The 288,358-nt window shown below is 42.7% G+C and overlaps 8 protein-coding genes and 1 long non-coding RNA gene across 17 annotated transcripts in view; 4 read left to right on the top strand and 5 right to left on the bottom strand.

The window, feature by feature from the left end:
* Nucleotides 1-40,083: 40,083 nt before the first annotated feature.
* Nucleotides 40,084-45,802, bottom strand: LOC129860479 (keratin, type II cytoskeletal 8-like). The gene is made up of 9 exons (XM_055930890.1): nt 45,274-45,802; nt 43,337-43,545; nt 42,559-42,619; nt 42,365-42,460; nt 41,896-42,060; nt 41,586-41,711; nt 41,218-41,438; nt 41,060-41,103; nt 40,084-40,928 (listed from the first exon to the last, which is right to left on the bottom strand). The coding sequence occupies exons 1-9, from the start codon at nt 45,691-45,693 to the stop codon at nt 40,636-40,638; spliced, it is 1,635 nt and encodes a 544-aa protein (XP_055786865.1). The 5' UTR covers nt 45,694-45,802; the 3' UTR covers nt 40,084-40,635.
* A 40,447-nt stretch (nt 45,803-86,249) lies between these two features.
* LOC129860478 (keratin, type I cytoskeletal 18-like) lies at nt 86,250-91,006 on the top strand. Its single transcript, XM_055930889.1, has 7 exons — nt 86,250-86,788; nt 88,715-88,797; nt 89,017-89,173; nt 89,507-89,671; nt 89,803-89,928; nt 90,072-90,292; nt 90,512-91,006. Exons 1-7 carry the CDS (start codon nt 86,351-86,353, stop codon nt 90,630-90,632), a joined length of 1,311 nt encoding a protein of 436 aa, XP_055786864.1. The 5' UTR covers nt 86,250-86,350; the 3' UTR covers nt 90,633-91,006.
* Nucleotides 91,007-109,285: 18,279 nt separating this feature from the next.
* Nucleotides 109,286-133,246, top strand: LOC129860477 (eukaryotic translation initiation factor 4B-like). Of its 3 annotated transcripts, none has more exons than XM_055930887.1 (13): nt 109,286-109,385; nt 111,640-111,789; nt 120,527-120,732; nt 121,116-121,232; nt 123,898-123,952; nt 124,100-124,252; nt 124,339-124,452; nt 124,551-124,736; nt 124,834-125,065; nt 125,165-125,253; nt 125,445-125,679; nt 132,202-132,239; nt 132,345-133,246. In XM_055930887.1, the coding sequence occupies exons 1-13, from the start codon at nt 109,373-109,375 to the stop codon at nt 132,362-132,364; spliced, it is 1,608 nt and encodes a 535-aa protein (XP_055786862.1). In that variant the 5' UTR covers nt 109,286-109,372; the 3' UTR covers nt 132,365-133,246. The 3 variants fall into 3 exon arrangements, with proteins under 3 accessions (XP_055786862.1, XP_055786863.1, XP_055786861.1); XM_055930888.1 differs by having other exon boundaries at nt 109,307-109,385; nt 111,643-111,789; XM_055930886.1 differs by lacking the exon at nt 109,286-109,385 and adding an exon at nt 109,575-109,716.
* A 2,876-nt stretch (nt 133,247-136,122) lies between these two features.
* Nucleotides 136,123-190,136, top strand: tns2a (tensin 2a). 4 transcript variants are annotated; one of them, XM_055930882.1, is made up of 28 exons: nt 136,123-137,133; nt 146,257-146,362; nt 146,641-146,678; nt 159,386-159,421; nt 159,697-159,735; nt 159,851-159,900; nt 160,352-160,535; nt 169,000-169,050; nt 169,156-169,278; nt 169,618-169,682; nt 169,917-170,000; nt 170,122-170,234; nt 170,563-170,623; nt 170,784-170,859; nt 171,019-171,148; nt 171,563-171,628; nt 171,772-171,888; nt 172,920-174,467; nt 174,604-174,766; nt 176,760-177,814; nt 177,916-178,047; nt 178,177-178,269; nt 178,611-178,688; nt 179,012-179,092; nt 186,209-186,377; nt 186,550-186,618; nt 187,036-187,065; nt 188,261-190,136. In XM_055930882.1, the coding sequence occupies exons 1-28, from the start codon at nt 137,008-137,010 to the stop codon at nt 188,400-188,402; spliced, it is 5,025 nt and encodes a 1,674-aa protein (XP_055786857.1). In that variant the 5' UTR covers nt 136,123-137,007; the 3' UTR covers nt 188,403-190,136. The 4 variants fall into 4 exon arrangements, with proteins under 4 accessions (XP_055786857.1, XP_055786856.1, XP_055786858.1 ...); XM_055930881.1 differs by having other exon boundaries at nt 159,694-159,735; XM_055930884.1 differs by lacking the exon at nt 136,123-137,133 and adding an exon at nt 137,785-141,224 and having other exon boundaries at nt 159,694-159,735.
* Nucleotides 182,470-185,406, bottom strand: LOC129860476 (dihydropteridine reductase-like). Its single transcript, XM_055930885.1, has 7 exons — nt 184,946-185,406; nt 184,266-184,358; nt 183,982-184,078; nt 183,732-183,872; nt 183,416-183,524; nt 183,252-183,335; nt 182,470-182,816 (listed from the first exon to the last, which is right to left on the bottom strand). Exons 1-7 carry the CDS (start codon nt 185,036-185,038, stop codon nt 182,717-182,719), a joined length of 717 nt encoding a protein of 238 aa, XP_055786860.1. The 5' UTR covers nt 185,039-185,406; the 3' UTR covers nt 182,470-182,716.
* A 4,852-nt stretch (nt 190,137-194,988) lies between the features above and the next one.
* LOC129860474 (putative Polycomb group protein ASXL3) lies at nt 194,989-208,406 on the bottom strand. Of its 3 annotated transcripts, none has more exons than XM_055930877.1 (4): nt 207,668-208,406; nt 200,413-202,210; nt 200,036-200,299; nt 194,989-198,365 (listed from the first exon to the last, which is right to left on the bottom strand). In XM_055930877.1, exons 1-4 carry the CDS (start codon nt 207,736-207,738, stop codon nt 197,067-197,069), a joined length of 3,432 nt encoding a protein of 1,143 aa, XP_055786852.1. In that variant the 5' UTR covers nt 207,739-208,406; the 3' UTR covers nt 194,989-197,066. The 3 variants fall into 3 exon arrangements, with proteins under 3 accessions (XP_055786852.1, XP_055786853.1, XP_055786854.1); XM_055930878.1 differs by having other exon boundaries at nt 208,008-208,406; XM_055930879.1 differs by lacking the exon at nt 207,668-208,406 and adding an exon at nt 205,037-207,653.
* A 4,394-nt stretch (nt 208,407-212,800) lies between these two features.
* Nucleotides 212,801-224,603, bottom strand: renbp (renin binding protein). Of its 2 annotated transcripts, XM_055930875.1 has the most exons (11): nt 224,441-224,603; nt 224,036-224,141; nt 223,776-223,851; nt 222,312-222,387; nt 218,141-218,319; nt 217,410-217,637; nt 217,160-217,241; nt 216,583-216,758; nt 215,284-215,415; nt 214,986-215,073; nt 212,801-214,555 (listed from the first exon to the last, which is right to left on the bottom strand). In XM_055930875.1, the coding sequence occupies exons 2-11, from the start codon at nt 224,134-224,136 to the stop codon at nt 214,479-214,481; spliced, it is 1,215 nt and encodes a 404-aa protein (XP_055786850.1). In that variant the 5' UTR covers nt 224,137-224,141; nt 224,441-224,603; the 3' UTR covers nt 212,801-214,478. The 2 variants fall into 2 exon arrangements, with proteins under 2 accessions (XP_055786850.1, XP_055786851.1); XM_055930876.1 differs by lacking the exons at nt 222,312-222,387; nt 223,776-223,851; nt 224,036-224,141; nt 224,441-224,603 and adding an exon at nt 221,029-222,007.
* An 11,210-nt stretch (nt 224,604-235,813) lies between these two features.
* LOC129860471 (kazrin-like) overlaps nt 235,814-288,358 on the bottom strand; it is a 167,288-nt gene continuing 114,743 nt past the window's right edge. Inside the window, exons 4-14 of the mRNA XM_055930874.1 lie at nt 287,551-287,687; nt 287,063-287,233; nt 277,206-277,398; nt 276,724-276,860; nt 276,003-276,126; nt 254,602-254,727; nt 254,482-254,561; nt 253,981-254,099; nt 252,680-252,911; nt 238,003-238,431; nt 235,814-236,026 (exon numbers count right to left, since the gene is read on the bottom strand). Coding sequence (XP_055786849.1) covers nt 235,904-236,026; nt 238,003-238,431; nt 252,680-252,911; nt 253,981-254,099; nt 254,482-254,561; nt 254,602-254,727; nt 276,003-276,126; nt 276,724-276,860; nt 277,206-277,398; nt 287,063-287,233; nt 287,551-287,687 — 1,871 coding nt within the window. The 3' untranslated portion in view covers nt 235,814-235,903. The remainder of the gene's footprint in view (nt 236,027-238,002; nt 238,432-252,679; nt 252,912-253,980; nt 254,100-254,481; nt 254,562-254,601; nt 254,728-276,002; nt 276,127-276,723; nt 276,861-277,205; nt 277,399-287,062; nt 287,234-287,550; nt 287,688-288,358) is intronic.
* On the top strand, nt 241,765-247,106 carry LOC129860472 (uncharacterized). Its single transcript, XR_008760383.1, has 2 exons — nt 241,765-243,984; nt 245,648-247,106. It is a non-coding gene; the product is annotated as an uncharacterized LOC129860472 (long non-coding RNA).

The following is a 288,358-nucleotide window of genomic DNA, read 5'->3' as shown; positions in this document are numbered from 1 at the left end:
GCCTTTTAAAATTATACACTTGGATTAGCTAACACAAGGTGCCATTGGAACACAGGAGTGATGGTTGCTGATAATGGGCCTCTGTACGCCTATGTAGATATTCCATAAAATATATTCTAGCTACAATAGTCATTTACAACATTAACAATGTCTACACTGTATTTCTGATCAATTTGATGTTATTTTAATGGACAAAAATGTGCTTTTGTTTCAAAAACAAAGACATTTCTAAGTGACCCCGAACTTTTGAATGGTAGTGACATTCAAACACATGGTTTCCACATGGCTCCTTTCCGAAATGCAGCCTCCACTGCTGCATGGACGGTACTGTATAGCATAGCATACTGGTTGCTGGAAATGTTGAGTGAGTAACATTTGCTGAAGACTGTACCACGCCTAATCTCTCACCAGAAGTTGCTATCATCTTTCTCATCTCAACAGAGACTAGGACTGTCTGGGAAAACAAACACATCTCTGTTCTCTACTCAATGTTTCACTCATGGACACACAGAGTGAACTGAGTTATCCTGGAGACTGGACTGGCCATCATTTTGCCTGAGAATAGTTAGATGTTTTGTTAACATTTATTGGTGTTGGTTAGGGTCTAAGACACTTTTATTACATATATACAGATTGATACATCCACAATTATCATGTGGGTTATATTTCTGCAGCACTATCCTTATGGTTCTTCCTACCTCATAGTGGCATGACATAGATACGTTGACACTAGATTCTGATCAACACGTTCTGTAGGTGGCGTTGCAGCACAGAGGGTAATGCTGCCTCTGTCTCACCTTCCCTCCTGTATGTTATCTGTCCTGTGGTTGCAGAGAGTTGATCTAGGGCTACTCTTGGTCTTGGTTGAGGGAATGCCGAAAGGTTGAAAAAGAGCTCAACTGTGGAATGGCAGTGGAGATAAGCAGGGGATGCAGAAAAGCCATAGAAGAAGGCTAACATTATTCTAGCCATAGACAATACACTAGTTATACTTCTATGATTGATTGTAGGCCTTGTGTTGCTATAGTTACCCTGTCAAGTCAAAACATGGTGAGCTCAGTGCTGTAGGTACACATACCGTAAGTGATCTCATCCACAGAGAGAACCAGCACAGGGAAATAAAGCACAGAGAAAGATATTTACTCTGGGTTGAGTTGTTGGTGCTTTGAAGGGATGCTGCTTTTGGCACAGTTTACTGCAAATTTGACAGTGTTATAGTAACAGAAGTATCAAGGCTATGATTCATTTTTGTCCCGACAAGTAGCATCATGTATGAGTCTGGTTTAATAATTGTCTCATCTTCTCCTGGTGAAAGGCATAGGAGAGAAGCTGAGGTGAGGAGAGGTGGTAGTAAGCCATAATCCAAGGCATTGGCTGTGTTATGTGTGTTGGCCTGTTACTGCATGGGCTGCCAGGGGGAAGCATACCACTTACTGCTTTGGTGCTAAAAGATGCCAACATCCTGAAAAGTTTTTTTGCAATCACACTGTATCCAACATTCAGGGGTTTATTATTTTGACTGTAAATGGTCCTATACCTTAAAGGCTATTTCAAGTTTATTATTCAAAAACAAAACTATTTCATTGACAGTTTAGAAGAAAAGACAGTGGTAGTAAAAATGAGAACAAAGTACATGTTCAGACTTATTCAAATAAGCACCAAATACTTGTTCAGACTTGGCACAGGAGGATACATCCCTCTCTCTGTAGTACACCTAAAATGCCTGCAGGGTGCAGGTGAATTTCACCCATATGGGAGGTACACACTCAACACGCCATCACACACACACACACACACACATAGGGCTTCTAAGAACATTTTATTCCCAAACATGGTAATGTCAGAAAAAGGAAATGTGATATCAGAGACATTGTCAATGCCATATCAATTTAAAGGTCTGCATGGTCTTTACAGTATGGTTGTAAGCAAATGTACCTTATGCAAATACAGTACTGTATATGAATGCTCATACACAAGAGCAAACATTCAATATGATCTGCTGGTTCAGTAATCTAAACCTTGAGAGCAAGAACAGGCTGGGTAATATTGTGAAACTAGGTAGCTGGATCATTGGTATGAATTTACTCACCTGTATTGGACACCAGTCTGTGCAATCCATTTTGAGGGACTCCTAGCATCCCCTGTTTGATGCATTTTCATTGGTTCCCTCAGAGTGCAGATAGGTCTAAACTCTAGTTCAGGGATCACCAATTAGATTCAGCCACGGGCCATTTTTTTCTTGAGCGGATGGTCAGGGGGGCAGGAACATAATTGCAAATAATTTGTGTTTCTGCAAATTGACTGCAAAAAGACCAAACAAATATAACATTTGACTAAAACATAATAATTTAAAAACCTTGCTTACATTTGTTGTGTATGATCACATGCACTGTGTGTACAAAACATTAGGACCACCTGCTCTTTCCATGACATTCTGTAGACTGACCAGGTAAATCCAGGTGAAAGCTATGATCCATTATTGATGTCAATGGTTAAATCCACTTCAGTCAGTGTAGATGAAGGGGAGGAGACAGGTTAAATGAGTTTTGAGCCTTGAGACAATTGAAACATTTATTGTGTATGTGCGCAATTCAGAGAATGAATGGGCAAGACCAAAGATTTAAGTGCCTTTGAACGGGGTATGGTAGTAGGTGCTAGGCGCACCGGTTTGAGTGCGTGTTAATAATGGTCCACCACCCAAAGGACATCCAGCCAACGTGACACAACTGTGCGAAGCATTGGAGTCAAAATGGGCCATTCCATAATGTGGAATGCTTTCGACACCTTGAAAGAGTCCATGCCCCGAAGAATTGAAGCTGTTCTGATGGCAAAAGGGGGTGCAACTGAATATTAGAAATTCCTCATCCCAATGTTTTGTACACTCAATGAATATCCCTCTATTTTGCGTGAGAATACCATGGAATAGATTTCCAAAACGTAAATCGCTTGGATTTGATTTGCTGGTGTTTTTACAATCTTTTATGTCCAACAATAAAACATTTATTCAATTTGAAGGCACAGTCATGCCAAAACGTTGGTGATTTACCCAATAAATTACTGGGAGTTTATATATAATGTGTGACTCAATTTTTTTTTTTAGAGCTTATAGTTTATTTGCCGTTAGTCAGCACCTCTATATAAAATAATTTTCTCTGGGTGTGTGCCAGAAAACTTGGGGGGGCCAGTTGGGGAATCGTGCTCTACTTCATCTCTGCTGCTATCAGCTTTCTCAATAAGCTGTAGTACTGTACTGTTAAGGTACAGACTCACTCTCTTTTCATGTCTAGTTTACATGTCTACTTTCTGTGTACGTCTCATTGTATATATTGTTTTGTTTTTGTGTCTATTGTTTTTACTATGTCCTGCAAAATGAATTACCCCGTTGTCACGGTTGATAGAATGGATGGACCAAGGAGCAGCGTGATTTGAGTTCCACATCTGTATTAAAAGTGAAACTTCTCAACAAGACCCAAAACGTGAAGTAACGTAGTGCCACAAGCACATACACAAACATTATCCCACAAAGCAGGTGGGAGAAAGGGCTTCCTAAATATGATCCCCAATTAGAGGCAACGATTACCAGCTGCCTCTAATTGGAAACCTTACAAATCACCAACATAGAAAATAAATGACTAGAACACCCCCCTAGTCACGCTCTGACCTAGAGGGCTCTCTATGGTCAGGGCGTGACACCCATGGGGATAATAAAGACACTACGACTCTTGTGTGACTATACTGTTGACTTGAGTTGCATTGCTGAGAAGATGCAATGTTGTACAGCTACTAGGTGATCTTATCTGATCTTCTCAGATATGACATGTGACATGTCAGCTTGCCTGTTGGTACAGGCTGCATGCGGTATGCTCCTGTGAGTGTTTTAGTGACAGCCCAGCTCAAATCCAGTTTATCTCCACTTGGCAGCAGATTTGATGAGAAAAGCTAGAGTGATTATGTGAGTAAAATGAGCCTCCGGCAGAAGCAGTACTATTGATGTTAAGGGACTGTTTTGTTATACTTTCAATGAATCATTGCATGTCACATCTCTGGCAGTGTTTGGGAGTTCAGATGACCATTCTAAAGTGTAGGCCTACTGTACATACATGGTGTGTTATACGTAACACTGCTGGTATAGCTTATAAAAACACTTCAATAAAATGATCCTCTGTAGCTGTTGTAAGAGCACGGAGGTTGTAACGCCAGGATAGTCGGTTCCATTCCTGGGACCTCCCATATGTAAAAAATGTATGCATGCACAACTAAGTCACTTTGGATTAAAGTGTCTGCTAAATGGCAGATATTATTCTACATTTTATATTCAAAATACTTCAAGGGTATACTTGAAATACCCTGCATTAGGTCTACCTATACCTGCACTTTCCTGAACAAGAGTAACCATGGATTAGCTCTACATTGTCTTCGGGTTCAGAACCACAATTACAACTTTAGCGTAGCATTCTGGTCAGATTGACTTCATTCCACTTGTAACTGTGAGTGGGCGTTGGGAACATTCTCTTTTCAGTCATTACAGTGACTTATTGCTGAGGTAAAAGTGGCTTTTCAATCTCACCACAGAGATGAAAAACAAGTATTATTTGTGTAGATAAATCATGCACGCCATCCAACAAATGTGAACCCGCTCCCCAAAGAAGTGATTAGAACACATTTTTAAAGGATGGTTTTAATGATCATACTATGGCATGTGCTTTCGCCCTGGGAGTTTAGTCCTTTTAAAGAACATTCTTCTCAGTTTAAACTTCAGGGGTGTGAGAATGACAATGACGCTGAGAATGCAAAGAGTTCGAAAAGTAATAGTAGTGAATGTAAGAATGGTGAAATTCCTGCTTTAGCTGAAGAATATTAAAGTAGGTGCAGCCCTTGTTAAATGTGATGAGTGAGACATAGAGTATGACAGAAAAGAGAGAAGTAGCGGAGCAGTACGGGAGAGAATACCTGATTCATGCAGCTAATGTCTCATTGATGACGCGGCATTGTTTCTAACTTTTTCCTTATTGCACCAACAGTTGACTTTTGGCTGCCGGTAATCATTTCTTTATGGTGTGTCCCTTTCGGGAAATTTGTCTTGCATCTCATCTCAAACTCATCACCACGTATAGTGCATAAATACATACATTTCCCTACATACAGCAATGTAAATCACAAGCAAAATTGTAACAACAAAAACAACACATTATATAGTTCATATGGTAAGGAACATTTCATACAGGTCAGATTCATGGCGGGGGGGGGGGGGGGGGGGGGGGGGGGGTATGATTTCAGCGTTTTGGCAGTTTCGTGTACACGGGATCTGTATTGACGACCTGATGGTGTAGGCAGTTGGTTTTTGTTTGAGATGAATAGTTGAGTGTACCAGGCTTGGAAACAGAACGTGAGAACACTGAACGAAGGACGTGCAGATGTTAAGACAGGCACTCCAGGTCCAATGTAACCGTTGAAGACCGCACCCTCCTGAGCAGTTACTTAACAACAAAAAAATATAATTCGGTATTCATAACGTAAAGTGTAAAGAGATGAATGGGGCAAGATTGACTCATTTGTCATAAAGAGAGAGGGTGACAGATCTCTTCATAAGGGAGTATGGTTAAACAACAGAGAATTCTCTTTGGCAATACAATACTATTTTTATAGGTAGAATGTCAGACTGTCAGCCTGAGGGTGGCCTTGCAGTTAAGGCCGCCGCCCATGGCACATATGTGTATCTCCTGCCTGCGTGTGTACAAATCCCGGCACCTACTGAACCTACTTTAAGGGGTGGAGGGTGTAGGAAAGAATGTAAGACTGTCACTGAGATTACTGCTGATAATTTATGTCCTCCCTGAGGTGGTTGAGTACATCATTGTCTTAATAAGAAGCTAAATCACAGAAACTCTGATGTTTCCAAGCCATTATTTAACTCGTACTAGGTCAGGGATATTCAAACCAGAGCCTCAAGGTCTGTAGTAGTGCTGGTTATCTTCTTCCTCCGGTAGTTCATTGATTTATTTATGTCTTTGATAGGCCAGAGAGTCCGCTGACCTGGGGGTATCTCAAGCTTTGTCTGTTGTTAGTTTACCACAACAAACTGCAGAAAGAAAGCAAATGCTGACAGACCACCTTCACTGTAAAATAAAAGTACATTTTAATATACAATTGTAAGGCAACCAGCTGAAATAGGATTGTGAATATGCTCAACAAAATAGCATTAGATTGAGTGAATTGATTGATCAATTCAACTTGAGAATGAATTCAACCTTGTTTGCATATTTCTCAGTGTAAAATTATATTTTTATGAAAATATATTACACATAGTAATATCATAGTAATATAGTATAGTAATAAACATGGACACACGCACACACACACACACATTTAAACCAAACAAATATTATACTTTTTTCATGATTACAGATCAATTAATTTATACATTTATAACTAGTAGGTTTTAACAAACCTTTTTTATTTTTGTACTTACAGTATGTATTGTATAGACATCTATATTTTTCTGTGGTGTAATTTCATATATGCCTTGTGCTTCCAACCACACCTGCAAACAGTTTTTTTCTTTTCTATATTGCTATCTAGCACTTGTTTTCTTTGGTGTAAATGGATAAATACATATATACAGTACCAGTCAAACGTTTGGACACACCCTACTCATTCAAGGGTTTTTCTTTATTTGTACTATTTTCTACATTGTAGAATAATAGTGAAGACATCAAAACTATAAAATAACACATATGGAATCATGTAGTAACCAAAAAAGTGTTAAAAAATCTAAATATATTTTAGATATTAGATGTTCTAAGTAGCCACCCTTTGCCTTGATGACAGCTTTGCACACTCTTGGCATTCTCTCATCCAGCTTCATGAGGAATGCTTTTCCAACAGTCTTGAAGGAGTTTCCCACATATGCTAAGCACTTGTTGGCTGCTTTTCCTTCACTCTGCAGTCCAACTCATCCCAAACCATCTCAATTGGGTTGAGGTCGGGTGATTGTGGAGGCCAGGTCATCTGATGCAGCATCATCTCATTATTGGTCAAATAGCCCTTACACAGCCTGGAGGTGTGTTGGATCATTGTCCTTTTGAAAAACAAATGATAGTCCCACTAAGCACAAACCAGATGGGATGGAGTATCACTGCAGAATGCTGTAGTAGTCATGATGGTTAAGTGTGCCTTGAATACTAAACAAATCACAGAGAGCATCACCAGCAAAAACAACAACACCATAACACCTCCTCCTCCATGCTTCACAGTGGGAACCACACATGCAGAGATCATCTGTGCACTTACTCTGCGTCTCACAAAGACGCGGTGGTTGGAACCCAACATTTCTAATTTGGACTCATCAGACCAAAGGACAGATTTCCACCGGTCTAATGTCCACTGCCTGTGTTTCTTGGCCCAAGCAAGTCTCTTGTTATTATTGGTGTCCTTTAGTAGTGGTTTCTTTGCAGCAATTTCACCATGAAGGCCTGATTCCCGCAGTCTCCTCTGAACAGTTGATGTTGATGTGTCTGTTACTTGAACTCTGGGAAGTGTTTATTTGGGCTGCAATTTCTGAGGCTGGTAACTCTAATGAACGTATCCTCTGCAGCAGAGGTAACTCTGGGACTTCCTTTCCTGTGGCGGTCCTCATAAGAGCCAGTTTCATCATAGCGCTTCATTGTTTTTGCGACTGCATTTGAAGAAACTTTCAAAGTTCTTGAAATGTTCCACATTGACTGACCTTCATGTCTTAAAGTAACGACGGACTGTCATTTCTCTTTGCTTATTTGAGCTGTTCTTGTCACAATATAGACTTGGTCTTTCCCAAATAGGGCTTTCTTCTGTATAGAAAAAAATAAGAAAATCCCTTGAATGAGTAGGTGTGTCCACATTTTTGACTGGTACTGTTGTGTAATTCCTATTGGAATCCAGCCAGAGTGAGGATATTCAACAATTGGAACTTTTAATCACCCACAACCTGCATTGAAAATGACTGCCAGGGTAGAGAATATTGATTCTTCTTCTATGGTATTATGGTGGTTCGCAAACATTCGTTAGAGGTGCATGCCACCACCTACTGTGAGGGCTGTATCCGCCTACTTTTTCTGAAGTGAGAATTCATTACACTGTGACACAAAAAGGGGAAGGAAAAGGGAAGATAAATTGTCCTACCAACTAACCCGTCACTGTAAATAAGAATTTGATCTTACCTGGCTTTCCTAATTAAATAAAGGTTAAAAATAATAAAATAAAATGTAATAAAACCTACATCCATTAAAACCTCACCACTATTCCACTACTTGGCCCTATCTGATCCTACACCCGGCCAGCAGCCTGAGAGGACGGGACACCCAGTATGTTTCTGCAGCTGCCACCACATCTTTCTTTCTGTGATTTACATTCTATTTCTGCAGTACAGTTTATAACCATGGCTATGAACGCTAAGAAGCCAACTTTACTGAAGCACATGTTATTTCTACATTTACATTTGAACATTTGAGTCATTTAGCAGACGCTCTTATCCAGAGCAACTTACAGTTAGTGCATTCATCTTAAGATAGCTAGGTGGGACAACCCCATTTCACAGTTATGGTAAGTACATTTTTCCTCAATAAAGCAGCTATCAACAAGGTCAGAGCTAGTAAGGGGGGAAAAAGGTCACGTGAGAGTGTTAGTTTGCACATTTTTCTTGTTAAATTATATAGTCTATTGGCCTCGGCCTACTTACAGAGAGCCTCTTAGTATCCCTCGCCCTGGTCCCATCTTCCTTTACTACTCTCTTCACTGCCTCAGCATTTGACACCTTCTGTACTTCTCTGACCCTGGCAACCTCAAACTGCTTTTCTCTCACAAGACACTTCTGATCTCCAGCAACATGGTTACTCCTACAGTTAACACACACAGCTTTTTCCCGTCGATACAACACATTCTATTTGTCTCATGCCCTACTGCACATTTCTCACATCTAGGAATCTCCCTCCTACACACTGCTGCAAGATGATCATAAGCTTGGCGCCTTGTCTGGCTGCATCACCACTTGGTATGGCAACTGTTTGGCATCCGACCACAAGGCGCTCCAGAGGTTAGTGGATACGTCACCTGGAATACATTTCATTTAGCAGGTGTGCCTTGTTAAATGTTCATTTGTGGAATTTCTTTCCTTCTTAAAACTTCTTCTGGCTGCAAGCCCGACGCCGGTACACTTATGACAACAGCCAGCTCAAGTGCAGGGCGCGAAATTCAAAATATATTTTTTTTAAATATTTAACTTTCACACATTAACAAGTCCAATACAGCAAATGAAAGGTTCACATCTTGTGAATCCAGCCAACAAACAACTTCATCAGATGACAGTCTTATAACATGTTATACAATAAATCTATGTTTTGTTCGAAAAATGTGCATATTTCAGGTATAAATCATAGTTTACATTGCAGCTACAATCAGAAAATGCACCGAAAACAGCCATAATAATTACAGACACCAACGTCAAATACCTAATTACTCATCATAAAACATTTCTGAAAAATACATAGTGTACAGCAAATGAAAGACAGGCATCTTGTGATTCCAGCCAATATTTCCGATTTATTAAGTGTTTTACAGCAAAAACACAATATAGCGTTATATTAGCTTACCACAATAGCCAGAAAGACAAGCCATTTCCCAGCAGTAAAAGTTAGCGATCGTAACAAACCAGATATATAGAATATAGAATTTTTGACTAACCTTGATATTCTTCATCAGATAACAGTCCTATAACATCAGGTTATACATACACTTATGTTTTGTTCGATAATGTGCATATTTAGAGCTGAAATCAGTGGTTATACATGTTGCTATCGTAGCTACTTATTCCACAACGTCTAAACAGCAACGATATTTTTCGGACACTTTTTCTGACACACATATTCTGACCACATAGCTATTCATAAACATAACTAAAAAATACATGTTGTATAGGAAATGATAGATCCATTAGTTCTTAATGAAATCGCAGTGTTAGAATTCTAAAAAATAACTTCATTACGACATCCAGCTTCGGTATAGCTGAGTACCCCAAAGTTGGGCGCCGACGACTAATTCACATGTACGACAGATATATGAAATAGCATCATAAAATGTTTCTTACTTTTGCTGATCTTCCATCAGAATGTTGGACAAGGGGTCCTTTGTCAAGAACAATCGTTGTTTGGATTTAGAACGTCCCTTTTCCCTCTTGAATTAGCAAGCACACTAGCCAAGCGGCGCAAATCTCTCCATGTCAACAAACGGAAGAGAACGGAACACGGCAAAACTCCCGAAAAAAAATTAATAATCTGATGAAACTATATTTTAAAAACATACTTTACGATGATATGGTCACATGTATCAAATAAAACCAAAGCCGGAGATATTAGTCGCCTATAACGGCAGCTAAACAGAAGGCAAATCCAAGTCCCTCTTCGCGCTCTCCAGAAAACAAGAAATGGGGGACACGTCATACAAAGAGCTTGTATTCCACTTCAGACCAAGATAAACACTAAAGTTCTTCTCTCACCGCCTCTTGACATCCAGGGAAGGTCTATGAAGTGCACGTATACTAATACGTATCATGCCCATTTATAGGCAGGAAGTAGAACAGAGCCTCGATTTCAGACTTTCCACTTCCTGGTCAGGAAGTTTGTGCCAAATGAGTTCTGTTTGACTCACAGATATAATTCAAACGGTTTTAGAAACTAGAGTGTTTTCTATCCAATAGTAATAATAATATGCATATTGTACGAGCAAGAATTGAGTACGAGGCCGTTTGAAATGGGCACCTTTTATCTGGCTACTCAATACTGCCCCTGCAGCCCAAACAGGTTAATGTGTTTGAGCCAATAAGTTGTGTTGTGACAAGGTAGGGGTGGTATACAGAAAAAGTAAGCGGATACAGCCCACACAGTAGGTGGTGGCATGCACCTCTAACGAATGTTTGCGGACCACCATAATACCATAGAAGATGAGTCAATTATTCCCTAGACTGGCGGTCATTTTCAATGCAGGTTGTGGGTGATTAAAAGTTCCAATTGTTGGATATCCTCACTCTGGCTGGATTCCAATAGGAATTACACAGCAGTACCAGTCAAACATTTGGAAACACCTACTCATTCAATGGTTAAAAAAAAAAAATCTATACAGCAGATAGCCCTATTTGGTAAAAGACCAAGTTCATATTATGACAAGAACAGCTCAAATAAGCAAAGAGAAAGGACAGTCCATCATTAGTTTTTATTGCCACGTGCACAAGTACAGTGAAATGCCTTTCTTGCAAGCTCATTACCAGAAATGGATGAATCAATGGCAGTAGTAATATAAAACATTAAAGAAGGTCAAAAACACACGAGAATATAGAAGTAAGAATAACATGAGAAAGTAAATAAGCTATATACAGGATCAGTTCCAGGGTCACGGCCAATTCTATATTTACAGTGTGCGGGGATACTGGAGTAATAGGGGTAGATATGTACAGGAGTATGGTGACTAGGCATCAGAATATATGATAAACAGAGCTGCAGCAATGAACAGTATATGATTATTGTATGTAAGTGCATGTGTGTGTGTAGAGTCAGTATGAATGTGTGTACATGTTATGTGTGTGTGAGCAAATGAAGTGTGTGTGTGAGCATGTGTGTGTGAGAGTGAGTGTGTAGAGTCCTGTGAGTGTACTTAGAGTCAGTGCAACAAAAAAAGTAGAGTTCAAGTTCCTTGGTGTCCACATCACCAACCAACTATCATGGTCCAAACACACCAAGACAGTCGTGAAGAGGGCACGACAACGCCTATTCCCCCTCAGGAGACTGAAAAGATTTGTCATTGGTCCTCAGATAATCAAAAAGTTCAACAGCTGCACCATAGAGAGCATGCTGACTGGTTGCATCACTGCCTGACCGCAAGGCACTACAGAGGGTAATGTGTACGGCCCAGTACATCACTGGGGCTAAACTGCCTGCCATCCAGGACCTCTACACCAGGCGGTTTCAGAGGAAGGCCCTAAAAATTGTCAAAGACCCCAGCCACCCCAGTCATGGACTGTTCTCTCTACTACCGCATGGCAAGTGGTATCGGAGTGCCAAGTCTAGAACAAAAAGGCTTCTCAACAGTTTTTACCCCCAAGCCGTAAGACTCCTGAACAGGTAATCAAATGGCTAACAGGACTATTTACATTGTGTACCCCCCCCCCCCCCCCCCCCCCCGAACCCCTCTTTTACACTGCTGCTATTCTCTTTTTATCATATATGCATAGTCACTTTAACTATACATTCATGTACATACTACCTCATTTGGCCCGACCAACCAGTGCCCCCGCACATTGGCTAACCGGGCTATCTGCATTGTGTCCCGCCACCCACCACCCGCCAACCCCTCCTTCTTGCTACTGCTACTCTCTGTTTATCATATATGCATAGTCACTTTAACCATATCTACATGTACGTACTACCTCAATCAGTCCGACTAACCGGAGCCCGTATATAGCCTCGCTACTGTTATAGCCTCGCTACTGTATATAGCCTCGCTACTGTTATAGCCTCGCTACTGTATATAGCCTCTCTACTGTATATAGCCTCTACTGTATATAGCCTCTCTACTGTATATAGCCTCGCTACTGTTATTTTTCACTGTCTTTATACTGTTGTTTTTATTTCTTTACTCACCTATTGTTCACTTAATAATTTTTTTGCGCTGTTGGTTAGAGCCTGTAAGTAAACATTTCACTGTAAGGTCTATACCTGTTGTATTCAGCGCACGTGACAAATAAACTTGGATTTGATTTGATATAGAGGTCCTGGATGGCAGGGAGCTCGGCCCCAGTGATGTTGGGGCAGTATACAAATTGGAGTGGGTCTGGGAGGATGGAGATGATGTGTGCCATAACCAGCTTTCGAAAGCACTTCATGATTACAGATGTTAGTCATTGTGGCATGAAGCCTTAGAGTTCTTGTCAACAGGAATTATGGTGTCAGCTTCATGTGGGGATTACACAAAGGAACAAGGAGAGGTTGAAAATTACATTGAATATGCCTGCCAGCTGATATGTGTATTCTCTGAGAACGCTTCCTGGAATACCGTCCAGCCCCACGGCTTTGCAAGTGTTGACCTGATTAAAGACTTTACTCATACCGGCCTCGGACAGCAAGATCACCCAGTCCTCTGGGTCAGCGGAAGCCCTCATGCGTGGCTCGGTGTTGTTGTTGTCGAAGCATTTAGTTCATCTGGTAGGGAGGCATCGTTGGGCAGATCACGGCTGGGTCTTCCTTTGAGATCCTTAACCTGTCTAGGATGAGGGTGCCGCTAGCGGCACTCCCCCCCCACCCCCACTGAAAAACCAGTGCCGCGAAATTCAAAAAAAATATTTTTTACAAATATTTAACTTTCACACATTAAAGTCCAATACAGCTAATGAAAGACACAGATCTTGTGAATCCAGCCAACATGTCCGATTTTTAAAATGTTTTACAGGGAAGACACAATATGTAAAGATGTAAATCTATTAGCTAAAAAAACATTAGCATAATCCACCATCTTTTATTTGTCCACCAACACCAGTAGCTATCACCAATTCGGCTAAACTAAGATATTTATAGCCCCTAACCAAGAAAAAAACTCATCAGATGACAGTCTGATAACATATTTATGGTATGGGATAGGTTTTGTTAGAAAAAAGTGCATATTTCAGGTAGATGGCATAGGTTACAATTGCACCCACCGTCACAAATGGACTAGAAAAACTACATAGAGCAACGTGTTTACCTACTTACTAATCATCAAACATTTCGTAAAAATACACAGCATACACTAATCGAAAGACACAGATCCTGTGAATACAGACAATATTTCAGATTTTCTAAGTGTCTTACAGCGAAAACACAATAAATCGTTATATTAGCATAGCACATAGCACATAGCAGCCCAGCATTGATTCTAGCCAAAGTGAGCGAAAACGTCAACATCGCCAAAAAATATTAATTTTTTCACTAACCTTCTCAGAATTCTTCAGATGACACTCCTGTAACATCATATTACACAATCCATATAGAGTTTGATCGAAAATGTTTATATTTAGCCACCAAAATCATGGTTAGACAATGTGAAATGTAGCCCAGCTGGTGAGAAAATGTCCGTGCGCCATATTAGACAGTGATCTACTCTTATACATAAATACTCATAAACGTGACTAAAAAATATAGGGTGGACAGGGATTGATAGACAATTTAATTCTTAATACAATCGCGGAATTACATTTTTTAAATTATCCTTACTTTTCAATACAGTTTGCGCCAAGCGAAGCTACGTCAAAAAACATGGCGTCCTAAGCCACTAACATTTTTCGACAGAAACACGATTTATCATAATAGAAATGTCCTACTTTGAGCTGTTCTTCCATCAGTATCTTGGGCAAAGGATCCTTTCTTGGGTCTAATCGTCTTTTGGTGGAAAGCTGTCCTCTTGCCATGTGGAAATGCCAACTGCGTTCGGGATGAACTGGAAGCGTGCCCAGCAATTCACAGCGTTTCAGAAATAAATGTCCCAAAATCGCACTAAACGGATATAAATTGCTATAAAACGCTTTAAATTAACTACCTTATGATGTTTTTAACTCCCATAACGAGTAGAAACATGACCAGAGTAATATTACTCCCTCCACTAATGCTTGGAACAAGTGCGGGTCGATGTCCTCCAGGCGCATTACGCAGCAAGAAAAGAGTTCCTAGCTACAGGGTTTTTTAATTTGTAGTGCCTGTGAACGCGCAATCGACCCCATTCAAATCGTCATCACGTAAAGGCATCCAGGGGAAGACGTAAGCAGTGTCCGTATACTCATAGCAATAACTGCGGCCTTTTAACTGACTCCAGATCAGGGGCCAAAATTTCTGAAATCTGTCAGGGAAATTGCTGTAGAATGACTTCTGTTCCACTTAGAGACAAAATTTCAACTCCTATAGAAACTATAGACTGTTTTCTATCCAATAATAATAATAATATGCATATTGTACGATCAAGAATTTTGTGGGAAGCCGTTTCAAAAATTACACGATTAGCATAAATAGTGACAACAGCGCCCCCATCCTCAACAGGTTAATGGACTGTAGCCACTGGCAGGAGGCAGAGCCTGTGCGATATGATTCCCCCTTATTCCTATATTTTCCTTTTGCTCATTTGATGATTCTGCAGAGGTCGTAGTGGAACTTCTGGTACTTGTTTTAATTCTGAGTTACTTTCATTGATTCAATAGTCCCCAACCTCATCTCCACCCAACCTGACACCACATATGGATCAGCCAGAAGGCAAGGATGCAGTTTCTCAAAAAATCTCACTCCCAGTTGGCCAGAATCATCTTTGTCATCATCGGGCGCCATTGTCCTCGCTAATGATGTGCAGTTCGCAAATGATACGTTCTTTTATAACAACTCTTTTAACTGACTCGAGAGTCATGATTCGTTTTTTCTGAGTGACTCGTTCATTTTAGTCACTCATTGACCTCATAATGCTGGTCACAATGAGTCCTACAGCAGAATTAATACACGCTCATCCTGCTCAGCAGCTCCAGAGACATGCTCCGATCACCAACTGTCTGTCATATGCGCACAGGGAAATACTGATGATTGTGAGCATCGAGAAGAAAAAGACATTTAGAACTGATATTTGATCGCATGGTGCGCAAATTACATTGTGCTTATCATCCTCATGAGAGTCAAGCAATGCATTCCGCCAAGAGTAATTCACAATTTATTCCGGTTGTGGCCACAACTAGGTCTCGTTTCAAATGTATCAAGAAATAATCGTGTCTGTATGCCTAGCAATCAACAATGGTACATTGTTTAAAGAACACTTTTACAAGTCTCACTCACAAATGACAGCTCCAATAAGTCTCCTTTGGTGAATGACATGTGAACAAAAGGCTTGTAGAGTCGTGACTCTTTCGAGTTTTCAGTTCATTGTTCGCCGATAGGGGATCCTGCCTGGCCCCTTTGGTGAACAAGAGGCTTGTAGAACCATGAGCCACACTGGCACACACAGGCCGAATCAACGTTGTTTCCAAGTCATTTCAAACCAACATGGAATAGACATCGAATTGACGTCTGTGCCAAACTTGGATGAATTTTCAGTTCATTGTTCACCGGTCCTGCGTGCTCTGGGCACTACTGACTCAAATGAACGAAATTAGCAGAAAGACTTGTTGTTTTGACTGAACGAGTCAAAAAGATCTGAATCAGTAAAAAAACGCTACCCTTTCCATCACTAGTCAGTCCGCCCATGAGGCCAAAGAAGACGCTTTTGATCATTGACAGCAGAAAAGGGATTACCTCAAAGACCTCAAGATGCAAACCAACTTCTGGTAAAACGACAATACTGTGTAGTTAACTGAACTAAAATGGTTATTTATATGTATCATTGCTACATTTCCACATGTTTTATTGGTTTCAAGGAGCTGGCATAGCATACCTAATGACCCGAAAAACAACGACCGTGTTTACACTTCGATTTCTTGAACTGATGAGTAACCCTTTGAACTTTCTGCAACGATCAGTAGTCTCCATATCTGATTATGGCAATGTCTGTGTATGTTGTATATTCCATAGTATACTTTCCAGTTTTCTATTTCTTGTTCCATCTTTTACTGCCTCTCCCTTATTTAAAAAAAAATACAGAACAATCCTCAGTCAGTCTCACTTTCTGCTCCACACCCCTTCGCTGACAGGCTCCCCTGGGGTCATACTCTGTGCTGCAAGTACCAGCAGAAGCCTGCACTTCTGTGCCAAAAACATTAACGCCTGTCGGCTATAGAGCCACACCTCAAGTCCTTACACATACTATTTGTGACAGGTATTCAGCTGGTCTTGGAGGCCAAATGTAAGTCATTTTTTGTATAAAAATCAATTGAATAGTAGAACTAATTTGGCTGACCTGTTGACTTACTGATTTTGTGCCTTCACACACAGAACAGATGTATGAAAATGGGTCAGTGAAGGGGGTCAGTCATGACACTGAATCATGAACCACGACAGTTCATTAGGTTTAAATGTATATGATGACGAATTCCCCAAATATTCTCAACCTGCTGCAGATCCTCTGCACAGTCCAGCATTGCCAGGCTCCTGGGAAAGTTGTTGGTACATGCCCAAGAGACAATGTCATACCGTTGGTTGGCTGTAGTATAGTAGAGATGCCGGCGCTTACATAAATAGGTGTGGACTAGATGAGTGCGCCCGATCGCACCACTGTCACATGACTGACAATTAAGCCATGAGCCAGATGATCTAGTTGGCTGCAGCTTGGTATCACTGTGTGGTCTGGATGGGAGACTGCTTGGCCAATGGTGCTGCTTTCCCAGGTCTCATTGGCTGGATGACAATGTGTGTTACTCCATCAATCTGTCTGTACTGGACCAATCATAACTAGTGCCATTGTTTTGACAGAGTTTATGTATATATATAAATATATATGCACTGAAGTCTCTTGAGAGGAAACAATCCCTAAACCTACTATGGGGAGTTTGTAGAGTCAATATTGGACAAAATCGATGAGGATAAATACCATGATTACTATAACACAAGATTAGGATGATATTTGGTATTTTACTAAGATCCCCATTAGCTGTGAACTGTGAAAAGATCCATGGTTGTATGTCTGGTGGGGTAAGTGTGTATCAGAGCTGTGTGTAAATTGACTATGCAAACAATTTGGAATTTCAACACATTCATGTTTCTTATAAAAAGAAGAAGTGATGCAGACAGTCTCTCCTCAACTCTTAGCCAAGAGAGACTGGCATGCAAAGTATTTATATCAGCCCTCTGATTACAATGAAGAGCACGATGTGCCACTGTTCTGGACCAGCTGCAGCTTAACTAGGTATTTACTTGCAGCACTGGACCACACGACTGGACAATAATCTAGATTAGACAAAACTAGTGCCTGCAGAACTTGCTTTTGGAGTGTAGGGTCAAAAAAGCAGAGCATCTCTTTATTATGGACAGATCTCTTCCCATCTTTACAACCATTGAATCTATATGTTTTGACAATGACAGTTTACAAGGTAACGCCAAGAAATGTAGTCTCCTCAACTTGTTCAACAGCCACACCATTCATTACCAGATTCAGCTGAGGTCTAGAACTTAGGTATTGATTGGTACCAAATACAATGCTCTTAGTTTTAGAGATGTTCAGGACCAGTTTATTACTGGCTACCCATTCCAAAACAGACTGCACCTCTTTGTTAAGGGTTTCAGTGACTTCATTAGCTGTGGTTGCTGATGTGTATATGATTGAATCATCAGCATACATGGACACACATGCTTTGTTTAATGCCAGTGGCAGGTCATTGGTATAAATAGAAATGAGTAGAGGGCCTAGAGAGCTGCCCTGCAGTACACCACACTTTACATGTTTCACATTAGAGAATCTTCCATTAAAGAAAAGCCTTTGAGTTCTATTACATAGATAGCTCTGAATCCACAATATGGCAAAGGTTGACAAGCCATAACACATATGATTTTTCAACAACAGGTTATGGTCAATAATATCAAAGGCTGCACTGAAATCTAACAGTACAGCTCCCAAAATCTTCCTATTATCACTTTCTTTCAACTAATCATCAGTCATTTGTGTCAGTGCAGTACATGTTGAGTGCCCTTCTCTATAAGCATGCTGAAAGTCTGTTGTTAGAAATAGCATTGTATTTGGTCGAACACAATTTTCCCCAACAGTTTGCTAAGAGCTGGCAGCAAGCTTATAGGTCTGCTGTTAAAACCAGTAAAAGCTGCTTTACCACTCTTGTGTAGGGGAATTACTTTGGCCTCCCTCCAGGCCTGAGGACAAAGACTTTCCTCTAGGCTAAGATTACATTTTATGACAGATAGGAGTGGCTATAGAGTCAGCTACCATCCTCAGTAGCTTTCCATCTAAGTTGTCAATGCCAGGAGGTTTGTCATTATTGATCAATAACAATCATTTCCCCACCTCTCCCACACTAACTTTGTAGAATTCAAACTTGCAATGCTTTTCTTTCATTATTAGTTTTTTTATGCATGAATACTTTGGCTCACTGTTCGTTGTTAGCATTTCCTGCCTAGGTTTGCCCACTTTGCCAATGAAGTAATCATTAAAATAATTGGCAACATTAAATGGTTTTGTGATGAATAAGCCATCTGATTTGATGAAAGATGGAGTTGAATTTGTGTTTCTGCCCATAATTTCATTTAAAGTACTCCAAAGTTTTTTTTATCGTTCTTTATATCATTGATTTTGGCTTCATAATACAGTTTCTTCTTCTTTTTGTTGAGTTTAGTCAAATAATTTCTCAATTTTCAGTAAGTCAGCCAGTCAGATGTGCAGCCAGACTTATAGGTCACTCCCTTTGCACTGTCTCTTTCAACCATACCGTTTTTCAATTCCTCATCAATCCATGGATCCTTAACAGTACTAACAGTCAGTTTCTGAACAAGTTCATGTTTATCATTAATTGGAAGAAGCAATTTCATAAATGCATCAAGTGCAGCATCTGGATGCTCCTCATTATTCACATCAGACCAACAAATATTTTTTACATCATCCACATGTATGATCTCTTATATATTATTTTAGGCCCAGCTGTTGGAACTTTGGCTTTCCTGGATATAGCCACAATATTGTGATCACTTCATCCAATGAGTACAGATAGAGTTTTAGAACATAGTTCTACAGTATTAGTAAAAATGTGATTGATACATGTGGATAATCTTTCTCATGTAGTGTTTGTAAACACCCTGGTAGATTAATAACCTGAACCAGATTACAGACACTGGTTACAGTAAGAAGCTTCCTCTTGAGGGGAAAGGAAGATTGAACATTTTACATGAAGCAGACTGACATTGTACCTGACCTTTTTCCATAACACAAGGTTGAGCTGTTATATATAAACTGTATATAACCTGTATACTGTACTGTATAGTAAAGTATTGTATATAACCTGTATACTGTACTGTATAGTAAAGTATTGTATATAACCTGTATACTGTACTGTATAGTAAAGTATTGTATATAACTTGTATACTGTACTGTATAGTAAAGTATTGTATATAACCTGTATACTGTACTGTATAGTAAAGTATTGTATATAACCTGTATACTGTACTGTATAGTAAAGTATTGTATATAACCTGTATACTGTACTGTATAGTAAAGTATTGTATATAACCTGTATACTGTACTGTATAATAAAGTATTGTATATAACTTGTATACTGTACTGTATAGTAAAGTATTGTATATAACCTGTATACTGTACTGTATAGTAAAGTATTGTATATAACCTGTATACTGTACTATATAGTAAAGTATTGTATATAACCTGTATACTGTACTGTATAGTAAAGTATTGTATATAACCTGTATACTGTACTGTATAGTAAAGTATTGTATATAAACTGTATACTGTACTGTATAGTAAAGTATTGTATATAACCTGTATACTGTACTGTATAGTAAAATATTGTATATAACCTGTATACTGTACTGTATAGTAAAGTATTGTATATAACCTGCATACTGTACTGTATAGTAAAGTATTGTATATAACCTGTATACTGTACTGTATAGTAAAGTATTGTATATAACCTGTATACTGTACTGTATAGTAAAGTATTGTATATAACCTGTATACTGTACTGTATAGTAAAGTATTGTATATAAACTGTATACTGTACTGTATAGTAAAGTATTGTATATTACCTGTATACTGTACTGTATAGTAAAGTATTGTATATAACCTGTATAATGTACTGTATAGTAAAGTATTGTATATAACCTGTATACTGTACTATATAGTAAAGTATTGTATATAAGCTGTATACTGTACTGTATAGTAAAGTATTGTATATAAACTGTATAGTAAAGTATTGTATATAACCTGTATACTGTACTGTATAGTAAAGTATTGTATATAACCTGTATACTGTACTGTATAGTAAAGTATTGTCAAATCAGAAGCAACAAGATGCTTTTGGCTTCTCCCACAACATACTGTACTGTATATCAACAAGATTGTGAAACCTGTATGAACAAATCAAATCAAATGTTATTGGTCACATACACATGTTTAGCAGATGTTATTGTGGGTGTAGCGAAATGCTTGTGTTTCTAGCTCAAACCTAAAAGTAAAAGAATGGAATTAGGGAATATAGAAATATTAGCAGATATATCTCTCTGGTCACCCCCAAAACCAATTCTTCCTTTGCCCACCTCTCCTTCCAGTTCTCTGCTGCCAATGACTGGAATGAACTACAAAAATCTCTGAAACTGGAAACACTTATCTCCCTCACTAGCTTTAAGCACCAGCTGTCAGAGCAGCTCACAGATTACTGCACCTGTACATAGCCCATCTAATTTAGCCCAAACAACTACCTCTTCTCCTACTGTATTTATTTATTTATTTTGTTCCTTTGCACCCCATTATTTCTATCTTTACTTTGCACATCCTTCCACTGCAAATCTACCATTCCAGTGTTTTACTTGCCATATTGTATTTACTTCGCCACCATGTCTGTAACGAATATCCTCCTCCCCTTCAACCGAAAAGGAGGAGTATTGAGGGAACCAAGGCGCAGCGGATTGTGAAGACATAATTTATTTAAGACACGACAAAATAACAAACACGACGTAGACAGAAAACGAACTATACTTGAATAAACTACAAAACAAATAAACGATGAAAACAGACCTAGACACGAACTTACATATAACTTGAAGAACGCACGAACAGGTACACGACTACAAACAAACGCTACAGTCCCATGTGGCGTAACATCACACAGACACAGGAGACAACCACCCACAAACAAACAGTGTAATTGCCCTACCTAAATATGACTCTTGATTAGAGGAAAATGCAAACCACCTGCCTCTAATCAAGAGCCATACCAGGCAAACCAAAACCAACATAGAAACGAATAACATAGACTGCCCACCCAAAACACATGCCCTGACCATAAACACATAAAAACAACATAAAACAGGTCAGGACTGTTACAGTACCCCCCCCTCAAGATGCGCACGCCGGGCGCACAAGCACAAAGTCCAGGGGAGGGTCCGGGTGGGCAGTTGACCACGGTGGTGGTTCCGGCTCAGGACGCTGTCCCCTTACCACCTTAGTCACTCCCCTCTTCTGTCTACCCCTTCTAATGACCACCCTAAAACCACTTTCCCCTAAATAAACGGCCAACACCGGAACAAGGGGCAGCACCGGGACAAGGGGCAGCACCGGGACAAGGGGCAGCACCGGAACAAGGGGCAGCACCGGGACAAGGGGCAGCACCGGGACAAGGGGCAGCACCGGGACAAGGGGCAGCACCGGGACAAGGGGCAGCACCGGGACAAGGGGCAGCACCGGGACAAGGGGCAGCACCGGGACAAGGGGCAGCACCGGGACAAGGGGCAGCACCGGGACAAGGGGCAGATCCCGGCTGAAGGACTCTGGCAGGTCCTGTTTGGACGGCTCTGGCAGGTCCATGCTGGCTGACGGCTCTCGACGCTCATGGCAGACTGACGGCTCTCTACGCTCATGGCAGGCTGACGGCTCTCGACGCTCATGGCAGGCTGACGGCTCTCGACGCTCATGGCAGGCTGACGGCTCTCGACGCTCATGGCAGGCTGACGGCTCACGACGCTCATGGCGCTCTGACGGCTCTGGCTGCTCATGGCTCTCTGACGGCTCTGGCTGCTCATGGCTCTCTGACGGCTCTGGCTGCTCATGGCTCTTTGACGGCTCTGGCTGCTCATGGCTCACTGACGGCTCTGGCTGCTCATGGCTCACTGACGGCTCTGGCTGCTCATGGCTCACTGACGGCTCTGGCAGATCCTGTCTGGTTAGCGGCTCTGGCAGATCCTGTCTGGTTGGCGGCTCTGGCAGATCCTGTCTGGTTGGCGGCTCTGGCAGATCCTGTCTGGTTGGCGGCTCTGGCAGATCCTGTCTGGTTGGCGGCTCTGGCAGATCCTGTCTGGCTGACGGCTCTAGCGGCTCCTGTCTGGCTGACGGCTCTGTAGGCTCATGGCAGACGGGCGGCTTTGCAGGCTCATGGCAGACGGGCGGCTTTGCAGGCTCCTGGCAGACGGATGGCTCAGATGGCGCTGGGAAGACGGATGGCTCAGATGGCGCTGGGAAGACAGATGGCTCAGATGGCGCTGGGGAGACGGATGGCTCAGATGGCGCTGGAGAGACGGATGGCTCAGATGGCGCTGGGGAGACGGATGGCTCTGGCCGGATATGGCGCACTGTAGACCTGGTGCGTGGTGCCGGAACTGGAGGCACCGTGCTAATGACAAGCACCTTCCTACTAGTGCGGGGAGCAGGAACATGGCACACTGTATTCTCAAAGCCTACTCTATCCCTGATGCGTGGTACCGGCACTGGTGACGCCGGGCTGAGGACAAGCACATCAGGATTAGTAGGGGGAGAATATACAGTGTGTACAGGGCTCTGGAGACGCACTGGTAGCTTAGTGCGTGGGCCCGGAACTGGAGGCACCGGGCTAAATACACGCACCACAGGGAGAGTGCGTGGAGGAGGAACAGGGCTCAGGATACGCACTGGTAGCCTAGTGCATAGTGTAGACACTGTAGGTACTAGGCTGGGGCGGGGAGGTAGTGCCGGAAATACCGGACCGTGGAGGCGTACTGGCACTCTTGAGCATTGAACCTGCCCAACCTTACCTGGTTGAATGCTCCCGGTTGCCCGACCAGTGCGGGGAGGTGGAATAACCCGCACCGGCCTATGTAGGCGAACCTGGGAAACCATGCGTAAGGCAGGTGCCATGTATGCCGGCCCGAGGAGACGCACTGGAGACCAGACGCGTTGAGCCGGCCTCATGACACCTGGCTCAATGCCCAATCTAGCCCTCCCAGTGCGGGGAGGTGGAATAACCCGCACTGGGCTATGCACTCGTACAGGAGACACCGTGCGCTCTACTGCGTAACACGGCGCCTGCCCGTACTCCCGCTCTCCACGGTAAGCCTGGGAAGTGGGCGCAGGTCTCCTACCTGCCCTTGGCCCACTACCCTTTAGCCCCCCCCCAAGAAATTTTTGGGAGTTACTCACGGGCTTTTTCGGCTTCCGTGCCAGACGCGTTCCCTCATAGCTCCGGTTCCTCTCTCCGGTAGCCTCCGCTCTCCTCAGTGCCTCCAGCTGTTCCCATGGGAGGCGATCTCTACCAGCTAGGATCTCCTCCCATGTGTAGACACCCTTTCCATCCAGAACATCGTCCCATGTCCATTGCTCCTTCTTTTCCTGTCCCTTTCTCCTTTGACTCCGCTGCTTGGCTCTGGAGAGGTGGGTGGTTCTGTAGCGAATATCCTCCTCCCCTTCAACCGAAAAGGAGGAGTATTGAGGGAACCAAGGCGCAGCGGATTGTGAAGACATAATTTATTTAAGACACGACAAAATAACAAACACGACGTAGACAGAAAACGAACTATACTTGAATAAACTACAAAACAAATAAACGATGAAAACAGACCTAGACACGAACTTACATATAACTTGAAGAACGCACGAACAGGTACACGACTACAAACAAACGCTACAGTCCCATGTGGCGTAACATCACACAGACACAGGAGACAACCACCCACAAACAAACAGTGTAATTGCCCTACCTAAATATGACTCTTGATTAGAGGAAAATGCAAACCACCTGCCTCTAATCAAGAGCCATACCAGGCAAACCAAAACCAACATAGAAACGAATAACATAGACTGCCCACCCAAAACACATGCCCTGACCATAAACACATAAAAACAACATAAAACAGGTCAGGACTGTTACAATGTCCTTTTTTTTGCCTTTACCTCCCTTATCTCACCTCATTTGCTCACATTGTATATACTTATTTTTTCTACTGTATTATTGACTGTATGTTTGTTTTTAATTCATGTGTAACTCTGTGTTGTTGTATGTGTCGAACTGCTTTGCTTTATCTTGGCCAGGTCGCAATTGTAAATGAGACCTTGTTCTCAACTTGCCTACCTGCTTAAATAAAGGTTAACTAAAAATAAAAATAAAAATTAGGATGAGTAATGTCGGAGTGGCATAGACTAAAACACAGTAGAATATAATACAGTATATACATATGAGATGAGTAAAGCAAAAATATGTAAACATTATTAAAGTGGCCAGTGATTTCAAGTCTATGTATATAGGGCAGCAGCCTCTAACGTGCAGGATTACGTAACCGGGTGAAATCCGCCTAGTGATGGCTATTTAACCGTCTGATGGCCTTGAGATAGAAGCTGTTTTTCAGTCTCTCGGTCCCAGCTTTGATGCACCTGTACTGTCCTCACCTCCTGGATGATAGTGGGGTGAACAGGCAGTGGCTCGGATGATTGTTGTCCTTGATGATATTTTTGACCTTCCTGTGACATTGGGTGCGGTAGGTGTCCTGGAGGGCAGGTAGTTTGCCCGCGGTGATGCGTTGGGCAGACCACATAACCCGCTGGAGAGCCCTGCGATTGCGGGTGGTGCAGTTTTTGTACCAGGCGATGATACAGCCCGACAGGATGCTCTCAATTCTGCATCTGTGAAAGTTTGTGAGGGTTTATTCAGCCTTCTGAGGTTGAAGAGGCCCTGTTGCACCTTCTTCACCACACTGTCTGTGTGGCTGGACTATTTCCGATTGTCAGTGATGTGTACGCAGAGGAAGTTGAAGCTTTCCACCTACTCCACTGCGGTCCCGTCGATGTAGATAGGGGGGTGCTCCCTCTGCTGTTTCCTGAAGTCCACAATCAGCTCCTTTGCTTTGTTGACATTGAGTGAGAGGTTATTTTCCTGGCACCACACTCCGAGTGCCCTCACCTCCTCCCTGTAGGCTGTCTCATCATTGTTGGTAATCAGGCCTTCTACTGTTGTGTCGTCTGCAAACTTGATGATTGAGTTGGAGGCGTGCGTGGCCATGCAGTCATGGGTGAACAGGGAGTACAGGAGGGGGCTGAGCACGCACCCTTGTGGGGCCCCTGTGTTGAGGATCAGCGAAGTGGAGGTGTTGTTTCGCACCTTCACCACCTGGGGGCTGCTTGTCAGGAAGTCCAGGACCCAGTTGCACAGGGCGGGGTTCAGACCCAGGGCCCTGAGCTTAATGATGAGCTTGGAGGGTTCTATGGTGTTGAATGCTGAGCTATAGTCAATGAACAGTATTCTTACATCGGTATTCCTCTTGTCCAGATGGGATAGGGCAGTGTGCAGTGCGATGGCGATTGCATCATCTGTGGATCTATTGGGGCGGTAAGCAAATTGAAGTGGGTCTAGGGTGTCAGATAAGGTAGAGGTGATATGATCCTTATTAACTAGCCTCTCAAAGCACTTCATGGTGATAGAAGATAGTGCTACAGGGCAATAGTCATTTAGTTCAGTTACCTTTGCTTTCTTGGGTACAGCAACAATGGCAGACATCTTGAAGCAAGCAGACTGGGATAGGGATAGATTGAATATGTCCGTAAACACCCCAGCCAGCTGATTAACGGCTTTCAAATACACCCCTCTGTCAAAGGGTAAACAATACTTTTTTTGCGGTGAATCTGTTGCCTTGTGATGTGGGGATGCTGAATTCCGCACACTCCCTGGTCGCAGATAGATTTAGGACTTAGTTTCAACTCTGTGTGTGAAATAAAGGGCCTCTCTCATTGATACGCCCCCTTCATTGATAGGCCTACACCTCCATCACATATTTTTCCAGGATGGCAAGCCCCGACAAGCGGCAAAGCCCATCCTAGAACCCTTTGAAGTGAAATGTGAGGTTTTTAAAGGTTGAAGGAGATTAGTTTGCCTTGTCCCAGCCTGCATTGTGCTAGGGGTATCAACTGTACATTATTTGTATGGAGCCCAGTCTATCTGCTCTTATATTTTAAGCTGACAACCAGAACAACCCACTGGGCACACACTGGTTGAATAAACTCCACATGATTCTCAATGAAATGACATTCAACCAATGTGGAATAGACATTGAATTGACCAGTTCTAACACACATTTCTTATGTAATTTACCTCAATGTGGACTTTAATATTCAACTTGTCTAACAATCTGCTGATGTCTGTACTAAATCAAATCAAATCAAATGTTTTTTTGTCACATGCGCCGAATACAACAGGTGTAGACTTAACAGTGAAATGCTTACTTACAAGTCCATAACCAACAATGCAGTTTTAAGAAAAATAAGAGTTAAGGGAAAAATTTAAATAAAAGTAACAAATAAATAAAGAGCAGCATTAAAATAACATTAGCAAGGCTATATATAGGGGGTATCGGTACAGAGTCAATGTGTGGGTGCACCGGTTAGTAGAGGAAATTGAGGTAATATTTACATGTAGGTAGAGTTAAAGTGACAACGCATAGATAATAAACAGAGAGTAGCAGCAGTGTAAAGGGGGGGGGGGGGGGGGGGTAGCCATTTGATTAGCTGTTCAGGAGTCTTATGGCTTGGGGTTAAAAGCTGTTAAGAAGCCTTTTGGACCTAGACTTGGCGCTCTGGTACCACTTGCCGTGCGGTAGCAGAGAGAACAGTCTATGAAGGGTGGCTGGAGTCTTTGACCATTTTTAGGGCCTTCCTCTGACACCGCCTGGTACATAGGTCCTGGATTATTGCATTTAACCTTTATTTAAACAGGGAGTCACATTGAGATAAAAAATATATATTTTACTAGAGAGCCCTGTACACGTTACAATAAAAACAGAATATTAAAACAACATACACATATACACTACCATTCAAAAGTTTGGGGTCACTTAGATATGTCCTTGTTTTCCATGAAGACATACATGAAATTAGTTACTAAATGAATAGTCAAGACGTCATAAATAATGATTTGTAATTGTGTCCTTCAAACTTCCGGTGACTGTGCTGGCCACTCCATCATAGACAGAATACCAACTGACTGCTTCTTCCCTCTTGCATAGTTTGGAGCTGTGCTTTGGGTCATTGTCCTGTTGTAGGAGGAAATTGGCTCCAATTATGCGCCGTCCACAGGGTATGGCATGGCTTTGCAAAATGGAGTGATAACTTTCCTTCTTCAAGATCCCTTTTACCCTGTACAAATATCCCACTTTACCACCACCAAAGCACCCCCTGACCATCACATTGCCTCCACCATGCTTGACAGATGGCGTCAAGCACTCCTCCAGCATCTTTTTATTTCTTCTGCGTCTCACGAATGTTCATCTTTTAAGGAAGCTGCCAGTTGAAGACTTGTGAGGCTTCCGTTTCTCAAACTAGACACTAATGTACAGTACTTGTCCTCTTGCTCAGGTGTGCACCGGGGCCTCCCACTCCTCCTTGTATTCAGGTTAGAGGCAGTTTGCGCTGTTCTGTGAAGGGAGTAGTACACAGCGTAGTACGAGATCTTCAGTTTCTTGGCAATTTCTCACATGGAATAGCCTTCATTTCTCAGAACAAGAATAGATTGACGAGTTTCAGAAGAAAGTACTTTGTTTCTGGTCATTTTGAGCCTGTAATCGAGCACACAAATGCTGATGCTCCAGATACTCAACTAGTCTGAAGAAGGCCAATTTGATGTTATTTTAATGGTGTCACGTGTGCTCCCTTTCCGGCTGCTTGTTAGGGCGCACACCTTTCACCAGCGTTACGCACATAATGACACTCACCTGGACTTCATCACCTCCTTAATTACCTGCCCTTTACAGTATATGTCACTCCCTTTGGTTTCTTCCCCAGTCGTCATTGTTGCTGTTTCATGTCAGTGCGCTGTTTGTGTTTCTTGTTTTGTTCATTTATTAATTAAATGTATTCACTCTGAACTGAACTCCCTGAACTTGCTTCCCGACTCTCAGCATACATCGTTATAAATGGACAATAATGGACAATGCTTTTCTTTCAAAAACAAGGACATTTCTAAGTGACCCCAAACTTTTGAATGGTAGTGTATGTGTATAAAACAATATAATTCAGCACAATAAACAAAAATAAACATATTTAATGAAAGCAATCACATTCAACTACATAGAGGTCCTCAATCAATGATTTAAACTGCCTGAGTGGCACCAGCACATCTTCCTGCTGTCACGCCCTGACCTTAGTTCCTTTTTATGTCTCTATTTTGGTTTGGTCAGGGCGTGAGTTGGGGTGGGCATTCTATGTTTTGTTCTATGTTTTGTATTTCTAGGTGTTTGGCCTGGTGTGGTTCTCAATCAGAGGCAGCTGTCTATCGTTGTCTCTGATTGAGAACCATACTTAGGTAGCCTCATTCCCACCTGTGCTTGGTGGGTAGTTGTTTTCTGTTTTGTGTATTGCACCTTGCAGAACTGTTCGTTTGTCACTTTGTTGTTTTTGTTCAAGTGTTCGTATTTATTAAAAGTATTATGAATACTTACCACGCTGCACCTTGGTCCTCTTCTCCTTCTCCCGGCGATGTTCGTTACACCTGCAGTGATCTCTGCATATTGTTCCACAAATTAAGGGCAAAACAACAAAATGCAGATTTTCCCAAATCTGTGGAGACTGAAGGGATCTCTAGTGTTATCCATTCCTGTGAACGGGTTTGGTAACTTATGATTCTTATCTTAATAATTAATGATGTTACATACAGAGGGAGTTTCTGTAAGATTTCTTTGTAAATAAATAAAAGAGAATGCAGCTCTCTTCTTAGAGACAGAGAGGTCCATCCCACATTTTTATAAAATAATGGACCCAAAATCGATCCCTGAGGAACACCTTTTTTAATTTCAAGAAATTCAGATTTAACCCCATCTATTTTAGATGGCCTGAGGTCTGTCGCTAAGATAATTCTGAATCCATAAACAGACTGTATATCCCAGGCCTACTCTTGATAATTTCTTCAGCAAAACAGAATAATCAACAGTGTCGAAAGCCTTTGACAGCTCATTAAACAAGGCAGTAGAGCTCTTTTTAGCATCCAAGACATTGACAAGATCAATAACAACTAGCGTGGTTGCTGTGGTAGTACTATGCCCAGGCCTAAACCCTGATTGGTTTATATTAAGAATACAATTATCAGATAAAAAGGAACAAAGTTGTACATTAATGTCACACCATGATCTGTTTCACCTGACTTTGTGATTGTCTTCAACCCCCTCCAGGTTTCGCCCATCTTCCCCATTATCCCCTGTATATTTATACCGGTGATCTCTGTTTGTCTGTTGCCAGTTCGTCTTGTTTGTCAAGTCAACCAGCGTTTTTGTATCAGCTCCTGCTTTTCCCCAGTCTCTCTTTTCTCGTCCTGGTTTTGACCCTCGGCTGTCCTGACTGTGAGCCCACCCGCTACCACTCTGCTTGAGACTGCCTGCCGTCCTGTATATATGCCCCGTCTCTGGATTACCGACCTCTGCCTGACCTGACCCTGAGCATGCCTGCCTTCCTGTACCTTTGCCTCTGTTGCTGTAATAAACATTGCTACTTCGACACGGTCTGCATCTGGATCATACCTTATCCTGATAGTAGGAATTGGCCATGACTGACCCAGCAGACCCGGGCCAGCTGCGCGACGCCATCTCCTCATGTGAAGCCACCATCGGGAGGCACGAGGAACTGCTTCGTAGCCTTATGGAGGGGATCCAAACGTTGGCTGAACGCCATGACCGGGCATTGAACAGTTTGCTGGAGAAATTCCATGGGTTGTCTGGGAGGCAGCCTACCACGGTGGTAATCCCACAGCCCGACAGTAACCCAGCTGCTAGCTGCGCCGTCTCATCGGCCACTCCATCTTCTAAAGAACCCCGCAGTTTACACCCCCCCCCCCCCCCCCCCCCCCCCACACACACACACACCTATGGTGTTTCTAGCTCAGAGTGCCCTCATTTTCGAGCTTCAGCCCTACTCCTTCCCCTCGGATCGCTCCAAGGTAGCCTATCTCATCACGCTGATGTCCGGGAGGGCTCTCACCTGGGCTAATGCTGTATGGGAACAGCAGCTGGCTATATGCATTAGTCTGGAGAGGATCGTGGGAGAGGTGAATCCCGGGAGAGAAGCTGCCCGGGAGCTAATCCAGCTTCGGCAGGACTACTGCAGTGTGGCACGTTGGCAGCGGAGAGTGCTTGGAACCAGGAAGTACTGTTCGATATGTTCCTGCACGGCATCTTGGAGGAGGTCAACAACGAGCTTGCTGCTCGGGAGTTACCTACGGATCTCAATTCCCTCATCGCTTTGACCATCCGCATCAATGGGCGACTACGGGAACAACGGAGGGAGAGGAAATTTGACTTTGCTCGCACGTCCAACGATTCCACCTTGCCTCCGAGTCATCCCGGAAGTCCCAGACGATCCCGTTGCCGAGAGAACCCGAGGCCTCCCGACCTTCCCCGAGAGTCGCCGGAGACGGCTGAGTCACTGCTTCCTGAGCCTATACAACTAGGTAGAGCTGGGCTGTCGCCAGCGGAACGGCAATTCAGGATCAACACGAAGAGTTGTCTGTATTGCGGGACTCTTTGTCATTTTGTGTCCTCTTGTCCTTTTTAAGAGATCAGGCTCACTGGTAGGAGCGAGTACTCTGGTGGGCCATAGGTAGAACTTTCCTGCTTCCCTTGCTCACAACCCTGTTCATGCCATTCTGCTGTGGGGTAGCCGGTCTAAATCTTTCCGGGTCCTCATTGACTCCGATGAGAGTTTTTTGGACGCTACCCTGGCTTCTGAGCTAAAATCACTGGCCATTAGGAGCGCCAACTCTGGGTGAGCATCTTCTTGTTTGCTTATGGCACCATACAGCTGTTTGAATGCGCTCTTAGTGCCAGCATCGACTTCTGGTGGTAAATAGACAGCTACAAAAAATATAGATGAAAACTATTTTGGTAAATAGTGTGGTCTACAACTTATCATGATGTATTCTAACTCAGGCAAGCAGAACCTCGAGAAACTTCCTTAATATTAGAGATCGCGCACCAGTTGTTTTTAAGAAAGAAATACACACCCCCTCTTCTAAGCTTTCCCAAAGCAGCCGTTCTGTCCTGCCGATGTATAGGAAACAGCTAGATTTATATTTACCATATTCAGCCACGACTCGTAGAAAAATAGGATATTTAAATTCTACAGATCACGTTGATAGGATAGTCTTGGACAGAGTTCATCCAGTTTTGGATGTGATAGCTGTTGTGATAGCTGTTCTGATGTCCAGAAGCTCTTTTCGGTCACAGGAAACGATGGCGGAAACATTATGTACAAACATAATTGAGGCTGTTCTGAGGGCAAAAGGGGGTGCAACTCAATATTAGGAAGATGTTCCTAATATTTTGTACACTTAGTGTAGAGGGAATGCTGCCACAGGGTATTCCTTATTTCCTGTCAGAATATTCCTTTACATACACTCAATAAGTATTTGGTAGCATTGCCTTTAAATTGCCTTCAAACGTTTTGGGTAGTCTTCCACAAGCTTCCCTCAAAAAGTTGGGTGAATTTTGGCCCATTCCTCCTGACAGAACTGGTGTAACTTAGTCAGGTTTGTAGGCCCCCTTGCTCACACACGCTTTTTCAGTTCTGCCCACAAATTTTCTATAGGATTGAGGTCAGGGCTTTGTGATGGCCACTCCAATACCTTGACTTTGTCGTCCTTAAGCCATTTTGCCACAACTTTGGAAGTATGCTTGGGGTCATTGTCCATTTGGAAGACCCATTTGCGACCAAGCTATAACTTCCTGACTGATGTCTTGAGAGGTTGCTTCAATATACCCACATAATTTTCCTGCCCCATGATGCCATCTATTTTGTGAAGTGCACCAGTCCCTCCTGCAGAAAAGCACCAGCACAACTTGATGCTGCCACGGTTGGGATGGTGTCCTTCAGCTTGCAAGCCTCCCCCTTTATCCTCCAAACATAACGATGGTCATTATGGCCAAACAGTTCTATTTGTGTTTCATCAGACCAGAGGACATTTCTCCAAAAAGTATGAACTTTGTCCTCGTGTGCAGTAGCAAACCGTAGTCTGGCTTTTTTATGGCGGTTTTGGAGCAGTGGCTTCTTCCTTGCTGAGCTGCCTTTCAGGTTATGTCGATATAGGACTCGTTTTACTGTGGATATAGATACCTTTGTACCTGTTTCCTCCAACATCTTCACAAGGTCCTTTGCTGTTGTTCTGGGATTGAATTGCACTTTTCATCTCTAGGAGACAGAACGCATCTCCTTCCTGAGCGGTATGACGGCTGCGTGATCCCATGGTGTTTATACTTGCGTACTATTGTTTGTACAGATGAATGTGGTACCTTCAGGCGTTTGTAAATTGCTACCAAGGATGAACCAATTTTTCTCTGAGGTCTTGGCTGATTTCTTTTGATTTTCCCATTATGTCAAGCAAAGAGGCACTGAGTTTGAAGGTAGGCCTTGAACTACATCCACAGGTACACAGGCCTATCAGAAGCATCTGAAGCTATGACATACTTTTCTGGAACTTTCCAAGCTGTTTAAAGGCACAGTCAACTTAGTGTATGTAAACTTCTGAAATTGTGGAATTGTGATACAGTGAATTATAAGTGAAATAATCTGTCTGTAAACAATTGTTGGAAAAATGACTTGTCATGCACAAAGTAGATGTCCTAACTGACTTACCAAATCTATAGTTTGTTAACAAGAAATTTGTGGAGTGGTTGAAAAACGAGTTTTAATGACTCCAACCTAAGTGTATGTAAACTTTTGACTTCAACTGTATATGCTGTATACCCATGTATTTTTCAGTGGGCATTGCATATACTCAGTTCTTCATCCCACGATGGATATCAAAGTAGTGTAGTGGAGGTATACACCATATCAATTAATAAGGTTTATGGAACAGATCAGAATGTTTAGCTTAAAATGTCGATAAACTCTTATTTCTTCACATTTTAGGCGCAGCAATGTGCACACGGGGGTTAGGCCTACGCATGAATGCTTCAAAATGCAATTTGCAGGAAAACACCATTCTAAAATGAGCACCGCACATGTGAACAGTTTCATGGACAGAGATGGAAATATCCGTTCGAAATTTAGAAAGAGGGGAGATCTCAAGATGCAACCCTATCATGGGTTGCTAATATGACTACGATAATGCCCTTGGCTCTTAGACAATGAAAGAACGTTGAACGAAAACCAATAGAACAGCAGAATGCATAGAAGGAAGTCTTTATAAAATAATTGCCTCCACGTTTCTATCGTGGGATTTTGGCTATAGGCTACTTTGAAGCAAGGTAAGACATGCCTCATAATATGAAGTAAAACGTCCAGGTTTCAAATAATTAAGGGACAGGAAAAATGTACAGATGCTAATGATAGGCTTAAATTCTAATGGTAGTTGGAAAGGCTTTCCTGAAAACCTTTCTCAGTTAAATGCTAACTAGCCTATGCTTACCTGGCAGAATGATATCATAATTATTTGCATTTATCCAGAGGCCGTTAGTTTAGCTAACTCCATCTCATGTGCTACAGAACCACCTAAACAAACAACAGTGCTAGGTGCCTGTGCACTTGACTTAAAGAGTCACCCCCCCCCCCCCCAAACCTCAAAAGAGGTCTATTGATGTGGTATAGCATTGTTATGCGCTTAGATCATCCAATTTTGTTTTTTCTTCTATTCAAAAAGTGGGACTGAAACCTGAACGAAAAAGGAAACTTGTGAATTTCTGACTCAGTTGACAGCCTCAGTTATCTGTTTCAATAGTAGGCCTACTATTAGCCTACGTGCACAGTACAGCTTGAGTTGGCCTGACTGTGAAAGACCAATATGGAAGTTATTATTTTAGGTCATTCAGAGTGTATGTCGCTGATTCTCATATAATTTGTCACACAGGGTGCCTTTCCTTAGTTTGGGATAAAAAATATATCATTTGGAGTATACCCACTTCTCCAGGGACCTGTACAACACTGGGTGACTGCTGTGTTATTGTTTGAACTGCAGGTGGCCAACTGCAGGGGAAAAGCACATCTCTTTACTCCTTCACTTACCAAAATGTACTGTAAGTACACTGACTGCAGCGGCACTCATACTCCCCTACTATAATGACAAATCTTAAAATCCATCGTAATGCCCTATTCTGTGTCGATTAGTGCACTTAGAAGGTGGCACCGTGGTAGTATCTTGGCTTGTTATCCGGTTTATCTCCTTGTATGCATATCTATCCTTGGCCGTAAAGAGCATGGAATCCACAGCTGTCTCAAGTGATGATGTCTCAAAGAGGCCCCAAAGGAGACAAGCAGGTTTTTGATTTTAGAGCTTTTTGAGTCGATGCGACATGGAGGCAAATTCAAGATACAACCCAGCTAGCACATAACATTCTGAGAACCATGTGTTTCTTAGAGCTTGGTGAGAGCGTGGTTGTCCTATGGTTATTTTGCACACAACCTTCCTACAACTTTCTGGGAATTGTTGCTTTACTTTGGAACATTCTCAGCACAATTAAGGAACTTCACAAAAGAAGACGTTATTTTCTTGGTATTTTATTACTTTAACAGAACTTTCCTAAATGTTCTAACATGGTTACATTTAATTTACATTTTGGTAATGTTTTAAGAACGTTCTCCAACTGGTTCGACATTGGAAGTGTTCCCAAATAGGTCAGTGAACGTTAAGAAACTACGTTCTTCTGTGGGAATTTCAATACTTCCGCATAACGTTTTCTGCAGTCATGTTCTCAGAACATTAAGAAACTTTCCATGAAAACCACAAGAAGACATTAGTAACATTCAAACAATGCTCTAAGAATTTTATTTAAAAACAATATACATTCAGTTCTTATCATCAACAAAATCAGCAAACTCTGTTGGCTGACACACTAATTGGCCACACCTTATCTTGTTTAGTTTGAAATGGAGTCTGTTTGAATAGACTAAAAGGAACAGCTTTAACGAGTCACGCTAGCTTCATCCTGGTGGCGCAGTGGACTAATTCCATGGACAGAGAAAAGAAGATCATAGGTTTGAAACTCACTGATGGCGTGCCACAATAAAATATAAATGTTTTTGCATGATTAATGCCGAAGCAAATTCATTTCCATTTGTCCTACAGTATCTGTGCTTGGAGATCAAAATAGTTAACCTAAGCTGGCAGTGTTATTAAAAGTCTTATTTAAACATTCAGTGAATGTTTTAAGGGAGATATTGAAAAACATTTTGTTCACAACATTTAGAGAATGTTCATTTCCGTTCTCAGAACGTTAATAAATCGTCCCAGGAAAACTTTCAGGGAAACATAGTAAAACTTTTTCAGAACCTCCCCGCCTCCTAACATTTTTCCCAGAACAGGCTAAATTTTCACTTCCGTTCTAAGAATGTTTAAAAAGTGTTCAGTTTTAATGTTCAAATTACGTATGGCTTTGTTCCCAGAACCAATGGTACACCAAAAACATACGTTCCCACAACTGGGAAGAACCATTTGAACAGTTTTCTACTATAACATGAATGTGGTGCTTTACATTGATCTAACAATTCATAAGAGATATAGGTTGGAGCACTGCATGCCAGAATGTATGTTTTATGCATAGTAAATACATGGTATGTGCACTCAGGCTGCATTAGCTGGCTATGTATCTCATTGGTATCAGGCCAGCCTACTTAAGGGAAAGCCCACCTAATTGATAATGTCATATTTTTGTACATGTTGATTCATTTGTATTTTACATGTAGTATCACACCACTTCAATTACAGCATTCTGAAAAAGGGAGTGGTCAACAGCCTATGAAGGAACACATCAAGGTGTTGGGTGATGAGGAGGAGTGAAGATATTGTTATACTATGCTGCCCCCTAGTGAGCAGTGCAAAATAACTCAATCTGACTTGTATCACAGAGTACACCACATTTTATACTGCTCCCTCTACTGGCTGAGAGGACGTATTGAGAGCGCTTTGTCTCTGGTAGGCCTTCAACTACAGGTAACTGCCAAAATAATGGAAACATTTGTGTAAATAAGGGATACAAAGTGAATTGAAAGCAGGTGCTTCCACACAGGTGTGGTTTCTGGGCAAATTAAGCAATTAACATCCCATCATGCTTAGGGTCATGTATAAAAATGCTGGGTAGGCCATCATTTTTTGCTTACCATGGCTATGCCCCCATAGGATAACAATGCCCCCATCCACAGAGCACAAGTGGTCACTGAATGGTTTGATGAACATGACAATTATGTAAACCATATGCCATGGCTGTCTCATGGTGTTCCATCCCTCCAATAGAGTTCCAGACACTTGTAGAATCTATGCCAAGGTTCATTGAAGCTGTCCTGGCTCACGGTGGCCCAGATACTTTATGTTGGTGTTTCCTTTATTTTGACAGTTACCTGTATGGTTTCTTTAAATTACATTTTTGACAGTCACTCAAAGTTTTTGTGTTCTGAGCGCAAATACAATTATTGCATATCTAGGCTGCTAGTGGTGAAATGAGAATATAAAAAATATATGTTTTTTTGGGACATGTTGTCTAAAGGCTTCTTAACTTATCTGGGATATGTGGGACGCTAACATCCTACTTGGCCAAAAGCCAGTAAAAATGCAGAGCGCCAAATTCAAATAAATTACTATAAAAATCACACATAAAAGACACCAAATTAAAGCTACACTTGTTGTGAATCCAGCCAACATGTCTGATTTCAAAAAGGTTTACGGCAAAAGCACACCAAACGATTATGTTAGGTCAGTACATAGCCACAGAAAAACACAGCCATTTTTCCAGCCAAAGAGAGGAGTAACAAAAAGCAGAAATAGAGATAAAATGAATCACTAACCTTTGATGATCTTCATCAGATGACACTCATAGGACTTCATGTTACACAATACATGTATGTTTTGTTCGGTAAAGTCCATATTTATATCCAAAAATCGGAGTTTAGGCGGGACGATACTGTCTCACTTGGCCAAAAGTCAGAGAAAATGAAGAGCGCCATATTCAAATAAATTACTATAAAAATCTAACTTTCATTAAATCACACATGAAGATACCAAATTAAAGCTACACTGGTTGTGAATCCAGCCAACATGTCAGAATTCAAATAGGCTTTTCGGCGAAAGCAAACAATACTATTATCTGAGGATAGCACCATAGTAAACAGAGAGAGAAGCATATTTCAACCCTGCAGGCGAGACACAAAATGCAGAAATAAAAATATAATTCATGCCTTGTTGGCACTCCAATATGTCCCATAAACATCACAAATTGTCCTTTTGTTCGATTAATTCCGTTGATATATATCCAAAATGTCCATTTATTTGGCGCGTTTGATCCAGAAAAACATCGGTTCCAACTTGTGAAACTTGACTACAAAATATCAAAATTTACCTGTAAACTTTGCCAAAACATTTCAATCTACTTTTGTAATACAACTTTAGGTATTTGTTTTACGTAAATAATCGATACAATTGAAGACGGGATGATCTGTGTTCAATACAGGATTAAAACAAACTGTAGCTAGCCTTCTGGTCACGCGCCTCTAACAAACAGGACACAACAAGTGACCCCGATTCAAAATGGCCATACTTCTTCATTACACAAAGGAAAAACCCTCAACCAATTTCTAAAGACTGTTGACATCCAGTGGAAGCGGTAGGAACTGCAAGAAGGTCAATTAGAAATCCGTATTCCCAATGAAAATCCATTGAAAGAGAGTGACCTCAAAAAAAAGAAAACTGAATGGTTTGTCCTCTGGGTTTCACCTGCTAAATAAGTTCTGTTATACTCACAGACATGATTCAAACAGTTTTAGAAACTTCAGCGTGTTTTCTATCCAAATCTACTAACCATATGCATAACTTATCTTCTGGGGATGAGTAGCTGGCAGTTGAATTTGGGTATGCTTTTCATCCAAACGTGAAAATGCTGCCCCCTATCCTAGAGAAGGTAATGCATACAGAAAGGAAATGGAAGCAACGTTGATTCAACCAGTGTGTGCCCAGTGGGTCATCACTGCATTCAGTCTAGGACATAGACATGTATGTCACTGTGTTACTCGTACTGCACGACACTGGTGATTATTTTGGTGTTATGCACAGTAGAAGCATGTGCAATATATTATCACAGCCCAAAAAAGGCTTGTGTAGAGGTGTGGAGTCATTTGTTGGGGTGCTGTGTATATCACCTTCAACTTGTGTCCCTTCTCCTTTACTACCACTGGATGCTTCAATGTCTCTTCCCCATTTTCACTTTTACTAACGTTGGGCTTGCTCGACATTGCAGCCGACAGCCGACTGACTGATCTATAAAGAACCTTGCATAATAAATAACTACTCTTTATTATATGTAGATCAGTCAGTCACAATTTACCCATGGTTTTGATTGTCTTGAACAAAGCCATTATCTCTGTTTTGTTTTTTTTTACACCTTTTTCCTCCCCAATTTCATGGTATCGGTATTGGTATTGGTAGTAGTTACAGTCTAGTCTCATCGCTGCAACTCCCGCACGGACTCAGGAGAGGTGAAGGTCGAGAGCCATGCGTCCTCTGAAACACAACCCAACCAAGCCGCACTACTTCTTGACATAATGCACATCCAACCCGGAAGCCAGCCGCACCAATGTGTCAGAGGAAACACCTTACACCTGGTGACCTGGTCAGCGTGCACTGCACCCGGCCCGCCACAAGAGTCGCTAGTGCGCGATGAGACAAGGATATCCCTGCCGGCCAAACCCTCCCTAACCTGGACGATCCTGGACCAATTGTGCGCCGCCCCATGGACCTCCCGGTCGCGGCCGGCTGCGACAGAGCCTGGGCTCAAACCCAGAATCTCTGTTGGCACAGAGTGCAGTGCAGTAACTTAGACCACTGCGCCACCCGGGAGGCCCCTATCTCAGGTTTTTACACTGACTTCATGACATCGGATGCTCATTTATGTGTGCAAGCCAAGTTGGGAAATTCTGAGTGACAGGGTTGAACACAGCTCATAATTCTAGATTACGCAATCATGGCTGCCATGTTGGAATTCACAATAAAAATGTTTTTTTATTTAGCTTGGATAGTCAGTTCAGAACAAATTCTTATTTTCAACGACAGCCTAGGAACTTGTTCAGGGGCAGAACGACAGATTTTTACCTTGTCAGCTCGGGGATTTGATCTTTCAACCTTTCCGTTACCAGTCCAACGCTCTAACCACTAGGCTGCCTATATGCATACAGAATCAAGATGAGAAACTCAGACAACCCAAGCAGTTTCCAGTAAACACATTTAATTGTTTGGTAGCAAAAACAGCACCTCAGGCAACAGTACACTGTGGGCAGCTTCCTTGGCGTCCAATAGAACACGACAGGGAAGTCATGCTACTTCTACTTAAGCCTAGCAGACATTTTAGACTAGTTGCTGCACTGTTACATTCACACTCACTCTGAGCAACACTACTCATGAACACAACGTTATCATCCGTTTCATGAAACTGAACTCAGAGAATGGCCCTCTATAAGTTAACAGGGTTGCATAGGTTTGGACAGAATGTACTACAAGTTGCAACTTATGGTTTTGCTTATTTACTTGTGGTGTAGCAAACTGCAGGCATTTTGTTTTAGTACAGAATTAGAAAAGGCAAAAGACATACAGTATGAACAAGAAAAATATTATTTGGTCCCTTTCAAATCTTTGGTTGGATTAAAAATGTTTATTGCTTAACAGCCACATTTATATTTCTTCTCATGTAGCATTGTTTGCCTTTCACTTGAATTGTTACAATGGTGAGCAAGAGAGTAGACAAGGGGGCATTATCCAGCCGCTCAATCATCCACCACTTCAGAGGACTCAGAAACAACTTTGCCATCCTTGGTCTCGATCATCTTGATGACAACACTCTTCTTGTTCTGGGTGGTGATGCTGGTGCCGCTGCCACCGCCGTAGCGGCTGCCGCCGCCGTAGCCGCTGCCGCCGCCGTAGCCGCTGCCAGAGCTGTAGCTGCTGCCGCCGCCGTATCCACTGCCGTGTCCACCACCGTATCCGCCGGAGAAGCCACTGGAGTAGCCGCTAGTGTAGCTGCTGTTAACACTCTCAGAGGGGAAGGAGTTGTAGCTAGCTGTAAGGTGACACAGAGAGAGACAACAGGTGAGTAGGGGCTGGCTAAATATGAATATCAAGATGTTATGAATGCACCACAACACATAAGTGGAAAACACAGGGTTTTATTTGAAGAAAGCAGGTACTTACAGCTCTGTTTGGTTATGTTGATGGACTGGATACCAGTTGCTAGCCTGGTGGTGAAAAGAAGACCCTTTTGAAAATGTATGTTTTTGGTAATAAATGTCCATTATCTTATATTAAGATTACACTGTACTTTCAAATTGATGTTTCCCATTTCCGCTCACCTGTCTTCCTCTCCTTCCAGCAGTTTCCTGTAGGTGGCAATCTCAATGTCCAGGGCCAGCTTGACGTTCATCAGGTCCTGGTATTCCCTGATCTGCCGGGCCATGTCCTGCTTGGCTCTCTGGAGGGCATCCTCCACGTCCCTGATGCGGAGCTTGGCGTCCTTCACTGCTATCTCACCGCGCTCCTCAGCTTCGGCTATCTGGTTCTCCAGGTTGGCACGCTACCAGAAGACAAAGACGCAGCCTGTCGCTACTTCTGCTCTTTATCAAATTGATAATGCCGTTGAAAAATACTCTATTCTGTCAACATCATGTGGGTCTACATGCCACCAATCTAATTCTTAGCACAGAGATTCTTTATTGTGTACCTGTCCCTTGACGGAGTCGATCTCAGACTGCAGCCTCTGGATCATACGGTTCAGGTCGGAGATCTCTGTCTTGGTGGATCTCAGGTCATCCCCATATCTGGTGGCAGATGTCTGCATCTCCTCATACTAAACATCCAACAGAGGAGAAAGTGGATGGTTTGTTGGTAATACATGGTTAGTGTGGAAGAACCATGTGACATCAACTTATGTTCATTTGAACCACATACATGGTACTGAAAGGCTATTAGCAGACCTGAACATAATTAAGTGGCCAAAGGGAGAAAAAATATATTTAAGCCCATTACTGTACCTTGCTCTTGTACCATGTCTCCGCCTCTGCCCGGCTCTTGTTGGCGACGTCCTCGTACTGGGCGCGCACTTCAGCCACGATGGCATCCATGTCCAGGTTACGGCTGTTGTCCATCTCCACCACCACTGAGGTGTCCTTAATCTGGCACTGAAGCTCACGCAGCTCCTGGAAAGAGCGAGAAGGAAAGAGAGAGAAGGTGAGAGAGACCATTAAACACTTGGCCTATTGCAGACAAGGCTTTCAGACGTCTGCCTTCCCCAGAGATAAAAACCCACCCAGATTGAGTCCATCAGTTTGACATCAAAGTCCAGATACCAAGCAGATCCGTATGCCATAACTTAGTGAATAAATAAACTATACGCAAATACATCAGAGCAGTTGTTGGAAGCCGCCAACAACACAACTGGTTGTAATGAATGAGTGTCTTATTAACAACTGAAGTAGCTAAGCGATGAGCTCAGTGCCGTACCTCCTCATAGATCTGCCTCAGGAAGTTTATTTCATCTGTCAGACTCTCCAGCTTAGCCTCCAGCTCAACTTTGTTCATGTAGGCCTCATCCACGTCCTGAGTGGAACATTCACAATCAATATGTTACTAAGATGGCAAGATGACAATAAGAGAATGACAGAAAAACGAATGGGATCCAAACTTAAGTTACTAACCTTCTTAATGAGCACAAAGTCATTTTCGCACTCTGTACGCTTGTTGATCTCGTCTTCATACCTGAGAAGAAGATACAGAGCAATTGTTAGCTTTTTTCTGATATTCATATATGCAAGATCACATTTTATATGTTTCTATGTCATAATTATATTGTAACTATTTATTATGTGTTATTATAGTTATATAGGTAATGTACAATTTTCACACTAGGGGGCATGAGTGCTACGTCCACAACAAATATGCGTCTGGGAATTGTTTTCTGCTGTGGTATCTTGACTCCATGCCAAACTTGTGTGGTGTTTCTTTACTTTGTACTTTTTCTCCTAAGGACATAGACTGCTTAAATGCTCATATAATTTGTCAGGACTGACACACTGATGTGTGCGCCATGATGCAGGTGTGTGACATGAAGCTGAAAGACATCCAGCTCTGTCATCTAAATGAGTTTCACCTCCAGACATATGAAATAGAATGGTCCCTCCAGGAAACGCTTATTCAATGGAGTAATCCCTATGATATGAAAACAATTGACTGCAGTTGGGTGTTGTCCATCCATAATACTGAAATGACCTATTACTGGTGTGTCCTGTATTACTGATTAAATCAAAAACTCCATGAAACTCCCTTTACTAACATGCATTCCATGACCTTATCTCTACAATGATGCTATGCACTGGGATAGAAGCCTAATCACAGCATTTGCTGAGAATGTGGCTGAGGGTCTTCTAGGTAAAAGGAGTAACATTTGTAGTCACTTCTTCTTGAAGTCTAACTCACTTGTTCTTGAAGTCCTCGACCAGACCCTGCATGTTGTGCAGGTCAGCCTCCAGCCTCATCTTGTCGTTACCCAGGCCGTCGAGCTGTCTGCGCAGGTTGGCGATGTAGGCCTCGAACATGGCGTCAATGTTGGAGCGGGTGGTGGTCTGTCCCTGGAGGAGACCCCACTTGGTCTCCAGCATTTTGTTCTGCTGTTCCAGGAAGCGTACCTATGTGTAGAGAGAGGGGGTAGATGTTTATTCATTTGAAAGGCACACTGAGTTTATCATATTATATTGTTGCCTTTGGGACTTTTTCTTTTTTTATATGAGAGAATAAAGAGAATAATATAATTTTTGAATAAAAGGACATTAGGAACTTTGATGGTGGGCTAACATGACTCATCCATGACAATCATGTCATCCTCATTAAATTAGGGTGTTTATTGCTTCAATTAGTGTTTGGAACTTGTACGGACAGCTGCCTCCGTTTTCAGGATAGACCTAGCAAGCTGTTTTTCCAAGGAAGCTATGACGTGCATCCTGACAGGAGGTAGAGGGGGCAGATGGAAAGAGCTGGTGATTTAGGCTTCCTTCCTATTTTAAAAGGGCAAGGTCAGGAAGTGGAGAAAAGAGAGGAACAGGACAAAGTTATAGGCGGGGCTTCATCCAAACGGCTAGAATGTAAATATTTGATTGCAGTATACAGGTAGGTGTAATGGGGGAGGGGGAGAGCACGCAGACTGACATGTTGGCTCACTAACAATAGGGTGAGAAAATAGATAGATGGCTGTCAGTGGACAATGCTCCTGGCTGAGCCTCAGGTGAGATCAGGAATTCTCCTAAAACGGCTGCGTCAACTGGTATTGGTTAAGAGTCAATACTTAGAAATAAGTATAAAAGGGAATTGTTATCACGATAAGAAAAGAGAGTCTGTTTGCACATTTTTATTTCGTTTCTTTGGAAACATGCAGAGGTGAAATCTCTTTCTGATTAGTGTTGCTCCTTTTTATGTAATCAATCCACTAGTGTTAGCTCGAACATGAAACCAGCTGCCCTTTTAAAATATTAACCCACTGGAGCAGCCTACGCATGTGGGACAGATAGGCCAATAGAAAACCCAGAAAGAAAACGCCCCCCAGGCATGAATGAAAGCAATATCAAACATTGTTATCACTTGTAAATGTTATCTATTGATGTTCGACCGTGTACAGATGTTGCCCTCCATCTATCAGTATAGGCTACCCTATCAATGAACTTCACTCCATTGTTCCAAGACTTGTTAGGATTGTGAAATGTTGACCAAATGCTCCTGCCTGTGTTTCAGGTGTATGACCTTTTTTGTCATGTCATCCAGGGTAGCGGCGGGTCACATACACCCCTCCGCAGGGTCAGGGTAGCCATTCCCAATGTAAACCAGATCACTAGCTATGAGCTCTACTCTAACCAGAGACAGACACACCCTTCTGTATAAACTCTCTCCCCCACCCCACCCTGCTACACATTTGTTATTCATCACTATAAAAGGACAATTTCTGCAAAACCATGAGATGTGAATTCTTGAGAACCCAGGGAAAAACGATCACAAGTAGTTTGTTTGACTGTATCTGTGCTTTGTTCAATAACAGACTTTTCTACATTTCCTTCCCTTTTCCAAACTCATGAGTTTGCTTGTGCTTGTAATCAACCTAACATACTGTAACAGAGCTCTAACGGCGTGTACCAGCATTACACAACGTGGGCTTTTCTATGGATCTTCTCTGTTGTTCCACATTCATTACACAACAGACACCTCAGCATTCTAATGGCTAATAGAGATAGATTCATAAAATCCCATAGTACATGACCGTCTCTACTTCCCTTTTACATTTTCTGGCCGTTTACAAGCTCCAGGCAAACTACATTGTCAGATATCTTCATAGGCACAGAAAGACAGACAGACAAGTTACCAGGACTGACCTTATCAATGAAGGAGGCAAAGCGGTTGTTGAGGCCCTTGATCTGTTCTTTCTCATGGGTGCGGACAATCTGGATGTTGGGGTCGATGTCCAAGTTAAGGGGGGCAAGCAGGCTCTTGTTCACTTGGACAGCAGTGATGGGGGCATGAGAGGCGCCACCCATCCCCATCCCCATCCCCATCCCCAGGCCCATGCCACCTCCATAGGCAGAGGAGCTGGAAATGTAGCTGCCGCCTCCACCACCGGCGCCAAACCCACCTCCCATGCCTCTGTTGGCCCCTCCATAGGAGCTGCGGGCGCTGTAGCTCTGGCGAGAGACCCCCTGGCTGGGTCCAGAGTAGGACATGCTGCTAAAGCTGCGAGGGGCTGCCCCGGAGGAAGAGGACTTGACTGTGTAGCTGGTGGTTTTCCTGACCGACATCCTGGCTGGTCTTGAGTGGTTGGTGAGTGCAGGAGAATAAGGGGGAGATAGAGTGGCAGGTGGCTTGTCTGGAGTACTGGGGAGACCTGAGTGGATAGACAGAGAATTAGCTACAACAGTGGTTTTAAGAGCCTCCCTGGTGGGAGGGGCCAATGGCTAACTCTCATTGGCCAGGCCTCTGGGTGAATGGTAGGAGAGAGGGGAGTTGTGCAGTGTAACAGAACACTTTTAGTTTCTAACACAAGCCCACGAAACCGTAACCTGGGTTTTGGAGCCTGTTAGGAAAAACACCATTTTGTTGGTATTTTGGGGTGTTTTTTCCCGTGATGGAGGCTGGGGCTTTAGAATAACTGTTAGAATGTGAAATCTGTGGTGAAATATGAGAGCAGTATGTCCTCAGCCGGCTATTGTGTAAACAGATCTGATGTCTTGTGTCAGCCCTTACCCTGCTCCTTGCTAAACTTTCTGATCTATTTGTGTTGTTGTATGCTCAGGTATTATTGTATTTGAGTAAGTTTGGATGGTAACACTTTATATTAATATAAGGCTTTCTAGGCTTTATAAGTAGATTGTTAATCATTAGTGTAGTTTAGGATTCAATAATAAACATAACACATAGCAAATTGGTTTAAATGGTGTGATTTTCTTACTAATCACACTATTTGCCAAGCATCAAAACATCAACCACACAATTTCAACCAATGTCTTACTAACCGTTTTCTACAGATTCATAATGATCTATAAGTAATAGTGTATCAACTGACTTATGCACCCTTTTTAATATATTCATCTGTTAGATATTTCTGAAATGAATGTTGAATGTCATGAGGTTAATCAGCCTCATATGAACTTTGTTTTACCTTTTCTTGAGCACTCCCTCAGCTTATTCAAATTGTCATGTAGTTGAACAGTGTCACCTCTTAGCATACAGTTGAAGTCGGAAGTTTACATACACTTAGGTTGGAGTCATTAAAACTCGTTTTTCAATCACTCCACACATTTCTTGTCAACAAGCTATAGTTTGGCAAGTCGGTTAGGACATCTACTTTGTGCATGACAAGTCATTTTTCCAACAATTGTTAACAGACAGATTATTTCACTTAAAATTCACTGTATCACAATTCCAGTGGGTCAGAAGTTTACATACACTAAGTTGACTGTGCTTTTAAACAGCTTGGAAAATTCCAGAAAATTATGTCATGGCTTTAGAAGCTTCTGATATGCTAATTGACATCATTTGAGTCAATTGGAGGTGTACCTGTGGATGTATTTCAAGTCCTACCTTCAAACTCAGTGCCTCTTTGCCTGACATCATGGGAAAATCAAAAGAAATCAGCCAAGATCTCAGAAAAATAATTGTAGACCTCCACAACTCTGGTTCATCCTTGGGAGCAATTTCCAAATGCCTGAAGGTACCACGTTCATATGTACAAACAATAGTACGCAAGTATAAACACCATGGGACCACACAGCTGTCATACCGCTCAGGAAGGAGATGCGTTCTGTCTCCTAGAGATTAATGTACTTTGGTGCAAAAAGTGCAAATCAATCCTAGAACAACAGCAAAGGACCTTGTGTAGATGTTGGGGGAAACAGGTACAAAAGTATCTATATCCACAGTAAAACGAGTCCTATATCGACATAACCTGAAAGGCAGCTCAGCAAGGAAGAAGCCACTGCTCCAAAACCGCCATAAAAAAGCAAGACTACGGTTTGCAACTGCACATAGGGACAAAGATCATACTTTTTGTAGAAATGTCATCTGGTCTGATGGAACAGAAATAGAACTGTTTGGCCATAATGACCATCGTTATGTTTGGAGGAAAAAGGGGACCCTTGCAAGCCGAAGAACACCATCCCAACCGTGAAGCACGAGGGTGGCAGCATCATGTCGTGGGGGTGCTTTGCTGCAGGAGGGACTTGTGCACTTTACAAAATAGATGGCATCATTGGGAAGGAAAATTACGTGGATATATGGAAGCAACATCTCAAGACATAAGTCAGGAAGTTAAACCTTGGTCGCAAATGGGTCTTCCAAATGGACAATGACCCCAAGCATACTTCCAAAGTTGTGGGAAAATGGCTTAAGGATGACAAAGTCAAGGCATTGGAGTGGCCATCACAAAGCCCTGACCTCAATCCCATAGAAAATGTGTGGGCAGAACTGAAAAAGCATGTGCGAGCAAGGAGGCCTACAAACCTGACTTAGTTACACCAGCTCTGTCAGGAGGAATGGGCCAAAATTCACCCAACTTATTGTGGGAAGCTTGTGGAAGACTACTCAAAACGTTTGACCCAAGTTAAACAATTTAAAGTCAATGCTACCAAATACTAATTGAGTGTATGTAAACTTCTGACCCACGGGGAATGTGATGAAATAAATGAAAGCTGAAATTAATAATTCTCTCTACTATTATTCTGATATTTCACATTCTAAAAATAAAGTGGTGATCCTAACTGACCTAAGACAGGTCATTTTTACTAGGATTAAATGTCAGAAATTGTGAAAAACTGATTTTAAATGTATTTAGCTATTGTGTATGTAAACTTCCCGACTTCAATTGTAGCTTAAAATAGTCAAATTTGACACATGACAAGGATTCAGAGGCTCGTCAGTAAATCTCATAGAATGAAATTGCCAAGCAGAACTATTGCTCATTGTTTCAATCCCTGGTTGCATACATGAATGAACTTGTATGAATTACTGCTGCCAATAGGCCATGTCCTGATATCATATCACAGACACCGTTTTTTGATTAATTGACCTCATAGGCGCTTTACTATTAGTTAAATAATACTTTTCTGAACCATCATGTTCTCAATCAGCCATAGTTGTCTCTCAGCACAAACAGTTATAAATGGAAACCGGGACAACCGCACCAACCGGCTAGGTTCTCATTCAAATTCCCCCAATGGGACTTGTATGGAGCAAGGCCTGAGGCTGCATGCATTATCTGTGTCTGGGGCAATATGTTACAGAAAACCATGTCAGAATATCATGGTGATGAGATGATGATGGTTAACTGTGTTGTGATTTACTGAAGACTGACAAAAGTTGCAGGCAAATAGACATGTGTCTAGGTATAGTGCTGTTGTGTTCGCAATCTTGATTCACTCAATACTACTTGTATAATGTAGGAATATGTGTGGCCTGCCATAACGAGTAGGGTAATCTTTTCAGGAACAGAATTCCAGTATTATTGAGCTGTACAACATCAATCAGCATATACATTGCCTTCGGAAAGTATTCAGACCCCTTGACATTTTCCACATTTTGTTACGTTACAGCCTTATTCTAAAATTGTTAAAATAGTTTTTTCCCCCTCATCAATCTACACACAATACCCCATAATGACAAAGCAAAAATAGTTTACATTTTGTAAATGTATTACAAATAAGAAACTGAAATATCACATTTGCATAAGTATTCAGACCCTTTACTCAGTTCTTTGTTGAAGCACCTTTGACAGCATCAAGTCTTCTTGGGTATGACGCTACAAGCTTGGCACACCTCTATTTTGGGAGTTTCTCCCATTCTTCTCTGTCGATCCTCTAAAGCTCTGTCAGATTGGATGGGGAGTGTTGCTGCACAGCTATTTTCAGGTCTTTCCAGAGATGTTAGATCAGGTTCAAGTCTGGGCTCTGGCTGGGCCACTCCAGGAAATTCTGAGACTTGCCCCAAAGCCACTCCTGCGTTGTCTTGGCTGTGTGCTTAGGGTCGTTGTCCTGTTGGAAAGTGAACCTTTGCCCCAGTCTGAGCACTCTGGAGCAGGTTTTCATCAAGGATCTCGCTGTACTTTGCTCCGTTCATGTTTGCCTCGATCCCGACTAGTCTTCCAGTTCCTGCCTCTGAAAAAACATCCCCACAGCATGATGCTACCACCACCGTGCTTCACCGTAAGGGTGGTGCCCAATTTCCTCCAGACGTGACACTTGTCATTCAGGCCAAATAGTTCAATCTTGGTTTCATCAGACCAGAGCATTTTGTTTCTCATGGTCTGAGAGTCTTTAGGTACCTTTTGGCAAACTCCAAGCCAGCTGTCATGTACCTTTTACTGAGGAGTGGCTTCCGTCTGGTCACTCTACCATAAAGGCCTAATTTGTGGAATGCTGCAGAGATGGTTGCCCTTCTAGAAGTTTCTGCTATCTCCACAGAGGAACTCTGGAATTCTGTCAGAGTGACCATCGGGTTCTTGGTCACCTCCCTGACCAAGGCCCTTCTCCCCCGATTGCTCAGTTAGGCCGGGCGGCCAACTCTAGGGAGATTCTTGGTTGTTCCAAACTTATTCCATTTAAGAATGTATATTTATTTATTTATTTAATCTTTATTTACCTAGGCAAGTCAGTTCAGAACAAATTCTTATTTACAATGACAGCCTTGGAACAGTGGGTTAACTGCCTTGTTCAGGGGCAGAACAACAGATTTTACCCAGTCAGCTCAGGGATTCAAACTAGCAACCTTTCGGTTACTGGCCCAACTCTCGAACCACTAGGCTACCTGCCGCCCCAGAATGATGGAAGTCACTGTGTTCTTGGGGACCTTCAATGCTGCAGAAATGTGTTGGTTCCCTTCCCCAGATCTGTGCATTGACACAATCCTGTCTCTGATCTCCACTGACAGTTCCTTCAACCTTATGGCTTGGTTTTTGCTCTGACATGCACTGTCAACTGTGGGACCTTATATAGACGGGTGTGTGCCTTTCCAAATCATATCCAATCAATTGAATTTACCACAAGTGGACTCCAATCAAGTTGTAGAAACAACTCAAGGATGATCAATGGAAATAATCAATGGAGTTAAATGTCGAGTCTCATAGCAAAGGGTCTGAATACTTATATAAATAAGTCAAATTTCTAAAATTTCTAAAAACTGTTTTTGCTTCGTCATTATGGGGTATTGTGTGTAGATTGCTTAGGATTTGTTTTTTATTTAATCAATTTTATAACAAGGCTGTAACGTAACAAAATGTGGAAAAAGTAAAGGGGTCTGAATACCTTCCGAAGGCACTGTACGTTATGTCAAGAGAGAGGCTAGCATTTGTCTCCTGTTTTTTTCTGTTGGGTGTGACCATTTGTGATAATAAATAAATAATTTGTGATCGTACACAATACATTGGCACTGTTTCCCCTCACCTCACCTTTCCTCTCCAGTCTCAGAGTGAGTCACGACTCCTTGAGCCAAACCCTCCATTCCCTCTCGTCCCGCCAACGAATCCCTTGCCCTTGTCATTGCCATGGAAACCTTGAGAAATACATTATGGACTCCCTCACTCTCTTGAAATAGATCCAAGTGTGTGAGCTGTGTGACTGGAATGTCCACAGACTGTTAAACCGTCTTACATACCATGACAAATATGTGCAGGTGAGTGACAATATCGACACAATATTGTCAATGCAAGAGCCATATACAAATCTTGAAATATATTCATTGAAGCACCTTACGATTTATTTTTGGGCACTTACTACCATTTCAGATTAGCATGGGATGTGGTTATCAGTTGACCCTATTGCTTTCAAAACAGTTGACCTATTCATTCCAAACTTGCATCAGAGCGTCCTCTACTTAAGCAATAAGGCACGAGGGGGTGTGGAATATGACCAATATACCATGGCTAAGGGCTGTTCTTAGCACAACAGATCGTGGAGTGCCTGGACACAGCCCTTAGCAGTGGTATATTGGCCATTCACCACAAACCCCTGAGGTGCCTTATTGCTATTATAAACTCGCTATCAACGTAATTAGAGCAGTAAAAATACATGTTTTGTCCTACCCATGGTATATGGTCTGATATACCATGGCAGTCAGCCAATCAGCATTCAGGGCTCTAACCACCCAATTTGTAATAATCAATTTATCACCTGATCTAATGACCTTTCGCCTTATTTGGCCTCAAAAGTGTCAGTGAAGTATTTATGACCACTCCTTTCTTAACTGTACATCAGGGAACAACATACAGGACCCCTTTTCTACTGTCTGAAGAGTCTCCATCCCTCCCCGTGCAGTACGCACATGATGATGATTACTTCATCGACTGTGTTTACCTCTTTTGTCTTAGGCTGGTATCTATTAGATAACCTCTTAGCTACAGGCTTACTGAAGAGTTCATCCCTCGTGGACTGATTCTCGTGGACAGATGACACGGCAAGAATCTGTCAAGGCCCATGTAGAACTATGTGATTACGAGCAGCTGTAGTTGCTAGTTTTTCGTTTTTGTCATTGATTATTTGGATGAATCGGGATTGGGTGAAGGCAGTGCTTAAACTGGTGTAGTTATTTTCAAGCCATTGTGCAGATGATAAACGGTTTGGGGTTTGTCCGAGAGTTTCCATTTGCGAGGAAGGAGACTTCGCTTCCTTCCTTTGCACAAAGGTAATCACAATTGTTAATGGCATTCCACCCAGAAGCTAAAGAGGAAAATGACAATCTTTCGCAAGCACATTTTCCTTCTGGCTAACCGAGATTACTGAAGAATCATCTCATTTTAAATCATGTAAAGTGGTCATTTTACATACAGACCACTTTACAGAGAGATAATTTTATTGATGGACGTTCAAGCTTTGTGTGCAGTCAGCTCTGGGTAAAAGGGCAGTAAGAAATATCTCTCTCAACCTTTGACCCCCACAGAGGACCCAGAAAGGGTGTGTCTAGGTCTGGGTGTGTATGTTGTGGAACTTGTGCAACTCCCTCATGTCATAAATGCTTTACTCCAATGAATTGTTCTAGAATAAAGGGGTGGAGATGGAATCTCATGACCATAAATATGCGCAAAATAGGTGTTGACAAATTTATAAGGATTTATTCAGTTGCGGTGCTTTCACAAACATTCTTCTTTATTGAGGACATCAGATGCGCTGTGGTGAAATATCAGTTCCAAGCAAAACCCAGACCACTTTCAATGTGTAAACACAATGATAATAGATTGATGTCAATATGGTGTTTATGTTTTGTTCGACTGTTGTTAAACTGTTGTTCAATTATTGTTGTGTTTATTGCTCAAATGTGGGTACTCAAGTAGCCATCGCTGACAATGCATGTGCATGACCTAAGAGTTGTAAGGCCATTGTAAAGCAATCGCTCTGCACCATACTTAAAACTGCTAAAATGCGACCCTGCCTCTAAAATTGCACATATCCTTTTCTTACTGTACTTTCACCCAATTGTCTGGTTCTTAGATCCTGTTTGGAGACATACGAAGGTTAACCACATCCCCAACCTCGAGTTAAGAAAACAAATAACATGTGTATCAACGGAAAAGCATGGTCCTACAGCGCTGAGCCCGATTGAACATTGCCTGCAAAGGGGGTTTTTGACTCTAGTTCTGCTAGAACATTCTCTTTCTCTCTCCCATTCCGGAGCATTTTCTGTTCAGTGAAAACAGGCTCTTTATGTGAAAGATGTGTGTGGGGCTTTTGTTTGCTGCAATTTCTGCTGTTCTTTGAGGATCTTTCTTTCACTTTCATGAAACTCTGTGCTGTCCTGCAGTGATCCTTTTCTAATGGCTTTTCCTCTCTCTGCCTTCGCTGCCACACCCACTGTCGTTATGGCAACAGTGTTACCACAGATCACTGATGACTTTGCCAGATATTCTTGCCATACTCTTGCCATGGAAAGTTGAGGGATGTTGCCATGGATACCGGGATAAGTATAGCCATACAATGTGTAATCACTTGTGAGGATATACCGCAAAACTGCATGCATAGTGGATCATTTGTGACTAAAGTGTGCTTGACGATTTGAACAGTGCAATCTCATTCAAAGACATACACATGCATGCAGCAAGAAAATACCTGCAAATTCAAAAATTGTGGTTCACCAACAAATGTAAATATTGACAGTCCATCCTCCTGGCACATTTTCTGTGCAGGAGCACCTCTCCGTCTCCACTAGACTAAACACACCTGTAGTAAAAATGCAAAGACAAATAAATTGACATTGTGACTTTGAATGGAGAGGAAGCATCTGACTTACGCTTGTTTATAAGTCAACGTGTACAGTTTGTGATTTTCTAGCCATCAGGTTTATGTCGTAAAATATTAAAGTATGAATTATAGTCCACTTCCTATTCCCTGTCCTTAATCAGACTCATTGATTCAGTTACGTGTCTGTTTTCTTTTTTTTCTTTTTTCTTTTTACATCTGGCAACAAAACATGGAGCTCTACGAAAGTAATCAACCAACTCTTCATTGTCATCAATCAATTTCATCACATAATAAAAACATTATCTAAGGAAAGAAATTATCAAAATTCACTTTTAACAAGGCACACCTGTTAATTGAAATGCATTCCAGGTGACTACCTTATGAAGCTGGTTGAGAGAATGCCAAGAGTGTGCAAAGCTGTCATCAAGGCAAAGGGTGGCTACTTTGAAGAATCTAAAATATAAAACACTTTTTTGGTTACTACATGATTCCATATGTGTTATTTCATAGTTTTAATGTATTCACTATTATTCTACAATGTAGAACATAAAAAATAAAATAAAAATCCTGGAATGAGTAGGTGTGTCCAAACTTTTGACTTTTACTGTATACATATATGATCTAATCAGATTACTTTTTATTTACAATAGGAAAAAAAGTAGTACAACAGAATTCCAATAGGATTCTGATTGAGGTGACATCAAATCCTATAGGATTGTGGTGGCAGTTAGTCTAGCTAAAAATCTAAATGTATTGGAAAAATCACTAATCTTATAGGACTTTTTGACTAGGGCAGAAAATGGGAAAATCTGTGTTTTATATATTTCCACACTATGAGGTGAGAATAGTACTGTGAAATTGTGAAAACTATAATAATTCCTTTTTAGTGTAAGAGCTGTTTGAAAAGACTGCCTGTTTTTGTGGGATGGAGTTTTTGTGACATCACCAGGTGGTAAATTAGTTAAATGACCAATAAGAAAGAGAGTTCCAAAACGTTCTGCTTTCCTAGCAAAATTATTGCTTGAGAAACTGCTCTTTGCCAAGAAACTATTTTTGCTTCTTTTTGACCATTGTTTTCTATTACAATCACAGTAAGCTACTTAATTGTAACCCAGGAATTATTTGATGTTGAGATAAAAACTGCTGCATTGGACCTTTAAGGAAGAGTGTTCAAGTAAAACCTACATCAAGGCCCTCAAGATGTGGAAAACGTTCAATGTTATACAATCACAAAGCTGACTCATATTGTCAATTTTGTAAACCACTTTTCCGCTGGTAGTGTATTTGCTGCCAGAATGTATACAATGATTCTCACAAAATTAGTCATAGTGAGAAGGGCTCTTCGAGAACATTGAGGTGAACAGATGTGGTTTATCCATAGACTGTAAGGGTTTATCACTGACTTTCAATACAGCTTATTACGTTACTGTGGTTAAAGTACCCTCATTTGAAGTTAGGAGGATAAGTTCTATGTTAAATAAATGGAAATGTAATTCTCCCCAGAGAGCATCAAATGTTGAAGTTTTACTTCCAGAAGCCTGTGGGACATTGGGAACTGCATGGAAAAGAAAAGCATCATGGAGGACTTTGTCTTCAGCCTTGGAACGCGTAAAGAGTATTTGACCGGTATCCCTCCAACTTTATTTCATAATAAATCACTATGCACTGACAAATCACTTTGGAAGTTGGGTGTGTATGTATCAACAACGTGGTCTTAGGGCAATTCATATTTTTCTGTATGTAAATCTGTGACACTCCAGTAATGTATGATATATTACTTTACGTTCGGTTACATTATGAATACAATAGCTATCGTACAATATCATATGAATTATAGGACATATAGTGTCATACGTCTTACCTGTTCGCACAATGGTATATGAATTGGCTAAAGTATGTAAATAATCTTGGAGGACGTATAGTATTATATGTCTTTCACTTAGACCAGGTTGCTTGTTGCGCTGTAACCACAAAGGAGAATTGTAGGGAGTATTTACGTTGGCGCTCAGGGGAACTAACGGCAAATGCTGGATAATATACGTCAAAGGTTAGGAGAACTAAAATGACAAAGATTAGGTAAATTTAGGTAGCAGGTTAGGTGAATGGTGTTCCATTTTAGAATTAGGGTTAGGGGGAAGGGTTAGCTAAAATGCTACATGATACGTAAAGTATGTTTCGTATGCCTCTGAGACCAGCCTGGTATCAAAGAGGTACAGTAATCTTTTCAACAGGACTCTAAAATGTCCTAACAGTCTTGACAGTTGCACCTTTTCTCATCGCTGAGCTGGTCCATTACTCATAGCGGTGATGTTCACAGACGTGTGAGAGATTCATTCATAAAAACAGCCGGTCTGTGAAGTAATCATAGGGTACAGTAGCTACCGTGAGATATCTTCTACAGACATGACTCACACGTTGCACCTATCATGATGAAGGATAGTTGCCAAATCCCTTGGCACCTTGATATATAGACATGGGAGGTGATATCTCTCTGTCCCTGGCTTCCCCACTACCTTCATTGCTTCCTACCCACCCACACACACACCTACTCACCTTAAGACCTTGACTATGAGACATACCCAACCATATAGTTGTTGTAAAATGTGCAGGTTCTAATTACAGGTTTCTGGAATGAGTGTTTCACAACACTGTGTGTGCATACACACATACAAACACATGCACTCTTGTCACCCATCGAGATTGTCTCATCATAATCCCATATGGAATCTGTGGGTGACAGTTGAGTGGCTGTGTCTTTAGCCTTTGGTCGTTACCAGTCACACTTTCTGTCTGTGAGGCACAGTCAACATGTGGTTGCCAACAGGTACATCTGGAAGACATGATTATAATCATGTAACATGCTCAGAGTCACATTCCAGAGAGATTAACAGCATGTATTTTACAGTTCAATGTAATAATTATAGACAACAGAAATTGATCAGAATACATTTTTTCTCAATGTTGCAATGAATGCCCTGCATATTTGTCCGTGTTTTACATTGTAGTTTGTGTAAATAAAGCAGGGAGGTGATGTTAGATGGGGCGTATGCATTCCAGCTAAATTATATTATAAGTATAATATGTGACCTCATGAGCTTGACATTTTTTTTTTTCACCTTTTATTTAACGAGGTAGGCTAGTTGAGAACAAGTTCTAATTTACAACTGCGACCTGGCCAAGATAAAGCAAAGCAGTGTGACACATACAACAACAGAGTTACACATGGAATAAACAAACGTACAGTCAATAATACAATAGAAAAATTCTACATACAGTGTGTGCAAATGAGGTAGTATAAGGGAGGTAAGGCAATAAATAGGCCATAGGGGCGAAATAATTACAATATAGCAATTAAACACTGGAGTGATAGATGTGCAGAAGATGAGTGTGCAAGTAGAGATACTGGGGTGCAGAGGAGCAAAATAAATCAAATAAATAACAGTATGGGGGATAAGGTAGTTGGATGGGCAATTTGCAGTTGGGCTATGTACAGGTGCAGTGATCTGTGAGCTGCTCTGACGGCTGGTGCTTAAAGTTAGTGAGGGAGTGATTTTTGCAGTTTGTTCCAGTCATTGGCAGCAGAGAACTGGAAGGAAAGGTGGCCAAAGGAGGAATTGGCTTTGGGGGTGACCAGTGAGAAATACCTGCTGGAGCGCGTGCTACGAGTGGGTGCTGCTATGGTGACCAGTAAGCTGAGATAAGGTGGGGATTTACCTAGCAAAGACTTATAGATGACCTGGAGCCAGTGGTTTTGGCGACAAATATGAAGCGAGGGCCAGCCAACGAGAGCATACAGGTCGCAGTGGTGGGTAGTATACGGGGCTTTGGTGACAAAACAGATGGCACTGTGATAGACTGGATCGGTAGGATAGTCAGTTTTATGAGGGTATGTTTGGCAGCATGAGTGAAGGATGCTTTGTTGCGAAATAGGAAGCCGATTCTAGATTTAATTTTGGATTGGAGATGCTTAATATGAGTCTGGAAGGAGAGTTTACAGTCTAACCAGACACCTAGGTATTTGTAGTTGTCCACATATTCTAAGTCAGAGCCGTCCAGAGTAGTGATGCAGGACGAGTGGGCAGGTGTGGGCAGCGATCGGTTGAAGAGCATGCATTTAGTTTTACTAGCATTTTAGAGCAGTTGGAGGCCACGGGAGGAGAGCTGTACGGCATTGAAGCTCGTCTGGAGGTTAGTTATCACAGTGTCCAAAGAAGGGTCAGAAGTATACAGAATGGTTTCGTCTGCGTAGAGGTGGATCAGAGAATCACCAGCAGCAAGAGCGACATCATTGATGTATACAGAGAAAAGAGTCGGCCTGAGAATTGAATCCTGTGGCACTACCATAGAAACTGCCAGAGGTCCGGACAACAGGCCCTCCGAAATGATGTAACTAACTCTAGTCTGAGTCAAACTGAGGAGAGAGAATGCCAAGAGTGTGCAAAGCTGTCATCAAGGCAAAGGGTGAGTACTTTGAAAATTCTCAAATGTCAAATATATTTGGATTTGTTTAACACTTTTTTGGTTACTACATGATTCCATATGTGTTATTACATCGTTTTGATGTTTTCACTATTATCCCACAATGTTGAAAATAGTAAAAATAAAGAAAAATAATTGAATGAGTAGTTGTGTCCAAACTTGAGTGGTACTGTATATATTTATATACAAAGGTAATGAATAGTTTACTTGCCAAACCTTAGTGGATAGTTTTACTCAAACAGGCATTTTCTAGCTTCCTGCAAGTTGGCCTAAATTATAGTGCCCAGGGGTCTGATCTAAGCTGACTGTTGAATTTAAAGAGATCCATTTAGATCTGATTCTCTGTCACATACAAAGCAGGGCTTGGGGTTAGCTCTCTAAACTAAAACATGTGTCATTGCTAGTACTGTAGCTAGACGTTTCCTGTTACCTTAGCTGCAGACAGCCTTCAGCCACAGACTGACAGTGGTATTCTGTAAAGCCTTGTCATGTCTTACCCCATAATGTGTTATCATAAGCCTCTTATCTTATGCACGATCACGTGTACAAGCGTGTAGGAGTGATGCTTATGCCTGCAGGAGAGTGTTTTTCTAGGTGTGTGTGCCTGTGTGCTGTGTGCATGCCTGTCTGTGTATACATGCACATGCTATGTGTGTCTGATCCTGTTGGTGTCTATGCATGTCTGTGTGATTGCATCTTGGTTTTTATGTCCATTGGCATCCGGTCTGTATGTTCTTCTCCTTGCATGTTTTGTATGAAGATAGTATGTGGCCCCTGTTTGAGCTTTGCTCTGGGTTCTTATCTGTGCTCGAGTGTGTCTGTGTTTGCACGAGTACAACAGCAGCTTGATTACAGTATTTACATTGTGCAGCTCTAATGTTTAGGTGTAGATTGAGGGTCTCAGAGCACACTCTTCTAATGAGGTTTGGTTAGTGATAGAGTGGGGTGTGCCTTGGCTGCTACTTACTACTCACATAATAGTCATGATTTGGGATGTATGGCTATTGGCTACTATTTAAATGACATGCACAGAATGGAATAGCTGTTTATCTAGACACTATAGAGGTGCAACGCATTAATCTGTTTGAAGATCTGTTTTTGAGAAAATAGAAATTCAGTTTTCTGTATTGCCTTGGTTGTGTTCCTCAGTAGAGTTTCTCTGATATGTGTGGGAGGGGCTCTTACATCCCCTATAGGCAGGCCAAAGCAGCAAACATGCATATAAATCATCAGGTCTGAAGTGTGAACCATGTTCCTTAAGAAGGTGAGAGAGTGGACAAAACTAGACGTTTCTGTTGAATGTCTACCAACTTGAGTAGTTCAAATGGTGACAAAGCTGTCTGTGTGTACATGCACATAGACTTTGTAGAGGATAGAGAAGCTATTTTTTAAGTGTGCAGTTTTCTTACTGGCAACTTCTTGGCATGGGATCACTCGAAAGCTGATATCTCTAATCTCACACTTAATTACAAAAAAAAAATAACAATACATAACAAAGTGTCTTATCTATGCAAACTAACAAAGACACTTTTCAACATTTGTCAGAACACCTTTAACGTGACATGAAGGCGTGTCAGAATGAGATCCACAATGTTGACAGAAACCTTTGGGTGGACTGTAGACTGTACCTCAATTTCATCCTCCTCACCCTGAGAAGTATCTACTCAGCAGGAATGCAGTTTTGGACATCGCCATGAGCCAAAGGTAATAAAGTCAAACACAATAGCGAAGCAAAACAGGAGGCACTGACAGAAGGGAAATTAAATGGTCTGACTCATTCCCCAAAGGCTGCTTCTGTTTAAGAAAGCAACGTTTGAAAATTGTAGTTCTAGCCCTCAATTTCTGGATCTGTAGTTCTCAGCTCACCACTCATGGAGGTTATTGTTACTACTCCTTTCCACAGAGGTGCACACTTATTATGTGCTGCCTGGCTGCTTAGAAACTTGCCAAAAAGAGCCCGTAACCAGAAACAAGGGGCTGTATAAAACAAAGAAACAGGAGAGGAAAGTCAGCACACGTGCAATGCACTTGGGCAAATATTTCCCCTGTGTTGCTCGCGTTGCCAACCAGATTTTTTCCCCCGTGGATCAAGCTAGCATGGGCCAGGAGTCCAGCAACACCAGAGCCCTTTGTCCAGGCCTGTTTTACAGCAGGGAGGACTGGGGAGCTTTAGGTCTGTGTGAAAAGCTTGCAGGGATGATGGCAGGGGATAGGAATGCACTGAAACGGGCAGACAGAGGAGGGGGTGAGGGGTTGGAGAGGTGGAGTTAGAGGGCAGTAGAGAGTGAGCAGTATTGCTGTGGAACAGATGCAGCAGGGATAAAGATTAATAGGCTTCAGGAAAAACATGTGAGGTGTTCAATTCCTCACTTCTTCTGTCCACAACCCATAATCCAGCTCTCGCCGACTCTGTAAAAAGAGACATTGTATCTGCTGCAGCCTAGCTCACCTGTGACCTTGTGTTAAATGTGCCTGAGAGAATGGGAATATTTATTCTTCAAACACACCATCTTGCTACACCCGGTTGAATGTTAAAGAATGCTGAACGGTGGCCATGTGCATTTCTTATCTCATTGTTCTTTCACTCAGCACTCCCACACTGTTCTGATAGGGAGCTGCTTTGGTTATTCTCAGAGAAGGAACACTCCCTGCACAATCATTTTGTCAGGCATTTGGGTTGAATTATGAAGAGACTTGGCCTGTGGTTAGCGTTGCTGGAGGGGTTAAGTGTGTTGGAGGGGCCTCAAGGGAGAGAGGAGAGCAAGTTTATTGTGTTACCCAGTCCACACTCTATCTGGGGACAAATGTGTGTCCCACATCGGCATCTGCTCTGATTGCGTAACACCCCCCAAAAAGGCCAAACCCAGATAAGAAATGTAATATGTTTTTTCCCAACTCAATATTCACACATACCCTGTCGTTCTGGTCAGTTAGATCTTGTTGTCTGTATTATCAGCTGATGGACAGCTCATCTGGAGTCCATGTTTACACACAGTGTTATCTTAAGAAGTGGTCACAAAGTAAATCCTCAGAACATGGGGCTGTTTTGGGTTGTTTCCCGGTTGATAGTCAGAGCATTTATTTGGGGTGACTTTGGGGTGACTTTTTTCTGTATCCCTGCATGGGGCTTGGAACTAACACTCTTTTGCCAGTTTGGGTTCAGATAAGTTGTTATTTGATTTGATTACATTGAGAACGTATGACAAGCATTGTGCAGCGGACTAGTACTCTAGGTCTTTGTATGGTGAAATTAGCATATTTGGATACGTTAACATCAGATTTAGGACATCTTGTTTTCCTGCCTAGCATGATTATGTCAATTGACCCAAGTGGGGAATTAGTATTGATAGTCATATACTATGTCATAAAATGGTACTTCAGTAAATGATGGGTCAACAGAAAATGCAACGACTCATAAGTAATCAAAATGAATATATATATTTTTTTGTCACATGCGCCGAATACTCCAGGTGTAGGCCTTACCGTGAAATACTTACTTACAAGCCCTTAACCAACAATGCAGTTTTAAGAAAAATAAGAGTTAAGAAAAGATTGACTAGATAAACTAAAGTAAAAAAATAAAAGATCAACATTAAAATAACAAAAGCGAGGCTATATACAGCGGGTACCGTGTCAATGTGCGGGGAACAGGTTAGTCGAGGTAATTGAGGTGATATGTACATGTAGGTAGGGGTAAAGTGACTATGCATACATAATAAACAGCGAGTAGCAGCAGCATCAAAAAAAGGGGGGACATAGACTTGGCGCTACGGTACCGCTTGCCGTACAGTAGCAGCGAGAACAGTCTATGACTAGAGTGGCTGGAGTCTTTGGCAATTTTTAGAGCCTTCCTCTGACACCACCTGGTATAGAGGTCCTGGGTGGCAGGAAGCTTGGCCCCAGTAATGTACTGGGCCGTACGCACTACCCTCTGTAGCTCCTTGCGGTCGGAGGCAAAACGGTTGGCATACCAGGCGGTGATGCAACCATTCAGGATGCTCTCAATGGTGAAGCTATAGAATGTTTTGAGGATCTGAGGACCCATGCCAAATCTTTTCAGTCTCCGGAGGGGGAATAGGCGTTGTTGTGCCCTTTTCATGACTGTCTTGGTGCGTTTGGACATGATAGTGTCGTGTCTTTACTATCATTAACTGAAGACTTCGTTTTTATCAAAGATTCTCTGTAATTATTATTACGCGATTAAACTGATTAATAATGTAACTGTAATTAACTAGGAAGTCGGGGCACCAAGGAAAATATTCACATTACAAAGTTATCATTTTCCTAATATAACTTTTCAGATATTTTCATATCTGATCAATAGTCTTCTGAATGAATGAATTATTTACTTTACCTCCCGTTAGTCTCATTCCAAACGTCGTAAATTGTTGGTTATCTGCACGAACCCAGTCTTCACTATGAGTCATCCATACATCAATTGTCTTAAATCATTTATTTACTAACTAAGTAATTCACAGAAATGCATAAACAAACAGTAGATAGTTAATATGAAATGATAACGGAGTTTCCCTAGTGGGATAAACCGGTATCCCGGCTTGGTGGACAAATAGGGAAGTGGGGGTCAACTGTGATGAGACACTACAAAGTTGATAATTATAACAATGGAAATGCTAATCCTTGGCACATGAACGCTCACTCATTCGGGAACAATTGCAATCAATATATATATATATATATTTACGCTCAGTGTGTCGTTGGGATCTCTGTTGAAAAGTTAGTTTCTGTTGGAGAGTTTTCGTCCTCTCTCTCTCTCAGTCGTGGTTAGAATGGATAGTTCAGAGTGACATTCATTTCGTTATAGATGTTTCGGTAGTTGTCGTTCGTTGCGTTCAATGATACCGAATTCCTAGCTGCAGACTAGTAATTAATATCAAAGACTTGTTCTTATTCTGTCGGTATCGATAGTCTAAGAGTTTAATCACGTGGGATGGTTAAACGATTCAGCAATCGTCTCAAACCTTGGCCCTCTTGTTATCGAGGTAAGCTGGTCTGCAACATTTGTCCTCTCGTAATTGAGAGAAACATGGTCTGTTGAGAAATTGTCAAAGTTGGGGTTTTATTCGGGAGTTGCAGAAAAGGGCCTGTCCCAGGATGCAGGACCCTAACTGGGCTCATGGGCGGTCCTCTGATTTAGTTAAACTCAAAAGGGAATTGGAGTTTCCTTCATTAAACAGTCCAAAATCACATTACATAGTTTTACAAACAGTATCATCCTCACTCATTCATCTTATACAACAATTAGATGTAAACCTCATATCTGAGGCTTTTATATAAACAGCGTTATGGTAATGTGGTCCTATTGTCTCCCATGAGTTTGTTGTAAGTTGTAACAAACGGACCAGTTCATAGCTGGAATCTTCACCGATCTTTTATACCTTCTCTGGAACATAAATGTTGTTCGGACCTCAAGTTCTGTGAGGTGGAAGAAATTCCTTTGTTCTCTATGAAAATTTACTCTGTCTCTATACTGTGGCCATGAGGAGATAATCTCCTCCAGGAATTTACGACCTCTCTGACCACAGCAGCCTAGTTGTAGGAGACAGAGAGAGGGGGATGGTACTCGCTGTACCCAAAGAGGGCAACGTCATGGCAATAGTTTGTTGGTGATGTGGATACCAAGGAACTTGAAGCTCTCAACCTGCTCCACTACAGCCCTGTCGATGAGAATGGGGGCGTGCTCGGCCCTCCTTTTCCTGTAGTCCACGATCATCTCCTTTGTCTTGATCACATTGAGGGAGAAGTTGTTGTCCTGGCACCACACTGTCAGGTCTTTGACCTCCTCCCTATAGGCTGTCTCATCATTGTCAGTGATCAGGCCTACCACTGTGGTGTCATCGCACTTGGGTTGGTGTGTTGATGCACCCTACCCTGCTCTGAGAACAATGAGCTGACTCTATCTTCAAAAACATATAAACTCAAGTACTTGTGGTTGTCAGAAAAATGATACACTCCTATAAAGATGTGACAACCTGATTTGTGTAACTTATTTTTTTTTTAAATTACCTTTATTTAACTAGGCAAGTCAGTTAAGAACAAATTATTTTTTACAATGACAGCCTACCAGGAAACAGTGGGTTAATTGCCTTGTTCAGAACAACAGATTTTTACCTTGTCAGCTCAGGGATTCAATCCAGCAACCTTTCAGTTACTGACCGAACGCTCTAACCACTAGGCTACCTGCTGCCCCAGATTGTTCTCATGGAGGCCTATTGTTCTGTTACATTCAAGTGTGTTTTAATTAGCATTAGTTTTGTATCCAGGAAAATATTTGGGATTCCAGATCCAGGAAAGGAGTGGTTAACTAGCAGGACCGACTGGTCTATCTGACAGCACAGGCCTCCTGGCTAACCTCAGGAGACTAATGGGGGAGAATCTGGGGTCACGGAGCAAGAGACAGGAGGCACTGAAAGAAGGATAGTGAGAGTGTAAAACAAGGCAAATGGTGCAGGTTAACTGAGAGATAGAGAGAGAGAGAGAGAGAGAGAGAGCTACAGGACATTTCTTTCCACAGGGCCGTGGGGTGAGACAGGAATGCAGCTTAAGCCCCAGCCTCTTTAACATATGTATCAACGAATTGGCGAAGGCACTAGAAAAGTCTGCAGCACCCGGCCTCACCCTACTAGAATCTGAAGTCAAATGTCTACTGATGATCTGGTGCTTCTGTCCCAAACAAAGGAGGGCCTACAGCAGCACCTAGATCTTCTGCACAGATTCTGTCAGACCTTGGCCCTGACAGTAAATCTCATTAAGGTAAAAATAATGGTGTTCCAAAAAAGGTCCAGTTGCCAGGACCACAAATACAAATTCCATCTAGACACCGTTGCCCTAGAGCTCACAAAAAACTATACATACCTCGGCCTAACATCAGTGCCACAGGTAACTTCCACAAAGCTGTGAACGAGCTGAGAGACCAGGTAAGAAGGGCCTTCTATGCCATCAAAAGGAACATAAAATTCGATATACCAATTAGGATCTGGCTAAAAAAAACTTCAATCAGTTATAGAACCCATTGCTCTTTATGGTTGTGAGGTCTGGGGTCTGCTCACCAACCAAGAATTCACAAAATGGGACAAACACCAAATTGAGACTGCATGCAGAATTCTGAAAAAATATCCTCCGTGTACAACGTAAAACACTAAATATTGCATGCAGAGCAGAATTAGGCCGATACACTCTAATGATCAAAATCCAGAAAAGAGGTGTTAAATTCTACAACGACCTAAAAGTAAGCGATTCCCAAACCTTCCATAATAAAGCCATCACCTACAGAATGAACCTGGAGAAGAGTCCCCTAAGCAAGCTGGTCCTGGGGCTCTGTTCACAAACACAAACATACTCCACAGAGCCCCAGGACAGCAACACAATTAGACCCAACCAAATCATGAGAAAACAAAAAGATAATTACTTGACACATTGGAAAGAATTAACAAAAAACTGAGCAAACTAGAATGCTATTTGGCCCTAAACAGAGAGCACACAGTGGTCCACTGTGACTGACCCAAACTTAAGGAAAACTGTGACTATGTACAGACTCAATGAGCATAGCCTTGCTATTGAGAAAGGCTGTCGTAGGCAGACCTGGCTCTCAAAAAAAGACAGGGTTTGTGCACACTGCCCACAAAATGAGGTGTAAACTGAGCCGCACTTCCTAACCTCCTGCCAAATGTATTACCATATTAGAGACACATATTTCCCTCAGATTACACAGATCCACAAAGAATTCGAAAACAAACCAAATTTTGATAAACTCCCATATCTGGGTGAAATACCACAATGTGCAATCACAGCAGCAATATTTGTGACCTGTTGCCACAAGAAAAGGGCAACCAGCGAAGAACAAACACCATTGTAAATACAACCTATATTTATGTTTATTTATTTTCCCTTTTGTACATCGTTACAACGCTGTATATAGACACAATATGACATTTGAAATGTTTTTATTCTTTTGTAAGTGTAATGTTTACTGTTCATTTTTATTGTTTATTTCACTTTTGTTTATTATTTACTTCACTTGCTTTGGCAATGTTAACAAATGTTTCCCATGCCAATAAAGCCCTTGAATTGAATTGAGAGAGAGAGAAGTTAAAGGGTACAGGAGGACAATTGTGGGGGGAGCTTACAGATCTGTAATTTCCTATTGAATTTTTTATTGAACCTTTATTTAACTAGGCAGTCAGCATGTATTGTTAAGATGCATTTCATACATACTTATTGTTGAGCTAAACACATTATAAAAGTGATGGTAATGTGCCTGTTATTTTCTTTCCACTGGTTGTAGTTGGAAACCAGTCACAACACCTTTTATTTGGTGGATTGATGGCAGCTGATAAGAACCTGCATTCCCAGAACACTGCCAGGACTGGCCAGATATGGTCATGAGGCGGACGTGATGAAATACATGTAATTTATTTATTTTAAATGTAACCTTTATTTAACTAGGCAAGTCAGTTAAAAACAAATTCTTATTTACAATGACGGCCTACCTCGGCCAAACCCAGACAACGCTGGGCCAATTGTGTGCCACCCTATGGGACTCCCAATCACAGCCAGATGTGATACAGCCTCTTGCGCTGAGATGCAGTGCCTGAGACCACTGCAACACTTGCATAATGTCAACAAGTCTGCATTGAAACAAGAAACCCATGTGAGGCGTCTACAAAGAAAACCATGTGGGGAAACGAGTGCAAAGATAAGAAAAGGGCGGAGACTAGAGAGACCCCGTCATTGTACCTACCTGTTCTTTACCTACTATACCTTGTAGCCTACCTGTGCACAGAACACCTACCCTCTTCTGCCCCCTACTGAAGTTTAAGAAAACAATGGTGCCCTGCACAGTGGCTGTTGAATGTGTAACTATCTATGACATGAAGTAAGATACAGCCTTAGACCCTTGGCACTTGTATTACTATTTAGCCGCGCAGTGCGTATCCACTTGGTTTTTCCTCCCTATTCGCCAGTGATTAGACAAGATAAAATGTCTCTTCTGCAAAGGGTTCAATACTGTATCTAATGTTGACCACCTAGTCAATCACAACTGACCCAGTGCCCTGGAAACCCATATATTTACACCTAACATTTCAAGGAAGTGCCATTGACTCAGGCATGTGTGACTAAGTAGATGTATTCCTTACCTAACAGCTGCACGTTCCATCTACACACGTCTGAAGTTTCCTGCTCTTCACTCAAAAGGTTTTAACCATATAAAGCAATGTGGGAAAAATAATCATATAAGGTTTTCATCTGGGTGTATTGACAAACCAAACAGAAACCTCCAGAAATCAAAATGACCTTGCATTCTCACATCTCTTGTGAAATACGCGAGTGGGATGTTGAATAGATAGATGTAGCAATAAATAGAGAGGAGAGAAGAGAAGAGTGTGAAATGGGCACCGAGAGAAGAAGTCAGTCGAGAAACAAAGTAATGGGACAGGTCAAGGCCTTCCTTCCAATGTCACTCTGATATCGTTCGTTAGAAAGCTGTGCTTCTTGCCGACGACTCTGCTCAGTTCTTATAATGTCTCGCCATGTTTCCACCTTGGGATATGAGGTCAGAAGGAACAAATTCCTACATTGCAGCTAAAGGGTCAGCTAGAAAGAGAGAGAGAGACAGACATATTAAAGAGAGAGAGGGGAGAATGAAATAAGAGAAGAGAGGCAGTGCCGGGCAAAAGAGAGGGAGATCTTTTTGGGTCACTGAACTGCAGCCGCTTCTGCTTTTTCCACAGGGTGTGTTCATTGGTCATATGATGCTGCCACTCCCATGTCAAAAGGCCAGATGTTAAGCAATTTATTTTTTGGTTGTTATTTTGATAGAGGCACCACATTTCACACATGGATAGGGAATGTCTAAAGAAGCATTTTTGGCTATAGTGCCATCGCAGATTTTGTGCATTACCACCCTGGCAGTCATTTCCAATATGGCTGCCAACCAGCTCATGTTGAACAGGAGTCACATGGCCATATCCCCATACATAATTGGTATATACAGCCCAATGACGGCTTAAAATGCTAGATGGGGTCTGGAGAACACAATAAAATGGTCTGGATATGCTACATACATTCCCCTACGTATTTATTTGGACAATGAAGATACAACTTTTAGTTCTATACCCTGGCATTTTGGATTTGAGATCAAATTCATATGAGGCGACAGTACAGAACGTCACCGTTTATTTTGAGGGTATTTTCATATATACTGTATTTGTTTTACCATTTCGTTTCTGAACACTTCTACGTGAATGTGGATGCTACTGTGATTATGGATATTCATGAATGAATCGTGAATAATGACGAGTGAGAAATTTACAGAGGCATACATATCATAACCCCCCCCCCAAACCTCCCCTGTTATTGGTAATGGTTAGAGGTTGGCATGTCTTGGGGGTATAATCATTGTGCCTCCATCTGCCTTTCTCACTAATCATTATCCGCAAAACATATTATTTTATTAATATTTACAATAAAAGTTACTCCAAAATGACACAATGACCTTCTTGGTCAAATAGCCCTTATACAGCCTGGCGGTGTGTTTTGGGTCATTGTCCTGTTGAAAAATAAATGATAGTCCCACTAAGCGCAAACCAGATGGGATGGTGTATCGCTGCAGAATGCTGTGGTAGCCATGCTGGTTAAATCACTGACAGTGTCACCAACAAAGCACCCCCACACCATCACACCTCCTCCTCCATGCTTCACGGTGGGAAAACCACATGCAGAGATCATCCGTTCACCTACTCTGCGTCTCACAAAGACAAGATGGAACCAAAAATCTCAAACTTGGACTCATCAGACCAAAGGAAAGATTTCCACCGGTCTAATGTCCATTGCCTGTGTTTCTTGGCCCAAGCACATCTCTTCTTATTATTGGTGTCCTTTAGTAGTGGTTTCTTTGCAGCAATTCGACCATGAAGATGAACATTCCCAAGCTGTCTTTCATACCATCATGGTCACCTAATCATCCCCAGCTTGGGGATTGGCTCATTCATCCCCCTCCTGTCCCCTGTAACTATTCCCCAGGTTGTTGCTGTAAATGAGAACGTGTTCTCAATCAACTTACCTGGTAAAATAATGGTAAAATAAAATGTTAAAAAATGAAGGCCTGATTCACTCACCTCTGAACAGTTGATGTTGAGATGTGTCTGTTACTTGAACTCTGAAGCATTTATTTGGGGCTGGTAACTCTAAAGAACTTATCCTATGCAGCAGAGGTAACTCTGGGTCTACCTTTCCTGTGGCAGTTCTCATGAGAGCCAGTTTCATCAAAGCGCTTGATGGTTTTTGCGACTGCACCAAATAGTATACCACCCCTACTTTGTCAAAACACAACTGATTGGCTCAAATGCATTAAGGAAAGAAATTCCACAAATTAACAAGGCACACCTTTTAATTTAAATGCATTCCAAGTGACTATCTCATGAAGCTGGTTGAGAGAATGCCCGAACGAGTGTGCAAAGCTGTCATCAAGAAAGACCTAGTTTTAAGCTGCAGCTGGCCCAGAACAGAGCCGCACATCTTGCTCTTCATTGTAGTCAGAGGGCTAATATTAATACTATGCATGCCAATTTCTTTTACCTGAGAGTTAAGGAAAGACTGACTGTGTCACTTCTTGTTTTATAAGAAACATTAATGTGTTTTAAATTCCAAATTGTTTGCATAGTCAACACACAGCACTGACACACATACTTACCCCACCAGACATGCCACCAGGGGTCTTTTCAGGTACAGAACAAATTTAAGGAAAGGTATAGTATTATACAGAGTCAGGAGTGTATGGAACTCCCTCCGTCTTATATAGCGCAAGTGAACAGCAAACCTGATTTAAAAAATAAAGCAACACCTCTCGGCACAACGCCTCTCCCCCATGTGACCTACTTGTTGTGTATATGTACTGAAAGGTACTGTATGTGTAACTGATCGATACAAAAACATGTAGTGTGTGTGTGTATGTAAATTGTGAAGTATTTTGTCTGTAACGTATTTTTCGTTGTGTGTCGGACCGCAGTAAGACTAGCTGTTGCCGTTGACGTCGGCTAATAGGGATCCTAATAAATACTCACATGCCAACAGCTGTGTCAACGCCACAGTCGAAAGATATTGCTGTTGAGAGTCAGGTTGTGATTATATTTGAGTTATTTAGCAGGCGCTCTTACAGTAGTGAGTGCATACAGTTTTATACTTTATTGTACTAATCTACGAGAGCTTGGCAGGCACCTAGATGCTTGGACTTGTAAAACAGACTCTCCTGACAGTTCATGTAAGAGGGGTGAAGTTTTTGTGTATTAGGGTTGTACCATTTGCACCTCCATACTTACCGTAGTTGTATACACAGAGCATCATAATGTGTGTTCAGATCACATTCCAGATAAGTGGTTGAACTAATTCCTGTCTCCCATCTCATCATTATTGTATTTTTATAAAGACATGGTTTTGGAACCCACAAGGCATAACAATAATTGTGTCAAATCACCACCATAATAGGAGTTCAAAATGTCCAGTATTTCTGTGTTCATATTTCAGAACAACATATGGATTCTTTATACATTCAGAATAGTTAAAAATGCATTCTGAGGGAAAATAGCCACTCTAGGAACCATCACTAATCCAAATGTGTCTCTAAATATATAAAAATATGTTACAACTTCCCCCGGTCTCCCCTTACTAGTGAGCGTGCAACTTTCAAACAACTTCCCCCGGTCTCCCCTACTACCGGAGCAAGGATATTCTGATGAGCGTGACTAGGGTTGAGGATATTTTTCAAAGTAAAGGACAGTAATGTTACGAGTAAAGTAGGAAGCCCAGGTTTCCATTGGTGATAATATCATGAAAGGAGTTTAGAAATTTGGTCTGGGGAAACAGTTTTATGCGCTGACTAAATGGGGGCTGATAAGAGTTTGAGTTTTTACTCCACTGGTCTCGGCTGGTCTCAGGAAATAATTACAAGTCCTCATTGTCCGAGGCCGAGTCAAGACGGGGTAAACAGTCAATATGGGGTTTGAGACTGGACTCAAGTACTACAACACTGCTCTCCAGACCCCCCCTCAAACAATTTTAGCCGTCATTGGGCTGTATGTACCTATTATTTATGCTGATACGGCCACGTATCATGCCCAATTTGGCCCCATGGAGATGGTTGGCAGCCATATTATAAATTGCCACAAAGGGGGTAATATAAAAATGTGCACTATAGCTAAAACACTTCTAAGGACTTGTCCTAGCTGTATGTGCAATTTTGTGCCTATATCACAAAAGTCACAACTCCCCTCAAATGTTACGATTAGCCGCTGAACTAAAAGGCTACTGGTGGAGACAGATTGAATCTTGATCCACACCCCTGTTAAAGGTTCCATTTCCTGGTTGCTAAAATTCTAATAGTTTGCCTAATTCCCGTTTATGTGACAAAACAAGCAATCATTTTATGACCTAAACCGCTGTGAAATATATTTTCAATAAGCAGAAATATTGTATTTTCAGCTTTTTGAAGCTGGTGTACAAACAATGCAAAAAACAAAACGTAAGAATGGAAGCATAGAAATAGTGCACAGAGAACCTATCTACTGCTTTTTAGACTTGCTTTCAATGAGAATGACAGATCCATAACTCATATTTCTATCTGAATTTGGTCAGGTCGCCCAAAAAGTTACATATTTCAGAATATGAATACTGTATACAGTCACAATAGAGACATAGCACAGTCAGAATGTCCAATATATATTATATTTGTCATGAAGAAATAAGAATGGTGCAATTTAATTGGTCATGCTTTATAGATTTGTACTAAAATGAGGAGACATGATTCAAAAGGTCAAGACTCTTATTGTCTATCCCAGACACCAAAATGCCAACAAGTCATTGCCAGACAGATAGATTAATCTTGAACTTAGACTAGAGATATACCCCTTGTGACTGACAGAGATCGCTCTACTGTTTGATTTCTTGATAGCAAACCATGAAGAGAAAAAGTAACTTTCCAGGTCGTTTTCATACTCATGTGGTGCTCTCAGCAAATACATGAGACATTTCTCTGTGTATGTGTGTGGCGGCCTGGCGTGGCGCAGCGGGGAAAGGGGCCAAGGAAGGAGTGACTGAGCAAGCCTTTCCCAATTCACGCCAGTATGAATAAAGTTGAGCAGTATGCTGCTGCCACTGTGGCGTGACATGGAAAAAAAGAAAAGCAGTGGAATATGTGATGGTTTCCATGGTTGTAAAGGAAGGGTTCTCTTGGGACTGGGGATACCCCATTTGGGGGGGGGGTTTCCAGACCAATCATCCCTATTGTAGGTTCAGTTAAGTGCACAGACTGTTGCTGGTAGCTAAGGTATAATTACAATTCTGTTAACAATTTGTGACTCAGATCCTGAAATAGACTCACTTCCCAAAAATGACTTGGTTACCCACGCGTCAACTGAAAGCTTTTACAAACTCCTTGATTCATTTATTGGACTAACATTAGGAGATTCTGTAGCTGCCGGTTCCTGATCCTTGGTGAAGAAGCTGAGTGGCATTTTTAAGGACCAAAAAAAATTGACAACTGTGCCATATAAATTGCAAAATAGTTGGGAAGAGATTTTCGATGTACCGATTCCATGGCACATGGTTTATGAATTGACACGCAAAACGACACCGGATTCAAAACTTTTTCATTTTTCAATTATTATACAAAATTCTTGCAACCAATATAATGTTATATACATGGGGGTTACAATCTTCCCAGCTCTGCAGATTTTGCTGCGAGGAGGCAGAATCATTAGATCACTTATTTTGGTACTGTCCATATCTAGCACGTTTTTGGTCACAGGTCCAGGAATGGCTGAAGAATTGCAACATTTACCTAGAAGTAACGCTGCAGATAGCAATACTGGGTGATTTGAAAAGTCATAGTCAATCGATCAATAATATAATAATTATTTTTGCAAACATTTTTATCTTTAATTTACAATCTGTAGAAACTATGAGAATAGAAAGGTTCAGTACTTTTGTGAAGCATCACAGCACAGTTGAAAAATGTATGGCAAATAGAAATCCAAAATGTATGGTGTCAAGAGATAGATGGGAGGGGTTGAATGGAGCTGAAGGGTGGGACTAATAAAACCAAGATAACAAATGTAAAACATACAGGGACTGTAAAATGTACATAGGTTCAGAACTTTTGTTAAATAGCACAGTTACAAATAGAAATCAAACTGGATGGACATCAGAAATAGAGGAAGGACTTAAAAACAAACCAAATGTAACTATTACTCCTATTGGGGCAGGGGTGGTAGGGTTTGCGGGGAATAATAAAGGTATATTATTAAAAAAAAAAGTGCATGTATGTATGTATGTATATGTATGCATGTTTATGTATGTATGTATGTATGTTTTTTTTAGTATGTATATAGAAAAACAATATATGGTGGATCAAAAAAATAGGTTCTATTTGCCTCAACGTTCCATGACACTAAGGCATTGTTAGCAGAATAGATGGATGCAGTTCAATGCATGATTCACCAACACATTTCTTGGTACTCCCAAACATTTTTGCTATTAGGTTGTAAATCACAGCTGACCTGGTACATTGTTTGCTGCCTCATTCGGGATGCACTGTTACAGTTTCAATGTTTTGGACAAAAACAGTAATGATCACAAGTCAGTCATAACGTGGGCTAATAAGCTAGTGTGTCTATTTGCGTAGATAAGGAGCATGATGTTAGCTAGCTAGGAGGATGTCATGTCATTGGAGGAGTTGGTGAGTGACTGACTTTTTCCCCTCATATTGTTTTTCGGTGGCTACACTGTACACAGCTAAGGATGCAGGTGTCATTTGGTTAGCTAGCAAGAACTTGAATGACCGTTATCCAGTTAGCATATCGCTTGCATTCGCAAATTCACTCTGGCTATCAACTCCGATTTCGGGGCACTCTCATCTAAGTGTGCCAGAGCGCAGGATGAGTGACGAATTCACAAACCCACAACACCCACTGACCGATCGATGTCTGTAAACATAGGCAAAGAAAGGAATAGTTAGTTACGAACACTCTTGATAAAATGTAAACAGCCTAGCCAGCTCTGCTAGGGTGAGTAAAATGGTAAGTAAGGTGTTTTTTCAATTGCGTTGGATGTAGCTAGCGAGCAAGCTAGACCACTTTAGCCAGTTAGCTTTGGGTGCATGGTTGGGTCAATCATGCATTGTTGGCAGGCAAGCTGCAGAAGGGTGAGTAGGCTACAATTCCCCATCGTTTATTAGTGCAATTTTGACGGCCAACTAACTGAAAAAGTTTGAGAGGGTTTATCTAATGTTCCTTTGTTAGATTTTATCTCATCTTTCTCTGGCTAGCATTAGTTGTTGATCTTTATGTTGTTGATGTACATAACCGAGGAAGAGAGAGCCTACCTTTTTCCATGGTTGTTTGATCAATAGGACTGTTAATGTAATGACACATTTGCAGAAATCCATTCAGATGTATTTTGTGGCTTTTGGCGAATGCGTTCTAATGATCTAAAGTCGCGCTGTTGCAACCGCTGCTTGTAAACACAGTCCAGTTCAAAGTGAATGATGGCAGGCCTGTGTGGCAAATAAAAGCCTACTGTAGCTCTGATTGGCTATGGTGCACCGGTCTGTGTAGACTCTGGTCCTGGACGAGACAGACGTTTTATTAGGTTTTATTTACTGTAGTTAATTGTCCAAATGCACGGCCGCTTTCCCACTCCATGGGTGCATTCATAAATTCACTTTGGCTATCTACTCCGATTTCAGAGCACTCTCCTCTGAGTGTGCCTGAGCGCAGAACTAATGATGAATTTACAAACGCTCAACACCTGTTGAATGTGGCCGGTGTCAGAAAACGTTGGCAAAAAAAACATAAGTTGTTGCCAGCAGCACAGCTACAGTCACCAAAGCTCTAGATAACATGAAAACAGCCTAACCACATCTGCTAGGGGGAGTAAAATGATCAGAGTGAGGTGTTCTCTCATACATGTCTGGAAGTAGCTAGCAAGCTGGTCAAAGTTTGCCAGTAGCTTGGGTACTTGACTGCCGTTGTGAGGTCAGAACGCTCGGACCAATCCTACTCCTACTCTGAGAACGAAAAGCTCTGAATTGATGAACAGACAATCTGACAATGCTCTGAATTTACTAAGTGCAGTCTGAGCGCACTCTGACACTCCAGAATTAATTTACGAACACACCCTACCTACGTTGCTATAAAATTTTCACAAATGCCTTAGTATATGTAATTCCCAAACATTCGAAGAATATATGAAAACGTAAAAATGACAGTATCTAAGTGCTCGCTTGTCAGAAAGTGTCATATTCATCCTGGTGGTGTACAGTATATGAACAGATTTGAATAAGATTTCATGTTGATAAAATGCTGTCAGTTCCTCTTTAAGATTTCATTGAGAGGCAAGGGGAAGGGAATGGATGAGACAAAGCAATTATTTGATCTTTCACACCACTGGCCTTCAGTGTTGTTGTTGGCGGTGAAGAATCTGCCTACTGAGTTCTAGGGATACATATAGGTCCCGAAATAATACAAAGAGGGTGACATCCCAGCCACATCTGCAGCTCTTTCCAACAGACATTAAAAATGGAACTGGAATATATTTTTATTTTTTTACAATTTTCTTTAACCATTTTTGGTCTTTAATTTTATATTTAATTCTTTCAATTTTATCAAAAAATATGTTTTTTTTAAATCAATTAGTATATTGGAGTTTAACCACAATATTTGTTCTGTCTTTTCAGGTGGATTAATCTGAAATTGCAACCAACTTTCTAAGGCTTGTTTAAAAAATGTGCGATATTTGGGAGATTATTTCATTTTCAGACAACTGAAAGTGAGCAGTTGTAATCTGAATAAAGGGGACAAGACCATCCTTGAACATGGGGTGAGACTCTCTTACTCATTTATTATAGAACCATTTCGGATTTAAGTATAACTTTTGTATGACTGCTGCCTTTAGTGAGAGGTCTAATACTTTAATATTGAATCATTCTGCCCTTCGAATTCATATTCACCCTTTTAATTTTGTCTGGCTTGCAATTCCAGACAAAATTGAATATTCTTTGTTCACATAATTTAAAAAGCAGGTCACTAGGTAGACCCTGGCAGCAAGATCTATTTTTGAGAACTTTTTATTAAAATGTATTGGAGTGAGATTTCTTTCTTTCGGGATATGTATACCGAGTATGTCCACAATCGTGTTGATCACGTGGACTGGAATATGTTGGAATATGCCTCAGAGAGCAACATCGACCACTCGGTCAGTGAGTTTACAAATTAGTGCAAGGGAGATGTTGTACCCACTGTGACTATTAAAACCTACCCTAACCAGAAACAGTGGATGGATGGTGGCTTTCGGGCAAAACTGAAAGCGCGCTCCGTCGCATTTAACCATGGAAAGAGTTCTGGAAGTATGGCTGAATATAAACAGTGTAGTTATTCCCTCCAAAAGGCAATCAAACAAGCGAAATGCCGGTACAGGGACAAGGAGGAGTAGCGATTCAACGGCTCAGGCGCGAGACGTATGTGGCAGGGTCAACAGGAAATCACTAACTACAAAAAGTTAAACGGCCACGTCACCAACGTCACGCTTCCAGACAAACTAAACACATTATTTGCCCACTTTGAGGATAATACAGAGCAACCGTCGCAGCTCGCTAACAAGGACTGTGGCACCCCTCCCCCTCCTTCTCCGTGGCCGACGTGAGTAAAACATTTAAACATGTTAACCCTCGCAGGCCTGCTGGCACAGACGGCATCCCTAGCCACGTCATCAGAGCATGCGTTTATGGACATATTAAATCGCTCCCTATCCCAGTCTGTTGTTCCCACATGGTTCAAGATGGCTGCCATTGTTCCTGTGCCCAAGAAGGCAAAGATAACTGAACTAAATGACTACCGCCCCGTAGCACTCACTTCTGTCATCATGAAGTGCTTTGAGAGGCTAGTCAAGGATCATGTCACCTCCACCTTACCGGCCAGCCTAGACCCACTTCAGTTTGCATACTGCCCCAACCGGTCCACAGATGACGCAATCGCCATCACACTGCACACTGCCCTATCCCATCTGGACAAAAGGAATACCTATGTAAGAATGCTGTTCACGGACTACAGCTCAGCATTCAACACCATAGTACCCTCCAAGCTCATCATCAAGCTGGAGGCCCTGGGCCTCAACCCCGCCCTGTGCAATTGGGTCCTGGACTTTCTGACGGGCCACCCCCAGGTGGTGAAGTTAGGAAACAACATCTCCACTTCGCTGACCCTCAACACTGGGGCCCCACAAGGGTGCATGCTCAGCCCTCTCCTGTACTCCCTGTTCACTCACGACTGCATGGCCATGCACGCCTCCAACTCAATCATCAAGTTTGTAGACGACACAACAGTAGTGGGCTTGATCACCAACAACGACGAGACAGCCTACAGGGAGGAAGTGAGGGCACTCGGCGTGTGGTGCCAGGAAAATAACCTCTCACTCAACATCAAAAAAACTAAGGAGATGATCGTGGACTTCAGGAAACAGCAAAGGGAGCACCCTCCTATCCACATCGAAGGGACAGCAGTGGAGAAGGTGGAACATTTTAAGTTCCTCGGCGTACACATCACTGAAATGGTCCACCCACACAGACAGTGTGGTGAAGAAGACACAACAATGGTACCATTTTTATTGCTATCTATCTGTACTGTTAGTCCTTTAATTTCCTTTGTTAATATGGACTCTTTTGACCTAAATTACTTTTGTTTTATAGATGAGTACTGAATTGCATGGCCTCTAAAGGCTCATTTAAAAGTGGCCCATACAATAAGGGGATCTGCTGTACCTATGTTATGTCAGAAAAAGTCAGTTACAAATTCTTCTGTCCTAGTTAACCATCCAGTAGGCTTTGATTAAATTTCCAATATCCTCGCCCACGTGGAAATTCTGTCAGAGTAATATATATGCCCATTATGTGATGGCCCGACTGCATTCTGTCCACTATCAACACTTTTTTAAACTTTTGGTGCCAGAGAGAATGACATAAGAAAGTAATCAAGACGACTAGCGTGATTGAGCCTCCGCCATGTATATCTCACTAGGTCAGGGTATTTAAGCCTTCATATATCCACAAATTCCAACATATCCATGACATTCATCATTACTGTTAATTAATATCATCACCCCTTTTGAATTTCTTTGCCCATGGGAGAAATATTTCACTTTTCCACAAAACTTAATCTAAAATTGTTGAACGAGTTTCCTGTAAACAATAGATATTATATTCCTTCTCTTCTAGCCAGTTAAATACTGATCGTCTTTTCTTATTATCTGCTAAGCCATTACAATTATAACTGGTTATACTTATTTAATCAATTACCATAATGAGACTCAAGTTTCAATTCTATTTATCATAATATATGTTTGTAAACGTACAATTAAAAAGTAATAATGATCAAGTGTCTATATAGCTGTACCATGATATTTGCATTGCTACTAAGTAAACCTCCAATTGGTCCCCACTATTCCACCTGCTAAAACCCCTCTTCATCCCGAGTTGGGTTGTCATCCCAATGCCCGGCAGATCACCCCGACCCACCGCATCCCATGGCCCCGGAGAGACCGGGACCCATCCTTCAAAAAGAGCACACAGTGCCACCCACAGAACAGAAGCAGATTAACCGCCAAATGCATTTCCATCGCTCTCACCTTGATTTGTATTATATACACTGCTCAAAAAAATAAAGGGAACACTTAAACAACACAATGTAACTCCAAGTCAATCACACTTCTGTGAAATCAAACTGTCCACTTAGGAAGCAACACTGATTGACAATAAATTTCACATGCTGTTGTGCAAATGGAATAGACAAAAGGTGGAAAATATAGGCAATTAGCAAGACACCCCCAATAAAGGAGTGGTTCTGCAGGTGGTGACCACAGACCACTTCTCAGTTCCTATGCTTCCTGGCTGATGTTTTGGTCACTTTTGAATGCTGGCGGTGCTTTCACTCTAGTGGTAGCATGAGACGGAGTCTACAACCCACACAAGTGGCTCAGGTAGTGCAGCTCATCCAGGATGGCACATCAATGCGAGCTGTGGCAAGAAGGTTTGCTGTATCTGTCAGCGTAGTGTCCAGAGCATGGAGGCGCTACCAGGAGACAGGCCAGTACATCAGGAGACGTGGAGGAGGCCGTAGGAGGGCAACAACCCAGCAGCAGGACCGCTACCTCCGCCTTTGTGCAAGGAGGAGCACTGCCAGAGCCCTGCAAAATGACCTCCAGCAGGCCACAAATGTGCATGTGTCAGCATATGGTCTCACAAGGGGTCTGAGGATCTCATCTCGGTACCTAATGCTGGGGAACGTAACAAGGAGCACTGCCAGAGCCCTGCAAAATGACCTCCAAAATGACCTCCAGCAGTACTACTCCCTTCACAGAACAGTGCAAACCAGCTCTAACCAGAATAGAAAGAGGAGTGGGAGGCCCCGGTGCACAACTGAGCAAGAGGACAAGTACATTAGAGTGTCTAGTTTGAGAAACGGATGCCTCGCAAGTCCTTAACTGGCAGCTTCATTAAATAGTACCCGCAAAATACCAGTCTCAATGTTAACAGCGAAGGTGCGACTCCGGGATGCTGGCCTTCTAGGCAGAATTTTAAAGAAAAAAGCCATATCTTACACGGAACTCAAACCGGCTGCGCTATCGTGCATAAATGTATTTTGCCCCCCCACACCAAACGCGATCATGACACGCAGGTTAAAATATCAAAACAGACTGAATAAATGACATTAATTTGGGGACAGGTCGAAAAGCATTAAACATGATTGGCAATTTAGCTAGTTAGCTTGCACTTGCTAGCTAATTTTTCATATTTAGCTAACATGCTGTTGCTAGCTAATTTGTTTTGGGATATAAACATTGAGTTGTTATTTTACCTGAACTGCACAAGGTCCTGTACTCTGACAAATTAATAGTTTTTGTCATCTCCTCCTTCCAGGCTATTTCATCGTTGAACTTATATGGTGATCGCATCTAAACGTTCGTAGTATTACCACGACTACCGGCAAAACAGTTCGTCTTTCAATCACCCACGTGTGTATAACCAATAAGGAGATGGGAGAGGCAGGACTTTCAGCGCGATCTGCGTCAGAAATAGGAATGACTTCTATTTTAGCCCTTGGTAACACAGACGCTCGTTGGCGCGCGCGAGCAGTGTGGGTGCAATAATTGAATAACATGGATTTCTAAATGTATTTTGCGACGCTCGCGCACGCAACGTGTCAGGTCTGGTCAGCATGTTAGACTGGCCAATAAAAAGAAAAGATTTAAGATGGGCAAAAGAACACAGACACTGGACAGAGGAACTCTCTCTAGAAGGCCAGCATGCCGGAGTCGCCCCTTCGCTGTTAACATTGAGACTGGTGTTTTGCGGGTACTATTTAATGACGACTCCATTCTCATAGAGGAGTAGTCTTTGTGTCTCTTTACAATTGGTTATCAATATGCAGTTTATCTACTATGAGAGCTACGCGTTTCCCTTTCAGTCTCTTTTCCTTGAAAATTGGATACAGAACTTTGCGCTGTTCTGCAATTTCCTTAGGGAACTGATCATTCATGCCAGCAAATTTTTTACCCAGGCTTTTAACCATTATGTTGTCTTTAAAGAAAGCACATTTGGCAACGATTGGGAGTTCATGAAGTAGTTTTTTTAGCATAAACTGGGAATATGATATTTTTGACTGATACCATGATTGTCTGTTTCATATCTGCAAAGTAGTTAAAACACTGTCAGTTCCAATTTAATGCGGCATTTTTAGAATTTAGCGCAATGAGCCTTGTGCATTCTTGTAGGCTCTTTATCATCTGGAGTAAAAACAGAGTGTTTTTTCACTGTGCACATCCACTCAAATGAACCCATTGTGTCTCTAAAATCCCAGCTTCTATGCAGGGAGTTACTAACAGAGAAGTGAAGCGAGCGACTCCAGCTGTGCCTAGCAAATGCTTGTGAAATATGGTGTGTCAACTCCACTGAGACCTGCCAAGAACTGTCTGGGATCGTTTTGTATGAAACCGGCTATGTGCTTCCAAATGAAACCAAATCTTTGTTTTCCGTTGCCATGGGCACCATGGGATCGTTTTGGAATTTTCCTGTGGTTTTGATGTCAGAGGGAGGATTCCTAATGGTAATTACTGAGAATGTGTGGTGTGGAATAGGGGGAGATAGATAGCCAGAGTGGGAATGAGCGTGCAAGAAGGAGAGAAAGCGAAAGAATGAGAAAGAAAGAATTTCTGAGCGAATAAAGAGTTTGTAGAAATAGAAGGAGAAAGACAGAGAGGGGATTGTAATGTATGTGTGTACGCGTGTGCGTGCTGTGCATACTGTATGTCCTTGTCCTTACAGCTTGTCCTCCAGGGCCGTGTCTCACTCTCCATCACCACCCTGTCATAGCTCCCACCCCAGTTATATGTCGTTCACGTTACCAACTCATTACGGCAGGACGAAATCGGATGTCCTTGTTTACAATTAGGACAGAACTGCAAATTCCACCAGGGCAGGCGGCAGACGGCATGGGCGCCAAAAGTAAAAATATCTCTACGTTGACTGTGGCGGCAAAGCCAAACCAGATGTTAGCCCTTGTGACCTTTCTTAACTAAAACAATACAACAGTGAGTCATTTATATTTAGCAATATCATCTAGCGTCTAGCTAGGAAATATTGTGGTTCAAAGTGCTGTATTTATTCTGTTTAGAATTTTTGACAAAACCCACTGTGCACATACATCCATCTAACATCTATTCCACGTTGATTCATGTAATTTCATACAAGCGGCTATATCGGTCCAGTAATGCAGGCCCAGTTATTCCCTTTGTGAAAAATTGTTATTTTATTATTAGGATTTTTCAGGGGGTGCTGCTACTTCCTGCTGCTATGATGCCGTCTGATCAGACTTTCTTTGAGTCTGTAATGTGAGCGCGGCATTAACACTCATTTACAGATTCGCTCCACCCGGTATAGCTCACCCCACCTTCTCACACTCATCCCAACCCAACCCAGAGACCCCCACCCTCCAGACCTGGACAATAGCTGCTGTAATTTGCTCAACAGGAATCCAGGAGTCATCTTTACGGTCAGCCTGCAAGCTGATGCATTGAGCCCACCACCAGGAAACCTGAAAAGAGAATAACACCCTTCACCCCCCCACACCCGCCCCCCCCCCCCCCCCCCTCACACACACAGACCTGTGATGTCAGGTGGGTTTACACTAGGTGAGTGATGTGATGTCTGTGGTGCACCATTCACCCTCAGGAATGTTGAGCACACCTGAATTGTTTGCAGCCATCTGCATCTGCACAGTCGTATGAATCAGATGAGCTTTTCGTATGCCATGCAACATTACTAAGTCCATCCATGTGACATGCACTTCTGTTTGTTGTTTATCAACTTGAGACAGCCTGTTGTAGCTAGTTGATCGAAGGGGCTTTGTGTGTTTAATGGGAGTTTCTGGGAAAGGTCTATTGTCAGTTGTAATTTTCAGGGGTGAGAGATGTCCTGCCAAGTCACATTGAGAGACTGACCCTGGGTCGGCTAGTCTCTCCAGTGGCTGGCTTTAGATATAAGGCCCTCTGTGGGTGTTCCTTGAACTTGAACAAGATGTGCATGGCTAGAACAGAGCCTTACAGACCGTCTAACAATCCTGCTCAGTCAGAGCCTAAGAGGAAACTCATTCTTACTCCAGTGAAAAGGGGCTCTCTGAAGATGGGCCAAAGCCAGAACTCAATGGGGCCAATCACGGTCAGATCACGAGGCTCATCTGAGGACAGTCCAAATAACTCTTCCCAGAATTTAAAAGTAAAAGTGCAACCCGGCAAACCCACTCCTCCCTTTAACAGAACTGGTATGACTCAACCACCGTAGCCTCGTCTACACCTTGCGCTAAGATTCGAGTTTCGTGATCTGATCAATAAATCCAATCACTATCTGATCAAGGTTTGTCACATCTACACATTGTATTAAAATGTGTATCTTATCCGTCCACTATGTCCTCATTGTAACCAGATTAGCTGGTGCCAACCTATATGCAAATGATTTTACAGTTATACTTATTTATTTTAAGACAATTACTGATGCCATAAATTAATGGTGCTACCCGTCAATATTTTAGAGGCCGGTATATGTCTCCAAATGTGTATTGATTGAAAGCATTTTAAAAATTGCACAATAAGAACTTGTTGTCTCTCAAATAGATCATTACAGTTGTTAGTTAGCTAGCTAGTGAATTTGATCCATATAAGTCCAAACACCTCAAAACACGAAATGGTATCAAGAACAAGATACCACCACAGTAGCTGAAACGAGCCATCTACGATTACCCACATGGCAGCTTCTTTTCATTGTTGCCAGCTATCTGACCGTTCACAAACACACTGCCTTTTACCCCTGCACGCACATCATTTTCGTGAATTTGTCAGGTAACCCTATCTATACACCTGCCACCTGCCTTCCTTTTTTCAAGGTATGATTAATTCATAATGTGAAACAATATGGTGCCATAGTAGCCTACAGTCAAGTTATCCTACATTTCCCTCACATTTTGGTCATTTAGCAAATGCTCTTATCCAGAGTCTTACAGTTCCAATTCCAGTCTTACAGTCACTAAAGTTGTCCTTTGGTTTCACAGGAACCATCAAGTAGCACTTTTTACAACCTGTTTATGAAGGACCATAAACTATTATGAGTTTACTGACATTATGTTGAGAATAGAGATACCGCTAGTCTTGCATCACCATATTCCCAAGTCTGCATCAACCGGGAAGCTTCGTACAGAGGCTAATGCCAGGATTAAGTCCGTCATGCGTTAGATCCTAGTTATAGTGTAACGGATGTGAAATGGCTAGCTAGTTAGTGGTGGTGCACGCTAATAGCCTTTCAATCGGTGACGTCACCCGCTCTGAGACCTTGAAGTCGTGGTTCCCCTTGCTCTGCAAGGGCCGCGGCTTTTGTGGAGCGATGGGTAACGACGCTTCGCGGGTGACTGTTGTTGATGTGTGCAGAGGGTCCCTGGTTCGCGCCCGGGTCGGGGCGAGGGGACGGACTAAAGTTAACTGTTACAATAGCATGCTTGACATTGAAAGTTAATTTCCAATTCAGCCGACATTTGCAGCGTTTAGCTTGAAAGCGATCGCGGTTATATTGCCTTTAAAAGTTGCACTGTCTACAAGGGCAATCGGATTGACTCCTGGCCTAAGATAACACTGTGTTATCCAAGATTGTGAAAAAGAGGACTAATTTTAAAAAGGTGGGTTAGCAGGGTGGTTTGCTTATGAGATGGAACACTGCAGATAAGACAGACAAGCTCCAACAGGATGGGCCACATGGAGACAGTTATCCCTATCTGCATTAGCCCCCATCAACATCTCTGTGTCCCAAGCCGGTGTGGCACCAGGGAGGACCAGGCAAGAATCTGCAAGCACGGCCTTACAACTGGATGAGCTTGGAACGCTAACATTAGCAAACCATAAAAAATACCATATGAGGTCTGAGTGGCTGTGCCTTTGGAAAATATAACTCACATTATGGCTCACTGCATTTGGATCAAACATTCCATTATTTTATAACCACCACACCAAAAGGGAATATCTACTGTACAGGGTACCTTCTCAAACTGTCTAAAACAGAGTTTCTCATGGTTCTAACCACGCATATGCCTCCAAGAGAGGCAAAGATAGTTGTTTTAAATTTGTCAGGAATTCTTTCTTGACTTAATTTCCTGCCTCATGCTCCTTCCTGATTCTCTGGGACAGAAATACCTTCTACTGGGATGAGAGTAGAGACAATAATACCACAGGCAGCATAAAGAAAGTGATCTTTGTTTTATCGGCTTTGTAGGACAGGCTTGTTAGTTCATGGCCTCGTATATTAGGTATATTCAAACACTGCTATACTATTGGTGGTACTATGTGTAAATACTGTAGGTGCCTGTGTGTACACTGCTAAGATATCCACAAGGAGAGAGTGTGCGAGAAAGAGAGAGGTAGATAAAGAGAGAGAGAGAGAGAGAGAGAGAGAGAGAGAGAGAGAGAGGCCACCCTTACCACCCTTATCATTGCATTGTTCTTATGCTCTTAGAATTAATGGGGCAGTATCAATTTACTACCAAGGGAACGACATCTGAGAAAAACCCCCGCCTTTAACACTTTTCTCTTGTTGGGAGCCAATTGCAGCTTTCCACATCTCAGTGGGGAATGTCCCGGGTAAAATTACAGGGGGTCTCTTCCGGATATGTTTACAAGATTAGAGTTGTCTTTGTTCCTGCATGTCTGCACAGGGCTAGGCTAATTGTTCTTTTCTTTAGCTTGTCTGGAACTCATATCCTCAGATAGGTGGAGGACAATTAGGTCCATGTCCGGTTCTTTACATAATCTCATGTGGTGTTCTAATAATGAGGGGTTTAACTGGTCTACTCGGTTTCACTTTTCATTATTTTTATATAATATGCTTATATTTTGGGTTCTGATGGGTTTAAGACAGTTGAACAAAGCTCATGCGAATAAGTTCTATTTTTCAAGAATCAATGGCTATATATAATTGATTTAAAAAGGTCCAAAAAATGGATGTATCAATCCTGAATTGCCCCTTTAACTTTCTGTGTGGTTTGTGATGCAAACTGGCAAGGACATGAGTTGCATGTGATTCCAGGTTTTCAAGGTATGCCAGTGAAGAAATTGAGAAACCCTGTATATGGAGTGGAACACAAATACATTAATAACACATGACAGTTCAAACACAAGCCGTTAATATAATATATAATCATATTTGGGCACATGATTAATCGCAAATATGTATAAACAGAAAATATTTCTGATCACCATCATTCAGTTTGACCCGTCCATACTTATTCTGTGACATTACAATTAAAGAGATGGCAATCTCAAATTACCAACGGATTTTGACAGGAAAAGCTACAAACTGAGGCAAACAGAAATAGTACCATCTCACTCACATTTGAAGAAGTCTACTTTAGAGTTTCACTTTTGAGAGAGCAAAGCCAGACATGAGGACAAAGGAGTATGAAAACTGCTTTTGGGGCATAGAGGAGAGAGGGAGGGAACTTGGGCAGAGGGGAGTGTCTAGTGGGAGGGACTGTGGGGGCCTGCAGGCTTATATAGTTAGAACGGCTTCCTCTCTGCCCCTGCTCTGTGTGTCTGTGTGCTCCGGTTTCTGCTGACCCACTCTTAACTCTCTGTGCCTCTCTCAGTCTCTCTCGTTCCAACGAAAATGAGTGTCAAACGAAGCAGCGTCAGGGGACCTGGTAGTGGGTACAGCCAATCCATCACTCGCAGCTCTGCTGCTCCCGCCTACCGGGCCGCCAGCACCTATGGTGGGGCTGGGGGTCAGGGAACCCGCATCTCTTCTGTGTCCTACTCAGGTGTGCGCAGCGGGATGGGAGGGATGGGGATGGGAGGCTCCGGGGGCTCCATGTCCAGCAGCATCCAGGTGAGCGCCAACGGGGACACCGCTCACATCATGGGCAATGAGAAGTTTGCCATGCAGAACCTCAACGACCGTCTGGCCTCCTACCTGGAGATGGTGAGGAACCTGGAGCAGGCCAATGGCAAACTGGAGCTGAAGATCAGGGAGGCCATGGAGAAGAGAGGCCCAGACGTCAACGACTACAGCCGCTACAATGCCATCTTGGATGACCTGAGGAAGAAGGTGAGAGGGCTGTGGGAGGAAGGAAGGTACTATTGGCTAATATTAGAGATGCTGGAGAATCTATACTATAGAGCTTTAGGGAAGTAATGTATCTTTCAAATGGAATTTCACTGTCCTAGAATAGCTGACCCAACGGATAAGACAGTAACAGAGTGTCAGAATGTAGTTTGGGAGTGAAAGAGGGAAGACAGTGGCCCTACTTAATTTCCTTGTCAGGTTATTCCCCTTGGTAGTAAAGACCCAGGTCAGCTGGTTTGTTCATTAGAGCCGTGCTGATCAGTGATGGCAGTGTGCCAGCATCTCCAGGCAGAAGGCCAAAGGCAGACATAAAGCAATAAGAAGGGGAATTCCAAGGGGCTCTGCTAGCTGACTTTCGACATGGCCAGAGTTCTGGGTCCAGCTAGCTTTTTTGGAACAGAGATGGTTAGCAATAAAAGGATTATCGATGATATACTGTAACCACTGACAAGTTTCCCCATGAAAGCAAGGATAGCTGTTACAGTTCAAGATAAAGTTCAAGAGGTTGTTTTTATATTGTCTCTCTGCTTTGGTGAGTGTATAAAAGTTAAATGGAAATCCAATTCACTAATATCGATGAGAAAGAAGGGAACTCACACCTTATAGTACTATTTGATGGTGTGGTCCTTACTTTTAGGGTGGAGCATGGTAATGAGTTTCGGAGTCAATGTGTGCTATATATATATATATATATATATATATATATATATATATATATATATATATATATATATATATATATACTGAAAAATTGACATGTGGGTTTGTAATGCCTTTATGTGTGTACACTGTGGGAAAATTCTGTGAGTCATCCAACTGTAAATGAGAGCTGATGATACTTCAAAATAGGCTAATTATCTGTGTGGAAAATACTGTTATAAATCAAATTATAGGCCTAATGCATTTGCAACAAGTTACTGTTGTACTTTAGAGTATACAGCAAATCCTTTATACTATATTTAATTTTTTATTAAAAAAAATACAGATCTGAACAACTCTTTCCATTGGATTCTGGAAGATTCTAGTCATCCTACTATGGTTTGGCCATTTGGACCTTGCTGAAGCAACATGCCAAAGTAACAACCCAAAGTGACAGAGTAACTATGCAAAATAGGGAGATTATATGGTAGATGTCAGATACCAATAGTGAAAGACAAAATGCAAATAGGACAGACTATCCCCACAGCATTCCTATTGCTTTGTCCTTTGAAAAGAAAATCTGAATAAGGACGTTGAACTCAGCCTTGAAAAAAAGAAATGGGAAAAGCAACATGAGTGGTTTAAATATTTGTTTAGTCTGCTGCTCTTGTTTTGGATCTCATTATGAAGCCTTGCATAAAGGGTTAGGGGAGGAAGGGAGTTAGGGCTGATGTTTGCCTTGCTATTAATGCTTGTCTTTGTTGGCTTTACCAACCGCCCATGGTCTCTAATCGACCCCCGACTCCATAGATTAGAGTCCCAACAGGTTTCTTTTTCTTTGTCATGATACAAGGATGTGGTTGTTAGTTCAAATGTTCATCCTTCAAAAAACAAGGCTCATCTTGCCAGGAACAACAGGATATCCAACCCCAGTAGCCATCCCACACACACACACCAACCTCCCACCTGATGCAAATCCGCTGCCTTCTTCCTGGCACGTCAACTAGCTCACCAGCAGCTTGGCTGTTTGTTAATGATTGCCCAGATTGTGTAACCTGCACACGCATCCATCCCCACCCTTATCTACTGTACCATGGAGAGCAAACACTGTGGCCGTGGGGTAGCTGGCCTTCACTGCTCCGGCTTCGAAATTCCCACACCTGCCTTTTCACTTCGATACTCATTACAGAAAAGGATTGAAACTGTTGTGAAAAAAAAATGACATTAAAAGCGTGTTGACTTTAACTCATTCCTCCTCGTCATTGGTAGGTGTTTGATGCCACAAAAGACAACGCCCGTCTGTGTCTTCAGATCGACAATTCACGCTTGGCTGCTGATGACTTCAGGGTGAAGTAAGTCATGCTTAGTAGAGCACAAAACCAACCATCAGTCAGTCGCTGACACACCTTAATTAACGGCAGCGCGATGCACATCCAATGAAAACAAAACAAAGACAGTTGATGTGCCAAATTATCTGCATACCCTCTATACTATTAGTGACACTTTAGAGAATATTCCACCGTAGCCCTCCAGGTCACTGTATCTGATGCCGTTTTCTGTGTGTCTTGCAGGTTCGAGTCCGAGCTGTCCATCCGGCAGTCTGTTGAAGCTGACATTGTTGGCCTGAGGAAGGTCATTGATGACACCAACATGGGCCGCATGAACCTGGAGAGCGAGATCGAGTCTCTAAAGGAGGAGCTCATCTTCCTGAAGAAGAACCACGACAATGTAAGCTCTTGACCCAACCCCACCCCTCAACCACCAAACCATATATATTACACATGACCCAACCTCACCGCTCTTGCACCCCCAAATGTATATTTACCATATTCCTTGTCATTACAATGGTTTAGCAAGAGTAAGACCTAGCATGCCTACATAGGAGACAAAGTCAACCTTACTGTATAAACAGGGGTGTTTTGTGTGAGAACTTTTGGATTTAGCGGTAGGTGCGGCGCAACCATAGGATTCCCCCAAACGGCCTAAACATGGACGCTGACTTCAGTCTTCAAAACATATTGCTTAATGAATGTTAACGTTGTTGTCCTTCTACCCCAACAGGAAGTGATGGAGATGCGTAACATGATCTCCCAGTCTGGAGTGCAGGTGGATGTGGATGCTCCTAAGGGACAGGACCTGGCCGCTATCATGGCTGAGGTCCGGGCCAAGTATGAGAAGGAGGCCCTGAAGAACCAGGAGGAGCTCAAAGCATGGCACGAAACACGGGTAACACCTAGCAGCATAATCATTTGAAAACAGTGCTGACTTTAAAGTGAAACCGTCACATGCACAGCCACAGAAACGTCCTCTTAACCAATGATTTTTAAACTGAAGTCTATATCCTCTCTCCCTTCCAGATCACAGAGGTGCAGTCTGTGGTGTCACAGAACACAGAGGCCCTGCAGGGCGCACACACGGAGATCAATGACCTCCGCAGACAGCTCCAGACATTGGAGATTGAGCTGGACTCACAGAAGAGCTTGGTAAGATCCCTCAATAACACTATACTCACCCAGCCAGTGTGTACAAAATACATCACGGCATCAATGCCATTGGTTAAGTTCATGTTAATTTACAAGTCCAACCACCTGTCCTGACGGTCTTCCTCTTTCTCTCTCTCTAACAGAAAGGTTCTCTGGAGGGAACCTTGCGCGACACAGAGATGCGCTGCAACATGGAGATGGAATCCTTGAACAACATCCTCATGGGTCTGGAGTCTGAGCTGACCAACCTCCGCTCCAACATCCAGCAGCAGACACAGGAGTACGAGCACCTGCTCAACATCAAGATGAAGCTGGAGGCGGAGATCGCCACATACAGAAGACTGCTGGACGGAGGAGACTTCAAGTAAGTAAGACAGAGGGTGAGATCGCCTTAATTGGTGTTGCATGTGTACTTCCAACCAATGAAGTAGACCTGAGAAAGATAACGAGGTTTGTTGTCGGCCAAGAGACTATTGGGGTAAATGGTGATCTAAAGAGCCATTTTCTATCTTGGAGGCACAAGTAGCCATATTGAAACCTGGTTTCTGTTGGCTGACAGTTGTGAAACTCTCTCCCTCTCAAGGCTCCAGGATGCTCTGGAGGACCAGCGGACAGTGAAGACCAAGGTGATGACCGTCACACAGACTCTGGTGGACGGGAAAATTGTCTCCTCCAGCACAGAGACCAAGGAGAGGAAACAGTGAGACCACACCCATCGTTCCCAGTCATCCTTAACGTACAACACCAATCGACACCTCATAGGCATACGATAGCTTTCTTCTTATCCAGCTAGATGTTATCTCATCACTTTATTTATTTCATCATTGTTTCTTTTGCTTTTGGGTCTTAAGTGTTTTGTATATTACGCATGTAGGCATACATACGTTTATAGTATACATTTGGGACGAAGTTGGTTTAACTAATGTTTTAGACCTTTAAACTAGCAATTGGATGAAGTAAAATATCTGTCTATCTATTAACGTTCTTTTTCTACCATTGTCATCTTAGTTTCCTTTCTGTCCAATTGAATTTGCCTGATGTGATGTACCTTCATTGTCCAATAAAATTTTTACCAGAATCTTGACTATTGTCTTTCAATGGCTGTGCACTTCTTTGAACATTTTACTCCCAACATGCACTATTGCTGCATAATAGAACAAACAGGTTTTCGCGGTTATCACTTTTCATAATGGATTGTGGTTAATGTCAAAATAGCAACTTTACTACAACAAATTGAAACTAATAACAAATGCACATTGAACAGAGAAGGACAATTATTTACACAGATGATGAAGGTGGAAGTTGTATTTGCTCAATCGTCTTCTATAGGTTAACTACTGATAGTGCTTTACAAAAGATCACATAGGTGAAAGTAATATTTGCTCTATGGGTTAGCTATGATAGTGCATTGCCGCGCCATCGTCCTCTACCCTGTTTCCAACCCAGGAGGTTTCTACCTCAGGTTCGAATCCTCCGAGCTCCCCCTTCATCAGACCGCGAGAGTCTGAGGCTCCGGCCCCTTCGTCAGCCATGGTGGATTCTACGGCTGGCTCGGGTCCACCATGCCCCAGCTTCCATCGATCCTCAAGGGGTCTCCTGAACCACTCATCAGCTGTTATCATCGGAAGCTCTATGGTGAGAAACATCTCGGTTCCTGGGGCAAAAACCATGTGTTATTCTGGGGCACGAGTACAGGACATTACTAGGCGGCTTCCTAAAATTCTACGACAACTGCCGTGGGCTGACACTGTCATAATCCATGCGGGCTGAAACAACATTAAGGAGGGCTAGCTTGGAACTGCTGAAACTGGATTTTAAAGAATTGATTCTAGCTCTGAAAAACACTAAAAAGCGGACGATTATTTCAGAACCTGTGCCATCACTGGGCCGCTGCAACGACAGATTCAGCAGGCTACTGGCATTACACATCTGGCTAAAAGACTGCTGTAGCTCTATAGGTATAACTTTCATAGAGAACTTTGACACCTTTTGGAAACAGAAAATTCTCTACAGGAATGATGGAGTCCATCTAAATGATCTTGGGTCCTGGACCATTTCAAGGCCGTGTTGAGACAATGATTTATCAGTGACCCAAACCCTCCTCAGATAATCCCTACCCTCGTGTTGCTGAGTTGTCGTAGCGCTGCTGCAAATGTACATTTTCCCAGAGGTGTTGTCAGTCATTATGTAAATAACCTAATTTATCTTTATATTTATTTACCCCATAATGACAAAGCGAAAACATGTTTTAGACATTTTTAACCATTTGCTACGAGACTCGAAATTGAGCTTCTGTGGAGATGGGAGAACCTTCCAGAAGGACACCATCTCTGCAGCACTCCACCAATCATTTGTGGTAGAGTGGCCAGACTCTTCAGTAAAAGGCACCTGACAGCCCGCTTGGAGTTTGCCAAAAGGCACCTAAAGGACTCTCAGATCATGAGAAACAATATGTTGCCAGAGAATTGAATGTTCATTTCTCTACCATAAGTCGCATCCAAAGTCATTTTCAAGAATTTGGCAGTAGGTCCAACCGGCCTCACAACCGCAGACCACGCGTAACCATGCCAGCCCAGGACATTCACATCCGGCCTCTTCACCTGTGTGATCGTCTGAGACCAGCCAACAGCTGATGAAACTGAGGAGTATTTCGGTCTGTAATAAAGCCCTTTTGTGGGGAAAAACTAGTTCTGATTGGCTGGGCCTGGCTCCACAGTGGGTGGGCCTAGCTCCCAAGTGGGTGGGCCTATTCCCTCCCCGGCCCACCCATAGCAACGCACCTGCCCAGTCATGTGAAATCCATAGATTAGGGCCTAATGTATTTATTTCAATTGACTGATTTCCTTATATGTGACCGACCACCTTGAATCGGTCTTATGTAGCAAAATTTGAAATTGTGTTTTTTACATTGGATAAAAGCAGAGACAGAGTTACAAACGGGTACAGTATATCATGCATTTGAGGAACAATGGGAAATTAATTCTGCTTTGAAAGTTGATAAACTTATAACCTCGCTTTTGAGAAAATTGCCTAGTTTCCTGAAAACCGATCACATATGAACTGTAACTCAGTAAAATTGTTAAAATTGTTGCATTTCTATTTTTGTTCAGTATATGTATGTACCTTTGCACCATTGCTTTCCCACCAAAGAAATGATGACACTTCCTGAATGTGGTGACATTTTTGAAAGAGGTTGTTTTCTTAAAATGGAGAATTACAACAAACTAACAGGGTGGAAAGAGATATCAGGGACACACAGAATCTTAAAAAAAAAGTATAAAATACAATAATCATGAAAAAAAACACTTAAAAATGTAATAATTTAACTATAAAATAATAAGAAATTTGAAATATTATTTCAAGGCTTATATTTTTCATGGAATAACACCCGGGGACATGGCAAAACTGCCTACATCCACTGAAAAAAAATGCATAAAATTCCCTTGCAATATCAGATTTTTGTATTTTTAAAGGACAGCCTTTTGGAATACACATTTTACACTAAATAAGAAGAGATGTTTCCTGGGGACAGAAAAGGCACCACATTGTAGGAAGGACCAAGCTGCCACCACTATTCCACCGCCATTTCAACTTCAACATTTTAAACATCATCAAATCACCTATGCTTAGTCTAATACAGTGACAACTAAAATATTCCAAAAAACAATTTAGTCCAATCAATGTGAGCTAAACATAATGTGTCTTTCCATTGTTCTGATTTCTGTGAGTGTGTGTAAGTAGAAAAAACAGAGACGCACCCTACTTGCAGAGCAACGCCAATGACATCCTCCTTTTATTCATGTTGCCAAAATGGTCTATGACTCTGTCATACAGTACACACTATTCGTTTTTGTTGTCCTGGACTACCTGGCTAAAATGCTTGCTCGCTAGCCTAACTTACATTCATGTGCAGCTACTTAACATTAGCCTATTGGCCCTTTCCTAAATTAGCCATGGACGGAGATAGGGATTTGGACTTGTGGTTTTACTTCAATTCTCCGTACTAGCTAATGATTATAACGGTAAATCTGATTCAACCATGAATTCATACATTGTGTGCCACTGGCCTGAGAGGATGGAAGTTCAATATGTAGCTAGATGCAGTATTTTTTTCTTGGTACATTTTTTGGGGAATCCTGGCTTCCCTTGGCATCCATCAGTGGCGGCCAGTGCCATTTTTAAGATGAGGGAGGACAATTCTTTTTTTAATGAGTATGGCCTTATTTCTATTACAGCATATTGGATGACTGTCATTCATATTCCATTCACCTAGTTCAATGTAACATAGATAGGTTCCGACTACCACAATATACTCAAATTTTCCCTATTCCCATTATGAGGTTGCTACGTACAAACTAGCCTATGAATGAAAGTTGACAACGTACAAGTCGAGAGATAGATTTGAAGTGATAGACAGTGACACATGGACAGACAGTGACATTCAATAATGCCTTGCACACACTTGCCTGAATCTAGCTGATGTAGGGTGTAATCATTAGTTGTAAACAAACGGTTTCTATTGGACAAATTCAGGTATGTTTATCCCAATTTTTGTTCCGGTTAAGAAACGTTTTTCAACAGAATCGATGGAATGAATACACCCCCTGATCACATGCAAACAGTTCACTTCCGTAGGTACATACAAACAGCTCATTATATTCCTTCTCGCATCTACACGCTCTCCTCCTCTCACCTTTTCCCTTTGCTTGTGGATTTCACTGCAGAACACATCAGCTGTCTGTGACCAGGCGAAAAAACCTTTCCAAGCCAAACCATCATATCATAACCTAACGCTACATCATTGTCGCCATATTAGCTAAAGTAATGTCATAGTAAACATAGCTAATAGAACTAACGTAGCTAATAGTACCGTGTGCAGTCAGAAAGCTGTTTGGCAGTTACTAACGACCCACTTAGCTGTTCAACGAGTGGTCTGAGGCAGGCATTGGATTCCAAACATTTTCAAGTGCAACGTTAATAACGATGGTCTTGGGAAACGGCTCTGAGATTTAAAGATGCTCCTACGAAGGTTATTTTGGAAAACCGAGCCCTGATATGGAAAGTGATGTGACTGTGTTTTAGTTACACTATCCAATGGATCTTTCATCTGTGCTTTTTTTTTTTACGTTGTTGTCGAAGAAAAAAAAAACTACAAAATATTTCCGAACAAAGACTCTGGTTGTCCCCCAGACACTGATGGATAGCAAAGATAACTGCCCAGTCAAGAAACATCTTCTCTCTCATCATTATCATCCTCATCATGACACACCACAACACTCGTAGAATAACAGTTCATTGTTCAAAAATGATAAGAGACAATAACAATAAACAATGCACTGGCTGTCTGTCTGTGTGTGTGTGTGTCTATTTTCATTTAGTGTGACATGTATAGTACATTATGAAAAGTCAGTTAGTTTCCTCTAAATGCATACAGAAGAACTGCAAAGTTGATGCGAGGTGAAAAGCAATACTACTCAAGCAACAAACTTAAAATCCCACACAATTTTATAGAGCTGCAAAAATAATTGTCCCTATGTCACTTAGCACACTTCATCCAGCTCTGTTCCCAGTCTAGACAGAATGTTTTTTCTCATGAAATCTCAGTTTATTCTTCATTTTGACCCAAAGTTCTCTATATACCCCCCTACTGCTGGACTGGGCCTCAATTCCCATGCTATTTCACATTATTACTCACAGTGCACTCTTGCTTTGGTTTATTTTCGTTCACATTAGCTAGTCGGCATTTTGTTTGTTTTAAGTACCATTGACCTCATTTGGTCTCTATGGTGATCCACTTGTATTGGTTAGTTAGAATATTTGTTCAATTAAGAAAGAAAAAACTAGACCAAAATATCAAGCAAAGGTTGAGAGAGGTTATGACACCTAAAATATTGTTGCCCAAATCATGATTATCTTATCTCTTCCTGCATTCCAGTTGTTATGTAAAACATGTGTAAAAGTTAGTCTGCTGATGGCGGTTCCTCCTCTCTACCTGACCATGCGACACACACACACACACACACACACACACACACACACACACACACACACACACACACACACACACATACATACATACATACATACATACATACATACATACATACATACATACATACACATATATATATATATATATATGTGATATATGTGATATATTAGATATATTTTGTTAGAGCCAGAGATCTTCAGCCGCCTTGCATTAGAGGGGTGAAAGTAAAGCAACTGGTGTATCAGGGAGACGGAGCATTCCAAGCTGATTCCAGATGGGGCGTGCAGAATATCTATACTGCATACCTGCCAATCCTCTGCATCGCTGGGCTCCACTGGACTCTCTGGCCAGGAGAATAGCCATGCAGCTTATCACAAGTGAGCCCTTTAGGTCCATATAGATCATCCACACTATTATTCTGTCTCTCATCCCATCCAATTCAAAGGAATACACAGGAATGTTCATGGAGTTTTTCCTTGGAGGAAGTAGGCCAATTATATTCATACATCAAATTGTGTTTTTTACAGAAATATATTATAGAGTAGGAGGGAGAACATCTTTGGCTTCGCTCTGGGTGGTTTGAGCCCAGTCATGGTCAGTGTTGTAACCTGACTTGAATAAGAATTAAAGCTTGTGCTCTAAAATGGGATCAAATTGGAATGAACAAACTGCAAACTTAGCGCAAGGGAGAGACAGGCAAAGACTAAACAGCGCAAAGTTATTGTCCAGTTATCTCAGCCTATTTTATAACTTCATTCAGAGTATATAAACAACCCTGCAGCATCAGATGATATACAGTCACTTCAGAATAACAGACTTCAAGCATGAGTCATATACATTTTTGGTCAAAGGTTGCTAATAACCACTCTCTTCTCTACCAGACACATCTGTAGGGTGTGGCCTTCTCTGCTCAGAGTCAGAATGGGCAGCGTTCCCTCCCAGACTGCTCAGAGAGAGGGGGAAGACAGGGGGAGGGAAACGGGTGGATTAAGTAAGAACAGAACTGGGAAAGAGGCCACTGCCCAGCTAGCTGCCGGTCTCTTCCTCCATTTCATTTTTCCATTTCTGATGCATGGGTGGAGAGCTGGAAATGTCAGACGAACCGCACAAAGACGTGTTTTGGCTGCTTTGGTAGTGCATGAGTCACTCAGTCTGGTCACAGTGGTCTGTCCCAGTGGAAAGTCCAACCAGGGAACTCAACGACCAGTCACAGAGAGCCACACAGTACAACTAACATGATTACCCCTTTCGGCTAAAAATACAAAGAAACCAAACTTCTACTTCTTGCTGTAAGATTTCACAGTGTGCATGAGCTCTTCCAGTAAATCTGTGAAGAGTTACCATGAAAACAGATCTGAGAGTAAAATACATTTTGAAATAAACTCAGAAATGATTCACAAACTATCACGAAATGAAACTAAACAAATGTGAACTTGTTATTCTATGCCAGGACCAATGCAAGCGCGGAATCTAAAACCTAACCTTGGCATTCGCTGAATGAGTAACTACCACAGATTCCAGAATTGAAAGTAAATGATTAAAACACGCGATAATGGTGTCTGGCTACAGTAGCTCAGGGTCCTTTCGTTCCTTGTGTGCAACGAACACTATACTTTGCCATGTGAATACCGTGTAGAGAAAGGAATTTTATAGCAGGAAGGGGAGAGTCGATATTTACAGTGAACAAAGGTTCACCCACCCACACCTTCACACCTGCTGAGTTCATCAACAGATCTTTCCGCCAACATGAAAGGCCCATGGACACAACAGGTTCACTGTGTTCTGGACAAGACATTGGAAAACAAAGTCCAGCTAGTTTCCGTTATGAGTGGAAAACGTTATGAGTGGAAAACATGGTCTTGGGTAGTCCTGTCCACCCCATTTACATTCCTTTGTATCTGGGCACTGAGACAGAGGTACAAGTCAGGCCAGAGGAATGTAGGGAGTGGAGACCAAGTCATGGGGTTAAATGTCAACAGTACTTTGATGATTAGGTCAGACATTCCCTCAGAGTCCTGTCCACAGCCCTGTCTGAGTGCTAATTGTCTAAGAATCCATCTTAGAGATAACTCTCCCCCCTATTTGTTATATGGGTATATCTGTTGTGAAGGTCCTTGGTCTTCAGGACATTGTGTCAATACTTTGTCTTGACATCACTCTAGTAACATGTTGGATGTTAAGTGAGTTTAGTGACGAAATTCACGTACATCCATCAAGTTGGCATGAGGTTTGATTTACTCAGAGGCAAATGGGGTCATTTAAGGCATAACAATCCTGTTTCTGCCCAGTTGTTCTGGCAACCATCACAGAAAACTAGCTCTGTAACAGATATCAAGTCAAAGTTGTCATACACATGGGATACATTATTTGTTTACAGAGCAAGTTTTTTGGGAATGTTGCCAGAGAAACAGGGCAAACACACTCATGGCTTCTGAGTAAACCATCTTTAGGCTATAAAATAGATAAGAAAGTAGCATTCTACATAAGCATTAGCTGTGAGAAATGGCTGCCATCTCTGGCCTGGAAACCGGTCATCAAGGTGTGTGACTGTCACCACACAGCTTTAACAGAGACCACAAGTGAGGACAGGATCATCAAGGGACTGTCACCATCATCACACCCCTCTACTGGCCAGGCCCCAGGCATGGCTGGTCACAGCACTTTGCACAGCAGTCATGCCGCTTTAATCCTAGCTACTTCCCGCTCCTCAGGAATGATGACCCACATGGGATTCCCTGTTACCAATTACTAATCCACAACAAAACATTACTTTTGGAATGCCTTGGCTTGTATCCTGGTTATAATTTCAGATCACTTCCCGTATTTTCTGATAACAGCCATTGGACCATTTCAGAATACCACAGAAAAAAAGTTTTAATTACATATGGTATAATTACCAGCAGGCTATGTATAAATCTAATTTCATGCTTGCTTAATCACTTTTCTTATCTGAGTTTTAAATCAGAAATTCCCGGCATGACAGCTCTGACTATGAAACAAGACAGGAGCAGCCCAGGCCAAGTTGCAATCGTGCAGCTTGGCTAAGTCTACTGTGTTCCCCCCTTTGGATTAGTTGGCTTTTGGCCTCCCATTCCAGTCAGATATGACCAAAAAAGGGTACTTTCTGCAACTGCTGGGAATCAGGCAATGTCTCTCGCCTACACAGCAGTGGGAAAATGACTCAGTAGTTGTCGGGCAGAGTGGAGGAATGTTGCAAACTGCTACTTGACTTAGCACTAAAACGCTTAAATTATTATACCAAGGGTCTGTCTCACAGAAGCCAGGAATGATTTACCTGACTGTAAGAAACGTGTTATCTGACAGTGATATCTGTTGAATTATCATGTTGTTTTACACTGTATTACCTGCTTGATCATCATGCATTTTGATGGGCCAGATTACTGTAGCGTCTGAGGTGTCTCTCGTTGGAGCTTTGCAACTCACTGCCTTCAGGATTGTCTGAAGGCGCAACAGGAAAATATCATAGCTCGGTCCTTGTTGTTGAATGCTCTTTGGTCTGGGATCTGTCTGGAGATAATACTGTATGTCTGAGCCAGGAGACGTGGGAGTGTGTGTGTGTGTGTGTGTGTGTGTGTGTGTGTGTGTGTGTGTGTGTGTTTCTCACAGGTAAGGCTGACTCACAGATGAAAGATATTGTTGTGTAGAAACCCGAAGGGGGTGGCCAGCAGAGATAGATGGGAAGGGCTGAGGGAAGCTGAGGGTTGTGGAATTGGAGACAAGTGGGAGTGAAGTTGCTGTGTGAGAGATAGAATGATGGTCAAAGATAAAAGTTTAAAAAATAATAATTAAAGTACATTTGAATGACACTAAGTGGCAGTGTTTTTACAACTAATGCCGGTTTGCCTGAGGTTGATGCCATGCAGGTGTTTGTACACATGCATATACACACACTATCATTCAAATAAACACATACATGTAATCGTGCCAGACATGCACACAAACATATACAGTTGACATTGCTGTTATGATTTTAGTTGTCCTCGATGTCCTTTGTTTTAAATGTATTATTTTTTAATATATTTTTTTGCATTGTTGTTTGCTGTTTTCTTCTGTCTTTTCCTTTTTTCTCTTTAGTTCATTCTCTTGGTTGTTGGTGCATTGGGGGGGTTCTTGGGGGTGGGGAATGGAATTGAATTAATTGTTGTTGTTGTTGTTTTTCCCCTGGGGGGGACTGTGTGAGGGGTCTCGAATGGTTGAGGGACAGCTATTGAGAAACTATGGGGGGGGATCTTGGAGGGTTCGGGTTTACATTTTTTGGCCTTGAGCAGGGCATTGACCCTGGATGCTTCTGTGTGTCGCTCTGAATAGGAATCTGTTGGATGATTGGTATGATGTAGTTATTGAGCGGCTTCACTGCAAGTATATTGTATGTTACGAATATTCAATTCTTTTTTTTCTTTTTTTTATTATTTAAAAAAAGGCTGACTCACAGAAGAGAGGACACACACAGACATAACAGCAGGGCTTTCTCACAGCCACACATATGTGCATGCAGCACAGGACAAACAGTCATAGTGAAGGAATATGAGAATGCTGCAAAGGCTTAAACCTGGACATGACAGAACAGTGTCAACTGACACGGTACGAATTCAACCCATACCATTTCAGTTGCACTTTCACTGCTCACTTAACCCTGATGTTACGTTCTGCCCTCCTCCCAGGGCTTCTCCGGCTAACTTATCAAACGCCAGCCCAGCTAAACGCTCCTTATGAAAACAGGAAAAAGAGACTTGACAGTTTGGTAGGATCAGGATGTTTAAACCATATCTGGTCTGTTTATACAAAACATGCCCCGTGGGAACAAAACAGGTCATTTTTTAAAGCTGACACATCAGGTACTAAATGCACAACAGTAACATGAACCATTGATCCTTTTTTACATTTTCATTTCCCCACCTATAAGAATCAGAGAGGATCTTTGCCAATCATCAGGGCCCAGTTTTTCTAAAGTTATCGGATTTCAGCAATACAATACAGTATATACATATGAGATGAGTAAAGCAGAATGTAAACATTATTTAAACATTATTAAAGTGACAAGTGTTCCATTATTAAAGTGGCCAGTGATTCCAAGTCCATGTACACTGCTCAAAAAAATAAAGGGAACACTTAAACAACACAATGTAACTCCAAGTCAATCACACTTCTGTGAAATCAAACTGTCCACTTAGGAAGCAACACTGATTGACAATACATTTCACATGCTGTTGTGCAAATGGAATAGACAAAAGGTGGAAATTATAGGCAATTAGCAAGACACCAAAAAAAGGAGTGATTCTGCAGGTGGTGATCACAGACCACTTCTCAGTTCCTATGCTTCCTGGCTGATGTTTTGGTCACTTTTGAATGCTGGCGGTGCTCTCACTCTAGTGGTAGCATGAGACAGAGTCTACAACCCACACAAGTGGCTCAGGTAGTGCAGTTCATCCAGGATGGCACATCAATGTGAGCTGTGGCAAAAAGGTTTGCTGTGTCTGTCAGCGTAGTGTCCAGAGCATGGAGGCCCTACCAGGAGACAGGCCAGTACATCAGGAGACGTGGAGGAGGCCGTAGGAGGGCAACAACCCAGCAGCAGGACCGCTACCTCCGCCTTTGTGCAAGGAGGTGCACTGCCAGAGCCCTGCAAAATGACCTCCAGCAGGCCACAAATGTGCATGTGTCTGCTCAAACGGTCAGAAACAGACTCCATGAGGGTGGTGAGGGCCCGACGTCCACAGGTGGGGGTTGTGCTTACAGCCCAACACCGTGCAGGACGTTTGGCATTTGCCAGAGAACACCAAGATTGGCAAATTCGCCACTGGCGCCCTGTGCTCTTCACAGATGAAAGCAGGTTCACACTGAGCACATGAGCACATGTGACAGACGTGACAGAGTCTGGAGACGCCGTGGAGAACGTTCTGCTGCCTGCAACATCCTCCAGCATGACCGGTTTGGCGGTGGGTCAGTCATGGTGTGGGGTGGCATTTCTTTGTGGGGCCGCACAGCCCTCCATGTGCTCGCCAGAGGTAGCCTGACTGCCATTAGGTACCGAGATGAGATCCTCAGACCCCTTGTGAGACCATATGCTGACACATGCACATTTGTGGCCTGCTGGAGGTCATTTTGCAGGGCTCTGGCAGTGCACCTCCTTGCACAAAGGCGGAGGTAGCGGTCCTGCTGCTGGGTTGTTGCCCTCCTACGGCCTCCTCCACGTCTCCTGATGTACTGGCCTGTCTCCTGGTAGCGCCTCCATGCTCTGGACACTACGCTGACAGACACAGCAAACCTTTTTGCCACAGCTCGCATTGATGTGCCATCCTGGATGAGCTGCACTACCTGAGCCACTTGTGTGGGTTGTAGACTCCGTCTCATGCTACCACTAGAGTGAAAGCACCGGCAGCATTCAAAAGTGACCAAAACATCAGCCAGGAAGCATAGGAACTGAGAAGTGGTCTGTGGTCACCACCTGCAGAACCATTCCTTTTTTGGGGGTGTCTTACTAATTGCCTATAATTTCCACCTTTTCTCTATTCCATTTGCACAACAGCATGTGAAATGTATTGTCAATCAGTGTTGCTTCCTAAGTGGACAGTTTGATTTCACAGAAGTGTGATTGACTTGGAGTTACATTGTGTTGTTTATGTGTTCCCTTTATTTTTTTGAGCAGTGTACATATGAGATGAGTGAAGCAGAATGTAAACATTATTTAAACATTATTAAAGTGACAAGTGTTCCATTATTAAAGTGGCCAGTGATTCCAAGTCCATGTATATAGTACAGCAGCCTCTAAGGCGCAGGGTTGCGTAACCAGCTGGAAGCCGGCTATTTAACAGTCTGATGGCCTTGAGATAAAAGGTGTTTTTAAGTCTCTCGGTCCCAGCTTTGATCTACCTGTATTGACCTCGCCTTCTGGATGATAGCGGGGTGAACAGGCTGTGGCTCGGGTGGATGATGTCCTTGATGATCTTTTTGGCCTTCCTGTGACATCGGGTGCTGTAGGTGTCCTGCAGGGCAGGTAGTTTGCCCCCGGTGATGCGTTGGGCAGACCGCACCACCCTCTGGGGAGCTCTGCGGTTGCGGGCGGTGCAGTTGTTGTACCAGGCGGTGAATACAGCCCGACTGTAAAAGTTTGAGGGTTTTTGGCGCCAAGCCAAATTTCTTGAGGCTCCTCATTCTATTTCTATGCATTTAATTCTATCCGATAGACAAAATCCAGATCTAAGTTTTTTATATTTGGCCCCTGGATAGGGATAAGGATTTGGTAATTCAATCCGACATTTAACAACTGTGGTCAGTTGTTGCATTTATTTAAAACAATATATATATCTACTTACATAAGAAGTGATATATATGCAGGCTCTATTATTAATCAAGGTACCTTTATTCACATAGTATACTCACCACCGTTTCCTTATGACAGTGTAGAAGTAGTACCACAACCTGTCCAGTAGATGAAAAGGTTGTTCAAACCACTGAAAATCCTGATTCTGGGATCTTGATATTGTGGTATCTGGATCAGAATGATCCTATCAGATTATTTTGGGGGAAAAAACTGCTAAAAAAAACCCAGCCAGGTTGATCTGATCCTGGATCACAAAAAAGAAGATTACAGAATATATAATATTCTGATCCAGATTTTAAAAATGGAAAAACTGTGCTCCAGATGATGATGATGCATATAATGTACCACAAGGGTGATATGACCTTAAGTGGGCCCTACATTTTGAAGCATGCTATGTATCTGGCACAACAGACATATCTTATCTCCCGACTGTAGACATTACTGCTGAGATAACACGTTCATCATCAAGGCCCAGACAGGCCAGGCAGACACACCGAGAAATACTAGCTACCTTGAACTGAGCATTGAATTTCTTAAAGAGTTGGCTCTGTGCCCATCAACACAGACTGGGATGAATTCTCAAGGATTCCGATAATTAAGAGAATTGACTCAAACTACCAAAGCTGACAAAACTACTAACAACAAAATAATGAAAACTGGCTGCTGTTTTGACCCAGATCACTATTCCCTCACATGGTATTGGTGAGGATATCAGCCAACAACACTCTCTCACAAAACAATACTTCGTCATAGTAATGCCATTTTCAGGGTTCACATGTATGGATGGCTCCTACCGGTAATCTTAAGACTTCAAGTACTGTTCAATGTAATAATACTTTGCTCAAAGACCCTCCTGTGCTATAGTCTATGTTGCTACAGTAGCAGCAAATGGAGGAATGACAGCCACTTCTCTTGGGAGAGTTCGAGATAGTCAATATCAATCACTTGTGAGCGACAAAAACAAACCCAGGACAGTAAATGGAGTCCTGTATCTTAGATTCCCAACCTAGATTCCTCTGTCTCCCCTCATCGGTGCTCATCAGTGAGGATGAGGAGAGTAAAGATTTCCGTGAGCCAGGCATCTGTAAAACCTCAGGAGACTAGCTTGCCTGCCAAGAGTGACAGTGGGAGAAGGGAGGGTGTCATTAAAACTGAGCTTAAACATTGTGATTGACTGCCACTCCTGCACACGCTTGAACAGTTTCAGATGGAGCATGATCCACTGCAAACATCCCACTTAGCTCTGTAAAATCATATTTACCAGGCTTTTGCTCAACTCTTGTTTGCAAAGCAAGGAGTGTGAGAGAACAGATCTTTACTCAATCACGCGGTTCGTCTGCACACCTTTTGCAATGTTGACAGACCTGCCTTTTGTGATGCACGAGCGGTGATGTTGGTGCAAATAGCAGAGTCCAATTCAGTACAGCTGCACGGCCGCTGCAGTTATGGCCTTACCGACCTCCCCCAGGTTTTAGCTCATCTTCTGGCCTATCCAATGTCTTTTCACAGGTCACTCTGACATCTGCGATCGCATATTTTCTCAAGACAGCACAGACACAGCTTGAAAAGTCACAAGGATAAATTGTGTTTACTTGACTTCTCTCAGTTAAATAGTACAATAAACTATTGTGTGCTCTTCCAAACCTCTAAAAGCACTTAACTAAGTCCAACAAATCCAGCATGGTCAGTGTGGTTCTTTCTAAAGAGACAGTGTTCAAGTCAATCTTTTGATTATGTAATGAACTTGAGCCACACTCCTTCTGCTTTCTGTGCAAAAACATCTAATTAATGATCCTGTCAATAACCCCTGAATAATCTTGAGTGAACCTGGCCACGCTGTTCCCGAGGGAGATCCATCTTGGCATCCTGACTGGATGCACAATTATGACTTGTTAAGCTTTTAGTGGAATTGATTTGTTGTGGCTATTACATGCCAATTACACATTTAGAGTGGAACACAGCCTCCTTTACAAATTGTACAGTCTCCTTGCGAAAAATATGGATATTACTGATATGGCTTAATATTAAAATAGCATCTGGAAACTGATAAGGTGAGACATATAACAACTGAGCTGGTGGTGTTGCACTGTGAAGCCACAATCAGCAGAACCCATGGAACGTAATAAATATCATAATATAATGTCATTGCTAAAGGGCGTCGGAACTGCGCGGAATACACATACATGTATATCTGGAGGGCTTTAGATCAAACTGATGGTGGAGGTGAGAGTGAAATGAGACCTCTGTTATACTACCAAATCTATGGAACTTAGCACTCCATGTCCTTGAACAAGTCCAATTTGTTATTATTAATAGTTTGAGAGGGGTTCTATTGTCCATGGTACTGTATCTGTCTGTACACACAGGCAACACATTGATAGAGTATGACTGATCATAATGAGATGCTGTTGAAACATGCAAACAAAGTACTTACAGTAGTCAATTGGCAGGTGCTGTCTGTTGCTTTTCAGTGGACCAAGAGAACAATCCAAAAACAAAAAGGACAAGAACCCACTTGCACTGACAAGAATCTAAATCCAAAAATGATTTTCCAATGAAAAATGTTCTGAAATATTTGTCTTTCATCCCATCTTGCCTATTCTTTAGAAATGGTACCCACATGTTGTGTATATACAGTATACTGCTGGTAGTATACAAAAACAAATCTGTCATCAATTACCCCCTCCTCCCCCCGATCACACACACACACACACACACACACACACACACACACACACACACACAAAGAAACCACATTGAAATGATTTCCAGGAAGACAGGTCAGCACCAGAAAAACTGTCTAAAGGAGCAGGCAACACAGAGCAAAGAAGCAATGCTCCACGAGCTTAGCTCAACCAACCACTGACTGACTGGCATCCATGTCCCGTGCTGGAACAAGGACCTTGTGATAGAAGAGAGAGCATGAGCTCGACTCACTGGTTTTCCACTCTGTCACACACACCAGCAGCTTCTAGCTTGGCAACATACAATGGTGCAGTCCAACTAAATCAGCCCAGAAATTAGTCAGACCTCACAACGTTACATTGACTTTATGATTTAATAAGCAACACTCACATAGACACCCATAGACACACACACACACACACAATCAGACCAGGATTTCATGTCTTGTCATTGAGCAGAAACTCTGACGTTCACCAGTGCTTTCCACAGTAATGAGGATCAAGGCAAAAACACATACAGTACATTTGATATACTGTACACATATGTTTAAAATACTTTGGCCTTGGACAAACATAACAAAATATCGATAAACATACATAAAGACGTCAATAGTGCAGTTTTGCAAGTGAGGGTTAAAAATGAGCTTTCCTCATTTTGCCTTCTTCTACAACAGCTGTATCTTTTCACTTGACAGAAAGAAAGTACATAATGAGATATTTGTCCAGCACAACCTAATGGCCATATGTCAAACTAGCACGTTAAGTCAAACAAAATTAGATAGAAGTGGAAGACCAAGGTTTTCATTTCAGTCGTATCACAGTTACACTGTACTCCAAAGTCTAAAGGCTACTGTGTGGAATGCATGTGGGAGCCACTGTTTCCAAAACACTGATTGAAGTGTTTTGGAGTTACTAAGTATTTCAGGCCTTGGTTGCGGTGACCAAGGAAATGAGGGAGGGAGTTAAGACCGCCCCTTGGCCCTAACAACAGGGCCGGCCCTATAGCCTTTTGTGGGCCCTAGGCGAGATTTGATATTGGACATTTTAATGACCCCCCCCCCATCTTGACGGCGGAGAGAAAATGTTTTGTGTTAAAGTTAATTTCCTGTAATTCTACACATGTTGCTATGGGGAATAGAAAAGTTTTGCAATTTTGAAACAAATTTCATGCAATTCTAGTAAGTTTCACACGGGGCAGAGAAAACATTGAAACGAAATTGGGATCCTTAACAAAAACATTTACCACAAAACATAATATGTTTTATAGCCTAACTAGATGATAGGCTATAAAGGCCAGGGGGAAGTTGTGTAATTAAAAAGTAAATTCAGCGATATGACGTAGATGCAAACAGCATAGTGGGTCAATCTCCGCAACAACCAAGAGTGTTGAAGTGCAAGGTTCAACTTGTCCGCTGTTTAGGTGCCTTGGCTACCACGCTGTGATGATAGGCCCTGCTTTACTGAAGTTGCAAGACATTGCAAGCCAAGAAATTACGAGATACAGCATTCCATTGCAAGATACAGCTTTTGATTGCTGATAGATAGGCCTAGTGCACGGTTCTGACTGTCTGCCTGGTGGCTGACCTGCCTATACTGATAGATAGGCCTAGTGCACGGTTCTGACTGGTGGCTGACCTGCCTATACTGATAGATAGGCCTAGTGCACGGTTCTGTCTGGTGTCTGACCTGCCTATACTGATAGATAGGCCTAGTGCACAGTTCTGTCTGGTGTCTGACCTGTCTATACTGATAGATAGGCCTAGTGCACAGTTCTGTCTGGTGTCTGACCTGTCTATACTGATAGATAGGCCTAGTGCACAGTTCTGTCTGGTGTCTGACCTGTCTATACTGATAGATAGGCCTAGTGCACAGTTCTGTCTGGTGTCTGACCTGTCTATACTGATAGATAGGCCTAGTGCACAGTTCTGTCTGGTGTCTGACCTGTCTATACTGATAGATAGGCCTAGTGCACGGTTCTGTCTGGTGTCTGACCTGTCTATACTGATAGATAGGCCTAGTGCACGGTTCTGTCTGGTGGCTGACCTGTCTATACTGATAGATAGGCCTAGTGCACGGTTCTGACTGGTGGCTGACCTGTCTATACTGATAGATAGGCCTAGTGCACGGTTCTGACTGGTGGCTGACCTGTCTATACTGATAGATAGGCCTAGGGCACGGTTCTGACTGTCTGCCTGGTGGCTGACCTGTCTATACTGTGCCCCTGTGCCCCTCCCCTCTCTCTCCGTCCCTCACTAGCTCGCTATGGAAAGATGACAGTGTTTGTGTTCTCCTAAGTACAGCAACTAATCAGTCTCCTCCGTTCCAAAAATACTGAATCTTAGGAGTCAAATCTTGACACTCAGAAATGGCGTTGACATCGGGCGGCGAATTGCAAGGATTTGAGGAATCAATTATTTTGGAGTTGACCTCACCACCACGTCACCGTTGTTAACAGAAAAAAATAATGTCAGAGAAAGGCAAGCGACCAGCAGTGAAGTCCTGTATGGCAATACTTTGAGAAGTTAATTGAGAAGGAAACTTTGCGAGGTGGAAGTGAGGTACAGTAATGGTAGTACAGGTGCAATGCTTAACCATCTGAAAGGAAGCACCGTGAGACCAAACCGTTGCTGGCAGCAGCTGCATTGTGAATTCACGTGGGATTTTATGCATTTTATGCTGTTTAATCATTAAGAAAAATGTTCCATTTGTCACATCCCTACCCTGGGCATATGCCCTGTGTGCCTGGTCGGTATTCAGCCATGATTACTAGAAGTTTAGATTGCTGGCTAGACTAACTTACCAATCTTAATTGGTAACCAATCCACCGTGCTTCTACACCTGCATTGCTTGCTGTTTGGGGTTTTAGGCTGGGTTTCTGTACAGCACTTCGAGATATTAGCTGATGTACGAAGGGCTATATAAAATAAACTTGATTGATTGATTGATTAATTGTTTGCTGACATGGCTAATTGAGTGACTGTCAGTGACTGACATAACAAGAGAAAATCTGCTGATGCACAACCACATTTTTAAATTGCACCCTGTGTATTCTACTATTCTAACTCTCAACAGTAAGCCGAGACCCCACCAAGTTCCTAAAACAGATATTTGTAAAAAAGTATTATAACTTTTTGGTCGGGGGCCAGGGGCCCTAAGCGACCGTCATATTAGTGTCATCATGCAATGGAATTAACACAGTGAACATGCGTACAAAATGTTAAATTGGACAACAGATCCCCTTCTCATTAATTACTTTTGAGAACCTCGCTTCAATTCCGTTAACTAGGCTTACACCGCCCCCCAGTGGTGGTAGAGTGACCTACACCATTGCAATGCAGCCCTGTAGGTGGACACGTTGCGAAACATGCACGCGGAAACTTGCGTGCCCACGTCTCCGGGATCCAGGGCAGGCTGTCGATCTCCAACATGGCGGCGTTAGGTGAGGATTATGTTAGCTAAATTCTGCATGGGCCGGGTGTGGCAAGCATGGAGATATGCATTGAGTAGCATCGACTAAACATTTTAGAAAGGGATGGACTCACCTTTTGAAATACATACTTTCTCCGGGTGTTTCAGAATTGCGTGCTCTGTGTCAGGGCTGTATGACGATGGACGCTGCAGGGTGGGAGTGGGCATGGGACCGAGTAAACATCGCACTTGCAGTTTTTTCCCCCCCAGGAAGAGGATCTGGTCATTGACCACAGGAATGACCATGCGTCTTCATAGATATTGTTTGTTTGGGACTACGATAGTTGCATACTGTGCCGACAGTGAGTTATCTGCTGGGTTTTTAGAGGTAGTTACCTGTAGACGCTTGACATCTATACTATATATACCGAAGTATGCGGACACACCTTCAAATTAGTGGATTCGGCTATTTTAGCCACACCCGTTGCTGACAGGTGTATAAAATCGAGCTCACAGCCATGCATTCGCCATAGACAAACATTGGTAGCAGAATGACCTTACTGGAGAGCTCAGTGACTTAAAACATAGCACTGTCATAGGATGTCACCTTTCCAAAAAGTCAGTTTGTCAAATTTCTGCCCTGCAAGAGCTGCTCCGGTCAACTGTAAGTGCAGTTATTGTGAAGTGGAAACGTCTAGGAGCAACAATGGCTCAACCGCAAAGTGGTAGGCCACAGAAGCTCACAGAACGGGACCGCCGAGTGCTGAAGCATGTAGCGCAAAAAAAAAAAGTCTGTCCTCGGTTGCAACACTCACAACCGAGTTTCAAACTGCCTCTGGGAGCAACGTCAGAACAAGAACTGTTCTTCGGGAGCTTCATGAAATGTGTTAACATGGCCAAAATCGCCATGTGCAATGCCAAGCATTGGCTGGAGTCGCGTAAAGCTCGTCGCCATAGGACTCTTGAGCAGTGGAAACGCGTTCTCTGGAGTGATAAATCATGCTGCACCATCTGGCAGAGAACACTACCTGCCCAAATGCATAGTACCAACTGTAAAGTTTGGTGGAGGAGGAATAATGGGCTGGTGCTGTTTTTCATGGTTCGGGCCCCTTAGTTCCAGTGACGTTAAATATTAACGCTACAGCATACAATGACATTCTAGACGATTCTGTGCTTCCAACTTTGTGGCAACAGTTTGGGGAAGGCCCTTTCCTGTTTCAGCATGCCCCTGTGCACAAAGCGAGGTCCATACAGAAATTGTTTGTCGAGATCGGTGTGGAAGAAGTTGACTGGCCTGCACAGAGCCCTGACCTCAACCCCACCGAACACCTTTAGGATGAATTGGAATGCCGACTTCGAGCCAGGCCTAATCGCCCAACATCGGTACCTGACATGACTAATGCTCTTGTGGCTGAATAGAAGCAAGTCCCCATAGCAATGTTCCAACATCTAGTGGAAAGTCTTCCCAGAAGAGTGAAGGCTGTTGTAGCAGCAATGGGGGGGATCAACTTCATATTAATGCCCATGATTTTGGAATGAGATGTTCAACGAGTAGGTGTACACATACTTTTGGTCATGTAGTATATTTAAACAAGAGAGTTGACAGCTGGCTAGCTTACGTTGACTGTATCTGGGGCATGCAGAGTAGACCAGGGTGAGGTATTTATGTTTTGTGGGGTGTGTCAACATCTGATGGAGGATGGTAAAATCAAATAGGGACCCTTGTGCGTCATGGCCTCATTTCATGCCATTGTGAGCTCTCTGCAAGTCTGTAAAGGGAACATCCACACAGCACTGAAATGGTCTGACTGTGAACCATATGGCCGGCTTGGAATGACCCTTAAAAATCAGGGAAATGTTAGTCTTGCAGGCTTATCATTTTTCCTTCACTGACTCACTACTAAGGGACCATCATCGACCCAGTGCAACATCCCCAAACACTTTTGCCTGATTCACACAATAGGCCCAAAAGCAAACCAAGCCGAGCTGGCTTGGTTACGCAGCCACCATTGTTGCTGGAATCATATTGGAAAGGACAGCGTGACTGTGAAAATAAAATATCCAAGCCAGCAGAGTAAGGTTTTGGGTCTGCCCTTTGGTATGAATCAGGCAATTGAACCAAGAGGAGTGTGTATGCCACTACGTGATGCACTAGGTCTATGTTGGTCTGTTAGGCTATGAAGCAGGCACCCTGATAGCAGTAATACAATTTCCCCATCACAGTCAGTCTTATAAGAGACGTGTCAGAGAGCTGTTTGATGGTAAATGTTTTCCTCTACTCACAGCAGCTAAGAAGAAGGGGAATAAGAAGGTGAAGACCCTATCTCTGACTGACTTCCTTGCTGATGACAAAGCGGGCAACGCTCCCACAACTTACGCTCCCACCAAGCCCGCTAGCAGCTGGGCAGACGAGACAGATGACCTGGAAACAGAGGGTGAGATACTTCAGAAAGATAAACAATCGCCATAGATATTTTCTCCTGTTTAGGCCTATATGTTGAGTGTTTAATTCAACCAGGATAATGTTGGCTACTGTAATTCGTTTAGGCCCAATCCTGTTTTGTGATATTCACCTCTGGTGTCAGTGCACTTGTGCTTGGTATCCATAGTCATCCACAGCTGCTGACACGTCTTATTGTTAGGATCCGTACATACAGTACCTAGCCAGCGTGACTTTAGAGGCAATTTGCAGTACAAACAACAAAAGGGACACCCTGCCACTGTTTTGTTAAATAGCTACGGGATGGTGCTGGATAAATGTAACCACTCTTAAATTAATAGACAGCTATGGATGCAAGGACTCTCATCATCCATGAGTTCAAAATTATAGATCTAATCAAATTTTTTGCCACATGCGCCGAATACAACAGTGAAATGCTTACTTACAAGCCCTTAACCAACAATGCAGTTTTAAGAAAAAATAAGTGTTAAGTAAAAAAAATCGCAGCACTGCCGTTCATAAGTTTGGGGTCTCTTATAAATGTCTTTGTTTTCCATGAAAACACATGAAATGAGTTGCAAAATGATAGGAAATATAGTCAAGATGATGACAAGGTCATAAATAATGATTTTTAATTGAAATAATAATTGGGTCCTTCAAACTTTGCTTTCGTCAAAGAATCCTCCATTTACAGCAATTACAGCCTTGCAGACCTTTGGCATTCTACAGTGGCTTGCGAAAGTATTCACCCCCTTGGCATTTTTCCTATTTTGTTGCCTTACAACCTGGAATTAAAATGCATTTTTGGGGGGTTTGTATCATTTGATTTACACAACATGCCTACCACTTTGAAGATGCTGCAAGTCTCTTGGGGTATGTCTCTATAAGCTTGGCACATCTAGCCACTGGGATTTTTGCCCATTCTTCAAGGCAAAATTGTTCCAGCTCCTTCAAGTTGGACAGGTTCCGCTGGTGTAAAGCAATCTTTAAGTCATACCACAGATTCTCAATTGGATTGAGGTCTGGGCTTTGACTAGGCCATTCCAAGACATTTAAATGTTTGACCTTAAACCACTTGAGTGTTGCTTTAGCAGTATGCTTAGGGCCATTGTCCTGCTGGAAGGTGAACCTCCGTCCCAGTCTCAAATCTCTGGAGGACTGAAACAGCTTTCCCTCAAGAATTTCCCTGTATTTAGCACCATCCATCATTCCTTCAATTCTGACCAGTTTCCCAGTCCTTGCCGATGAAAAACATCCCCACAACATGATGCTGCCACCATCATGCTTCACTGTGGGGATGGTGTTCTCGGGTTGATGAGAGGTGTTGGGTTTGCACCAGGCAGTGTTTTCCTTGATGGCCAAAAAGCTACATTTTTGTCTCATCTGACCAGAGTACCTTCTTCCATATGTTTGGGGAGTCACATGCCTTTTGGCAAACACCAAACATGTTTGCTCAGTTTTTTTCTTCAAGCAATGGCTTTTTTTCTAGCCACTCATCCGTAAAGCCCAGCTCTGTGGAGTGTATGGCTTAAAGTGGTCCTATGGACAGATACTCCGAACTCTGCTGTGGAGCTTTGCAGCTCCTTCAGGGTTATCTTTGGTGTCTTTGTTGCCCCTCTGATTAATTCCCTCCTTGCCTGGGCTGTGAGTTTTGGTGGGTGACCCTCTCTAGGTAGGTTTGTTGTGGTGCCTCATTCTTTCCATTTATTTTATAATGGATTAAGTGGTGCTCCGTGAGATGTTCAAAGTTTTGGATATTTTTTTATAACCCAACTCTTGTCTGTACTTATCCACAACTTTGTGCCTGACCTGTTTGGAGAGCTCCTTGGTCTTCATGGTGCCACTTGCTTGGTGTTGCAGAGTCTGGGGCCTTTCAGAACAGGTGTGTATATATATTGAGATCATGTGACACTTAGATTGCACACAGGTGGACTTTATTTAACTAATTATGTGATTTCTGAAGGTAATCGGTTGCACCAGATCTTATTTAGGGGCTTCATAGCAAATGCATGCACCACTTTTCATTTTCCTTCTTTTAAAAAAAAATGTCACTTCACCAATTTGGTCTATTTTGTTTATGTCCATTACATGATATCCAAATAAAAATCCATTTAAATTACAGGTTGTAATGCAACAAAATAGGAAAAATGCCAAGGGGGATAAGTACTTTTGCAAGGCACTGTAGTTGTCAATTTGTTGAGGTAATCTGAAGTTATTTCTCCCCATGCTTCCTGAAGCACCTCCCACAAGTTGGATTGGCTTGATGGGCACTTCTTACGTACCATACGGTCAAGCTGCTCCTACAACAGCTCAATAGGGATGAGATCCGGTGACTGTGCTGGCCACTCCATTATAAACAAAATACCAGCTGACTGCTTCTTCCCTAAATAGTTATTGCATAGTTTAGAGCTGTGCTTTGGGTCATGGTCCTGTTGTAGGAGGATATTGGCTCCAATTAAGCGCCGTCCACAGGGTATGCTTCCTTCTTCAAGTTCCATTTTACCCTGTACAAATATCCCACTTTACCACCACCAAAGCATTTCAGACCATCACATTGCCCCCACCATGCTTGACAGATGGCGTCAAGCACTCCTCCAGCATCTTTTCATTTTTTCTGCGTCTCACAAATGTTCGTTGATTGAATTAAATTAAATTTATTTTGGGCAAAACTCCTTTTTCTATTCTGGTTAAAGCCAGTTTGCACTGTTCTGTGTAGGCAGTAGTACACAGTGTTGTATGAGATCTTCAGTTTCTTGGCAATTTCCCACATGGAATAGCCTTCATTTCTCAGAACGAATAGACTGACGAGTTTCAGAAGAAAGTTCTTTGTTTTTGGCCATTTTGAGCCTCTAATCAAACCCACAAATGCTGATGCTCCAGATACTCAACTAGTCTAAATAAGGCCAGTTTTATTAACAGTTTTCAGCTGTGCTAACATAATTGCAAAAGGGTTGTCTAATGATCAATTAGCCTTTTAAAATTATAAACTCTGATTAGCTAACACCACATGCCATTGGAGCACAGGAGCGATGGTTGCTGATAATGGGCCTCTGGAAGCCTATGTAGATATTCCATTAAAAATGAGCCGTTTCCAGCTACAATAGTCATTTACAACATTAACATTGTCTATGCTGTATTTCTGATCAATTTGATGTTATTCTATGGACAACAAATGTGCTTTTCTTTCAAAAACAAGGACATTTCTAAGTGACCCCAAACAACGGTAGTGTCCATGTAGGTGGAGTTAGTGACTATGCGTAGATAATAAACAGAGAGTAGCAGCAGCATAAGAGTGGGGGGGCAATGCAAATAGTCTGGGTAGTCCTTTGATTAGCTGTTCAGCAGTTTTATGGCTTGAGGGTAGAAGCTGTTAAGAAGCCTTTTGGACCTAGACTTGGCGCCCTGGTACCTTGTGCTGTGCGGTAACAGAGAACAGTCTATGACTAGGGTGGCAGGAGTCTTTGACAATTTCCAGGGCCTTCTTCTGACACCGCCTGGTATAGAGGTCCTGGATGGCAGGAAGCTTGATGTACTGGGTTGTACGCACTACCCTCTGTAGTGCCTTGCAGTCGGAGGCCGAGCAGTTGCCATACCAGGCAGTGATGCAAACAGTCAGGATGTTTTGGTACAGGTACAGCTAACTAGCGCAAAAATTATATTGCGATATTGTCAAAACTATACGATATATCGTCAAAAAGAATATTCCTAAATGTAACTATCGTCCCCCCCACCACTATCTTTGAGTCTAGACAGTGATTATAATGGAGGAAAACAAACTTATATTTGGGGTTCTGTTCGGATATGATAGTTGAACTAAGCTCATGAGGCATTTATACATTATATTCTTAATTAAGAATCAATGGGTATATATGTGGACACCCCTTCAAATTAGTGGATTTGGCTATTTCAGCCACACCTGTTGCTGACCGATGTATAAAATCTAGCACACCGCCATGCAATTGCCATAGACAAACATTGGCAGTAGAATGGCCCGTACTGAAGAGCTCAGTGACTTTTAACGTGGCACCGTCATACGATTCTACCTTTCCAACAGTCAGTTTGTAAAATGTCTGCCCTGCTAGAGCTGTCCCGGTCAACTGTAAGTGCTGTTTTTGTGAAGTGGAAGCGTATAGGAGCTACGTCTAGGAGCTGCCACACAAGCTCACAGAACTAGACCGCCGAATGCTGAAGTGCATAGCACGCAAAAATCATCTGTCCTCGGTTGCAACACTCACTACCAAGTTCCAAACTGCCTCTGGAAGCAACGCCAGCACAAGAACTGTTCTTCAGGAGCTTCAGGAAATGGGTTTCCATGGCCGAGCAGCCGCACACAAGCCTAAGATCACAATGCCAAGTGTCGGCTTGAGTGGTGTAAAGCTCACCGCCACGGTAGCCAATCAGTCCTGTCCATTTGTATGTCTGATCCTTTTGATCAGAGTTTTAAGAGTTTTTCTGTATTAATGACCCTGATCCTGTTTACAGAAGCAAACACTTTTGATGTGAAGGTGAATGCAGTATATAACAACTATTTTTAGTTCTGTCTTTTTGACGAAATATATTTTTTGAGAAGGCTTTTTTTCCTGCCTCGGGCCGCTCGTAAACTGTAGCCTACACCTTTTTGGAGTTGGAGCCTGCCGAGTCAGGAGCGTCTGTCTGCACGCTAGGCCTGCTACGCGAGCGCAGGTGCGCACTGAAGGCTAGGATAGGAGAAGCGGTTGCCAGATTGGAAAACCTGATGCGCCGCGGGCAAATCTACGTCGTTCTACACAACGTCTACTGGTTGTTGCACACCTGTGCTGAAAGAGCTATAAAAAACGGCATTATGTATCTGTTACTGTACTTGCTCTTTACTCAATGACATCCTGGATTAAATGGGATGAGTGCATGATCTTCGCCTTATGCCCTATAATTTGCAAACACTCTGACGAGACCATCATGTCAATACCACCAGGTTCTCGCTCTGCAATTGCATTTGTACCACTCTAACGCAAGTGGGCCTTCACTTGATGGCGTACTTCCAAAATCTCAATCTCTTGAATTACCTTTTTTCTGTGTCGAAAGACTCAGCTTGTTTTATTGACAATGGTGCTGGCTCGCCAAGTCCTCACGCATTGGGCAACTGAGATATAACTGGGCCAGTAGATGCAATGCAATCTCTACTGACTGCCTAGGATTTTAAAATCAGAGCAGGTTTTGGCCTCTTGCATGTTGTCAGAAGTCTATTTCCAAAATAGATATGATTTAGAATATGTGCCAATACGGCAAATGCAGACATTAAGTTTTTTATCTGAAACTTGGCTAAAGAAATAACTTGATTTTATTGATGATACACGGTTTTTAGAAAGGATTGGATGAGTAAAGGAGGACGGATTGCAATTTATGTGAAATCCAAGTTTAACACTTGAAATTCTCTCGATTTACCAAACCCAAACATTTGGAATTTCTTTAGGTTAAAGTGAACGTATACAAGGACTCCCACATCACTGTACTCGGCTGCTACAGACTGACCCCGGCTTCGGGAGATGCAAGTAACTCTCTGATGTCCTACACAAGCTAAATGACTCTGAATTCATTCTTTTAGGAGATTTGAACTGGGTCATGATTACATCCGTTATCGGACTCTTTTAAAGAACTGTGTGACTCTCTGAATCTCGCTCAATTAATTAATCAATGCGCCTACAAGACCAAGACCGAGTCCGAGTACAAGACCTAACAAATCAACGCTATTGGACATTCTTCTAACGAATACCCCTCACAAATACACATGGACTGGGATATTCTGTAATGATGTCAGTGATCACTGTGCAATAGCTAGTGTTAGAAATACAACAATGACCAAAGCCAAACCCTGTTATATTTTACAAGACATTCTAGACAGTTTGATGAGCAAGCGTTCTTACATGATCTTTACCATAATAGTGACAGAGTGATAAGCACGCCCCTGTGAAGAAATTTAGACTCAGTGGTTTTCAGATGACTTAGCAGAATTCATTAGAAAGAGAAATATATCTTGGGCTCAAGCTAGACATACATATGCTCCTGTTGACTGGGCCTCCTTCAGTGCACTAAGAAATAAATGCACAGGATTGATCAGGAAGTCCAAATCAGATTTCTATCTAAATGCTGTCACAGAGAACCTAAAACAACCCTACCAAGTTCTGGAAGCTAATCAAATCAGTGTCAGGTTCTAATGTCTCCTCTGGCCTTAATGACCATTTAATGATGGATTCTAATGAAGTGAAGGATAAAGCCGATATTGTAGGGGTTTTAACAAGCATATCTGCTGGTTCAGTTTTTAATAATGGTGGGGCCCAGGCCTCTAATGTAAGCTCTGTTAGTCAACTGTGATATAGGCCCTCGTGAACCAATTTAACTTTGAGCCTGTTTCTTATGCTGAGGTCTATAAAGCATTAAAGGCAGTAGACGCTAAAAAGTCTGCAGGTCCAAACAACCTGGATCCCCTACCTCTTAAAGATAGCAGCTGGTATTATTACTGAACCTGCGGTTCACATTTTCAACTTGAGTCTCTTGACTAATTCCATACCCAGCATTTGTAAATCAGTTTATGTCCTCCCACTGCTAAAGGGTGGAGATCCCTCAGATGCTAATATCTATCGTCGTATTTCCAAACTCCCAATCCTGGTCAAAGTATATAAATCCCTTGTGAACGCAGTTTTTTTTTTTTTTTTTTTTTTCTTTCTTCGTTTTAATTGAAATGAACATAGTGAGCAGGGTTCAGTCTGGCTTTAGATCGGGACACAGAACCACAGCTGCAGCTATAGCAGTGGCAAATGACATCATAAATGCACTTGATTAAAAGCAACATTGTGCTGCTCTGTTTTTGATTTATCAAAGGCATTTGATTCAGTTGACCATGAATTGTTGGTAGCTAGACTCAGCAACATTGGTCTCAGTGAAGAGACAGAACTCAATGTGTATATACTGACAAAAGTCTAGCTTTCTAGAGATTAATAGATGTGTGCCTCAGGGTTTCGCTTTAGCTCCTGTGTTCTCAATTTTTATTAATGATTTGGGAAATGGGATGCAACCAGCAAAGTTACATCTATATGCAGATGATACAGTCATATATTCATGTGCTCCTTCTCTGGTTCAGGCTGTTGAAGTGCTTCAGACTGCTTTTCAGTCACTGCAGGCCTCCCTTTATGGTCTCAAACTGGTTTTGAATGTACAAAAAACGAAATTCATGACCTTTACCAGAGCTCGCACTCAGCCAGAGAAGGTTAGTATTGTCACATCTGGTGGCTTATCCATTGAAAAAGTGTCATCCTACAAATACCTAGGTATATAGTTGGATGACAAGTTGTCCTTTTAAAGTTCATATGAATGATCTTGTAGCAAAGTTTAAATTGAAATTGGGTTTTTATTTTCGTAATAAGGCTTGCTTCCCGCTTATGGCTAGAAATAAGCTTGTTCAGGCCACTATTCTCTCTGTAATTGATTATGGTGACTTGTTGTATATGCATGCAACCTCCTCTGTCTTACAGAGACTGGACTCTGTTTATCATGCATCCTTGCACTTTATTACAAATGCCAAGTCACTCACCCACCATTGCACCTTGTATCAAATGATAGGTTGGACCTCACTTTATATGTGCAGGAAGCTACATTTGTATGTGTTCATCTACAAAGCCCTTTTGGGTAAACTCCCTCTTTGCCTCTGTAGTCTGGTCTCCTTCACCACCAGCAGATACCATACCCGGTCTGCTAGGTGGGTGCTACTTAAAGTCCCCAGGATATATACAGTATTACAGTATTAGACTGCCTTCTCGTCTTGTGCACCAAAGGCATGGAATAGTCTACAATCCATGCTTCATCTAGATATGTTAGTGCCCCTGAATTAATTTCAAATATTGATGGGAGACTCTGTTACAGGGGAGTGTAAATGCTTTTTTTAGGCTGGATCGTGTTTTAATTGTATGTATTGATTGTTGCTGCTGCCTTAGCCAAGTCTCGCTTGGAAAAGAGTCTCTTGGTCTCAATGGGCTTTTCCTGGTTAAATAAAGGTAAAAGAGCAGTGCTAGCAGGTTCTCTGGAGTTATGAATTACACTTCACCATCTGGTAGTTCAAATGACGAATCTGGTTTTGGCTGATGCCAGGAGAACACTACCTGCCCGAATGCGTAGTGCCAACTGTAAAGTTTGGTGGAGGAGGACTATTTGTCTGGGGCTGTTTTTCTAGGCCCCTTAGTTCAAGTGAAAGCAAATCTTAACTCTTCAACATACAATGACATTGTAGATGATTCTGTGCTTCCGACTTTGTGGCAACAGTTTGGGGAAGGCCCTTTCCTGTTTCAGCATGACAATGCCCCCGTGCACAAAGCGAGGTCTATACAGAAATTGTTTGTCGAGATCGGTGTGGAAGAAGTTGACTGGCCTGCACAGAGCCCTTACCTCAACTCCATCGAAAAACCTTTGGGATGAATTGGAACGCCGACTGCGAGCCAGGCCTAATCACCCAACATCGGTGCCCAACCTCACTAATGCTCTTGGGGCTGAATGGAAGAAAGTCCCCGCAGCAATGTTCCAACATCTAGTGGAAAGCCTTCCCAGAAGAGTGGAGGCTGTTATAGCAGCAAAGGGGGGACCCAACTCTATTTTAATGCCCATGATTTTGATTTTGGAATGTGAGTATGTCCACATACTTAAAATCCCCAAAATAGATGGACCCTTTAACCGCCAATCTCTCTCAATTCTCTCCCTTCTCCGTCCAGTGTCCACCTCCTGGCATACAGAGGAGGATATGTACAGGGCCCCGGCCATCGACCGCTCCATCCTGCCCACAGCACCCCGTTCAGCCCGGGAGCCAAACGTTGACCGCGCCCGTATCCCCCGCGGTCCCCCTTACACCGCCTTCCTGGGCAACTTGCCCTACGACGTCACTGAGGACTCAATCAAGGACTTCTTCAGGGGTGTGGGGGTAAGTGCACGACGAATGTAAAAACATGAAACCGTATGTAAAATGTATACACGTGTGACTGTAATTCGCTTTGGACAAACTAATCTGCTAAATGGCATATTTTATATTATTATATTATAAAGCCCTCAAATTCAAGTCTGGAACTCGAAACCAGTTCCACTGCTCATTTTAATTATTTCCCTAGAGTCAGGGACTGATTTAGACCAGGGACACCAGGTGGTAATTAATGATCAGGTAGAACAGAAAACCAGCAGTAGTCTGGACCTCGTAGGGTAAGATTTGAATACCCCTTTTATAAAGTATTTGTCAAGTTGCTGCTAGTATTTGTTCATCCAAACCCAGACGTATGTGTTTGAACCCTGTCTCTTTCTCTCTATGTGTAGATCAGTGCAGTGCGTCTTCCTAGAGAGCCCAGCAACCCAGAGAGGCTGAAGGGGTTCGGCTATGCTGAGTTTGATGATGTGGAATCCCTCCTGAGTGCCTTGAGTCTAAACGAAGAGGTGAGTCAATTTTACAAAGTGAGCTACAAGGGAAAATGTCAGTGAAAACACCATTCAATAGGTTTAGCCACTAGATGGCATCCATTTGTTTTTTAAAGGCCCGGTGCATTCAAAAACCAGATTTTTTTTCTGTGTTTTATATATATTTCCACACTGGATGCCAGTTGGAATAATATTGTGAAAATTATAATGTCTTTCTACTGTAAGAGCTGTTTGAAAAGACTGCCTGAAATGTCAGCCTGTTTTGGTGGGATGGAGTTTTGTCCTGCCTGGTGACATCACCAAGCTGTAAATTAGTTAATAGGCCAATAAGAGAGTTCCAAACCTCTGCCAATAACAGCTAGTTTTCAATTTTCCCCTCCCCCTTAGACCACTCCCAGACAGTCCTACCAAAATTCTTGTTTGAGAAATTGCTCTTTGCAATCTTAAAAAATAACAGATTTTGGCCCAAGATGGAAGGAATGTTGAAACATAATTAACTAAATTACAGTTAACGAAAATGTACGCTTAATCCATTATAAACTAATGTATAGAATTGATTATACAAGTTCTACAGCACAACGGCAAAGTCATGTCTTAATTAAAAATCTTGACGCTAGGGGTCAGATTTTTTATTTATTTTATTTAATAACGTTCCCAAGGTAAACTGACTTTCTCAGGTCCAGATCGTAGAATATGCATATAATTTACAGATTATGATAGAAAACACTCCAAAGTTTCCAAAACTGTCAAAATATTGTCTGTGAGTATAACAAAACTTCTGCAGGCGAAAATCTAACCCGGGAAGTGATTTTTTATTTTTTTTTATCTGTGTTTCCTGGCCCGTCTTTCTTCCATTTAAAGGGGGTATCATCCAGATTCCTTTTCCAATGGCTTCCTCAGGCTGTGACCAGGCTTTAGACATAGTTTCAGGCTTTTATTTTGAAAAATTAGCGAGATTTTTCAAAAGTAGTCGGGTGTCCTCAGATTAGTTCCTGCGCGCGAGAGGGAGCGCTCCATTTTCTTTTTCTCTCTTATTGAGTAGGTTACAGTCCGGTTGAAATATTATCGATTATGTTTGTTAAAAACAACCTGAGGATTGATTATAAAAAACATTTGACATGTTTCTACGACCATTACGGATACTTTTTGGAATTTTCGTCGAACGGAACGAGGCTTTGGTTTTCTGAACATAACAGGCAACCCAAATGGCGTTTTTTTTGTTATAAAAGTAATATTTATCGAACAAAAAGAACATTTATTGTGTAACTGGGAGTCTCGTGAGTGCAAACATCTGAAGATTATCAAAGGTAAGCGATTAATTTGATTGCTTTTCTGACTTTCGTGACCATGCTAATTTGGGGCTAGCTGTTCTAGCATTGATTGATACACTCACAAAAGCTTGGATTTCTTACTCTGTAAAGCTTATTTTCAAAATCTGACACGATAGGTGGATTAACAACAAGCTAAGCTGTGTTTTGGTATATTTCACTTGTGATTGCATGATTATAAATATTTTTAGTAATATTTTGCGCCCTGCAATTCAGCGGTTGTTTAGGAAAATGATCCCGTAAAAGGGATCCGTAGCGCAGAGAAGTTTTAAGTGTAAAACTAACCTTTTTATGCCTGTAAAGTACATGTTGGATAAAACATTTCACTACAGGCCTGATGGAAACAGAACAGCTGTTGATAAACTTTCCAAATGTCGATAAAGTATGCTAGACAAGGAGGCATCTTTGCGTATCTGTAAAATGAATTATGCGAGAAATGTCGGTGGATAGCTTTTATGGGCAGATATTGATATATACTGAACAAAAATATAAATGCAACATGCATTATTTTCAATGATTTTACTGCATTTCAGTTTGTATAAGGAAATCAGTCAATTGAATTAAATGGATTTCACAACTTGGCAGGGGCGCAGGCATTTGGGAGCCAGGCTCAGCCAATCCGAAGGAGTTTTTCCTCACAAAAGGTCTTTATTACATACAGAAATACTCCACTTATCCAGTGTGACAGTGGCCATCGAAAGTGAGTATTTGCCCACTGAAGTCAGTTACGATGTCAAGTCAGGACCCTGGTGAGGGCAACAAGCACGCAGATGAGCTTCACTGAGACTTTTTCTGCAGAAATTTGTGCAGTTTGTGCAGAAATTATTGGATTGTGCAAATCCACAGTTTCATCGGCTGTCCGGGTGGCTAGTCTCAGACAATCCCGCAGGTGAAGAAGCCGGATGTGGAAGTCCTGGGCTGGCATGGTTACACGTGATTGGCAGTTGTGAGGCCAGTTGGACGTATTGCCAGCTCTGAAGGATGCTCCTGCAGTCAGCATGCCAATTGCACGCTCCCTCAACTTGAGACATCTGTGACATTGTGTTGTATGATACAACTGCACATTTGAGAGTGGCCTTTTATTGTTCCCAGCACCTGTGTAATGATCATGCTGTTTAATCAGCTTCTTGATATGCCACACCTGTCAACTGATGGATTATCTTGGCAAAGGAGAAATGCTCACTAACAGGGATACAAACAAATTTGTGCACAAAATTTGAGAGAAATGTTTTTTGTGCGATAAGATGGTCAAAAAATAAAACAATCACAGTAAGGTACTTGTTACCCAGAAAGGATTTGATATTGAGATAAAACAGCTGCATTGGACCTTTAATGTTTACTCTTTCTCCATGCAGAACTTGGGAAATAGAAGAATCCGTGTGGACATTGCAGACCAGTCTAATGACAAAGGTGTGTATCTTATCTTGAAGCTACAGTACTGCCATACACATTTTTGCAGCTGTTCATTCTACACACACTTGCTCAGTTCAGATGAACTTGATTAAGCATCAGAAGAGTTTGTCTCCACTTCCTTTCTGACTCGTCTGTGTCTCTCAGGGAGGGATAATCACTCCATGGGTGGCCGGGACAGGGACCGGGGGGGAGACTTTGGCCCAGACAAGACAGACTGTGATGACTGGAGGGCTCCTCGGCCCAGTGGAGGAGAGAGTGACGACGGGCCGCCTCGGAGAGACGACGCCTTTGGAGACCGTGAGTACAGTACAGGTCAGAAACCTTATGTCCTCTATGTCCCCCTAAACCCCCCCCGCCCCCTCTCTGTCTGCCGTTGGCTCCAGGGTCACGGGACCGCTACGAGTCAGACAGGCCCAGAGGAGATGATCGCTACGGAGGGGGCCAGGACAGGTTCAGAGATCGCTATGATGACCGGGATCGCAGAGATGACAGAGGAGGTCAGTTGGAATGCCTGGTCTTACACCAGTACACCTATACACATTCAGCATTTTAGTGCGAAGGCTTACTAATGTAGTATTTCTGCCGCTTCCCTCAGGTGGTTTTGGTGGCAGTGGTGGTGGTCGCAGGGCATTTGGCACTGGTTACAGGCGCGATGAGGGAGGACAGGATAGCTACCGGCAGGATAGCTACCGACGGGATGACTACCGGGTTAGTGGGGATCGTTATGGTGACCGTGGTAGTGATCGATACGAGAGACGGGAGGAAAGCCGGGATGACAGAGGTGAGAAAGTTTCATTATAAAATACATCTCATTCTTCATGTGCACCGGCACAGTGAAACCTGCACTGTACCAGGGTGTACTTTTTGGCCATTCTTAGGTGCTGTCGAGAGGCCCAAGTTGATCCTGAAGCCCCGTAGCGTACCCAAAGAGGTGGAGCAGAGCAACACCCCGTTTGCCCCCTCAGGCAGGGCTGCCTCCATCTTCGGCGGGGCCAAGCCAGTGGACACAGCCGCCAAGGAGAGAGAGGTCGAGGAGAGGCTGAAGAGGGAACAGGAGAAACTGCAGCGACAGCTAGAGGACAGGATCCCAGACCGCAAGCCCAGAGAGAGGTATGTGACGAAGGGCAGAAGAGCGTAGGCTAACATGAGGAAATGGAGTAAAGAATATACTTCATGTATAGGATGTTATTGATCCTGGTCATCCCTCAGGCACCCCAGCTGGCGCAGTGAGGACCAACCTGCAGAACGCTCTCGGACTGGCAGCGAGTCTTCCCAACCAGGCAGCCAGTCTGGCAGAGGTGAAAATTTGACTGGCTATGATGGGTAATGCAGTCAGCCATTATATCAGTACTGTAGTCGCTGAGATGTCTTTGGAGGGTAATGTTGTGATTTCAGCTGTCTTCTTTGGGAGGGTTGGTCTAAAATAATAGAATACACATTTCCTGTTGGACGTTAAAGTCCTATTTTCTTCTTCCTGTCCCATTGCCAGCCTCCAAGCGCAGGGAGAGCGAGCGCTCGGTGGACAGTGGTCGTGAAGAGGAGCCCTCCTCCCCTGTGACCCTGCCCCCTCCCAGACAGGACGGGCAGGCCCTGAAGGTGGTGCTTGCCCCGCCCCCTAAGGAGAACGCCTGGGCCAAGAGGACCACGCCCGTTGGGGGCTCCAGTGAGGGCTCGGCTGGGCTACCTGTCGCCCCCAGCGGTGACACAGCCCCACAGCTCACCAGGTTAGAGGTCACCCCACCCTACAATCCACATGCCCCTAACACCTACAGTGGTTCCTCAATTAAAAGTTTTGAGATTATGCCGCAGGACATTGAGGTATTTGTGGATTTGTATGTTACCCTGCGCCACTGCTTCATATGCTCCAGACCACCGCAAGGCGGTGATAGAGCGCTGATTATGCTTTTGGGTACATTGTAAAATGTTGGTCCCATGGCGCTAATGTGTCTCTAGCTGAGTGAACGCTGTCAATAAATGGGCAATATGGCGCAGTCCAGGCTCCGTCGCAGCCGGCCGCTCAATTGCTCCAGCATCGTTCGGGTTAGCGGAGGGTTTGGCCGCCAGGGATGTACTTGTCCCATCGCGCACTAGCGACTTCTGTGGCGGACCGGGCGCAGTGCACGCTGACACGGTCACCAGGTGCACAGTGTTTCCTCCGACACATTAGTGCAGGTGGCTTCCGGGTTAAGTGGCCATTGCGTCAAGAAGCAGTGCGGCTTGGTTTGGATGTGTTTCGGAGGACGCACGGCTCTCGACCTACGCCTTTCCCGAGTCCGTACGGGAGTTGCAGCAATGAGACAAGACTGTAACTACCAATTGGATACCACGAAATTGGGGAGAAAACGGGGTGAAAAAAAAAAAAAAGAATGGGCGAGATAAACCAAATAGAAACTGATAATTGTGCACGACTTCACAATTGCATTTGAATGAACTGAATGATGAGGATGAAGAAGAGGGTGATTGAATTTAGAACAATAGTGTAAGAATTGCTATTCCTCTGTCCTGCATGCGCACCCCAAAAAAAACACTTCATCAAGGGAATCTAACTGGACTGTAGCATATTACTTCAACTGTTACACTAAGGTTTTTATTCTAAGTTCAAATAAAAATGTTCAGTTATTCCATGATATTCGTCAGATATACTGTGTGTGTTGACTGAATATAATCACCTAGTGACGTCTGCTAAATAAACAAGTTGATGGCACAGTCATATCGACTCGGCTACTAGGCACAGATAAAATGCAACTCAAAAAAAGGTTTCACACATTTTCAAGGCCTGAGCTATTTAATTGATTAGTTTTATTTATTACTTTTACTTGTGGAATGTTACCATCTGCTGGAGCATGGAGTGGAAGTGCTCTGTACTGTAAGAATGTTACCATCTGCTGGAGCATGGAGTGGAAGTGCTCTGTACTGTAAGAATGTTACCATCTGCTGGAGCATGGAGTGGAAGTGCTCTGTACTGTAAGATTGTGACCATCTGCTGGAGCATGGAGTGGAAGTGCTCTATAATGTAAGAATGTTACCATCTGCTGGAGCATGGAGTGGGAATGCTCGGAAACTGTAAGTTCGCAACAATGCTGTGGTCCAGGTGGAAATGGTTTAGCAGCTTTTCCCAATACATTGTAATACAAAAGAAGCAGTCCACCCTTGATGTCAATGTCAGGTTTTTCTTTTCACTGGATCTCCGTTAGGATATTGGTTAGACTACAATTAGGCTGTGGAATAATGTAGCCTGAATAAATAAGGAGCAAGCCTATTATTTTGCTCAATTGCGTACAGTATAGGCAACTCCAAATGCCCGCAGAGGTTGAGTATTGAACACGAGACTCATGTTGCGGTTAATTTATTGTTTAATTATTCAAGGCTCCCTTTGTTTTTTCATTTTATAAAATAAAATGCTTGAACGAATGAGTGATATACAGTACCAGTCAAAAGTTTGGACACAACTACTCTTTTCAGGGTTTTACTTTATTTTGACTATTTGTAGAATAATAGTGAAGACATCAAAACTATGAAATAACACATATGGAATCATGTAGTAACCCAAAAAATATTAAACAAATATAAATATATTTAGCCACCCTTTGCCCTGATGACAGCTTTGCACACTCTTGGCATTCTCTCAACCAGCTTCATGAGGTAGTCTCCTGGAATGCATTTAAATTAACAAGTTTGCCTTGTTAATTTGTGGAATTTCTTTCCTTAATGCATTTCAGCCCATCAGTTGTGTTGTGACAAGGTAGGGGTGGTATACAGAAGATAGCCCTATTTGGTTAAAGAGCAAGTATATATTATGGCAATAACAGCTCAAGTAAGCAAAGAGAAGCGACAGTCCATCATTACTTTAAGACATGGAGGTCAATCAATCCAGAAAATGTCAAGAACTTTGAAAGTTTTTTCAAGTGCACTCGCAAAAACCATCGAGCACTATGATGAAACTGAGAGTTACCAGAGTTACCTCTGCTGCAGAGGATAAGTTCATTAGAGTTAACTGCACCTCAGATTGCAGACCAAATAAATGCTTCACAGAGTTCAAGTAACAGACACATCTCAACATCAACTGATCAGAGGAGACTGTGTGAATCAGACCTTCATGGTCGAATTGCTGCAAAGAAATCACTACTGAAGAACACCAATAAGAAGAAGACCTGCTTTGGCCAAGAAACACGAGCAATGGACATTAGACCGGTAGAAATCTGTCCCTAGTTCTGGAGTACACATTTTAGATTTTTGTTTCCAACCGCCGTGTCTTTGTGAGACGCAGAAAATGTGAACGGATGATCTCCGCATGTGTGGTTCCATCCGTGAAGCATGGAGGAGGAGGTGTGATGGTATATTAGTGCTTTGCTGGTGACACTGTCAGTGATTTATTTAGAATTCAAGGCACACTTAACCAGCATGGCTACCACAGCATTCTGCAGCAATACGCCATCCCTTCTGGTTTGCGCTTAGTGGGACTATCATTTGTTTTTCAACAGGACAATGACCCAAAACACACCTCCAGGCTGTGTAAGGGCTATTTGACCAAGAAGGAGAGTGATGTAGTGCTGCATCAAATGACCTGGCCTCCACAATCACCCGACCTCAACCCAATTGAGATGGTTTGGGATGAGTTGGACCACATTGCTCAACATATGTTGGAACTCCTTCAAGACTTTTGGAAAAGCAAACCTTGCTGAGATGATTCATGTATTTTTTCTCAAGCCAATACGTCTTGATGCCCTTCACCAGTTCATCTTTGCTTTGTAGGCTTGGCAGAGTTACAGATTCATGTTTTCAGTTGATGCCAATCAAGTTTCGATCAGGTTTAAATCAGGAGACCCACATTAACATATTTTTAGATATACTGTAGGCCTACCATAGGCGAGGTGAGTCTCACTAGTGTTGAGTAATGTGCTGTGAAAAAGTGTTTTAGGTCTACTTACTCTGCTGGCGTCTTGACCCAGATTATGCCCTCATTTGCAATGCAAACCCAGGCGGCAGTGTGTTTTGAGTCATTGTCTGAGAGATCGCTCAATCATCACAGCTACAGTATGTGCTATAGCATAATCAAAGTGAGGACAGTGGGAGGTCTGCTGTATACTTATGGCCTATTGTAACTTGGGAGTCACACTATGCCAGTCACCCCACCCTAAACTCCACCAATTTGCATAATTGTATTTCTAAACTGGTAATTAAAGTGCGCCTCCCATTCACCTTTCAAGTGCAGGCAACACGTTATCAGCGCGTCACACACCACTGTACAATGTGAGCTGGAGGCATTTTGGAAGACATGTTTTCAAACACTCGTTTTTCACAAGTGTAGCAGGTTGTGAGCAACGTTTCCACACGTTTGCAGACTGAGATGACTGTAAATGACTGTAATTAATACATTTGAATACAAAAGATGCCATCCACCTAGGATGAGCTATTAGCCGGACAATAGACTGTTGCCGAGGTGATTTCTATTATTATAGACTTGAAATCTATTAATGGATGTTTGCCTAGTAATGATAATGATATGACGAAGGAGATCAAGAAGCAGGGTAGGAGAAGCTCTGCGTGCTTATTACAGTATGTGTGATTTCATCTTTATTTTTTTCCGGACAATTTCAAACAGTGTAAACAACAAATACAATAATCATTCACAAACAAATGATAATCAATCCCATATAGTCTGTTCTAACAAAACAGGTTTTAAAGTCCTTAGTACAGTCAAGATTAAAAACAGTTGAATGAATTCCTGAATTCGGTTGCTTTAGCCGACATGTTGCGTTTGATTTATTGTTTAATTATTCAAGGCTCCTTTCTCTTCTCTGTGCTGGAGTTATTTTAAGAACTTGATGGTATAGCAATAGCCTAATAAACTTAATTTTACCCACAAGAAAATCACTAATAGTCTATTGTCCCATGTAGCTCAGTTGGTAGAGCATGGCGCTTGCAACGCCAGGATTGAGAGTTCGATTCCCAAGAGGGACAAGTATGAAGAAAAAAAATTACGAAAATGTATGCAATCACTACTATAAGTCATGTCTGGGGCGTCAGGTAGCCTAGTGGTTAGAGCATTGGGCCAGTAACCGAAAGGTTGCTAGATCGAATCCCCGAGCTGACAAGCTAAAAATCTGTCATTCTGCCAACTGTTCCTAGGCTGTCATTGTAAATAAGAATTTGTTCTTAACTGACTTGGTGAAATAAGGTAAAAACAATAAATACACCCAAAAATGTATATATCGTTTTTTTCTTTTTATTAATGCCAGTATAATTTAGCCACTTTGACATGCATCATCCAAACAGCGGCTGAAGGGAAAATGCGATCTAATGCCAAAGTCTCAGCGACTTCTTGCCAATGTTCAAACGCTCTCCATACTACATCGGCCTGATGTATCATGTATACATCGGGCAGACGTCGGCGAGATGTACAGTACCAGTCAAAAGTTTGGACACACCTACTCATTCTAGGGTTTTTCTTTATTTTTACTATTTTCTACATTGTAGATTAATAGTGAAGACTAAACTATGACATCATAACACATATATAATCATGTAGTAACCAAAAAGTGTTAAAAAAATCCAAATATATTTTAGATTCTTCAAAGTAGCCACCATTTGCTTTGACAGCTATGAACTCTCTTGGCATTCTCTCAACCAGCTTCACCTGGAATACTTTTCCAACAGTATTGGAGTTCCCACATATGCTGAGCAATTGTTGGCCGCTTTTCCTTCACTCTCCGGTCCAACCCATCCCAAATCATCTCAATTTGGGTTGAGGTCGGGTGATTGTGGGGGCCAGGTCATCTGATGCAGCACTCCATTACTCTCCTTCTTGGTCAAATAGCACTTACAATGCCTGGAGGTGTGTTTGGTCATTGTCCTGTTGAAAATCAAATGATAGTCCCACTAAGCGCAAACCAGAAGGGATGGCGTATTGCTGCAGAATGCTGTGGTAGCCATGCTGGTTAAGTGTGCCTTGAATTCTAAATAAATCAGTGTCACCAGCAAAGCACCATCACACCACCTCCTCCATGCTTCACGGAGGGAACCACACACACACACGTAGATCATCCAGTCACCTAACACTGCCTGTTCACCCTGCTATCATCCAGAAGGTGAAGATAGTACAGGTGCATCAAAGCTGGGACCAAGAGACTGAAAAACAGCTTCTATCTCAAGGTCATCAGACTGTTAAATCAAATGTTATTTGTCACATGCGCCGAATACAACAGGTTGTAGACCTTACAGAGAAATGCTTACTTACAAGCCCTTAACCAACAATGCACTTTTAAGAATATATATATATATATATATATATATATATATATATATATATATTTTAAATACACACAAAAAATACACAAAACAAAAAAAGAGATAAGAAAAACAAATAATTAAAGTGCAGCGGTAACAGCCTTCACTAGGTAGCTTCCACCCAGTTACGTAACCCTGCACCTTAGAGGCTGCTGCCCCATATACATAGACTTGAAATCACTGGCCACTTGAATAATGGAACACTAGTCACTTTAAATTTTTGCTTTACTCATCTCATATGTATATACTGTATTCTATTCTACTGTATTCTAGTCTATGCCACTCTGACATTTCTCATCCTAATAATTCCTTAATTCCGTTCTTTTACTTTTAGGTTGTGTGTACTGTTGTGAATTGTTAGATATTACTGCACTTGAAACAAGTCCAAATCTATTTAATATACCCAGTCACAAAGAAATCCATTAATATTTTGTTTAGGAAGGTCATAAAAAAAAACATGATACTAAGACAATTTATTTTAAAAGAACAGAATAGCATGTTTCAAGATGTGTTTCTCTGTGCTATAGTAGTTGGGGCTATGGTTGCTTCATGTCAACAAAATTAATAACTTGCTATGCTTTTTAAGATGGGGTATAGCAATCAAAACGTCTGGCCTGCGTGGACCTCTGTAGGATTATTTGAGAAAGTAAGCCAGCACCAACAAGCTTCATGAAGACGCCCTCTGGTGGTTTCAACAAGCATTAACGGCAACAAAGTCTGACAGTAAAATACTATGACTCATGCACTGTAACATGCTGTACCATTCCGGAGCATTCTGCAAGTTGTGCTGCAGTATGATCCAACTTTTCAATGAGGACCCACTATATGAACAGGGATGCCCTACCCTGTTTGTTTGATATTCTAGCAATGCACCTAACTGAGGACAGTTTTAGTCAACCATGATTCAGCAGTACATTTCTCCATGGGCATATTCCGTTGACATGTGTCTTTTTTTTCAGCTCCTCAAGCTTAGCTGACGATGAGGCAAATAAAAAAGGTAAAGATTGGTTGCTGACACTGAATTTACTGCTATATTGAAATTTTTAGCAATGTTCAGACTTTTCAATTGAAAACTCATACATTTTTCCGCAATTCTGTACAGAGGTCGAGCTCAGCGAATAAGTACAGTATGCAGCCTTGCTATAATGGACGCAGACCCACATGACAATATGGAGGACAATGCAGACAGAGGTGGAATGACAGAAGTGAAGATGTTTGATGCCAAAAGAGTGAGATCTCTGCTCTGCACCACAACCTGGCTGGAGCAGCACTACAGCTCCCTTCCTGCTAACCTGCTTCAATAGAAACCCACCCACAGTGCTGACTGGCTGCACCTTCAGGACTGGACCTAAACATAGAGAAATAATGACTGGTTTTAAGTAAAAGAGACTGGAGGTTGAAGTTTTAATCATTCTAACAATTTTGAAAGGTGGGGGTTGAGAAAACATGTATTGCTACGGGCGTCGACGCCACCCACCACCAGTCTAAATGCTGGACTATGTAAGCTGTCTGAGCTCTGTAAGCCTGGTTATGCTAATGATGGAGCGCCTGTGTCCAAGAGGGACAGACAAGAGTTTTAATAAAAGAAAACAGACAAAGTCTCCTTATTTTAGGGGGCTTTGCTGACATACCTTAACTTTTGATTTGACTATGAGGGAAGCAATGTCTGTGTTCCTCTGATCATCATGTATAGCAGTCATTAGCTGCTTCTTTCCAGGGTCTTTCCCAATACACCGTCAATGGCTTCCTGCTTCCTTCACAGAAAGGAACCGCTTCCGTGTCTCATCCGGACCTGCCTGGAGGTCAACGCCAAGGCAACCATGTCCTGGAAAATCATATGAGCTGTGTGATAAATGTTTTGGAGGCATGCTCTTCCCTCACTCTTATCCATGGGCCAAGTGTTGACTGGCATTTAATGCAGAGGATGTTTCAGCATTGTCGTATGTAACCCCACTATCACATGTAACTGAAGAGGGAGATCTCATTAAATGTTTCTGGATGTTTCTGTTTCTCTATCTGTTACGTGCATGACTGTAGAACGAGACTCTTACGGTTCTTTAAGCCATGAGAATGTCAAGTCACCCGTAACTCATTATGGGGAGATTTTAAAGAGTGGGAGAGCTTGATCAAAATGGATATAAGGTTTTTTGTATTTAGTTATACCCCAAGGATAATGGTATATTCACCCAGGTTTCGGTTTCTAGGTGTATTTTTGTCACATTTTAGGTTCTCTTGTTCACTTCAAACAGATGAAAATACAATATTTTAATATTTATCTTGTAATATCCTGTCTATACAAACCACCTCTTTCTTCACATCCCTGACCTGTGTGACCCTCAGGTTGTGACCTCTAACCTTGTGTGACAGGACTCATTAAGCACAGCATTTTTGGGGGTTCTCTGCTTCGGAACGCTGATAATAAACAGGCATTTCTGTGTAATTTTGAGGGGGGAGAGCAGGGAACAGGACCCAGTGTGTCTGAGGAGTGTACTGTAGCCTGAAGCCGGTCCAGCTGCATGTGCTCCGAGTCACTGTTAAACTCTTGACATTTTCCCAGCATCTTTTCCTGCTTGTCTCCCATATGGTCTATTCCTGGATACCAATGCAGGCGCCTCCGCCCCCAGGGGAAGTCTAGATGTCCTATCCTGGGAGGGAGAGACAAAGCCCCTGGCTGTGTTCAGTCAAGGTTAAGGGGGGTCAGTAATGGGAAATGTGTGGAACTTTGCCTCAGATCTGAATTCAAGGTTGAATTAAAGGAATTTTACAAGGTAATACGCTCACCACAGCTTTGAGGAGTCACAGTTGAACTTTCTTCCCAAAAGCAACTTTTATTGGTCACTTTTGAATGTGAATATTCAATTTCCTACCTAACCGCCTATTATTTATCATTTGCATACATTGTTAAAAAATTGTTTTACTCTTAATAGTATCCTCAATATCATGAAGATGGTTCCTATTTGGCACATTTCCATCACATCGCTTGTTCTGTACCCGTTTCCTCCATTTTCCATAACTACAACCTTTTGCCACTACTACGTTTCATATCAGGCCTTTGTATCGGGGGAGATAACATATTTAAAAAATGTCCCAAGTTACCTACTGACAACAATTCCCAATCCTAACATGAGGATTGATTGATATTTGGTCCTTTACTTCCTGGCTTGCTAACTCCTAGACATTAGAGGGATAGTTTACCCAAATGACGTATTGCTTTCCTTACCCTGATAGCAGTCCATACTTTGTTGGTTTTACTTTTTAGGATTTTGTGGCACAAGTCAATTGTACCTTTGGTATATTAGCATTTTTGCACTTCATTTCCAAATCATCTACTGTATATGTAACGTCAATGAGTAACACAATCAATTTTTAGATACTTTAGGATGATTTGGACATGATGTACATTTTGTACTGTCATTTTGTAATTTGGGTGAACTATCCCTTTAAATATAGCCAGCTTTCACTTAGCCTTTTTACCAGGAGCAACCTCCCTAAAGGGAAGATGTTGGTAAGTCCCACATATTGTACTTGAATATACAGCACTTCATTTTGGTTACATTCCCTTTTTGTCTTGTGGTCTGTGATATGGCCCATGTTTTATTCTTTCCTGTTTATGGATTATGCCCACACTTGGCGCAAATCTGTCCTTGGTCAAACGGCCAAAAATGTAGGTTTACCATATGCAGACAACTATGTTCTATTTGAGTTCATGCTAATGTGTGTTTGGATGTAGAAAGACACAAAAAAGTGGTAGGCTAAAGGAGGGTGCCCCTTAACACCGATAATCATTTGAAAAATACTAGCTTTGAGAATGTGGCTCATTCATTTACATCACTGAAAAAATGCACAAAGACAACCGGTGTAAAATATAGTGTTTATTAATATATCATATATGTACATTGTAGTATAATACATCTTTATCACAGAAATCTGTGATGTTGATTTGCAACATCTGAAAAGGAGCATAGAAGTAGACATAAGGAAGCAAATTGACATGAATTTATTTTGCAATGGCCTTCTCAATCTCCATTGAAAATCTATGGTTTGAATTGAAGAGGGCAGTCCATAGGCGCAGATATCATGGAAAGTATTTTTTTTTTAAATAGGTGTTGTCAATCATTTTGACACCTATCTTTTATAGATTGTTTATTATTACCTTTAAATAAATACAAATATTGAGCAATTGTATTAGTATAAAATAATAGAATTGCCCCCTTTTTTTGCATACAATATACTATAGCTCAGTATTTGTATTATGTAGCTCATATAGTCTTTTTTGCTCATCTTTATGAAGTGTGACAATAATTTTGGTCGTGACTATCTTTCTCGCTCTCCTCGCACTTTGTCTCTCAGGGTTTCTCTCATCCCATATTTGGTCTCTATGATCTTTCTGTCTGTCCTTACTCTCCTCTGTCATATTTTTCAATGTATAGAAACCCACAGTGAGTGTTTTTTCAGTATGGTTATATGTGTCACTGTATCTGGTATGCTTTGATAACCAGTACTGTCTGGAAGCCCAGCTACAGATCCTCAGCTTCATCCAAACCCTCTCCCTGTGATCAGTCTGCTCCACACAGGATATGGGCTGTAAGCTGATTAAAAGGAGTTAATTGTACTGTGGTTGAAGCAGGATTCAGTTGTAAACACAAGCGGGGATCTGGAAACAGACACAACTGGAGGGGTGGGAAGAGAGAGAGTTGGGGGTGAATACCTGCAAGGGCTGTCTGGAGGGAGCAACACATTTACAACAACATGACATAGCCTGGCCTACTGCTGTTTTCAGTCTACCGAGGTAGGAGGGGAAAGAGAGAGAGAGGAAAAGGGGGGTGGAGTAAGGGAGTGAGAGACAGGGTTTGGAGGCACATCAAGAATTTTCCTTTTAAGGGGTACGGTCTCCAAGTCCTGCGAGTTCACATGCAGCAGCCAAAACACTCTGAACAGGATAAACAAAGAACACCGAAAAGACAGAGGAAAAAACAAAGCAAGAATAATACTGTTATTCTCACTCTAGTATAAAGGGCCTCTTTTGGGAGCAGTAGCAAAGTGTGAGAATGGGTAAAAGTAAGTTAACTTTGTCTACTCTAGACAAAATGATAGAGGTTTAGAGTAGATGGATGGCCATAGCAGCACTTCTGACCACTTCAACTTTGCTGGAAGTATTTGGAATTGATGTTGCAAGTTCCACGTTTGTAAGTAGCATAGGGAGAGGAGACTGCCTCCACGCTAAGAGGTCTGTGTCTTTTAGAGCATCCAAACTGCAACTATTGTGGTTTTGTTGCTTTGTGAACCCATTTCTAGACAATACATGCAATGTCTGGCAAAATGACTGTGTATGTGTGAGCAGGAAACAGAGACGGTTTCAGAGCGAGAGAGGGAGGGAGAAACAGAGAGGTATTGTATATGCGTATGAGAGAAGAGAGTTAGTTAGAGGGAAAGAGAGAGGGTAACAATTTGTGCCTGGGAGAGAGGGAACGAAGGAGAGAGACCATATATGTACTGTATGTCTATATGTGAGTATTTGAAATGGGGGGATGCATATGTCTGTGTGAGACAGAAGGAGAGGAGGGAGAGAACATATATCCTCTGGCCCTTGGTGAGTGTGCGTGAGGCTGAATGGGAGCCAGGAAAAGGGGAAGGGCCTCGCGTCCGCCGACAAAAACAGCTGCCTGAAAGTACGCAGGAAAACAGTGTCTGGTAGAGTATAGGGAGCGGGGGACAGGGAAAGAGAGGACAGGAGAGAAAGAGAGCACCAGGGCCCACATCTCTATATGGGTTGCGCCCTGAGTGCGGAGCCTTGCTGTGGGGAGGAAGCAGAGCCTGTGCCCTTGGTGAGAGGGTCACTGAAGCGCCGAGGTCCAGAGAGGTCCAACAGCGTCAAGATGAAGCTGACCAAGGTGAGTGTCTGGGTGGGCTTGTCTAGGGTTATGAATGGGGCCACAGCTGGTCCAATACAAAAGAGCTGTATTTTAGGAAACCTTGCACATCATGCATGATATACTCATACATTTGAGTGCATGTGTTTGGTCTGTGTATATTAGCGTGCTTGTTTCTTTGAGTTGTGTCTGGTGTCTGTGCCCAAGTTTGGGTGCAGGGTTTGAATTACACGGGGCTATGGAGGGATGTCTACCCCCATAAAAAAAATCATGGCCCCCTCATCAGAATGGAAATTGTCAAAGAAAGAGATGTCGGGCACCCCCAAGAGTCTGTGTATAATTGGAACCCTGTTTGGGTACATGAGTGTTATTGTAAGTCTCCATGGTTACAGCACATGCTGTGGAGCGTGGGAATGCTTAGCCTCTTGGACGACGTCAGTCTATTGCATCCAACTGACCGTCAGTGTGGGTGTGGGAACTGGAGTCTGCAGTCAGAATGGATCATCCTCTTTTCATGCTCTCAAGCTATTCATTTAAATTATTATTTACTTATCACAGAGCTGATGTACAGTATTGGTGGCCTCTGAGGAATTGATTTAATTTTGACTGGTTTGGCTGCAGCTGTGAATGTCAAAAATGCGCCATGAACAGATAAGTATGGAAGAGATATCATTGACTTCTTAATAAATACACTTCACAACAGTGTCCTTCTGGCCGATGCCTGTTTTCCTGTTGCTAGAATGGCAATGCTTTTTATTGGGTGCCAAAGGCAAGGTGGTGGTTATACTGGTGATTGTTTTTAAGCCTCACAGGTTATGTGCTATGAGTCATGATGCGTCACAGCTTTGTTATACTGCTGGCTACAGTACATCCTATGAGTGGGCTGGTTGTGTTATCATAGAGAAGCTCCATTAATGGCTTATAGTATTCAATTACTTGGCAGGCAAAAGAAAAACACAATTTGCTGTAGCCAAATGCACAACAGGGATCAAAGCCAGAGGTGTAATTTCTGCTTGGCGATTGAATCTATCGTGATATGGTACTCACTCTTTCAAAGCCTATCTTGATCACCAGAGAACATTGTGATATTGGCTTATGATCCCCTCACCCTAAGCCAGAGCTGGCCAGCTCTCCATCTCTTGAATGTGAAGATAGAGTACAACAACACTGTAGTGACTCGATTGGAATAGATAACTAGATGTTCCTCTTGTTCCACCTGTTACAGATGTAACACAGCGGTTCTGCAGGCTCAGATTACTCATCCCTTCAAAGGTCAAACGAAAATAGTTTGAATTCCTTAAAGAGCCAACAACGCTTTAAACTGGCACTGCCTTACAGCGACCATATTCCACAGGCATTTTCTACACACCCAACACAGAAAAGAGCAGTGGCGAATCAAGGGTAAAAATAGCCTCTACGATCCATAATGCTCACTCAGACACAGACACAAATACACATAAACACACTGTTCCCCTGGCACACATAACCACAAACTCACTCATATGGAAAATCACTCACTTCCTGTTATCTGTGGTCAAACTTTAGTCAAACCCCAGGGAAGCTTTGACTAGACTTGACTCCTCTGGTTTAGAACAAAACTGTCACCAGTACTTGAGGAATGTTTGTGTGTGTGGGGCAGAGTATGAGATGAAAGTAGAGAAATGGGAAAAGGAAATGTAAAGCCTTTCCTTTCTCCAAAACCTGCCACCCCAATAAATCCCAGACCCACCCATTTAAATAACAGAACCTCTGAAGATAATATTGTATGCAAAAGAGTGTTTTTTTGAAAGAGTAGGAATTGTTTTGGGAATGAGCTGGAATTTGGCAGGGAGAGTAGGGAGGGCACATAAAGTAAGTGGGATATGATTCAGCATTGTATTACGCTCGTGGAAAATGAATGTAAATATTCCCAAGATAAATACAACCCCAAAGAGACCCTAGCTTTGTTTACTCTCGTGCGTATGTATTCATAGTCAGTCTCTCTCTCTCTCTCTCTCTCTTCTCTCTACAGCTGTACCATATCAACCTTTGGCTTAGCGCTGTCTTACACAATCATTCCTCAAGCAATACAGCTCCCCCTTCACTCCCCTTTCCCCCACCCCATTTCCTCTTGGCCAATGTTCCCACTCTCAAAACCTTTTTCCTTTACCTCCATGTTGCTCCATTCATTTCCCCTATTCCCCAAAGTGTTATATCCTTTGTATTTAGTGAACTTAAGCTAAAAGCAGTATTTTACTTTAGAGGTATCATTCTATATGTTCAGTACCGATGAGGATCAGTCAGGCTCACTCGGACTCAGTTTCTCAGTATCTCTGCACAGTTAAAGTTGTAATGATGCGAGGCAGTTCTGCCTGATTTGATCTCGACACAGGCTTATCCGACCCCTATTTGAGGTTCAAACGCTGTTGCTCCCCCCTCTCTATTGTAGTTGTCTCTGTCCATATATCTTTCTTTGTACATAACTAGACATGTCCATCCGCAAGTTAGCGTTTTTCATCATGAATCTTCCTCGGGAGGCAGCTCTGCAGAGTGGTCACTTGCTGGCACAGCTTGCAAGTCATAAAATCTGATTTGAAACCTAACCCTAACCTTAACCACGGTGCTAACCCAAATGCCTATCCCTAACATATTTTGGTTTTCATGAATGTTTACAATTTTGCAGCTGCTATCTAAGGGGAAATCTCTCAGTTCTGCCTCCAGGACAAGACTCATGACAATAAACATCAACCTGTTGTCCATCCATGTCTATGTGTATTTGAGGATGTGACAATAAAATTGGTTCTAGGGCCAATTCAACAGCTGTAATCAAATCCCCATCCCTCATCTATCCCCCAACCCTACCCTCCTCTCCAAGTCCCAGACTCCAAGCATCTTGTCAACTCGAGGAAGTATCCCTGTATTTTGTTAAACTCTCCTGTGGCCTTCCTGCCCCCCCCCCTCCCCCTCTCCTCCACTCCTCTCCAATAGAAAAAAGCTATAGACAAATAAACGTCCCCGGTCCCTCCGTTTTCACATGAGCCGGAAATTCCATGGCGCTTAGGCCTTTTTTACGGCTGGACTGAATTACCCTATGTGTTGTTCTGGGATTCCTGTGAGTTACACTCCAATGATGTAGTGGTTAGATAAACGTAGCTCCCGGACACAGATATACTCAGTCATTATAGTCATGTTTCTAAGAATGTGTTTACTCTCCTATTTATGAATAGTCCTAAATCCTGTCAAGGTCACAGATTATTGGTATTTTTGACTATTCTCTTGAGCATTATGGCATTTAATAGTTTCATCTTGGCTTCTAGTTGGCTGGGTAGAAATATCGACATAATGCTTCCATCTATCCCATCCTCTCAGATGGACAGATGTGGCTGGGGAATAGGGGCTAGAAGTTGATTTGGAACTCACAAGACCACCTCTGGATTGTGTGAAAATGTGCTACGCCACAGAACTGACGCACTTGCACACTACTTGTTGCACCTCTCTCTTCCCCCCACGTGGTGTAGCTCTTGTGCTATCGGTAACTTGACACGAGTTTGGCTCACCTTTTATTATGCCAATGTCTAATCTTGCAACCTGTGTGCATGCATTAAAAAGTGTGTGTGTCCGTGCCTGTGTGCGAGAGAGAGGAGAGAGAGAGAGAGAGAGTCAGAGAGGGCTACATAACCACACAAGGTGCCTTTTTGGCGGGATTGTGTCTGGAGAGTATTTACAAGTTTGGATCTATAATTGTCTTACCACAATTATACCAAAACAACCATGACAGTTTAGAAAATTAATGATGGTTAACATGCAATGTTAGGACCATTTTGACTTACCCCCAGAAATGACATATCTAATTCCCAATCCTCACCAATCCTGGGGAAATTTCTTCACTCTCCCCTCCCAGATCTGACCAATCACAGAGTGGAATTCCAGTCATTCAATTCCACAATAGCCTTTCCTTTAATGGCTCCACCCACAGCGACAGAGCAGAGGGAGACTAACAGAAACAAGGTAACCTTTAGTTGCAAACTATGTTTTGAGGACTTTTTGGGGATGTAAGAGAACTTTTGAACTAAAAAGTCTAACTCGGACCTATGCCTCGAGGCGTAGATTTAAAGGAAAAAGAAATGAATAAGGTAAGAAAATAATGGAAAAGTAATTATTATTGAAATGTATTTTTATTGTAGGACTAGTATTACATAGTACTACTTATGGTCAATCAAATAAAGCAAATTCGTGAGGGAATCAAAGTGTTACATTGGGGTGTGGGGGACTGTGTAAGCATCCTCTTTAACAGTATTCATCCCATTAATTTGCGCACGCTGCGCTTGCCATCTCCCTCAAAATGTTGTCATGTTGACATCAATAGCTATAGTCTCTTGTCAAATGTTCGAGTGCTGTTAGCTTTTTTTTAATAAACAATGATCTTTTTCTGTAAATGTTTTTGCACGGTTAGATTAGTGGATTAGTCATCTTTCCAAACTCGCTTGTTCTTTGACAGTACACCCCACTAGTCGAAAGTTACACAGCAGCACATCGGACAGGGTTATCTGTCCGACTGAATGAGATATTCCAGACTCTTCCACAGGGTAATCATCCTCTGGTAAACTATACTCATTTGAAATTCCAGAGTACTGATATTGTGGTTTTACTATGAGATGAATACCCTCGCCTTAGTGGAGTCTATTTGCCCAATCACAGTATAATCCGATGTCATAGCAGGCTAAGTGAGCAGTATTCTTGCAGGTCTGATACAGAAAGCCTTAAAGGAAAGTGGTTAAAGGATCATATGACTCCATGCGCACCCCTCCCCTCCCGCATCTCCATCCCCAATGTGTTCTGTGTTTATTACTGCGTCATAGCAATTTCCCAATCCTTTACCATTATTATGATTTTGTGAAAGTGTATTTTGATCTCCTTAGAGGTGTGTGTGTGTGTGTGTGTGTGTGTGTGTGTGTGTGTGTGTGTGTGTGTGTGTGTGTGTGTGTGTGTGTGTGTGTGTGTGTGTGTGTGTGTGTGTGTGTGTGTGTGTGTGTGTGTGTGTGTGTGTGTGTGTGTGTGTGTGTGTGTGTGTGTGAAAGCATGGTCCTAAAAAGGTATGTAAATGTGAGGAGTCCTAAATTGGTTGGAAATGCAAGACTGTGTGTGTTTGCGGGTGTGTGAACTTAATGACAAATGTCAATTTTAATAACCAGCTGGTGATGGTAAACCAGGTAGTGTGTGTGTGTGTGCTTTCTTTGTATGTGTTGTGTACAATGTGTGTGTGTGAGGGGGAGACGTGGATGTGTGCTTTATGTATCATCCAATCAATCTCCTCCAATATCATATTCCCATGTCAAAAGTTTCTTCCCTGAGGTCTGAACACAATAACATGAGGGAAACCACAGTGGATAGGTAACACGATAACATTGTCCAATCTTTCCTTTGGCAGTGATAACCGTGTTACTGCTAATAGACTGGCGCTGCTGTGTACTGCAGTGACCTGAGCGTGTCATTTATCAGTTGATAGATAGGGCCCACTCCAGCAGCAGTGTTGTGGTTCAGACTCTGAGGCAGAAAGGAGCAGAGACACAGTAGAACCAGCCCAAGTCTCATCGTAGGATTACCTATCTACGATCAGTTTTGCATTTTAGATCAAAATGAATAAGAATACAATGGAAAGGGGGGACCTGATCCTATATCAGCAGTGCTACTCTGAGAGATACGGCCCCTGAACAACAGGATCAGGATTGGGAATGTGAGAGGAGAGGACCCTAGCCAGCGACAGCAGCAGTGTGGCTGACCACCAGAGGTTAAAACAGTGAGGAGGGCTACACAGGAAGTGTGTCATGGCGCAGCGCTGACCTCACCACTGGAACAAGCTGTCTCTGTTCCCTCCGCTGCCTGTCCCACCCTTTTGAGACACACTGGCCTTCTGTGGAGGAAGGGACGGAGGCTGCACAGAGAACACACACACACGTATACACACACACACACACAAACACGTGCACATCCACACACACATAAACACGTGCACACACATTCAAACACAGACACACACACATCCGCATCTTTAGACTTTCTATTAAGGGAAGGGGAATACAGAGAGAACACACACACAATTATGCACACACACACACACACACACACACACACACACACACACACACACACACACACACACACACACACACACACACACACACACACACACACACACACACACACACACACACACTTGATCTACTTCTGTGACACACTGGCTTTAAATCGAGGGAGGGGGACTGTACTGCACACCCACACATATACACAAACAACCCCTGTAACAATATGAGTCACAAAGACTTATAGTGGAGAGAAGATGGCATATTACAAATGTTATTATGCTACCGTAATAATTTTACCAGATGGCACATAAAGTATGATGCTCTTGCACTGAACAGTGAACACTGTAAGCTGCTCTGCAGCTCTTCAGCTCTTCTCCTTCAACTCTTCTCCCTCATCCAGCCAGTGCGCCACAACATCAGAGGAGTTGACATTCAGGTCCAAATACAGCTTCAGTTGTTTAGATATTGGAGTCTAAAGGGAAACCCAAGAGAAGACCTACCCTTATGGAGTATCTTTATAGTCCAGCTGCCTTGGGCCCTTGGCCTCGCTTTAGCCTGGGGTCAGTGGGTCCAGTCCGGTAGAGAGAGTGCCACACAATAACCATCATTGTGTAAACTAAATATCAACCTATTTTTGGAGGGGAAGAGGGAGTCAGAGCATCCAGGGGGTCTGTAGGGATGGATGTGTGTAGCATCTGTGTTGGCTCCTCCCTTCAATCACGCTTCTGTTCTGCGGGCTTCTGGTAGACAGGGAGAAGGAAAGGGAGGGATTCTTTTCAAAAAGCGGTTCTTTGACTAAGGAACTTCTGGTTTTCTGGGCTGGACGACATAAAAATAAGAGAACAGAACCCTTTTGTGTGCTGAACTGCTGTTGATGCCTGGGGGATGAGGGGGGGTGGGGGAAGGGGGGCTGTCCCAGAGCAGACGGGAGACACAGGGACTTGGCGATAAAGGTTGTCCCATTACACTGACTGACTACACAAACAGTCAGGATTGTGAGGTAGCAACTCACTGGTGTGTACTTGAAGGGTGTTTTTAGGAGAGGAGGGGTTGTAACAGACAACTGTCCGCAATTTTTTTTAACCCAGAGTCTGAAGTTCTATTTGGGCGGCTAACGAGGTAAGATGTTATGCATGCCCATTTTAGACATACTTTGCCATGATGGTGAATGGGATATATAGCCTGTTGGTGAACATTGCGAACTTGTAATAATAAATAATGTTTGTATAAATAAAGTACAGTATGAGGAGAATGTTAGCATGTTTTTGTACAAATATGTAAACTAATGACTGGAGAGCGAAAAATCATGAAAACCACAGACAAACTTTGTAAAGACGGAGGGGAAACCAAGATATTTGGTTTGAATCAACTCAACCAGTCTAAGTTTTCAAGTTGCTGTGTACACTTTGAAAAAGGAGTTTCCGGCTGTCCCCATAGGAGAACCCTTTTGGTTATAGATACAACCCTTTTTAGTTACAGGTAAAAACCCTTTTGGGTAGAACCCTCTGTGGAAAAGGTTCTACATGGAACCCACAAGGGTCCTACCTGGAACCAAAAAGCATTCTTCAAAGGGTTATCCTATGGGGACAGCAAATAGGTTCTACACAGCACCTTTTTTTACTAAGAGTGTAGCAGTTTCACTAGATACCCTTATCTATCTTTTCCCCCCCATCTCTCTTTCCCTCCATCCTGTCCTCACAGCTCTCATTTGGCAGATGATTATCCAAAGAGAGCCAATCATTCCTATTATGTCATCCATGAGACACATGTCTCACATGGGGGACATTTTAATTTGTTACACCTTATTGTTATCGTAAGGCCCCAACTTGCACATTGTTTCAACTGAGCGTTTACCATCTGTGGCCGGCTGCTTGTGCTTATGTCAGTATCCAGGTCCGTTTTTCAGTATTGCACAATGTTGTGAAGTGTTCACAATGACTGGAATGTCTCTCTGACAAGTAAAGTAAGGAGTCATGTCAGCGTTTTATCTCTGCAACATTCAGTACATTGCACCTTTTCTGAACTCATCCCAGGGTATGCAGGCGCTGCAGTCCGTCCGTCCGTCTGTTTCTCTGTCTGTCTGCCAGGTGGTCTGTAATGCAGAGTGATCGTGTCTTTTGCAAAAAAAATTGTGAAACCATGCCCAGTATGTGTGAAACTGCTTACAATATTTTACTCACACACAACAGTAGGCTTACGGTGAAGTTAATTAATATCTCTATTTAAACTTTGTTCCCGGGCCACTCCGTGGCTGCAGACAGGCAGAAAGTTTCAGAGAGACACTTGTTTAGTGTCATGCCTTGTATGCTTGGGGTCAGTGGTGAGGTGGGGCCATGGGTGGGCAGGGAGAGGGGGGGGGGGGGGGGTTGCCAGCCCTGGGTGTCCACACAGTTGCGTAGTGAACATGGTAAGCACAGTCTCCTGCCAGCTGTCCAAATAGTGCCCAGTCGTAGCGGGAGAGGAGAATGGAAAAGTGTGCAAACAGCCCCTTTACTGAAGAGGAAAAGCACACACTGCCGTAACAAAGGTTCATTATATGTTTCAGTTTGATTTCCGGACCAATGAAAACAGACAGGCTTTGAGGCAGTAGATAGATTGTACTGTGCACACGTGAACATGGACACTTCTGAGGGCTTACATTAACTGGTGGATTTGCCCTCAGTATATCTGAGTGGGTGTTTCTATGCCTTCATTTTTTCCACAAACATTCTCCATCCTTTCTTTCCTTAGTTCACGACATAGGGAGAGAGTGTGTGAATGTGTGTCTGTGTGTAAGAGCAGAGCAACCATTTGTTTCCATTGGCTTAGTTAACATGCCATGAAACGTGTAACTCCCATACCCCTGCAGTCTCATGTTCAAAGCCAATTTCAGGTTGTGAAACAAAGTAGGATCACGGGCGTGTTACTAGAAGATTACCTCCGTTATATAGGACCAACCATCCAGAGGTTCTGGAGCAGAAATAAGGAAAGCAAAACCTGACTGCAAAACTCCTTTCACTCAAACACGCCAACAACCTGCTAGTGTGTGTGCTTCTCCCTAAGTACTGAGTTTGTGACTGTGTGTGTACCTATGTGTTGACAGACGGGCAAGGAAGAGCCCCATGTCTTCAAGGAGAAGACCTTTAGGAAGAGGCGTCAGTGTGGGGTGTGTCGTCAGAGTGTGGACAGCACAGGGTCCTTCTGTCGAGGTGAGTGTCTCTCTCTCCCGCTTTCGTTCTCTCTCTTTCTCTCGCCACCCTCCTCCATGGAGGATCCTGTTCAGCTGGCACTCCTGTCAGCTCTAGCTAGCTGTCTCTCTCGGAGCCAACAACCTCCTGACTGATTGTTGTCTAGGGAGCTCAGCTTAGTTAGATCATGTTTTTAACAATGCTACATCAAATACACAAAATTAACCTGGATGATGGAAGCTGACTAATTGCTCCATTCTCTGTCTCCCTTTGTTCCATTCTCATCCTTCTCTTTCCAGTGTGTAAAACAGCCACTCACAAGAAATGCGAGGCAAAGGTAAGACTCCAAACTGATTCACTCCTGCGTAACTTGCCCAACTCTGGAATTGTCCTCCCTGTCCCTACGCTATGAGCTAGATGCCACCTCTGAGTTGGGCTGCAGCGGGTTAAGGAAGGCTACAGTTTCTTTCCACTGATGTGAAGGCTTCACTGTTCCATTCCCAGAACGGGGACCGGCCGCACCCAAGCCCCACGTTGCTCCATGTGAAAGGGTCATTGATGGAGGAGTGAATGCCAACTTTGGCCTGGGGCAGGGAGAGACTTGGCAGACTGCGGCGGCGGGCGCCATGCATTATGGAAGAAAGCATGTGGCAGAGATTGCCTTCCAATCTTCGTAGCATCTTTTCCATCTGACGAGAGAGCATTAGAAGATAAGTGGGGGTGGGTTTGGAAAGTAGCAAACCAATAAAAGTCCATAGCCAGTTGTTTTTTCAATATCATTTCCATATTTGATGATTTCTATCTAGGAATGGGCACAAACTCGTCTGCAGTAGACCTGGAATAGTATGTAGGCCACTCTTGTCCTGTGGATTGTGAAGGTCTGGCTGTGTTTCCTCAAATTAATGATTTTGTCAGAGGGATATTATTTCCACATTGTTGTGTTTGTGGCCTGGATGTGTTTGGGTTTGGAGATGATAGCTAAGGCTGTCCTGTTGACTGGGGGTGGTCGGTGCCCAGGCAGCGATAGCCATCAGTCCTGCCCAGGAAGGGAGAGGCCAGGCCAGCCTCCGGGGGCATGGCCATCTCAACTGTTATCTGGCGTTAAGAGCCAGCGCTGAGGGCTAAAGGGGCTCGCCCATGAAAGCTTGGGATTCAGGAAGCTCGGATCGAAGGAAGCTGCCTGGGGTTTTATTGAAACCACATACAGAAGAGCAAACACAAACCCCAAATACACATGGTACAACATCCGTCTGGCCCTGAGGGTTTTATAAGTTATTGTCCACGAAAATCTGTCTGATTTCAATAAAAAGACCAGCCTCTGTGTTATGCTAGTGTAATAACCGGAGCTTTATCACAGTCATTGAGAATGAAAGAGAGAGCGAGAGATCGACAGATGGTCAGGTCAGTGTCAGGCCAGGGCCCGTTTCCACATAGCGGATCCCAACCTGTGCATATACAGATGTACGGTTTTAAATTAAGCCAGTTTGCTACAGCAGGAAAACAATCCTGCAGCAAGAGGAAATGTGAATTATTATGGGTATTATAATTAATGGAAATAGTTTGAGGGGTTGATACATTTTTCGTTAGGGCAAATCAAGTCTGACATTTTAGAGTGGAAATTACAAACTTTCGAAACCTTTTTAAACCTTGAATACACTACAAGTTTGCATTTCCTGCTGTGCAGGAAAATTCTCAGCAACAGATGGGTGATCAAATTAAGACCCTACATCTGTACTCTTCTTCATTATGATCTAAAAGGTAAAACTGATCCTAGATCAGCACTCCTACTCTGAGAGGCTTTGTGGATACGGGCCCAGATCTGTATTATCACTTGTCTGACCGCTTGCATGATGACGAGTTTCTCACACGACTGGCCTATCTGGGTGATGTTTTTTCCTCGCCTGAATGATCTGAATCTAGGATTACAGGGACTCTCCGCAACTATATTCAATGTGCGGGACAAAATTGAGGCTATGATTAAGAAGTTGGAGCTCTTCTCTGTCTGCATTAACAAGGACAACACACAGGTCTTTCCATCATTGTATGATTTTTTGTGTGCAAAGGAAACTTACAGACAATGTCAAATGTGATATAGAGAAGCACCTGAGTGAGTCTGGTGCACAATTACGCAGGTACTTTCCCGAAACGGATGACACAAACAACTGGATTCGTTATCCCTTTCATGCCCTGCCTCCACTTACTGATATCTGAACAAGAGAGCCTCATCGAAATTGCAACAAGCGGTTCTGTGAAAATTTGCGCCCAGAGTATCTTGCCTTGGCAAATCGCGCTGTTAAGACACTGATGCCCTTTGCAACCACGTACCTATGTGAGAGTGGATTCTCGGCCCTCGCTAGCATGAAAACTAAATACAGACACAGACTGTGTGTGGAAAAGGATATAAGACTGAGACTCTCCCCAATACAACCCAAAATTGCAGAGTTATGTGCATCCTTTCAAGCACACCCTTCTCATTAATTAACCTGTTGTGAGTTATTCACAATTTTCGATGAACAATACGGTTTTATATGTAAGATGGTTAAATAAAGAGCAAAATTATTTATTATTATTATTATTATTTGTGCCCTCGTCCTATAAGAGCTCTTTGTCAATTCCCACGAGCCGGGTTGTGACAAAAACTCACACTCATTCTTATGTTTAATAAATGTATCGTATAGTGTGTTCCAATGATGGCAAAAAAACTAAATTTGAGAGTGCGCAGACCATGGTGCTAGAGGGGGTACACAGCTGGAGGTTGAATGTTGAAGGGGTACGGGACTATAAAAAGTTTGGGAACCATTGACATAGACTGACCATTTGAATTCAGGTGAAAACAATGATCGATTATTGATGTCACCTGTTAAATCCACTACAATCAGTGTAGATGAAGGGGTGAAGGTTAAAGAAGGATTTTTAAGCCTTGAGACAATTGAGACATGGATTGTGTATGTGTGCCATTCAGAGGGTAACTGGGCAAGATAAAAGATTGAAGTGCCTTTGAACAGGGAATGGTAGTAGGTGCCAGGTGCACCGGGTTTGTGTCAAGAACTGCAACGCTGATGGGTTTTTCTCGCTCAACAGTTTCCCGTGTTTATCAAGAATGGTCCACCACCCAATGGACATCCAGCCAACTTGACACAACTGTTTGAAGCATTGGAGTCAAAATGGGCTAGCATCCTCGTGGAACGCTTTCGACACCTTGTAGAGTCCATGCCCTGACGAATTGAGGCTTTTCTGAGGCAAAAGGGGGGTGCAACTCAATATTAGGAAGGTGTTCCTAATGTTTGGTATACTCCTTGTGTATCTTATCACCATAGGAACACGTTTAAGGTTAACAAATAATGTGACAAATATTAGAGTGAGGAAATCTTACCTGCTTCGATGACATCTGCTTTGCCAGTCCAAGAGATTTTTAACTTTGGCAGAAGGATTGCAGTAGCAATAAGTTAGGGATCTTCCTTCATTCCTCCAAAGCGCTTTCAGAGACCCTCTCATGAGTGGCAGGGACATCTTGCACGAATAAGATCAACGGCAGCAGCAGCCACCCCATATGTGTGTTGGTCTCTGACTATAGGATGTTCAAAGCCGCCACCTGCCGTCACCACAGGCCTCATCACGGTCAAGAAGGCTATTTCTGTAGGGCTCAGCCTGTAAGACATAAGCACATTTTAACACCTGTTAGAATAGTCATAGTTCATGGACAATAACTGTTTTAGAAATAAATTACATATGTTATCATGGCAGATATCTTTGCTTGTTTGATGGTTCCTTGGTCCGGTTGTTTTTGCGTGCTGAGGTGAGGTTATTGTAGACCGTCATCTTTGATGGAGGTTCCCTCTGAACAAAAATATTCCATCTATGTATGCAAAATGAATGTCACATGACCTCATGAAACACACAGAGATTGGTTTTATACAAATGAATGTGAACAAACCCATGTGCTGTTCTCTCTCTCACTTCATATACACACTCAATAAAATTATAACGATGTGTATGCAAAACATTACTTGTGAGAGACACTGATGCTGAAAGAATACATCAATCAGGTTAATGTAATGTAATACATTTTAGGCTTAAACACTTGACTTAAACACTCATTAAGGTGTCATGAATGGCTTCATAAAGGTGTTATGAATGTAAAGTTTAAGCCCCAGATATAGTAAAGATCTCACAACCTCAGACCAATTTGGCAACCGGCCTCACAACCGCAGACCACGTGTAACCACACCAGCACAGGACCTCCACATCTGGCTTCTTCACCTGCGGGATAGTCTGAGACCAGCCACCCGGACCGCTGATGAAACTGTGGATTTGCACAAGTTTCAGTGCAGCTCATATGTGTGCTCGTCGCCCTCACCAGGGTCTTGACTAGACTGCAGTTCACCATCGTAGCCAACTTCAGGTGGAAAATGCTCATCTTTGATGGCCACTGGCACGCTGGAGAAGTGTGCACTTCACAGATTAATCCCGGTTTCATCTGGACTGGGCAGATGGCAGACAGCGTGTATGGCGTCATGTGGGTGAGCGGTTTGCTGATGTCAACGTTGTGAACAGAGTGCCCCATGGTGGCGGTGGGTTTATGGGCAGGCATAAGCTACGGACAACGAACACAATTGCATTTTATTGATGGTAATTTGAATGCACAGAGATACCGTGACAAGATCCTGAGGCCCATTGTCGTGCCATTTATCCACCGCCATCACCTCATGTTTTAGCATGATAATGCATGGCCCCATGTCTCAAGCATCTGTACACAATTCCTGAAATGTCCCAGTTCTTCCATGGCCTGCATACTCACCAGACATGTCACCCGTTGAGCATGTTTGGGATGTTCTGGATTGACATGTACGACAGTGTGTTCCAGTTCCCGCCAATATCCAGCAACTTCGCACAGCCATTGAAGAGGAGTGGGACAACATGTGTCCACAGGACCCAGTCAACAACTCTATGTGAAGGAGATGTGTCGTGCTGCATGAGGCAAATGGTGGTCACACCAGATACTGACCGGTTTTCTGATCCACTCCCCTACCTTTTTTTAAAGATATCTGTGACCAACAGATGCATATCTATATTCTCACTCATGTGAATCCATTGATTAGGACCTAATTTATTTATTTAATTTGACTGATTTCCTTATATGAACTGTAACTCAGTAAAATCTTTGAAATTGTTGCATGTTGTGTTTATATTTTTGTTCAGTATATTTAGCCTCACAACTACGTTTTTTTTTACCATTTTTTTTACCATTTTATGTTATCCAAATTTACACAGAGAAAGTACATATCTAAAAGTCCTAGGTGTCACGATCGTCATAATAAGCGGACCAAGGCGCAGCGGGATATGAGTACATCTTCTTTTAATTAGAGATGATGAAACACGAAAACGAACACTTTGACAAAAACAAAACAACAAACGACCGTGAAGCTACAAACGTTAAACATAGACAATTACCCACGAAAACCTACTGTCTATGGCTGCCTAAAATATGGCTCCCAATCAGAGACAATGAATGACAGCTGTCTCTGATTGAGAACCATTCAGGCAACCATAGACTTGCCTAGACAACTATACTAAACCCAACCCCATACACTCAACAAAACCCACTATACAATACAAACACCCTAAACTAGACAAAACACACAAACATCCCCCATGTCACACCCTGACCTAACTAAACTAATAAAGAAAATCAATATAACAGAGGCCAGGGTGTGACACTAGGTCCCACTGGGCACAGCCACCACCACACGTAGTGACAATGACGTGCTAGGCACAATAACGGCTATCATCATCGGATGGTGGTTAGCCATGTAGCTAACTAGCTAAATTAGCTGCAAGGATAGCTAGCTTGGCAGCCGCCTCCATCATCCTGCGTAAGCAAAGCTTGCATTGCATGATTACACTCTCCTCTCTCCTGTGCTTAAAGGAGAACTGGTCACTGAGATGCGGCCAGGGATTTTCCTCCTCGGCTTTAACACTGGGTCTATCTGTGTCTGGATTGTCTCATCTCCTCAGTCTCCATTGTTTTTCACACACACCTCTTTTATAAAAAAAAATATTTTCCTCTGAGGACCCATGCCAAATCAAGCTGATTTGGCATGGGTCCCCAGATCCTCAAAAAGTTCTACAGCTGCACCATCGAGAGCATCCTGACCAGTAGCATCACCGCCTGGTATGGCAACTGCTCAGCATCTGAACGTAAGGCTCTACAGAGGGTAGTGCGTACGGCCCAGTACATCACTGGGGCCAAAGTTCCTGCCATCCAGGATCTATACACCAGGCGGTGTCAGAGGAAGGCCCAGAAAATTGTCAGAGACTCCAGTCACCCAGGTCAAAGACTGTTTTCTTTGCTATTGTACGGCAAGCGGTACCGGAGCACCAAGTCTTGGACCAAAATGCTCCAGCATTTTTTCCAACAGCTTCTACCTCCAAGCCGTAAGACTGCTGAACAATTAATCTAATCTATCTAACAATTAAACCTCCATGTACAAATTACCTCGACTAACCTGTACCCCCACACATTGACTCGGTACCGGTACCCCCTGTATATAGCCTCGTTATTGTTATTTTATTGTGTCACTTTTTATGATTTTTTACAGTTGTTTATTTGGTAAATATTTTCTTAACTCTTTCTTGAACTGCACTGTTGGTTAAGGGCTTGTAAGTAAGCATTTCAAGGTAAGGTCTACACTTGTTGTAGTCGGCACATCTGACAAATAATGTTTGATTTGATTTGATTGGCCTGTTTTGGCGTAATGCGTGAAATTTGATTTGATTGGTCACTGACTAAACAACATGAGCAGTTTTATGGCTCCGCAAACCTTCCGTGCCATTATGATCTACTATTATGTATAGCCTACAAAATTGTGCTCTGTAACAGATGGTTTTAAAAAGGTAGCAGAGTACAATACTTCAAAACATACTTACGTGTAAGTAAAAGTACAGTTACTGACATTGAAAAATACAAAAAAAAAGTAACTACTTGGAAAAGCAACTCAATTACAGTAACAAGAGTATTTGTAATTTGTTACTTCCACCTCTGAACAAGACCTTTGGCTGATCTTCACATTAACCCTAAATGTCTGAGTAGGGTATGTAACAACTCAGTTCCTCATTTAAGAGTTTAAGTCACGTAGTTTCTACCATGCATCTGGAGACATCCTAATTCACTAGCCATCTGTGAACCATTGTGCTCTCATTATGACTGAATTTACAACCTTTTACAGACAAGTGTTGCCATGAGTCTGGTGACAAACTGTCCCGTAAGTTACTGCCAATGCTCCCTTGGGGAAAAAAACCCTGGTCTCCTCTTCCCAAAATAAAGCATTTCCTGGAAAAGAGGGGGACCAGAAAAAAGAATTGTCTGTGTGCTTCTCCCTATGGCTTCTACTCTTGTACTTGTCTTGTGGAGTTGTGGTTAGTCATCCCACCACGACGTCAACAACCTACAGCTGGCTCACCTCTTGTCTTTCATGAGCGATCCCACGTCAAAAATACATCAATATGCCAAAACAGTGTTTTATTTATGCTTCTTCTCTGTAGAGAGAACAGTTCCTACTTATCTGTGAGCTGGAGTGGAACATGTGGTCCATAGGGAGCAAAGGGGGACCAGGGATAGGGGAGGGGGTCCAGGATTAAGGGTCAGGGAATGTTGCCCATGATGAGCTACCCAATAAGGCAGGAAGAGACATTTCCGCTATTTCGGGAGGAATAGTAACGCCCAGCTGGATATTGGTTGTAATTTACGGGAAATCAGTTGAAGGTGTGGGAGGGAGGGGTACAGTACTGTAGATAGGAAGTGGTGGAGGGACAGCAGACAACTGTAAGAGGAAGGCCTGTAGATCCGGTTAACCTCTACTGTTTTTCTAACCCTGTCAACAACACAGAGCTGACCCAGCATCCTCTCTGCTCATCTTCTATTTCCTGTCAGACCCAAGCTCAGAATAACAGAAAAATAGGGATGTGTCACTGGTAAATAATAATCTTAAAATCCAGTTGTTATATATTTATCTCTAAATTAGTTTATATAGAAATGTCCTACAGGAAGTGTACAATAGAAATAGAATGAATGTGTCTCATCATCATCGTTAGGGACTCTGAGTCACCACCCCGTCACAGAGTCATGGTAATTGCCGGGGTAGATAGCGTGGCTTGTTGTGAATGTGGGCAGACTTGTGAGTGAGTCAGTGTGATGCTGATCAGCGTTAAAACCATAAGCGTGACAGCTGGCTTAGCAGGTCTGGGACTCTGCCAGACGACCTTTGGTAGGGGGGAAATAAGCCAGGCTAATTGGCCACTGTTTTGCTCTGTTCTGACTGCACAACGCTGAAGGCTGCATAGTCTCCCTATCTTCCCAAGAATGTCTTTCCACTTTCTCCACTACAAGGCAGACCATGGTAATGTGTCTGGTGCCGTATTCAGTAGTCATTACATCCAGGTTATTGCCATTTGTAGATACATACATGCTTTGAACTGACTATACATTGTATAATGTGACTGTATAGCGAATCTTGGCAGTCAGTTTGTTGCTGTGTACATGGGGCAAAGACTCCTTACCACAAAACATTTCTCTTAGAACACGAGGAAGAGAAAGAGGCATCGCCATCTGAGGAATGTATCTGTTCAGATTTCAGCAATATTAGTGGGACAGCAAAAGAGACTAGCTCTAGCTAGAATGGTCAGGACGAACCCATTTTAAACAACAGAGGGAACAGGGAGGAAGAGGAAACTATTTAGACACGATATAAAAATGGCTGATGTTGGTTTGTTCACAGGGGATTTTTCCAGTGTTGATCTCTCACAATCTTGCATTGCTGATTTTTTCGATTCTGTTTATTTACCATTGTTTATTTTTGTCCAGCATTGCTCTTTGAATATTTCTTGCACTTGGAGGAGGTGGGGGGGGGGAGGCGGGGGGTTGTTGTGGTCACTGTTGACTCTGGCTCTATGACTGGGAGTCCCACACAGTAATTACAGATACCAAAAGGGACACATGTGACCTCTGTCCTATCTGTTCTGTTCTGTTCTGTACCCGCCCTCAGCTGTTTGGTGAGAGAGATGGAGAGAGCGAGAGAGAGAGAGAGAGTGATATGGGGGAGGGAGATACAGAGAGATGGAGAGAAAGAGAGATGAGAAAAGAGGGGGGGAAATGAAGGAAAAAGTCAAGAGAGGGAGAAAGAGATGAAGTAAGAGAACGAGAAAGGGAAGGAAAGAGAGAGAGAGACGGGAAGAGAGAGGAAGAAAGAGATAGAGAGGGAGACAAATATAATGGACAGAGTTTAGGCGAGATGGATAAAGAGATCATTCCCTACAGCAGTTTATCTCTGTCCTGGCATTCGAGGCCCCCAACGTTAGCTTGTTTTCTCGCATGATTCACTTTCAGGGACTCTCAGAGACAGCACACCTTGCAATGATTAAGGGGCATTAGGTCTGCTTCAGACTCCTCATGACAGCGTAGTAAAAATGATTGAATGGGGGTTGGGGATGGGGTGTTTGAATAATGAAACCTAGCTCAGAGATATACAGTCAGGTACCTCCACTGGGACTTGAACCTTTGACCTTAGTCACACCCCACTATCTTCTATATCAGCAGGGTCGATGAGAATGGACAGCTGCCTGAGGGACACTAACCAGCCTCATGCCTGTTGGGCACTATGACATCGCCAGCCCTCTGAAAACACCCTTGTGATGAAAGCACAAGGCCATCTGGCATCAGCTTTCAATTATGATTGGCTTCCCTTTCATCATTGCCCTCTGATTGGCTGTCCCACAGGGGAAGCAGTTGGCTAATAAGCATCAAATATAATTGTCTTGGACAAATGCTATGTCAAGACAACAATTGGTTACAGTAAGACAAAGGACAAATAGACTAGACAGGTGAATCCAGGTGAAAGGTATGATCCTTTATAGATGTCACTTGTTAAATCCACTTCAATCAATGTAGATGAAGGGAAGGAAACAGGTTAAAGGAGGATTTTTATGCTTTGAGACAATTGAGACAATGTGTGCCATTCAGAGGCTGAATGGGCAAGACAAAAAAATGTAAATCCCTTTGAACGGGGTATGGTAGTAGATGCCAGTAAGTGTGACAGGAACTGCAACACTGCTGTTTTTCACACTCAACAGCCAACCAACTTGACACAACTGTGGGAAACATTGGAGTCAACATGGGCCAGCATCCCAGTGGAATGCATTCGACACCATTCCCGATGAATTGAGGCTGTTCTGAGGTGTTCCTAATCATATTTACGAATGTGCATACCATGTCAGTGAAGTCATAGAAAGGCCATTTCTGTGTGTGATTTTCTCCTATGTTAATTGAAAGCTGAGAAGAACCAGATGGTTGGGGCTGGTGATTAGACAACCAGAATATTGTTGTGAAATTCCTGCCATGTGGGTTTCAATCACCACTCTATTAGACCGCAGTCTGTTTTGATATGTCATGAGGTTTTGTGACTCAATGTGGAACAGGGTTACAACAGAGTTATGGCGGATACAAAGTGTACAAATCCAGTGAAGTTTCTATGGTTACACATACAGCCTTAGCATGCTCATTGTCAGTTTTCAAAAACTGTTTTCGAACTCTGTTTAGTGATAGGCTTGATGGAATTAAAAGAGACTGTTGAGAGACTCAACTCTTGAACAAAACACGAATCGGACTTGACAGAGAAAGGCTGAATTAGTTATCATTGGGGTGGGGCCGAATCACAGTTGATGAAGTCCAATTGGCCCCAGTTCTGCTCACTAATGATATTGTTTACATGATGTTCGTATCCCCATTACTCCTCTCCTGTTCTCCACTCCACTTACAGAAACGCCTGCTGGTGTCAGTGGACATGAAGCAGACCCCCTTTGTTCTCTTATGCACCCTAGGATTTCCCCTATACACACACACTCACGTACTCATACGTATAACATACCAGTAATGCTACCTCATCATCAGTTATCTCTCCCATAGCTAGTCTTGCATAGCACTGAAGAGATGCACTCACAGTGAGTGCATTAGCCATGGTCCCTGGCTTTAATGGATCAAGGACATTGGTTGGACCAGTGGCCCATCTAGAAGAGGCAGAGAGGGGTTAGCACCATGAGCCTTACCAGCTGGGCCTGTTTGGAGAGTGATATAGTGGGAGAGGTACATGGAGGGAGAGCGGGAGTGAGGGAGAGGGGAGGGGGAGAGCACTTGAAGGAAGCGCGTGCGTAAGTGTTGGCCCAGGAGATGGAATCTGGTGTGTTTGTTCTGGAGTAATGCTCCCCTGCTGCAGGCCCCATCGCTCGCTCTGAGAGGGGAGGGCAGCAGGCAGGGAGAGAGAGAGAGAGGGTGAATGCTGCTGGAGAGAGGGAAAGTTTGACAGGGAGTGAGAGGGGAAAAGAGAGGAGGGAGGGAGAACGCTGGATAGAGGGATTATTGGAGAAAGAAAATGTTAGAGAGAGGGAGAGAGAGTCAGTTTGGAAGAGAACGAGGGAAAGAGAGGATGTGGCCGGAGAGAATTGGTTAGAGGCAGAGGAGAGGGACAGTTGGACAGAAAGACAGTGGACAGTGTGCTGTCTGGTTCACCTCCTGGCCATCAATCAATCAATCAAATGTATTTATAAAGCCCTTTTTACATCAGCAGATGTCACAACGTGCTATACAGAAACCCAGCCTAAAACCCCAAACAGCAAACAATGCAATGCCATGTTGTTCTCGTGTTAGCAGCAGTACCCTAATACATCCTTTTAATGTGGTTCTTGTTATTGTTTTCATAGTTATGTGGTCTCAGTTTCACAAGCACAACTGGCAGTCAGGACACAAGATAAGATCTGCTATGATTCTTAAAGAACAAAAGTATTATCCGTCATGGGGACAAATTGTTCTACTGCTTGAGAGAATAAAGCAGTGGTGGTTCCATGAACTTTTATTGTAATTAATCAGAAACAAGCTCTGTGATGTAGTCATGTGTCTCATTACAGCACATTGTCTGTTGACGCCACCCTGCTTAGCCTATATCCACCTACTGTATGAGGAGGAGAGGTTTGAGGCCCACACATTTTCTTAGAAATGCACACAAGCACACTAGCTATATCTGGCTCACACACACTCAAACACAAACATACTCCCACCCAAGGGGTCTGTCACTTCCCTCTGTACACAATGAGTTATACAAGCCTTTGCCCTTTCCTGTGGCCAAACAAACAGGCGTAACAGGGTTGGGGAGTGGAAATGCTAGGACATACTCTGGCCCGCAGTGTGCTTGGCCATTACGTAAGCATGACTGTGGTCCTCAACCCTACCTCAAATCTACCAGTGCTTCCTTCCACTTGCTCCGGAACATAGGTCTGGGTTCACGATCTGCAGACCATTGCACATGGGAAATTACATTGTGTGTGTGTGTGTGTGTGTGTGTGTGTGTGTGTGTGTGTGTGTGTGTGTGTGTGTGTGTGTGTGTGTGTGTGTGTGTGTGTGTGTGTGTGTGTACGAGACAGCAAAGGCTGTAGTGTTGTCAAAGCAAATGTTTCTAATAAATGCTTTAAACCAGCATATTAGTTGTACTTTGTAGTGCTTTGTGTTTATATGAATCAGTGTGAACATGACCAACAGGATTATGTGCACATGCTCCCTGGCTACCAACTGTGCCATTGTGTGAGTGACACCAAGATGGAGTGGGTTAGCAAGATATATTATGCAACCTCTGGTTTTTCTCAGACCGTCCCACCAAGCGCCCCCAGAGAAGGTTGGGACTTTGCATACCATACTCCCCTTGTCCTGGTATTTCTACTGTAATCATGTCTTCATGGGATGACAGGGCTCTCGTATCTGGCTTAGATGTGTTTTTCTCTCTTTATCTCTCCGTCTGTCTGAGGGAGCATTTCCTCTGGCCCATCTTCCCCGGCCTCGCCAGCCTCACCACTCCCTTCCCTCTTTCCTTGAGAAAAATAACAGAAGAAGAAAAAAAACAGACGGCGGAAAGCGAGACTTAGCGGATAGCCTCAGAACGTGTAATGTGTATGTTTGACTGTCTGTTTTGGTTCTCGTTGGAAAAATGGTCGGGTGTTCTGTTTCAGGTGACCACAGCATGCATCCCAGCTCCATCTGATCTGGTAAGTTGACCCCTCTGTCTCTCACTCTTTAAATAGTCTTTCATTCCTTCACTTTACGATATAAACAACAAGCTGTAACCATCCATAAATCTGCAGTTCTGTTGGAAAATGGCAGATGCCCCTCTTTTCCTTGGCTAGTAGAGTGGGCTTGGTTTGTTCTTGGATGAGAGTGTTGTCTAGAAGTCAGGTTGCTACAATAAGTAGTATAGGTGGGCCTTCAGGAAGGAAGCCTGTTTGTTGAATCACCATATATCTCCCCTTGTTGCCTACAGCAGCGCAGAGGGACAGCTCCATCCCGACACGTCCAACACCTGGTGAGAAGACTTTTCCAGACACACTTTTCTCACTTCCCCTCCACAAATGAATGTTCATGCTGTTCTTCTCGTGAGTGTGAGAGATGGTTCTAATTGAATTTCTCTCTGTCTTCAGGGTTCCACAAAGTCTCTGACTTACACCAAACAGAGAACCATCCTCCCCAGGTAACACAGCTCCCTATGTATGATAACCTAATTCAATTCATTATTTAACATGTCTCTCTGAGGAGGAGAAGAAGGAAGAGGAGGATGATGAAAAGGAGGAGGTACTGGATGATTAAGAGGAGGATTTCACACTGACTCCTATCTCCTCCTCTTCATTCTCTTCTTCTCTTTCCCAGTCTCTCCCTTTTTATCACTCCTCCTTCATTCCCTCGTTTTATTCTACACCTCCTCTCATTATCCAACTACACTTCCTCCTGTTTTTCCTCCCGACCCCATTTTCAAATCAGGCTCCACCACATGGGGTCGCGACCCCTAGTTTGGGAAACGCTGAGTTAATGTAAGGGAGGCTGCAAATGAAAGGTTTCAGTGTTTCTGTTTTAGAGCTCAATGGAGTAACACGACATCAATCTGTAGACCACCTCATAACCCCTTGCGTTTTTCCTCTGGTCAGGAGTTTCAGTGTGGACCGTGTGATGGAAAGAGTCATGGAGGGCCACTATGACTTTGACCTGACCTACATCACCGAGAGGATTATCTCCGTGTTCTTCCCCCCTCTGCTGGACGAGCAGCGGTATCGTCTCAACCTCAAGGAGGTGACCGCCATGCTCAGGTCCAAGCACCAGGACAAGTTCCTGGTGAGTACATTATATGCTGCCGCTGTCGACAAGGGCTGGGTTCAAATATCTACGCTACTATCATACCACTCCAAATGAAGGATTGTGTTGGGCATGTATTATAAGTGGTAGGCTGGTATGGATTTTTTGGAACGTAGCCATACACTCCGTGATGCTTTCATATGTGCTTTCATAGCCACCCAGAAAAGCAACCCAGAAAAAGGTTCAAAATAGCCCACATGAACATACGTAGCCAGAGAAACAAGGTTCATGAAATCGATAACTTACAGACATCAGATAACATTCATATACTGGCTGTCTCAGAAACTCACTTAGATAATTCCTTTGATGATACAGTGGTAGAAATACATGGTTATAACATATATAAAAGAGACAGGAATGCCAATGGGGGAGGTGTTGCTTTATGTATTCAGAATCATATTCCTGTAAAGAAGTGGTCACAAACCTTTTCTGAGCCGAGATCACTTTCTGAATCAAAATGGAGGCAGATTTTTTTTTTTTAAGATGACTTAAAAGCCGTAAGCCTATGCAACATTAATCTATTAAAAACAGTACTGTAGCAATGAGGTTTGTGCAGTAGGCTCAATATACTATCACTGCATATTGGTTATTCTTTAATTGCCCTGCCATTGTTGTTCTTCTCAGACCATTTAAAAATAATATATGATCAGAATGATAATACAGTGCATTCGGAAAGTATTCAGACCCCTTGACTTTTTCTACATTTTGTTACCTTACAGCCTTATTCTAAAATGGATTTTTTAAAAAAAGATCACTTTCACACAATACCCCATAATGGCAAAGCAAGAACAGGTTAGACATTTTTGCAAATGTAAAGTCATAAATGTACATACCCTTAGGTTGGAGTCATTAAAACTTGTTTTTCAACCACTCCACAAATTTCTTGTTAACAAACTATGGTTCTGGCAAGTCGGTTAGGACATCTACTTTGTGCATGACACAAGTCATTTTTCCAACAATTGTTTACAGACAGATTATTCAACTTATAATTCACTGTATCACAATTCCAGTGGGTCAGAAGTTTACATACACTAAGTTGACTGTGCCTTTCAAACAGCTTAGAAAATTCCTGAAAATTATGTCATGGCTTTAGAAGCTTCTGATAGGCTAATTGACATCATTTGAGTCAATTGGAGGTGTACCTTTGGATGTATTTCAGGCCTACCTTCAAACTCAGTTCCTCTTTGCTTGACATCATGGAAAATCAAAAGAAATCAGCCAAGACCTCAGAAAAAATTGTAGACCTCCATAAGTCTGGTTCACCCTTGGGAGCAATTTCCAAACGCCTGAAGGTACCACATTCATCTGTACAAACAATAGTACGCAAGTATAAACACCATGGGACCACATGGGACCGCTTGGCATTCAGGACAAAGGGTTCAATCGTGGTTTCATCAGACCAGAGAATCTTATTTCTCATGGTCTGAGAGTCCTTCAGGTGCCTTTTGCCAATTGGGCTGTCAAGTGGCTTTTACTGAGGAGTGGCCCTCCTCCTCCGATTGCTCAATTTGGCTGGGCGGCCAGCTCTAGGAAGAGTCTTGGTGTTTCCAAACTTCTTCCATTTAAGAATGATGGAGGCCACTGTGTTCTTGGGGACCTGCAATGCTGCAGAAATGTTTTGGCACCCTTCCCCAGATTTGTGCCTCGACAAAATCCTGTCTCTGAGCTTTGCGTACAATTCCTTCAACCTCATGGCTTGGTTTTTGCTCTGACATGAACTGTATAACTGTGGGACCTCATAAATACAGATGTGTGCCTTTCCAAATCATGTCCAATCAATTGAATTTACCAGAGGTGGACTCCAATAAAGTTGTAGAAACATCTCAAGGATGATCAATGGAAACAGGATGCACATGAGCTCAGTTTTGAGTCTCATAGCAAAGGGTCTGAATGCTTATGTAAATAAGGTATTTCTGTTTGTTTTTTAAAATAAATTTGCTAAAATGTATAAACCTGTTTTCACTTTGTCATTATGGGATATTGTATCTAAATGAGTGCACTGACTACTTCCCGAATGCACTGTATTTCAGACCAGTTTATTACCCATTCTGACACTGACTGTAACTCCTTGCTAAGAGTTTCAGTGGGCTCACTAGCTGTAGGTGCTGATGTGTAGAGTGTGCAATCATCAACATACATAGTCATTTCAGCTGGTGGCTTATCATTATTGATGGATGGCAATTGTTTTTCCACCTCTTCCACACAAACTTGACCAAATTCAAAACAGCAGTTCTTCTCTTTCAATATTGTATATTCAATACACACAGAGATGGGTGGTATTTCTGTTACTTTTTAGTGTTTGTCATTTGTATTTCACTGGCCTAAACTACAGTCCAATGTATTTTCTAAATGTTAAATACTTTTCAACAGTACTGATACAAATTATTTAGGGTCTTTTTTGAAAATAAATAGAAATTTAAACAACTTTCCTTTTTACATTTACATTGCATTTTAGTAATTTATCACGGGGCTCTAACAGTTTCCACAGATAGTTTCTTAACAGGTGAATGTTTGTCAACAATTTGCAAGAATAATTGTGCAAAAACTCAGTGCTGCATCTGGATTCACCTCCTTACACACATCAGACCATCATCTTCAAAAAACGTTCTGAGAACATTTTGTATGATCTCTTAAGAATAACTTTAGGCTCTGCCTTTGGTACTTTGGCTTTCCTTGTTATTGCCACAATCTTACCACTACAGCCAATGGGAACTGATATTGCTTTGGAGCAAAGTACTGCAGAATTAGTGAAGATATGATCAATACAAGAGGATGTCACAGATCCAACACTATTAGAATACACTAGTTGGCTGAGTGATAACATGGTTCATGTTACAGGCATTAGTCACAGTAAGAAGCTTCCTCTTGAGAGGACAACTAGATGATAACCAGTCAATGTTCAGGTCACCCAGAAAAGACATTTCTCTCTTAGCATCAGAGACCTTGTCTAACATCACACACATATTCTCCTAGAGAGAAAGAGACTCATACACCAATTCATGTTGTTACTCGTATGACCAGAGAATGTGAAATACTCTGAACATTCATATCCAAGCATAACTGACCAAATAATGAAAGACAAGCAATGTCATTTTGAATTCTGTAGTGAGTGTGGAAAAGGTGAAGAAATGATTGCTGTCTATTAATAATGACAAACTACCTGGTACTGATGAGGATGGAAAATTAATGAGGATAGTAGCGTACTATATCTCCACTCCTATTTGCAATCTCTTCAATCTAAGCCTACAGGAAATGGTGTGCCCTCAGGCCTGGAGGGAAGCAAAAGTCATTCCACTACCCAAGAATAGCAAAGCACCCTTTACTGATTCAAACAGCCGACCAATCAGCCTGCTACCTACTCTTAGTGAACTTTCGGAAAAAATGGTGTTTAACCAGATACAATGCTATTTCACAGTATACAAATTAACAACAGACTTCCAGCATGCTTATAGGGAAGAGCACTCAACATGTACAGCACTTACACAAATGACTGATGATTGGTTGAAACAAATTGATAATAAGAATATTGTTAGACTTCAGTGCAGCTTTTGACATTATCAACCATAGTCTGATGCTGAAAATACGTATGTGTTATGGCTTTACATCCTCTGCCATATCTTGGACCTGTCTAATAGAACACAGAGGGTTTTCTTTAATGGAATCCTTTCTAACCTAAACCAGGTAGAGTGTGGTATACCTCAAGGCAGCTGTCTTGGTCCTTTACTGTTTTCTAGCCTTGAGTAAAGCCTGTGTGTCTACTGTATGCATGCTGATGACTCAACATTATACACATCAGCTACCACAGCAAGTGAAATCACTGCAACCCTTAACAAAGAGCTGCAGTCAGTTTTAGAATGAGTGGCTGGTAATAAGTTAGTCCTAAATATATCAAAAACGAAAGCATTGTATTTGGGACAAATCACTCGCTAAACTGTAAACCTCATCTAAATACTGTTATTAAAAATGTGGCAATTGAACACGTTGAGGAGACTAAACTGCTTGGTTTAACCCTATACTGTAAACTGACATGGTCAAAACATATTGATGCAACGGTTGCTAAGATGGGGAGAGGTGTAATAGCTATCGCTCTCCTCATCCTCAGATGAGGTGAGGAGAGAAGGATCTTCGGACCAAAATGCGGAGTCAGGGAAATAAGCCATTTTTATTACAAATACGACGTAGACTAAACAAAACAAAACACTTTCAAAACTTACAAAATAACAAAACGATGTTGACGCAACCTGAACATAAACTTACATAGACAAACGTAAACTCACGAACAGGAACGGACATCGAAACATAACGAACAGCCAAACAGCTCCGAAAGTGAATAACATCGATAACGACACGAAGACATCACAGGAGACAATCACCCACAAACACACAGTGATAATGCCCTACCTAAATATGACTCTTGATTAGAGGAAAATGCAAACCACCTGCCTCTAATCAAGAGCCATACCAGGCAAACCGAAACCAACATAGAAACAGGTAACATAGACTGCCCACCCAAAACACATGCCCTGACCAAAAACACATAAAAACTAACATAAATAGGTCAGGACTGTTACAGTACCCCCCCCCCAAGGTGCGAACGCCGGGCGCACCAGCACAAAGTCCAGGGGAGGGTCCGGGTGGGCAGTTGACCACGGTGGTGGTTCCGGTTCCGGACGCTGTCCCCATACCACCATAGTCACTCCCCTCTTCTGTCTACCCCTACCACTGACCACCCAAACATTACCTTCCCCTAAATAATCAGCTAGCACCGGAACAAGGGGCAGCACCGGGACAAGGGGTAGCACCGGGACAAGGGGCAGCACAAAAACAAGGGGCAGCACCAGGATAAGGACCATCACTGGAATAAGGGGCAGCACCGGGACAAGGGGCAGCACCGGGACAAGGGGCAGCACCGGGACAAGGGGCAGCACCGGGACAAGGGGCAGCACCGGGACAAGGGGCAGCACCGGGACAAGGGGCAGCACCGGGACAAGGGGCAGCACCGGGACAAGGGGCAGCACCGGGACAAGGGGCAGCACCGGGACAAGGGGCAGCACCGGGACAAGGGGCAGCACCGGGACAAGGGGCAACACCGGGACAAGGGGCAGATCCCGGCTGAAGGACTCTGGCAGGTCCTGTTTGGACGGCTCTGGCAGGTCCATGCTGGCTGACGGCTCTCGACGCTCATGGCAGACTGACGGCTCTCTACGCTCATGGCAGGCTGACGGCTCTCGACGCTCATGGCAGGCTGACGGCTCTCGACGCTCATGGCAGGCTGACGGCTCTCGACGCTCATGGCAGGCTGACGGCTCTCGACGCTCATGGCAGGCTGACGGCTCTCGACGCTCATGGCAGGCTGACGGCTCACGACGCTCATGGCGCTCTGACGGCTCACGACGCTCATGGCGCTCTGACGGCTCTGGCTGCTCATGGCTCTCTGACGGCTCTGGCTGCTCATGGCTCACTGACGGCTCTGGCTGCTCATGGCTCTTTGACGGCTCTGGCTGCTCATGGCTCACTGACGGCTCTGGCTGCTCATGGCTCACTGACGGCTCTGGCTGCTCATGGCTCACTGACGGCTCTGGCAGATCCTGTCTGGTTAGCGGCTCTGGCAGATCCTGTCTGGTTGGCGGCTCTGGCAGATCCTGTCTGGTTGGCGGCTCTGGCAGATCCTGTCTGGTTGGCGGCTCTGGCAGATCCTGTCTGGTTGGCGGCTCTGGCAGATCCTGTCTGGCTGGCGGCTCTAGCGGCTCCTGTCTGGCTGATGGCTCTAGCGGCTCCTGTCTGGCTGACGGCTCTGTAGGCTCATGGCAGACGGGCGGCTTTGCAGGCTCATGGCAGACGGGCGGCTTTGCAGGCTCCTGGCAGACGGATGGCTCAGATGGCGCTGGGAAGACGGATGGCTCAGATGGCGCTGGGAAGACAGATGGCTCAGATGGCGCTGGGGAGACGGATGGCTCAGATGGCGCTGGGGAGACGGATGGCTCAGATGGCGCTGGGGAGACGGATGGCTCTGGCCGGATATGGCGCACTGTAGACCTGGTGCGTGGTGCCGGAACTGGAGGCACCGTGCTAATGATAAGCACCTTCCTACTAGTGCGGGGAGCAGAGACAGGGCACACTGAACTCTCAAAGCGTACTCTATACCTGGTGCGTGGTACCGGCACTGGTGGCACCTGGCTGAGGGCACGCACCTCAGGACTAGTACGGGGAGAAGTGACAGTGTGTACAGGACTTGGGAGACGCACAGGTGGCTTAGTGCGTGGGGCCGGAACTGGAGGCACCGAACTGGATACACGCACTATAAGGAGAGTGCGTGGAGGAGGAACAGGGCTCTGGAAATGCACTGGTAGCCTAGTGCGTAATATAGGCACTGTAGGTACTAGGCTGGGGCGGGGAGGTGGCGCCGGAAATACCGGACCGTGCAGGCGTACTGGCTCTCTTGAGCATTGAGCCTGCCCAACCTTACCTGGTTGAATGCTCCCGGTCGCCCTGCCAGTGCGGCGAGGTGGAATAGCCCGCACTGGGCTATGCAGGCGAACCGGGGAAACCATGCGTAAGGCAGGTGCCATGTATGCCGGCCCGAGGAGACGCACTGGAGACCAGACGCGTTGAGCCGGCCTCATGACACCTGGCTCAATGCCCAATCTAGCCCTACCAGTGCGGGGAGGTGGAATAACCCGCACTGGGCTATGCACACGTACAGGAGACACCGTGCGCTCTACTGCGTAACACGGTGTCTGCCCGTACTCCCGCTCTCCACGGTTAGCCTGGGAAGTGGGCGCAGGTCTCCTACCTGCCCTTGGCCCACAACCCCTTAGCCCCCCCCAAGAAATTTTTGGGAGTTACTCACGGGCTTTTCGGGCTTCCGTGCAAGACGTGTCCCCTCATAATTCCGGTTACGAGCTTGAATCTCCGGCTTCCATCCACGTCTCCTAGCTGCCTCCTCATACCAGCGCTCCTGGGCTGTGGCTGCCTCACTCCTCTCACGAGAGCAGCGATTTCCTCCAGTTTGCGCCCAGGGTCCTCTACCAGACAGGATCTCCTCCCAAGTCCAAAAGTCCTTGTTGCTCCGTCGAGCATTTTTCCCATACCGCTTGGTCTCTGTATTTTGTTGGGTGATTCTGTAATAGCTATCGCTCTCCTCATCCTCAGATGAGGTGAGGAGAGAAGGATCTTCGGACCAAAATGCGGAGTCAGGGAAATAAGCCATTTTTATTACAAATACGACGTAGACTAAACAAAACAAAACACTTTCAAAACTTACAAAATAACAAAACGATGTTGACGCAACCTGAACATAAACTTACATAGACAAACGTAAACTCACGAACAGGAACGGACATCGAAACATACGAACAGCCAAACAGCTCCGAAAGTGAATAACATCGATAACGACACGAAGACATCACAGGAGACAATCACCCACAAACACACAGTGATAATGCCCTACCTAAATATGACTCTTGATTAGAGGAAAATGCAAACCACCTGCCTCTAATCAAGAGCCATACCAGGCAAACCGAAACCAACATAGAAACAGGTAACATAGACTGCCCACCCAAAACACATGCCCTGACCAAAAACACATAAAAACTAACATAAATAGGTCAGGACTGTTACAAGAGGTCTGTCCGTGATAAAGCGCTGCTCTGCCTTCTTGGCATCACAATCAACCAAACAAGTCCTACAGGCCCTAGTTTTATCATACCTGGACTACTGCCCAGTTATATGGTCAAGTGCTGTAAAGAAGGACATGGGCTAATTACAGTTGGCCCAGAACAGAGCAGCACAGCTGGCCCTTAAATGTACACGGAGGGATAATATCATGAACATGCGTGTCAATCTCTCCTGGCTCAAAGTAGAGGATTGACTGCATCACTTCTTGTCTTCGTGAGAGGTATTGACGTGTTGAAAGCACCGAACTGTCTGTTTAAACAGCTAACACAGCTCAGACACCCATACATACTCCACAAGACATGTCAACAGGGTTCTCTTCACAGTCCAGAACTGAGGCTGGGAAACGCACAGTATTACATAGAGCCATGACTACATAGAACTCTCTTCTACATCAGGTAACTCGAGCTAACAGTAAATTCAGATAAAACAACACCTCACGGCACAACACAGACTGTGAAGACACACACACACAAATTGTAATTTTGAATTGTTGTAATATTGTACATTTTATATTGTGGATGTGTAATGGTGGAGCAGTGTAAACTTGTATAGTGCACAATGTCTTGTGTGATGTATTGTTTTATTTATGATGTAGACTATTGTTTTGTTGTGATGTTTTGTTTCTGTTTGGACCCCATGAAGAGTAGCGGATGCCTTGGCAGCAGCTAATGGGGACCTTAATAAAATACTAAATACTAATATGTGCTTTTATATGTGTAGCTTGAGTACACACATCATTCATCTCAAATGTGAATTTTGCTTTCAGCTCTTCAATCTCTCTGAACGACGCCATGACATCACCAGCATGAATCCAAAGGTTTTTTTCATTTTCCGTATCAATTCTGTATCAGTTCCACTTTCTGTGACTTATTATAGTAACATACTTTTTCTATCTTCCTCACTATTTTCCCATGACATCCAGGTTCATGACTTCGGCTGGCCTGACCTCCATGCCCCTCCCCTGGACAAGATCTGTGCCATGTGTAAGGCCATGGAGACCTGGCTGACCTCCGACCCCCAGCATGTGGTAGTCTTGCACTGCAAGGTCAGGGTTCGGCTTTTGACTGGGTTTTAAAACGGCTGTTTTGTTGTTTTAGGGGCTTTTAAAGAGAACACAAAAAAAACAGAATGCTGGGTTTACCCAGATGACTTGCATTCACTTTACAGAAGCTCTTTGATATATTGAAGGGCAACATGTAATCTCATCTTTGTATCTTTTCACTGTGAAGTGTTGAAATCGCTGTGAAGTTGGTGGTCAGAATGTTCTTATAAGGGTAGTGACGTCCTTATCTTTACAACAGTAATAATCAGTTTAATGCCTCAAGCCTTAGGCTAAAAACAGTTGGTACTTTATGTCCTGATGGCACGGATCTTCCTCTTCCAGGGCAACAAGGGCAAGACAGGAGTGATTATTGCAGCCTACATGCACTACAGCAAGATCTCTGCAGGGTAAGTGTCCTGTCCTGCATCCAAAGCCACAGTTTCCACACTGAGCATGGTTTAAGGCTGTAGTAATGGAAACTGGCTTGTTTTTTGGCTCAAGCCTACTGCATTCATGTACTTCTGGCTCTTAGAGAGCCCATAATGGGAATGTTATGTAAATGTTGTATAATTCTCTCTATGAAGTATGTATTCTTCTTGTGCAGTGTGTCGGTTTCATTCTGCGTTTCTGTGTTTGAGCAGGGCAGACCAGGCCCTTAGCACACTGGCCATGAGGAAGTTCTGTGAGGATAAAGTCTCGTCCTCCCTCCAACCGTCCCAAAACAGGTAAGGACTATCTACAGACATTTTGTCTGTATCACTAACCAACAAGCAAGCCCCACCTTTTTATTTTTTGTCTTAAGTGATGTAGGCTTACTAACCCCCCCCCCCCCCCCCCCCCTCTCAGGTATATCTACTACTTTGGGGGGCTCCTCTCTGGGGCGATCAAGATGAACAGCAACCCACTGTTCCTCCACCAGGTCCTCATCCCCACACTCCCTAACTTCCAGGGCGAAGGAGGTGAGGCCATGCGAGGGGCACTACGCACCCTGACTGACATGCTCAGATAAGACCAGTCATTCCCCAACCTCAGGGAGCTGAGTCGGTTTTGAGTCTATGTTTACAGTATACTGTGGTGTGCGTGTGTGTGTCTATGAGTGCATGTCTCTGCACAAGGCTCTGCGATATGGCCCTGTGAATGACAGCAGTGTTTTCACATGGTCAAGTTCACCCTCCACCCACACACTGGCCTGTTTATCTTTAATCGTATGACAAAGGACAGGGGGAGAGACAGTTAGCACATTCCACTGTGTAACGCTGAACACCGCCTCTCTTTATCGTTGCCCAGGTTACTTTCCCTTCCTGAAGATCTACCAGTCCATGCAGCTGGTCTACACCTCAGGGATATAGTGAGTCTGCATCACTTTATGTCCTACATTATTATTAACAACACAACTGACCGAAAAGCCATAGCTCTAACATACTGGACAGGATGTGCCTTTACTTTTCCTTGTCTGTGTGCGCCTATCTGTTTGTATTCATATGTTGTGTGTTGTGTGTTGTCCACAGTGACTTGCAGGGTTCCGGGGGCCGAAGACTGTGTGTGACCATTGAGCCTGCATTGCTGCTGAAGGGAGACATCATGGTAAGTCTGAGTCAGACAGACAGTCTGACAGATTATTCCACTGTTTCTCAAGTTAAGTCACTGCCTTGCCAATGCCTGTTGAGAAAGTAGATTGATTCTCCTCTCCTCCATCTCATCTGTTGTTCTGCTCCCTTCCCACATCTCTGTCTCCCCTTGCAGGTGAAGTGTTACCACAGACGGGCCCAGAGTGCAGAGAGGGACACAGTGTTCAGACTGCAGTTCCACACCTGCACCATCCACGGGGCACAGCTGTGGTTCGGCAAGGGGGAGCTGGATGAGGCCTGTACTGGTATGGAGCGGGAGGGTCTGGGGAGAGGGCAGGGAAAGGCTCTTCTTGAGACACGTATGGAAAGGGTTTATTATCAATACAAGGCCTTCTTGGCAGTAACGGTTAAGCCAGTGTGGAACAATAAAACGTGTTGGTTCATTGTGGTGGTTAAGAGAAGTGGAAATTACTATATTGAACCGACGTGTCAAAATGAATCCCTCAGGGTTCATTACTTAATTGTATAATGAACACACTAATTTCCTAATTCCCCTGTTTTTACTTTCTGTTAAATTACTTCCAGCTGAAAAGTTGTGGCCTGTATTGTAAAAGCACCAGGGGATTATGTGGAAGTAATTAGCCCAATTGAACCAACCAAGCCACTGTAAAGGAAAACATTAAAACGCACCCGATAGATGTGGTCATTTCTTTTCTCAGATGAACGATTTCCCTCGGATGCAACTGTAGAGTTTGTCTTTTCCTCTGGACCAGAGAAGATCAAAGGTTTGTTTTTACTATGTGTCTCGTCTTCAGCTCTCTCATTTCAGGAGAATTTACAATGTAACAGTACCAGTGAACACAATGGCAGTTTGTATTAATGTGCTTGTGCTTAATCATATGTCTAATCATATGCACTATTCGCTCAGGGCGTGAGTACCAGAGGAATGACCCTGCTGTCACAGTGGACTACAACACAGCTGACCCTGTGGTGCGCTGGGACTCCTATGAGAACTTCAACCAGCGCTACCAGGACAGTCTAGAAGGTACAGAAAGCCTCCCTGAATTTCTGGTGGGCTCTATCTCAATCATACAGCTTAAAGTACCTGCCCAGTGAAAATGTCACTTTCAAAAGTTAATATTTGATTAACTCATATCCAAATAATGTTGTTGACTCGTCCTATACACTTCAAAAACCCTGCCTCAAACTTGTATCTCAAGCCAGAGAGGGATAACTAGGCCCAAAATCTGTCTTTCACCACCATTTTTTTTGCACACCGAGCGAAATGTCAATGAGTGTCAAATTAGGTCAAAAAATGATTTAATGGCTTATTTGCTACGTGAGGTTTATTTGATTGAATAGAAGTTTTGTAATGCTTAGGTAGTTATGAGTGTACTGATATAAGTAGGGCACGTGACATCCCGGCAACTTTAATAAAAAAATGACTTCATATCAGAGTTGTGCTTGTTAAGGAAGGATGCTATGAAAGATGCTTGGGACGTTCCAATCCCTAAACCCTGACCTTAACTGGTACCTTAACCATTTTAAACATCAACTTCAATGGGGGGTAGGGACATACCAAGGATCCCGGATAACAAGGACTGTTGTGGTTGGTCACACATGTATCTGCCCTCTCATTGGCTAGAATGGTCCCAACTTAACATTGGCCAGCGGCCAGTGGAGTATCTGTATAATATAATGGAACATCTGTATGCAAACAGACCGTTTAAAAAATGCTTGCTATTTCCTCATAGAACATCCCTGAGGAGGATGAGTTGGCCAATCAGCAGTCTAGAGGATGAGCTGGCCAATCAGCGGCCTACTTGTGTGAATATTTTTTATGACTGGGATACGGACACACCATTTTGTTGTTGGGGTACACCCACCATTCCAACACAGCTGATCTTTAAGATACTTAATTTAAACAATTTGGAAATAAAACCATTTCACTCATATTGTAAATAATTATTGGTCATATTTCATAGAAATATGGAAACACTGGGCAATTACTTTATGGCTATACTGTCAATGCTGTACTCTGAAGGTACAGTATGTTAAATCTCTACTCTCTCTCAGACATAGCCCACACCAGGGGTCCAGTGGATGGTAGTCTGTACGCCCAGATAAAGAAACGTCGCTCAGGCCCAGGTTCAGGCTCCCTGACCTCCACCAATGGGAGTCCAGCAGGGACCAGTGAGGAGAGGCCGAGTCAGAACCAGCTCCTCTCCCCTAGCTCTGACTCGCTCAATCACTCCGGCCACACTAGCCACCCCGGCCACTCTTCCCACTCTACGGCCCACCCAGAGCGTCCAGAAGAGCCCAGAAAGCCCCCGCCCCCCACTCGGCACGAGAGGGAGGAGCTGGAGCGCCTGCTGGGGGGCATCGAGGGGGAGAGGGACGACCAGGACAGGGAGCGGGAGACTGCCATCCTGGATGACGGGGACTCGTCCTCTCCCTCTGAGCGTACAGGTACCCTGAGGCTGGGCCGCTCCTGTTCCTGCCGGGTGGGCTACCGCTCCCAGCACTGTGCCAAGCCCGGTTGTGACCGACTCCACCTCATGCCCAACAGCTACTGCCTGGACAGAGCCCCGGGCACCAATGGTCATCCTGGGGCACCGCCCTCGGCTAACCCTGCCACCGTTCCCTCACACATGGACCTGTGCCAGCACTACAGCCCCCACCCTCACCCTCATCAGGCCCTGCCTCCCCCTGACCTGGTGTGGGACCGCCAGCAGGGCCCGCCACACTACCTGCAACGCTCCTGCTCTGAGGGACCCTCTCATCACCCCTCTCTGTGCCCCTATCCATCCCAGGAGCTGACCCCTCACCCCCACACCCTTCCTCCCGGGCGCCTGCTCTGTAGAAGTGATGACTATGGTCCGTACCATCACCCTCCCTCACACACCCATCACCACCCTCACCACACCAAGTCCTCCGGCCCCTACCACGACATGCTGCTGCTGGAAGGTCTGCCGCCCCCTGGCTGCCCCTGCCGGGACTGCCTCATCAGGAGGGAGGACTCAGCCTTCCGCGGCCTGCGGCTGGAGCGAGGAGAGAGCTTCCACTGGGGCAGAGAGGCAGAGCTGCAGCATCGTGAAGCAGGGCTGAGGAGGGGGAGGGAGTCTGAGCTGCCCAGAGGGGTAGAGATGCACTGGGAGAGGGAGGCAGTGGGACTGAGAAGAGGCAGGGAGATGTCACTGCATTGGGACAGGGAGGCAGAGCTCCAATGGGAGAGGGAGAGAGAGGCAGACTATTGGCACAGGAGGGCCACAGTGTCTTCCTATGGGCCCCAGGGACACGAGCTCCCTGCCTTCACTTTTGACCCCCTGCCGTCTGGCCACCCTGCGTACCCAGAGCCGTCTCGCTCCCACGCCCACTCCCACCTGGATCTGAAGTACAGCAGCAGCAGCAGTGGCTACCAGACCCCCCACCAGGCCTACCCCTGCTCCCCCTACCAGCCCTCTCCCTCTGAAAGCAGGGGCTATGCCTCAGGCTACCAGTCTGAGTCTACCTCCCCTCTGCCCCCTCCCTCCACCCTGTCAGGCCCCTGCAGCCACACCACAGGGCCAGCAGACCACCACCCTGAAGCCCACCCTCAGCAGTACCTCTCCGACAGCCAGACAGGTGAGACAACCTCGACTGACAGCATTTTAGAAAATAATTTCATGAAATTACATTTAAACCAATGTAGGAAATACTTTGTCAATTGTCAGTTCGGTGTCACATAAAATAATTCCCTCTTTTCTCTATCTTCCATAAGATGGAAGGGGGATGAGTGAGAATGTGGGTTGGAGAGACCACATCTCCCAGGGTTCCTTCAAGAGGATGCATCAAGATGCCCATGTCCCGTGTTCCACGCCTTATGACCGCTCTGGGCCACCCACTCCTGTTCATACCAGCAGCCCTCTGCGCACACAAGAAAGGTATTGTCTTCATTTTAACATCTGCATGTCACATATCAGTCGTGTGTGTCGATTGAAGACATTCTCCAGAACTTTGGCAACTACTAAGTCTTTTTTTACTTCCCACTTTGGGCTGGATGTGTCAATGTGCAGTTCATACATGCATAATCTATACTGTCTTACCTCAATTAGCCACGAAATACCTAATTTGAAAGCAACTGTTTTTCTCAAAGCTCTGCTGCCCCATTTTCCCTACATTTTCCCCCACGTGGGCCAGCCCCCTAGCAATTCGAGTTCTAGCCAAGGAGCTTTAGCCCCTTGCAATTTGAGTGATAGCTAGCAAGATGCACACACAGAAGAGCGAGCAATGACGTGATGCACATATCTGCACATATGTGACGTAGTAGCAATTTTCAGGGACCACTTTTGGCTTATAAGCGTTACTTTCAGAACTACTGGCTAAATGAACTCAGCAAAAAAGAAACATACTCTCACTGTCAACTGCGTTTATTTTCAGCAAACTTAACATGTGTAAATATTTGTATAAACATTACAAGATTCAACAACTGAGACATAAACTGAACAAGTTCCACAGACATGTGACTAACAGAAATGGAATAATGTGTCACTGAACAAAGGTGGGGTCAAAATCAAAAGTAACAGTCAGTATCTGGTGTGTCCACCAGCTGCATTAAGTACTGCAGTGCATCTCCTCCTCATGGACTGCACCAGATTTGCCAGTTCTTGCTGTGAGATGTTACCCCACTCTTCCACCAAGGCACCTGCAAGTTCCCGGACATTTCTGGGGGGAATGGTCCTAGCCCTCACCCTCCGATCCAACAGGTCCCAGACGTGCTCAATGGGATTGAGATCCGGGCTCTCTGCTGGCCATGGCAGAACACTGACATTCCTGTCTTCCAGGAAATCACGCACAGAACAAGCAGTATGGCTGGTGGCATTATCATGCTGGAGGGTCATGTCAGGATGAGCCTGCAGGAAGGGTGCCACATGAGGGAGGAGGATGTCTTCCCTGTAACGCACAGCGTTGAGATTGCCTGCAATGACAACAAGCTCAGTCCGATGATGACCTCCAAATCGATCCTGCTCCAGAGTACAGGCCTCGGTGTAACGCTCATTCCTTCGACGATAAACGCGAATCTGACCATCACCCCTGATGAGACAAAACTGTGACTCGTCAGTGAAGAGCACTTTTTGCCAGTCCTGTCTTGTCCAGCGACAGTGGGTTTGTGCCCATGCCCGGTGATGTCTGGTGAGGACCTGCCTTACAACATGCCTACAAGCACTCAGTCCTGCTTCTCTCAGCCTATTGTGGACAGTCTGAGCACTGATGGAGGGATTGTGCGTTCCTGGTGTAACTCGGGCAGTTGTTGTTGCCATCCTGTACCTGTCCCGCAGGTGTGATGTTTGGATGTATCGATCCTGTGCAGGTGTTGTTACACGTGGTCTGCCACTGCGAGGACAATCAGCTGTATGTCCTGTCTCCCTGTAGCGCTGTCTTAGGCGTCTCACAGTACAGACATTGCAATTTATTACCCTGGCCACATCTGCAGTCCTCATGCCTCCTTGCAGCATGTCTAAAGCACATTCACACAGATGAGTAGGGACCCTGGGCATCTTACTTTTGTTGTTTTTCACAGTCAATAGAAAGGCCTCTTTAGTGTCCTAGGTTTTCATAACTGTGACCTTAATTGCCTACTGTCTGTAAGCTGTTAGTGTCTTAACAAACGTTCCACAGGTGTATGTTCATTAATTGTTTCTTGTTCATTGAACAAGCATGGGAAACAGTGTTTAAACCCTTTACAATGAAGATCTGTGAAATTAATTGGATTTATACAAATTATCTTTGAAAGACAGTGTCCTGAAAAAGGGACGTTTCTTTTTTTGCTGAGTTTAGGATACAGAAGTACCAGACAATTTCCTTAAATAAACATTTCAAAATGTAATGTAAGAATATATTGCATATCTCTTTTAATATGACTTTCTATTTTTTTAGGCCCAGTCTAGGTGTACAAGAGGATGAAGTTCGATTGACTGACATAGTCAACAGTGACTTTGAATCTGCCCAGTCTCAGGATAGGCCCGATAGTACTGCTGCTCAAGTGTCTCAGCCCAACCAGCAACACATCCCTGACCCCTCACAGTCTTCATCCATGACACCCACACCTTCCCCCACCCAACTCAACAGCCACTGCACCACACCGACACATCCACCCTCACCCAACCAGCCCCAGAACCACTGTACCACACTCTCACCTACAACCAGCCAACCCAGCAACCACTGCCTCCCCGTATCACCCACTCAGACCCCCCCTGAGAAAGTTAGCCCACCTGGTCCAGAGACCACCCTTCCTACAGAGACTGCTGCACCGCCTCCTCTTGCCCAGCACCAGCCACCTAACCCCAACTCTGCACCTGGCACAACGGGACCCTGCCCAGCTCAGGGCCAGCTGAATGGAGCATGTCCACCCAGGGAGTTGACCCCAGAGGTCCCTAAATCCATCTCGACCCCCACTTCGGCTCCTTCCTCCCCCCAGCCTCCCATCAGCAGTCTGGAGGGCTCCCCCTCCTCAGAACCTCCTGTGCCTGGCTTCGCCACCCTGTGCCGGAGGCTGATGCTGGGCACTGAGCCCCCAGGACCCCTGCAGCATTACCCTGGCATGGAGGGCAGTGCCAGTGGGCACTCTTCAGCCCCTGAGGGACATGACACCCCGACCTTCCCCACCTCTGCCACCGGCTGCTGTGCCCAATCTGCCCCTCATGTGCCATACTCGGGCTACACTGCTGTCACCATCCCCCAGCCCCCACTCCCAGAGAAACGGCGGCAGTCTGCCCAGCCAGGATCACCTAACGGCGGGGTGGGTACCCTGAGGCCCTCCCTCTCACAGCACCATGTCACCTTCTCTCCAATGGTGGGGGAGATGGCACCCCCTGCAGGCCAAGGAGAAGAAATTCTATCTCTGGAAGGAGAGATGGCAGGCAGAGTCAGTGTTAAGTTTGTCCAGGACAGCTCACGCTTCTGGTACAAGCCTGGCATCTCCAGGGACCAAGGTAACTTAAGTTACTTTTAAACTCATCATAAAGAAAGCCGTTTGACTGTTATGCGATTTGCATGAAACTTTTTTTAATGTCTATTTTCTGTTTGCCTGTAGCCATAACTGCGCTGAAGGAGAGAGAACCAGGGGCGTTTCTTATCCGGGACAGCAACTCCTTCCAGGGTGCCTATGGCCTGGCACTGAAGGTGGCCATCCCGCCCGCTAACGTCAACAACCACAGCAGCAAAGGTATGACTCAACAACTGCCCGAGCCTTTTGCCTTCATCTCAACACCCTACATTTCCTCGACACAAAGCACTTCAATTTCAGCTAGCTAATAGTGTTCTTCGTGTTCTCTCCCTAACACACACATGGTAGCCAATCCATTAGAGCAGCTGGTGCGACACTTCCTGATTGAGCCGGGCCCCCGTGGAGTGAAGATCAAAGGGTGTCAGAATGAGCCCCATTTTGGTGAGATGTTCATTAAGAATAGTATACTCTCAGTTTTGGGCTATGTTGTTTTAGTTTTTTTCAGTATTCAGCTATTTAGGCATTCAGTCATTCTGTTCCATAGTTGTTGTTCCCAATGGATAATTTAGTCTAAGGGCTCTATTCAGTCCGTATCGCGGAAGTTCAGCATTACAGCGAGATTGAAATTTAAAGGCAATGTTCCCACGTTAGCGGACACTGCATTCACAGTAAACGCTGCATATGTCGGCTCAATCAAAAATGACCTTTACATTTCTATCGTGCAATCGGTAACAATTCAGCGATACAGATTTAATAGAGCCCTAAATGTCTGTGTTCCACAGGGAGTTTGTCTGCATTGGTGTACCAGCACTCCATCACCCCCATTTCCCTACCCTGTTCCCTGCGGATCCCAGAAAAAGGTCTGCAGTCACTCACATTATGGGCTATTATTAGCTAGCCGGCTGGAGTCATTTTAATGGGAACCAGTCCCCACCGAAGTAAACATAAGCTGTTTGATAACCATTGATGCTCAGTACCCTCTCACAATTTAATCCCTAGACAATTTGTGCAATAATAGTACATAGACATTTTATGTTTGTAGCACTTTTCACTGATACATAATGCATAGAATTATAACCTTCTGGTAAGGTTGAAATATTTCCAGCAATTTCCTCCAGATGGAGACAGAGTATAGATATTGATTCAAATACCTTTATCTAATTTGTACATCCCTGTGTTGCAGATCCCATTGGAGAAATGCAGGCGCTGCAGTCGACTGCCAGTAACATGAGCACTGCTGCAGACCTGCTGAAACAGGGTGCAGGTGAGGCTGCATTCCTGCTGTTGTGTGTGACATACACTGCTCAAAAAAATAAAGGGAACACTTAAACAACACAATGTAACTCCAAGTCAATCACACTTCTGTGAAATCAAACTGTCCACTTAGGAAGCAACACTGATTGACAATAAATTTCACATGCTGTTGTGCAAATGGAATAGACAAAAGGTGGAAATTATAGGCAATTAGCAAGATGTAACGGATGTGAAATGGCTAGCTAGTTAGCGGGTACGCGCTAGTAGCATTTCAATCAGTTACGTCACTTGCTCTGAGACTTTAAGTAGGGTTGCCCCTTGCTTTGCAAGGGCCGCGGCCTTTGTGGAGCGATGGGTAGCGATGCTTCGTGGGCAACCGTTGTTGATGTGTGCAGAAGGTCCCTGGTTCGCGCCCGTGTCGGGGCGAGGGGACGGTTTAAAGTTATACTGCTACATTGATGCTGTTGACCCGGATCACTGGTTGCTGCGGAAAAGGAGGAGGTTGAAAGGGGGGTGAGTGTAACGGATGTGAAATGGCTAGCTAGTTAGCGGGTATGCGCTAGTAGCATTTCAATCAGTTACGTCACTTGCTCTGAGACTTTAAGTAGGGTTGCCCCTTGCTTTGCAAGGGCCGCGGCCTTTGTGGAGCGATGGGTAACGATGCTTCGTGGGTAACGATGCTAACGATGCTGTGTGCAGAGGGTCCCTGGTTCGCGCCCGTGTCGGTGCGAGGGGACGCCGTAAAGTTATACTGTTACAAAGACACCCCCCAAAAGAGGAGTGATTCTGCAGGTGGTGACCACAGACCACTTCTCAGTTTCTATGCTTCCTGGCTGATGTTTTGGTCACTTTTGAATGCTGGCGGTGCTCTCACTCTAGTGGTAGCATGAGACGGAGTCTACAACCCACACAAGTGGCTCAGGTAGTGCAGTTTATCCAGGAAGGCACATCAATGCGAACTGTGGCAAAAAGGTTTGCTGTGTCTGTCAGCGTAGTGTCCAGAGCATGCAGGCGCTACCAGGAGACAGGCCAGTACATCAGGAGACGTGGAGGAGGCCGTAGGAGGGCAACAACCCAGCAGCAGGACCGGTACCTCCGCCTTAGTGCAAGGAGGTGCACTGCCAGAGCCCTGCAAAATGACCTCCAGCAGGCCACAAATGTGCATGTGTCAGCATATGGTCTCACAAGGGCTCTGAGGATCTCATCTCGGTACCTAATGGCAGTCAGGCTACCTCTGGCGAGCACATGGAGGGCTGTGCGGCCCCACAAAGAAATGCCACCCCACACCATGACTGACCCATCGCCAAACCGGTCATGCTGGAGGATGTTGCAGGCAGCAGAACGTTCTCCACGGCGTCTCCAGACTCTGTCACGTCTGTCACATGTGCTCATGTGCTCAGTGTGAACCTGCTTTCATCTGTGAAGAGCACAGGGCACCAGTGGCGAATTTGCCAATCTTGGTGTTCTCTGGCAAATGCCAAACGTCCTGCACGGTGTTGGGCTGTAAGCACAACCCCCACCTGTGGACGTCGGGCCGTCATACCACCCTCATGGAGTCTGTTTCTGGCCGTTTGAGCAGACACATGCACATTTGTGGCCTGCTGGAGGTCATTTTGCAGGGCGCTGGCAGTGCACCTCCTTGCACAAAGGCAGAGGTACCGGTCCTGCTGCTGGGTTGTTGCCCTCCTACGGCCTCCTCCACGTCTCCTGATGTACTGGCCTGTCTCCTGGTAGCGCCTGCATGCTCTGGACACTACGCTGACAGACACAGCAAACCTTTTTGCCACAGTTCGCATTGATATGCCATCCTTGATGAACTGCACTACCTGAGCCACTTGTGTGGGTTGTAGACTCCGTCTCATGCTACCACTAGAGTGAGAGCACCGCCAGCATTCAAAAGTGACCAAAACATCAGCCAGGAAGCATAGGAACTGAGAAGTGGTCTGTGGTCACCACCTGCAGAATCGCTCCTGTTTTGGGGGGTGTCTTGCTAATTGCCTATAATTTCCACCTTTTGTCTATTCCATTTGCACAACAGCATGTGAAATTTATTGTCAATCAGTGTTGCTTCCTAAATGGACAGTTTGATTTCACAGAAGTGTGATTGACTTGGAGTTACATTGTGTTGTTTAAGTGTTCCCTTTATTTTTTTGAGCAGTGTATATGAACACCATGGTGCTTTATAATGTAATACATCTTATTTTCCACAGTATATAGGGCATAAAATATGTTGTAGTCCATGCAACTGATAATGGAGCAAGTCACATGTTTTATACATTTGTGTAATATACCAGTTTTTCTCATATTCATTCAACAGTGACCTAACAATTGCTAAGGGAAATGCTTTTAAGGCTACCTCCACTTGTAAATTAAATCCATTCGTCTATCCTTCTAGATGAATGGAAAATTGTTTGCAGTGCATAATATCCATTTTGTCAGGTTGTTTTTGTTAGCTTCGTTGACGTTAGCTGACACTCAGGGGATGCCAGGACCAAACTTTGTAGACGCCCCAAATAAGCACTGTTTATCATTTTTTTTTATAGGCAATACGCATGTGCAAACTATGAAATCCACTCAATTAAATGAATGAAGCTAGCAAAGCCCTATGCCTGAAATGTCCATCAACAGTTACTGGAGTGCATTTCAGTTAACGGGAAGGAAAGCACTGCATACGCCGATCGTGATGCATACCCTGGCGACTCGAGGTTTTGATGCAGTTTTAGTACATTTTGGGATTTGAGAGAAAGAAAAAAAAAATTGAGAAAACAAATATTAGATAACTAAAACAATACTTAAATATAATTGTATTTTCAATTTGACTTTCATAACAGCTATTTTGATTAAATTGTCATTACAGAGTAAGCACTGCCTACCCTGACTGCACATCACTGACACACCCACAGATGGTGTGTTTGAGCAGTAATGCTAACAAAGCCCACAGTAAATTTGGTCGGTGAGTGAAGGCGGGGGAGGTGCATCTGCGACAGTCAAAAGTTGGGACACTGTGGGGGTTTTCCAGCAGCAAGGCTCAGGTCAATATGGCAGTGTCAACATAGCTGCTATTGTTTATAAAAGGTTTTCTTTACAAAATGTTGAAATAAACTTATGTACCCCCATATCACACTCACAAACTGAAAACATAACATGTGTACAATTAACTTGTTAGATGTTAAATATCACTTTTTATTCCCTGTAGCTTTAGAATCATGGCAAAGGTGGTTCCTAGTTCAGTCACGTTAACGTGGGTCAACCAAAAACACCCTAATAATTGCTTAACTCAAATCAAATTTATAAAGCCCTTTTTACATCAGTAGATGTCACAAGTGGTTATACAGAAACCCAGCCTAAAACCCTAAACAGCAAGCAATGCTGATTTAGAAGCACAAATGAAGAAGCAAAAGTATTTTTCATTTTTTTTTTTTTACATTTGTAAAGTTCATGCAATCGATATGTAGGCACATGTCAAACTATTTTTATCCCCATAATACAACACACTTTGAAAGGCGGTGACCGACTAGACAAAATGTATCTGCTTGAACGCGCCCAGCATTAAGTAGTGTTGTGGTAATTTCAGTTCTTGAGGACAGTGAGCAGATGATTGCGGAAGAGTGTGCACATACACGTGCGTGCGCCTCTACATCGGTGTGGCCTGTGTCTGGCCCTGTGATGTCACCAGCTGCAGCAGAGTTCCGGAGGCTGGTCGGTTCTCTCCTGTCGACCAGCCGTAAAACATTCTGGAACAACACAATTGAACATTCCATAGATCACAGCACAGTAAAACATTCTAAAACATCACATCAGACAGCACTGAATCACAACACGTTATTACATCACAGTACTGTGTTAAAGCAGTGCTTCTTAATCCTGGTGCTAGGGATCCAATGGGGTGCACATTTTAGCTTTTGCCCTAGCACTGCACACATCTGATTCCATTCTTCAAAGGTTTGATGATAAATTGATTAGTGTAATCAGGTGTCTAGTGCTAGGTCTCCTGGACCAGGATAGAGAAACTTTTACAGCATGGCTCTTGCAGCATCAGGGTTTTGGGGTCGATTCCTGCTGAGACCACCCATATGGAAATGTAAGCCGGCATAGCTAAATACTGTATATTACATCCTTATATTGTGTGTGTGTGTGTGTGTGTATGGACAGCACTGTCGCACACTCACTCTGCCACATATTCCAGTGGTGTCCAGGAAGTGACATCAGCGTCAGGCATGAACTTCCTGTTCATAGGCGTATCCAAGGTAATGCTGTCAGAGTGCAAAAGATGATTACAGACTGGTGTGAATGTGTGCCCGTTTGTCTGTGTGGGTGTGTCTGTCTGTCTTACGGTAGTATAGCGACAGCAGCAGCTTGTGGAGGGAGGCCACTGTTGGTTCCCGCTAGAGACTGACACAGCTGGTGGACCGCTGCCTTCGCCATACCATAACCCAACATACCTACACACACACGCAAGAGGGAGAGAACAATATATGGAATCTACTGCTCACATTCTTAATGGATGCCAATCATAAAAGCCAGGCAGTGAGGGGTGGCAACGCAGATGCAAAATAGGCAGCGGAACAGAATGGATGGGTGGGAAAACCAGAGACAGCTCTGTGATGGAGAGAGAAGGGATATTTGTTCATTGATTTGAGTGTGTGTACCTGGGGTTCCGGTCAGGGCAGCCTGGGCTCCAGACAGTGTGAGCAGCCCCCCTTCTCTCAGGTGTCTGGTTGCTAGGTGACTGGAAATGGTAGACGTCCACACACTCTGCTTCCACATCAGATCACTGTTCTTATAGAGAGCTACACACACACACACACACACACACACACTCATTGTCTTATACAGGGCTGAAGAGAGGGAAATAGAGATCAGTGGTTGTCCGTGTGTCTGTCTGTGTCGAGCCCTGACCTTTAGCCTTGGCGCTGCCTCCGGCCCATCCTCCCGCCACACACAGGATGGCATCCACCTTCTGGTCGCCTAGCAACGACAACACATCCGCTGTCACCTAGGCAACACACACACACACACTGCATGATCAACATGGGCATACATACATCAACATGGGCATACATACAACATATAACAGACACAGTCTGGCTTAATGTCCTCTTCTCCCTCATCTCCTTCCCTCTGTGGTGTTGAAGGAAATAGCTGAGGGAAAAAGACGAGAGGAGGAGCGGGGAGGGTCTCACCTGTTCTGCCTGGTCAGTAAAGGAGTCGGTTGGTTTGACTAGGATGTTGACGCTTGCCTCCTCATTGGCATTGATGTCAATACACGCCACCCACTGGAGAAACACACACAGTACTGTAGGCAGGGCTGCAATTTGAGTGTGGCTTCAGCTCTATATATTCTATTTATTTAACCTTAGTTCGGTTAAAAGATCTTTGAGGTTAGAGAGCTCTTTAGCGAGGGGTACCCGGTCAGTTAAGACAGTTCCTAATTCTACTGGCAGCAACGTTACACCTTAAACCTGGGGGTGTATTAATTCCGCCAATTTTGTTTCAAAACGTTTCTTAAACGGAAGCAAACAGAACAAAACGGGGAGCGACTTACCTGAATTTGTCCAATAGAAACTCTCGTTTTAGGGATGTATCATTAGTGCACACAAAGTAGCAACCCGTTGCAAAACGTTTGGCAACGAAAACGACCGTTTCAATTAGACGAATTCGGGCTCCGTTTGCTTTTGTTTGGTTCCGTTGGTTCCTAGTGAATACACCTTACAAGAGCTACCATAATAACAACACTAGAAGTCTGACAGTCGGCATCAGTTATATTTCTATACTGTTCATATACCTGACGTTGTTGAAGCTAATATCGTTCATTGTAGCTTTACAAAGAAGAACAACAGTTTGTCTGTCTGTCAATTCTCACCCAGTTTTTAGACTTGAAGTATTGGACACAAGTGGCCCCTAGTGCTCCTTTCCCGCCGTATATGATTACTTTTCGTGCCTCTCCCGCCGCCATACTTATAGCTTTGTCTGGTACGTTAACTAATGTCTGTCCGCGGACAGAAGGGGCTGTTGTAGGTTCTAGAACTAGACTGTAAACTCCTCCGTTCAGACTTCGCTATTCCACCTGGTCGTCACTAGTTACCGCAGCCACAAAGTCATAATTATGGCAAAACCCCTCCTATTTCTACAATTTATCTTCTTAAAATCAGATTTTAAACTCACCCTTAACCCTAACCACACTGTTAACGTTATGCGTAACCTTAAATTTAGACAACAACAAAAACGTTTTTAAATTAATGTTTCCGATTATAGGCATTTTTGACTTTCTGGCTGTGGTAACTAGTGACTACCCTTCCACAGCAATGATCAGTTCACCCGGAACTAGTTACTAACGAAATACCGCCCCAGAGCCCGGAGGACCAATAGAAATTCTCCAAAGCGAAATCTGACCAATCACTAAAAGAGTGTGAGCATTTTTTTTTTTTTAAGTTTATAAAATGTTTATTGACATTACATGAATATACAGTCTTGATCATACATGCAAGTTACATTGATGGCCAGGTAGAACATACCTACTTTAGGTCAATGCATTTAATTACCAGGAAATTACCACACAAGCTATACACTTCCCAACACTAACATTTCTCCCACAATCGTTAAGACTTAACTAAGAAATAAAAATCCCATAAATCATACATTCTGTACAGTACAAGCAGCACATAGCGCCAGCAGGCATCTCATAGGGTGAGTTGTTTTGCAAGGTCCTTGATCAGCGAAGACTTTAGCTGTGAAATAGTGGCAATTCTCATCTGCTTCTGACTAGAGTACTTGTTCTTAAGCATATGAAGAGTGTGAGCTCATTTGCCCAGCAGGGGGAGTTGGGACGTCACAGTACTAACTTTCCGTGTTGAACTTAACTGTTCTGATACCGTACTAAAAAAAAACAGAACAGAGCACACTGGAATTAATGAATCACTGTGACGTGAGCTGATATAATTCCTATGTGATGCATAATGCATTAGCTGCTATTGATACAGTACTATGTAATGCAGCATTTGAAAAACGTGCCTAGTTAAATAAAGGTTAAATAAATACAAATGTCGAATTTGAAACTAAATCATTCTCTCACAGTTCCCTTCCGGATTGTTCTGACTTTTTCCTGTCCCACCCCTCTCCCGTCCAGCCTGCAACGTGCTCTACCTGAATTCTGTGGAGACTGAGTCACTGACTGGACCACAGGCCATCTCCAAGGCAAACGGAGCCACGCTGGCACGAAACCCCCAGCCAGCGCCCACAGTGGTCCACTTTAAAGTGTCTTCACAGGGCATCACACTAACTGACAGCCAGCGCAGGTAACATTACCACTGACAAAATCATATGGTCTAAATGTCACACACATAAGTCATTGGTGATTAGGAAAGAAAGCAGGAAGATAGGTTGTATGGATGTATTGTGGTAGATTAGTACATATGATCGTGATATCGATGGTCACACTAAATGGTCTTTCTGTCGGTCTGTCTATAGGGTGTTCTTCAGGAGACACTACCCAGTCAACAGTGTGACTTTCAGCAGTATCGACCCCCAGGACAGGAGGTGGGCGCTGGAGTAGCACACAGACACAAACCATTCACAAACAATTTAAATGTCAGTCAACCATGACGTATAACATGAACTACATGACGACTGTGCCCTTATGCAATCTAATACACCTCGACCACACTGTTTATAAACCATCTCAGCTAACCATCTAAACAAGAGGAAACATTGAGGCATTTCCATTCTGTCATCACCATATTTCATTCATCCTTTGCTGTAAACCTGCGCATGGATCTGTGTGTGTGAGCTTGAAATATGTGTGTGTGTATGTGTGGGAGAGAGAATGTGATGTGTTTATGCCTGGGCAATGCAGGCCGTGGCTGTGACTGCACCTGTACCCATGCCTGTGCTTGTTTGAGAGCTCTGTCTGTCAGTGTGGGTCTTGAGTCCGGTCTGTCTTTCTCTTTGCTTCAGGTGGACTAACTCAGACAGAACAACATCTAAGTAAGTGCTCTATGTGTGTTTGTGCATATGTTTGTTTGGGAGTGTGATGTGTTTGTATGTGTATTGATCGGTGTGACACGATGTTTGATTACCTGCATGGCATCATATTGCTTTTGTGCCTTTGCCATCATCCCAGTAAATACAGTATCTGTTGATCACGGTCACAAATTCATGTTCACAAATATTCATGCTCACAGCTTCTGTTTTATGCCAGTTCATAGGCTTTATGTAAATTTGTGTAGTTCGATGATTATTTATTTTTTATCGTATATTAGCTTAGGAGATAGCCTGATCCACCATCCTGACCGCTACGCACTTCACTGAATCCGAGTAGCGGAACATAATGTACTGTAAGCTCGCGAGATCAGGATAATCAGATGAGGCTAATATTATCCTCCCATGTTCTACCTTCTACTACGGTAACTTTGTTTGGTTACCTGGCCCATATGTTAGTCTCAGCCTGTTCCCGTCTAAAGAGTTAGGCCTAGATTCGATTCAATCAGATCAAGCAATAACCTGCGATAGCAGACACAGATATTTTGGCGGTTTTCGGAGGTGGAACTGCTTTGGAGCAACTGCTCCGCTTAACTCGTGTTAGAAGTTCAGAATCAGAAAGTGTAGGCTATTATAAAAGTAATTATGCTCAAAATAAAAAAATATTTCTACGAAATAATGAGGATTGCTATCATCCTAATCGAGGTGTAGATTACATCTCACATTCCAGTGTTCAAACTTGTATACAAGGCTGCATAGAATTTCTCTTAATGTGACTCCGTTCAGCCAATGGCAATGTCCGCTTTAGGTATAATGCCGGGTGCCACTTATGGATTTGACAGCTCTGACACTGCCAAAACGGATCTGATTGAATTGAGCCTTTAATCACAGAAGTCTCACTCATAGTATTAAACCAGTAAGAATGGGCATCAATATGTCTAAATAGGGGCTTGATTCAATCTGAAACGCAGAATAATTGCAATATAGCGCAATTTATATTTAAAGGTAATTTCCGATTGAGCCGGCATATGCAGCGTTTACCATGAATGCAGTTTCCGCAAACGCAAGAAACCTTGTCTTTAAATGTCAATTGCGTTATAATGCGGATCTTTCGCAGTCAGGTTCGAATCTAGCCCTAGGTGTGTATTTCTAACCCTCTAATATCTATTTCCTCTCTCCCCTTTCTCCTTCGGTTCAATAGGGTGTTTGGGTTTGTAGCCAAGAAGCCAGGCAGCATGGCAGAAAATGTGTGTCATCTGTTTGCTGAGCTCGATCCGGAGCAGCCAGCCTCTGCCATTGTCAACTTCATCAACAAGGTGATGTTAGGGCCGCAGCGCAGGTAGAGAACCAAGCCAAAGACCCGTCACCGGTGTTAGACTGTCAACAGTGTTACATCTCCCAAAGAGGAGGCTTCAAAACATATGCTTTACAGACCCACAAAGCACCATTGGCGGTGGCCTCTTCTCAAAGACTGAGTTTTGAAACCAAAAGGCTCAACATTTCAAACATGACTGCCATTTTGAATTATAGTCAAAATGTATTAGTTGTTTAAATGTCTAATATCTAAAAATGCCTTGAAGGTCCAATGCAGCCATTTTTATATCAATATCAAATCATTTCTGGGTAACAATGAAGTACCTTATTGTAATTGTTTTCAATTAAAATGGTTAAAAGATATATTTTCCTCAGCAAAGAGCAATTTCTCAAGCAACAATTTTGCTAGAACTGTCTGTGAGTGGTCTAAGCGGAAAACTGAAAAACTAGCTGTTATTGGCAGAGAGGTTTGGAACTCTCTTATTTGTCTATTAACAAATGTATCGCCTTGTGATGTCACCAGGCAGGCCAAAACTCGATCCCACCATAACAGGTGGATATTTCAGGCGATCCTTTCAAACAGCTCTTAAACTAAAATGGCATTTATCATTTTCAGAGTATTATTCCATTGTGGAATAATACTCTGAAATTGTTTGTGTTGTGGAAATACATATAAAACACAGGAAACCTAGTTTTTAACAGCACTGGGCCTTTAATTTCCTATTGCCTTAAAGTTACCAAAGCCTTGTCGTCACTTGCTAGTCATTTAAGGTTTCAGGTATGCAGTAAGCAGCCTAGTCCACCCACAGGCCTACCAAAGACTACTCTTAATTACACATAAACCTTGCCTCAACCCTGTCACTCTCCCCAGTATAAGTCAAACAAAATGTTGAAGATGTAGTCCTACAGTAGGCTACAGTAGAAAGTAAAAGTGAACGTGAGAAACGTCTATTTGTAATGTGCAAGGGAGAGAGTGTATGTGGTTAGGGTATCAGTGTGTGTAGAGGCTAGGGCACAGATATGGTCAGTACTAGAGATTATGGGGTATTGTTATGTTTTGTTCACATGTACGTTCGTATGAATTGTACTCTAGAAAGAAAAGTTTGTAGTAACCAAGGAATAATGGTGTGCCGCACCAATGCCATCTCTAATGTATTGTATTTATACCTATGGCTTTTTCTGTTAAGAGCAATACACAATAATATTGCTGCAAATAGTCATTTTGTTCTATTCCACACTTTTTTGGGGGGGGTCAATTATCTAGACTATGGGGCAAATACTAGTCCTTACTATACTGTATAACATTGAGAAATGTATTCAAACATTAAAAACAAGACAAGAATAAGTCACAATATCAATGTAACTCCCACATATATTTTTAGCTGTATGACTTTATGTACAAAGTTAACACACAAAGCAGACAGTTGTCTAAGGTCCTATGTACTTAACCAAAGACAGAGCACTCCTGTATTAAGATTTAATCGTTCATATTTTTAAGCTTCATGTATTTGTATTCTTAGTGTTTTGCATTGTTTTTGTAAGAAAAAGAAAGACACTTCTTTGTATGACAGCGGTAATATATTGTGGTCTGTTTTCTTATTGATTTTTATATGTAGTAATATATTTTCTCACATGCAGCTAGGAAAGGGAGGACAAAAGGAAACATTTGTAAGAAAATCTATGTTATATGCTATTTTTTAAGAAAGCTTTGTATGCACAAATAAAGAATATAATAAATAAAAAAATTCTGGTACCAAATCTGACTTCTGCTCATTGGATTTATTATCACTAGGTTTCTAAACTGTACTCCAGAATTTAAAGCCTCATGTATTTCTGCATCAGCTTTGCACATCTAGAGTTGAGGATTTTCTCTCATTCTTCCTTGCAAAATTTCCCAAGCTTTGCTACGTTAGATGGGGTACGGCGGTGAACAGCAATCTTGAAGTCTTTCCACAGATTTTCAAAGGGACTCAAGTCTGGGCTTTGGCTGGGTAACTCAAGGAATTTAACATTCTTGTTCTGGAGCCATTCTCGTGTTGCTTTGGCTGTATGTTTGGGGTCATTGTCCTGTTGGAATGTAAATCTTCACCCCAGTCTAAGGTTGTTTGCACTCTGAAGTAGGTTTTCATCAAGGATTTCCCTGTATTTGGCTCCATTCATGTTCCCTCTATCCTTATCAGTCTCCCAGTCCCTGCCACCGAAAAACATCCCCATAGCACGATGCTGCCACCATCATGCTTCACGGTAGGGATGGTTTTAGATGGTTGATGAGCTGTGCCTGGTTTTCCCCAGACATAGTGCTTTGCATTCAGGCCAAAAAGTTCAATTTTTGTCTCATCAGACCACATAATCGTTTGCCTTATGATCTCAGTCTTTCACTTGTCTTTTTGCAAACTCCAGGTGTGCTGTTATGTGGCTTCTTCTCAGGAGTGGCTTCTGTCTGACCACTCTCCCATAAAGCCCAGATTGGTGAAACTCTGTAGAGAGTTGTCCTTCTGGCAGGTTCTCCCATCTCAGTTAAGGAACTCTGTAATTCTGTCAGAGTGGTCATTGGGTTATTGGTCACCTCCCTGACCAAGGTCCTTTTTGCCCAGTTGCTCACTTTGGTCGAACAGCCAGCTCTAGGTAGTTCCATATTTCTTTACATTTTCCAATTATGGAGACCAAACTTTCTACATTCTAGAAATTGCTTCAACTGTGGGACCTTATATAGACAGGTGTGTTTCTTTCTAAATCATGTCCAAACAATTGAATTGGCCACAGGTGGACTCCAAGGAAGTAGTAGTGGCATCTTAAGGATGATCAAAGGAAATTGGATGCACCTGAGCTCATAGCAAAGGGGTGAGAATACTTACGTAAATTAGATATTTATGTATTTGATAAAACCTTTTTTTTCTTCACTTTGTCATTATGGAGTATTGTGTGTAGATTGGTGAGAAAATTCAGGCTGTAAAAACAAAATATGGAATAAGTCAAGGGGTATGAATAGTTTCTGAAGGCCCTGTAGCTGCTTTGTTGCTTGCATGTGATTGGCTGTGGTATTGGGGGTGGCATACAGCCTGGGAGACAGGCTCAAATGCCCCACGATAGCTTAGATGCCCCAAGAGCTCTTAGCTCAAGGTAAAGGACATTTATCTTGCTAACATTCTAACTTATAAACTGATAATGTGCTCCAAACACAAATGAAAGCTGAAGATGTTCGCATGAAATGTACCATCCATTAGTGTAACAATCAATAAAAACATATACCCTGATCCACCATGGGCTCTGCCGCCTCAGCCATACTGTCCACTCCTATTTATCTTGTGATCTCAACAAAACAACTTTTTTTTCATGTTGTGATCATGAGTTAAATACGTTGTGATTATTTATTTATTCGTATGTCCTCTCTGGACTTCAGCATTTGTGGGTTAGATTACAGGCTCAAAATGGCCATCTTAATCTTTTCTTTTTATTGGCCAGTCTGAGATATGTCTTTTTCTTTGCAACTCTGCCTAGAAGGCCAGCATCCCGGAGTCGCCTCTTCACTGTGGACGTTGAGATTGGTGTTTTGCTTGCATTAATCGACTACACAAATGCTGATGCTACAGATACTCAACTATTCAAAAGAAGGCCAGTTTTATTGCTTCTTTAATCAGGACAAAAGTTTTCAGCTGTGCTAACATAATTGCAAAAGGGTTTCTAATGATATATTGGCCTTTTAAAATTATAAACTTGGATTAGCTAACACAACACTCCATTGGAACACAGGAATAAAAGTTGCTGATAATGGGCCTCTGTACGCCTATGTAGATATTCCATAAAAAATCTGTCGTTTCCAGGTACAATAGTCATTTTCAACATTAACATATAGAGTGGGGCAAAAAAGTATTGTCAGCCACCAATTGTGCAAGTTCTCCCAATTAAAAAGATGAGAGAGGCCTGTTTTCATCATAGGTACACTTCAACTATGACAGACAAAATGAGAAAAAAAAATCCAGAAAATCACATTGTAGGATTTTTTATGAATTTATTTGCAAATTATGGTGGAAAATAAGTATTTGGTCACCTACAAACAAGCAAGATTTCTGGCTCTCACAGACCTGTAACTTCTTTTTTAAGAGGCTCCTCTGTCCTCCACTCGTTACCTGTATTAATGGCACCTGTTTGAACTTATCAGTATAAAAGACACCTGTCCACAACCTCAAACAGTCACACTCCAAACTCCACTATGGCCAAGACCAAAGAGCTGTCAAAGGACACCAGAAACAAAATTGTAGACCTGCACCAGGCTGGGAAGCCTGAATCTGCAATAGGTAAGCAGCTTGGTTTAAAGAAATCAACTGTGGGAGCAATTATTAGGAAATGGAAGACACACTGATAATCTCCCTCGATCTGGGGCTCCACGCAAGATCTCACCCCGTGGGGTCAAAATGATCACAAGAACGGTGAGCAAAAATCCCAGAACCACACGGGGGGACCTAGTGAATGACCTGCAGAGAGCTGGGACCAAAGTAACAAAGCCTACCATTATTAACACACTAGCCGCCAGGGACTCAAATCCTGCAGTGCCAGACGTGTCCCTCCGCTTAAGCCAGTACATGTCCAGGCCCGTCTGAAGTTTGCTAGAGAGCATTTGGATGATCCAGAAGAAGATTGGGAGAATGTCAGATGAAACCAAAATCTAACTTTTTGGTAAAAACTCAACTCGTCGTGTTTGGAGGACAAAGAATGCTGAGTTGCATCCAAAGAACACCATACCTACTGTGAAGCATGGGGGTGGAAACATCATGTTTTGGGGCTGTTTTTCTGCAAAGGGACCAGGACGACTGATCCGTGTAAAGGACAAAATGAATAGGGCCATGTATCATGAGATTTTGAGTGAAAACCTCCTTCCACCAGCAAGGGCATTGAAGATGAAATGTGGCTGGGTCTTTCAGCATGACAATGGTCCCAAACACACCGCCCGGGCAACGAAGGAGTGGCTTCGTAAGAAGCATTTCAAGGTCCAACAAAGGGTATATAACAAAGCATTGAGATAAACTTTTGTTATTGACCAAATACTTATTTTCCACCATAATTTGCAAATAAATTCATAAAAAATCCTACAATGTGATTTTCTGGATTTTTTTTCTCATTTTGTCTGTCATAGTTGAAGTGTACCTATGATGAAAATTACAGGCCTCTCTCATCTTTTGAAGTGGGAGAACTTGCACAATTGGTGGCTGACTAAATACTTTTTTGCCCCACTCTATATGTTAATGTTGAAAATGACTATTGTACCTGGAAACGACAGATTTTTTATGGAATATCTACATAGGCGTACAGAGGCCCATTATCAGCAATTTTATTCCTGTGTTCCAATGGAGTGTTGTGTTAGCTAATCCAAGTTTATAATTTTAAAAGGCCAATATATCATTAGAAACCCTTTTGCAATTATGTTAGCACAGCTGAAAACTTTTGTCCTGATTAAAGAAGCAATAAAACTGGCCTTCTTTTGAATAGTTGAGTATCTGTAGCATCAGCATTTGTGTAGTCGATTAATGCAAGCAAAACACCAGTCTCAACGTTCACAGTGAAGAGGCGACTCCGGCGTACAGATGCACTCACACCTGCCTGCTGCCATTCCTGAGCAAGCTCTGTACTGGTGGTGTCCCGATCCTGCAGCTGAATCAACTTTAGGAGACGGTCCTAGCGCTTGCTGGACTTTCTTGGGCGCCCTGAAGCCTTCTTCACAACATTTGAACCACTCTCCTTGAAGTTCTTGATGATCTGATAAATGGTTGATTTAGGTGCAATCTTACTGGCAGCAATATCCTTGCCTGTGAAGCCCTTTTTGTGCAAAGCAATGATGACGGCACGTGTTTCCTTGCAGGTAACCATGGTTGACAGAGGAAGAACAATGATTCCAAACACCACCCTCATTTTGAAGCTTCCAGTCTGTTATTCGAACTCAATCAGCATGACAGTGATCTTCTGCCTTGTCCTCGTCAACACTCACACCTCTGTTAACGAGAGAATCACTGACATGTCAGCTGGTCCTTTTGTGGCAGGGCTGAAATGCAGTGGAAATGTTTTTTTGGGGGGAATTCAGTTCATTTGGATGGCAAAGAGGGACTTTGCAATTAATTGCAATTCATCTGATCACTCTTTATAACATTCTGGAGTATATGCAAATTGCCATCATACAAACTGATGCAGCAGACAGTGTCAAAATGAATATTTGTGTCATTCTCAAAACTTTTGGCCACGACTGTACACTGTTCAAGAAAAGGTTCAATATCCCTACCCATCGAGATGAATGAACCAGAGATCCCGCTACATTTAATCAAATTCCTAATTCTATGGAATGAATGCCCTTTATTGAGACATCATGTCCAGAGAATCTCTGGTACATGCAACCATAGATATAGTGTCAATGCAGGAAACTTTGTATAGCCCAACATGTATGCTCCAACCATTCATGTTTCGGTCATTTAGCAGACGGTCTTACAGTAGTGAGTGCACACATTTTCGTACTGGTCCCCCATGGGACTCGAACCCACAAACCTGGCTTGCAAGCGCCATGCTCTACCAACTGAGTCACACGGAACCACATTCATGTGCATATTGTGAACACACAGTCAGAATTTCACATATTGTCCAGCAACACTTTCTACTTTTATTACAAGTCAGAAATGCTTCCCATTGGTTGATTCTGATACTTTCCAAGTGGGAAACTCGGGTATCACCATAGGTAAAGGACTCTAGATGGCTAAAACCCATTTTGGCATGGACATCGCCATTGAGGGCTTCCACCATTTTAAAGTAGTCAGCTGGATGGGACTTCCGATGGGTTAAGGAAGGATCACACGATTCCATCAGAGGGATCAGCCAATGAATTTATACCCATTGTTTGTTTGCAAACCATAGAGATAGAGGACTCATCTATGTATCTGTGACATTATAGTGTCTTTGACAGCATGGGCAGTGCCATTGAGGCAACCTCCATTTTTAAGTAGTCAATTTTCTTCTTCACGATTGGCTGATCCCTCTGGATGACCCAGTTGAACATGACTCCAACAGGGTTACCAGGAGGGATCAGCCAATGAAGTTGGAAGGCCCACCCAGTTGACTACATTAAATAGGTGGAAACCCGCAATGCCGCTGCCCATGCTAATACAGCCTTTTGGCCACTAGAGGCCTCTATCATTCTCTATGTTGCCAACTCATAGAAGTAGTAAGAAGAAATGGACTACTTCAAAATGGAGATTGCCTCAATGGCATTGTGCTACTTGTGTATAGTATAATAAACCAAGTTATGAAATAAAATACAGATGGTCTTCACCATAGTGTGTAACAGACATAATGGGATTTCAATGTATTTTCCACAGTTGCTTCTGATTCTAATCAAATGGTATTATTACACACATCCTGGTATGTGCTTTTTCATGTTATAACCAATTTAATCCCAGCCTTAATGTTCCTTATTGATGCTGGCTTCACACAGCTAATTCACTGCTGTGGTAACTTCCTGTGACTATGAGAAAGGCTGTTTGCAAAATTAGAGGCAGTGAAACTGTATAGCTTAGCCCTAAACTTGTGTGCATTACTTCAGATTTTTCCATGCATTCTCTGTACACTATTTTGATAGTGCTTACAAATGCAATGTCATTACAAAAAGCCACCCTGTAGCAATTGCCAGTGTTTTCCAGGGAGTCCTGGGTTCCATAGAATCAATAAAAACATATACAGCATACCCATTGGCATACATACAAAGGGATACATACAAAAGCACATCTAAAATCACAGCATACACATCATATGCGGTAGCCTACATAGAAAACCCCGCTCACGTTACAGCTATATGTACTGCTCTTTTGAAGGTGGACATGCTAGATAACTCTCGTGTGGATAAGTCCAGCTTGTTCCAGTACAACGGTCCAAAGACCTGCAGACTGCCTTGAAAGGCCATGTTTTTTTGCTAATGGTTGTGCCAGTAGATGCGGGTCCCATTGGTCATAGGCTTTGACTGCTGCTGTTGTGCGCCCCCGGTGTTGGTAAATTGTCAGGATGATGTCCTTGGAGATGAAGTCTCGTCTCCTTCTCAAAACCCATTGGAGCAGAAGCTCAGAGGGGAGGGACATCTGGCTTTTTCATCCAATGGATTTTGGAAGAGACAAGGAGAGAAGAGCATGCAATTGCTCATCTCAAGAGCAGTACACATGATTTATTAAATGTTTTGAGTTACAGTATTTTCATTTACAGACAGAAAAACACTTATGCCTACTAACCAAATGTAAATATTACATTCTAAAATAAATGACTCTTAAGGAAGCCAACAAGTATCTGTATGCAGTTTGAAGATGGCATCGTGATCCATCTTTGCAGAACAAATATAGAAAATAGCAAAAGCTTGATGAAACAGAAATACAAACATCAGAAAATGCTAGTCTGTAAAATGTAAATATTTTCTAAAACATCTTAAGATGCTTAGTCAATGCATCAATATATTCTCACTACCCTTATCCACTGGGAAAAACAGGACAGTTAGTTACATTTCAATACTGAAATTATTGTATTTTGGAATTAAACATTCAATACTGAAAATAAGTGAATTAATTTCCTGCAGTGAATAAAACTTAAATTACATAAATATGATGGATAAGACTTCTATAAGGCTAAAGTTGTGAAATACATTATGGAATTTGAAAAGTGATTCCATCCTCTCAAACTCAGCTCATGTTCTTTCTAATCATCTCAAGAGCAGCTTCTTTCTCCTTCAAGAGATCTTTCAGTCGTTTGATTCTCTCATGACGCTTGATTTCTTCAGTGTCCATGGGTGCTGTAGAGCAGAGATAACTGGTTGGGATCTCTCCAGCTGTACTACTTCCCTGCTCACTCATAGTTGAAGGACATTGGATCTCCATAGATGCTGGCTCTTTATCTTTCGCTTGAGCCTTTGTGGACTTTCTCCCCTTTCGTTTAGTCGACTCTACAACTGCACTGGTACGGTTCCCTGAGAACCTGGTGTTTTGTGGTTTAGATGAATCAGGCTCCTCTTGTGAAGTGGATGATGTGCTCATTGCTTTGACTTGTGTTCCAGTCACCTCACATGGACATGCAGTGCATCTTCTCCCCTTTCCCCTTCTTCTTCTTCTAGAGTTTGGCTTTATGTTGCTTTCTGTACCACAGCAGGGCCTAGGAGCGCAATCCATAGCTTCAGTGTTTGTTTGTGGGTGGACAGATGAAACGGGTGAGATTGAGCTTGGTTTTGAAATATGCACCAGATCGAGATCTGGCAGAGGTTTGGAAGGGACAACTGTTTCATCTGTGGTGGAAATAAAATAATTGACAGTCGGTTCCTCATAAACAAATATCTGTTCACCATCAAAAAACATGTCCAGCTGAGGAGTTTGACTGGTAAGGGGCTGCATGTCCAGCTGAGGAGTTTGACTGGTAAGGGGCTGTATGTCCAGCTGAGGAGTTTGACTGGTAAGGGGCTGTATGTCCAGCTGAGGAGTTTGACTGGTAAGGGGCTGCATGTCCAGCTGAGGAGTTTGACTGGTAAGGGGCTGCAATATCAACTGAGGAGTTTGACTGGTAAGGGGCTGCATGTCCAGCTGAGGAGTTTGACTGGTAAGGGGCTGTATGTCCAGCTGAGGAGTTTGACTGGTAAGGGGCTGCATGTCCAGCTGAGGAGTTTGACTGGTAAGGGGCTGCAATATCAACTGAGGAGTTTGACTGGTAAGGGGCTGCAATATCAACTGAGGAGTTTGACTGGTAAGGGGCTGCAATATCAACTGATGAGTTTGACTGGTGAGGGGCTGCAATATCAACTGAGGAGTTTGACTGGTAAGGGGCTGCAATATCAACTGAGGAGTTTGACTGGTAAGGGGCTGCATGTCCAGCTGAGGAGTTTGACTGGTAAGGGGCTCTGGGTTTTCTGAACTTTTAAATGCATTTTCAACTTTTTCTATTTTCTGCCTTTTAGCATTTTTTGGGCAACTATCATTGTTCCTTGTGGCAGAGACCTGTGAGAAAACAATGTTTTTAATTTCAGGGAAATACAGTAATAAACTCAGCAAAAAAAGAAACCTCTCACTGTCAACTACGTTTATTTTCAGCAAACTTAACATGTGTAAATATTTGTATGAACATAACAAGATTCAACAACTGAGACAAACTGAACAAGTTCCACAGACATGTGACTAATAGAAATGGAATAATGTGTCCCTGAACAAAGGGGGGTCAAAATCAAAAGTAACAGTCAATGCAGCTGGTGGGCACACCAGATACTAAGTACTGCAGTGCATCTCCTCCTCTTGGACTGCACCAGATTTGCCAGTTCTTGCTGTGAGATGTTACCCCACTCTTCCACCAAGACACCTGCAAGTTCCCGGACATTTCTGGGGGGAATGGCCCTAGCCCTCACCCTCCGATCCAACAGGTCCCAGACGTGCTCAATGGGATTGAGATCTGGGCTCGTCGCTGGCCATGGCAGAAGACTGACATTCCTGTCTTCCAGGAAATCACGCACAGAACAAGCAGTATGGCTGGTGGCGTTGTCATTCTGGAGAGTCATGTCAGGATGAGCCTGCAGGAAGGGTACCACATGAGGGAGGAGGATGCCTTCCCTGTAACGCACAGCTTTGAGATTGCCTGCAATGACAACAAGCTCAGTCCGATGATGCTGTAACACACCGCCCCAGACCATGACGGACCCTCCACCTCCAAATCGATCCCGATCCGAGTACAGGCCTCGGTGTAACGCTCATTCCTTCGACGATAAACGCGAATTTGACCATCACCCCTGGTGAGACAAAACCGCAACTCGTCGGTGAATAGCACTTTTTCAGTCCTGTCTGGTCCAGCGACGGTGGGTTTGTGCCCATAGGCGACGTTGTTGCCGGTGATGTCTGGTGAGGAAACTGCCTTACAACAGGCCTACAAGCCCTCAATCCAGCCTCTCAGCCAATTGTGGACAGTCTGAACACTGATGGAGGGATTGTGCATTCCTGGAGTAACTCGGGCAGTTGTTGTTGCCGTCCTGTACCTGTCCCGCAGGTGTGATTTTTGGATGTACCGATCCTGTGCAGTGGTCTGTGGTCTGCCACTGCGAGAACGATCAGCTGTCCGTCCTGTCTCCCTGTAGCGCTGTCTTAGGCGTCTCACAGTACGGACATCGCAATTTATTGCCCTGGCCACATCTGCAGTCCTCATGCCTCCTTGCAGCATGCCTAAGGCACGTTCACGCAGATGAGCAGGGACCCTGGGCATCTGTCTTTTGGTGTTTTTCAGCGTCAGTAGGAAGGCCTCTTTAGTGTCCTAAGTTTTCATAACTGTGACCTTAATTGCCTACCGTCTGTAAGCTGTTAGTGTCTTAACGACCGTTCCACAGGTGCATGTTCATTAATTGTTTATGCTTCACTGAACAAGCATGGGAAACAGTGTTTAAACCCTCTACAATGAAGATCTGTGAAGTTATTTGGATTTTTACAAATTGTCTTTGAAAGACAAGGGTCCTGAAAAAGGGAAGTTTCTTTTTTGCTGAGTTTAGCATCTTGGAAAATACTGTTCTAATGAATGGTAAAACAATGTGGACTTTGCCAAAGTTGAGTTTGGAAACAATCTAATAGGCAACATCAATATACAGTACAAAATCCATTAGAAAGCTTTAGAAAAGTAGAAAATTATAATTTACCTGTGTTTCATTATGTACCCTCTTTTTTGTCACAAATATTGATCTCTGTAACAATTTGCGAATAGCCTCTATGGTACGTTTGTTTGTGGTCCCAATCTGAGGAAACACCTTAGGGTTAGCCTTGGGCTTAGAATCTATCCTCTTCAAACATATCTGCACATCAGATGTGATCCCAAACATCTGTTTCAGCAGGCGATCACAAGTTTCCAGGGATTCCTGGTCCAACATGGAAGTCTGCTGCTCAGGAATGGGATCTGATGAGCTCTGAAATTTGGAAATGATCAAGATTAAAAGTTTAGAAAAACTTGGCCCTTGAGAGTTTACCTTATTAGCTATCCTACTGATCATGTAGTTATGTGAATAGTGGGTTGTCTTACCTTTTTTTTGTGTGTCTCCATTTCTGTTTGGAGAGCGGTGCTTTCAGGAATGTTCTCCATTTCTTGAGTGGAGGCATTGTGCTGACTATTTCCAATGCTTTGGTCAGTGGCATCATTCTGGATGTTCCCCATTTCTTGGGTGGTGGCACCACTCTGAATGTTCTCAATTCTGAGTCCAGTTGCACTGCCATAAAATCCTTCCATGTGCAGTCTTTTCCAATCCTGACCAGTGATGTTTTGCTGACGGGAGTTCAACTCTTGGCCTGTTGCAATATCTTGACAGTCTGCCATGTCGTGGGCAGTACCAACATTCTGACACCTTTCTATTGAAAGCCCAGATACATTGTTCTGACTATCCACTACCTCGCCATTCAAATTATTTTGACTACGGACCATTTCTTGTCCAGCTCCGAAGTCATCCAGCATATGAGACATTTCTCCTTCACCTACTTTAGGCACCGCTTTGGGTGGAAGGTATGAGACAAATATTACATTGGAGTCTTCGTCCTCATCAACTTCAGACTGTCTGAAAAGTTGCCTTGTTACATCCCTTGTTGATATTGCCTGGCATGTGAGGTCATCCTGGGAATCATCGTCACAGAGGTCAATGATTTCATCTGGTATGACAATGTGTTTTGGGTCTGGTCTGGTTTTATTTGACAATTGTGACCCAGATGAGGAGCACAAGGGTAGGGAGGGCGGTAAGCTGATTCTCTGATTGAATCCAACATTTTCCTTTGCCTGCGTGGAGGAGGTACCCATGCTCCTACTGGCCTCCAAGGGTTTTGATGGTCTGTTACAAAGCGCAGGGGTTTTGTTAGCTACAAAATACACCTTCCCATTGTACATCACTAAGGCATTGTCCTTCTCTTGTCCAATTTTTGTCTGACCCTCTTGGGAAGTTGAATAGTTTTTTGCTGTGTGATCACACGGTTTGCTGGCTTTTTCCATCTCTGCCACAGTTTTCAGGATATCTGAGGTCATAGAAGATGAATTCACAGGAACACGGCATGGAGCAGGTAAGCCATCCGCCTCCTCAATCACCCACTTAATAGGAGTGACCAGTCTTTTGCCATCCTTGGCAGTAATAGAACACTGTCTTGAGCCTGTTGAAGAGCATGTAGAAAGTGTTTGGCCAGATGACCTTGGAAGTCGGCTGAGTGAGGGGGCTGACTTCGGAGATGTTGGTACATAATTATGCTTCATGGTTTGGACAGGGGACACATAAAGAACCATTGGTGAATTTGAGGCACAGGTCGTTGATGAAGTAAATATCTGTCTCTTTATGCCTGGGGGGAGTGCGGATGCTGGGAGGGTTTTGACTTGTGCATTAGGTGGAATTTGAAGGTATTGTCCATTTGGAAGCGCTGGGGATTTCACAGTAACTGGCAGCTTTTTCTTATTTATAAGTGTTAGGCCAAATGTGTTCCCACAGGTAAACTCAGGTGATGTCAAGGATCCTGCACTTTGGGCAACTTTTGTTGTTACTATTGGAGTCTGGATGCGCACTGAAGGATATATTCCTGTCAGATTGGCTGGATTTGGAGAGGTACTCACGTAAAATGGCCTTTTATTCACAAATTGTTCTTTAGCTGTGGGTCCCGAAATAGATATGTTACTCTTCGAAATTGATGGAACATTCGAGGTATAATCTCGTTTAGTTTCAGCAATGTCCTTTATAGTGCCCGTTGGTGATTGAACAAACTGTCCGTTGACTTTTTGAACAGGGATTAGATTCATAACAGTTCTCCCATCGGTTCCCACAGCTGGCATCGCTTGGTAAAAGACACCTGTCCCACTGAAAAGGAAAAATAAAATATATATAAACATTTCACAGCAAGACACCAGGTAATTCAAAACTTTAGACAGTTAAACTCTCGAGAGAAAGATTTACCAATCTTTCCCTTAAGAAGGTTAGGCCTGTGTTCAATACAATACAGGCCACCTCTTAATTGAGAACAAATCAATGCAGTTAGATTTGGTTGTATTCAATACAACAGTCACTCACTCATACACTGACACATCACACCCTTTCCTTGAAAGCCCTACTCCCTACTTTTTCTTTAATAATTCTCTCTTTCTTTAGTCTGGCATTGTTTTTGTATAGATTTCTGTTTCTTGTGGTTCTTTGATACTATCTAAAATATCTTAGGGGCCTTGGAAAATATGATATAAATCCCATGTATTCTTATTATTAAAGCGCCAAGCCTTATTGTTTTTGTGTGATTCTCCTTGCGTCTCAAGTCCAGATTGTCAAAAAAGTTATACAAATGGGCATACAAGTAAAACAGCCAATCCCAGAACTGAACGGCCCACAGGTGGCACTATAAAAGGTACTTAATAACAGGTAGACTCAGTGAAAAGACATTGCCACGAACAGCACCGCAGATATTGAAACTTCCCTCTCACAGTCAGACACAGTATCTGCGCAAGAGGACCAAAACAGCAGAGAAGATGAGCCTCACCCTTCAACACTCTTAGTTGTTGTGGAAATTGACCACCTATGATGTTGATTTTCTGCATCTACGTCATAATGCTGAGTCTACCTTAAATTCAAAAGCTCAGTCCACAACGCCATTTGATGGAGAGCTAAGAAATTTAGTATATGCAATAACGACAGAAATGTTATTGGCACCCTTGATAAAGATTATCAAAAAAGACTGTATAATATAAATAATACAAATACTGAGCTGTATTGTATTCACATTTCATATATATATACACACACAGTTGAAATCGGAAGTTTACATACACCTTAGCCAATACATTTAAACTCAGTTTTTCACAATTCCTGACATTTAATCCTAGTACAAATTCCCTGTCAGTTAGGATCACCACTTTATTTTAAGAATGTAAAATGTCAGAATAATAGTAGCGAGAAAGATGTATTTCAAATGTTTCGGGTAGCTTCCCACAATAAGTTGGGTGAATTTTGGCCCATTCCTCCTGACAGAGCTGGTGTAACTGAGTCAGGTTTGTAGGCTTCCTTGCTCGCACACGCTTTTTCAGTTCTGCCCACAAATTTTCTATATGATTTTATTTGATTTATTTTACCTTTATTTAACTAGGCAAGTCAGTTAAGAAAAAAATCTTATTTTCAATGACGGCCTAGTGGGTTAACTGCCTTGTTCAGGGGCAGAACGACAGACTGTTACCTTGTCAGCTCGGGAATTTGATCTTGCAACCTTTCCGTTACAAGTCTAACGATCTAGCCACTAGGCTACATGCAGCCCCTTCCAGGATTGAGGTCAGGGCTTTGTGATGGCTACTCCAATATAGAGGTCGACCGATTATGATTTTTCAACGCCAATAACGATTATTGGAGGACCAAAAAAAGCCGATAGCCATTATTGGAGGACCAAAAAAAGCCGATACCGATTAAATCAGACGATTTATATATATATATATATATATATATATATATATATATATATATATATATATATTTATAATAAATGACAATTACAGCAATGTTGAATGAACAATGAACACTTATTTTAACTTAATATAATACATCAATAAAATCTATTTAGTCTCAAATAAATAATGAAACAAGTTCAATTTGGTTTAAATAATCCAAAAACAAAGTGTTGGAGAAGAAAGTAAAAGTGCAAAATGTGCCATGTAAGAAAGCTAACGTTTAAGTTCCTTGCTCAGAACATGAGAACATATGAAAGCTGGTGGTTCCTTTTAACATGAGTCTTCAATATTCCCAGGTAAAAAGTTTTAGGTTGTAGTTATTATAGGACTATTTCTCTCTATACCATTTGTATTTCATATACCTTTGACTATTGGATGTTCAAATAGGTACTTTAGTATTGCCAGCCTAATCTCGGAAGTTGATAGGCTTGAAGTCATAAACAGCGCAATGCTTGAAGCATTGCAAAGAGCTGCTAGCAAATGCAGAAAAGTGCTGTTTGAATGAATGCTTACGAGCCTGCTGCTGCCTACCACTGCTCAGACTGCTCAATCAAATCATAGACTTAATTATAATATAATAACACACAGAAATACGAGCCTTAGGTCATTAATATGGTCAAATCCAGAAACTATCATTTCGAAAACAAAACGTTTATTCTTTCAGTGAAATACGGAACCGTTCCGTATTTTATCTAACGGGTGGCATCCATAAGTCTAAATATTGCTGTTACATTGCACAACCTTCAATGTTGTCATAATTACGTAAAAGTCTGGCAAATTAGTTCGCAAAGAGCCAGGCGGGCCCAAACTGTTGCATATACCCTGACTCTGTTGCACAGAACGCAAGAGAAGTGACACAATTTCCCTAGTTAACAAGCGCATTCGCAAAAAAAGCACTGTCGTTGAACCAATGTGTACCTAACCATAAACATCAACGCCTTTCTTAAAATCAATACACAAGTACATATTTTTTAAACCTGCATATTTAGTTAATATTGCCCACTAACATGAATTTATTTTAAATCACCCGTTTGGCGAAGTAGGCTGTAATTCAATGATAAATGAACAGGCACCGCATCGATTATATGCAATGTAGGACAAGCTAGATAAACTAGTAATATCATCAACCATGTGTAGTTAACTAGTGATTATGTTAAGATTGATTGTTTTTATAAGATACGTTTAATGCTAGCTAGAACCTTACCTTGGCTCCTTAGTCAGCCTGCCACGCAGTCTCCTCGTGGAGTGCAATGTAATCGGCCATAATCGGTGTCCAAAAAGGCCAATTACCGATTGTTATGAAAACGTGAAAATCGGCCCTAATTAAATCGGCCATTCCGATTAATCGGTCGACCTCTACTCCAATACCTTGATTTTGTTGTCCTTAAGCCATTTTGCCACAACTTTGGAAGTATGCTTGCGGTCATTGTCCATTTGGAAGACCCATTTGCGACCAAGCTTTAACTTCCTGAGTGAGGTCTTGAGATGTTGCTTCAATATATCCATATAAAACAACCTAAGTGTATGTAATATATATATATATATATATATATATATATATATGAGTTGAAGTCGGAAGTTTACATACACTTAGGTTGGAGTCATTAAAACTCGTTTTTCGACCACTCCACAAATTTCTTGTTAAAACTTCATTTTCTAAAATGTATTAGTTTTTTTCACCTCATCAATCTACACACAATACCCATAATGACAAAGCAAAACTTTTTTTTTTAATTGCACAATTATAAAAAAATAAAACATTGAAATATCACATTTAGATAAGTATTCAGACCCTTTACTCATTACTTTGTTGAAGAACCTTTGGCAGCGATTACAGCCTTGAGTCTTCTTGGGTAAGCTAGGCACACCTGTATTTGGGGTATTTCTCCCATCCTCTGCAGATCCTCTCAAGCTCTGTCAGGTTGGATGGGGAGCGTCGCTGCACAGGTATTTTCAGGTCTCTCCAGAGATGTTTGATCGGGTTAAAGTCTGGCCTCAGGCTGGGCGACTCAAGGACATTGAGACTTGTCCCGAAGCCACACTTGTGTTGTCTTGGCTGTGTGCTTAGGGTCGTTGTCCCGTTGGAAGGTGAACCTTCGCCCCAGTCTGAGGTCCTGAGCAGGTTTTAGTCAAGGATCTCTCTGTACTTCGCTCGGTTCATCTTTCCCTCGATCCTAGTCCTTGCCACTGAAAATCATCCCCACCGCATGATGCTGCCACCACCATGCTTCACTGTAGGGACGGTGTCAGGTTTCCTCCAGATGTGACGCTTGGCATTCAGGCCAAATAGTTCAATCTTGGTTTCATCAGACCAGAGAATCTTGTTTATCATGGTCTGAGAGTCCTTTAGATGCCTTTTGGCAAACTCCAAGAGGGCTGTCATGTGCTTTTTACTGAGGAGACTCAATTTTGAGTCTCATAGGGTCTGACTACTTATCTAAATAAGTATTTATTTTTTATTTTTTATAAATTAGCAAACATTTAGAAAAAAACTGTGTTTTCGCTTTGTCATTATGGGCTATTATGTGTAGATTGATGGGGCCATTATTAATCCATTTTAGAATAATGCTGTAATGTGGGCACCATTGAGAGCATCCTGTCGGGTTGTAACGCCTCCTGGTACGGCAACTGCACTCGAAAGGGTGATGCGGTCAGCCCAAAGCATCACCGGGAGCACACTGCCTGCCCTTCAGGACATCTGTTCACCACACTGTCATCCAGAAGGCGAGGTCAGTACAGGTGCATCACAGCTGGGACCGAGAGACTGAAAAACAGCTTCTATCGCAAGGCCATTAAACTGTTAAATAGCCATCACTAGCTGGACTCCACCCAGTACCCTGCCCTGAACTTAGTCGCTGTCACTAGCCGGCTACCACCCGGTTATTCATCTCTGCACCTTAGAGGCTGCTGCCCTATGTACATAGACATCAAATAAAATGTTATTGGTCACATACACATGTTTAGCAGATGTTATTGCAGGTGTAGAGAAATGCTTGTGGACATGGAACACTGGCCACTTTATTAATGTTAACATACTGCTTTACCCATTTCATATGTACACTGTAACTCTAGTCCATTCAACTATTGCTGTACATATAGGTTGGGTTGCACCAACATGGATTAATCTTGTTGCACCAAATTTTAAACCTAGTTTTACATTAATTGGGGGCGGCAGGTGGTTGGGCCAGTAACCGAAAGGTTTCTGGCTCGAATCCCTGAGCTGACAAGGTAAAAATCTATCGTTCTGCCCCTGAACAAGGCAATTAACCCACTGTTCCCCGGTAGGCCGTCATTGTAAATAAGAATTTGTTCTTTACCGACTTGCCTAGTTAAATAATTGTTACATTTAAAAATGAATCCTAGTTCAATTAAATCATTCCTCTAATCTAAGTTTTGTTTTCACTTTAAACCTTGATTAATTGTAAGCCTGTTGCTAAATGAATTTAAAATATATATATGAACTTGAGGTGGTTTAACTGATAAACCAAAACAAATTCCTCAGAGAATATTTAGAGACAGGTTGAATCTTGTTGAGTTTTTGCCGCCCCGCGTTCCACTAGCAAAGCATAGGCTGGGGCGACACCAAGCTTGTTAGTTAGCTAGCCGGAGAAAACCGTGCCTGAGCGAAGGACACTGTCTACCGGTGGCTACGTCCAAAGGATCCCGAATAGCAATGATCATTTGAATAGATTTGGCTTTTTCCATACCTTCCAGTTTAATCCTTTCTTCAATTCAATTGATGTCACCTATTCCAAAAGTTTAAGACCCCAGCCCTCATTCCAACTAACATGTTTTTTGATACAGAGATTATCAGATTTTCTTCGTTTAATCTTACCTGAGACACGCGCCTTGAGATGCCATTGTTTTACCTTGACTACTGTATGACACGATATTCAAGTTACTCATCGTTATCCAATGAGTTAGCTTGCCTATCAGTTTGAAGCGCCGAAAAGCAGGGGACACCCCTTAACAATTTATATAAAGCATATTCACGGCTAACCGAAATTACTGGCAACGTCGTAGGCTAGCTAGCTAATGTCTGGTGGTAACGTCGTTTGATGACAGCTGCGCCATCGAAAGTCAGCTAGCCTAGAGGCATCGTGCTGCTCAGAGTAACGTTAGCTACGTTGCTTTGGCCCTGTATGGCTGTCTAATAAACTGGTCAACTAACTCACCTAATTTATATTACATCACTGGTAGGCACTACTTTCTACTGGAAAATAGTTTAACTTTCCAAAACTCTCTGTTAGCTATTGTAAAACTATTTCCGTTGATTTCCTTTTTTGTTGCGTTACACTTCCGCGAAACGTTACCATGGTGCATGTTCAAGAATTTGCATAATTCAAGTTTGTCAATGGCTTCAGAATTCCGCTCAAAACTGTGCGCAAGGCTCATTGAGACCCGTATCTGTTTCAAACGGTATTAATCAAGGTTTCAGTCTATTTCTCTCATCTCCTTCCAACGCAGAGAGCGAACAGCAGAGATCAAAACATTAACAGCATAAAAAAAATCATTGAAGATCTTGAATCCCCACTTGAGACGGCTACAAAAAGAAAGCATAACTTCCGGGGACAATATACAATTTCCGGTGGGATTTGGAGACCTCGGTTTTTTCTAGAAGGGATACAGCTTTTGTCCAAATTGACTTTTCGTAGCAGGTTTATGAGAATTTACAGCAGGTTATGAGTATTAGCGTAGCAGTTTAGGAGAACTAGTTTAGGAAAAGGGTTAGGGTTAAGTAAAATCTAAAATAATGCTTATGTTATTTGTAGTTAGATGTGCTTGCTGAAGGCAAAGCACAACTCTAGATTTCTTACATACTCATATTATTAGCATTATTTGATTTCTCCCCCCCACTTTAGAGTGTTCAGGTTATCCTAACTTCAAATTCTTTAACATCTTTATCAACTATCAACGGTCCCGTGTGGCTCAGTTGGTAGAGCATGGCGCTTGCAACGCCAGGGTTGTGGGTTCATTCCCCACGGGGGGACCAGGATGAATATGTATGAACTTTCCAATTTGTAAGTCGCTCTGGATAAGAGCGTCTGCTAAATGACTTAAATGTAACTATAACTATGTGAATTATGTGAACTTTTCTAGTATTATTTGACTTCTTCCTTCCGCTCAAGAGCTTAAACAATTTAAGCTATTATCAAGAAAGCAACCTCCAAATGGGCAAACTGATCCAACTATAAGTAAACAGTAGTTGGTATTCAAAATGCCTGTTCTTTGGCCAATGCTACAATACCAACTTTAAAACGTTTAGGCTATCCTAACTTCAAATTCCTTAAAACCTTTTAAAACTATAAACAATGTTAATTAGCATAACACTTCATGGATTCAATGCCAAACATATGAACACAGTGGTAGACATTTTAAATGCTACTGTTCTTTAACCATTTCAACCAACAACAAAAAACTAACATTAACATTTTCAATTTTTTTAAATATTTTTTTTAAATTATAACAATTTAAATTGGCATCAATTAGCATCATTAGCATTAGCACCCACCAACAATAATTGTAAATCTTGAACTGTTCAAGCTAGACACCAAACCAACTTTCACATGATCAGGCTATCCTATTGATCAACTCAATCAATCAACCATCCAATCTTTTCATCTACCTACTGTTTCAATTCTAACCAGTTACGATTACTACTGCAGTCACAACCACTACTAGAACTTATTTCAAAACTATAAATGCTTTTAAAAATCTAGCAAACACATTTTCTTTAGGGAAGGTACTTTTCTAGTTATTTCAGTTATATAATTGTTCTCCCTCTTTAGAAGCTTGCAGGGTAGGGTTTTCACAAAAACATCTGTGGAGTCCAAACTGTTTAGCAATTGTGTTGTCCGTTTTGTTCTACTCTTAAGAAGCTTGCAGGGCAAGGTTTTCATTGTTTGCAGGACACAAACACATTCTAGCTCTAGAAGTGTGTTAGGGACAGGAAAGAGAAGACATGTATATTTATTTATAGAATGGATAATACAGGATGACTCAATAAAAGGCACTTGTGCATTTCGGTGGCATTCCTCCTTTAGATTTTTCCAGGGCAAATTCCCCAGTTAAAATAAATATATACAGTACCAGTCAAAAGTTTGGACACACCTACTCATTCAAGGGTTTTTCTTTATTTTTACTGTTTTCTACGTTGTAGAATAATAGTGAAGACATCAAAACTATGAAATAACAGATACGGAATCATGTAGTTACCAAAAAAAGTGTTACACAAATCCAAATATATTTTTCATTTTAGATTCTTCAAAGGGTGGCTACTTTGAAGAATCTCAAATATAAAATATATTTTGATTTGTTTAACACTTTTTTAACTACATGATTCTGTATCTGTTATTTCATAGTTTTGATGTCTTCACTATTATTCTACAATGTAGAAAATAGTAAAAAATAAAGAAAACCCCTTGAATGAGAAGGTTGGTCCAAAATTTTGGTCCAAACTTTTAACTGCTACTGTATATAGTACCAGTCAAAAGTTTGGACAAACCAACTCATTCAAGAGTTTTTCATTGTTTTTACTATTTTCTTCATTGCGATACACCATCCCATCTGGTTTGTGCTTACTGGGACAATCATTTGTTTTTCAACAGGACAATGACCCAACACACCTCCAGGCATTGTAAGGGCTATTTGAGCAAGAAGGAAAGTGGAGTGCTGCATCAGATGACCTGGCCACCACAATCACCCGACCTTAACCGAAATGAGATGGCTTGGGATGAGTTGGAGTGCAGAGTGAAGGAAAAGCAGCCAACAAGTGCTCAACATATGTGGGAACTCCTTCAAGACTGTTAGAAAAGCATTCCAGGTGAAGCTGGTTGAGAGAATGCCAAGAGTGTGCAAAGCTGTCAAAGGTAAAGGGTGGCTACTTTGAAGAATCTCAAATATATTTTGATTTGTTTAACACTTTTTGGGTTACTACTTGATTCCATATCTGTTATTTCATAGATTTGATGTCTTGACTATTATTCTACAATGTAGAAAATAGTAAAAATAAAGAAAAACCATTGAATGAGTAGGTTGGTCCAAACTTTTGACTGGCACTGGTATGTACAGTTGAAGTCAGAAGTTTACATACACTTAGGTTGGAGTCATTAAAACTCGTTTTTTCAACCACACCACACATTTCTCGTTAACAAACTATAGTTTTGGCAAGTCGGTTACGACATCTACTTTGTGCATGACACAAGTAATTTTTCCAACAATTGCTTACAGACAGATTATTTCACTTATAATTCACTGTATCACAATTCCAGTGGGTCAGAAGTTTACATACACTAAGATGACTGTGCCTTTAAACAGCTTGGAAGCTTTAGAAGCTTCTGATACGCTAATTGACATAATTTGAGTCAATTGGAGGTGTACCTGTGGATGTATTTCAAGGCCTACCTTCAAACACAGTGCCTCTGCTTGACATCATGGGAAAATCAAAAGAAATCAGCCAAGACCTAAAAAAAAAAATTGTAGACCACAACTCTGGTTCATCCTTGGGAGATATTTCCAATCGCCTGAAGATACCACGTTCATCTGTACAAACAATAGTATGCAAGTATAAACACCATTGGACCACGCAGCCGTCATACCACTCAGGAAGGAGACGGGTTCTGTCTCCTAGAGATGAACATACTTTGGTGCGAAAAGTGCAAATCAATTCCAGAACAACAGCAAATGACCTTGTGAAGATGCTGGAGGAAACAGGTACAACAGTATCTATATCCACAGTAAAATGAGTCCTAAATCAACATAACCTGAAAGGCTGCTCAGCAAGAAGAAGCCACTGCTCCAAAACCGCCATAAAAAAGTCAGACTACGGTTTGCAACTACACATGGGGACAAAGATAGATCTTTTTGGAGAAATGTCCTTTGGTCTGATGAAACAAAAATAGAACTGTTTGGCCATAATGACCATTGTTATGTTTGGTGGAAAAAGGGGGAGGCTTGCAAGCCAAAGAACACCATCCCAACCATGAAGCACAGGGGTGGCAGCATCATGTTGTGGGGGTGCTTTGCTGCAGGAGGGACTGGTGCACTTCACAAAATAGATGACATCACAAAGCAGGAAAATTATGTGGATATATTGAAGCAACATCAAGACATCCGTCAGGAAGTTAAAGCTTGGTCGCAATTGAGTCTTCCAAATGGACAATGACCCCAACCATACTTCCAAAGTTGTGGCAATATGGCTTAAGGACAACAAAGTCAAGGTATTAGAGTGGCCATCACAAAGCCCTGACCGCAATCCAAATCAATCCCGCTCCAGAGTACAGGCCTCGGTGTAACGCTCATTCCTTCGTCGATAAACGCTAATCCTACCATCACTCCTGGTGAGACAAAACCGCAACTCTTCAGTGAAGAGCACTTTTTTCCAGTCTCGTCTGGTCCAGCGACGGTGGGTTTGTGCTCATAGGCGACGTTGTTGCCAGCGATGTCTGGTGAGGACTTGCCTTACAACAGGCCTACAAGCCCTCAATCCAGCCTCTCTCAGCCAATTGCGGACAGTCTGAGCACTGATGGAGGGATTGTGCGTTCCTGGTGTAACTCGGCAGTTGTTGTTGCCGTCTTGTACCTGTCCCGCAGGTATGATGCTTGGATGTACCGATCCTGTGCAGGTGTTGTTACACGTGGTCTGCCACTGCGAAGACGATCAGCTGTCTGTCCTGTAGCGCTGTCTTTGGCGTTTCACAGTACGGACATTGCAATTTATTGCCCTGGCCACATCTGCAGTCCTCATACTGCCTTGCAGCATGCCTAAGGCACGTTCACGCAGATGAGCAGGGACCCTGGGCATCTTTCTTTTGGTGTTTTTCCAGAGTCAGTAGGAAGGCCTCTAGTGTCCTAAGTTTTCATTACTGTGACCTTAATTGCCTACCGTCTGTACGCTGTTAGTTTCCTAACGACCGTTCCACAGGTGCATGGTCATTAATTGTTTATGGTTCATTGAACAAGCATGGGAAACAGTGTGTAAGCCCTTTATAATGAAGATCTGTGAAGTTTTGGATTTTTACAAATTATCTTTGAAAGACAGGATCCTGAAAAAGGGATGTTTCTTTTTTTGCTGAGTTTATATTTTAAAACATTAATCATTACAATAAACCTGGTATTTACTTGAAATGAGCCGCAATGTTTTTGCCTTGTGTCCCAGTCTGTTTTACTTCGTCCATTGTTATGAAAATACAAGTATCACAGATAGAAAGGACATAACACAGAATGTAATTGTATTATTCAATGACTGTCATAGAACGTTTGGCAGCATGTAGGTTAATTTAATCATTGACCAGACATGAGTTACTGTAAATTGTTATTTCCTTATAACTATACAGCTGCTAGACTTTAAAAAAAGCACTACAAATTATGAAATTAACATACCAGTAAATGAAAAATTAGAAAGAAAATCATAATATAACTACAGTATACAATTTTAAAATATGAATTAGGTTATGGATCATAAAAGCGCAATTTACATGTGATACATTTATCATAGAACAGCTACAACAAGTTATCTTGGGTCTAAAAGGGTCATGGGGCATTTTTGTGGTGCTGCTTGCTGCGCTCAAAGTTCAAATGATTTAAGTTTCAAACACTACTTCAAATTAAGCAAGAGCCTTGTGGCCATTATGTGAAATTAGTCTAAGCTTCTCTTGGTGCGAGAAGCAGAGCTGCACACCGGTACATGACCTCCTGACAATAATGTTATAGATGGTGATGTTGTGTCTTTCCGGCTTGCAGGCTTTGACACTCAATAACTTGTTGCAATATTCTCTATGGTAAATAACAAAGTGATTTTGGGTCACCTTACGTGATAACAATATTTCCCTTATTTGCCTATGATTTCATGAATTTATTAAATTGTGTTTCATATTTCAAGATGCCAAACATGTGGGCTTACAACACACAGGTAACACAAACAGTTGAGCTGATGTAATGTAATCATCTTAGTACAAAACTTTGCAGTGTGTGTCCCCTATTTCTATATCCATTTTCTTTCCCCTTCATTGTTACTAATAAAATGTAGGCCATCTTCACTTAAAGAACATATGCAGTAATCTGCAATTTTGCTTTCAAAACTGTCTCCAGAATCTCAGGAAATTGACACCATTGTCCAATATAGACCTACACTGTGTACAAAACATTTCCAAGAGACTGACCAAGTGAACGCTACGCTTCCTTATTGGTGTCACTTGCTAAATCCACTTCAAATCAGTGTAGATGAAGGGGAGGAGACAGGTTAAAGAAGGATGTTTAAGCATTGAAACAATTGATACAAGGATTGTGTATGTGTGCTAATCAAAGGGTGAGTGTCTTTGAACGGGATATTGTTTGTGTCAAGAACTTTAAAGCTGCTGGGTTTTTCACACTCAACAGTTTCCCGTGTGTGTCAAGAATGGTCCACCACCCAAAGGACATCCAGCCAACATGACAATTGTGGGACGCATTGGAGTCAATATTGGCCAGCATCCCTGTGGAAAGCTTTCGACACCTTGTTGAGTCCATGCCCTGACGAATTGAGGCTGTTCTGAGGGCAAAAGGGGGCAATGCAACTCAATATTAGGAAGGTGTTCTTAAAGTTTTGCATACTCAGTGTAAATAATGATTATAAAATGACATTGTCCAGGTCATGCTAGTTGATGACCTCAGGATTCTTGTTTGTTCAGTATAGAGTCCAGGATTTTCTCGCACATATAAAGGCAGCGAGGCACATGGAAGAAACCTGAAATAAAACAAAAGGCAGATTAATAGTCAGTGTAATCACAGACGTACACAAGGTCAAAACATTTGATCTGATTCATTTATTTTGGGCAAACAAACCAGTCTGATGAAGGTCCACCATGACCGAAACGTCTGTTTTTAATTCATTCATAATAAAATAGAAGAGTGTTGCGCCTCCACCACTTTTTGGTTGGGGGAAAGGAAGCCTTGCATTCACTTTAATCAAATACAACCACATTGTATTTACTATATCCACTAGAGTGGGTGATATGGACATATAGAAACAAGGGCAAAACATCAAATAGTACAGATTGAGCATATATCAAACCAATTTATACATCACTGTATTGCCTCAAACAACAGGAGGTACAATTATTTGTGCCCGTCATGGTTTCTGACTAACCCCTTCTCTGGCCTGTTAACATTCTCACCTTTGAAAGGCCCTCCTTTAAAATCCAGTGCCACTTTCCCTTGCTGGGTCAAATATCCAAACCACTCGCCATTCTCCGCATCAGAAAACTGCATAAACAGGCAGACAAACAGCACACCATATTGAAAAAGGTTAGCTCCTCAAAGCAGTTTAGCTTACTTTTAGCTGCAATATCTAATATTTGTGTTACTTATTCTCTACATATAAAATGACCCCCATTTCCATGTATTGTCTATTTCTAGCAGAACGATAGCAAATAAAAAAAATAAAAACACACAATTAGACTGGAGTTCACTCACATGGCTGAAGGTGTAGTCGTACACTTGAGAGAATCGCTCCAGCAGGGCTGGCTCTTTGGTATGGCTGTAGGCCATCAGGTACGCGATGAGAGCCTCACAGTGCGGCCACCATAGTTTCATACTCCACTCCAACTGTGAGAACAGAACACATTGGCCCTGGATCACATTTCTATAGTACTTTGTTCCCTTATTTAGTCAATTAATAAAGGCCTTGAAAGGGTTGGACAAGCACAAGGTTTGGTACCCTCAGTTGCCATTTCATCCATATTACTTTCACCCATTCAACCCTTTGTGATGAGTGTGGGTTTGAGCTGCCAAATGACTCCTACACTGATTTTTATGCTATAGTTGGTTGAACGACTCATGCATTTGCAGCAAGCGTAGTGTTCTATTGATGGGTTCTGACTTCCAAACTTAAAAATAGGAAACATACTTATTCGTGTTACTGAGGGAGAGAGGGAAATGTAGAACGTTTACATTCTGTCAGGATATGTTATTGTTAGACATCAGGGATCCTCTGGGGATGAGTGAGGAGTTGGGGCCGAGGTCAGTTCAGATGAAGTGAGGAAGAACAGAAATCACTAAGGTTCTGTCTAGCAACAGACGTGTAAAAGGGGGATACCTTGTCAGTTGTACAACTGAATGCCTTCAACTAAAAGGTGTCTTTAGCATTTAACCCAACCCCTCTGAATCAGAGAGGTGGGGGGCTGCCTTAATCGACATCCACGTCTTCGGCGCCCGGGGAACAGTGGGTTAACTGCCTTGCTCAGGGGCAGAACGACAGATTTTTACCTTGTCAGCTCAGGGATTCAAATCCAGCAATTGCCTGTCCAGATGTGTAAGGAGGGGCTCAGCATAAGAGAAAGGGTTAAATACCAGTGCTTGTGTGAATATGTTTTTTGTCTTATGCAGCTGTATGACCCAGTGGGTGAATCAAGTTGTTTTGAGCTTTACTAAGTGTCCGTGAGTTCTTTACTCTATTTAGAAAACTAACAGTATGCAGGGGTGAAAGTAAGGCCTTATGGTCTGGTACGGCATCCCAGCAAAATAAATAGTGGGGGTACGCCGTATCGGTAAAACATTGACAATCAAATAAAAAAACATGACTGATTGTTTTTATGTCAAAATGAAAAATAATAAAAGTTAAATGACAAATCTTTTAAGACTAGGCCCACAGAGAGCCTACTGAATTAATAGGGATTCTATATGCATTTCTATGATTAGGCCCATAAAATGTTTTGGTGCACACATAGGAGGCCCATACCGGAAACAAATTAAGTCTACTTTCACAGGATGTACCTGTGTGGGGCAGTAACCGTCCACATCCAGGAAGTAGAGGAGCCCTCCGTGCTCCTTGTCCCAGCCTGTCAGAAAGGGGATCTCCATGAACTTGTCCACTGCTGTCCTTTGGAGCTCCTGGTCCCCATTTTCCAAACCGTACTGAAGCAGGAACCAGCCTGCTTCCAGTGCATGGCCTATGGCAAATGTGTATATATAAAATAAATAAGGAAACAACAGGCAGGCAATACAATGGTAACAACCCAGTCATCTTAGACTGGATACTGCACATGTAGTGATAACTAAGTAACTAGTGTTATTACACAAAACAGAAAACGTATAGTATTAGATGACTTGACATAAGTAATATGGAGCTTATCAAACATTATCTACAGCAGTGTCGATCCTGGAGGGCCAAAACACTTCTAGTTGTCATCCTCTCCTTCTAATCAGGGACTAATTCAGACCTGGGACACTAGGTGAGTGCAATTAAAAACCAGACAGAAACAAAAAACAGAAGTGTTTTGGCCCTCCAGGACTGGAATTGAACAGCCCTGATCTAGAGAAATCTCCTTTAGTTGAGTACAAAGGGTATCACCTGGGTTCTGCAGTCGCCCCTCGCAACCAGGAAGTTCCTTTCCTTCTGATGAGACACTTTCCAAAATGGCCGTACCACCTCTCTGTACAAAGACACAGTCATAGACAATTCAATGGAACCAATGGAAATGCCCCGAAACGTGCAAACGCCTCCCATCTGACCCTACAAACAGGCTCAATTAGACACAATATGTATAAATATCTGAATCTAGGTCTGGTTGTTTCATATTTGTAAGCCTACAGTTCTTTACCTGAAGGTGTTGAAGGATCTGCTTTACGCACCAGCCCCCAACCTCCCTGTACTTGTCTACCTCCTCCCCGCTGCGGGCCTCCGTGAGCTGCTGCACCAGACACAGCAGCATCATGGGGACAGCCATGCTGCAGACCGGGGTGTCTCCAGAAAGCTGGGGCTTGCCCAGGCCCGATGGGTCCACCCTGACCCAGTGGACCAGCTGGTCCATCATTTGTGCTGCTTCCGCCTAGTAACAACGAGAGCATATGAGAAATAAAATAGGCCATATTACAGGCAAACCCCACTAAGGGTTCTGTGTTCTGATTGGCTAGCAGATATTTGCCCCCATTCAGCTCAAATTTGATTGGGTCTTTGATGCATGGCCCTTTTCGCCAAAACGGAAGTGCCCACAGAAAGTAAATAATTGGTTTCACTTTAGGTTAAAGGGGTAATCTGCATTTCAAACAACAACAAAGTGGTGACCCCACCACTGTTGGTAAACAGCGAAACGATGGGGCTGGAGAAATGTTCTGTCTAATTCAGAGACAGCACTATGGATGGAAGGTTCATTCCATGATTTCAAAATTAGTTTTAACTATGTAAAAAAAGCTTATATTTTGGGTTCTCATGGGCTCCACAGTTAAACTAATTATTAATAATGAATTAAAACATGGCTGTATCGATCACATAGATCACTTTAACAACAGAGAACTTTATTGTGGAAGTGTTTAGTGCCCCGGGCTGTTTTACCTGCATGTCTTTGTCTCCTGTGACCCTAGCCAGCTCATCCATGGCCATGACATAGAAACACTCGCTGAAGATGGTCCTCTGCACTTTCAGGGCTTTACCGTCCCTGGTCAAACAAAAGGCACACTTCCATGGGCTGCCACTACTGGGAATGCGAGCGAAGCGTCGCAAGAATGCACCTCCTAAGAAAACAGAAAAAAAAACATGAACAAAGTTTGCTTGTCACAACTAGAATTGTGTACCAATATCCCTATAGGAGACCACAAACGGTTATTACCTCACTCCTGTTTGTTTTTCTGCAGCCAATTAAAAATGTGGTATACATTTTTAAGTTCCGATGACACATTGAATAGCAAACCGCAAAAACGAAGAGGAGGATCACTCAATGTTTACCATAAAAATATATATAAAAAAAATCTAAAAAGCAGTATGAGTTTGGTTTTTAATAGGAAAATAAGCTGTTGCATGTCCAGACTAGTTTCATAGGATAAGGTTGTGTTCTAGATCCGGAAAAGCCTGAAACTAACATTGGAGTGTTTTTTCTGTTTCATTACATCTTTGTTTCTTCTACTGGAAATGTGTGTATCTTCATGCTGTTGATAACATTGGGTGCGCTTCTTTCTGCTTTTAGTCATGACACCTGTATTTTGTATTTGCTCATATCCTGTATGTAGCCTACACCATACTAAGTGGTTCAAAACAGCTATTTTCTGTTGCTTAAGTACTGTCTTTGCTCAGGTTGTCAAAGACTGACTAATTTATTTATTTATTTAACCAGGTAGTTCTCATTTACAACTGCGACCTGGCCAAGATAAAGCAAAGCAGTGCGACAAACAACAGAGTTACACATGGAATAAACAAACGTACAGTCAATAACACAATAGAATAAAAGTCTATATGCAGTGTGTGCAAATGGCGTGAGGTGGTAAGGCAATAAATAGACCATAGTAGCAAAGTAATTACAATTTAGCAAATTAACACTGGAGTGATAGATGTGCAAGTAGAAATACTGGGGTGAAAAACAGCAAAAAAGTAAATAAAAACAATGTGGATGAGGTAGGTAGATTGGATGGGCTATTTACAGATGGGCTGTGTACAGCTGCAGCAATCAGTTAGCTGCTCAGATAGCTGATGTTTAAAGTTAGTGAGGGAGATAGGTTTCCTACTTCAGCGATTTTTGCAATTCGTTCCAGTAATGGGCAGCAGAGAACTGGAAGGAAAGGCGACGTTGGCTTTGGGGATGACCAGTCAGATATACCTGCTGGAGCGTGTGCTACGGGTGGGTGTTGTTATCGTGACCAGTGAGCTGAGACAAGGCGGAGCTTTACCTAGCAAAGACTTATAGATGACCTGGAGCCAGTGGGTCTGGCGACGAATATGTAGCGAGGGCCAGCCGACGAGAGCATACAGGTCGCAGTGGTGGGTGGTAAATGGGGCTTTGGTGACAAAACGGATGCATCCAGTTTGCTGAGTAGAGTGTTGGAGGCTATTTTGTAAATGACATTGAAGTCGAGGATCAGTAGAAAATTTCTGTTTGACAACCTAGCCTTTGCTTTCCTGACTGACTGCGTGTATTGGTTCCTGACTTCCCTGAAAAGATGCATATCGCGGGGACTATTCGATGCTAGTGCAGACCGCCACAGGATGTTTTTGTGCTGGTCGAGGGCAGTCAGGTTTGGAGTGAACCAAGGGCTATATCTGTTCTTAGTTCTACATTTTTTGAAAGGGGCATGCTTATTTAAGATGGTGAAGAAATTACTTAAAGAACGACCAGGCATCCTCTACTGACGGGATGAGGTCAATATCCTTCCAGGATACCCGGGCCAGGTCGATTAGAAAGGCCTGCTCGCAGAAGTGTTTTAGGGAGCGTTTGACAGTGATGAGGGGTGGTTGTTTGACCGCGGACCCATAGTGTATGCAGGCAATGAGACAGTGATAGCTGAGATTTTGATTGAAAACAGCAGAGGTGTATTTGGAGGGCAAGTTGGTCAGGATAATATCTATGAGGGTGCCCATGTTTACGGATGTAAAAGTATGACAGAACTTTGCAGGTTATCTCTGCAGTAGATTGCAACTCCTCCCCCTTTAGGAGTTCCATCTTGTTGGAAAATGTAGGGTATGGAAATCTTAGAATTTTTGGTGGCCTTCCTAAGCCAGGATTCAGACATGGCAAGGACATCAGAGGTTGGCGGAGTGTGCTAAAGCAGTGAGTAAAACAAACTTAGGGAGGAGGCTTCTGATGTTAACATGCATGAAACCAAGGCTTGTACGGTTATAGAAGTCAACAAATGAGAGCGCCTGGGGACACGCAGGACCTGGGTTAACCTCCACATCACCCAAGGAACAGAGGAGGAGTAGGATGAGGGTACGGCTAAAGGCTATCAAAACTGGTCGTCTAGTGCGACAGAATAAAAGGAGCAAGATTTCTGGGCATGGTAGGATAGATTCAGGGCATAATGTACAGACAGGGGTATGGTAAGGTGTGGGTACAGTGGAGGTAAACCTAGGCATTGAGTGACGATAAGAGAGGTTGCATCTCTGGATGCACTAGTTATGCTGGGTGAGGTCACAGCATGTGTGGGACAAGAGGTATCTGAAGCATGTTGAGTGGGACTAGGGGCTTCGCAGTAAACTAAAACAATGATAACTATCCTAAACAGTATAGAAGGCATATTGACATTAGAGAGAGACATAAAGCGAGGCATAAAGCAATCACAGGTGTTGATTGGGAGAGCTAGCTAAGACATCAACGAGTAAGACAACAGCTAATCAGCTAAGACAACAACAGGTAAAATGGCGATGAATGGGAAGAGAGGGTCAGTTAACTACACACAGGGCCTGAGTTCGAGGCTGGGGCCGACAGATAAACAAAAATAAACAAAATGGAGTACCATGATTAATGAACAGTCCAGCAGGCATCAGCTATGTAGCCAAGTGATCATAGGGTCCAGTGAACAGCAATAGATGAAACAGGGAAGCCGCTGGGTAGTAGTTACTACGCTAGCAAGCGGGAGACACGGCGTTCAAAAAAGTTAGCAGGCTGGGGCTAGTAGAAGCGTCTGCTCCGACGTCTGGCAAAGGCCGGTTGAGTGCACAACGGATGGAATTACATCAGCAGACTAGTCACGATGGAACGGCGGGGCTCCGTGTCAAAGGGTCCAGGCCAGTTGGCAAAAGTGGTATTGTAGCTGGAGTAATTTTGTTTGCTAGCCGCGAGATGCGCCTGGCTCGCGGCTAACTGGTGCTAGCTTCAGGACAAGGGCGTTAGCCACTATAGCCACTTGGTAGCAGCTAGCTAGCAGCGATGATACGATTTAAAGGTCCAGAGCTTACGGCAAGAATCCGGTGGAGTAGTGGATGCTAATCGTGTTAGTGAAGAGTGAAGAGTCCGGGAGGCATCAGCTGTGTAGCCGAGTGATCACTGAGCAGGCCGGGAGTTGGCCCTGGCTCAAAGCTAGCTTCGGGGCTGGGCCACTCGGTGGCAGCTAGCTAGCTGTGATAATCAGGAGTAATGGTCCAGGGCTTTTGGCAGGAATCCGGTGTTATAGTGGAGAAAACAGTCAGATACTGGCAGGCTAAAAGCAGCTGGTTTCTGTGTAAAAGGTAAAGACCGCTAGCAGTGGCTAACAATGACTAAAATGCTAGTAGCTAATTAGCTGGTTAGCTCATGATGCAGGTTCTGGCAATAAGGTCTAAATATAGCAGATCAGTATCACATTGGGTGAGGCGGGTTGCCGGAAGATATATTTAATTTAAAAATGGAAAAAGAGATTGAAAATAAATTGAAATGTATACAAAAAAAGACAAGACCAAATATACATGGGAGAACAACAAACAACATCTGCACTGCTACACCATCTTGGATTTTTTTAAACTTTGCATCCGTTAAATTAGTCAGAATACTGGCACAGCAGGTGAGGTGACCTCTTTAAAGGACTCGCATTGATCGACTAAATCACTAACAGAAAACATTTCACCATCTACCACCTTCGGAAAAAGCTTGGAGCTAAATGCTTACTTGGGAAATTCCTTGCAAAGCTGACAGGACTCAACAACAAAACAACCTGATAAGTGTTTGGAAATCCACTCTAAAATGCTTTAACAGTCTGAATATGTATGTATTTTCACTCCCAATTACTGACAAAGATGCTGTGCAACCAGCAAACCCCCATACCAGATTTGGCGGCTTCCAGGATCTCAGGCTTGTTGAAGCGCTCCATTGTCCTGTATAGGCGGCAATACATCCACACCTGCAAAGATACATTGATCCAAGTGAAAATGTGAAATTATACTTTGAGCAATGTTCCCTCTAAGCTGCGCAAGTGCGAGGGCGTGCAGCCCATTACTGCCACGCAGAAGAAATATCAGCCAGCGCAGAGAAGCACAAGATTTAATTGAAGTTCACTTAGTGTTAACTAACAGGGAAAACTCTATCAAAGTTCCCCTTTACTGTTAGAAATGTGATCGGATCCATGCAATTTTAGCCACTTTCAATGCAACATACTGAAACAAAACAAACTATGCAAGACTTAGTGTGCAAAACTAACTATGCAAGAGATGTTGTTGTAGACAGAACGCATTGGAGTAGGATTCTATTGCATTGACAGGCCAGACTCAGGCCCGTACTCTACACAGACCTGAGCTCCATAACCAATCAGAGCTGCAGTAGGCCTATATGCAAATCGACCATTGCCATATATGAATGTGTGCCATTTACTTTGAACTAGATTGTGTTTACAGCATGAGCGGTCATGAGTTGATGCGCTTGTTTTGAGTTCAAAGCAAGAGCTACATGTAACCACGTGTGCACATTTGTTCATATCCCTTGCTAGTTAGTGAGTTATTAGCCCAGTTATAGATACTTTGTAGTCAGCAATAAGGGAGTGACTGCTTCCTACAAAAGCACAAAACGTGTGCATTCCTAGCCAACTTTGAAAAGGGAGTAAATGAAAGAGCTTTTTTTTGTCTTAAAGGGGCAGTGTTGTATTTTGAGACTGCCTATTGCTATTTAGGGTTGAATAAGCTGAGGGCAGCATAATTTGTCTGATTCTCTGTAATAATGGTATGGGAATATTTATGCATTTTATTTTGAAAAGTGGTTTCTTGCATTAAACACCACAACATTTTCAGTCACCTCTTTGTCTGAAGGACAAGTGGATAGACCGGTTAATGTCAGGCCTACACTGAAGACAACACATTGACTGCAACTGTAGCCACACATTGTCTGCAACTGTAGGCTGAACGATAGAACATCTATTTCCATGTTCAAATGTTATGGGATGCATTTTCTTCACTCTGGTAGTCCTACATTACGATCAAATAGCCACAGCAGCCTACTTGACCACTGTTACAACGGTAACTTAAAGTAGGTACAGCCTCAGTGTTCACAGTAAATGTGCGCTGGAAGTTGCACTGAATTCGCACAATGTTCAAGTTTGCGCTCAGCAGACCTGAAATTTGCTCAAGGCCAAAAGAAAAGACTATTGCTTTTTACAAAGTACATTCATAGGAAAACCCACCCAATAATCAAATCAAGGTGCACTGCAACAGTCAGCAGAATATGCACATCAATGTTATTAGCAGCCCTTTACATTGTTGAGCGGTAAGGCACTCACTGAACATTTGTGGATGAGTTTACCTGTCTCCCCTGCAACCAGACATATTTCAGCTCATCGTAGATTTTTCCATCTTTCCCTATACAAGTGAAAAATCCACTGGAAAAATACATTGTTTAACATGGTCAATTGATCTCATCTCACAGACATGGCATACATACTATCCTACAGCTAGACAACGCTACACTTTCTATTTTTGTACAAATTTATTATTATAAAGAAAATGTTCAAATAACAAAACATTTCGACAAATATTTGTGAATATCTGATCAAATGGTTTTACCCATATTGTGTGTCATGAGAGTATTTCTGCCAGAATTCCACCACCTTGTCCAGCTCTGTGCGCATCTGCTCTCGATACCGCTGCAACTTCTCGACAGACATCGCACCTTCCAAAAACAAGACAATCGATCATCAAGCCAGATGAAAATTGGTAGGTCTACACGTTTGTAGAACAGTGTAATGTGAATGCCGTTATTCAGATATCCTAAATACTATTCTTGCAGGACCCGTTCAGGAAAGCATAATGATGGTTTATGGCTATGGTGTGACTCCTATTTTTGAACACGTGACAAGTTAGACATATCAATGTACTATGCACTTTCTAATAGATACCTTACGTTGGGCTCGTCTATACACTTCAGCTCTATAGAGAAGTAGATTATTTTAAAGCGCTGCGCTTAGTTACCTTTTTCCCAAGCGTAGTTTTAGATTTTCACTCTTGTAACGGAGCTTCATTCGATAAATGCAGACGTATGCCGTCTTAGACGCGAACGCAACCGTGGTCAACACAGTGTACAGACAAAAAAAAAACGGGTTACTTCAAGAGGAGGACGTTTAAAGTCTTATCATATGACTGCTTGTCATGTGGGGTCATGTGCTTCCCTAGATCGGTCATGTGAGGAGCAGGGAGAATTACAAAATAAAAGCAAACCCCTTTTATTCAATGGTAGAACGTAGTAGGAGGCTAAACCAATGAACCTCTCAACCTAAGCATACCCCCCGCTGTTACCTATGAATAAAGACACACAATTCATATAGGATCACGAAACTTAGTTATGGGCTACATTTCAATGACAATGATTTCTAACTTCTAATACAAACAACTTGTATTTCATATTTGTTATTTAGCTTGTAATGTATTTCTATTGTCTACAGTGTTAACATTTCATGTCAACATACTGTATACTGTGCAATGCTTTAGAAACATCCTCGGATGCATAACTACTTTTAAATACAGTACCGTTCATAAGCATGAAAAATACAGTTAACACTTACATGTTTCTAATATTATACATGGAAATATAGAAACACAAAATATAGCATTATTTAGAGATGTAGATAAGACGTGTTAGGAACATAGTTACTTCATGACATATGAATTATATACAAGCATTTCGCTACACCCGCAATAATATCTGCTAAATATGTGTATGTGACCAATTAAATTTGATATACAGTAGCCCCTGCTCATGGTTTATAAAAAATATGTCAAATAAGTTATGTTTAACTTATTCAAACCAACTATTTTCAGTTGTATGACATGGAACAAAGCTAACAACCCCATGTTTCCCCCCAATCTGATTGAAAGAGAGACAGAGACACTTGCCTCAACTCACAATTGATAATTTGAGCGCCACAGCAAAATATAAAGTCATTGTATGCATAATCAAATTCAAAGAACAATATCTACAATTGTACCTTCTTTATACTATGTGTGCCTCCATTCTAAAGTACCATTTTATTAGAGTCCTAACACTGCAACCATAGATCCACACCCTTTGACTGACCCATTGAACAGCAATATAGTATTTCATTCCCCCACAGCTAGTTCAATGTGAATATTTGTCGATGTTTGTCCTTGGTTATATATATTTCCAAGTTCCCGATATCCTTATGCTTTCAAAGCGTATCAGTGATGTTGTTTCTGACTAGTCTCTGCACACAAACACAGTATTGTCAATGTGTGGGACTGTGGAAGTGGAAGGAAGACATTTTGTAAAAGTTGGGAGAGAGCCAATGCTGATTCATGGCCTTTCCCAGGCATCATACAGTACAACAGTCTATTCTGAATCAGTCTATTCTGAGCCTGTCCACACAACTATGGAGTTTGTCCCCCCTTTGCTGCTATAACAGCCTCCACTCTTCTGGGAAGGCTTTTCACTAGAATTAGGAACATTGCTGCAGGGCCTTGCTTCCATTTAGCCACAAGAGCATTAGTGAGGTCGTGCCCTGATGCTGCAGGGCCTTGCTTCCATTTAGCCACAAGAGCATTAGTGAGATCGTGCACTGATGTTGGGCGATTAGGCCTGGCTCGAAGTCGGCGTGCCAATTCATCCCAAAGGTGTTTGATTAGGTTGAGGTCAGGGCTCTGTGCAGGCCAGTTAAGTTCTTCCACACCAATCTTGACAAACCATTTCTGTATGGACCTCGTTTTGTGCGTGGGGGCATTATCATGCTGAAACAGGAAAGGGCCTTCCCCAAACTGTTGCCCCAAAGTTGGAGGCACAGAATAATTTAGAATGTCATTGTATTGCTGTAGCGTTAAGATTTCAATTCACTGGAACTAAGGAGCCTAGCCCGAACCATGAAAAACAGCCAGGGACCATTATTCCTCCTCCACCAAACTTTACAGTTGGCACTGCATTTGGGCAGGTAGCGTTCTCCTGGCATCCGCCAAACCCATATTCATCTGTCGGACTGCCAGATGGTGCAGCTTGTTTCATCACTCCAGAGGACGCGTTTCCACTGCACAAGAGTCCAATGGCGCCGAGCTTTACACCACTCCAGTTGACGCTTTGCATTGCGTATGGTGATCTTAGGCTTGTGTGCAGCTGTTCGGCCATTGAAACCCATTTCATGTAGCTCCCAACGAACAGTTCTTGTGCTGACGTTGCTTCCAAAGGCAGTTTGGAACTCGGTAGCTAGTATTTCAAATGTTTGTCTATGGAGATTGCATGGCGGTGTGCTCGATTTCTACACCTGTCAGCAACATGTGTGGCAGAAATAGCCAAATCCACTAATTTTAAGTGGTGTCCACATACTTTTGGCCATGTAGTGTGACTCTGGGTGTAATGGGTTCATTTAGGGTTGTTAAATACAGTAGTATGGCTTGGTACATCACGACATGCTTGACATGAGGATTCACTATTGGTGATGGAAAGACATTGGAGAGGTTTGAGGTACACTAAGAAATAGGAACACATATTTTCATGACCAAATTATCTAAACTTTTGTTGCTTCAAATGTATAACACGACAACTAAGTCCTCCTCACATAACATATTCAAACCTAGGAATTAGATGTCTCTTACACAGTTTTCAATAATGAGTTGTTTTAATAGGCATGATTCGTTTTCAGGCAATGTCCTTCAACTTCTGCATGGTTTGCCAAACTCTTAAAATTAGGTTGATAACCATTTATGATATTTATCCACTACAACAAAAAAACATTAGAATGGCAGCCAGATGCTCAACATGGAACTTCAGAATGCTCCTAGAACGTTAGGCGCTTGAGCTCCAAATTGGATTAGGAACACTTGTTTGGGTCTTTCCAGATGATCAGACTCTGCTTTGGAATCCTGATGTCCTGATAAAATCAGAGTTAGTGTGTACGGTGTAAAGGGCTTATGCTTATACTCATCTTTGTGGTGCCTACTTTTTGTGGGCTAGCAGCAGTTCCTTGTGCTGCTCCTGGTGAGTCCTGGATGCCTTGATAGGGTTGGACTATGGCCCTGAGGGGCCCTCGCTTCTGTCATTGAACTCTGCTTTGACACCATTATCTGGGAAATGCATGTCTACATGTATACTAAGTGTAACAAAATATTAGGAAGCTGTTCCTAATGTTTTGTACACTTAGTAATATGTAGATATTGAACCCCCTTTTGCCCTCAGAACAGCCTCAATTCGGCATGGACTCTACAAGGTGTCAAAAGCTTTCCACAGGGATGCTGGCCCATGTTGACTCCAATGCTTCCCACAGTTTTGTCAAGTTGGCTGGATGTCCTATGGATGGTGGACCATTCTTGATACACACGGGAACCTGTGAAGCATGAAAAACTGAGCAACGTTGCAGTTCTTGACACACTCAAACCAGTGCATCTGGCACCTACTACCTTACCCTGTTCAAAGGCACTTAAATCTTTTGTGTTGACCATTCACCCTCCGAATGGCAAATATACACAATCCATGTCTTAATTGTTTCAGGGCTTAAAAGTACTTCTTTAATCCATCTCCTCCCCTTCATCTACAATGATTGAAGTGGATTTAACCAATTACATCAATAAGGGATCATAGCTTTACCTGGATTCACATGGTCAGTCTGTGTCATGAAAAGAGCAGGTGCTCCAAATGTTTAGGTAGGTAGGGTATCTGTCACGCCCTGACCTTAGAGATCCTTTTTATGTCTCTATTTGGGTTGGTCAGGGTGTGATTTGGGATGGGTATTCTATGTTCTTTAGCTCTATTATTTGTATTTCTATGTTTTGGCCGGGTAGGGTTCTCAATGAGGGACAGCTGTCTATCGTTGTCTCTGATTGAGAACCATACTTAGGTATCCCTTTTTCCCACCTGTCTTTGTGGGAGGTTAACTTTGTTAGTGGCACATAGCCCTTTAGCTTCACGGTTGTTTAGGATTGTTTATTGTTTTTGCCGGCGTCATATAAATAAAGGAATATGTACGCTCACCACGCTGCACCTTTGTCTACTTCTTACGGCGGCCGTGACAGTATCCCTAAAGTGGAAATCTATTATTCATTCAATCTTGTGGGCAACTGCAGTACCCAAATGGATGGTTTTAAGTCGCTCTGGATAAGTGTGGTACTTATGGTAGGCTTTGTTACTTTGGTCCCAGCTCTCTGCAGGTCCTTCACTAGGTCCCCCCGTGTGGTTCTGGGATTTTTGCTCACCGTTCTTGTGATAATTTTGACCCCACGGGGTGAGATCTTGCGTGGAGCCCCAGATCGAGGGAGATTATCAGTGGTCTTGTATGTCATCCATTTCCTAATAATTGCTCCCACAGTTGATTTCTTCAAACCAAGCTGTTTACCTATTGCAGATTCAGTCTTCCCAGCCTGGTGCAGGTCTACAATTTTGTTTCTGGTGTCCTGTGACAGCTCTTTGGTCTTGGCCATAGTGGAGTTTGGAGTGTGACTGTTTGAGGTTGTGGACAGGTGTCTTTTATACTGATAACAAGTTCAAACAGGTGCCATTAATACAGGTAACGAGTGGAGGACAGAGGAGCCTCTTAAAGAAGAAGTTACAGGTCTGTGAGAGCCAGAAATCTTGCTTGTTTGTAGGTGACCAAATACTTATTTTCCACCATAATTTGCAAATAAATTCATAAAAAATCCTACAATGTGATTTTCTGGATTTTTTTTTCTCATTTTGTCTGTCATAGTTGAAGTGTACCTATGATAAAAATTACAGGCCTCTCTCATCTTTTTAAGTGGGAGAACTTGCACAATTGGTGGCTGACTAAATACTTTTTTGCCCCACTGTATATTGTTATAAACATAATACAAATAAATGAAAAGGGTTATGGACCACCAACATCTCGACCCTAACCGCTACGTCTCATACTATGTTGCTCAAGTGGGTAATGGGTTACCCGGCTATTATGGTTCCCCATAATTCCCCATAGGGACCATGTACGGTTCGGGGATAGGAGGTATATTTCGTAACCTCTTTAGGATGGTTTTACCGTTTATGAAGAGAGGCCTCAGCATGGCCAAACCACATTTAAAATCAGCGGCAAAAAATATAGTAAGTGAGGTTGTAGCCAATGCTATGGCCAGAAGGGCGTCACCAGATGCCGAGCATCAAGAAGGCTCGGGGCTTATGATGTTGTCTCAAAGACCAAAAAAGAGACCCCCGTGTAAAAGGCGCCGGCTTGCCCCTAAGAAGCCGGAGGTTAACAGTTAAAAGAAACACAGTAAGTCAAAGACGTGGTAAAGTGAGGAGGTCTGGATCAAAAACGACAAAAAGAATACTCTGAAGTATTTTCTAAAAGAACAAGCAACATGGCTCTTTTACACCGCATGTCCTCTGAAGCTATAAAGACAGAGCTCGATCTTTTCACGCCCCCTTAACCCAACATTCAATAGAGAGGTCCAGTTATGTGGAGATAGCCCCACTGTCTGCCATTACAGACAACGTTCCTATAGAATTTTTCATACCAGGCCACGGTGACAACTATCTGGACCTCAACAACACCTTGGTGCATTTGCGTCTAAAAGTGACCAAAAGAGATGGTACTAATAATGCAGACGATGCTAAAGTGAGTCTCATTAATTACCCCAGTGGCCACCATCTTCTCCCAAGTGGATGTGACTTTGGGTGAACGCCTAATCAGTCAAAGCAGTGCCACATACCCTTATAGGGCCATCATGGAGTGTTTACTCAACTACTCCGAAGACACTCTCAAGACACAATCCAGCGCCGGGTGGTTTAGCAAGTATACTGCCGGAGTCTCTATGGAATTGACAGACCCTTCCACTGGTGCAAACAAAGGACTGGAGGCACGCGCTCGCTACTGTGCCGAATCTCAAGAGTTTCATCTGTTAGGGCCTATACACTCTGACATTTTCTTTCAAGAACGTTTACTCTTATTAAGACTAAAATTAACCAGGGCCAAGGATGAGTTTTGCCTAATGTCTGCCCAGGACGGGGACTTTAGTTTAAAAGTGTTGGGGGCAACGCTTTTTATTAAAAAAGTGTATGTATCTCCGGCAGTTCGTCTGGGTCACTCACAGGCTTTGATGAAAGGAAATGCCCTTTACCCTCTCCAAAGAATTACCATGAAAACCTTTAGCATACCTGTGGGCAGTAGAATCTGCAGTCAAGAAAACCTTTTTCTAGGCCCTTTACCCTGATACGTGGTTATAGGTTTGGTTTAATCACGCCTCTAATACGGGCAGCTTACATAAAAACCCATTTAATTTTAAACACTTCAATGCAGAGTATGTAGCTCTCTGTCAGGACGGTCGTCAGGTCCCTGTTAAGGCTTTCCAACCACAATTTAATAACAACATATCTGTGCGAGAATTTTACAATCTATTCCTGGCTACAGGGCGACATCTCAAAGATCTCTCTTTGCCTATTGACAGAAATGATTTTGCAGAGGGTTACACATTGTATGCTTTCAATTTATCACCTGATGATGAAACCTCAGGAAATCTGTCTGTGGTGTCCCAAGGTAACCTCAGGCTGGAAATGCGTTTCCGTACACCTTTAGCCTGTACAGTTAGCATGATTGTTTATGCATGCTCTGATTCAATCTTGGAAGTGAATGTCTGAAGATAAGTCTTAGTGGATTATTATTAAGGATCGTTGAGCAAAGACATGAATACCCAAGAGTTGGAAGGGCTCATGAGCCGATTGATTGGAAAACAATTTTGTGGTGTTGGCTTGTGATGAATTACCTTTTGATTAATGGCCGGAGCGGCCGGCCATGTTTATTGTCAATACCCATCCTAAACACATGCCGGGTGAACATTGGCTCGCTGTGACATTAGAAGCCAAAGGAGGGAAAAAAATCTCAACTTTTTTGGATTCCTATGGCTTTCCCCCCGGTTTTTCACATTTCCCCAAATCTATTAAAGAGCATCAAACAAGTGCAAGATAACCTTTCCACTACATGTGGTCAACACTGTGTATTCTACCGATGCCAAAGAGCCCGGGGAGTTTCTTTTGAAGATGTTATGTCTCTTTATAAGGATGATTTAAGAAGTAATGATAACGTTGTAGCTTGTTTTGTTAGAAAATATCAAAAGTGTTCAAATATGTGTCCTTTAAGACCGTGTAATCAAGGCGTATGCTCACGTCAAATGTTTCAAGAATGCCACAAATGTTAAATTGCTTAATTTTTCAAATAAAATGTATTGAATTTAATCATAAAGTAATTCAAAAGTCGAACCACCCTGAGAGATCGGTATTAGGAAAAGGTCCGGAGACGTCCAGGGGGGTAAATGAGTTATCATCATCCCTTTCATATGGGGGAGGGGTTGTTGGGGCATCTTTAGTGGTGCTGTAGCTCGTTGAAGGTTTTTGTTTTAAAGCATGAATCTGTTGACGAAGCTTATAGTTGGGTACCCCCGAGAGGGGAATGTTGAGGATTGCCAGGGCGATATCTGTATTACAGATCGATATCTGTATTCCCATTCATGTGAAATCCATAGATTAGGGCCTAATGAATTTATTTCAATTGACTGCTTTCCTTAAATGAACTGTAACTCGGTAAAACCTTTGGAATTGCTGCATGTTGCGTATCATATTTCTGTTCAGTGTAGTTTGGTCTACAGCTACAGATGCCAATCCTCACCAACTAAGAATATCTGTAACAAATTTACAACATGTGGGGTCATTCTGATTGTACAGATGTCTGAACAAGGCTCAAATGGAATATAACAACAGGTAGCCTACTGAGTGGTGGGTCATGCACAGGCATTAGACTGTATTGATTACACATTGAATGTACACAGTAGTAATGGTTTACATTTCAAGAGCTTAATACATTTTGTAAATTAATGTGGCAAAATGGTAAAAGGATGCCAATAGGGATAGGAGGACACTACCTGATCAGGAAATACTATGGTCACTAGTTATCAAATGTATTGGAATAGTTACAGTACTCTACCACTAGAGGGAAGCAAGGTCAAAATGTACATGTTCAAGCCAAAACAGAAATCCTGATCAGAGTTTCAGCCTTTCGGGCACCAAAGTCGTTCACATAACAGCGTTTAAATACAGTAATGTCTAACACAGGGTTTTATGGAACTTTTAAAAAGGAAGTGCATTGAAGGTATGTGTATTTTCTCACAGAAAATGACCTTGAGACTTCAACAACGATTTAATACTTTAGAGAAAAAGTGCACACTCATACTATGTTTCCTCTTCATTCAGCTTTACAGTAACCAAGGCGAGGTGAATAGTATAGCGGAAAAGTACAGATATGTCCTAGCCTGGTCCCAGATCTGTTTTTCCTGTCTGACCACCTCCTAATTACCATAGGAGTTGGCAAGACAACACAAACAGATCTGGGACCAGGCTAGATATCACCTACATTATCTCCACAATATAAAATGACAGGAAGTGTGGCATTGGAATGATTTAAGCCTTCCTAGAAACACATGTTAGTGTGCTTACTGAAAATGAGTAACAAGTCACAGGACCTATTTGCAACACAACTATTTGCGTGGTCAGAATACAAACCTTTTATTTCTCACAATTTTCAGACTCAGCTCCTTTAGTGTCCACAACAAGAATGCATCATGTTGAAGTCAACAAAAACACGAGACAGAAGTCCTCTCTTACAAAAACATACTTTCACGATACATACAAAAGGGTATTAGTTATACAAGTCAATCATGTAGTTTCCAGTACAAATAATGGTCTTTGTGTGTGACTTTTATTACGATAATTTCACACCTGGTTGAGAGAAAAGTCCATTGAACTAATGAACAGTCTGACCATGTTTATGTTCTACATAAGAATATCATTAAAGGGACATTACACTCCAAATGCAAAGTTGTCAGGTGTTTTTATACCTCAAAAGAAGTCTAATGGGAATATGGATCCATGTCCAACACCATTGATTGTGTAGATACAGATATCGTCCCCAAATGAATGGAAAAGTCCAGATCACAAATCATAATTGTTCATTCACGAATCTGTTCATTAATTAGGCTCCATGGTGCTCGTCTTGGTGCTGATCCGTTTATGAATGGAAAAGTTTAGCACCATTTCCATTCATAAACATAAGCATCTTGGGTGCTCATCTTTTCCATTCACCTGAGGTTGTGACATATCCTTGGATCTATAAAACCCATGGTGTGGGACGTAGACTTCTTTCAACATACGACCACTTTTGAGGTTTAAAAACACCTGAAAAACGTTCCTTTCAGAGTGTAGTGTCCCTTAGAGTACAGAAAATGGTAGTAATAAGCCACTGATTCCTCATAGTAAAAAATGGTCCCACATGCACAGAGGTACAGAAAACATTGCATAGGCATGACAACTACAGAGTATCAACAATATTGAAAGAACAGACTGTATTCAGAGCCTATAGAAAATCTATATAAAACTAAATGTACATGAGGTACATGCTATTTTACATTTAGAAACTAGTAATTCAGCATTAAAAGTTTCCTCTTAAAAAAATAATAATAATCTTATAGCAACTGTTTACTTATACCAAGAAGTATACTGTTTTGTACTGTTTGAGTTCCCACCTACAGTAAATGTAGTGAGTAGTTGCTGAACAGGGTCATCAACACGACATCAAATCAGAATATAGCATCCATATGATAAAATAACATTCTGGAATTCCGATTACTGCATGGATTTGCTAACTTCCATAGTCTGGTAAGCATGAAACAAATAGACTAGAGAGATAAAAGGCACTGATGTCTTCTTGCTCCACTAAACAAAATGGGGTCGTACCTTGGACACCGCAACAACTTCGTCCTCTGAATACTCCTAATGAAAACAGTGCTGGCAGTCAAGGAGCTGGTATTGCTGTATAGTTCGAGAGTGATGAGTAAGTGAGCAATGGGTGCCATTATCCCAGCTGCTCAGAGAAAGAGTCCCTTGTGTCCTCTATTGAGCACAAAACAGCAAATGAAAAGAGCTGGACGACACCTACTGCCTTCAGAGCCCAAACCCATTTCACCGTGGCTACAGGGCAAAGGCTTCCAACTATCAATGAGCCTCAGTCTCTTTCTCAATTATCCTGTATTGACAAGCAACACAGGCAGCAACACACAAACACTGTCTGTGCAAAGCCATTCATTCAGTCACCAAATAACACCTCTTTCAAAATTCCAAGGAGCAGCTGTCTAAGTAGCTGTACAGAATACAAAAACTTGAACATAAATAATAATACATTTAGCGCACCATGATGGCTGACTTGACTGAGGATGAAGATGGCACTTGAAATTAAATCAGTAGGAGTATAAAACAATATGGTCAGCTGCATACAAATGAGACTTGGAACAGGGCTCATTGTAAAGTAATCAAAAGGCATCTAAGACATTGAGCAAGCATTTTTCCCAATCATATTGATCCTTTGAACCGAGCTTCAATTACCTTGTAAGATTCAATGTCCTTGTAATCACAGTCTGAAATCAGAAGTGTGCTCTCTGTCCAGCAACAGTGTTGACCCAAAGTTCCAATCAAATCCCAGTGCCCCACGTTTGGAACTGTGCTCTCTGCTCACTCCCCTTGAGTGTCAGGTCTAAAAAAGCCAGGTAAGCATGACAAGTGCCGCCTCCCGGGTGGCGCAGTGGTCTAGGGCACTGCATCGCAGTGCTAACTGCACCACCAGAGTCTCTGGGTTCACGCCCAGGCTCTGTCGCAGCCGGCCGCGACCGGGAGGTCCATGGGGCGACGCACAATTGGCATAGCGTCGTCCGGGGTAGGGAGGGTTTGGCCGGTAGGGATATCCTTGTCTCATCGCACTCCAGCGACTCCTGTGGCGGACCGGGCGCAGTGCGCGCCAACCAAGGGGGGCCAGGTACACGGTGTTTCCTCCGACACATTGGTGCAGCTGGCTTCCGGGTTGGAGGCGCGCTGTGTTAAGAAGCAGTACGGCTGGTTGGGTTGTGCTTCGGAGGACGCATGGCTTTCGACCTTCGTCTCTCCCGTGCCCGTACGGGAGTTGTAGCGATGAGACAGGGTAGTAATTACTAGCGATTGGATACCACGGAAAATTGGGGAGAAAATGGGATAAAAAAAAAAAAAAAAAAAGCATGACAAGTGCCATCGAGATGATTTAGCCACAGATGCAAGACAAGGGGCCATCTGATTACATCTATTGTAGCAGATGTCCACCCATAGCGGGCCTCAGAGGATGCAGTACCCTGCTTTGATACCTAGATGGCACCAAGTCTCAGAGCTGGGGCACTTTGTCCTCATACATTGGTGGTGGAGTGAGCGGCTCAATACTCATCCCTCCCGGCAGCTGAGAGTTATCCGTGTTCTTCATATGGATCTTCTCTGATTTAATCCTCTGAATTTTAAGGGGAAGGAGATTGAGGCCTGTTCGCCTAGTGTGGTGGTTAGGCGCAGTAGCAGAGGAGGCAGGGTTAGCGGAAGTGGCTGTCATCTGGGTGACCTCTGACCCTTCGACCTCTATCTGCACACCGTCCACCAAGTCATCGTAGGAGGGAAGCTGGGAGGAGCTGTGGCGCAGGTGGCTCTGGCGTATGGGGTACTGGCCGCTGCCCACTGCCTCCTCGTAGCTGGGCACGGTGTACCTCTGGGTTCGCTCCTCGGCCCTGTCGACATTCATACACGGACATGAATAACTGTGCTTTCAGAATGGATTCTGTTTCTCTTTTACATTGTTGCTACTGTGTACTGTAGACTATGCTGTGTGTACGATTAATTACAGTCCTGATGGTTTTGCAACAGTTGTCCAAATCAATGTGTGTTATGTGGAGTTTACGTCAAGGGGCTTTAAATGAAAAGTTACTAAAGAAAGCACTGTAGTAAGACTCAAAGCACTTAAACATGGGAAAGCAATATTTTTAGCAAATGCCCAGTGTTGGTGCAGGCATCTGCTTCAGCCAAAGCAAAGTAATTCACATGATTGAACAAATCAACTAACTACTTGAATCAGCTGTACATGTGTTAGAGCTTTGGCTGGTGCAAAGCCTGCACACACACACACACACACACACACACACACACACACACACACACACACACACACACTTTAAAGGGAAATTTCACCACTTTTCAACCACATGTTCATATTCTCCAGCACCACCCCAAAATCAACATATGTGAAACGGTGGGTTTCTATGTGTTGTAATAAACAAATATAGAAGATACAGTTGAAGTCGGAAGTTTACATACACCTTAGCCAAGTACATTTAAACTTCTTTTCACAATTCCTGATATTTAATCTAGGTAAAAATTCCCTGTTTTAGGTCAGTTAGGATCACCACTTTATTTCAAGAATGTGAAATGTCAGAATAATAGTAAAGGGAATGATTCATTTCAGCTTTTATTTCCCAGTGGGTCAGAAGTTTACATGCACTTAATTAGTATTTGGTAGCATTGCCTTTAAATTGTTTAACTTGGGTCAAACGTTTTGGGTAGCCTTCCACAAGCTTCCCACAATAAGTTGGGTGAATTTTGGCCCATTCCTCCCGACAAAGCTGGTGTAACGGAGTCAGGATTGTAGGCCTCCTTGCTCGCACACGCTTTTTCAGTTCTGCCCACAAAGTTTCTATAGGATTGAGGTCAGTGCTTTGTGATTGCCACTCCAATACCTTGACTTTGTTGTCCTTAAGCCATTTTGCCACAACTTTGGAATTATGCTTGGGGTCATTGTCCATTTGGAAGACCCATTTGCAACCAAGCTTTAACTTCCTGACTGATGTCTTGAGATGTTGCTTCAACATATCCACATAATTTTCCTACCTCATGATGCCATCTATTTTGTGAAGTGCATTAGACCCTCCTGCAGCAAAGCATCCCCACAACATGATGCTGCCAACCCCATGCTTCACGGTTGGGATGGTGTTCTTCGGCTTGCAAGCCTCCCCCTTTTCCCTCCAAACATAACGATGGTCATTATGGCCAAACAATTCTATTTTTGTTTCATCAGACCAGAGGGCATTTCTCCAAAAAGTATGATCTTTGTCCCCATGTGCAGTTGAAAACCATAGTCTGGCTATTTTATGGCGGTTTTGGAGCAGTGGCTTCTTCCATGCTGAGCGGCCTTTCAGGTTATGTCGATATAGGACTCATTTTACTGTGGTCATTGATACCTTTGTACTTGTTTCCTCCAGTATCTTCACAAGGTCCTTTGCTGTTGCTCTGGGATTGATTTGCACTTTTCGCACCAAAGTACGTTCATCTCTAGGAGACAGAACCTTCCTGAGCGGTATGACGGATGTGTGGTACCATGGTGTTTATACTTGCGTACTATTGTTTGTACAGATGAACATGGTACCTTCAGGCATTTGGAAATTGCTCCCAAGGATGAACCAGACTTGGAGGTCTACAATACATACAGTGTATGTAAACTTCCGACTTCAACTGTAAGTGTTTTCCGATGACAATATCCGGAAATACTGATTACATCATCTGGTGTACATCATGTGATGTTAAACATCTAGGAGCAGGAAAAGGTTAGTAAAGTAGTAAAGGGATTGCCCATCCCTGCAATGAACCCTGAGCAAACAAACCTGCTGGGGTCAGTAATTTTTTTCAGTTATTATTCAGAAGCTACAGTACTCACGTCTCTCCGTCCTCCTCGCTGGCAGCTACGTTGTCTGCCCCCAGAGTCTGGGCCTCTTGAAGCACTCGCTGCTCCCGCTGCTTGTTCCTCATCCCCAGGCACAGGGACAGCATGAGCATGACCACCCCAGCCCCGACCAGCACAAAGGCCACCGACGAAGCCCTGCCCCTGTTGTCTGGTTTGGGGTTCCCTCCTCCGGTGCCACCGCTGTTGTTCCCGGCCGTGTCGGAGGGCACCACACTCCACACAATCATGACGATGCCCAGGGCCACCAGTCCCACCCCCAGGGCACACAAGGCATACTGGGAACCCGAGTTTCCAGGACTGTTGTTGTGGTTTCTGGCAACAGGGGGGTTCGGGGACACCCCACTTGTGCCTGTACTGCGCATTTTCCCCAAAATGTAGGCCCTCCTGGTGTTCAGTCAAAGACTGAGGAGAAAGACAGTCGATTAGGGCACAGATAGAACACAGATACAGTAGAGAGGTTAATATGTGGAGTTAACAATAGCATTCCAATACAAATCCCAATATAACATGTATAATTGGGAAAACTGATTGCACTCAAACTGTGATAGAATTTGGATAAATAGAGAATCATTGTTCCAGTAACTTCAATATAGGCCAATTAAAAACATGAAAATTAAATCTGTGAAGATATACACACTACCCTAAGGGATGGGGCTGGAGAAATATAACCACTGTCAAATCCATAGACAAAGCTACGGATGCAAGGACACACCATCCGTGAGATAAAAATGATCATTTTAGGAGTTAGCTAATCTTAACCCTTTAACCTAACATGCTAAGTAGTTGCAAAGTAGGTAAAAAAGTAGTAGCAAAGTTGCTAATGACTTAAAATGCTAAAGTTCTCTGTGATGAGATTTGAACACAACGCTTGGGTTGCTAGACGTTCCAGTTATACTCCGACCCATCCACCTACTTTCATTTTTGTTTTGCCTTAAGACAGCTTCTGTCTTATATAACCATACATATACTAATTTGTGTGTGATTTACATTTACTATGTTACGTCTAATCTATAAAACCAGGCTGGGCACAGAGGGTAATCTGTAAGGCTGAAGTTACACAAAGCAACATTCAAAACAATTTTGGTTGCAGTAGTTAGTGACATCTCTTTGACATCGTTAGTGACAACTTCGCTGTTACATGAAGCAACTCAAACATAATTAAAATAGCATGCAACAGCCAATCAAATTGAAGCTGCTTCATCATATTGGTAGCAAATATTCAAACGAGAACTTTTTTTTTGTTTTTTTTTATTTTTATTTTTTATTTTTATCCCATTTTTCTCCCAAAAATTTTCGTGGTATCCAATCGCTAGTAATTACTACCTTGTCTCATCGCTACAACTCCCGTACGGGCTCGGGAGAGACGAAGGTCGAAAGCCATGCGTCCTCCGAAGCACAACCCAACCAGCCGTACTGCTTCTTAACACAGCGCGCCTCCAACCCGGAAGCCAGCCGCACCAATGTGTCGGAGGAAACACCGTGTACCTGGCCCCCTTGGCTGGAGCGCACTGCGCCCGGCCCGCCACAGGAGTCGCTGGAGCGCGATGAGACAAGGATATCCCTACCGGCCAAACCCTCCCTACCCCGGACGACGCTATGCCAATTGTGCGTCGCCCCACGGACCTCCCGGTCGCGGCCGGCTGCGACAGAGCCTGGGCGCGAACCCAGAGACTCTGGTGGCGCAGTTAGCACTGCGATGCAGTGCCCTAGACCACTGCGCCACCCGGGAGGCCCTCAAACGAGAACTTTGAAGGCCGAAGTAGAGAAGGGTTCCATGTGAACAGCAGTTGAACATGGGTCAGTCAGTCTTAAGAGATGGGCGATGGAGTCGGGTTCAGATCCCCGAATCCAGAGTGGTGGAGACGGACGCCGCGAGGCATCCAGTGCGGTAGCGCGACCGATCCCGGAGAAGCTGGCGGGAGCAACGGGGAGAGTTCTCTTTTCTTTGTGAATGGGTTCGCCCCGATAGAGGGGCCCAAGCCCTGGAAAGCGTTGCTTTCTGGCGGTGTCCGGTGAACTCTCGCTGGCCCTTGAAAATCCGGGGGAGAGGGTGTAAATCTCGTGCCGGGCCGATCTATAAGCCCAGGATGATAGTTAGGCGGGCAAAAAAAGACATTACAAGAAAGGGAACAAATATATAGCTTTTAAAAAACGGTTGCCGGACGGAGGGCCACCAAACAAAGGCAGATTGGTCTATTTTGCTTGACGGCCTTCCAATGAAGTGCGGGTAAACGGCGCGAGTATCTACGACTCTCCGAAGACGGGGTAGGCGTCTCCCTTTCTTCGGTGTGGGGTTCTGGGCTCCCCACGTCGCCTGGGTTGCGCCCGACTGGTTCAAACTCCCCCTTTCCCTGTTAGGCACAGCCGCATGGCGTCGGCCACGTCCGAAGGGGATCGGGGGTTGCCGGTTCCCACCTCGGCATTCAGTATCAAGCGCTTTGGTCTTACCCAAGACCCTTGTGTGGCTCCGTGTACCAAGTCAACCGCTCTGCGCCCTGGTGAAGGCGGGGGTTCAATGTCTCCCCTCATCGTCGCTGGTGAAGCACCAGTATGCTCTCGTTTCAACCTCAAACATTTTTGTGAACTATGGCCTCTCGCTCTGGAGAAGGGGGGAAAGGAGGGCAACCTCCCCAACCCCGCCTAGCCACTAGCCTCACCGAGGCTCTGGGCCAGGAGGGTGACTTTGGTCCTCGTCCGAGCTCAGTTCCCTGCATCGCTACGTCGCCTGGGTTGCACCCGACCAGCTCATCTAAACTCACCCCATGTCATCTGATGTGTAGGCCATCATTGTAAATAAGAATTTGTTCTTAACTGACTTGCCTAGTTAAATAAAATACAAAATGACATTGTGGTTTCACAAATTATTTATTTACCCAACCATTTGCATATTGTAACAGCATGGTTATTTAGTACAATTTAGCTAGCTAGCTAGCACAGTTCATGGTGGACAATTTCAGTTGAAACTGGTCAGGGAAAGGTTCATTTCAAAAATGACACTGGACAGAGGAGCTCTGCCTAGAAGGGCAGCATCCCGGATTCACCTCCTCACTGTTCACGTTGAGACTGGTGTTTTGCGGGTACTATTTAATGAAGCTGACAGTTAAGGACTTGTGAGGCATCTGTTTCTCAAACTAGACACTCTAAATGCACTTGTTCTCTTGCTCAGTTGTGCACCGGGGCCTCTTACTCCTCTTTATATTCTGGTTAGGGCCAGTTTGCGCTGTTCTGTGAAGGGAGTATTACACAGCGTTGTACGAGATCTTCAGTTTCTTGGCAATTTCTCACATGGAATAGCCATCATTTCTCAGAACAAGAATAGACTGACGAGTTTCAGAAGAAAGTTTTTTTGTTTCTGGCCATTTTAAACCTGTAATCGAACCCACAAATGCTGATGCTCCAGATAATCAACTAGTCTAAAGAAGGCCCATTTTATAGCTTCTTTAATCAGCACAACCAGTTTTCAGCTGTGCTAACATAATTGAAAAAGAGTTTAAACTTGGATTAGCTAGCACAACGTGCCATTGGAACACAGGAGTGATGGTTGCTGATAATGGGCCTCTGTACGCCTATGTAGATATTCCATAAAAAAATCTGCCGTTTTCAGCTACAAGTCATTTACAACATGAACAAGTCTACACTATATTTCTGATCAATTTGATGTTATTTTAATAGACAAAAAAATATATATTTCAAAAACAAGGACATTTCTAAGTGACCCCAAACTTTTTTTGTAAATTTGATATTTAAGTTTTTTATTTTTAATAAATTAGCAAAGAATTCTAAACCTGTTTATGCTTTGTCATCATGGGGTATTGTGTGTAGATTAATGAGAGAAAAACACAATTGAATCAGTTTTAGAATAAGAAAAAGTCAAGGGGTCAGAATTAGATTACTTACCAAGCAAAGTCAGCCTCTGAATGTCAAAGAAACTAAACAATGATATCCCCATATCCATCGGAATCACGTCTTTCCTGGGTATTTTACAGCTTGTTTATAGCATAAAGCATCGTGGACCAAAGCGCTGTAATAGACCTTTATATATTTGGGTCAATTTTATTTTCTTCAAAATCTTAAGCTAACAAGGGATAGGACTGTGCTTTTTTCTATTTCCTTAAAATGTAGGCATGGTGGGTGGAGGAATTAACTGACAAATCTTTGGATATAGCAGCCTATAGCCTAATTTCATCTGTCAAACAGGTAGGCCTACCTCTTATTTCTTAAATAGGAAGAAATAGGCTCCAACACAAAGCCCTCTTGTTGTTAGTGAAATGAAGACTGAAGACTTTCAGCACCATGAGCTGTCCATATCCGACTGATTGTGACGCGGCATCTGCTTCAAGTTTTAGCACCCCAATGTAAGCTATTACTATTTATTTTTTGGACTAGGCCTAATCAAAAAAAAATGTAGGGAAGAAACCTTTGACTCTTCTCCTGACCTGCCATCCTAGACCTACACAGCACAGCATTGATTAAGCAGCACACGAAACCATTTTGCCCAGCATGAGCAGAGCAGGGCACAGGGTTGAAATATCCATTGCAGTGTGTAATGCAGCCTAGTTTGATTTACACCGTCCCAGTAGCTATTTTAGAAGTATAACTTTGCACTGTGCTACTCCGAGCATACACTTCATAGCCTATAGGCTATGGATAATTTGATTGAGACCACACTAAATAGCCTATAGGCACAATTGATATTGCGTGCACAGTGGAGAATCAGAGATGAGGGGTGGCATCGGGCACACAGCGATATATAGCCTAATAAGAAACTAATTGTAAAACACTAAGAAATATTTACATAACATAAATTACAAGATCCTCCCCTGGACTAGATTAAATTGAATCTGATTGAAATTGAAAAAGCATGACCCTCCCTCATTTTCTTCCAGGTAACCATTCTGTAATTGTCAATGGCATGCTCCTTAAGAGTACATCTTGGGCTAAGTAAGGCTGTATATTGCAATTGAAGTATGCCCCCAATGCAATTATGAAGTCCAATACATCCACAGTGCGATTTCAGATGTTTTACTTTGTATCAAATATTTTGTTTAATTTATATAACGTTCCAACTTTGTTTAGCATTATCTAGTCCAATTGTGGCATCTTCCATTTGTATCCGTTTTCGCAGTTTTAATGGAGAACTTTTATTTTGAAATCAGCCCGCAGAGTCCACTATTGCTGCTCACAACACACGCGTCTTTGTCCCAGTAGCCCAGTATAACATCTTACCCGCTCGGAACACAGGGGTGTGTTCGGAAAAACAAAGAAATTAACCCATATTATTCTCGTTCTAATAGACTATAGTTTCGGCTATGTATGAATGTCACAGTTACTAAACTGATAAAAACCAAAGATGTTTGTAATAATAAAGAAATGGGGTGGTAGTCTACACGGCCTTACCTTGCATAGTTGACAGACAAAGATTCGCGCGATGTGATGTTTTCATTTGTAGCCATCCATTCCAAATAGTTCCTTTGTAGTTGATCGCCCTTGATCAAATCAATTATGTATGTAAGCTATGTCTTGGAAATTCACTATTGTCACCTATTTTCAAACCAGGAACTTTCTCTGACGGAAGGGCTAAAGAAAAAGTAACAACATATAAGAATATTTATGCTTGATCCGAAAATGTGAACGGAAGCTTCGTATGGAGGGTGTGGCGCATTTGCGGGGCCTGGATTCATGCAGAGGGAAAATCAAGCGCTGTACCGCATGGCCATGTGCCAGACATGTACACTAGCAAGCGGTAAATTGCCGTCTTCCGCTTAGGCAGCCCATTGTGACTCGCTTGTGGGCGTGCTGGCAGCAAGTTCCGAGGGTGCGTCAAGAATTCAGCATAGCAAGTTTGTAAGAAGGTCTGGTTATTAAATGTGTAAATAGTTCAATAGTAATAGGCTCTGGTGACAAACTTTGCTGCCTTGTTTCCAATTGTCCACATGGCTGGGAGAACCTATTCAAGTAAGTAAATACATTTTGAAAATGTAAAAAAAAAAACTTTGTATTATTAGCTAACTAGCTACAGTGCAGGCTAACTCAAACGACCTGCTAAATGAGCTATCTAGTTGGCCAGCTAGCTTTCTTGCCAACTTTACATACTGTATAGGTAACGTTAGTTAACTAAGTTAAATAAATATCACCCATGTACCTAACTTCATATTAGCTAGCTATCTTGATGTATTTATCACTGTATAAAACAAACTCCAAATGCATTTGTAGGTAGCTAACTAACAGCCATGGAGGAGGGTGAAAGGATATCAGCCCCAACTGTCAAAATGAGTAGGCTATTCTGGATAGTGTGGGGTTTTGTAAGGTTTTTTGACATGCTTAACTAACTATAAGCTAGTAGGGCTTCTTATACATTAAAGTTTGAATTACTGACTCATGTGAACCTGCATTTTCCATTGTTCTCACTCTTACCAGTGTTCTGTCTAACCATGAGGCCACAGCCTGAAATATGTGTGTGTATGAAATATGTGTGTGTATGCAACAAATGTATCAGTAGTGTGAAGCTGTACTGTGTGACCGAGACTGTGCTAATCTTAGAGAGACACAGGAGGGGGTGAATCATGAGACTGCTGACTGTGGTGTACAATAGACTATAACCGAATACTATAACAAACGTGATTGAATATTAGCAACTGTATTATATGTGATTGAATACTATAACAAACGTGATTGAATATTAGCTAACTGTTGGTCTGGGCGCCTGGATGTCTGTGTGTGTGTGCTGGAAGTAACAGTTAGCTCAGATAAGAGTACTGGGAAAAGTTGTAGTTAGCCTTGAGCGAGAACAGTGGACATTGTATACAGGTGCAGATATCTCAGACAATGTTATAAAACTGTCTGACCCCAGTCTCTGGGGTGAGGGAGCGTAATCTACACAGCAACAGCGACAGGACACCAGAAAGAGCAAAGAGGCTGGGACCAGCTTATGTGCCAACACCAACGATAGGCTGGGTGAGTCTAAACCACGCCCAGTCTCTACTCTGACAGGCCGGCTCGGAAGTGGGAACTCTCTCTGTCATGAGTATAATATAATATCTTTGTCAAGAACAAGTCAGTTCCTTGTTCCACCCTGCGGGGTGGTGCAGTGAACCTGTATATACGAAAAATGTATTTGTCATTTATTAACTTTTGAATTAAACAATTATTTTAACCAAGTTCAGGTGTGGTATTGTTCCCATCTCAGTTGAACTTTCGCAGCCTTAACAATAGGGCTGGTACTTGTGTGTAGTTCCAGTCCCTAGAAGTGAGGACAGAGATAATAGTAACATACTATTCAGTGCAGTGTAATTTTAGTACAATAAAGTTTGTTTCTTGTGAGGTTCTGTCCTCAGATAAAGAGAGCTATGAAAGCCTGTCCCAATGAAGAGCAGTGGTTCTCAATCCTGGCCCTAGGGGACTCAGAGGTGCAGATTTTTGTGCATAGCTGATTCAAATGATCAACTCATCATCAAGCATCAAGTGGTATCTGTATTAACTTGTGATGCTATCCTTGATATGATCCTGTTATTGTCACATGCATCTATCAATCCAATTGTTTTAAGGGATATTATACTTTAGTAATCCACAATTACTTGATTCAAAAGTCTAATAATGACTATCTTCCATATTACCACAGATACCTTGTAACTGTAGATTCTTTCAAACCGATTGCCTACAGTTACCGTGTAGGGCACTGCAAGGTTGAGTGACCAGGGCCATCCTCCTGGAGGAATTCAGGTGTGTGTGGAGGCTACCTGTGTCCTGCATAACTTCATGAGGATGGACACGAGGACCAGGATGGGATCTGCAGCTCACCGCCGTGTCCCAGAGGAGAAGTCTGGCGCTCTGCAGGATGGTTCAAGGATAGACTACACTATGCACAACCAAAGGCTCTTTATAGAGCCATCCACATTGCAATAAGAGTATTCTTCCATTTACTTAGCTATGTCAACTGCTGTTATTCAATTCCTAGTTTCTCTCCCTTTGATTTCTACTTCTCAGCTGAGGGTGCTGCTTAGGTAAGGGTGTGACGTCTGTACAAAAACAAAACAGGCTATTATAAGTCACCCATATTGAACAAAATTAGAACAATTAGACACCCACATCTACACACTCATGTATCAATCTGATTGATGGGTTGTGTTGTGCAGTAAGCAGGCTCTGGTGTATAACTGGCTGCTTCAAAGAATAGGCAAGAGTGCCAACCATGGAGAATAGTAAGACACTTCATTATTTCTATAACTACACTAAATTATTGATCCTTGTGTGTCCGTTCATGGTTTTCAGCATAAAGTACTCTGCAGCCACTTTTAGTGTGGACACCAGGTGAGGGCCACACACACAGATTCCTGTTGAACACTGTCTCTTTAACTACCTTATTTTCTCAATAAGTCTTCTTCACTTCATCCCTCTCCCCTTCTCTGTAAAGCCTCTAGGTTATATCAGCTGTGTCTGTGAATCCCTCCCGCATCTGAACTGGCTACATAGAGGGCACAGCATGATCAGAGGTCACTTGGTCAGGGCAACAGGAAGTATTATTAAAGAGATGCTTTACATTGAAATGGAGATGTAGTAGTCCCAGAGTTAATGATCCAAGGTCAGTTTTGCATTTCATCTCCTGATGATTATGACTGAGTGTTAGAATAAAAAACAAACAAGGCTTAAGCATGCTCTCTCTCCATCTCTTGTCTGCAGATATGTTTTGCTGTGAAAGAGGATGCCAACCCACAGTCCCGTCATCGCCACCTCACCCGCTCTTAAGATGACCATTCGTGCCGACTGGGAGTCCAAGGCTGGTTAGGAGACACCACTAGAGACACTTAATGTAATTGTGATGAACTGAGATAATATTAAGGTAGCACTGGGATTCATTAATCATATGCTGCCTTCCCTGCTCCTATGGTCCTTACCTCTTTCCCTTTCTTTTACACCTCTCTCCCCACCTTTCTTCCTCTGTTTTTATAATGCACAACAGATGTGCATTGAAGTACAGATTGAACTTGTATTTCTAATAATACAATTATAATATTTATAATGCATGTATTTATAACACTTGGATAATTAACTTCTTTCAATAAAGCATTTCACATTCTCTACTGGTTGAAATTAAGTCTCTTATTTGAAGAAATACTACTCCTGTCCTGTGTTTATCACATCAATGCAGAAAATTAGATATTGAGATGAACCGGTTTGAGTATTTACATGATGCATAGGAAGTGTAATGTACTGTTTTTTAAAAATGTTTATTCTACTTCTGTATATATGAATCATAAATCAGCCTTTAACTAGTTAAATCATGTTTCTAGTCTATTGCATAGTTACAATGTGTAACCATTGATGTCCCAGGACCAAGATTGGTAAACTCTGTTGAAGTGTAATACATACATGCAGACACAGCATCATTCAAAGACTGGAATTTGATACACCTGGAATTGGAAATGAATGAAAATTTCTCAGACATTCATACCTGAACTGCACCATTATTTGCCAAGGTACAGTACATGATCAGTGAATATATTAAATGTACATGCTACAATGTGGGGATCTCATGCATGGTAATGACTATATGTATATATGACTTGCATCCTTGGCACAAAGTTATCAAATCAAATTTTGCGGTTGAGGGCGGTGCAGTTGCTGTACCAGGCGGTGATACAGCCCGGCAGGATGCTCTCGATTGTGCATCTGTAAAAGTTTGAGTGTTTTAGGTGACAAGCCAAATTTCTTCAGCATTCTTACATAGGTATTCCTCTTGTCCAGATGGGATAAGACAGTGTGCAGTGAGATGGCGATTGCATTGTCAGTGGACCTATTCGGCGGTAAGCAAATTGGAGTGGGTCTAGGGTATCAGGTAGGGTGGAGGTGATATGATCCTTGACTAGTCTCAAAGCACCTCATGATATACAGATGTGAGTGCAATGGGGTGATAGTCATTTAGTTCAGTTACCTTAGCTTTCTTGTGAACAGGAACAATGGTGGCCATCTTGAAGCATGTGGGGACAGCAGATTGGGATAGGGATGGATTGAATATGTCCGTAAACACACCAGCCAGGTGGTCTGCGTATGCTCTGAGGACGCAGCTAGGGATGCTGTCTGGGCCAGCAGCCTTGCAAGGGTTAACATGTTTAAATGTTTTACTCACGCTGGTCACGGAGAGTGAGAGCCCACAGGCATTGGTAGCGGCCGTGTCAGTGGCACTGTATTGTCCTCAATGGAGCAAAGAAGTTGTTTAATTTGTCTGGGAGCAAGACGTCGATGTTCGTGACGGGGCTGGTTTTCTTTTTGTAATCCGTGATTGACTGAAAACCCTGCCACATACATCTCGTGTTTGAGCCATTGAATTGCGACTCTACTTTGTCTCTATACTGACGCTTTGCATGTTTGATTGCCTTGCGGAGGCAATAGCTGCACTGTTTGTATTCGGTCATGTTTCCAGTCGCCTTGCCATGATTAAAGGCGGTGGTTCGCGCTTTCAATTTTGCGCGGATGCTGCCATTCATCCACGGTTTCTGGTTAGGAAAGGTTTTTATAGTCACAGTGGGTACGACATCTCCGATGCACTTGCTAATAAACTCGCTCACCGAGTCAGCGTATATGTTATTGCCTGAGGTTATTCGGAACATATCCCAGTCCACGTGATCGAAGCAATCTTGAAGAGTGGAATCCGATTGGTTAGACCAGCGTTGGATGGACCTGGCCACGGGGAGTTTTCTGTTTTAGTTTCTGTCTATAGACTGGGAGCAACAAAATGGAGTCATGGTCAGATTTGCCGAAGGCAGGGCGGGGGAGGGCTTTGTATGCATTGCGAAAGTTAGAGTAGCAATGATCCAGAATGCTACCAGCTCGTGTTGCGCATTGGATATGCTGATAGAATTTAGGAAGTCTTGTTCTCAGATTAGCTTTGTTAAAATCCCCAGCTACAGTAAATGCAGCCTAAGGATGTATGGTTTCCAGTTTACATAGTCCAGAGGAGTTCTTTCAGGGCCGATGAGGTATCTCTGAATTGCAGAGCGCCAAATTACAAAATAAAAGCTAAAAATATTTATATTCATAAAATCACAAGTGCAATACAGCAAAACACATTTTAGCTTGTTTTTAATCCACCTGTCGTGTCAGATTTTGAAAATATGCTTTACAGCGAAAGCAATCCAAGCGTTTGTGTGAGTTTATGAAATGTTTGTGGCTTAGTTGCAAAACAGGAAGCCGATTCTAGTTTTAATTTTGGATTGGAGATGCTTAATATGAGTCTGGAAGGAGAGTTTACAGTCTAGCCAGACACCTACGTATTAGAACCATCCAGAGTAGTGATGCTAGTCGGGCGGGCGGGTTCGGGCAGCGATCGGTTGAAGAGTATGCATTTAGTTTTATTAGCGCTTAAGAGCAGTTGGAGGCCATGGAAGGAGTGTTGTATGGCATTGAAGCTCATCAGGAGGTTTTTTAACACAGTGTCCAAAGAAGGGCCAGATGTATACAGAATGGTGTCATCTGCGTAGAGATGGATCAAGGAATCACCCGCAGCAAGAGCAACATCATTGATGTATACAGAGAAAAGAGTCGGCCCGAGAATTGAACCTGGTGGCACCCACATAGAGACTGCCAGAGGTCCGGACAACAGGCCCTCCAATTTGACACAATCACCTCTATCTGAGAAGTAGTTGGTGAACCAGGCGTGGCAGTCATTTCAGAAAGCAAGGCTGTTAAGTCTATCAGGATTTGGGTGAAGGAGAAGCTGGGAAGGCTTGGGCAAGCAGCTTCGGGGGGTGTGGAGCTGTTGGTCGGGGTTGGGGTAGCCAGGAGGAAAGCATGGCCAGCCGTAGAGAAAGCTTATTGAAATTCTCAATAATCGTGGATTTATCAGTGGTGACAGTGTTTCCTAGCCTCAGTGCAGTGGGCAGCTGGGAGGCGGTGCTCTTTTTCTACATGGACTTTACAGTGTCCCAGAACTTTTTTGAGTTAGAGCTAATTCTGTTTGAAAAAGCTAGCCTTTGCTTTCCTAACTGACTGTGTGTATTGGTTCCTGACTTCCCTGAAAAGTTGCATATCGCGGGGACTATTCGATGCTAGTGCATTACGGCACAGGATGTTTTTGTGCTGATCGAGGGCAGCCAGGTCTGGAGTGAACGAAGTGCTATATCTGTTCTGTGGCATGCTTATTTAAGATGGTGAGTAAATTACTTATAGAGAACAACCAGGCATCCTCTATGGACGGGATGAGGTCAATATCCTTCCAGGATACCCGGGCCAGGTCGATTAGAAAGGCCTGGACAGAAGTGTTTCAGGGAGCGTTTGACAGTGATGAGGGGTGGTCGTTTGACCACGGACCAATAACGGATGCAGGCAATGAGGCAGTGATCGCTGAGATCCTGATTGAAAACAGCAGAGGTGTATTTGGAGGGCAAGTTGGTCAGGATAATATCTATGAGGGTGCCCATGTTTACGGATTTTGGGTTGTACCTGGTAGGTTCATTGATAATTTGTGTGAGATTGAGGGCATCTAGCTTAGATTGTAGGATGGCCGGGGTGTTAAGCATGTCCCAGTTTAGGTCACCTAACTGAATGAACTCTGAAGATAGATGGGGGCAATCAATTCACATATGGTGTCCAGGGCACAGCTGGGAGCTGAGGGGGGTCTATAACAGGCGGTAACAGTGAGAGAATTATTTCAGGAGAGATACATTTTTTAAATTAGAAGCTCGGAACTGTTTGGGCATAGACCTGGAAAGTATGACATAACTTTGCAGGCTATCTCTGCAGTAGATTGCAACTCCTCCTTTGGCAGTTCTATCTTGACGGTAAATGTTGTAGTTGGGGATGGACATCTCAGAATTTTTGGTGGCCTTCCTAAGCCAGGATTCAGAAACGGCAAGGACATCAGGGTTGGAGGAGTGTGCTAAAGCACTGAGTAAAACAAACTTAGGGAGGAGGCTTCTGATATTAACATGCATGAAACCAAGGCTTTTACGGTTACAGAAGTCAACAAATGAGAGCGTCTGGGGACACACATGGCCTGGGTTAACCTCTACATCACCCGAGGAACAGAGGAGGAGTAGGTTGAGGGTACGGCTAAAGGCTATCAAAACTGGTCATCTAGTGCGTTGGGGGCAGAGAATAAAATGAGCAGATTTCTGGCCGTGGTAGAATAGATTCATGGCATAATGTACACACAGGGGTATGGTGGGGTGTGGGTACAGTGGAGGTAAATCTAGGCATTGAGTGACGATAAGAGGTCGCATCTCTGGAGGCACTAGTTATGCTAGGTGAGATCACCGCATGTGTGGGAGGTGGGATAAAAGAGGTATCTGAGGCATGTTGAGTGGGGCTATAGGGGCTCCGCAGTAAAATAAAACAATGATATCTACCCTAAACAACAGTATACACGGCATATTGACATTAGAGAGAGACATAAAGCGAGGCATAACGCAATCACAGGTGTTGATTGGAAGAGCTAGCTAAGACAACAACGGGTAGACAACAACAGCTAATCAGCTAAGACAACAACAACAGGTAAAATGGAGATGAATGGGCAGAGGGTCAGTTAACTACACACATGGCCTGAGTTCGAGGCTGGGGCTGACAGATAAACAATAAACAAAAATGGAGTGCTGTGATTATTAATGAACAGTCCAGCAGGCATCAGCTATGTAGCCAAGTGATCATAGGGTCCAGTGAACAGCAATAGATGAAACAGGGAAGCCGTTAGGCAGTCGTTACTACAGTAGAAAGCGGGGAACACGGCGTTCATAAAGTTAGCAGGCTGGGGCTGGCAGAAGCGTCTTCCCCGACGTCCGACAAAGGCCAGTTGAGGGCACATTGGACAGAATTATGTCGGCAGACCAGTCGTGATGGATCGGCGGGTCTCCCTGTCGACAAAGGGTCCAGGCCAATTGGCAAAAGAGGTATTGTAGCTGGAGTAACTTAGTTTGCTAGCCGGGAGATGCGCCTGGCTCGAGGCTAACTGGTGCTGGATTCGGGACAAGGGCGTTAGCCACTATAGCCACTCGGGAGCAGCTAGCTAGCTGCGATGATCCGATGCAACGGTCCAGAGCTTACGGCAGAAATCCGGTGATGTAGTGGCTTCTAGTCGTGTTAGTGAAGAGTCCGGGAGGCATCAGCTGTGTAGTCGAGTGATCATAGCGTCCACTGAGCAGGCCGGGAGATGGGCCTGGCTCAAGGCTAGCTTTGGGGCTGCACCACTCAGTAGCAGCTAGCTAGCTGCGATGATCTGGAGTAATGGTCCAGAGCTTACAGCAGAAATCTGGTGAATCTGGTGGAGAAAAGCAGTCCGATATGCTCAGGGTTAATATCGCGCTGTGCAGACAGGCGGGTATTATCCAGGCTAAAAGCGGCTGGTGTCTGAGCTAAAGGTAATAGCAGTGGCTAACAATGACTAAATAGCTAGTAGCTAATTAGCTGGATAGCATCTGATTGCTAGCTTCTGATGGAGGTTCTAGCTATAAGGTCTAAAAATAGCAGATCCGTATCACATTGGGTGAGGCGGGTTAACGGAAGGTATATTTAATAAAAAAATTGAAAAAGAGATTGAAAAATATTCAAATATACACAAAAAAAACAAAAGTTTACACTGGACAATGACAAAACCCATATACACTGCTACGCCATCTTGGATACATCTATATGGATGTGTGTTGCTGTTTGCATGACTACCTACCTCCTTGTCAAAGTTGAGCGTGTGCAGCAGCTCGATGCCCAGCAGCAGGCTGACCTGGTGGGCCTTCTTGGTGACGTTGAGGGACCTCTCCAGATCACGTTGTGTCAGAGAGTTGAGCATGCACCCGTCCACCAGGTGTGTGTGGAAGGCCTGCGAGTACTGTGGAAGCCCCACGTCGATCAGCCAGGCCTTGGCCACCCAGTGGTGGTCCATGTCTGCAGCCTTTGACAGCCTGCAGTGTGAAGAGATGACAGGACATTGGGAGAGATGAGAAGAGATAAGATAGGAGAAGAAAAGATAGGAGGAGATGGAAACAGATTACAAGCAGATGAAGATGTCACTAATGATACATCGACAAATGCCAGTTTACAATCAGAATACAACTTGACTATGGAAACAAACCTGATTCAGTTACACCAGCTCTGTCAGGAGGAAATTCACCCAACTTATTGTGTGACGCTTGTGGAAGGCTACCCAAAATGTTTGACCCAAGTTAAACAATTTAAAGGCAATGCTACCAAATACTAATTGAGTGTATGTAGTCTTCTGACCCACTGGGAATGTGATGAAAGAAATAAAAGCTGAAATGAATCATTCTCTCTACTATTATTCTGACATTTCACATTCTTAAAATAAAGTGTTGATCCTAACTGACCTAAGACAGGGAATTTTTACTAGGATTAAATGTCAGGAATTGTGAAACTTAGTTGAAATGTATTTGGCTGAGGTATATGTAAACTTCCGACTTTCAACATGTTGGGCCTATGCTCCTTGACACCCGTGTTGGGGTCAATTCAATCCCAACTCCAGGGATTGAATTGAATTCCTATGTGGAAAAGCCATGTCCAATTCAACAGACTGAAATTGACCCCAACTCTGCAAGAAAGTGACATTCTAATTCACATTCTGGTTTGCATACGCATTCTTTAATTGCCTTGGAACGCTTGGTGGAGGCAGCTCAAATTCCAAATCTGAAACCGGGTTTGCCAAACCCTGTACCTCTGTCTCTGATCATTGTCTAACCTTGCTTACATGTGCTTGTCACCAATAATGTGTGGTGTTATGCAGTGTTAGAATAGTGATAGTCATGTTTGACCAGCAGAGGGCCATCTCACACTAGAGGGAGCAAGCCGCTACTGTATGTGTGTGTCTGATACCATTGCAGATGAGAGTAGTAGAGTTCGCCTTTAACGGTTGATCCAGGGTCAGATAACCTTAACCATTAGGAAGGTACATGAATATCTGGATCTTAGATCTGTGGTTTTAGTGTGAGAAGGTGTATGAGGAGCGGAGCATCTCACCCCCTGCCGTTTTCGGCGTCCCTGTAGTCTTTGATGGCCAGCCGGAGCTTCCTGCGGTGCATGGAGCTGGTGACCCCTAACCCAAGCTCCAGGTCCTCATCTGACAGGCCCAGCAGCACCTGCACAGGGGTCAAAGGTCAAATCACATTCAACCGATTGTTGATAGTGGATTTCAGGATTCCAATTTCACAAGTGCCTTTGATTTGCGCCACAACATGTACCGGATGGCGGAAATTGACAATTGATTTAAAAACTGATAATCTCTTGATGTGACTCGTTCAGTTCTGAGAGCAAACCAGGCTGAGAAGTCTCCAGGCTCCAACGTAGTAACCAGACCGTCAATCTCTGTATCAAGTGTCAACTTGCTCTACCGGCAGGACAAGCTGATGTGAAAATCAAATGAATCCACCTCTGAAAGAGCTATTCGGAAAGTCACATGGATTTAATTGACTGAATACTGGCCTAAGTCTTCCTACAGTTTGGTGCCCTCTCGGGTCTTACCTTGCCACTCTTCACATTCTCCGAGCAGCCGAGAATGTACATGGGCATCGCCATGGGACGGGCAAGCTCCACCTGCTTGCCCTCCACAGCGACATGTGTATGCCCCTGGCAAGCTCCACCTGCTTGCCCTCCACAGCGACATGGGTATACCCCGGGCAAGCTCCACCTGCTGGAGGCGGTCCAGCTGATCCTCCCCATCAGAAAGGCTGAGACTGAGGCGAGTGGGGCTTGAGATACTGTCTGAGTCTGGATAGGTGGGCGAGGGGAGTGGGAGGAAAGATATGGGCAGGGGGGTTTTGGAAGGTGGGAGAGTGGTAGTACGAGGGCAGTTGGTTTTCTATAGAACAAACAAGGACCATAGTAACCAAAAGGAGATAGAAAGCCCTTGCCCTGCTGTTTATAAGACAGAGTGTGCTGTTTATAAGAGAGAGAGTAGTTTCTAATGGAATAACACACTTTGGCTACTTGACAGCTTTTGTGCATAGCCAATCGTTTGCCAAGCCTCAGAAAAGCTTGTAAACAAACTATCCACAGTGTCAAACAAATGTATGTACTTACTAAGTCCTTTAAAGAGAAGCTGTTAAAAACAGTTTGCCCGTGTACGTTAAATTCGCCTCATCTGTCAATATTAGCCTGCAAGTCCAGCTGCTTGATAATAGAGAGGAGAAAACCTGTACAGTCATAATGGCATAATGCAGCTATAGGACTCTAGTAAGGTTAATTAGTTAAACAGGGAGAGTTAATTAACTGATCAACGTGTAGGAGTGCCATCTCCCTCATAAGTATTATCCCCTTTGTTTTGTTAGGGAATATGCCAGCAGGTGGCAGTCTAAAGCTTCTATGGCATGAACTTATACTGCATAAACAAATTATATCGTCCCTTAGTGAAAAAGGTATTATTGTTAAAAGATGGTACAACATATAAAGTAACTTGAAAATCATATAACTCATCACAAATTCCAGGGTTATCCTCTCCTTATCATTGAAATAAGGATTCCTTGCATGCTTATCATTTCAACGTTTTTGTCATCAGGCTTATACTGTAGCAGATGTTGTCTGGGCACAATGTGAAGATGTTCGACTATTACCTCTTACCTAGCAGATCTACATCACTTTGTTAAATCACACAATGACAATTCCCTAAGCTGTCTTCAGTCCTGCTAGAAAATTGCTCGCATTCGTTCCCGGCCCCACATGAAGAATGACTTATAATTACACTAAGAATAAGAGACTAGTCATATCCCAAGGTAAGGATACAGAAGAATGGAGGAATTGTCCTGCTGGCTCCTTGAAAGGGACTCCTCTCTATGGCTGCTTTGTGTTCGCACTTATCTTCGTGGCACAATAAAGGTGCAAACACAACCCATAGCCAATACTATCTGCCCAGAACAGGTGTTTTAAATCTCAGTGGGTGTCTGGCAAAACAGAGCAACAGGTATGCATTCTGCTCAGTTTCCTTCACAACATTTTCTAAACCATTCCTCCAGTCTTTCTCGATTTATGCTTTGTCCTGTTGTGTCTATGGAATCTAACAGCCCAGGAGATATAGCAAAGTAAGCAGAGTTGAGGGAGAAAAATAACAGTACCTTCAGAGGTGGTACATTCATTGTACCACCTGCTAATAGGTCAGTAAAAGTTATTGTTTGTCATTACCACTGGTTAGCAGACTCTTTCTGTATCCCTCTCCACAATAACATGTAGTGTTGCTCAAATATGATATAGACTGACCAGGTGAATCCAGGTGAAAGCTATGATGCCTTATTGATTTCACTTGCTAAATCCACTTCAATCAGTCACTTGGTGCCTTTTTTGATTTCAACTTTATTTAATCCGGTAGGCCAGTTGAGAACAAGTTCTCATTTACAACTGCGACCTGGCAGAGCGCCCCTTGACAATAAGATAGATGACCTCCGATCGCATATTTGCTACAAACGGGACTCTCGAAACTGCAATATTCTCTGCTTTTCTGAAACATGGCTCTTGAACAAGATACCCCCATGGCTATCCAACTCGATGGATTCTCCATTCACCGTGACGACAGGACAATGGAGTTGGGGGGAGGGGTTTGCTTCTTCACCAACAGCAACTGGTATGCTGACTCGAGAGCGGTGGTGGCAACCCATTATTCAACCCGTCTTGGAATACATGATGGCCAAATGCCGACCTTTTTACCTCCCGAGGGAGATTTCAGCTGTTATCGGGACTGTTGTATGCATTCCACCTCAGAAGAAGAATAACACGCTAGCACTTAAAGGAAAGGTTCACCCATTTTGAACGTTATGTTGTTTTTGTGCATCTCTGAGTGATGTTCTATCGATTCCCAGGGTCATTTCATGTTTTCATGTATATCTGAGTTATTGGCATTCAATCAGGCAGAAATCTGTCCAGTATGATGTAGCACTGTGATAAAGTCGCTCTCACTACACTGGAAGTTAATAGGAATATGACTTTAAGATCGCAAAAACGTCTTTCATACGTGTCAGATTTCAATACTGGCCGATCTCATAACTTGGGAGGATGGCTTCTCTCAAATGAGCTATTGATCATATTTTTGCAATATTCCTACCTCGAGAAATGTGTAATTTAACAGAGGGTCTAGCACATTTAAACAAAAAATTGTCTGCCTCTTAGTCAGGGTGCATTGTATGGTGCACCCCGGATATAGAAAGGAGATAGGAATCCAATGAATGAAGGAACGTATTGTATAACGCCCCACCCAACAGACTGTTGACCAATCGCGTTCACGTTGTCATGCTGCGTCATGTGGTTGCTAAGCTAATCGTCACGCAATCCCTTCTCGAAGTCAGTGTATATCTGGAGAAATGTGTCTATTTTCCTCAAGTACGTAATGTCACGATTCTATACGATACTACTGATGGCAAGTTAATTATCTTACATCTCAGAAAAGATATGTAATGTTGTACTTCTTGTTGACAAAATTCGTGCTAATGTTGGGTTTTTGAGCTAGTGCCCAATAGACTCCTTGAAGGGGAGCGCCCCTTGTCCCAGATTCACCCAGAATGCAATACGCGGCGATTGGTGTAGCATGGGCAACATTTCCCATCTGAGGCACATCGATCCACTGGTTGTAGACTCCTAAATTGGTAGTGAGGTTTGTTTAGGGGATTTGCCAGCTAACTAGCTATGTTACATGCTGATATTGTCTTTGTTATTATTGTGTGTAGCTACATTTGATTGCTAGCTTGCCAGCCAGTCCATAGAGTGAGCATTGAATTGTGGATTTTGTAGTCAAATTGAACTGCAACAGATTTTCCATGTTGCTACCAACCTTATAACGGCAAAATTAAACATTTGTTCACCAAAAATATTTGTGTTTTTTAACACTTTAAATTAAAGGAATGAGTGGTTTTGGGTGGAGTTTTCCTTTAAGAGATGTGATGCCCAACTTCTATCAAAACATATCTCTCGCCACTAGGGGCGATAAAGTCCTAGACCACTGTTATTCTACCCAAAAGCAAGCATACAAGGCCCTCCCTTGTCCGCCATTCGGCAAATCAGATCATGACTCTGTACTCCTGCTTCCTGTAAACAAGCAGAAACTCAGACAGATTACCTGTCACTCGCTCAGTTGAAAAATGGTCACCAGAATCCAAGATTGAGCTACAGGACTGCTTTTCTAGCGCTAATTGTAATATGTTTCGGGTCTCCTCCGATATTGTCGACGCGCTAACCACCTCCGTCACTGGCTTCATTAGGAAATGCATCGCCGATGTTGTCCCCACAGTTAAGGTTTCCTGCATCCCCAATCAAAAGCCCTGGATTAACACTGAGGTTGGCACTAAACTAAAGGATAGGGCTATCGCAGACAACCCTGAAGCTACGGCTGAGAACAGGAACCAGTACAAGAAGTCCCGCTTTGAACTCCGCAAAGTCATCAAACGAGCAAAATAACAATATAAGAATATGGTGGAATCATATTACACTGGCTCCGACGCTCGCCGCATGTGGCAGGGGCTACAGTCCATTACGGATTATAAAGGAAAACCCAGCCATGATGTGCCCAACAATGCCTCTCTCTCAGACAAACTCAATGCATTTGATGCACAGTTTGTCAATAACAACATCTGGCCGGTTGTGAGTGCCTCCATCGACCCAGAAGATTGGGTGATCTCCCTCTCTGAGGACGACGTGATTAAAGTCTTTAAACAGGTCAATACCAGCAAGGCCACGGGGCCTGATGGTATTTCAGGGCGCTTGCGCAGAACAGCTTGCAGGTATGTTCACGGTAATTTTCAACCTCTCCTTTCCCCAGTATGTAATCCCAAAGTTTTAAGATGACCACCATCACTCCTGTTACCAAGACCTCTAAGGCTTCATGCCACATTGACTGTAGCACTCACATCTGTAATCATTGTTAGCAGTTGATGTAACTCTTCAATAACACAGACCCCAAAGTAAATCAGGGGGATTAAAATGGGTTTATTCAAAGCTTGGAAGTAGATGGTCATTCTCCCCTGATGCTCTCCATTGATTGTTAGTACTCTATTGACTTTTAGTCCTCTGTCTCTCCGTTGTGTATTTATCTTCAAAATATTCTTATATCATGAAGTGCTTGTCGAGGCTGGTTATAGCACACATCAACTCCATCATCCCAGACACCCTAGACCCATCCAAATGTGCATACAGCCCCAACAGATCCATAGACGACGCCATCTCAATTGCACTCCTCACTGCCCTCATCCACCTAGATAAAAGGAATACCTATGTGAGAATGCTGCTCATTGATTACAGCTCAGTGTTCAACACCATTGTCCCCTACAAGCTCATCACCAAGCTTAGGACCCTGGAACTGAACACCTCCCTCTGCAACTGGATCCTGGACTTCCTGACGGGCCTACCCCAGGTGGTGAGGGTAGGAAACATCTCCTCTGCCACGCTGACCCTCAACATGGGAGCCACACTGGTGCAGTGGAGGGGGTCGAGAGCTTCAAGTACCTCAACGTCCAAATCACTAAGAACTTAAAATGGTCCACACGCACGTGCACAGTTGTGAAGAAGGCGCGACAGTGCCTCATCCACCTCAGGAGGTTGAACAAGTTTGGCATGGACCATCAAATCCTCAAAACATTATATTACCGTACCATTGAGAGCATCTTGACTTGCTGCACCACTGCTTGGTATGGCAATAGCACCGTTCTCGATCGCATGGAGCTACAGAGAGTGGTGCAGACAACCCAGTATATCATTGGGGCCGAGCTCCCTGCCATCCAGGACCTCTATATCAGGCAGTGTGTAGGAATGCCCTGAAAATCTTTAAAGACTAACTACCCAAGTCATAGACTGTTCTCTCTGCTTACGCACAGCAAGGTGTACCGGTGTATCAAGTCTGATACCAACAAGCTCCTGAAAAGCTTAAATTCTCATGCCATAAGACTGCTAAACAGCTAAGAAAATGTCTAAATGGACTGAGTTGACCTTTTGCATTTACTATTTATTATTTTTGCACTGTCCTCTATGCACACTCACAGGGCCCTACACACTACCCACACTGATACTCCAACACACATACAAATACTAACTCCATCATTTTCTCACATACATTTAAACTGACTAAACACACCCACTCACATACAATCATCATATACACTGCTGCTATTCTGTTTATTATATATCCTGATGCCTACTTACCTTACCCCTATACATATCTACCTCTATCGATCCAGTATCCCTGCTGTCACGGTTTTCTTCCTGGGATGAAGGAGAGGACCAACACGCAGCGCGGCTAGTGTTCAACATGATTTAATAAAGAATATATTAGAACACTACAAATAACAAAACAAGAAATGTGAAAACCGAAACAGTCCTATCTGGTGCAGAACACAAAGACAGAAGACAGGAAACAATCACCCACAAAATCCCAACACAAAACAAGCCTCCTATATATGATTCTCAATCAGGGACAACGATTGACAGCTGCCTCTGATTGAGAAGCATATTAGGCTGGACACAGAAACAGACAAACTAGACACACAACATAGAATTCCCACCCAGCTCACGTCCTGACCAACACTAAACAAGCAAAACACATAAGAACTCTGGTCAGGACGTTACACCTGCACATTGTAAATATGGCACTGGAACTGACCCTGTATATAAACTCAGCAAAAAAAGAAGCATCCTCTCACTGTCAACTGCGTTTATTTTCAGCAAACTTAACGTGTAAATATTTGTATGAACATAACAAGATTCAACAACAGACATAAACTGAACCACTTCCACAGACATGTAACTAACATACATGGAATAATGTGTCCCTGAACAAAGGGGGGTGGGGTCAAAATCAAATGTAACAGTCAGTATCTGGTGTGGCCACCAGCTGCATCATGGACTGCACCAGATTTGCCAGTTATTGCTGTGAGATGTTACCCCACTCTTCCACCAAGGCACCTATAAGTTCCCGAACATTTCTGGGGGGAATGGCCCTAGCCCTCACCCTCCGACCCAACAGGTCCCAGAAGTGCTCAATGGGATTGAGATCCAGGCTCTTTGCTGGCCATGGCAGAACACTGACATTCCTGTCTTGCAGAAAATCACGCACAGAATGAGCAGTACGGCTGGTGGCATTGTCATGCTGGAGGGTCATTTCATGATGAGCCTGCAGAAAGGGTACCACATGAGGGAGGAGGATGTCTTCACTGTAACGCACAGCGTTGAGATTGCCTGCAATGACAACAAGCTCAGTCCGATGATGCTGTGACACACTGCCCGAGACCATGACAGACCCTCCACCTCCAAATCTCCAAACCGCGACTCATCAGTGAAGAGCACTTTTTGCCAGTCCTGTCTGGTCCAGCAATGGTGGGTTTGTGCCCATAGTTGACATTGTTGCCGGTGATGTCTGGTGAGGACCTGCCTTATAACAGGCATACAAGCCATCAGTCCAGCCTCTCTCAGCCTATTGTGGACAGTCTGGGCACTGATGGAGGGATTGTGCGTTCCTGGTGTAACTCAGACAGTTGTTGTTGCCATCCTGCACCTGTCCCGCAGGTGTAATGTTCGGATGTACCGATCGTGTGCAGGTGTTGTTACACGTGGTCTGCCACTGTGAGGACGATCAGCTGTCCGTCCTGTGTCCCTTTAGTGCTGTCTTAGGCGTCTCACAGTACAGACATTGCAATTTATTGCCCTGGCCACATCTGTAGTCCTCATGCATCCTTGCAGCATGCCTAAGGCACGTTCACGCAGATGACCAGAGACCCTGGGCATCTTTCTTTTGGTGATCTTCAGAGTCAGTAGAAAGGCCTCTTTAGTGTCCTAGGTTTTCATAACTGTGACCTTAATTGCCTACCCTCTGTAAGCTGTTAGTGTCTTAACGACTGTTCCACAGGTGCATGTTCATTAATTGTTAATGGTTCATTGAACAAGCATGGGAAACAGTGTTTAACCCTTTACAATGAAGATCTGTGAAGTTATTTGGATTTTTATGAATTATCTTTGAAAGACAGGGTCCTGAAAAAGGGACCTTTCTTTTTTTGCTGAGTTTAGGATGCTGAGTTTAGGATGCTTACTTACTTTATCATGTTCTTCCTATTTCTTATTTTTAAATCTTGTGTGTTTTTTTCTACCTTGTTATTTGTAGTATTACATTGTTATTGATTTAAACATTGTTGGGATTATAGCATGTGACATTAAAACTTTTAACTTGTAGATGAAGGTGAGGAGACAGGTTAATTAAGCCTTAAGTCAATTGAGACATGGATTGTGTATGTGTGCCATTCAGAGGGTGAATGGGCAAGACAAATATTTAAGTGCCTTTGTATGGTAGTAGGTGCCAGGCACACCGGTTTGTGTCAAGAACTGCAACGCTGCTGGGTTTTTCACACTAAAACAGTTTCCTGTGTGTTTTAAGAATGGTCCACAATTCAATATTAAGAAGGTGTTCCTAACGGTTGGTATACTCAGTGTACATGTATATACCCTTTTCACACGACTGAGCTGAGCCAAGCCACCCAAAGCTATTCTGTACTACACTTGCCTGGTTACACATCCACTATAGTTGATGGAGTATGTGACAATGTGAAAATTACATCTCAGAGCCAGCACAGTAGGGGAGAGTGGGGTAAGTTGAGCCTAAGAGTTATTTATTTTTTAATTAAAAAAAAATCACTTTTATTTAACCAGGTAGGCTAGTTAAGAACAAGTTCTCATTTGCAACTGCGACCTGTCCAAGATAAAGCATAGCAGTTCGACACATACAACACAGAGTTACACATGGAATAAACAAAACAAAGAGTCAATAATACAGTAGAAAAAAAGAAATCAAAAAGTCTATATACAGTGAGTGCAAATTAGGTAAGATAAGGGAGTTAAGGCAATAAATAACACTGGAATGGTAGATGTGCAGAAGATGAATGTGCAAGTAGAGATACTGGGGTGCAAAGGAGCAAGATAAATAAATACAGTATGGGGATGAGGGTAGTTGGATGGGCTGTTTACAGATGGGGTATGTACAGGTGCAGTGATCTGTGAGCTGCTGAGTCTCCAGCTTCAGTGATTTTTGAATCTGGGTTAATTGAGCCACCCTTGTTTCTGGGAAACAGTACACAAATGTATAATTTGACCAAATATTTAGGATGAAGTCATCATTTCATGGAGTCTGTGAATGAAGAAACCACATGGAAAAAGTGGTAAGTAAGTAAGGCGAAAAAAATGTATTTTCACTAAGTCAAATTAATTTGTGTCAGAGGTTTCACAATGCTTTTATCGTAACCAAAGTAGATCATTGTAAGATTGTTCTATACATTAGTTGGAGTCTCTATAGAGTACCACAGCATGAATCATAATATCCCAAAAACCTAACAGTCAAACAGTGAAATGGTTCCAATAGTTTTTTCACCATTCATTTTTCCCATAGGGAAATTTTTAAAACACTTAAAATAAGGGCTGGGTTTCGTGTAGGCTATGTTCACAATGTTGACTTCAGCTCCCCCAAATGATGCCATACATGTGGTCTGTGGTTGTGAGGCCGGTTGGACGTACTGCCAAATTCTCTAAAAAGACGAAGGCGGCTTATGGTAGAGAAATTGGAAACAGCTCTGATGGACATTCCTGCAGTCAGCATGTCAATTGCACGCTCCCTCAAAACTTGAGACATCTGTGGCATTGTGTTGTGTGACAAAACTCCACATTTTATACTCCTTTTATTGTCCCCAGCACAAGGTACACCTGTGTATTGATCATGCTGTTGAATCAACTTCTTGAGAAACTACATCTGTCAGGTGGCTGGATTATCTGTCAAAGGAAAAATGCTCACTAACAGGGATGTAAACAAATTTGTGCACACATTTTTATGAGAGAAAATATTTTTGTGCTTATTGAACATTTCAGGGATCTTTTATTTCAGCTCATGGGACCAACACTTTACATTTTCTGTTCATATTTTTGTTCAGTGTACAGTACTGTTAAATTCATTTGTGGAATTTCTTTCCTTCTTAATGCATTTGAGCCAATCAGTTATGTCTCACGAGGTAGGGGTGGTATACAGAAGATAGCCCTATTTGGTAAAAGACCAAGTCCATATTATGGCAAGATCAGCTAAAATAAGCAAAGAGAAATGACAGGCCATCATTACTTTAAGACATGAAGGTCAGTCAATCCGGAACATTTCAAGAACTTTTAAAGTTTCTTCAAGTGTAGCCTCAAAAACCATCAAGTGCTATGATGAAACTGGCTGTCATGAGGACCGTCACAGGAAAGGAAGACCCAGAGTTACCTCTGCTGCAGAGGATAAGTTCATTAGAGTTACCAGCCTCAGAAATTGCAGCCTTAATAACTGCTCCACAGAGTTCACGTAACAGACACATCTCAGCATCAACTGTTCAGAAGAGACTGCGGGAATCAGGCCTTCATGATTGAATTGCTGCAAAGAAACTACTACTAAAGGACACCAATAATAAGAAACTTGTTTGGGCCAAGAAACACAGGCAATGGACATTAGACTAGTGGTAATCTGTCCTTCGGTCTGATGAGTCCAAATTTTAAATTTCTGGTTCCAACCGCGGCGTCTTTGTGAGATGCAGAGTAGGTAAAAGGATGATCTCCGCATGTGTGGTTCCCACTGTGAAGCATGGAGGAGGAAGTGTGGGGGTGCTTTTCTGGTGACACTGTGATTTATTTAGACTTCAAGGCACATTTAACCAGCATGGCTACCACAGCATTCTGCAGTGATACACCATCCCATCTGGTTTGCGCTTAGTGGGACTATCATTCGTTTTTCAACAGGACACTGACCCAACACACCTCCAGGCTGTGTACGGGCTATTTACCAAGAAGAAGAATGATGGAGTGCTGCATCAGATGACCTGGCCTCCAGAATCACCCGACCTCAACCCAATTGAGATGGTTGGGATGAGTTGTCCGCAGAGTGAAGGAAAAGCAGCCAACAAGTGCTCAGCATATGTGGGAACTCCTTCAAGACTGTTGGGAAAAGCATTCCAGGTGAAGCTTGTTGAGAGAATGCCAAGAGTGTGCAAAGCTATTATCAAGACAAAGGGTGGCTACTTTGAATAATCTCAAATATATTTTGATTTGTTTAACACTTTTATGGTTACTACATGATTCTATTTGTGTTATTTCATAGTTTTGATATCTTCACTTTTATTCTACAATGTAAAAAATAGTAAAAATAAAGAAATACCCTTGAATGAGTAGGTGTGTCCAAACATTTAACTGGAACTGTATGTAAACTCATCCAGAAGTATACACAGTAGGTCTACTGTGTAGTCTACTTCACAGGAAAATGTGATTATATTATATTCCAACACTGGTCAACTTGAAGCAGTGCTGGATTCAAAACGAGCATGTTTCCTACATCCAGAGTCCGCACACAGTCTGCAACCCAGTTTGATAGAACTTGATCGTGTACATTAGCGCACACAACAACAATTTGTTTCGCAAACTAAAATAAAAATCGCCATCTCCTATTAGACAATTCCAGGCAGGTCCTCCCTGTTCCAATCCATTTTCATAATTTGGTGCCTAATGAACACAACCCTGATTGTAAGGGGCTAAATGTGCTGTGGCGAATCATTTGGAATTAGTATTGGGTGTGAGATGCACTCACGGCTGCTTCCTGGGTTACGAGACGGTGGAGGTCAGAGGTCAGACAGGGTGGCAGTAGTATTAGAGAGGTTAAAGGTTATGGGAGAATGTTACTGACACTGTTTGCTAACATACAGTATGGGCTACATTCCAACCATCTCAAATGACATCCTTAACTATTCTCAGATCTTCTTGAAAAACGATCTCATATTTGAAAAAATATGAGAATACTATTTTTATTTATTTTATTTTTCACCTTTGTTTAACCAGGTAGGCTAGTTGAGAACAAGTTCCCATTTGCAACTGCGACCTAGCCAAGATAAAGCAAAGCAGTTCGACACATACAACAACACAGAGTTACACATGGAATAAACAAACATACAATCAATAATACAGCAGGAAAATCTATATACAGCATGTGCAAATGAGGTAGGATAAGAGAGGTTAGGCAATAAATAGGCCATGGTGGCAAAGTAATTACAATATAGCAATTAAAAACACTGGAATGGTAGATGTGCAGAGGATGAATGTGCAAGTTGAGATACTGGGGTGCAAAGGAGCAAGATAAATAAATATATCCAGTATGGGGATGAGGTAGATTGGATGGGCTATTTACAGTTGAGCTATGTACAGGTGCAGTGATCTGTGAGCTGCTCTGACAGCTGGTGCTTAAAGCTAGTGAGGGAGGTAAGAGTCTCCAGCTTCAGAGATTTTTGCAATTCGTACCAGTCATTGGCAGCAGAGAACTGGAAAGAGAAGCGGCAAAAAGGAATTTTAGACTTTGGGGGTGACCAGTGAGATATACCTGCTGGAGCGCATGCTACAGGTGGGTGCTGCTATGGTGACCAGTGAGCTGAGATAAGGCGGGGCTTTACCGAGCAGAGACTTGTAGATGACCTGGAGCCAGTGGGTTTGGCGACGAGTATGAAGCGAGGGCCAGCCAACGAGAGCATACAGGTCGCAGTGGTGGGTGACAAAGCGGATGGAACTGTGATAGACTGCATCCAATTTGTTGAGTAGAGTGTTGGAGGCTATTTTGTAAATGACATCGCCGAAGTCGAGGATCGGTAGGATGGTCAGTTTTATGAGGGTATGTTTGGCAGCATGAGTCAAGGATGCTTTGTTGCGAAATAGGAAGCCGATTCTAGATTTAATTTGGAGATGTTTAATGTGAGTCTGGAAGGAGAGTTTACAGTCTAACCAGACACCTAGGTATTTATAGTTGTCCACATATTCTAAGTCAGAACCGTCCAGAGTAGTGATGCTGGACGGGCGGGCAGCGATCGGTTGAAGAGCATGCATTTAGTTTTACTTGCATTTAAGAGCAGTTGGAGATCACGGAATGAGAGTTGTATGGCATTGAAGCTCATTGGGAAGTTTTTTAACACAGTGTCCAAAGAAGGGCCAGAGGTATACAGAATGGTGTCTTCTGCGTAGAGGTGGATCAAAGAATCACCAGCAGCGAGAGCGACATCATTGATGTATACAGAGAAGAGAGTCGGCCCGAGAATTGAACCCTGTGGCACCCCCATAGAGACTGCCAGAGGTCCGGACAACAGGCCCTCCGATTTGACATACTGAACTCTATCGGAGAAGTAGTTGGTGAACCAAGCGAGGCAATCATTTGAGAAACCAAGGCTGTTGAGTCTGCCAATAAGAATGTTGTGATTGACAGAGTCGAAAGCCTTTGCCATGTCGATGAATATGGCTGCACAGTAATGTCTCTATTTGAGCCCAGGTCATGTCTAAGTGGCCATGAGGTGAAGGAGTCAAAGAGGAAAGGCAGCCATTTGGGAGAATTGGGATGGAGCCCCGTCACAGATGGACTCTGCCAGCTGGGGGAAGCTGCCACTCCTGTGACAGAAGATGGCAGCCCTCCCAGCATGACGAGGGAATAGGATTACAGCATACCACAAACAAACAAACACAGGAAAGAGAGGAAAGCCACGTGGAAATTCAGTGTTATTTATTTTATTAAAAAATAATCCTCATTTAATTTCTTCACATTTTTGTTGCCATGCCATTATAAGTTATTTACAACCCCCTCAAGTGCTAAACATCTTCTAGTCCTCACGGCTTGAGCCTCATTTGAGACCAATTATTTTACTTTAAATAAAACTCTTTAATAGCAATTTCAATAATGTTTCCTCATTTATAAAATGTTTTAATATTCAATTAAGAAATGAAAGGGAATTATGTTGCAGCATAAAATGATATAATGTTAATTTGATAGGGTGTTCCAGCAGGAGAATAGGCTTTGATATTCCGATATATATTCCTGTTTTACGGATATTCCATTTAAGGACCCTAAATAATAACTCCAATAAATGGACCCTAAATGCACCGTCAAGATGTAGACAGCCAACCACATGACATAGGGTATGCAACCTGTAGTTGTTGACATAAGCGTCTGTGAGTGAGATGCCTATGAATGAGATACCATTTGTATAGGGTCCCATACACCAGCGATTCTCTACTGGTTTTGCCAAGGGACCCAAATTGTCTGTTACGACCCAATTCTAGCAATATTAGCTTTGCATTTTTTTGTTGTTGCCAAAATGCCATCTGGAAAGCAATTTTTTATTATAATTCCTTCAAATGTTCTACCTAGCTTAGTAGTTTAAATTCAGACTTGAGTATTTTTCACCCCCCCAATTTCTTTTATTAAAAAATACTTTTAGAAATATTTTTTACTCAGACACCTGCGGCCCATTCAAAACCTCCCGCGACCCCAGTTGAGAATTGCTGCCACACACCATAATCTTTTACATGTTTATTGGGGGACCTCCAATTACTAAAGTAGCAATTTCATATGAATTTGTTTATTTTCCTTTCCATTCTCTAGAAGGTAGGATGAACCATTAGCCGTTCAATGTCAATGTGGATTTCCTATAAAGCAAGGCAGACTTCTGCAGACTTCTGGAAAAATGATAAAAATATAATCTATCTTGTTTTTTTCCCCAGAGAAAAACACTATTAACCCTTGGTACCTATTTAATTGCCTTTTCAGCTATGGCTTGAACCCCCAAATTTGATGGGTGTTTCTTGGTCTAGCCCGGGGGAGGGATATGGTGTGCCGTTATTTCAGTTTGATTAGCTCGGCTCAATTTGGTTTTAACCCGCAGCATAACTGCTCATCAGAAATACTTTCTTCTCTCAACCCATCCTACCACCCGTGCCCCATCACACTCTCACGCTTGTCAATCGAACCTGAAGCTGTATTGTCTGTCAATTTCACCAGCAAACTAGAGAGCAGGAGAAGAGCTAAGGGTGGCTAAAGGTGTGTGGAGGTGGTGTTGTAGTGACCTTATTGACACGTTCCTATGTCAATTCCTGCTGCAAACAGGTTGCAAGGTAGTGTACTTTTCAGTATGGACCAGTGTTGTCTACTGTATAACATTGAAATTAGAGCCACTTGTAACAGTGAAACCATAACAAGCTTATAGGCTATATCGTGTTTCAGAGCTGCAAGTATATTCCATCTACTTGAAAAGAGCATCAATTAATTCTGCAGTTTTGAGGATAAGGGTAATTTAGAATAAAAGCTGAATTTATTATTTTGGATTTCCCTCTGAACAATGTGATAATCCTCATAATTAAAATAGGATTAAAACTCTCGAGCTGCTTTGCTCTCTGAAAGCTGTTGAAATGTTGGACTTAATACCGGGTTGCAAAGGGTAGGAAACTTTCCATGGGAAGTTAAGCCCTGGAATTTGGAGGATTTTGCTTAAATTCATCAAAAAGTTAGCTTATAACAGTGAACCTTTTTTTTGTGGGATACACATAAGGCAATTCTAGGTCTAGTGGCATATTTTGGTTAAACTATCCCCAATTCAATGGAATTGCAACCCTCTGTATGCACAGTGCATTCTTCCATCACATGTACAGCTGATTCTCAAGGTCTTGCACACTAATGAGATGCTATTGAGCCCACATTACTACACTGTCTGAGCGAAGGACTACATGCTTTCTGCTTTAGCAGTCTGCTTAGGGTCATTGTCTTGCTGGAAGGTGAACCTCCCTACCAGTCTCAAATCTCTGGAAGACTGAAACAGGTTTCCCCCCCAAGAATTTTCCTGTATTTAGCACCATCCATCATTGCTTCAATTCTGACCAGTTTCCCAGTCCCTGCCGATGAAAAACATCCCCACAGCATAATGCTGCCGCCACCATGCTTCACTGTGGGGTTGGTATTCTCGGGATGATGAGAGGTGTTGGGTTTGTACTTCTCCACAACGTTGTCCCTGACCTGTATGGAGCGCTCCTTGGTCTTCATGGTGCCCTTTGCTTAGTGGTGTTGCAGACTCTGGGGCCTTTCAGAATAGGTGTATATATACTGAGATCATGTGACAGATCTTGTGACACTTAGATTGCACAAAAGTGGTTTTTATTTAACTAATTATGTGCGTTCTGAAGGTAATTGGTTGCACCAGATCTTATTTAGGGGCTTCATAGCAAAGGGGGTGAAAACATATGTACGCATCACTTTTCAATTTTCAATTTTTTGGAATTCTTTGAAAGAAGTAATTTTTTTCATTTCAATTCACCAATTTAAACAATTTTGTGTATGTCCATTACATTAAATCCAAATAAAAATCTATTTAAATTATAGATTGTAATGCAACAAAATAGGAAAAACACCAAGGGGGATGAATACTTTTGCAAGGCACTGTATGTTAATAATGTTTTTGGGAGATACGATGGATCATTGGGGATCATTCAATATTCCATTTACTTTGTTGTTCTGTGAAATCATCCCATGTGAAGAGGCAACTCAATTAAAGTTCAATTCGTAACTACATTTATTTATTTATTTTTCTATTGGAAGGATTTAATCATTATGTCTACTTATGATAAGGTAAAAGGTTTATGTTTATGTCTCCATATGATATGGTAAATATATCCAATGCAAAAACATCTACATTGAAATGGTATTCATATTAATTTGCATATATTCCCATTAATTCCCACATCTGAATATTCCCCAAAATGTGCAACTCCACCGGTGACCTTTCAGGGAATTCCTCAGAATAAGAATTTGAGGATGTCCATCAGATGTCCACTAGTTTGACAAATACATTGCAAAGGGATGAGCTATCCATTCCTATTTAAGATATCTGTGAAAGTCGTAAAACTCATATTTTAGAACTAGCTCCCTCCCTAACTCCTTTTGACTGATAGTCAGAAAAATGAGAGAGGTCCTGCCAACAGTTTCTAACGTTCAGATATTTTATCAATCGCCATGCTTTTAGGAAACGGGGAGCTCTACGCATGCACATTTACATGCTTGAATCAGTGACAGCAGCATTTCTGGTCGATTTCCTCAGCTTTCAGCTTCTTTTTCCTCTGGGGGAAAACGTAGTTATGCTTGCCATAACAAAGTGTTTGTTTCCTTCCTCTCCGGCAACTGAGTTAGGAAGGACGCCTGTAACTTTGTAGTGACTGGGTGTATTGACACTCCATCCAAAGTGTAATTAATAACTTTCCCATGCTGAAAGGTATATTCAATATCAGCTTTTTTTTCATATACCAATAGGTGGCCTTCTTTTCGAGGCATTGGACAACTTCCCTGGTCTTTGTGGTTGAATCTGTTTGAAATTCGCTGCTCAACTGAGGGACCTTACAAATAATTGTATGTGTGTGGTATAGAGACATTTTTACTCCTAAACGTATTTATGGCTGCCATAACAAAGTGTTTGAATACTTGTTGAGTCAAGACATTTCAGCTTAAATTTGTTAATTAATAATAAAACAAATCTCAAATCTAATTCCACTTTGACATTATGGGATATTGTGTTTAGATCAGTGATACAAAATCTCAATTTAATCCATTTAAAATTCAGGCTGTAATACAACAAAATGTAGATAAAGTCAAGAGGTGTTTCTGAAGGCACTGTATACCATGTGTTATAGGGAAATAATGCACGCTCTAGAATGGCCTTCAAGCCAATCAGAAACATATTCAACAATGCCATGGTATAACTCAACATTATAGTTTTAACCATGTTTTAAGGCTCTACAATATTTGTTTACAATTACATTGTTTACAAAATAAGCTCATATTTTGGGTTCTGATGGGGTACGACAGTTGAACTAAGCTCATGAGGCATCTAAGTTATATTCTCATTAGTTCTTGAAGAATATATCATTAATTGAAGTAAAAAAATGTATGTATCAATTACAGATTGCCCCCTTTAAAAATGGGATTTGAATGACAGTCAATGTTTTTGAACTTTCTTGGTGGTAAGGAAGATTATGAACATATTTGTGGGTATTTAGTGAGTTTTTGACATCACATCATAGTTTGACGAGAGGTTAGTTGAGGAGTTTGCACATTGCCTACAGGAAACCTTCCTCAAAGTGGTCGCGTGGAGGGATTGGACCAAGCATGACAATTAATGGGGAGTATAAGTTAAACAAGAAGCAGGGAGGAGGTCAAAGATTATATTGAAAAAAAAGTCATTCCAGGGAAAAAAGACAAGCACAAAGTGCATAATGAGTGTTATTTACACATACAGCATTCCTTCAAGTTTGCAGTTATCGAAAACAAAAGTTCCAAATAATAAAGACAATTAAGAGAATCAAATACAGACACTTTTTGCTCGGCAGATATAGTAAACATATCCACAAATAGGGGAAAGTGGTGTAAGTCGAGCTACAGGGTTTGTTGCGCCACTCATTGTTTCTGGGAAACTAAATACAAAATTAACAATGTGACCAAATATGTAGGAAGAGGTCATAATTTCATGGAATCTGTGAAGGAAGAAACCACATGGAAAAAGTGGTAAGCAAGTTAGGCCCCAAAAGTGTTTACAAAGTCAAATTCATTTATTGTGTTATAGGTTAAATCTTATTTTATATGAACTTTATTTAACTAGGCAAGTCAGTTAAGTTAAGAACAAATTCTTATTTTCAATGACGGCCTAGGAACAGTGGGTTAACTGCCTTGTTCAGGGGCAGAACGACAGATTTGTACAATGATGCATGAATCTAAACCAGTGGTGTCAAACATATGGAAGGTGTCCAATCCAGCCCGCGGGTGGTTTGAGTAAAAAAAAATATATTCAGAAAAACTAATATATATATATATATATATATATATATATATATATATATATATATATATATATATATATATATATATATATATATATCTATACACACACACACTACATGGCCAAAATCATGGGCATTAATATGAAATTGGTTCCCTCTTTGCTGCTATAAAATCCTCCACTCTTCTGGGAAAGCTTTTTTTCCATTAGAACATTACACTGGGGGTGACTTGCTTCCACTCAGCCGCAAGAGCATTAGTGAGGTCGTGCACTGATTTTGGGCGATTAGGCCTGTCTCTCAGTTGGTGTTCCAATTCATCCCAAAGGTGTTCGATGGGGTTGAGGTCAGGGCTCTGTGCAGGCCAGTCAAGTTCTTCCACACCAATCTTGACAAACCATTTCTGCATGGGCCTTGCTTTGTGCCCGGGGGCATTGTCATGCTGAAACAGAAAAGGGGTTTTCCCCAAACTGTTGCCACAAAGTTGAATGCACAGAATCGTCTAGAAGGTTATTTATGCTGTAGGGTTAAGGTTTCCCATCACTGTTCCAAAGGGGCATAGCCCAAACAATGATAAAACAGCACCAGACCATTATTTCTCCTCCACCAAACTTTACATTTGGCACTATGCATTGGGGCAGGTAGTGTTCTCTTGGCATCCGCCACACCCAGATTCGTCCGTCGGACTGCCAGATGGTGAAGCGTGATTCGTCATTCCAAAGAACGCGTTTCGTTTCCACTCTTCCAGAGTCCAATGGCGCCGAGATTTACACCACTTCAGCCGACGCTTGGCATTGCGCATGGTGATCATAGTGTGTGGCTGCTCGGCCATGGAAACCCATTTCATGACTCTCCCGATGAACAGTTCTTGTGCTGAAGTTGCTTCCAGAGGCAGTTTGGAACTCAGGAGTGAGTGTTGCAACTGAGGACAGCAGCTGTTCTGTACATCAGTTGGAGTCTCTATAAGCTTCATTATGAGGTCCTAAACCTAGCATGAAAGTGCATTCTTGTAGCTGTGTGGGCTAATATACAGTTGAAGTCGGAAGTTTACATACACCTTAAACAAATACATTTAAACTCAGTTTTTCACAATTCCTGACATTTAATCCTAGCAATAATCCCTGTCTTAGGTCAGTAAGGATACCCACTTTTATTTGAAGAATTTGAAATGTCAGAACAATAGTAGAGAGAAGGATTTATTTTATTTATTTCATCACCTTCCCAGTGGGTCAGAAGTTTACATACATATTTGGTAGCATTGCCTTTAAATTGTTTAACTTGGGTCAAACATTTTGGGTAGCCTTCCACACGCTTCCCACAATAAGTTGGTTGAATTTTGGCCCATTCCTCCTGGCAGAGCTGCTGTAACTGAGTCAGGATTGTAGGCCTTGCTCGCACACACTTTTTCAGTTCTGCCCACACATTTTCTATAGGATTGATGTCAGGGCTTTGTGATGGCCACTCCAATACCTTGACTTTGTTGTCCTTTTGCCATTTTGCCACAACTTTGGAAGTATGCTTAGTGTCATTATCCATTTGGAAGACCCAATTGCGACCAAGCTTTAACTTCCTGACTGATGTCTTGAGATGTTGCTTCGAAATATCCACATAATTTTCCTACCACATAATGCCATCTATTTTGTGAAGTGCACCAGTCTCTCCTGCAGCAAAGCACCACCACAACATGATGCTGCCACCCCCATGCTTCACGGTTGGGATGGTGTTCTTCGGCTTGCAAGCGTTCCCCTTTTTCCACCAAACATAACGATGGTCATTATGGCCAAACAGTTATATTTTTGATTCATCAGACCAGATGACATTTCTCCAAAAAGTAAGATCTTGTCCCCATGTGCAGTTGCAAACCGTAGTCTGGCTTTTTATGGCGGTTTTGGAGCAGTGGCTTCTTCCTTGCTGAGTGGCCTTTCAGGTTATGTTGACATAGGACTCGTTTTACTGTGGATATAGATACTTTTGTACCTGTTTCCTCCAGCATCTTCACAAGGTCCTTTGCTGTTGTTCTGGGATTGATTTGCACATTTCACACCAAAGTACGTTCATCCCTAGGAGACAGAACGCGTCTCCTTCCTGAGCGGTATGATGGCTGCGTGGTCCCATGGTGTTTATACTTGCGTACTATTGTTTGTACAGATGAACGTGTTACCTTCAGGCGTTTGGAAATTGCTCCCATTGATGAACCAGACTTGTGGAGGTCTACAATGTTTTTTCTGAGGTATTGGCTGTTTTCTTTTGATTTTCCCATGATGTCAAGCAAAGAGGCACTGAGTTTGAAGGTAGGCCTTGAAATACATCCACAGGCACACCTCCAATTGACTCAAATGTTGGATGTCAATTAGCCTATCAGAAGCTTCTAAAGCCATGACATAATTTTCTGGAATTTTCCAAGCTGTTTAAACGCACAGTCAACTTAATGTATGTAAACTTCTGACCCACAGGAATTGTGATTTTGTGAATTTTAAGTGAAATAATCTGTTGGAAAAATGACTTGTGTCATGCACAAAGTAGATTTCCTAACCGACTTGCCAAAACTATAGTTTGTTCACAAAACTTTTGTGGAGTGGTTGAAAAACGAGTTTTAATGACTCCAACCTAAGTGTATGTAAACTTCTGACTTCAAATGTAGTCAAAATAGTTGCTTGGGGTATTATTTAGCAATTTGGGAAGGGGCAGGCCAATGGCAAGTTGAAGTGCTTTCTTCCCAGGCGTGAAGGCAATATCGCTGGGATATGCATTAACTGGGCCTGGCCTATGTTAAAAGTGTTTTTAAAAAGTTAGGTGTTAAACCTGAATTAAAAGATGCTCAAAATGATTAAGACAGTGATTGTTATTGGGTTGAATTGTGTTTGGGAAAGATAGACGGTGGTGGTAATATTTCATTCAGAACAAAAATTTGAAGGCATCTCAACTCGATAACTGGAATAAGTTGTGCCAAGAGACCACTTTGGACAAGCTATGTTACGTTTACATTCATTCTGATTCTTTCCGGGGATACACAACATCCTAAAATGTAGATATCTTTGTTAGACAGAATATGATTTCCCTTGACGTAGGGATGCTGAATGTAAAAAAATGTCTCAACATACCCCACTCTCCCCTAAGGGTGGTTAAAACTGCCCACTCTATTTACAATACTGTACATACAGATGCAATTTGCTTGTTATGTTTTGCACTTCCGCGAAGCATGATCCGCCTCAGGCTTCTCAGATGGCCTCCAACCATGGACACCACACAAACGTACACACACACCCACACATACGGCCAAACACACACACACACACACTGACAGAAAACATTCTTACACATCATCACTCAAGGACACAGGTGGGACTCTCTGCCACCTTTTCACCAGTCTGCATCTTCCTCTATGTAATAATCGGGAGTTGAAGTACCATCAAACAGACCCGGTTCCATTGACTTGCGCTGCTTTCCCCGGGCGAAGACACGTGACAGAGAACCCAGGCCCATCTTCTCTTTCTTCTTCTTACGCTTCTGGTCCTCCAGATCCTCTAGTGACTGCAGGGAGAGAGTGGCGGAGAGATCAAAGATAATGAGACAGCTACAGTGAGTGAGGGAAGGCGATAGAGAGAGAGAATGACGGAGAAGGACAAGGTGATACTGAGTGAACTAGCCAGGCACGTGTCTGTTTTCTAATAGGCAGCACATTCAAAGTAATTAACACATTAAGAGATAGGGGAAAAAACGCAGTTGAAGTGGCTTGTATAATGTCAACATAATAGTTTCACAGGAAAATATCTAACACTAGCCAGAAACCAACACCTCAGCCCAATTGTGATTATCTGTCAATATTGAATTCCTCTCATTTGTAATGCAACTCTATGTAGGCATATTAGGCAACTATCCCAAAGAAAACCCACTTTTTGTTGAAGTCTAAGTCTGGCTGTTCTGGTGAAATTCCCTCAACTACAGCGCAAGGTGTTTCAGAGAAAGAAACGGAGGTGGAGTAGAGTGGCCTGATCCCATATCTGTTTACACTGTCTTGTCAATGAGCATGGGAGTTATTTACAGATGTTGGCAGAGATTAGGAGTAGAGTAGAGTTGTGAAAGAGTTGATTACTTGGAGCGATGCGGCGGTGGGTGGGCAGCTCTTACATTGCAGAGGGAGTGTGTCCTGTGGCGAGGGGAATTTATGTCACTGGGGGTGGATGAGCTGTCACCCTCCATGGCCGAGGCGTCTGAGATAATGAAGGGCTGGCGGGAGTGACACGGGCTCACCCTGACCGCAGCCACTGGACGAAAGAAGAAGGGGGAGGATAAATGTTGGAAACAGGTTTAAAACAGGTAAATGGGTTGTTAAAGGTCAATATATATATATATATATTTTTTATCATTCATCTCCAACACCAACCCAACATCAGCCGGAAATACTTTTGACAATCTGGTGAGCATCATATGATTTTAACCTACTGTGAGCAGGCAACGGTTTGTAAAGTCAGACGAATATATACAGATACGTTTTTTCAAATGTTACCATGCCTCAAGATATCAGGAAGATATCGCTGCAATGCATCACCAGTGTCAGTCACCCTGTGTGACTGTGAATGAATGCGTGTGCGTGTGTGTGCGTGTCTTACCTTGCCTGTCGGTGGGGTGGCATGTGTGGATGTGGTAGAGGGTGTGCTGACTCTGACGGATGGCTGCGGTGAGGGGCAGGTCCGCGTGCATCACCCACTCCTGGTTGCTGCCGTTGACAACCGCTTCAGTGGGCATGGCCAGAGAGTGCCGCTTAGGCACATCCTTGGTCAGGGTCACTAAGGACTGCTTTGCCTGGGAGGGAAGACATACACACACAAACACATCAGCCCCATGCAGCATTAACCACTGCCTATTTTTAACCACTGCCGGAAACATCTTCCAGTGCCGACAGATGGCCGCCTCGCTTCGCGTTCTTAGGAAACTATGCAGTATTTTGTTTTCTTGTTAGATATTACTGCATGGTCGGAACTAGAAGCACAAGCATTTCGCTACACTCGCATTAACATCTGCTAACCATGTGTATGTGAACAATAACATTTGATTTGATTTTGTGACCTTTTCCTACAGAAAGATGGCTATTCATGACTCTTCGCAAGTTAGAATTTAATAGAGACGGCCTGCCTATGAGAGGGAACTGCCCCAATGAAATCGCAGGATTTCATAGCATAAATTGTAACACAGAGTAAATAGACCGGACTGGGGCGCTCAAATGTGCGTCCGTTCAGTCAGAACTCCTGGGTCTGCCCTAGTCTCCCTCCCAAAGAGTCTCTCGTGCCAGACAGTTTACTGCCGCACGTGAGACTAGATCTGCTCTATCAGGTACATATGGCGCTAGAGCAAAAATCTAATTATCATAAAATTGTAAATAAAAAAATTTAAGATCATAAGTCATGGGAGCCTGGGACCTGATATACCGGACAGCTACATCCAACAAGACCTGAAGGACTGAGGGACACGCTAGCTAGAACCTTCTCATCGCTGATCTGGCAGAACAAAAAAGCCTGGCCAATTTATTATTTCCCCCAATGTTGTTCATCAGGTTCTACTGTAGGTGACAGGGGCGATATGGTGTGTGGACTAAAACCGTATAAAACCGGGTGTATCACAAAGCATGATCAAATTAGTCAGCTACAGTAATTTTGTGAAACATTAAGAAATACTTTGGTAAATTTATTTTTTGCTAAGTAGTTAGCTCCCATTCAATTTCAAGTCTTTTGAAACTAATATCAGACTAACTCGGAAATATGAAGTCATGCTTTGTGACATTATGTTAGCCTGACACAAGTCATTTTTCCAACAATTGTTTACAGACAGATTATTTCACTATAATTCACTGTATCACAATTCCAATGGGTCAGAAGTTTACACACACTAAGTTGACTGTGCCTTTAAACAGCTTGGAAAATTCCAGAAAATTATGTTGTGGCTTTAGAAGCTTCTGGTAGGCTAATTGACATCATTTGAGTCAATTGGAGGTGTACCTGTGGATGTATTTCAAGGCCTACCTTCAAACTCAGTACCTCTTTGCTTGACATCATGGGAAAATCTAAAGAAATCAGCCAAGACCTCAAAAAATGAATTGCAGACTTCCACAAGTTTGGTTCATCCTTGGGAGCAATTTCCAAACGCCTGAAGGTATCACTGTACAAACCAATAGTACGCAAGTATAAACACCATGGGACCACGCAGCCATCATACCGCTCAGGAAGGAGACGCGTTCTGTCTCCTAGAGATTAACGTACGTTGCTGCGAAAAGTGCAAATCAATCCCAGAACAACAGCAAAGGACCTTGTGAAGATGCTGGAGGAAACGGGTACAAATGTATCTATATCCACAGTAAAACAAGTCCTATATCGACATAACCTGAAAGGCCGCTCAGCAAGGAAGAAGCCACTGCTCCAAAACCGCCATAAAAAAGCCAGACTACGGTTTGCAACTGCACATGGGGACAAATTTCTTACTTTTTGGAGAAATGTCTGATGAATTAAAAATAGAACTGTTTGGCCATAATGACCATCATTTTGTTTGGAGGAAAAAGGGGGAGGCTTGCAAGCCGAAGAGCACCATCTAAACTGTGAAGCACGGGGGTGGCAGCATCATGTTGTGGGGGTGCTTTGCTGCAGGAAGGACTGGTGCACTTCACAAAATAGATGGCATCATGAGGTAGGAAAATTATGTGGATATATTGAAGCAACATCTCAAGACATCAGTCAGGAAGTTAAAGTTTGGTCGCACATGGGTCTTCCAAATGGACAAACTTCCAAAGTTGTGGCAAAATGGCTTAAGGACAACAAAGTCAAGGTATTGGAGTGGCCATCACAAAGCCCTGACTTCAATCCCATAGAAAATTTGTGGGCAGAACTGAAAAAGTGTGTGCGAGCAAGGAGGCATACAAACCTGAATGGGCCATAATTCACCCAATTTATTGGGGGAAGCATGTGGAAGGCTACCTGAAATGTTTGACCCAAGGTAAACAATTTAAAGGAAATGCTACCAAATACTAATTGAGTGTATGTAAACTTCTGACCCACTGGGAAAGAAATTAAAGCTGAAATAAATCCTTCTCTCTTCTATTATTCTGACATTTCACATTCTTAAAACGAAATGGTGATCCTAACTGACCTAAGACAGGGAATTTTTACTAGGATGAAATGTCAGGAATTGTGAAAAACTGAGTTTAAAAGGTATTTGGCTAAGGTGTATGTAAACCTCCGACTTCAACTGTATGTAGCAAAATTGAAAGTAGAAAGTATATAAAAGTAGAAACTCAGAGCTACAAAATGGTATATCATACACTGCATTTCTGAGGAACAATGGGAAAGTAATTCTGCTTTGAAAGTGGATAAACTTACTTTTGAGAAAAGGGCCTTTGAATTTTTGGTAACTTCTGGAGAGCTCTCCTTTGTCTACACCCATTCAACATTGTTCACACCCTCTTAAACCATCCCCACCCATCTCTTTAAGGATTCACATTTGAGGTCATGTGCTAAGCAATGAGTCGTGTAGTAAAGATTATGACTAAAAGTGGTAGTAGCCTACATTAAGGGAAAAACTCCAGGTAAGCAGAAAGTGTCCAGATTATAAAATATTTTATAAAATTAGATGACGCGAATTGGACAATATTCCTGTCAAAATGTAACGAGTACTTTTGGGTGTGTATGCAGTAAAAAGTACATTATTTTCTTTCAGAATGTAGTGAAGTAAAAGTTGCAAAAAATATAAATATGAATGTACAGTACAGATACCTCCAAAAAATACTTAAGTAGTACTTAAAGTATTTTTACTTTCGTAATTTACACCACTACCCAAATGCCTTCACATCAGTACATTAGCATACTTTATATACTGCTATACACGCACTTATTACATAGTATTCCATACATAAGTTAAGACCATGCAACCTGAGTTGTAACCTGAGTGAGGTGCACATGTACAGTACATAAACATTTACGTCATTTAGCAGACGCTCTTATCCAGAGCGACTTACAAGAGCGGCTCTTATCCAGAGCGACTTACACATCTGTTTACATAAACAGATGCATGCGCCATATATTTGTGTGGTGGACACTTGAAACGGTCACATGATATTGTTGTGGTATATATTAATTTTATATATCAATATTTTGCTAAGTCTTGCTAAGTGGATTGGTCTCTACAGAAGGTGTAAACGGTACAGCGAAATGGTTACTTGCATAGTAGCAATATCAGAAATAGATAGTGTCGATATAAATAAAATGATATACAGTATATACAAGAACAATATCAATAACGATATCAGTGATAGATGAGGTAGTTATATGCATACAATAAAGTAAAGTAAAGTGGCTGAGCAGCAGGATAAAAAAAAAATTGTAGCAGCAGTGTGTTAGGAGAGAGTCGTTTGAATAGAGACACTGCAGATAGTGCTGATGACTGGTCCGTCCGAACCACGCATGAACAAGGGAATCTATTTTCGGAGAGCCTGTTTCTGTCCTGCCCTTGACTTTGGTACAGAGCATGTGATGTCCACAGCCTCTTTGACGCAAAACTCCCTGATTTTCTCAAAAAGATACGTTTGTCTAGCTGTGTCCAGTCCAGGTGGTGCTTGTACAGGCAGAACATCTATGGGAGGAAGGATGTCAGCGTTGCGCAGTAGCTGAAACCTGTTCCCGACAGTCCCAACGCTCCTTGGCGACAACAACACCAGGCTCCAGAGCATCGAAGCTGTAAAACAGGGAATAACAAAAGAAATCTGAAGACATTACAACCCTGCACAACATCAATTCACCTCCCAAGTTTAGAAAAGAAGAATAACCTCACACAATGCAATGAAAAGGATTTTCACCTGAAGGGCTGGTACTGCTTGATCTGTGGCAGCAGTACTCTGTACTTCAGGTGTTGTTGCCAGCCATAGCAATCCACCAGCACCGTACCATCCTCCAGTCCAACCAGCTGTGGGATGTTGACCTGTCATGGTCCACCAGGCAAAATACCAGAGCACAAACTTGTTCTTGTTTTGGCCACTGCAGTTATCACAATTCAGGTCCACACGCGTTTCCCCAAGCTCCGTAGTTGGTGAAGAAATGGTGCATGTAGTTGATGACTGTGCTGCTGCCTTTTCTTGCTTGGGCCAGCTCTCTTTTTAATGGGGGGCATTAGACCATTCTCTTTTTATGACTGGTGGAGGAGAGTCAGGTGTTTTCTACTGATGGTGAAAGACAAATTCCAGATACAAATATTTTTGCATTATTATACAATGGATGCAAAATGGCTTTCTGAGATGATATCACTACACACAGTTCATACATGCAATGTTAGCTAGCTAGCAAGCCATCTACTGTCAGCTGGCTAGCTAACAGCAAGCTTTAACTAGCAATACAAACTGATTGTCATAGCTAGCTAAAGTTAACCAAATGGGTTCAATAACATTAGGCTATAACTAGCAATGCGAAATGGCATTCTGAGAAAACATCACTGCACTACACACACTTCATACACGTAAGTTAATGTTAGCTAGAAAGCCAGCCATCTAACCTTAGCTAACGTTAGCTAGCTAACAGCAAGCTTTAACTTGTTTTATTTTGTTTAGACATGTCACGTTAACGTTAGCTAGCTATCTAAAAAATTTACTATAATCCCAATCCATAAAGTCACATTTCTAGCAATACAAACCGATTGTCATAGCTAGCTAAAGCTAACCAAATAGGATCAATGTTAGCTAGCAAGCCAGCCAATGAACTCCAGCTAGCTAGCTAAAAGTAAACTATAATTTGCAATGAAAACAACTTCCTGACAAAATGAGAAATGTAGAATATCTCAAACTGTAGCTAGATTCTTACCCGTATACATGGATGAAAGCTTCATGGCAGACTGCAACCCCTTTTATTAAATAAGACGTCCTGTGTCATTTCCGTTTAGTTTGCACAGCTTACATTTACATTTACATTTAAGTCATTTAGCAGACGCTCTTATCCAGAGCGACTTACAAATTGGTGCATTCACCTTATATATAGCTTATATATAGCTTGTTTGGCCCGTTGTGTTCCACAGATTTCAAAACTTGGTCAACTTCTTCCGTGTCATCAGAAGACTCTAAAATGTCTTCAATTAAAATGTTTTTACCTACATTAGGGATTTCCTCATCATCTGATTCATTTTCAAAGTCAGAGAAAGTCAGCATGGCACGATCGTCCTACAGAAAGTAGTCCATCACAACTTTTTCCCACTGACCTTTGTCGATAACGCCTCAGGACAGCAATGTTATTGAGAGCAGTAGTAACATATTTGCAGTTCTCCATGGCTAACGTTATATCTTTTAAAAAACTGCAGTAGAAAGGATTATCTATTAAGCTCAGTTGTCCTGAGTCTGCTCAACTCTGCCAGGACCTAGGATCAAGGGAGATACTCAAGGGAGAACTCTAAGAGTGTGCAAAGCTGTCATCAAGGCAAAGGGTGGCTACATTGAAGAACCTCAAATATAAAATATATTTAGATTTTTTCACTATTATTCTACAGTGTAGAATAATAGTAAAAATAAGAAAAACCTTTGAGTAGGTATTCTAAAACTTTTGACTGATACTGTAAGTTTATTAGTTTAATGTCTGCATCTGCTCCACGGGTCTCTGCCACAGTGTCGCACATCATCTTCTGTCAGAACAATGGGAGGGAGTGTGAGAGTTAGGAAGTGTGTGTGTATATTTTCAGGTGTTTGTGCTCTTATCCGCTTATTAGAAAAGTGTGTTCAAGTGGTGCACGATGGGTAAAGGTTCACATTGGTGTACTGTACAGTGAAATAGGAAAGATGTCTTCACAATACTGTCATGCCATGCAGCAAGCTACGAAGAACATTATCATGATTTTTGCCACAATTATCACCATCATCTTCACTAACACCACCGTAATCATCACCCATATCATCACGATCATCGTCACACCATCATCATCCTCGTCACCATGATTACCAACAACGCCACCTTAATTCACCCGTTCACAATCCTTAGACATGCAGGACAGAGTGCTAACCATCTACCTGGTCAAACATGGAGAACTCTGTTAGTGAATTAATCAATGCAGTTTCCTAACAATCACACCAGATGATCCTTCCAGTCAGAAGTTACATGAAACCAAGAAAGGGGTCAATCAGATTGAGCACGTTCAACTCATCCACAAATTGATTTAGGGGTCATGCCTTTAGGAGATTATACAGCCATTGGCATCAACCAGGAGCTTAGTTATACACGTGAATACCAGACCTGGGTTCAAATAGTATTCAATTGCTCGAGCCTGCCTGGAGTGCCAGATGTACGGGTTGGTAGATTGGTTTCCGTTGCGCCAGGCAAGCTCAATCAAGCGCAGCGATGGCATTTGGAGGATTTCCAATACTATTTGAACCCAGGTCCGGTGCAAACAAGACTCCCTGAAAGAATTTCACACAGGAGAGAAGATCAGGGGGATGGGGGCACGCTTCGAGAGAGAGAGAGAGAGAGGGTGTCACAAAGAGGGGCGAGCAGGGGGACCGTTCTTACCGCCATGACCCTAGGGGAGGGCTGCCTGTCGACGGGGCGATCAAACACCCGGTATTCCATTTTCTGTGTCACACAGTTACTTATCTGAGGGGGGAGACAGGGAGGGCACACACACACATTGAAAGTGTCTGCTCTTCACGTTGTGTAGAAGAAGTGTAATGATCCAGCAACACAGATGCAACAAACCTCTGGGTTTCCACTTACCCTGGATTGCTGACCAGGCTCGAACAAGTGTGTGTGTGTGCACTTCTGTATCTGTGTGCTTTTGTGTGTGTGTTTCGTGTGTGCATGTGTATGTATGTACAGTGGTTCTTCCTTTAAAAGTTGTGTCGTACTGCAACAGTGTTTGCGGGCTGCCACAAAATTCTATGGACGTTATTAAGTGTCAGCCATTGTTGCCATTAATGGTAGTTAGTACTAGTTTGCCCTCCAGAGGGCATCTTTGAGAAGCTAAGTTATTGAAACGATATGGAGCTGTAGGCCACAGAGTCAAACGGAGCCTTGAATAGAACAGACTATATTGGATAGATTTTTAGAAATGTAGCTTAATTAATTTGATGATTATTATGGTTTTTCTAACAGAAATGCATTTCTTACTGTAGCTGATGTACTGAAGGCCTAAGGGTTTCCGTTTGGAAAATATGGCACTATACAATGAGTTTCTCTTCCAAGAAAATGAAAATGCATTTGTTACTGTAGCTGTTTTAGCGTAATTTACTTATTGGACTAAAGGCCTACTTAAATATACAGTACATCAATCAATCACTCATTAATTTGTGCATGTCATCACACAGCATACAAGTTATTCATGTCTTTAAATACAGTCAAGCATTTTAGTTATACAACTGAATAACAAAGGGAGCTTTGATTCATTTTACAATCACGGCTAAAGCGATTTAATTAAGGGTTTCAGTTAGGGAAATATGGCGTTGTACAACGTGACCGGTCGGGAGTATATGCCTAGGCTACTAAGTGACTGCGAGTGAAGAGCAAAATAATCCTTACATTTCCACATAAAAATCTGATTTATTTATAAAGACCAGTCCCCATGCTCTGTCATTCAGTGATATTTATTCCCATAGTAATTTGTTATGGATCCATCCAGATGTGGTTAGAAAACAGTGCATTTGGTGGGCTATGGAAAATATATAGGAGAAGTGACATGTCTTGCAAACATCCATTGATACTGTACATTTAAAGTCCCTAAACTCGGCAAGAGTCTATTGTCCTGCTGATAGTACATCATGGATGGATGGCTTATAGCCCATCAAGAAAACGTTGTTTGCAGAGTCGACAAACAGGAGGTTGAGTTCCAGAGCTCACAGGTGTGCCTGGCATGCGACTCCATCTTGTGCCTCACCCTCTTCAACGCGTCATTCTCCGCCTGACTCTCCACCAATACCACCTGGCTCTGGACCAATGCATCAGCTGATACATTTTACAATCACGGCTAAAGCGAATTTAGTACTGGTTTCAGTTAGGAAAATATGGCGCTGTACAACGGGACCTGTCGAGAGTAGGCCTAAGCTACTAAGTGAAGAGCAAAATATCCTAACATTTCCAAATAAAAATCTGATTGATTTATCAAGACCAGTCCCCATGCTCTGTCATTCAGTGATATTGACTCCCTATTGTCCTGCTGATAGTTGAAATAAACATCTGCATTTTGAAAGAGTATTTTTATCATTCTTTTTTTAACGAAAGCTTAAATACTGTACAGTATATGCTTGATCCGACATTTTGCAAGTTGCATGAGGTTTGGAGTTAGAAATGTAAAACTTTAGAGTTCTTAATACATTGCAAGTTGGGGGGATTTGTTTTCCACACCTACAGTAGCCGAGCTATGAGACTATCTTTTTGTAAAGGTTGAAGAGTCTATTGTCCTGCTAATAGCCCATCCTGGAAATGTTGTTTGCAGAATTCACAGCCTGCGCTGCTTGTGAAAAACAAAATATCTCCAACATTTATATCTAAGGGGCTTTTATATAATTATAATGCAGGGTTAATAATAATAATAATCATCGTTGGATAACAGATCGGCTCTCGGAACTCATTAAGAAAAGACTTCTATCTTCAATATAATCATTAATTCAGAAGGTTAATTAAACCCATAGGTTTTAGGCCTGCAGTAGGTTATAATAAACCGAAAATTACATGTCAATTCATAAACCATGTGCCATGGAATAGGTAAATCGAAAATCTCTTCCAAACTATTTTGTAATCTATATGGCTTTCAATTTTTTGGTCCTTAAATGAAACTGGTATATATTTTTTTATGTATCACAATTGTCTTTAATCAATGTTGGTCTTTAATGCAGGGCCGACAAACAAGTTCCTTATTTTGATAAAGGCTCCAATTGATAAAGTTTTTTTCATCAAATAGTATATTTGAGTTTAAGTACAATATTTGTTGTATCTTTTCTGGTGGATTAAACTGAAATTGCAACCAACTTTCTATGGCCTGTTTAAAAAAATAACGATATGTTGGAGATGATTTAATTTTGAAATAACCGAAAGTGAGTGGTTGTAATCTGAATAAAGGGAAAAAGGCCATTCTTGAACATGGGGTAAGACATTCTTACTAATTTGTAAATAAAGGCAGTTTCTTATTTAGAATGATTTATTTCTGTTTTTAGAGGGAGAGAAACCAAAAGCCCACCGTGCCTATTTTTCGAAAATCGTCAATTCACATGTCAAGTGAAATTCCCCCTTTGTATTTACCCAAGTTCTCTCTTAACTCCAAGACCACCAACAGTTTTTTGTTGTTGTTGCCTGATGCAGGACTCTAGTGCCAGAGAAGACTCAGACTGAAAACGCCTCCATTAATTTACGATTAGATAGTCAATTTGTGCCACAGTTTAGACTACTGAATGCCACCGTCTACCACTAATGGTCACGGCATAAGCTCGTCACTTTTAAAGGAAGCACCACTGTAGGTGTGTGTGTCTCACCATGGCCAACTCTGCTTCCAGCTCCTTGATCCTGTTCTCCTTCAGGTCCAGTTGGGAGCGCAGGGCGCCGGCATGCTCTGTGGATTCCTTGGTCTGCCGCCGCAGGTCCCACTTCTCCCTTTCCAACAGGTCCTTCTCCTTAGCCAGCGCCTTCACTGCATCCTCACTCTCCTGACAGAGAGACAAGGGAAGAGAGGGAGAGAAGAAAGTAAGAGAGGGGCAGAGAGAGGGAGGGGGAGAGAGAGGCGAGAGACAGATAAGAGAAAGGGATAGAGCAAAAGACCAGAGTACTAGTGTTAGATCGAGTAAGGAATCAGCACACATTCATTCATCTATTCAATCACTTATCCCATGTTCATGACAATCATTACACAACTTCTGTGAAGCGTGCGATTGATGTGTACTTTCTATATTAATTACAGCTAACTACTCAAGCCTTTTGCTGCATGCCCAGCATTGTATGTCTGTGTGTGTGAGACGTGTCATACTTTTCTGTGCTGTTCGTAGTTGCGGATGAAGTCCCTTAACTGCTCCTCTCGGCTCTCTAGCGTGGCATAGAGCTGCTGCATCTGGTTGACGAGATCTGCTTTCTCCGCCTTCAAATGCTTCCGGTCCGCCTTCATCGCTATGGAGATAATAAGAGAGACCCGGTTAGCATAGCTTCTATCCACCTCATTTTCAAACATTGCTATGGGCACAGCCAAAGAATGGAAGTGATGGATTCAACTTCTGCTTTACTTCCCTACTGCGGCGCGCCTGTGGCAAACAAAATTATTTGAAGGAGTCAATTTATAGAGTATAAAAAAAGTAAAGTAGACAAGTGTATAAATGTAATGTAATATTTATTTCATTGAAGTTCGCTAACGTTAGTTAGACCTACTAGTGGGCTAGTTGTGTTGTGATAATAACGTTAGTTGTGTTGTGTCAAAGTTAAAGGCCATCCAACAAGCCAAAAACTAAAACGTTGGTGAGCATCCACACTAGAGAACACTGACAGTTTATCGTTCTGCAGCCCTACACCTGTCAATCAACTGATCAATGCATATTGCTTGCTGCCTATTAATAAGGTGGTAATACAAGACCATTCATGAAGTCTCTAATGTACAGATACTGGTTCAGACCATTCAATGCTTTCAGGGTGTGTTCATTATCATGGTGACAACTGCAAATAACACTTCAATGTAGGCTAAATGTAGTCTTAATGAAAATAATATAGTAACTCGTATTTAAAAGTAGAGATTCAAAAACAAACACTGTTAAACCTGCACATCTATTACAGCATGTCATTGCCTCATT

This window comes from Salvelinus fontinalis, chromosome 8 (assembly GCF_029448725.1).
Source record: "Salvelinus fontinalis isolate EN_2023a chromosome 8, ASM2944872v1, whole genome shotgun sequence".
NCBI lineage: Eukaryota > Metazoa > Chordata > Actinopteri > Salmoniformes > Salmonidae > Salvelinus > Salvelinus fontinalis.
The sequence above is the reverse complement of the archived record's forward strand: the minus strand, read 5'-3'. Positions and strand labels throughout refer to the sequence as shown.

Excerpts from the sequence above, each read along its gene's own strand:
- LOC129860479 (XM_055930890.1), bottom strand. The coding sequence starts at position 45,693 with ATGTCGGTCAGGAAAACCACCAGCTACACAGTCAAGTCCTCTTCCTCC. Across the intron at positions 42,461-42,558 it reads ACTTTGTGCTCATTAAGAAG|GACGTGGATGAGGCCTACAT; the intron begins GTTAGTAACTTA and ends TGTTCCACTCAG. Across the intron at positions 41,104-41,217 it reads CTGGAAGGAGAGGAAGACAG|GCTAGCAACTGGTATCCAGT; the intron begins GTGAGCGGAAAT and ends TTTCACCACCAG.
- LOC129860478 (XM_055930889.1), top strand. The coding sequence starts at position 86,351 with ATGAGTGTCAAACGAAGCAGCGTCAGGGGACCTGGTAGTGGGTACAGC. Across the intron at positions 89,174-89,506 it reads TGAAGAAGAACCACGACAAT|GAAGTGATGGAGATGCGTAA; the intron begins GTAAGCTCTTGA and ends CTACCCCAACAG. Across the intron at positions 89,929-90,071 it reads TGGACTCACAGAAGAGCTTG|AAAGGTTCTCTGGAGGGAAC; the intron begins GTAAGATCCCTC and ends TCTCTCTAACAG.
- LOC129860477 (XM_055930886.1), top strand. The coding sequence starts at position 109,581 with ATGGGACCGAGTAAACATCGCACTTGCAGTTTTTTCCCCCCCAGGAAG. Across the intron at positions 111,790-120,526 it reads AGATGACCTGGAAACAGAGG|TGTCCACCTCCTGGCATACA; the intron begins GTGAGATACTTC and ends TTCTCCGTCCAG. Across the intron at positions 125,066-125,164 it reads GACCGCAAGCCCAGAGAGAG|GCACCCCAGCTGGCGCAGTG; the intron begins GTATGTGACGAA and ends GTCATCCCTCAG.
- tns2a (XM_055930881.1), top strand. The coding sequence starts at position 137,008 with ATGGGTTGCGCCCTGAGTGCGGAGCCTTGCTGTGGGGAGGAAGCAGAG. Across the intron at positions 146,679-159,385 it reads ACAAGAAATGCGAGGCAAAG|GTGACCACAGCATGCATCCC; the intron begins GTAAGACTCCAA and ends GTTCTGTTTCAG. Across the intron at positions 179,093-186,208 it reads CCTGCTGAAACAGGGTGCAG|CCTGCAACGTGCTCTACCTG; the intron begins GTGAGGCTGCAT and ends TCTCCCGTCCAG.
- LOC129860476 (XM_055930885.1), bottom strand. The coding sequence starts at position 185,038 with ATGGCGGCGGGAGAGGCACGAAAAGTAATCATATACGGCGGGAAAGGA. Across the intron at positions 184,079-184,265 it reads TTACTGACCAGGCAGAACAG|GTGACAGCGGATGTGTTGTC; the intron begins GTGAGACCCTCC and ends TGTGTTGCCTAG. Across the intron at positions 182,817-183,251 it reads CCACTGGAATATGTGGCAGA|AATGTTTTACGGCTGGTCGA; the intron begins GTGAGTGTGCGA and ends GTGTTGTTCCAG.
- LOC129860474 (XM_055930877.1), bottom strand. The coding sequence starts at position 207,738 with ATGAGTAACTTGAATATCGTGTCATACAGTAGTCAAGGTAAAACAATG. Across the intron at positions 202,211-207,667 it reads TCTCAAGGCGCGTGTCTCAG|TGGGACAGGTGTCTTTTACC; the intron begins GTAAGATTAAAC and ends TTTCCTTTTCAG. Across the intron at positions 200,300-200,412 it reads TGGAGACACACAAAAAAAAG|AGCTCATCAGATCCCATTCC; the intron begins GTAAGACAACCC and ends TCCAAATTTCAG.
- renbp (XM_055930875.1), bottom strand. The coding sequence starts at position 224,136 with ATGTCTGTCGAGAAGTTGCAGCGGTATCGAGAGCAGATGCGCACAGAG. Across the intron at positions 223,852-224,035 it reads TCTCATGACACACAATATGG|TGGATTTTTCACTTGTATAG; the intron begins GTAAAACCATTT and ends GTATTTTTCCAG. Across the intron at positions 217,638-218,140 it reads CAGGAGACAAAGACATGCAG|GCGGAAGCAGCACAAATGAT; the intron begins GTAAAACAGCCC and ends CGTTGTTACTAG.